At 39.2% G+C, this 288,358-nt stretch overlaps 5 protein-coding genes, 1 long non-coding RNA gene and 1 pseudogene across 9 annotated transcripts in view; 1 reads left to right on the forward strand and 6 right to left on the reverse strand.

The window, feature by feature from the left end:
* Positions 1-1,329: 1,329 nt before the first annotated feature.
* On the reverse strand, positions 1,330-73,468 carry whrna (whirlin a). Of its 2 annotated transcripts, none has more exons than XM_088392404.1 (12): positions 72,106-73,468; positions 42,447-42,665; positions 40,740-40,865; positions 31,025-31,233; positions 28,584-28,620; positions 16,435-16,647; positions 14,928-15,149; positions 12,681-12,755; positions 11,465-12,065; positions 10,116-10,273; positions 7,657-7,779; positions 1,330-1,935 (listed from the first exon to the last, which is right to left on the reverse strand). In XM_088392404.1, exons 1-12 carry the CDS (start codon positions 72,847-72,849, stop codon positions 1,753-1,755), a joined length of 2,910 nt encoding a protein of 969 aa, XP_088248530.1. In that variant the 5' UTR covers positions 72,850-73,468; the 3' UTR covers positions 1,330-1,752. The 2 variants fall into 2 exon arrangements, with proteins under 2 accessions (XP_088248530.1, XP_088248529.1); XM_088392403.1 differs by having other exon boundaries at positions 31,025-31,302.
* Positions 73,469-79,788: 6,320 nt separating this feature from the next.
* man1b1a (mannosidase, alpha, class 1B, member 1a) lies at positions 79,789-90,720 on the reverse strand. Its single transcript, XM_088391281.1, has 15 exons — positions 90,570-90,720; positions 90,395-90,486; positions 89,486-89,624; positions 88,273-88,381; positions 87,904-88,055; positions 87,495-87,625; positions 87,237-87,355; positions 86,313-86,504; positions 85,118-85,266; positions 84,537-84,725; positions 83,892-84,082; positions 83,685-83,805; positions 83,244-83,438; positions 82,811-82,942; positions 79,789-81,572 (listed from the first exon to the last, which is right to left on the reverse strand). Exons 3-15 carry the CDS (start codon positions 89,588-89,590, stop codon positions 81,363-81,365), a joined length of 1,995 nt encoding a protein of 664 aa, XP_088247407.1. The 5' UTR covers positions 89,591-89,624; positions 90,395-90,486; positions 90,570-90,720; the 3' UTR covers positions 79,789-81,362.
* Positions 89,789-99,650, forward strand: LOC148389986 (uncharacterized). Its single transcript, XR_015861574.1, has 3 exons — positions 89,789-89,851; positions 96,036-96,108; positions 99,238-99,650. It is a non-coding gene; the product is annotated as an uncharacterized LOC148389986 (long non-coding RNA).
* Positions 91,090-156,118, reverse strand: LOC148389987 (uncharacterized). 3 transcript variants are annotated; one of them, XM_088391278.1, is made up of 67 exons: positions 155,903-156,118; positions 144,311-144,458; positions 143,207-143,365; positions 139,837-140,029; positions 137,905-138,036; positions 136,296-136,376; positions 118,522-119,151; positions 116,775-116,819; positions 116,458-116,577; positions 115,791-115,829; positions 115,647-115,700; positions 115,526-115,579; positions 114,142-114,249; positions 113,958-114,011; positions 113,284-113,337; positions 113,052-113,096; positions 112,919-112,972; positions 112,539-112,583; positions 112,400-112,453; positions 111,831-111,875; positions 111,660-111,713; positions 111,368-111,412; positions 110,969-111,022; positions 110,501-110,545; positions 110,340-110,393; positions 109,773-109,880; positions 109,007-109,060; positions 108,601-108,654; positions 107,516-107,560; positions 107,230-107,283; positions 106,515-106,559; positions 103,095-103,148; positions 102,874-102,927; positions 102,748-102,801; positions 102,604-102,657; positions 102,339-102,392; positions 101,703-101,747; positions 100,948-100,992; positions 100,570-100,677; positions 100,386-100,439; positions 100,203-100,256; positions 99,770-99,823; positions 99,376-99,483; positions 99,218-99,271; positions 99,018-99,125; positions 98,326-98,379; positions 98,125-98,178; positions 97,881-97,934; positions 97,732-97,785; positions 97,458-97,565; positions 97,257-97,310; positions 97,089-97,142; positions 96,957-97,010; positions 96,331-96,384; positions 96,045-96,098; positions 95,899-95,952; positions 95,550-95,657; positions 95,429-95,482; positions 95,194-95,247; positions 94,950-94,967; positions 94,778-94,831; positions 93,595-93,657; positions 93,353-93,518; positions 93,027-93,136; positions 92,596-92,676; positions 92,224-92,406; positions 91,090-91,985 (listed from the first exon to the last, which is right to left on the reverse strand). In XM_088391278.1, the coding sequence occupies exons 1-67, from the start codon at positions 156,036-156,038 to the stop codon at positions 91,836-91,838; spliced, it is 5,451 nt and encodes a 1,816-aa protein (XP_088247404.1). In that variant the 5' UTR covers positions 156,039-156,118; the 3' UTR covers positions 91,090-91,835. The 3 variants fall into 3 exon arrangements, with proteins under 3 accessions (XP_088247404.1, XP_088247405.1, XP_088247406.1); XM_088391279.1 differs by lacking the exons at positions 136,296-136,376; positions 137,905-138,036; positions 139,837-140,029; ... (1 more) ...; positions 144,311-144,458; positions 155,903-156,118 and adding an exon at positions 128,559-128,708; XM_088391280.1 differs by lacking the exons at positions 136,296-136,376; positions 137,905-138,036; positions 139,837-140,029; ... (1 more) ...; positions 144,311-144,458; positions 155,903-156,118 and having other exon boundaries at positions 115,647-115,707; positions 118,522-118,723.
* A 1,415-nt stretch (positions 156,119-157,533) lies between these two features.
* On the reverse strand, positions 157,534-160,519 carry LOC148389988 (uncharacterized). The gene is made up of 4 exons (XM_088391282.1): positions 160,158-160,519; positions 159,406-159,544; positions 159,078-159,158; positions 157,534-158,892 (listed from the first exon to the last, which is right to left on the reverse strand). Exon 4 carries the CDS (start codon positions 158,795-158,797, stop codon positions 157,667-157,669), a length of 1,131 nt encoding a protein of 376 aa, XP_088247408.1. The 5' UTR covers positions 158,798-158,892; positions 159,078-159,158; positions 159,406-159,544; positions 160,158-160,519; the 3' UTR covers positions 157,534-157,666.
* Positions 160,520-171,572: 11,053 nt separating this feature from the next.
* LOC148389989 (uncharacterized) lies at positions 171,573-172,802 on the reverse strand (annotated as a pseudogene).
* A 5,766-nt stretch (positions 172,803-178,568) lies between these two features.
* The window catches only part of cacna1bb (calcium voltage-gated channel subunit alpha1 Bb), a 120,539-nt gene continuing 10,749 nt past the window's right edge, over positions 178,569-288,358 (reverse strand). Inside the window, exons 3-50 of the mRNA XM_088392772.1 lie at positions 286,909-287,208; positions 283,346-283,451; positions 276,408-276,547; positions 244,838-244,929; positions 243,975-244,127; positions 241,324-241,511; positions 237,021-237,124; positions 235,635-235,750; positions 235,466-235,555; positions 234,754-234,843; positions 233,505-233,726; positions 233,315-233,427; positions 233,061-233,173; positions 232,623-232,754; positions 227,940-228,012; positions 227,442-227,559; positions 226,349-226,416; positions 226,168-226,274; positions 224,314-224,376; positions 220,967-221,683; positions 220,365-220,549; positions 219,987-220,116; positions 219,141-219,270; positions 218,690-218,749; positions 218,459-218,565; positions 210,962-211,058; positions 210,214-210,374; positions 209,409-209,558; positions 208,566-208,767; positions 208,264-208,428; positions 207,292-207,402; positions 206,307-206,390; positions 204,173-204,289; positions 202,984-203,049; positions 201,742-201,833; positions 201,490-201,640; positions 201,270-201,397; positions 197,886-197,982; positions 194,616-194,721; positions 194,402-194,509; positions 194,175-194,284; positions 191,841-192,016; positions 191,022-191,151; positions 190,803-190,913; positions 189,432-189,470; positions 186,929-187,190; positions 184,741-184,952; positions 178,569-183,552 (exon numbers count right to left, since the gene is read on the reverse strand). Of these exons, the coding sequence (XP_088248898.1) occupies positions 183,001-183,552; positions 184,741-184,952; positions 186,929-187,190; positions 189,432-189,470; positions 190,803-190,913; positions 191,022-191,151; positions 191,841-192,016; positions 194,175-194,284; positions 194,402-194,509; positions 194,616-194,721; positions 197,886-197,982; positions 201,270-201,397; positions 201,490-201,640; positions 201,742-201,833; positions 202,984-203,049; positions 204,173-204,289; positions 206,307-206,390; positions 207,292-207,402; positions 208,264-208,428; positions 208,566-208,767; positions 209,409-209,558; positions 210,214-210,374; positions 210,962-211,058; positions 218,459-218,565; positions 218,690-218,749; positions 219,141-219,270; positions 219,987-220,116; positions 220,365-220,549; positions 220,967-221,683; positions 224,314-224,376; positions 226,168-226,274; positions 226,349-226,416; positions 227,442-227,559; positions 227,940-228,012; positions 232,623-232,754; positions 233,061-233,173; positions 233,315-233,427; positions 233,505-233,726; positions 234,754-234,843; positions 235,466-235,555; positions 235,635-235,750; positions 237,021-237,124; positions 241,324-241,511; positions 243,975-244,127; positions 244,838-244,929; positions 276,408-276,547; positions 283,346-283,451; positions 286,909-287,208 (7,144 nt within the window). The 3' untranslated portion in view covers positions 178,569-183,000. The remainder of the gene's footprint in view (positions 183,553-184,740; positions 184,953-186,928; positions 187,191-189,431; positions 189,471-190,802; positions 190,914-191,021; positions 191,152-191,840; positions 192,017-194,174; positions 194,285-194,401; positions 194,510-194,615; positions 194,722-197,885; positions 197,983-201,269; positions 201,398-201,489; positions 201,641-201,741; positions 201,834-202,983; positions 203,050-204,172; positions 204,290-206,306; positions 206,391-207,291; positions 207,403-208,263; positions 208,429-208,565; positions 208,768-209,408; positions 209,559-210,213; positions 210,375-210,961; positions 211,059-218,458; positions 218,566-218,689; positions 218,750-219,140; positions 219,271-219,986; positions 220,117-220,364; positions 220,550-220,966; positions 221,684-224,313; positions 224,377-226,167; positions 226,275-226,348; positions 226,417-227,441; positions 227,560-227,939; positions 228,013-232,622; positions 232,755-233,060; positions 233,174-233,314; positions 233,428-233,504; positions 233,727-234,753; positions 234,844-235,465; positions 235,556-235,634; positions 235,751-237,020; positions 237,125-241,323; positions 241,512-243,974; positions 244,128-244,837; positions 244,930-276,407; positions 276,548-283,345; positions 283,452-286,908; positions 287,209-288,358) is intronic.

Genomic DNA, 288,358 nt, shown 5'->3' on the forward strand with positions numbered 1-288,358 from the left:
TTAAAGCACGTATGGTACTTGCTCCGAGCTACTTATCTGAACTTTTAACCGCCTATGAGCAAATCCACAAACAGCTCTTTGGTTGAAAGCTTGAAACCAAAGATGATCGAGCATTTCCGTTCAGAGTGGTTTTATGGTGACAATAATTTCGTAAAAAACATATTTTTCCACAATTCTATTTGGCAAATCCAAACTAATCTGTGGAGCACTGTTCCAAAACAGTCTTGGACTTCAAAGGTTATATTATAAGCATAAATATAACAAGCAAAAATGTGGTGGTTTCACTAAATGTACTTCCTCAAGAACAATAGTTACATATTGTTTACTCTTTACGGAAGATTCACTCTTTTGTTCCAGTCTTCCAATTTTCACCTAATCTCTCTAATGCTAACTCATATCCTAGCCCCTAATTGCTTTTTTCAATAAATGGAGAGAGAAGGCGTTCAAGAGGGTACAGTATAGCTAAGCTCTTTGTCAGTATTATCCTCTTATGACTACACCTCCTGAGATGATGCACTGGGTATGGCTTCATCATGCTCCCTGGGGATTTTAATTGGTTCGGGACTTGGAAATTATCAAATTAAATGTTCTAGTAAAAGAAGCAGCAGGAACAACACTGAGTGGTCTAAGTGAAACACTTTGAGATTTTATCCCCTACTGAGAGCATGTCCACATTCAGGTAATCTGTGTATCTTCATTATACACTGTCTTCTTATGTGTTTATGCTGTCACGTGTGATTATGATGAATGACGTACTTTCATTAGCTCCTAACGGCACCGGTGTTTAAAAACATTGGAACTTGCGATGGTCTCTATGGTAACAATATGGAACACTGGCACAGTGGTTAGCACTTTTCCCACTAACTTGTTGCAGGGCCATTGACCCCCCCCAGATAATTGACTTTTGGGTATTTTCCTATTTTCTGAATAATTTTTCCACATATTCACCATAGGGAATTTATAATGAATCTTTATCAGCGTTTTCACAAGATTTTGGAAAAATTTGCTGTTTGTTTTGCAACCCCTGAGATATCCTTGCCCCACCCCCAAGGAAAAAATCCTCACTCTGCCAGCGCTATAAAGGATTCTGGATTAAAACCTGCTGGCTGCCTTTATGGAGTTTGTACGTGCTCCCTGTGCTTGCAGAGGTTCTCTTTATTTCCCTTCCACAATAGTCATTCGTTTGATGCTTAAAATAAAACAATGGACAACATATATCTGACAGATGTGAGCTGCTCCGATTCATATTATTTTAAATATATGTATATATATTAATGTAACTTTCAAAGGGTTTATATTTCATATAGAGATCTTATATTTTGTACAGTATAGAGTATATACATCTATATTTATTTATTTGTACATATATAAATTCAAACTACGAAAGCCGAGTAGGACCAGTCTTTTCAGTTGCAGTAGCCAAAAACTATGAAATAAATTGACAGTGGTAACTTGGTTGACTGCAAGATGCTCCAGTAAATGTCAAATGGAGGCCAATCCATTAATTTCAATATCCAGAAAGTAAAATCTAGGTTATAGAGGCTTCACTATTAGTATCTACTGTAGTGCATAAGGTGCGGAGAGGTAACATGTTGAAAAGAATCAAGAACAGGTTCATGTAAAAATAAGGTTGTGTGACAGATGAGGTGGACTTTCCTTTTAGTTCACCGCTAAAGACTTGTGCCATTTAAAAATGAAAAAGTCCTCCTCCTTTTTGTCCTTGATTCCCTGCTCGTCTCCTCTCCCACTCAGCTATAGTGCTACATTGAACTCAGTCACCAGAAAGTCCACATAGTCCCTCTCTTTGGTTTTGAAGGCCTCAGCGATGAGGCGTGCGGCGTCCTTGTGCTCACGGCCCCTAAGGGAAACCCCATTTACCTCCAGGATCACCTGACCCACCTTCAGCTGACCACAGTTGTGAGCTGAACCGCCACGCTTGGAAAAAGAGACAGAAAAAGGACAAGGTTATTTAGAAAAAAAAAGAAAAAAAAGAAACACACACGCACACAAATTTGCAGTATTTGCATCCTTGACCAAATCTCACTGGGAATGACTCCATTTTGATGAAGTGATACAATCAAGGCAGTCAAAAAAGGTTATACCAAAACAAAGATTACAAGAATTGCAGGTGGGTTATCAAGAATTTTTTTTGTCATACATTTGCAAAAGTCAGCATACTTTGAGAAAATAGAGGCAATATTTGAAAAGCTAAATACAAGCTTAATATCATGGATGTCCACCATGACAGATGTTTTTTCAGAACTGTACATTTATGTCCAGGCTGAGAGTTTTTTTAGTGCATTTTATGATTTTTTTTTAAAATACATAGCAAAGATACGTTTGCATGAATTAATTAATACATGAAAACTATATTTAAATAACTGGATTCATATTTCCAAAATTGGATGGGAAGTAAAAAGTAAAGAAAAAAATAACGACTAGACCAAAAGCTAACAATGTATTTAATCTTACACATTTTCCCAAAATAAACAAAAGTAGTTAATACATATAAAGGAGAATAAGAACTATCCATATTAATACAAGCTGCTTGTCAAAAGAATACAATGTACTCTGCTCAACATTGAAATATGACAAACAAAAATTCTTTTAATGTACTTCCTAAACCGTTTATATTGAATACGTTTCCAAGTTTATAAGTCTTTTGTAAAACAAACCTTATGGATGGAACCTTTTGGTGAGTACTGTTCAAACAAAGTACACGAAAAAAATCAAAACCAAGGATGTTTTGTGCCCCAGGCTAATAAAAAATCTGCTTGCACATGTTTCACACTGAATTGAACGAAAGATGCTGAGAAAGTCGGGGTTTATGAGCTGGCACGTCCTGAACTAAAGCGTCTGTCATCCAGCTTTTTCCAAGATGCACACCCTATTAACGATAAAATTGATAAGTCAGCAATTCTTTTTGAATAGCCAATTGAAAAGTACTACCAACTGTATTCCAATTTTAGTGGCAAGGTTAAATTAAGGATTTCATTGAATCAGTATGCCACTCTCTATTTTATTTGTTTTTGCCTTAATTTTTTCCTGGTAATTATATGACATTACCCAGTTATGCCAAACCGATCAGAGGCAAGCCCACGGGGGTTGTCACTTAATTCACAATTGCACGCTGGAGAAAAGTCACATGATTTTAGGCATTACAGTGCGAGTTCCAAAGTACACCCACACATTTGCACGCACATGTGAGAGTATATACAAAAACACAGTAAATGCACTTATTGCTACAACTGTTAATGCTTTCCACATTCTGAAACAAGGTAAATAAGAGAATCTAAATGTCAATCTCTTTATGCACCTCTGGGCATGTGTCCAGATAAGCTACTAATTCACTTCTGGTAGACTGAGTCGGATTGAAATAATCAGTGAAATTTCTACATCTTATTTTTTAAAGTTAAATGTACAGCATTCTCTTGATATATTTAGCAACACAGCATACTATGCCTGCTACATGTATTGATCGTACGCTATGAATAAATGATAAACTCAAATTAGCCTCACATTGTGTTGTGGGTTCGATTCCGGCACTGGCCTTCCTGTGTGGAGTTTGCATGTTCTCCCCGTGCCTGTGTGGGTTTCCTCCCAGCACTCCCATTTCCTCCCACATCCCGCAAACATGCATGCTAGCCCGATCGACCACTCTAAAGTTTCATAACTCCGATTTTTTTTCTCATCACCTGTGGGGTCTCTCAAGGTTTGGAAATCAGTCGACAATTTAAAAATCTTGACGTGTGAACCAGGCTTAAACAACGTATGACGTCTCTCATGCCCCAATTTTCCCCAAGGACTTGAATGCAGCATATATTTGCCCATTTTATTTCTTGGCTGAGATCATGAAGGTAGTGTCACTGGGATTTATTTCTGCCAGGTTTAGCAGGGCCAAGTCACGCAAATTTGCATTTTGATTATACGTTTAAGCATGCTGTGCCAAACTGTGGATGGACACACAAGTAGGGCAAAAGCACACTAAAGCCAACTTCAAGTGGCAGCAACCTTTGAACGCTTCACAAGTCGCATTCCTTTAAACACTTAAGTGTCAGATTCACATTTGTGGGGGAAAAAATATGAAAGGCATTGTGAGAGGGCCATTTTTGTTAATGTTTTATCTTCTGAGTCAACCACAATTTCCATACAAACAGTTTGTGTTAAAGACCATATTGTCTCTCTCTTTTTAAGAAATTATTTTGGAGAGTTTTCCTTAAATAAATGACCATCTACTCCATTTTGAACTAATAAAACTTTGCATCCTGAACCAATGTCTGAACTGCTACTAACTGGTTTTGGTGTCAAGTTGAGCATGGCATTTATCTGTCAGATACTGATGTAGAGAAATGACTCTTGTAAGACAAACCCGATTTAAATTTCATAATTGTTCACCACACTTTGCACACTTAGTCAAGTGACAGCTGCCAAGACAGTTAAATTCTTCTCCAAGTTTCAATGGCAAGAACAAGCAACAGTTCTCTAGCGCTGTAAATTTAACACACGTCACAACTGTGTGCAATTAATTTAACAGGACATAACACATTTTAATTATTGTGATGGCTGGTTGGAGCACTTGTGTCAATATCACTGGAAGGTGCCTTTGGTGTTTCTCATTGGAATCACTCAATCATCATAAAATGTAATACCAGTACAATGATAAGCTGAAAAGGAGTTTCCTTCATTTTTTTCCCCATTGCCTGCACATCATTTTTTAAATTTCCCATACACCAATACACTAATAAGTGTGAAATAAGAGGTTAAATGTTACCAAAATTAATAATGCATCCGTTCATTTTTTGAACCCAAATTAATTAGTCGCACACTGTCCACAACAAGTTATTTGAAAATTTGTCCTTTGATCATTTTGAATATATTTCCAATATAGAAAATGAATGGATAGTTTCATATTTCCGGTTTTAATACACCCCCCCACACAGTCTGGTTGATTTTAAGTTTAAACCTTGAGCCAATCCATAGTTAACAGCTTTGCCATTGATAAACCCTGCTTACTCCTTCTTGACTTTATTGCAACAATTACTCGATGCTGGCAGAGCAGTCGGTCATCATGATGGGAAGTCAGAAGTGATAACGGGTGCTTCAGAACTAGTGATTTGGAAAGATAACGGCTGGCATTCAGTAAGCATCCATTGGCCAGAGAGAAATAGAGTGCACAAGCCAAAGGTGTGCTGTATCAACTTGACCGCGTTATACAATCGGGACAGAATAATATAGTGTAGTGGCTTGGATTCGATGCCATCATCTGTCCCTCGATGCCCCCCGGACAACCAGAAACAAAATGAATGTTTTTTTCTTTTCCTTCTCTTGTTGCCTTTCGCAAAGCCAGTTTATCATGCTGATGCTCGATCCTGACTGGGGGAAGCAATGAGGTTGCGTGCCTTGCTCAAGGGCCTAATAACACAGTTACCTTTCCCCAGGTGAGAATTACCAAAACTCACTTTTCCACCTAGAAAATGGAAGTCTCCTTACTTTACAGCAAAGTGTGACCTCAAGGCCACCGTGTTATTAATGGCTTCAAATAACAATGAGGCACTACACTGTTATTGTTCGGGGATGTATCTGTGCTTGTAACATCAATAAGGTTGTCTTGGAAGTTGGTTGTTAAATGGAAATAGAACACCCTAATTCCATTTACATTATTTAAGACTGTACAAGAGCATATCAAAGTAAATAGTTCAATGGCTACGTTTACATGGACGCATTTATTCGGATTGAAAGCCTGATCGGAATCAAAATTGTTTCATGTACACACCTTATTCGGAGTATCCTGACCCAATCAAGCCCATTATATTCAAGATTTTATTCCAAATGAGAGGGATGCTTGATGTCGATCGGTAATCCGATTGTCGCACATGATGTCGATTGGTAATCCGATTGTCGCACATGAAAACACTTATTCCGAAGTTCGGAAACCATCTTTACTGCTCATGTGACTGTTCGTCGTTTCTCTTCTAGTAGAAGCAAAGCGAGCGAAAGACTTGGCAGGCGCAAGAAACAAAAAAAATAAAATAAAAAATACAATTTGGCAGGCGTGAGATACATTGCAGCTCAGGAGCTGGGATTTGCTGACACAGAAGTCATTGCAGTTTCTGCTTCTTCTACTACAATCTCTGGCATATTTGGCCAACATGTTCATGTCAGAATAATTTGTTTCACCCAAAAGTGTGACGAATGAACACGCAAGTCCTAATCGGATTAAGGTTTTTAGTATCCATGAAAACAATGCATCCGAACAGAATTTTAATCCAAACTATGATTGGATTGAAAATAAATCTCAATAAATCATCACCCTGTAATTTCTTTAGTTAAGTCTTGCACATATTTTTGTGCAAGAGCTAATATGATTTTAGAGGAGCAAAGGGAACTAAAAATAGCTCACAGGTATATTTGTCAGGAAATCTATTGACTATGGCAGATGCTGTGGTACAGCTTGCACAAACAACACTTAAAATTTAACCGCCTGCATTAGCAGACTTTTGCACTTTGTCATTGGCTTAAAACTTACTCTTCGTATCAACTCCACACGTCCTCTTTTCTTTAAAACTAACATTTGCAGATTCTGAAAGTGCTGATTTTGACCCCTTTCATCCATACTGCTGCAATCAGTGTCCCCTTTTTATTTAAATCACCACCTCGCTAGGAAGAAGGCTGAAAGACAGTATTGAAAGAGTTGTGGACGACCGCCTGTGACTGCTATGATCTTTAAAACGCAACTCTGTGGTCAGAAAAGGTTGAGTACTAAAGTCATGAGAAAATACAAGGCTTTGTTGTCTTTGGCAAGATGATATGTGTTGATCAAGGCACAGCTAATAGCTTTCCAACATGGCTTCAATGTATTTTTTTCAGAATGTATGAAGCAAATCCGTATTTTAAAATAAAAAGTGAATTTGATGCCATCAGGAAAGAAAGTATTATTTGAATAGTTTCCATCTGAACATAACGCTTCGCTTTGCAGATTGCTGTTTGTTTTTACTTTTGGCTCTTCCCACAGCAAGCCACTTGTATGATGTTTGCCAGTTAAGATATGCTTCCATTTGGATGGTGGGGCACTGGCTTTTGAGTTATTTCTGCGCTATTTTTGTAGACATAGAGAGATCTCTTTGAGGTCATGTTTTTTCTTGAATTTATTAATTAATTTTAAATCACTTAAGGGCTGCAAGTGAGCAGATGATTTTGAGCAATGGCTAGGGTAAGTAACCCTTAGACTGGTCTTCAGTCAAATGCAGACTACATACAAAATATTCACACTGAAAACTATCTACATTTTGAACTAAAATGCTATTGGAACTTTCCATCCATCCATCCATCCATCCATCCATCCATCCATCCATCCATCCATCCATCCATCCATCCATCCATCCATCCATCCATCCATCCATCCATCCATCCATCCATCCATCCATCCATCCATCCATCCATCCATCCATCCATCCATCCATCCATCCATCCTCTACACTGCCTATGGTTGCTTAAGCTGAAGAATTTCCAAGCTGACGTTGGACAAGAGGTGCCACACAACAAGAATGTAACTGATAGGATCTGAGCGTGGCAGGCGGGCAGAGGGACATGAACATGAACACTATTGTCATTGGATGAGAAATCATCATCAAAGTGCATTACATGATTGTGACTCACCTGAATTGTGACAATTCGTGGCAGTGGCTGTCGAGTGTTGGCTCCTCCTTCAATCGCAATGCCCAAAGTACTTGCACTCTTTGCCACCCTCACTAATGTGGAGGTGGGCTCCAACAGCCCTGGCTAAAGTCAGGCAGAGACAATGTTAATTATAAAATTGCATTAGATAATGTTGTGTAATGTTTTCATGCCAGTGCAGGATGGATCTTTTTTTATTTCTTTATTTGACAAATAATGATTGACTGACATGTTTGTTGTTGCTGCTGTGGTAAGGTTTTCCCATACTGGCATGAATTTACTTCAAGAATATGAGAAATTTACTCATACATATCATATATGGATGGTACATATATATGTATATACACAATATATAAAAGTGGAAAGCCCTTCTCTGTTTTGGCCGCTCAATAATGGATAGGTTTAACAAGAGTCTGGTCTCTTGAAGTTCCACCCTACATCATGTCATCAAAGTCATTGGGCATTCCGTTGTTAATATACTGAGCAAAACTATAAAAGCAACACTTTTGTTTTAATCCCATTTTTCACAAACTGAACTAAAAATTATAAGGCTTATTTCTCTCAAATATTCACATACACGTTAAAAACTGTTGGTGAATATTTTCCTATTTTCTTTTGCATAGATAATCCATTGATCCCACTGGTGTGCCACACCAAACTGCTGATTAGAAAGGATAATTATTGCAGAGAGGTGCCTTGGGATTCCCAGACCACTCCAAAATACTTCATCTATTCACACAGCACAATGCCACAAACCCAGACTCACCAGAGCTCTTGCCTGTGCACTAAATGTTCATTTCACCACCATTACCATCTCCAAAGATGTTTCAGCCCAGGACACCTACATCAAGCCGATTCACTCCCAAAATTGTCTGAAAACATCCACCCAGACTGCTATTACAACAATCAATTTGCATAACCAAATAAATGTTAGAAACCATCTCAGGAAAACTCATCGGCATGCTTGACACCCTCAACGGGGTCTCGACCTAACATCAATTCATCGTTGTTACCGACTTGGTGGCAGGCACTTTGGAGAAGGTGTATTCTCGTGGATGAATCCAACTTATTACAGTACAGAGTCGATGCCACACTATGTACGTATGTGTATGAAGCAAATGGTTGTCACACCAGATGCTGACTTATCTGTCCACCATGGAGTGGCCTTTTACTTAGGCAGCCTCAGCACAACTGGTCAATAATCATGCGGATCGATCAAATAGCAATCGGCATCCTGTTATGACACACCTTTGACTTGGGTGGATATCGGCAAAGTTCTCATTCAACACAGTTGTATCATCAAAAACTAAGTAATTCTATTTTAGTCGAATAAATGTGTTTACTTTATTATGCATTCTACTTGTATGGCAGTTATGAAAGTTGAACTATTCATATACAGGCTTGTATATTAAGTGGATTTTTGTATTTATTTTTTTTTAATTGAAGAAACCGTAATTGTACCAGTGCCATGGAATGACATTTTCTTTGGAGGTTCCATTGCTCATTCTTAACCTGGTGAAATTTAAAAATAATCATTTTCTAATGCAGAAATGCATGGCAGACCCCATCATAGCTTGGAAGCAATGTATAATGAAAGATAATTTGTTTGTCAAACTCGCTCCCTTAAGAACACACTTTGATTATTGTCATTTTAAAATAGCCGTATTACTTTCCCATCATCGCAAACAAAGTTTCATCATTTCTGTCCTTCCGCAATGAACTTTTTTTACTACACTACAGTGGTGGATGGAATAATAGATGGAACATTTTGAGTAAATAAATCAAATTAATGGAAAATTTAAAAAAATACATATGAACAAGCGGTATAGAAAATGGATGGATGAACAAGTAATAAGTGTGAACAAGTGTGCAAAAACAGAGGTAAGATGTTCCACAAGGACTTGTACATCTGCATTTATGAGAACCAACAGTGACAAATTATTCCCTCAGTACCTCTTTAAATCTAATTGGAACATTAAACTTTAAACAGCCGCAGAAACCACTCATGAAATGTTTACATTACATTTGAGTCTGGAGAGGAGGCTGTTATTTAATTACTGGCAGTAGTTGTCACACTACACAAATCATTTAATTGAACTAAGCAGATTCAACATTTTAAGCTACATCCATTTTCACGGCCTCTTCACAGTGGTGGACTGCCAGCAACAAAAGCCCTTTGGTTGTTCTTAAAATAGCACTCTGAGAGTGCTACAGAAGCCCAGAGCTTCCATCTATTACGTTACAAGCACATCAATGAGGCGAGGGTGGCGGAGTAGCTTTGGTAAAACATAACAGGGTAGTTATCTTTAGGCTCCAACTATGTTTATAATCAGCTCAATTGGTCCTCACAAAGCAGCAAAGAGTTCTTGAATCACACGAATCATTCCCCTCAACTATTAATATGCTCATTCATTCATGTCGGGCCCACAGTACACCCTCACCGGTTTGGTGGGGTTGTCCCCCCCGCCCCCCTGGGTATCTTGAGGGTGTCGTGTGCATGAGGAATGGGAGCTGCTGATGTGTCCTGACTCAGCTATGTCCACACCGCTGTCCTCACTGAGAGTCTGGCCACTGTCTGACAGCTGAGACAGGGCGCCACCTGAGGGGGGGAGCAGGCACACGTGATATCAGCATTTACAAACTCTGGACTAAATCAGTGTGTTTGCTTGTTGTGCATGTTGCTATTTCATGTGTTACCTGAACAGCACTTTTCGGAGATGACTGTTTTCTTGGTTTCCAATTGATATAACGAACATTCTATAGAGTGCATACTTTGTCTGATGCCTCCATTTTTTTACGGAAAAAATAAATGACTATGTAAATTTTTCCAGATCCTCACCAAAATGTTTTCCCCTGGTGTCTTTAATTGTCTCTTTTTGTACTTTTGTACATGTGTCAAACTCAAGGCCCGGGGGTCCAGATACGGCCCGCCACGTCCTTTTATATGGCCCGCAAAGACAAATTGTGCATCAAATTCATGTGTCATTACTAGAATTGCAAATTGTCTTCACTTCTAATAATATCTTTTTTTTTTTCATATTTGACCAGTTTTTACTCGTCTGATTTGAAAACGAGTTATTTGTCAGTTTGTTTTGTAGCTTTTACTGTATATAATATGAGGGGCTCATACATTTATTTGGGTTGACAGTCATAATGGCCTTCCGGAAGAAGCTATGACTACAATGCGGCCCGTGAACAAAATGAGTTTGACACCCCTGTCATAGCAAAACTATCATGCATATTGGATGGGCTAGCAGACTTAGGTAATCACTTAAGGACTTGAGTGCGCTCATTTTTTTTTTCAATTAGTGTTGAATAATAAATTATCGTTGAATAATACACATGAATTACGAAGTTTTTTTAAATAAAGAAAGTTGATATTATTTTAACCCTAATGAAACTTCCTGTAAACATTGTTGCTGTGGGCAGAAAATGAATTATGTTTGATTGCCTGTGTAGATTTGATTTATGACCGCATATATTTAAATTGAAGTGCATCTTTTTGCGTTGATTATTTACATCTTTTTCCACCCTCTTAGATGTTTCCAGTGAGCAAATATTAATGACAAAATAATTCAATCTGGTCATCCATGTGCATACATGGAGTATTTCTAAACTTGTATACACAAACTATAATTTTTGGGTTTTGAAAAAATAATTTTGACCATAAAAACAAGACCCTCGAATCCATCTGTGTTTATTTATTATATAATTATTCTATGTACTTACTTTTGACGCATTGGATATTCCAAACTTGTACAATGTATTGTTTATGACCTACTTTTCTCACCTCGAGCTTGGGGCAGCGGCCGCACCTCATTGACATCTGGCTCTGCGTTGGGCCTGTGAACTTCCACTGTAACAAACTGTTGCTTAGAGCCCGGAGATGAGGCTTTGGACATTGTGGCTGGCTTAAGGGGGAGAGAAGGAGGAGGAGGAGGAGGAGGAGGAGGAGGTGCGGAGATTGGGGGTGGAGGTGGTGGTGGTGCTGCTGAAGGGGATGAGTCAGCCAGTTTGGCACCCCTGCTTGGGGACTGGACGCGTGGAAAAGGGCCAATACTTTGTTGGGCAACCATGGACAAATGAGAGGGGGTTTTCTGTTCTCTCTTGGATGGCGCCAAGAGTTCTTTCTTTCGGATAGCCGCATAGTCCCTGGAAGGCAACGTGGGAGGATCTTGTTTGCGATGTAGTGAAGGTGATGAAGGGGTGTGAACCGGCTTTTTGTTGTGGATAGGCCGGATGGGGACTGTGAAGTGCAAGCCTGTGTGTGTGGATTCGGACGAGGGGCATTTGTTGAGCTGGTCTCTTCTACTCTTGCGCCTCTGCACCCCTGATGGGGGTGGAGGCTTGAAGGAGGGGGGAGAGTCAGCTGTGGTGGACTGTATGTCATCCTGAAGTGAGAGGATAGTTTTGATCATGATAGATTGGGGATGTGCAAAGGATATGTTGCATATTTAAAAAAAAAAAACATTTCTCCAGTAAATGTAATTGTAAATTGATGAAGATTCTCAAGAGGCATTCCAGCAATGCCTTGGTGGTAGAGTACTTGATACATTACATTTTTTACTTCAGTGGAATGAACAAAACTGAGACATGAATGACCACTAATGCATGAAGTGATAAATAAAATCAACATAAAAGAACATAAAAGAATAGAATAATGGTTGTCTAAAAGCTTTCCTATTGACCTTTTTTTTTTTTTTTTACCCCCCCGAAAATTAAAGGTAGGCCGAGGAGTGGAATCATACGATTGGCTTTTGCTCACCATTTTCCATTCAATAAATAAGACATGATGAAAGATCATCTTTAACCTTGCTTTGGTGCAAAACCTAAACAAAGCCTATAGGTTAGATTCCTCCACTGGCCTCATCCATTTCGACTACGGCTTCACTTCTATTTTTAAAATACTTTGTTCAACCCCTCCTCCCCTTTTCCCTTGTACCACGTCTATGTTTATGGGGCCAAACACGGGCCCGTGTTTGTGTGTGCCAAGCTACAGGGCTCACCAGAGAGATGTCAGCCAGCAGTGTGTTCAGACTGTCCAAGGGATCTTGCTGATTAGTATCCACCACACAGTCGTTCTAAAAGATACAGGAGAGAAAAATGAAGGGAAAAAAAATGGTGAAGTGAACCAGAAAAGGGTCACCACAGTGCAAGCAGCCTGTGAGCAGATGTTACAAAGAGGCGTGCACCAAAACTAATGAAAAATTAGATTTTCCAAGAGGTGTTTATTAAAACGCATGCTTACATTTGCACACATGCATGCACACACAGCTACTACTATGTGTCAAGCAGGATTTGAGTTGTCAGTCCAACTTCCCATGTGACATTTTTAGATTGTCTAAGCAAATTCAGAGACAAGCTAAGTTCAGCCAAATGCTGCCCTTCATTAACTGCCATGAAACCAAAACAGAAGCCCCATCAATTCTGCTTAATGAGCTGCCGTTGCTACGTCGGGAGTGCTTCCATGCAGTGCCATTTAAAAGATGGGGTGATCCAAAAAGGACTTTTGAAGATACAGTACTGTAAGCATGGTAGTTTAAAATGAATCGATATTTGCGGTACATCCTCCCATCTGTCTTGTTTTCCACTCTTAGTGATAAAGTCTGTTTGTGAGATGAACATTACTCTATTTACAACCACATAAAACGCAAACATCAGTCTTAGCACATGATCACGGAATCATCAATTGACAGGACGAATTTTTCAACTAGCAAATGTTTTTCTTATTTATGTGTTTGCATTGGAATGTGTGCCTGGAACTGAATGTGATTTCTGAATGTGCGAGTTTTTATTGTCTTGCTACCTAGCGCTCTAATTTTCTATACACAGCGGTGGCAGTGTATAGTCATCACCTCGGGGTAAAAAAAACAAACTCAAAAACAACACAAAATACTATACAAAGTTGTTAACCTACAACAGAAGCAAATGATACAAAACCTGCTAGAGGAGTTTAGTGAAAACCATTCAATTATCATAACCCATGTGAAAAGCAATTGTACGGGGAAGAAAGTAGCAAATTTTAATGATCACAAAATGTTTGTTGTTGCATTCTGCATTGTATTCTTTCCTTTCCTAGGCAACAAATCATATCTGCATCAAGTCGACATGCACTTCTGTTGGAAAATACTGTAGTTGTTTTAGAGAAATGCCCCCCTGCAAGTTAAGGTTGACTCAGTCCTGTCAGACAGACAAACTGATGGAGAAAAAGTAAGCTTTGTCTTCACGGTTATGAATTCAAATTACGTGTTGATTGAGCTCAATCACCTGGCGGTTGGGTAGAAACCATTAAAATTGAAATTATGTGTTATAGACTCCCACTGTCTCCATTACAATACACTTATTTGAACCTCCTGGCTTCAAATATTGACATGCTAAATTTAAATATAAGTATTTCACTTATGTCATATTGTGTTGAGCAGCTAGGACAGAAATGTGCCTGTACCACTATTGTCACTACCATATAGTGAAGGTCTACTTTCGGTCATTAGCACGCATTTTCTCTGAACTGTCCAGGACATCCTTCTGTGGTGGGGAGCACAAAAAGTTGGACTTTTCTGCAATTTTTTGGGAGGTTCCACTAAATGAAAAGCAACCAAAAAATCCAACCACAGCAGAAAAACATCACTGCAGAGTAAAAAATAGTTACCCAGAGAAATATTTTACAAAACAATATTAGACTATACGAATGGATAATAAATCCATCAAATTGGTTTACAATACAAGAACATATTGTCCAATTTGAGGACAACATTTGAGATAATTGGAGATAACATAAACACAATTGCCAAATTAAAAACCCTTTTACTGGAGCTAGATGGAAGAAAATTGCCAATTGATGTTCAATTGAACTTACAACAATAGTTGCCTAGAAGAAAATATGAACAAAGAGGAGAGTCTGTTTAGAATTTTTCTCTTCTCATGGTATCTACAGTTCACAGGGAATGGAAGTCATGTGTGCTTCATCAATTTCACCAAATTATTCCTACCTCCATCATATCTATCAGCCACAGCAGCCTTTCCTACCAGGAGGAGGGTGAGATTAGGAGGTTATAGTAGTGGAGGAGAAACAGATGCTTACATCAAATACTGTTTTAATATTTGCCATGTTAAAAGGAATGTAGTGAGACATGGCATGGCCAAATGTCTTCACCATACCCCCCACCACACTCCATAAATAGACTACGCCTCGTCATCTGCTTTACTCCGAGTCATATTACTAATCAGCTGGTCTACTCGGCAGCACCACTTACCCGGGTGGAGCTCAGAGTGGTATTCGTCATGAAGCTGGCCGAAGACGAGGTCAGAGTGTCAGGGTATGACACCATGGATAGAGTGTCTGGCTGAATGGTAGGAGCTCCTGCTGAGCCCTGTCTTGATTTGAGAGCCTGAATCTCACGGCGCAACACCAGCCCGTCAAAACGCTCCAGGTCCTGCGGGGTGACCAGGCCTCGCACTTCTGATAGTAGGGAAAACTGTGGGAAGATGAAGAAGGGAGAGCTATATCTACAGTTGAAAGTTGTAAGATAGAAACATTCACAAGCCACATAATTCAACACGTTGTATGTATATCGTCTGTATTTCTGGTAAAATTCCAGAAAGCAGAGGTGTCAATTCTAGGTCCAGAAAATAAACACGTTGTATATAGTCTGTATTTCTGGGGAAATTCCAGGAAGCAGAGGTGTCAATTCCAGGTCCAGAAAATAAAAAAGTAGTTTGATTTTAGCTTCTAATATAATCGAGCCCACGCTAAACAAGATCTTGGGAGCAAGCTCACTGGCTGATGAGAAGCACTTGTGACTAAAGCCAAACTGTGGCAGGGTTCCTAATTTTCGTTTTAACAATTCTGCCAGGAAGAACTAAAATGCACCATAACCCTTGCTGAGGAACTTAATTTGACCTCGTGTAACCTTTTGCTGAATTGTTCATTGTCTTTTTCTGATGTTGTAAATTATATTTAAAAGTCAAATAACTGTAACTTTTTTGTGAGCTGTATATTTAATCCTAGGAAAGCTAGGGTTATACAATTCAAAATTTTATAGGGTAGGTTTCGAGTTACTGTCTTTGGCTTGACGGGACTCAGCAGTATCGTCAGCTTTCTGTGAACAGATGATAAATTTGGATCTGCTGTGACATGTTATGAGTTTGAGTCTAGTGGTTTGTGTTCGACAACACGGATCTCTACATATAAAGATGACCGCTACATTAGCTTGCCAAGTTATCCATTGAGCAGCTAGTTATTCTGATGTTCTGCATCCGTAATAATAGAAAAGCAAATACTGAATATATTAAATGATTATATTTCTTCTTTCAAATGTATTTTTCCATGGTTAACATTACTGTCAACATGTTTTACAATGTTGGCAGTGAGCCATTGTATGTTCAGTCCTAATAAAGATAAAGTACAGAAACTGCCTTTTGAAAAATTTGACTATGAGTTTTTTTTTTTTTAAAACTTAATTTTTTTTTTTTTTTTTTTTTACAATTTGGAAAAATGTTTGAAACTTCAAAAAGTGGCAGACGTGTAGCTCTAAATATAGTAAAAGGCCTCAAAGAAAGCTTTCAGGTTCGTACTTGGTAAAGTGGAACTATGATGCCTTTGTTTTCTTGCGTGTATTTATAAAACTGACATAAAATTAGTGGAAGGACAAACACAATTGAACAACACATCAATAAATAGCTCTGTAGAACTCTTCCGAGACACACCATCATGCTTAAGGACCTTTTTTTTGCCTTCTCATTCTAATATTTTTGGCTCACCTTTGCCTGAGTGTTGAGCAGCTCGAAAAGCGCCATGACCAGCTGCTCCACGCCAATGTGTCCATCCCGATACTCTTCCAAGTAGTAACCCATAGTTTGGCGTTCCGACTCAGTCAGTAGGTGACGCGCTTGCTCTTCTAGCATGGCTCTGGACTGGTTCACCAAGCTAGACAAGGTCACCTGCGATCCGGCCACACCCTTGTAAAAACCAGACTGAAAAGATACAAAAGTACGACATTAAATACAACTACAATACGGGTTATTTTGTGTTATGTGCAGAGTTGAGTTGAAGAAAGTGTAAGATCTTGAAAGAGACCATTTCTTAATCTGGAGAAACTGCGGAGAATAATGAAAGAGAGACTAACAAGTAAGGTTTAAGAGAAAGTAATAGGAATCAGCATAAGGGAGGACTAAGAGCCCCAAAAACATTAAGATAAGAAAAAAAAAACAGGGATGTGGCGTGAGAATAATTTATGGAAAATTATTAGAGCCAGTGAAGAGGGCAAAAAAAAGTTAGCATGATTTGTACTTTTATCTCAGAATTCTGACTTTAAAATGAGGATTCTGACTAGTCTCAGCCTTTAAAGTCAGAATTCTGAGATTAAAGAGAGAATTTTGATTAAAGTCAGAATTCTCAAGTGAGAATTCTGAGAGTAAAGTCAGAAGCCTGTTTTTTTTTCTCTTCAGAGGCCTAAATGTTCTTCCGTAATAATGGATTGAAGGAATACGAAAAAAAGGACATTGAGGGATGGAGTTATGAGGCAAGGGCACCCAAGAAGGCGATGGCAGATGATGTATGGCTGAAGACAGAAGACGGCAGGGCATTGCTTAGCCAAAGTTGATGCTTTTAAAAAGGATGGTGTTGGTTGAAGTAAAAAGAGAAGACAAAAAAAGGCTTGGCTAGAAAGAAGGCTAAAACCACAGGGACTCAGAGGTGAAGGTGGAGCAGGATGGGGGAGGTTCAATTGGTAACAAAGGCAGGGAACTGATTAGGATGGACAGAAAAAGTCCAAGATCATACATTACTCCCACTTAAAATGAAAGACCCATCAGGCGCCGCTTCCCATATGTATAAATTATCATCCCACCTCCTGCTGTGCAAACATTATCCACTGTCATCATGTGGTGCTAAAACAAAAGCTTACAGCGTGACAGAATGACGTGTAGGCAGAACCCCATTTTTTTCCAGCACTAAATATTTCACTGCCATCCGTGCTGTGCCAACTAGCTACCTGTCAATCACAAGAGATAGAGAGATGAGCAGCCATTTTTGCATCGTCCACTTGTCTGTTGTCATTTTGTAATGTGAATGTCAAGCATTAGATTTAGTTTGCAGTGATCTAGAATTGTACAGTGTTGTTCCACTATTTGCGGGTATTAGGACAGAGCCATGCTACCACGCATGAGGATAAGGAAATAGGTTTCGTAATAGATGTCACAAAATGGGGGCAAAAAGAGCAAATAGTTTTTCAGTTAATAATACGAATTACAAATGTGAGGAAACATTAATGCATCATACTCAGAGATTAACATAATAATTAAAAATGTTCACGAAGCTAAGGAAACACTAGAAAGATCTCTCAAGAGCAAATTCTACATCATTAAACATGACTCTTTAAAATAATGAAGTTGTTAAATTGACAAATATCTAAAGTGTACAAATGGTTTCTATAATAGAGGAATGCTTAAGGAAATCACGTAATCATATAACTGCAGACAAAAAACAACAACAACCCTGTTTCCTTGTATCTGGATGAAAAAAAATCTTGGTGGCAGTGACAATGAATTCATAGTGAAGCTTGGGGCTTTTGCTGTTGGATTACAATAAATATGACAGCGTTTTTCCGTAACGAGATGAATCATGGTATCATGGATAGGAAGACAATATTGGATAAATGGCAACGGCAGAAATCTAAAGCAAAAATAAAGCATTCTGTCCTATAAATTTACTGTCATGATCCATTAACAATACCACGATAGGCACATTTGCAAGTTTTCTGAATATTGCTGATTTCATCTCATGTATTCATCCCGTATTTTAGTCCAAAAGTTTATTTCTCATTTATAGCATTTTTGCCTGGCGACAGCAATCCCTCGCATCGACATGCAATTTCACAGGCAGTATGAATTTCCAGTCTTCTTTTTCATTTTCATGCATCATTTATTGGATTAACTTGTGAATACCAGACACAACTTCAAAGTGTGGGGTCTTACATTAGTACCAGAGGAAGAATCAGACTCCCATTTACCTCTCCCTGCCTTCTCCTCATCTTCAATCATCAGTCTATATTAAGGGAAATGGCTGTTCAATGGCTGGGTAGAGCTTGCAACTCTTTAATGACCAAGGTGAACTCTGGTGATACCTTGTCTGAATTCTAATCATGATGCGCACCTCCAGAAATTCTCTCTACTTAACTCAAGGGTATGAACCATTGAGACCACAGCAGGCATATGACCACCCAGTGCATCTCTCACTGTCTTATTATGGAGCAGATTGGTACTCCAAGCAACAAACACAAGAGGTCAGGCAAGAATACATTTAGCAGTTAACAGATACCCAGTGGTTTATTTGCTGGATCTGTCCAATCTGCAAGGTTATTCTAAAGTTAGGTTCTTCAAATGCCAGATAAGCTGGCGGTTCCTATTATTGCGGTGAACAACAATCCCCAGCAGTCAACCTTCAATCGATAACAGAGAAAATCCGATAAAGCCAGATCAACACTGACCCAGAAAGGACCTGACCTACTACATGCACAATAGAAGAGTGAGAATAACGTGTATTTAACCAAGTAATATGAGACTATTTCTCATCCTTCTTCACACCACCAAGTCTGCAAACTGTATAAAAGTTCCACTGATCGCTAAAAATAGCTTACACTAGCTCATTTAATGGCTTTAGGTGCATGGCTGAACAAGTCCACAAGATAGTCAGGATCCCGAATCGCAACATCAAGCAAACATTAAAATGAAGAACAGGGAACTATTCTCCACAATAAAAACACACAGGTAGAATTTGCTTTTGGGGATATTTTGAGAGGGTCTTTGCTAAACAAACAAAAAAACTCTAAACTAATAAACATGACATCACAGGAGGAGCTGTGCATAGTAACTCATGTTTCATTGCTCACGTGAACTTGTCTAATTTAATCACAGTGCAAGCTATAATGACAGATAGACTATAATCTGACAGACTAATGAGAGTGCTTTGAGATGAGAGTGTGGACCTTGAAGTCACATCCGGTTTGGTGCTCCTTGACAACCCTCAAACTACTAACGTCTCAATCTTCAAGAAAATAGACAGCTGCTTTTTATCAATACGACTTCCTTCTTTGTTCACTCACAAAGAATTAAACCATGAGCAGCGTAATTCATTTGTGGGCTGATCAGAATTCTAAATTACCGAATGAGCCGTCCATGACTTTGGTTAGAAGATATCATATCGAGCCATGATGCATATTTACTGTCTGTGATTAGTTATGTGACTATTGTACTGTGATACAAGACAATTTATTACTAGTTTCAAAAAGTGCAGACGCCTGATTAGAGAGATATCTTCTTCTTCTTCTTTTCTTTTTTTTTTTTTTACTAAATTAAAAGATTACAAATTCAAAAACCTGCTTTCAGAAACTACTGCTACAGCGGCACAAAGCCGTAATTGAAGCACTTTGAAGGACAACAAACGGATGGGAAATGAATTTTACCCAGTAGCAGATCAGTGCTTTAGGTGCTCCTTTGTGGCCACCGCCATGAAACTTTAAATGTGTTTTTCAACACAAAAAAGAAAAATAAATCTTAATCCAGTAGAATCTGTGGATGATAAGGATAAATTGAGTGAATGTACAAACCTCAATTGAGGTCGGTGGCGTATATTTCTTTTAATCATACACAATTTACCATGATAAATCCAATTCAATTTTATTATGTTTTACTTATGTGCAAACCACTTGTTTACTGTGAGCTTTGTATTTCTCTTAAATAATTATGTTTTATTTGCTGGAGCTATATATTGCTTTCACAATAATGGTATATGAAAATACATGCACATTTTCATGTTGTATTTGACCACCATTAGTGCCCTTTTGAAAATCCCATTGCCATTCTAGTACACAATTGGAGTAATCATATCAGAATCCATTTGACTGATAATCATTCTTTTTTTTCCCCCCTGTGACATTATTGTCAGTAATCTCCTACAGAGCAAACCACAAATGGGGGCAGAGCTGAATTAATGACTGAGTATTGCATTGTGACCTATCTGTAATTAATTAGCTTATCGTGCGCTTTGGCCTCAGGGCTATGATTACAGAGAGAGAGAGAGAGAGAGAGAGAGAGAGAGAGAGAGAGAGAGAGAGAGAGAGAGAGAGAGAGAGAGAGAGAGAGAGAGAGAGAAGAAGGACACTCAAAGGAAGGAGCGGGTCAGGCGATATGATCAATATGCGATATGATCACAGATATCCAATGGTACCAGCTGAAATGAAGATGTAGCGTGGGAAAAAAAGAAAGCTAAAATATGATAATCAAATCACCCGATGGGAAAACATTTTAAGGACCATTTGACTCGTGGACACAAGCTGTGAATTATCACCTCCCTGCTATCAGCCGAGCCCTCGAGTGCTACAGCTACACACCTTCACCTCTTAGAGCTAGTCCATCTGCATGCCCTTTGTCTTGGGCGAACACACTCACACACAGTATTGGAATGGTGGCACCATTTCCAATATCACCATTTTCCATTATCGCTCTATTGTTTCTCAATTCTTTCATACACACGTGCGCTCGTCTCATTTAGGATTTGATAAAGGTTGTAGGATTTGCAAACCTACCAAGACAAAATAAAGGTAATAATGGTTGTTTTTCTACACGTACCCAGTGACCACCGATTTTTGCATGTCCATGGTGTGGTGCTGTAACCTTTTAAACCAGGATTCTCAACCTTGTGGTCTGACGGGCATTTACAGGATGATATTCTGTGGCCCCCTACTTGACATCAAAGTTCACTGTTAGTGCAGGTCCCATATTTTTTACTGTGTCATTGTTCTGGATGCTAGATGGGTTAGCGTAGCTAAGTTACCACAATTTTTGACAAAATGTAATTCTGTAGTGACACCAAGTGAAAGAAAAACACATCCAGTCACCGAGTCCCAGTCACGTCTTTTTCAAAACCTGCTGTGAAAAAGGTTGGCAATGAGAAAAGCTAATTAAAAAAAAATGGAGACTGAATGTTTTTTTGTGTGTGTTAGAGCCCAGGGGCACACCGACATTTCTCGAATCCACAGAAAGAGTTGCTGTGCTCAAGAAATCAGACGTCATAACTCAACTCGACACGCTGAGGAGAGTATGCAAAATACCAGGGAGATGAGACAGAGGACCCCGTCACCAATCTTGTTCTGCAAAACCGTTAATGTTCTTAATGATCTTTAATAAAGATTGGAAGGATTGCACTAGTTGTACTTTTCTGAGAAAACTTAAATCCCTTTCTTGTGGAAAATTTGAACACTTAAGGAATGGAGTTAACATAAATGGTTGAGCAACCCATGTAGACACACACGATATTCTTTATCCCCTGTGAAGAATGACAAATATTAGTGTCATAATGACAATTTGAAAGAGGTTATGACATCTCAATGAACATGTAACCTTCTCTCTATCGCCGTATGTAACAGTCCAACTTAAGATCTTGCTTCTTCTCGCCGCTCCAGACATTGATTGGCCTTAAGCAGTCACATGATTTGTTTTCCCCAGGTGCCATCTTGCAATGGCATAGTTAGAATGGGAATTTGTTTTTTTCTTCTATTCTTCTATACGGGGGGGAAACAGCTTTCAATATAAGTTTTGAACGTACAACATTATCATTTAAATATAGTTTACAACAAATTTCTTAGGGGAAGAAGGCTGGAGTAAATTAAAAGCCTTTCAATTCACATCAATGGGAAAAGTCGATTTGAAGTTTTGAAATATGTGCATGGTCACAGAACAAATTTACCTTGTATTTCAAGGCACCTCTGTGTTGCATGTATCAGAAAGCCATAAAAACATTCTGGAAAATGTTACAATGGAGAATTTTATGGCTTGATGCCACTTTCAAAATGAACTTATTCACAGACTCTAAAGTGCCAATGGATGTGATTGTGAGTCTCGGTTGTTTGTCTATATTCCCTGCTATTGGCCGACGACCAGTCCAGCGCACATATAACCAGTGTCGCGACCTTCGACCCAAACGTGGACAAATGGTAGGGAAAATTGATGGAAGTACAAATCAATCTCAGTACTTTTCTATGCATCTGACTGAGAGAGACGATACAATCAAAGGGGTGACCATGTGTGTGTGTGCGCGTTATGTTTTTTTAATGATATTTTTTTTATATGAAACCTAAGGATACCTATTCTATTTATTAACTCAGTCCTCACCCCCTGGCTCATTTTCTAAGACAGACTCCAAGGGCAACATTCAGAAATACTGCTTTCCTTGGTGTCGTAATCCAGATACACTCATTAATCACTGGATTAATTTCGAGTTTTAAAGTTTGCCATCCTGAGGTCTGGTACTTTGCAGTAAACTCAAAGTGGAATAATGACTTCCAATCAGACTTTAAATGGTACATTGAATACAAAATACAATATGCGTCACTACACTAAGTTCCCTTGGAATACTTTCTATGTCATAGAGGTCAGTTGTGCACGTGAGCTTGAGTGAATAAATATGGCAGTAGTTAAATTAGCCAGAGTGTTAGAACACATAATGTATTGAGTAGAACACGTAATGAGGTCAAATGTTAGCTCCATTTGTTGTATGCTGTCAGTGGTACTAAAAGTATCATATGAAATATGCCAATCAGAAATCACAATTTGTACAGGCTTGAAAGTAATATGGTCATAACATTAATAGAGCATCTTTTATGCTCAGCGCAGAGAGCTAATAAAACTCAATTAAAACTTAGTTGCAACATTGCTTAAGCTTAATGTAAATACAGCCAAAAGATGTACAAAAGTCTTAGGAATAACTATTAATCCCTGACTCTGTTTTAAAATGATCACTTGTCAGCTGTTGGATTGATAAGAAAAAAAGTCTGATGCTGATAAACGGCATAATGTCAAATATCGGCCCTGATAATTAGTATGGCCAATAACTGGTCTATTACGAGTACTATAAATAGCGCTGAATGTCCATTCAACCTTTCTGATTTGGGATTTGCCTGTGAATACGCCATTGATACATGTTAGAGAAACTACCAACATTATAAACAGAGCTATTCTATCGATGAAAAAAGTCATTTTGAAGCTGAGAAAATACAGACTATCAATCTGAGCCAATCTCTAACCATTGTCCAGAGCCAACACAATTAGAAAAAACTTAATTTTTGCATGTAAAATGTAGATGATGGAAAACATGGCAATGGGTGATAGAGGGCTGCATTCAAAGTCCTCAAAACTTTCAGTGACGTCAGTAACAAGCTCTAGAAGCCATGATTGAAGATATCATAATCTACATTTTGCAGAACACTTTATGAACGAAAGTATGGAGTTACAACAGAATATGCAAACTACTGATTAACATTTTTTTCCCTTTTGAAATCAAACACAAATGCTTTCAGTCTACAAAAAAGTAATTGGCCTCACTGCTTCAAAAAAATTAATAAAAAATCACCGGAGCTTTGTGGTGTTTTACCACAAATTTATTTAGTTACTGCAATTGCATTCGTATGTTCGTTCGTTCGTTCGTTCGTTCGTTCAGTCATCCTTACAAGGGTCAGGGCTATACTGGAGGCTACTGGGCAGTAGTTGGGGGTCACCCTGAACTGGTTGCCAGCCAATTGTGCTCACAATCACACCAATGGACAAGGTATGATTCTGGAAATTTCATGATTTGAAACAAACTGATCTAAAACAAAAACACCACCATCATTTAACAAACCCAAAGACCCAAATCCAAAGACTAGACCAAGGGTGTCAAACTCACTTTTTTCGCGGGCCGCATTGTAGTCATAGCTTCTTTCGGAGGGCCATTATGACTGTCAACCCAAATAAATGTATGAGCACCTCATATTATATACAGTAAAAGCTACAAAACAAACTGACAAATAACTCGTTTTCAAATCAGATGATTAAAAACTGGTCAAATATTAAAAAAAAAAAGATATTATTAAAAGTGAAGACAATTTGCAATTCTAGTAATGACACACGAATTTGATGCACAATTTATCTTCGCGGGCCACATCAAATGATGTGGCGGGCCGTATCTGGCCCCCGGGCCTTGAGTTTGACACCTGTGACCTTTAAGATATGATTCTAGAAATTTCAATATTTTACATCCAGACGTTAAAATCTACAGATATTGTTACTTCTTTTGACACTTTCACTTCACTTTCACAATGATAATTAAAAAAATTTAAATCAATGGTAGAATGAGCAGACTTACCTAGCTAGGTTGCTGGAGTCTTCTATCACAATCAAATAATAAAAGATAGTTAAACTGGCACCCTACAACATACTTAATGGGATGATAATTTCTTACAGTGTTATAAATGTGGCACATCTCACAGCTGGCGTAAGTTGACATGTTTACTGAACCCATTAAATAGAAAAATAATAATTAAAAAATGGATAGAGTCCACTCAATGTGTCAACTCAATTCCTAGAAAATACATCAAACTGTCTCAGGATGACAGGTGGGACAAGCTAAACTGCACAGATGTTTGAGCACACACCAGAGCACAATTGGCAAATGTGTTGTTTTTTGTTTTGTCAATGTAGCTGCTGCAACTGAGTGATTAGATGCCTTTACAAGACAATCAATACCACTGGCACACATTTTACATAACAATGTTTTTATTCCTAAAATGTGCTTTAGTCTTAAGTAGCCTAACTAAACTTAGAAGAAATATAAAAGGTCTTGATAGTAGAAATCAAGGGTGTGAGAGCAATAATGATTTACTGAAATGTTCATGAGCTTAAAATGATGAATAAATGGACATCTTTATTACAAAAGTCAGGGCCGGCAGGCAGATTTAATCGGCCATTGACAAAAAATTGGGTGGATTTATTTATTTATTTGCAATTTTACAGATGTTTTAACACATTACAACATAAGACTCTCTGTTTTAAAGCTAAAGGAAAAATAATGTGAAACAGTCGAATGTAATGCTTGTAATAAAATAATACAAATTAATCAGCTCATTAATCGGTTATCGGAATTTTATCCTGCCAAATATCGGAATCGGCGTCGATCGAAACAATAAATCCTCATCGCTTACAACGTACAATGTTTGTCAAATGCCCCATTTATATTCAGTTCAGTATTATAATTTGCTGTTTTCTCGCGTGTTACCAGTGCCCTGAAACAGCACGTCATAAGTTGTGTGCCTGAATGTTTGGTTAATTACAGGAATAGCTGTGCTGTGTAAACAGATTGTTTTTAAACCCTCTTTACACCAGCTGTCTGGAACTAATATATCTCTCTTCCTCTCTAAATATCTCCCGTCTCCCTCTTGTACCTTTTCCCCATCTGTCAAGAAAATGATTGTCCATCAAAGACTTGGTAATGAAATGTGAGCTATTTCTCTCACCCCCTCCCCTCCCCTCCCATCAGCAGCTGTCTCTTCCAACATTCTGCCTTATAATTCTTCATTTCAAAACAGCCCTGAACTTATTTTAAAAGTCAACTTCAACAATTAAGAGATTGGAAATTCCCCAAAATATGAAAGGTTAGTGGTGTAGTACAATGTAATAGAAATAGATATATTTTTTTAATCCATGCTTGCTAAGAGTACCGTAATTTTTGGACTATAAATCACAGTTTTTTTTTCATAGTTTGGGTGGCGGGGCGATTTATACTCAGGAGCGACTTATATGTGAATTTTTTCACAAATGTTCAAAATTCAAAAATCCGCGATGTAGTGAAACCGCGATAAACGAACCGCGATGTAGCAAGGGATTACTGTAATTTGAACTGCAAGTGACGTCAGCGGCGCGGCGCGCGCGGTTGTTTACATAAAGGACAAATGATTCGATTACGGGATGACGAAGATAACGAAAGGCCCCACGTTTGAAGGATTTAATGATTTGGAGTGACACTAATTTTGAAAAACGTATTTATGTTATAGTTATTTGATATATTTTATTTCGTGTATCAACTTGTATATGTTTTTATCATTACAGTTCAGTAGTTGTTGGCTTGTTGAACTCTTGTTTTGTTAAATAAAGAGCCGTTTACCAAACCCACGTCTTTCCTGGTACTTTGTTAACGCTACAATATAGTTATATACTAGATCTGTGCGGCGCACGCGCGGCGTTGTTGACATAAAGGATGAGGAATTTGACCGATGGATTTAATGATTAGGAGTGACACAGATGGTTTGACAATATTGTTGTTATATGATAGTTATTTGATATATACTTTATATATCATTATATGGGTCTGTGGAATAATTAGAAATGCAACTCACGACGAGTCCGACGTCAGTGGCGCGGTGCATATGAGGCATTGTTTACATAAAGGACGATCGATGGATTTAATGAATTGGAGTTCTTCTTCTTATCGTGGCTACAAGGCAATTAGTTACAAGGCTTGGCTAGATGTGGTTCAGCTACAGCTGAACACATTTCTGTCCCTTCTTAATAAACCCTGCCAAGTCCGGTGCTGTGCAGGGCGGCTAAGATTGTTCGTTTTGCAGAGGAGAACCCTTCGATGTTCACAGATAGAATTGTCAATGCTGGTCGTGAAGAGGTTCCTCGTTTCCAAGATCGACCTTTGTGTCTATCTCCAGGCATGATGTTGTTTTCTGTTCCGTAACTTTGTGGCTTGTAGCTTGCAGCTTTCGGCGTAGCTTGTAGCATAGCTTGCAGCGTAGCTTGTAGTGTATCTTGTAGCGTAGCTTTGTAGCGTAGCTTATAGCTGTGTTGTAACTTGTAACTTTGCTTAGCTTCATGAATTGGAGTGACACCGATGGTTTGATAAACGTGTTATTTATGTAATAGTTATTTGAATAGCTCTGAATGTTACATCAGGCCCGTTCTCAGCTCCTTGTTTGTGTATATGTCACGTTAGCATACCGTATCGTTTTGCCTGTTGTTGCTGGTTCATGTCTGTTTTTGGTGCTGGATTTTGAAAAATAAATTTGCCCCACAAGTGCGACTTATACTCCGGTGAGACTGTATGTTTTTTTTTTTCACTTTATTGTGCATTTTATGGCTGGTGCGACGTATACTCCGGAGCGACTTATAGTCCGAAAAATACGGTATGTTGATGAGGAGAGGGCAATTCTGTTCCCCTTGGGCACTGGTGTCAAAGCCAAGGCCCGGGGGCCAGATCCGGTCTGCCACATCATTTTATGTGGCCCGCACAAGCAACAACTTAATGTTTCTTGTTAAAATACCAAAACTGTAAATTATCTTCTCTTTGAATAACAGTGAGCTATTACAATGATCTTTTGTGAAAATCACACTTTCAAACTGAATTAGGAAGTTGTTGAACTTTTTTTTACTGGATTTTATTATGTGTATGCGATAATATAATTTATATATAACTTATGAGTGATTATTGGCCCCACGAGGGGAACCATAACGACAATGTGGCCCACAACAAAAATGAGTTCGACACCTCTGCTCTAGGGCATATATGTACACCCCTCTACCTGTTCCACTTATAAATGTAACAATCAAATTGCTCATGGATTGTTTAAATGATTAACCAAAATTAAATACTAGACAGTTGACGCTCATAATTGGAAAATATCTAAAATGTAAAGGAAAATACAGTGCAAAGAACATAATGACATTTTCACTTTTGTTATGAGGTGCCTAGTATGCTAGTGGATAGAATATTAGGATTCAAATGTTGACACTTAAAAAGCATTATTATTCACACACATGGTTACTAAAAGCTATAAATTGAACCCCTACAGTAGATTTGTTTTTTTTTTTAAATTTCCATTATTTCTTATTGAAAGAAATAAACATATTCAAAAGCTGAACAAATCAAAGAGCCCTAAAAAAACATTCTAGTAAATTAGTGTGGATAGAGTGGTAATACTGTATTTTAGTGCATTTAGAAATGCACTCTTGAGAGAAAGGTAATCAAAAAGCAGACTTCGACTCGCACAAATAAATGGTACTCACAGATGAGCAAATATTATGTGTTTTGTAAACCTCACCTTTCCAGCACCAGATGCTCCCTGGTCAACAGAGTAGCTGTGAAAGAAGGAAATGGAGACTAATTGAGACAGCAGGCAATGAGAGAAGCAGATGATTGTGCACACAAATGATGTCATTATCATATAAAGATTATTGTGACGCGGCACGGAATCACACTTTTATGTTTTTACATTTTAGTCTGCTGTACGTTGTATGCTTGATAGCTGATGACACATTTTATTCCATTAATGCAGGAACTGAGTACTCTGCCCAGTTTGCACACAGTCAGGTTTATTATTGACTTTTCTGGTTGTTGACAGTCACGTATGGGGAAGAAGGGAGCTATAAAAAAAAATGGGAGGTGGGGTTTAGTTGCCCTCCTAGATTGCTTCCTGTTACCGTGTTGTTGTTGAAGCAACTGGATGAGATTTGACCTTGGTCGACTGAATTTATTTAACTGCTTTCAATCTGCATGTCAAAGCGCCCTTTGTAACAACTTTTTTTGTGGTACTGTTCTGTCTGAAAGTTAAAATTTTACATGATGGCAGTGTGAAAGGGAGCAGAAGAAAAGATAGGACGGCAAGGAAATTTTAACAACAAATTTGTCATAACCATAGAAAATGTGTAAAAAAACAACAACAACAAAAGAGCAGTTCTTCAAAAGTGATTTACGCTAGTTATCAATCTAACAAAAAACTTTTCATGTCTTGGAGTGATACATATGGATGGAAGCAGTCACAGACAGCGGCCATTTGTCTCTCGCAAACCAATGCAATAACCACGACAGAACAAAAGATATTCTACCACATATTTCTTGTTTAACAAAATGGATAATGTAGTACACAGGTGTCAAACTCAAGGCCTGGGGGCCAGATACGGCCCGCCACATCATTCTATGTGGCCCACAAAGACAAATTGTGCATCAAATTCGTGTGTCATTACTAGAATTGCAAATTGTCTTCTCGTTTAATAATATCTTTTTTTTTTAAATATTTGACCAGTTTTTACTCATCTGATTTGAAAATGAGTTATTTGTCAGTTTGTTTTGTAGCTTTTACTGTATATAATATGAGGTGCTCATACATTTATTTGGGTTGACAGTCATAATGGCCCTCCGAGAGAAGACTACAATGCGGCCCGCGAAAAAAATGAGTTTGACACCCTTGATGTAGTATAATGTTATATATCTACGTTTGCTTTGGAGATTACAACGTTGTGTCTAGATATGTTTTCATAATGAAAACCTGGTCTGGAATTTGCAGTATATCCGACTTTACTTCGCTTGTTGGGACCAAGCACTACTCTGAGTTATGAGAGGAAGATGAGTGCCATTTTCTAAAGAAGGCTGGCCTTTTCCAGTGAAGCTGCAGTTGCTGCTTGTTATATGAAGAACGGGTTTGATGTCGTATAAGATAGTGAAGGAGATGGTATTTCTGGGTTCATTTGGCACACATTTTCCAGTTTTCTGCACATGCTGCTCTTAAATCCCAAGCATCTGGCTATCTTTCATTATGCTAATGGCTAAGAGCGATCTATGTTGATGTTTGTCAGTGATAAATGTTCCTCTTTAAATTGTTGGCACAAGATAAACACATCTGTCTTCTTTGGGTCTCTTTCTTTCTTTTCCTTTTTTTCCAATAATCATCAGCTTTGCCGATCTTAAATGCCCACTTGCTGTCAAAGGTCAAGTACGTAGGTGGATATTGTAGAAAGCCTGCTGGAAGATACTGAAGATTAAAGTTGTGCTCTATGAATGGAACTGGCCTGTTTTTCCATTCTGTCTGCCTTAGCTAAATATGGCAAACCAAATACTGCCACCCTTTCAAAAACGAATTGATGACTGAATCAAACTTGATTGTCTTAAAAAAAGATTGTCACATAACACTTTCTATACTCATGTCACTCGTGACTGCATGTGACTTTGCTTTGATATTTCTACAACACGTTATTTTGAGGTATGATATTCTTTCATTAGTTTGCCATTTTTAAGCAGATTTTTTTTTAGATGGGTTGGATTTACCGAAATCAAATTCCTTGTTTGGCACGCTCAAACATGGCGAATAAAAACTCTTGAATCTTGAACGGCTGATTATTCAAAATGGCCTCAAATGAGTTACGTATATATGTGACAACATGCTTTTGACAGTCTTCAAATGGGTTTTTATGTGACCTCGTGTGAACAGCAACGTTGGAATACTCCAAAACAAATATTCAAAAAAAAAAAAAAAAACAGAGAATAATTTTGTCTTGGAAAAAAAATAAAGCAACAACAGCCACTTCTGCCACTATTGCTCTAACGGTATCGAATGTTCACAAGGGCAATTCCACCCAAGCAATGGTGGGAGGAGGCATGTAATGAACTTTTTGTTATAAATACTCTTTGAAGGGAAATCAATATTATTAAAAGTTGTGTCTGCATTGAAGATTTTTTGTCCAATACACATTCTTTTGGTAATCTTACCCTGCCATACTGTTGTTTGCGGAGCTCTCTGCAATTTGGGAGCTGGCAATCCACTTTGTTTCACCAACAACTGTCCTGGCATGAGGCAAGCGGCCCACATCTTTCACCGTCATCATCAGATGCCGCGACGACTTCAGTACTCTGACGGCTTCATCGTGAGGGATGTTCAAGAAGCTGCGGCCGTTTACTTCCAGAATTTGATCCCCGACCTGCGACGAGGGCAAGGAACAGAAAGGAGTGGTGGAGGGGCAAGATTGCAAGGGCGGGCTGGCCAGAGACTGTAACATGAATAGGTACACAGGTCAAAGGTCATAGAGAGGTAACAACAGATGGAGGAGGTAGAGGTGATTGAAACAATTAGGTTGTTGTATTATGTTTTTGGTTACACGTTTGGACCCTGCCTACAGATGTATTGTCTGCTCCTTAACAAAATTATTGGATCAACAACAAATGCAAAGTTCATGGCACTAGTAACCCTGATAATTTTTAATTTTCCATTTTCATGATTTTGTAGCTGAGTGTAAATCGGTGAATTGGGTTTGGAATTCCTCAATCATGCTTTAAATGGTAAAATATCAGGAGCTCAGTGAATTCATCAATGGTGCATCACATTTTTATAATTGGTGGTCCAAACAATTTGTCAAGCACTCTACACTGTATACATTTGTCACACGCAGTAATATAATATTGCAGTGTTAAATTTTGTATTGCATAAAGAGCAATATAAGTATGGACTGATTGCTGCAGCTTTTCTCAACTCTCAACTCTATTTATAGAACACTTTAAAAACAACCAGTTTCACACAAAGTTCTCCACATAAAGTTTGTTTATACTCTGCTATGAGCTTGAAATCAAACAACATCAAACGTACTCTCATGTGTAAGACGTTGATTTAAACCACGGCTCCAGTCTCGTCCACAGATTTTTTTTTTACATTTGATACCTTCACAATCTCTACTCCTGCAATGAATAAACGCAAAAAAGTGACATTGGTCTGAGGTCAGACACTGCAGCCACAGCAAACAGTTGCCATCACAGCCGACAGGTAGAACTAAAGCCTCAGGGACAGATTCAAAAACTCGATTATAAGCATCTTGTTCCAGCTCTGCTTGACAAAAGAGACTAAAAAGTGGCAATAACCGCTCATTACTTTGCACTGTGTTTGACATCCCCTAGAGCAATATTTGCTGTGATGTTTTCAGTTTTTTCCAGATTTCAAATTGTGGGATTGCAAATACAAGGAGCAAGCGCTCCCTTCTTCAATTAAAACTAATAACAAAATAAACTATTAAGAATCCAGACAAATCACTTTAAGGCGATACCTGATGCAGGCAAACAAAAGGGGGTTTATTCTCATGATATTTGGGCATTTGTATGAAGTTGTGTTGTGCATCACCTGGCGCCATACGAAAAATGTCTTAGCAATTACACAATTCCTGAGAGGTTTATCATTTCTACTTTAGTGAGATACAAGCATTGACAGTATTGTCGTATTACCGCAACTGCATTCATGTTTCTACTCATCTGTTGGTATAGGACATGGTTAAAGCGTCATTAATCGGAGTGAGAGGCTGAAGCTGTGAATAACAGTTACAATCAGACAAGCCGACTGTAAGCCTTGATGAGTATTGATTGTGATTCCGGAATAATAGGCCCAGCATTTTTGCTGCATTCTACTCGCTACGTATATTGCTTTCTGTCCTTTCCTTGCTCTCTTTGTCTCTCATTATTCTGCTCGCCATTCTCCTATCCCCCTCCTTCATTACGCCTCTATTTGACACAAGATGGGCCCCGCGCCGCGTCAAGAGCATTTTATTTTCTATGGTCAATCTCAGCCGCGCACGAGAGATGCCGTGAGGAAGTTAGATTCAATGCAATACAACAAAAGCCGTCGGAGAGTGAAGGATCAATGATGCCGTTGGATAATAATTTCCGTAAAGAGGACAAAAGTAACAAAAGGCTGCATTTACTCAAATTGTACAAGTTGCATTGAATTTTTCATCATGATTTGGACAGAATCAGAGAAGAATTTACAGTTACAAAGTCAGCTCATGTTGCAGCAATTTGTAGACAAGGCAGGCTTTTAAGACTTTTAAGTTCAGGAATAATATTAATTTAACTAAACATTGAGGCCACACTAATTGTTCTAAGAGTATTTATTTTGAGTTTAATTAGATTATTAAACACATTGTTAAAATTGTGTACAAAAACCTCTTCAACGGTTTAATTTGTAATCAGTACTGACTTTGGGAGGGAGAGCGAGAGAGTGTGTGCGTGAGGGAGAGAGAGAGAGAGAGAGAGAGAGAGAGATTGCTAGCTGTGGTTTACAAGGCCTACTCAGATAATTCCACTGCTAATGTCAATTTGCCATTCTTAAAGGAAACACAATTAACTTAGATGCAAGGAAAAACACGCTTTTTGTTCACATTCATTCATGACAGCATCAATGCACACATCTGAGGAAGTGAGCCTCGACAGATAATCAGACAATGCAGACAATCTACATTATTGGAGTAGCAGCACTGTGTAATAAAATATCGTCCCTGTTTCCTTCCTCTGTGCTCGCTGGTTTCCAAATCATGTTTGAAAGGAAATGATTCACTTCAGTTATAGGCAGATTTATATGGAAATTGTGACTCGCTTGGGACAAATCATCTCCTCTGTCTTCTCATTCTAACAGCCCCCCCCCCACCACTGGAGGGGTGCTGTGGGGGGCGATTGGGAGCAGACAAAAAGACAGCTGAAAGGTCTTCAATAACTAGCAATCATTTTATTGGCAAACTAGCTACGTAACTTGACCCGAGAGAGGCAGTAAGTGCCACAGGGCCTCCAAAGTAAAAGTTCTCAACTAAATTCTGAAATGGAAGAGTTCTACAAGAAGCAGCTAGTGTCTTACTCTCTCCCTTGTCACTTCTACTGTGGGAAAAGAATTTTGAGAACCAATTGCATTCACACTCAAAAAGTTACTCCACCATTTCTGGCATGGAAAAGCAGTGGAAATGTTAATTTATTTTCTGATTGGTCATCATTCCTTTCTATTTGACAATCAATGATTATTTCAAAGAATATTTTATGGTAAACATAAACATATCCACTCTAGCTGTTTTCTGCACAGATGCAGTAAAATACAACGTTGGCACACTTCCTATCAGCTGATAATTAGACTGGAAAATAACAGTCATCGGATAATGCGGCATTTAGCTTTGTCCAATTTGGGTCTCCTGAGAGAGATAAAGTCAGATTTTAAAACTCTCAAGTATTTCCATGGTGGAACCATCCACAAATACCCATACAAGTCAAAAAGTCACAAAAGACCTGGATATTGATCTTTAACCAGGACACATACAGTCCAAAGCCCTCGGATCCCCGAGACAGGTTGTCCAGTGCAACAAGGACATATTGCAGCATTATTGACAAGTCAAGGTTGGTAAATCTCTTTTTACTGATCGATGCATCACTTGGACTGCTTGACCCCATTCCTAACAGGCAACAATCTTCAACCAAAAGAAAAATTCAGAACCATAATATGAAATAATACAGTAATTGAGATATCAGTACATGGTATGCATAGAAAAAATAAACATGGGGAACACATAACAATAAATCAGGGTACACTATATAAAACTAGAAAAATACTGATGAAACAGGTGAAAAATGCGGTAAGAGACTGCTGAACAAGTATTGTTTGTCCTCTGTGTATTCTGATCGTAAACTCAATATTAATAAAAGCCTAAGATATAGGTTTTACGCTTAAAGAGGAGAAAACTAAAAGTTTTGCTAATGAAAAGCATGGAATTGTTCATCTCAAAATTTTGATGAGCAGCAAGCAGGTCTTGTTGTCTCTGGAGTCCTAGTTCCATCACCACTAACCAATCACACAAGGCAATTTGAATGAAGTGGGCTCAGAAATATTTTCACTTTTTTTTTTAAGTTTCATGCACTAATTAATATGTGCATCTTTGTTAGGTCCAGATGGATGGAATTTTGGATGCTTGGTGGATGGCCACCATGTTCCAATAAGGCTGTAACGTTGGCAAGGAGGTGGTGGAGTGATGTTTTGAGCTGAAATAATGGCGAGGCAGATGGGAAGTCCCTTTAGGATAGCTTCATGTGTTAAATGACCTCTGCAAAATGTGTGCAGTCTCTAACTGAACATTTCCTGACATGATTTACAAAGAGCAGTGTTTTCTGTGAAGCACATTGAGTTGCCTTGTGTATGAAATATAAAAAAAACGTTGCCTCACATTTTCTGAAGTAAAATGACTGTCATGGAAGACAACATCAAATCCCATGTTGTAAAATCCACCATTTAGGATTTACCTAAATACAATACATACGTACGTAAATACATACATACATACATACGTACATACATACGTACATACATACATACATACATACATACATACATACATACATACATACATACATACTGCAACCCTATTGATAACATGTGGAACCTTCTTCATAGAAAAATCAGAGTGTGTGAATGGCAGTACTTTGAATATCCTTCAAGAAAAATCAGAGTTAGTGAATGGCAATACACCGTACCTAAAAACAAATGTCAGAAAATATTTGTGCAGTTAAATATGATTAGGGTGCAAACTATTTACAGATTTACAAGTGCTAGGGATGACAGAATTGTTTAGGTGATATCGAAGAGGCGGGGCTTATATAATAAAATTTCAAGGCAGAATAATGGATGCTTATCAAAAAATCTCATTCTCTTTGAATTGTATCGAATATTTAGGAACAAAAACAAGGCTTGGTAATTTGGAGCACAGTGTAAAGAAACGTCCCACTAAGATGATTCCCCAACAGTAGAGTAAGTAGAGAGCACAAAAAGCAAAACAAAACAGCAGTGCAAGATACCAACAGCAAGCAGCAGTTGTTATTCACTCCCTAAAATGGTCCCTTGTGGCTTGTGTGTATGAGAAAGGCGAGGTGCCTGTTAAGAGGTCTGACTTTGATCAATGGACCTCTGGGTAGCAATCACGCTTTACGGCTGTCTATATGTGGTCCCCAATTTGAATCTCATATTTATCGAAGATAGAAAAAGTGAACTTGCCTTCTGCCTTGCAATATTCAGGTACACCAGAGTCATGTTGTTTCACATTCATACTGCTACAAATGGTGGACATAAACAAGCTTCGCTTGCCGTCATTCGATATTTAGACTGTTTTATGTAGCTAAATGAGGTAACATAACACCTGTATTTAAAAAAGAACTCAGTATGAGCCAGTGCGGCCACTGAAAACCTACGCAGGCACAGGGAGAACATGCAAACTACACACAGGGAGGGTTGGAGGTGGAATCCAACCCGCACCCTCTGAACTGTGAGGCGGACATGTTTTTTTTTCTTGTCAAATAAAATTTTATGCAAAACTAGGCAACTGTACCTTAAAGTACGTTCAGAATTTATACAATTCATTTCAATCTTCTGATTACTGTGCCACCCATTGAAATATGGTCATCTATAGTTGTCTGTCATTGTGAGTTATTGCTAGATGCCAGATGACTGAAATGTCAGTAAATGACCTTGTTGTTTGCTAAGCCTCTTTTTTTGTCACACTGTTATGTGCTGTCTCAGCAGGATTGCTTTATCATCACACAGGATGGAAAATCACCCCTGTGCAAATGAGAAATCCTTGGCCTGGAGCCATTAACATGCTCACAGCTCTCTTCATTTAGTTAGACAACCCTCATGTGAATTCAATGTTTAGGCTTGGGGTTCAGAAAAAAAATAAAACTTAATGGCGAGATCAAACTCAGAAAATATGACTTATATGTTACATATGAAATAAAAAATAATGGGGGCATGGGGCTGAAAACATGGTAGAGATGTTTTACTCTGCTGCGGCCTTCCTGTGTGGATTTTGCATTTTTTTTAGTTTTCTCAGACTTCCTCACACAATCCAAAGATCAGAATGGCTGGTTAATTGAAGATGTTGAATTGATCATTTCTATATACCGTAATTTTCGGACCATAAGTCGCGGTTTTTTTTTTTTTCATAATTTGGGTGGGGGGGCGATTTATACTCAGGAGCGACTTATTTGTGAATTTTTTTGCAAATTTTGAAAATTCAAAATTACGCGATGTAGTGAAACCACGATAAACGAACCGCGATGTAGCAAGGGATTACTGTCCTTTGACCTGCAAGTGACGTCAGCAGCGCGGCGGTTGTTTACATAAGGACAAAGGATTCTATCACGGGATGACGAAGATGACGAAGGGCCCCACGTTTGAAGGATTTAATGATTTGGAGTGACACAAGGTTTGAAAAACGTATTTATGTTATAGTTATTTAATATATTTTATTTTGTGTAGCAACTTGTATATGTTTTTATTGTTACAGTTCAGTAGTTGTTGGCTCGTCGAACTCTTGTTTTGTTAAATAAAGAGCTGTTTACCAAACCCACGTGTTTCCTGGTACTTTGTTAACACTACAATATAGTTACATACTATATCTGTGCGGCGCGCGCGCGGCGTTGTTGACATAAAGGACGAGGAATTTGATCGATGGATTTAATGCATACACGGCATTGTTTACATAAAAGACGATCGATGGATTTAATAATTTGGAGTGACACAGATGGCTTGATAAACATGTTATTTATGTAATACTTATTTGAATAACTCTGAATGTTACTCAGGCCCGTTCTCAGCTCCTCGTTTGTGTATATGCCACGTTAGCATACCGTATTATTTAGCCTGTTGTTGCTGGTTCATGTCTGTTCTTGGTGTTGGATTTTGACAAATAAATTCGCCCCAAAAGTGCGATTTATACTCCGGTACGACTTATATATGTTTTTTTTCACTGTATTGTGCATTTTATGGCTGGTGCGACTTATACTCCGGAGCGACTTATAGTCCGAAAATTACGGTATTTGAATATGAATACAGTGATCCATCGTTTATTGCTGATAATTTGTTCCAAGACATATATTCCAAGAGAATATATGGAGTCAATATTTTTATGAAATTACTTTTATAACCTTTTATTGTATTTTTAAACACTTTATTGTACACTTTTTAAACATTTTAAAGATAAACGGACCTATAGAAACATCCTTTAAGGCTTCAATAAAACTCTCAAAGTCACAACACCATAAAAAAACGATCCTGCTGATTTTGTGGAGGCAAATGAAGTGGAAGAGTGGTTACATAGCGGGATTGCGGGAGGTCGAGATACAGCGTGGTTAAAACTACTCTCACAGCCGTAAGCCAATCAGCGGCAAGGATACACATCAAGATGTTCCCATTGGTCTTGTCTCCTCTACCAGATAGCCAATCAACAGCAAGGATACAAATCAACATTTTCCCATCGGTCCCGTCTCCTCTACTGGCCAATAGTGTGCTGTAAAGTCATATGGGCAGACAAAGCCCCAAGCTCCAAGTGACGCTGCAAAAAGCACCAAACTATCAGCAATGTTTAATGCTCTTAAAAACCCACGATGCACTGAATGACGAACCTCGAAATAGCAAGGGATCACTATAGTTGTATATGTGCTCTGCAATTGCCCCTTCCATGGTGTACCCTAAAAAACTCAGCAGGTCCCACTCAGCCACCTAGCTACACCAGACCTATCAACCAGCAATCGACTTCCCCTTTCCCTTAATTCAAACAGTCCGTGCAGCACATGGTCGTTCTGTCTCTGCTCGTGACGAAATGTTGCTCTGTGCACAATCCTGAAAACTTTAATGGAATCATGTTGACATTCTTTTGGTAAAAATGTTCCCTAGAAGTAAACCATTTAGATTCAAACTGAAACCAACGATAGCAATGAAGCCTCAAGGACTGAGTGATAGAAATTTTGTTCTGTTCACATGACAACTGTTTTGACTTTACTGCAGGGATGACCTTTTCCTCCCAACTTTAATGAAATTAAACTGAACCAGGGCAACAGCAACAATAGGGCATTGGGCAGGGCTGACCTTTCTCATACTTCTTGGTTAAGAGTTGTTATTTGGCAGACTTTGTCCTAATAGAAAAGAACAAACTATATATGTATTGTGTTGATGAAAAACATTCAATTAACTCCTTTTAGGGAGACGAGGCAATATTTAGAACATTTTTGGAGCATGGAGTAGGATTTGTATTCTTGCCTTATTTATTTATTTTGGTATCTAACCCACATTTGTTGGGATGATTGTATTTGTCCTCGCAGTAAGTAAATACAATTTCAAAATGGCCCTTAAAAGTTGAGCATGCAGTTGTCAAACTGCTAGCAAGATTTAAATCAATCAAGTCTCTGTGGTACGCCAAGACCCAGAAGTCCATTGCTGCTTCATAGCAACAGAGTCGGGATCAGAATCACTCTTCTTTCCACACACAGACACAAGGAATTAGTTTTCAGTCCAGTAGTAATACAGAGTGTATGTAGTCAAACATACAGTACATGTTACAGAAAGTAGTCAGATCGAGAATTGAGAGACTTGCCAATTTGGTTAAATGGTGGAGGACGGTTTATGGCATCATTGAAGAAAGTAAGATTTTCAATTCATAATTCAGTTTCATAATTTTGGTGTCCTGTGTTTGTTAGATCTGTTAGATCACTAGTGTGATCCCACTCACATTTGCTACTGTGGTATCCATAGCAACCGCCCACATCTTCGAGAGAAAATGCTTGCAAAGAAGTATCGAAGGGAAGAGATTGTCTGCGTATCAGATGTTAAATGTGATTATCAACAGTCTTCTGATAAAAAAAATCTACTTTAAAACAAAACACATAAATGAAGAATTAAGCCCGGTGAAAAAGCAGTCAGAAGAAATCTACCGATGTACCATCCATCCTCCCTCCCTCCCTCGCCTAGATCCCTCCCTCCATCCATCCATCCATCCATCCATCCATCCATCCATCCATCCATCCATCCATCCATCCATCCATCCATCCATCCATCCATCCATCCATCCATCCATCCATCCATCCATCCATCCATCCATCCATCCATCCATCCATCCATCCATCCATCGTCTTTTCTGCCGATCTTGTTCGACATCACAGGGAAGGTGACTAAGCACATGCTTGGTTTTACCAATCCATCAGCAGACAGATACACAGCGACAGCCATTCACTCTCAGCCAACAAAACATGCATATAGGAGAAAGTGAGAGTAATTGGAAAATATCCACAATTCATCTGTCAGGCTGATAGATGACATGTTAACAGTAACCTTATGCAAACTAAATGTATAATTTCATTATAGGGCTCCTTTGTTTTTAAAAAGACATCCAGGTATTAATCCACTCCATAAGAAACAGTTTTGTATTTTTCTTCAGGAAAGTGGCAAATCTAGTCTAAATGTTAGTTTTCTCCTTGCATAAAACTGTCTCGGTGGTGTCTCGATTAGCAAAGGTTTGAACCTAACCTTTATTTTAACCTTTATTTAACCAGGCAAACAATTAAGAACAAGTTCTTGTTTACAAGTGCAGCCTGACAACCTAAGAAGTAAAACATGTCTCAATGAGGTTGTCTGCTGCCAGGTCAACATTCCAAATGAGAATTTTTGTATATTTGTTATGCCAGCTTTTGAATCACACACAGGTTACACATTCAAAGAATTGCAGCATATAAACATTTTTGTTGTTGCACATGAGTGCAACCTACCTCTGCGATTCCTTTGGGAAAGCCAGCAACCACACAAAATGTTTAGTCTAATTTAACGTGAGTTTGATGAAAATGAGCAATAGCAAGAAAGACAGAGTCACCATACCTTGAGCCCTCCACACTCTGCTGCTGATCCATGATCCACTCCAGTGATGTAAATACCCAACGCGTATTCTGCACCCCCTCGGATCATAAGGCCCAGGGATCGACCATCATCCAAAACCAAGTTGACCTATATCAATCACCATGAAATTTGCTCAAGTCAGTTCTAGAATGGTTCCAGATGGAAACAAGTCGCATTTAGAGAAAAAAAAAAAATCTTGTCATTCTATCATATTGTCTCATAGCAAAAGTTTGAGACAAACTAAATATTTTTAGTAATGCATCCCCTCCAGCCTCCACATTTGTTAAATACATAAGGAAAGATCCAAACCCTTTTATATTTTAACACATATCTTTCCCCCTCAACACACAGGACTGATCATGATTCAAACAAATAGCAATTCTGAAAGCTATAGAGCAGGGGTCACCAACCTTTCTTAAAACGAGGGCTACTTCCGGGGTACTGATTAAGGCAAAGGGCTACCAGTTTGACACAAACTTCTGAAATAGCCAATCTGCTCAATTTAGCTTTAACTATGTGTTATTATTAATTGTTATTTCCAGTTCACATGTAAGTGTGATTTTAAACAAGAATAGCAAAAGTAAAATAAAATAAATAGATGCAGCTCACTGTGTATAAGTGCCGCTATTTGAGCTAATTTCAGAACAGCCCTGCCGGCAACGCACACGGGCGACCTGGTGCCCGCGGGCACCATGTTGGTGACCCCTGCTATAGAGACACCTGGCATGTAGAAAGAAAGGAGATATAACCTGGAATGAGAAGCCACTGCCCAAAATTCTTACATTTCAAATTCCAGGTGCACATCGTATATAGTGACACAGCAGTACATGAAACACTTTTGTTAGAATAATTCACAGTACAGTATCGTTATAAATAATAATAAAAAAAAGCCATATTATATTATAGCCATATCTCCCAGCCATAGTCTGGCAACCTGACTCAGATGCTGTCAGAATGAAAAAAAAGAAAAGTATTCATATTGTTTTTTATTATTTCATTAATATACCATTTATTATTCTCCACTATTTTCTTGCCATTTCTTAATTTGCAGCACAGAAACTATTATGAGTTCATTCAGATCAGCATAGTACACTTCTTTTATGATGCATAGAATTTATTTTTACACATAGACAGGTTCAGTAATGGCTTAGCCATGCCTAACGTTAATTTGTGATTGTTATCAAGGAACCCAAACACAAATGTACCCTGTAATGTGGCTGGGGTATGTGTACAGATATTTCCGCAAATATTTTTCGAAACAATGATGTACGTGACAAAACGTTCAATGTGAAATAAAAAGTCTGTTACTTTTTGCAGTCTTAGGTCCATTTAAAGATTAATGCCCATTACAGAGGCAACATCTTCCTCTGTCCCTCCAGGGGAAGTGGACGAGATTTTGGAGTGAGATAGATGAGGTACTTTAGGCGACAGAATTTCCTTTTGCCTTTTTACATGCATTAATATTCTAGTTTTCTGGCTCATAGAGCTTTTGAGAAAGGTTGATGGTTCAAGAAGTATAACAACGATAACTTCCCGATGAAACATTAAAAACGCACGAAAGCGTGAAATTCCCGTAAGCTGGGTCACGTCAAGCAGAAACAGTTAAAAAGTCCATAATGAAGGCAGGGACTCTTATTCTAACCATGAATTCAACTGGGCATACAGTGCTTAGTTTCTCACAAGCCTCACCTTCTTCTCATCTCCTTCCTGCAGGAGCTGCATGTTGCTACGTCGCTGGCTGTCACTCCTTCTGAGGGCGGCACTGTGATGTTCAGGTAGGTCAGGAGGAGGGGACACACTATGGCCCAAAGGGTCAACCCATGTATAGACATGGTTGGTCACATAGCCGCCTGGAATCCTCCCCACTGAGCGTACAGAGAGGTTAAGCTTTTTATTGCCCTTCAGCACCTGAGAAATGGACAAGGGAGAATTGTTGGAAATGATCAAAACTCACTTCTTACAATACACAGAAATAGCAACAAAGAAATGTATCCAGACATGAATATGTCTAAAATAGAATTGCAGCATGGTGACCAAAACCTTGAACTCAGAAAAGGGCCACATGCTGTCATGTCCGGGTTGTCTGAGTGCGAGGGAGCAACACTTCATTGAGAAAACCATTATTTCCAAAATGAATGTATTCTGTATGGACACTAAAACGGAAAGTGAAGGAGCACACGGTCTCCACCATTCACCTTCTATCTGATATGAATGGTAAAATGGTGACCATGTTGGATGTTTTGGGGCTCCGCATACAATACACTGGCATCGCACTATTTATTGAACCATAGAAACATGGCATGGTTGTCAAAGAAGAAGGAGATGACCAAAAAGAAGATTAAACGGTAATATTCAATCACCCTATTTTTAGATTGCACCAGCACTTTTCAACGACAGAAAGTCTATGCGCTTCACTCTCTCGCCACAGGTTAAATTGAAATGATAAATATAGATGAGCATTATTGTAAAACCCAATACAGGCTGTGTACCTCCATAACACCTGGAACCTTTTTAAGAGATTTATGATTGGCTGTTACGTCTACAAACTTGAAAGTCTGTGCACTGGCAATTCAAATTCCAAAGCACAGCAAAACCAAAAACCTATCCTACTGGTCACTATGGGTGTTATTTTGACAAATTATTGACTGATGTCAAGTGTTGAACATGTCTTGCATGCATTAATAACGTGTTTGCAACAGTTTTTGGTGTCACCTGAAAAATGACTACTTTGGAGGTTGACGTCCTGAAAAACTAGAAACTGTCTTTCGTGAGATAGTGTAACCAAGGAATTTACAGCAGATTCTAACTAAATGCATGGAGAGTCATTCAAATACCCCCAAATGGACACATACACGAAAAGTAGATATAAGGTACATGTTACAGCACGGGTGTCAAACTCAAGGCCTGGGGGCCAGATACGGCCCACCACATCATTTTATGTGGCCCGCAAAGACAAATTGAGCATCAAATTCGTGTGTCCTTACTAGAATTGCAAATTGTCTTTATTTTTAATAATATCTTTTTTTTAAATATTTCACCAGTTTTGTCTGATTTGAAAACGAGTTATTTGTCAGTTTGTTTTGTAGCTTTTACTGTATATAATATGAGGTGCTCATTCATTTATTTGGGTTGACAAGTCATAATGGCCCTCCGAAAGAAGCTATGACTACAATGCGGCCCGGGAAAAAAATGAGTTTGACACTCCTGCGTTACAGTAATACATTTTCATAAGAAATTGCTGTTGGCTGTGGTTTATTGTCTTCTATTGGCTTTGGGTACGTGGAACACTTTGGCCGATCGATATATTCCCATGTAGCTGGACTGCTCATAAAATCAGACCAAACGGGGCAGTTCAGGAAATACCCAGAGGCCTTAGTATTTCTGGTTGTTGACTTTAACAGCTGCAGACTGTTACTGTTGTGATTTCAAAAGTGCAAAAGGAGTAGGATATGGCATTTGACAAATGAAAAGAAAAATGCATATCAAAGGGACTGTTTTGGGGATAATTAAATTCAAGTAAGCTGGTTGAGTTGATATGAAATTCCACAATGTGTAATGGTGAGGAATTATCTTCTTCCACTTCTTCCCTAACGAAAGCAACATGAGGTGAAAAAAAGCAATATTTCGTAGCTCCCCAAAGAATCACAAAATAATTTTAGTGGTGCATCTGGCTCGAAGGGCGGTGTGCCTCGGTGAAAGTTTCCATTACAGTTGGAGCATGTCCTCAAGAGACACCATCATGATTTAGTTCCCCCAACGACTCTTAAGGCAGAAAACAAGGGGGCCATGTGAACCGTGTTCTTGAAAATCATGACAAATGAGGTGAACCTGTAGCGAAATCACATTTAAGCTTCACAGGGAATCATTAAGTCTTCACCTAAATCACACTGTTGCAGAGTGAAACCATTACAGATGGGAATTTTTTTAACACTTCCGGTTCAAACCTGTACACAGTGACTACTAAAGCTAAATTTATCGCTCGGTGTTGTCATACAGAAATTACTGCTCTTGGCTTGCACAAAAACGAATGTCTTTTTTAGTGAAGCACAATGCAAGCTTTTAAAATACTGCCCTTCAGAGTGCTGTGCTCACTCTATACATTTTCTTCTACACTGACTTAGTACCTGGGGAATTCAGATAAATCCACTTAAGAAAACAAATGTTCCCCATTGAATCCAAATTTTAACATCAGTCTTCCTTTGCGTTTGCTGGCTCCTGGTGGTTACAAGCAACAAGTTTTAGTATGTACATTAAGTAATCTGTCAGGAGTACAGAAAGGGGGAAAATTAAAAGCAGATAGTATACATGTATATGGTCCCCTCCAAAAGTATTGGAACTGTAAGGTCAATTCCTTTGTTATTGTATTCTGAAGACATTTGGGTCTCAGGTTAAAAGATGAATATGATTACGTATGTATGCATTTATTCATTCATGGAATAAATACACTCAATAGGTTTAATGCTATGAGTCATGGTGCAAGCCGACTGAGAAGTACGGCAACATGGAAAGAGTCTAGAAACAAGAAAAATGAGTTGGTGGGCAAAAGGAATCATAAGGTCGAGGCTAGGATGAAACAAACAGCTTCATAATCCTTGAAGCAAAATGTATGATTATGACCATGCGATGATGGAATACGTCTTCATGCAAAACCACAAACGCTGAGGAAATATGAAAACATAAACATGAGAGAGAGAGAGAGAGAGAGAGAGAGAGAGAGAGAGAGAGAGAGAGAGAGAGAGAGAGAGAGAGAGAGAGAGAGAATTTGTGGTTTACAAGGCCTACTTGGATAATTCCGCTTTTAAAACTAACCCTAACCCTAACCAGCACCCCTAATGATATCTTATGTACAGTGATAGTATTTATTTTATGCTATTACAACACTGCATAAAATTCTAAGTTAATATAAGATGTTGTAACTGTATATTTATGCACCATGCCTAAAAGTAGAATATTTTATTTTTATTGTGTTCTGTTGCCAGTTCAAAAGCACAAAATCTATATAATTTAAAAAAGCCTCAAGTGAAAGCATTCATAAAAAAATGACAGCACGTCTTATTTGTAAGAGAAGGGGAAAACAGCCCATCAGTTGAAAGCATTTTTTGAGTGGATATCAAATGTAATAATAGTAAGGGTTGAAACCATTCATTGCCTATTGTACAAACTAATTGCACAGGCCTCATACTTAGTTATGTACACATAGCGTGTACTTGTCAAATCAAGTGCATTCAAGCTTGCCATCATTGCAAACTGACAAACACACAAGCACTCACAAGCACGCACACACGTACACGGACACATTAGATGCGAGGTACGAATATGGATGCACATATAACTGGGCACCATGTTTCAACCAGGAAAATTGCCTTTTCTCCTGTGTGTTTACTACTGTCAGATTGGATCTATCAACGGGTGCAGAAACACACATTCTCATTCGACATACGTATGTGAAGGTAAGATTTGTGAGGAGCTTTCACAACAATGACAAAAATTCTAAATCCAATGAAATATTGTCCACATTGATAGTACTTTAGAGAGAGCCACAGATCAGCATTCAGATGGCAATGTAGTGAAACTGAGAGGAAAATGTGTGGAGTTGCACACACGTCATAGACAATGATTCATGACATCCACGTGTAAAAAGAAGCAATGCTGGTTAGCGGGCATCTGTGAATTCCACCTGGAGTGACAAATTAGTTCTTTTCAATTCTTAACACACAATGAAAATACTGCACAAAATCTGGTGTTCATATGCCGCTATAACAATGTTTGAAAAGCAGTCAGCAAAGTATAATGCTTTTGAGTCACGTAGATATGATTCATGATTTTGAACTGACAGTAACATGACTATTTCTGAAATATTCTAGTAATGTAGTGACCCTTGACCGTTTAACTACCATCACATGAGAATATCATCTCCTGCTCATGTGTTGTTTCAATTTCTGTGTCAAGTGGGAGCAAACTCAAACAATGAATTGAAAAGAAAGTGTTTCCAAAGCAAGATCTAGTAGGGTTAGAGTGAAGGTTAGCATTGTGTTATTCCAGTTGCAATAGACAACAATAACCTGTGTCAGACCCATTGAACTGCAGAGCGTACACACATTTATCCGCTAGCTGTAGGCAAGTGGATCTGCCAGTGGTGCAAATGGAGCTATTGATGCTGTTCAATAATGGCAAATCTTCAATTTCCAATCCATCTATCAGCTGTGTGTTCCATTAGGGCGGGAGGGCAAAGTTGGCGACCGCAACCTCGTGCAAACATGAGCAAAAGCAATGAATAAATTCAACTGGTGCTTGCTGTGAATTTCACAGCAGTTTAGTTTGTAAGTCTGACGTGTAGCATTACAATGTGGTAACCATCCAAACATATAACAGATACACTTAAAAATCTGATTCATTGGATTACAGTATTTGGGGAAACCATCTACTATCTATTTTCTCCATTAGGGTCTGGGATAACCGGAACCTTTCGAGATTACTTTATACATATACGTATTTTATTTTAAGGCGCACCGGATTATAAGGCGCACCTTCAGTGAATGACCCATTTTAAAACTTTGTCCATATATAAGGTGCACCGGATTATAAGGGGCAACTTCAATTAATTGGCCATTTTAAAACTTTGTCCATATATAAGATTTATACATTTGGCCCGCGGGCCGGACTTTGGACACGCCTGCTGTAGTGGCTAAATATTGGTCCATATATGAGGCGCACCTGATTATAAGGCGCACTGTCAGCTTTTGAGAAAATTGGAGGTTTTTAGGTGCGCCTTATAGTGCGCAAAATACGGTATTCGATTGGAAGGAATTGATTTAAGCCATTTGCTGTAGCAAGCAATGACTATTCTGCAAATGGGCCTGGCAGTGAAAAAATATCAAACATAGTCTGAGTGCCCACCAATTCATTACTGAGCAGGAACTCAGTAACTACCATATGTAAACTCTGACAAAAGATGACATCTGATATCAAGTGTCAAATTAATACATGGGCTTTCTAATCCCGCACGAGTCACAATTTTGGTTCGGTGTAAATAAATTGGTAGATAACCAATTAATTATTTCTTTAAAATTCTGACAATTGGGTGGAAATAATTGTTCATTAAACATGTCTTAAAGAAATTGAGCCCAAATGGAGTGCAACACTTGACTGCATAAAGTAGTGGACCCATTAATTCAGTCTGAACTAGTTTAAAAAAAAAAAAATGATCCGAAGAAAATGAGATCAGTTCAAGTGTACGGCACATTGAGGTAGATGTTCTGTTGCGCAACTCCTCTGGCCAGCGTTCAACTGCGTGTAATGAGAGTAAGGAGAGTGGCATAGAAATAGCAATTAAAAAAATAGCAAGTCATTGCAATTCCTCTACAATTTAATACACTTTTGCAAACTGTATATTTAGTGGACTACAGCGAGCATAAAAGTGAGCACCATGGCTACCTATAATCACAACTACACAACTAGTGAGACTGGAGTAGTTTTACAACTCCTGAGTATCATATTTTGCCAGATGTTTGAGCATAAACATCTGCATTGGTAGGATAGTAATAATGTGTTTGCAACCCAAATTAAATAAACACTTGGAAGGATTGTTGAATAAATGACAAGCCAGCCACCACAGACTTAATGGAGTCAAGTCATCTATCACAGGGATTAGCAGGAGAAAAACATCCACAATACTCATCTCCTCTAATCCTCAAATTCCCCCAATCTGTCTATCCTTCTCTGTTCCTCTCATTAACTTGAATTAATGTGATGGAACACCTGCACTGACATACACAACACACCAGTGGGACAATATGAGTGAATTCAAATTGAGTCATGAATAAGAGATTTTTTTTCCTTTCTTCACATCAAAGAAAAGCATGTCATAAGACATTACGGTATTTTTATAAATTAATATTGCAAATATTTACTAAGAAGGAATATGCTTGTGACAAATCTACCAAAAATATATATGTTATATGATTAAGTCTATTAACATTTTACCGGTTATTTCTTGATAAATTGTCTTGTACAATACACAACAAGAGTCAAAATTGCAACTTTCAAAATTGAATGAGCAACTCTGTAATTGTGGTGACATTTAGTTTCATAGGCTATAAACATAATTTTGGATTTGAATGAAAACATCATCATTCTCTTTGTGCAGATCCAAGTTGGTGTCACAATGCTAATGCTTACCTGGCGGACAAATCTATTACCCCCCCCCCCCATCTGAAATTTTGAGTCCCATAAATACAATTTCTTTTACCCACAAAAAAATTGTATCATTAATATCTGAATTCTCTTACTGAAAAAAAAACCCAGCATCTTCATAACAGAATAAATGGTGGCACATGAAGTGGTGAAAGTTCAGTGAAGTGAGAAAAGCCAATTTTTGTTTGTTCAAAGAGAGAGAGTTAAATACTCTGATTTGCTGACGGGGCAATAAATTAATCTACCCCCAACTTGTTATAGTACAGTAGCTCATTAATCAGAGAAGCCTCCTATTGCGTCCCTCTATTGTCCCTCAGCCATTGTGATCTACAGGACCACCTCTAGATGCCAAAACTACTTCAATGCTGGCTGTGAGTAGTTGAGGGAAAAAGAAGAACATAGACAACATAGAGACACGCGGATCTCAGTCTGTGTTTAATGGCCCGTTGTATATTTGCATTACATCAGCATCTGGTTCATAATGTGGAACTTGGAAAAGTCTTAACGTGAAGACCCTATTCATATTTTAGAAACAATCCCACGGCAGCCCAATTAACTACAATGTTGCATGGCAGACCAATTAACTAGAATGTTGCCAGAGATTAGCATGGCAGACCAATTAACTAGAATGTTGCCAGAGATTGTTAAATCTGCTAACACTGTGGTGGTGATCGATTCTAAAGCACTTTATTACTCATTGAATGTACTGTTAACTCAATGAGTTGTGTTTATCCTATACTCAGGTTCCCTGAAGGGAGATGTGATAATTACGCTATCATTAACATGATTCCTAAGACACTTTTCCAATGGCTTCAATAGGAAGTTTTAATAGAAAATGAGCAGTTTTAGTGGTGAATGGTTGTGAGAAATGTAAACAGATAACAAAGGCTGATCCAAGTTTCATTAGCATTCACAAGATTCATTCACCAGAACCATCAATCCAAGATTTTGAATTACGATGACAAACAGTATTACTCTGACTTGATAGGTACATAGAGCTGACCAGCTTGCTAATATGGTATAACTTTACAAACCCATTTCACAATTTGAACCTTTCACATCCACCAAATACTGTCATTACCTTTTGTATGTTTTTTGATACTCTTTTCAGTTCAACAAAAGTCAACATACAAAACTCACTTTCCACATTGCTTACTATGATCAGCAGGTAAGGATTTCTGCATACATTACAAACGTAACCAAATGGACCAACTAGATTTTGCCATTTGTGTAGCAATGTGATTAATTACATCATTCATTTTAATAATTAAATTTACACTTAGTGTTGTGGCCATGTTTTGTCAAAACAAAATAAAGTCATGTATATGTTTGATGGACAGAAACATCTGGCAGCAGCTGGGAATCCAGCTATTTTTTTTTTTTAATATGATGCTTGTGTTCATAAGGGGTGTTAGTGAGCAGGAGCAAATCCCAGCTGACTTTGAGTGAGAGGGGAACCTTAAACTAGTTGGCCATCAATCACTGGGCATCTAATAAACAAACAACAAATTATTATTGTTTACGATGTGGAGTTGTCAGTGAACCTATTGACCATTTTTTCAGAATATGAGAGGAGGTAGGCCAATCAACTGTACAAAGAACATGAAAATGTCACATTTCTGTGCTTTCCCAAAACTCTTGAATGGGAAATTGTAATATTTGAGACATATTCATAGATTTTAAGTTATATGGCGTGAGCTAACTAATAAAGGGTATCTCGACCTGTCTTTTCACTATTACAGGAGAATGTTGACGGGAGAAGCAAGGAATAAATGCTGCTTATCAGCTAGCATTAGCATGTGCCTTTTCAGATACTACTTGAGCTTTTATTACATTTCAGGGCAGACTATATATTTATTTTGAAAGTAACTGTGCTACTGCTCTCATTTGTAGTAAAATATTGCCACACGCTTGAGGTTGTCCTCTCCATAGACATAAAGCTACTGACTACCATAAACTGACTACCATATAAAGATTTTCTGTGCATGCAAACTAATATAAATGTACAATATTCAATAAATAATAACTCAAGTAGTTGGTGTGAAGTGTATACTATGTCTGCTATTTGAAAATGGATAAAAAGAAGCCTTTGGGAGCCATTTTGAATGCGCTTGGAGAAGCTACTAAAATTTAACGATGCTAATATATTTATTTTACAGGTTGTCAGTGGTGATGGTCATGTATGTGGCTTCAGGGAGATACGAGACAATCGTTGGTCACCTCACTGTGTGCTATCCTACGCTGTGTTCTCACAAACTTCTCTCACTACAAATTATTACCCAGGGACACTTTCAAGCAGAAACACGACTTCACAGTATATAGAACTGAAACTACTCTGCTATCAATCACAGACCGAACTCAGCTGACCCTGCCAAAATTTTGAAGCGAAAAGGGCATTTTTCGATATGTAAGCTTTTCATTCCTTCACTGCTAAATAAATGCAAAAAATCAATGAGCCACTGTTTTTTTTTTCATGGACTGAAATTGTTTAGCACGACTCCGAATAAGTTCTGTACAAATACACATTGGGTTCTTTAGACAGTGTGAATTAAAACCTGTTGTTGGCAAGCTGGGGGAAAAAAACTATTTTCTCAACGGATAATTGGCTCAGCAATTTGCTAAATGAAACCATACATTGGTAGTCATAGCTTAATGAAAAGGAATGTTTGATCTAATTGCAGGGTGGTGAAAAACCCTCTTTTGCGACAGAAAAATATCTGGGGGATAGCTTTTCTTTTCATACATAATGAATAGTATGTATTATACTATTTAGTTGAACAGGTTCAACCAAAGCTGAAAAATATGAAATGGAGGAAGCGAGACTTCAAATCTTTGTGTCTAAGGATTAAATACATCCACAATTAAAGCTCTTCTAATTATTGCTTGGATTTTTATTGACTCTCGTTTTAAAAGGAACCATGTAAGGGTGCCAGTGATGACAACGATGCATGAGCTGTGCAATTGCTAAGTGAGCTCTCCGTTGGCAATTATACGACTTAATCCACCTCTTACTACCAGCTTTATCACATCACACACCATCAATACTACACAAAAACACGATTTAACAGTACACAGCTGTGCCACATCATTTAGAAAGGTTCAGAAGGGAACCCCCCCAACAAAAATAGGAATAAAATAATATATGCCATATCAGAGATACAGATAATTAAAATATATTGATATTTAAAGATTGCTACACCTGTGTTTTTCAACCTGAACTTGACAGGAATACCTTTTATTTAGAAGAGAAATATTGCAAGGACAAAAACACAAATATGTGCAAGAGAGAGAAGACAGCATCATTTTGTATTCCCCTAAAAACTTGAGCTACATTGTTTATCAGAGCAAAAGACAATCCACAAGGACTCACAGCTGTGAAGTGCAGCCTCTGCATGATTTCCGCATTAACATTGCACCATTTACTATACTTGCTGTCAGATGGAGAACAGCATGGGGCAGCCCTTTTTTTCTCGGCTGTTGCATGCTGTATCACATCCATAATCTCAGTAAATAACACAAACTACACATTTGCTTTTCAAAAATGGATTGATTCAATCTGCAAAAATATATATTTTATCATAATGTCATCCTGTTCGATATTTGAAGCAAATGTGAACCTCTGCTAAATATTCAACAGATACTTATAAACAGCTACTTTTTTTTTGTTGCTATTTTAACACCATAGGAAAACAAATTCACAGAAAGCTGTGCTAGTTAGTCTCCTCTAAAACAGCAGGGACAACCAAAGCATGCACATAGATTGAGGTCATAAATAAATCTGTTCAACCTCTGCCAAGAATGTCATCACAATTTGCTCAATGCAACCATCAAGGAAACATAGAGGACCCCAGCAGGGACAAGCAGGGACAATACACATTGTAAAAACAACAACAACAAAAACTAAGAAAGAGATTACAAAGAAACACAGAAAGTAAGGCAAAAGGTTCGATCAATTTTTACAGTCATCCTCACGAGCTATTGCCCCTGGGACAATGTTTATGACCCTTATAAAATGCCATCTTCCTCTCTTGTTAAGGAATATAAAGGAGTTAGTTAATTAATTTAATTAGGGAGTAACAGTGTTCAAGATTCAAGATTCAAGAGTTTTTTATTTGCCATGTTTGAGCGTGCCAAACAAGGATATTCTCAAATATCCCCTTATCTTAAACTCCTAAGAGGGCAAGGAAAAACTCAAAACTCCAACTAGGGGAAATGAGAAACCTTGAGAAGAGACCACAGATGGGAGGGTCCCTCTTCTAGGATGACCAGGCTGCAATGTCGTTCACTTTCTTAATCCCACATGAACCCATTTTGGAAATAAGACAATGAAAAAGGACATTTGTAAGACAGTGCATTGCCAGTAGTTTAACAAGCTGACTTGCATAGCTAACATGTTATTTTTTTTATTTGTTTTAATATCCGTCAACTATGCATGCTAACTCTGTTTAACATGCACCTCTGTGTCCTAGATTGGGAATTCTGAGAAGGTATCACTGCAGTAACCTCCGCAGGGCAGCCAGATCTTGTCAAAGGATGCCTCTAGCCTCCCGCTGTGTTTTCTGTCTTATCTCACCATAGCACGCTGATGTTCGTCTTCATGTTTCTTGTACTCAGTAAGGCAGAAAATTAACTCCGGTGGCAACAACGCATCATCTGAGGCCAATACATTTATCTGTGTGACTCCATCGCTCATTTTTCTGTCTCGCGTACTTACAGAAACACTCAACAGTCATAGTGGGATACAAATTTGAGATTTCTCAAAGACCTATCCTCAATCTTTGCTGATAAACTCACCTATTTACGTTTTTGGAGCATTTTATGTCGTACATTTCGTACACAAGGCAACCCAATGCGGGTTTCGTTTATGATATTCCGCTGCATGATGACATCCCAGTGCATGATGACATCTGGACTGTCAGATTGGGATCCAATACGTACATTAAAAAAATATGTTTGCATGTCTCCTAAAGTTACAGGGAAGACACATAAACAACTACTATTACATTAAGATAAAATATCTGTTCAAGTCAAATTTTACTGTAAATGTGGCGCTCAGCCAGTATGAAACACACACAGATGCACACACATGCACACACATGCACACACATGCACGCACGCACACAGATGCACACGCACACAGATGCACACGCACACACACACACACAACTGCAATAATAGCAACCAAACATTTCATTCGTATATCACTTGTCCCAGCCACCATTAGCTGTTTCCCTCCTCCTGTCGCACACACATCAGTGCTACCGTGCTAGTGACTGCTCTGAAAAGTTGTGGGTGAGTAGGATTTGTAGAAGCAGAAGGATACTGGCACTATCTAAAAACCAAATGCTGTATCTGACACTAATGGGCCTAAAGAAGGACAGTCCCCATATGGGTTATATACTGCACAAGCAGCTATGAGGGAACAGATTTGGAGGCAGATAATGGCGTGTGTGTGTGTGTGTGTGTGTGTATGTGTGCGTGCGTGCGTGCGTGTGTGTGTGTCTCTGTGTGTGTGTCTGCGTGTGTGAGGCTGTATGAATCTCAGAGGTGTTTGGAGGTTTTCAACTTGAATACCGGAAGCTGATTCTAGTTTGTGACCAAACCTTTTAAGATCAGGGGGTAGTACCCATTAATCATCTCATATTTTGAGAGGTGGATAAAGCAATTCTCAATAAAAGTAGGCCTATTTCGTCACTATTATTTTTTTCTACATGAAAAAAAAGGCTGTAAATACTGTTAAAAGTAACAGCTTTATAATGTAACAGTTCTATTTAAATAAATATGGCAGAATCACTCTTTTTAAAGTATAGTACGTATTATAGAGAAGTCTCATTTAAATTTTCATCTACTATATTTTTTTTTTCAAAGTCAAAGTCAGCTTTATTGTCAATTTCTCCACATGCCAAAGACACACAAAGAAACCGAAATTTCGTTCCCCCCTATCCCACGGTGACAAGACATGGCTCACAACAGACAAACAGTAAACAAGTATAACAAAAGCGTGCTGAATAAATAATGAATAAATAACACAACAATAAATAAATAAATAATTAATTAAGAGGAGCGTAAAAACGATATGATACCATATTGCTGTAATCTCGCTTGCAGGTGGACTGAAAACCAACAAATTTTATAGGCAAGCCCACTGCCATCATTTACTATCTATCTTGTTTTACCTTTTAGCACATTCAACCCCATCTGCCTTCTAGAAAAACAGAGAACCACTTGAAGAGAATATTGCATGTCCATCAAAGTTACATGATTAACATTTCATAAAACCAAATAGTAAAAATAGCAGTTATTAGCCCCATTTACCACCACAAACATAAATCTATCTTTTCACAAGCATCACTTTGAGTCTGAGTAGTAATGAATTCCTACAGTATGATGAACTGAGATTTAAAAGCTGTCGATGCAGTTCTGAGATTTTAACACAAGTAGAGCTGTCGTCTAACAAGGGGAAGGGTACACCCTTGGCATATAATAGACAAACAACCATTCACATTAACAATCTCTTCTTTAATAAGCTTCTTGTTTGTGTTTTGGGAATGTGGGAGGAAGACAGAGTAGCCAGAAAAAAAACCCTACACAGGTAGTATGAGTTATTTTCAATGCACACCACTGATATCATGAACATGAATTCCAAATTTGTAAAGAAAGCAATAAATCGTCCCAGCACAATAAAACTGGCCAATCAGAGACTGTCTGTCCTTGACTGGATTATTGAAATTTGGTTAGCAACATGAAATAAAAAGACAGAATTTGACATCCTTTGAGACAAAACGTATTTTCAAAACAGGCTACTGCAGCACTGGGCATTGTCGTTGTCACAGGGTTTGTCGGGGAAGTTATATACTTATATTTTTAAGGATTGTTAATTCCCCAAAAATACAATATAAAATCTGTAGCAATTCACATTTGGCAATTCTGACAGAAGTTCTTCTACCAATGCAGCAGCCTTGGTTGACGTCAGTTTGTATACATTCAAATCTTGCTTACAGCTTGAAAAGTGCAGACTTTAAGCGTACTAGTTCTGAGGATCACTGTTGTAGTGTTTTCTCCAATAGGAGATTTTAGGCACGAGCTATGTCAGGAACATGTCATGTATAAAAATGAGCCCTACATATTGCTTTGCTTCAATCTCTAGTAGCTGCTAAGTCATAATAAATGTTTCAATCATAAAATACAACTCGTCATTTAGTAACGTTCCAAAACATTTTTCTGGTGGTTGCTGAGCTCCAATCTTTCATCTACAAGCAATGCAGAATTTTGATTTTTGTAATTTGCATGTGGCTAAGAAAAAAGAGGAAAAGAAGAAGAATATATCAGTGAGCTGATTTAAAAGCAGCAGGAGGAAGCTTATAGCTCAGCAGCAGACTTTTCATTCAACAGGCAAGAGAACTTGAAGAATAATGCAACAGGGGTAAAGTAAAACAAGAGTTTAGATGCTAGAAAAGCACTTGACTTATAAACCTTATGTTTCTCAACAGATAATAAGGATTACTAATATACAGTCCATGCCAACCCAAACCTTTATGCAACTCTAAGCAGAAATAGATTTAGGGCACCTGTCCAGCATGTTTATATGTTAGATGAGTTAAAAAGTAAATACATGCGCTCACACAAGGCAGCATGTTTTACCGCATCAAGTAGTGATGGACTTTGCTTTTCCTGCAACACAAGCGCCCTCGCCCCTCCCCAAAAAATCCACACGTTATCTATGAGCAGCAGCTTAAAAAGCTGTAATTGCAGTGAAAGGACCTGCTTATAGTGTAGGCATAGGTGATGCACCCCTCAGCTAAGTGAACTATTGTGAAACAGCCTTTCATTTTACAGTCTAGATATCATTCTTTGCTAAGCATTTATGCTGACACGTTTATTCTTTTAGTTAAAATTGTACTCATTTTTCATGCTCCTGAAGCTTGGCCCCTCTTCAACTGGCAGAGAATACATGGGCTCGGGCAGAGCACATCCGCCTCACAGTTAGGAGCGTGCGGGTTCGATTCCACCTCCGGCCCTCCCTGTGTGGAGTTTGCATGTTCTCCCCGTGCCTGCATGGGTTTTCTCCGGCACTCCGGTATCCTCCCATATCCAAAAAACATGCTTGGTAGGCCGATTGAGCACTCCAAACTGCCCCTAGGTGTGAGTGCGGATGGTTGTTCGTCTCTGTGTGCCCTGCTATTAGCTGGCTACCAGTTCAGGATTAGCCGGCGACCCCAGTGGGGACAGGCGGTATAGATAGATAGATAGAGAGAGAGAGAGAGAGAGAGAGAGAGAGAGAGAGAGAGAGAGAGAGAGAGAGAGAGAGAGAGAGAGAGAGAGAGAGAGAGAGAGAGAGAGAGAGAGAGAGAGAGAGAGAGAGAGAGAGAGAGAGAGAGAGAGAGAGAGAGAGAGAGAGAGAGAGAGAGAGAGAGAGAGAGAGAGAGAGACGGATGGGCGGACAGACAGACAAACAGATATAGATATATACACAGACACATACTCTATAAAACTGGAAAAAAAAATATCAGGCAGACAGACAGATATAGATATATACACAAACACACGCACACTCGATAAAACTGGAAAACGCCTCACATCTCAGTACTCGGTATGGTAACCTTATCAATGCTTGGAAACAGTGATTATTGAAAGCTCATTAAACTTTGACTACACTCCACTGACTGTCACACTCCACAGCACTATCATGTTGTTGTATGGGTGTGCCCGATGCGCATGGACTATTGCATTTGAAGGTGTCCTTTCCGTGATATCAGCCTCCGTGTGACCATGAGAGCCTTTGCGTGTATTGATGACTGTACCCCTGCGGAGAGGAGGTGACGATGGTTTTATGGGCCACAATGCAGCAGCCTAATCCATTCCTCTCTGTGCTGGTGGATCCTAATGGCTTGACACAAGACGGTTAGTGTGGAGTCAATGTTGTGCCCTAGTGCAGATATTGACTCCATCGACTCACTGTGGCCCGCAAGCCTGGCCTACTTCTCTTGGGTGCCTTTTGATACATGGCACATAGCTCAGAAAGCAAGATTACAAAACAAAACATGTACCTGGCTCTTGACCACAACATGATCAGTATTCACGTGATGACTTATTTATTGAGCATTTTGTACACATCTAGTCTTTATGTTTGGAGCTTATTACGAATATTTGCTAATGCTAATGTTGTTTGAGCAGTTGTTGTGGCTTTTCTGTTGTCTGAGCAGTTTTTGTGGCTTTTCTGCTGTTTCTGTTTGGAGTCGATAGCTTAAGTAGTGCAGGACTACAAATAGTGCTTGGACAGCATGACAACTTTGTAGGTCATGTCTGTCTGTAGGCTTAGACATAACACAATTTTGCCAGAAAATAATGCACTAAGCGTCACTTGTTGCAATGCAGTCATTGTGCATGGAAGCCATATTTTAGGGTTGTCAAACTCATTTTTTTCGCGGGCTGCATTGTAGTCATAGCTTCTTTCGGAGGGCCATTATGACTGTCAACCCAAATAAATGTAAGAGCACCTCATATTATATACAGTAAAAGCTACAAAACAAACTGACAAATAACTCGTTTTCAAATCAGATGAGTAAAAACTGGTCAAATGTTAAAAAAAATATATATATATTGTTAAAAGTGAAGACAATTTGCAATTCTAGTAATGACACACGAATTTGATGCACAATTTGTCTTCATGGACCACATAAATTGATGTGGTGGGCCGTATCTGGCCCCCGGGCCTTGAGTTTGACACCTGTGCCATATTTGCTTAATGTCTGGGTATCGTTATGATATAAACTGTTGTTCATATATGACATAATAGTCATTTATCAACATTTTGTGCACATACGCTCAAGGATAGCATACTTCAGATAAACTGGGGAAATTGAAGTTTGTAGCCTCGGAGCTGTCCAATGTGACTTCTGGTGTTTAGTGACGTGTGTGCGTGTGTGTGTGTGTGTGTGTGTGTGTGTGTGTGTGTGTGTGTGTGTGTGTGTGTGTGTGTGCGTGTGCGTGTGCGTGTGTGTGTGTGTGTGTGTGTGTGTGTGTGTGTGTGTGTGTGTGTGTGTGTGTGTGTGTGTGTGTGTGTGTGTGTGTGTGTGTGTGTGTGTCTAAACATGGTTCTTTGGTGACTAAAAAATGACAAGACATGAATTTTGTTGACAAGATGAGACTGGACAAAAATGTTACTTGATGGTCAGACTTTCAAAATGCATGATGTTTTTTTTTTATTCTATCCAATGGTCATGTATCAGATTCCAATGTTTTCAAAACTTACTCAAACCATCTCACATTGGTTCTAAAAATAAGATAAGATGCAAAAAGTCCAAATTGGACAACACCATGCCCTGTAGTGTAGAAGCAGCCAAAATGTGGTTAAATGTTGAGTGACATAAACATACATGATGTAAGTACAGGCCGAAACATGTCAGGTAATCCAACCTAAAATATTTTGTTTGAGATAAAAGAACCAGTGAAGTGATTAACAAGTAAAAACAAAATGAACTTAGTACAACTAATACATGATGTGGAGTGCAGTTAGCTACACTCAAGGGTAGTAAGTTCTACGACACTCAAGGGTAGTAAGTTCTATGACACTCAAGGGTAGTTAGTTGACTTTAAACCACAGGTGTCAAACCCAAGGCCCGGGGGGAACAGATACAGCACGCCACATCATTTTATGTGGCCCTCAAAGACAAACTGTGCATGAAATTTGAGTGTCATTACTCGAATTGCAAATTGTCTACACTTTTAATAATATCTTTTTTTGTATATATTTGACCAGTTTTCACTCATCTGATTTGAAAACGAGTTATTTGTCAGTTTGTTTTGTAGCTTTTACTGTATATCGTATGAGGTGCTCATACATTTATTTGGGTTGACAGTCATAATGGCCCTCCGAAAGAAGCTATGACTACAATGCGGCCCGCAGAAAAAATGAGTTTGGCACCCCTGCTTTAAACTGTTTAGCCATGTTATACTGTTTAGCCACATAGGCTAAGAATCTTGCCAATGCCAACCCTGTGCACTGTATGTTTTTGGAGTGTATGTGTGCAGAAAGAGCCAGTCAAGTAGAGGCACAGAACAAGATTTGGGAGATGTAAAACTCTCTGTGGTGCATCTGTCAGAACGAGTTAAGTGCTCTTGTATTTTATTACCTTCATACGCCGTGGCCAATGCCTTCAGCTCCTCTAGAATTATTGCACTGCGTCCAGACTGCATGTTCTCAAAGGTGCCAAATTCACAATACACAGTGCTGCAAAAGAGGAGATAGCCCGACAACTGTCATTTCTGTCCATTCTGGTTAAACCTCTGTGGGTATGAGACACAGCGTTTTTAAAGTAATATTACACTCATCCATGGTTTCAATACATCAAGGCATGATATTTTTCTTTAACCTTCGCCATCTTCCATTAGAGCCTGTGACAGGACAGAGCCGTTAGTCATCTGCTGTTTTCTGCTTGAGTGAGACCAAAGACTACATAGGAGAAAATGCTCTCAAAGAGGGAAGCTGTTTTCATATTTATCTCTAAAATATGATGACATCGATGAAGGCTCAGAATCTGTTCAGCTATGCCCCAATCAAATTCACCAAAATGCCCTTATAGCAGCTGCAGCACCAAACTGTCAGTCTGACGGGCAAGACTTTAAGGAACACCTAGCAGAATTTGCGAATGTTAATAAATATACAGTGTTAGGGAGAGATGTACTTTAAAATATTTTTTATAGACAAACTATGATTATATATAGCCATGGCAGAAATTTTGGTGCCACGGAATATTTTCTGCTCTTGAGAAAGGCAAACCAGCATGGTCATAGAAAATGCATAGCGAGGTGTAAATTTGAGCTGATAATTTTGTAATTTGAGTGTCTTATGTGTGTGTTTCATGTCTTAAATTGTTTGTTTGTTTGTTTGTTTGTTTGTTTGTTTGTTTGTTTGTTTGTTTTCACATACAAAAACATTTAAAATGTACATAGATTAAATAAATGTGATGGAGAATGTCTAAAAAACCCTCCAGGGGCTTGCGAAGTGGCATTCTTCAGAAATATGAATACAGTTAAGGTAAAATTTTAATGGATAGAGAAATAGGCATCCTAATACATGTCATAGATGAAATAAAGAAAAATTAATAACAGGGATAAGGCATACAACATACAACAATAGGGAAATTACATTTGTGGTTGAGACATTTGATACTGTGACAGTTAACCAAAAAGTATGAAATGTATAAATTTCATCATTTATTACCCGTCCTCATTCACCACTGCTTAAATGCGCTGCGGTTTATTCATATATTTTTATTGACGAGTTTCATACAACAATAGCTTTACCAATAGTCAGGTCAAACCTGACCAACTAAATTACCATACGGGTCACAGTGGACCAGTCAAACTGTTCGAGTCCGTACTCTGAATATTAATATCAGTCATTTGCATAGTTCAGTGCTTAGCTTGAATGATGAAAGCTTTTACCAAACCTGGCAGCATGTAGAGCAGGGGTGTTAAACTCATTTTTTTCACGGGCCGCATTGTAGTCATAGCTTCTTTCGGAGGGCTATTATGACTGTCAACCCAAATAAATGTATGAGCACCTCAAATTATATACAGTAAAAGCTACAAAACAAACTGACAAATAACTCGTTTTCAAATCAGACGAGTAAAAACTGGTCAAATATTAAAAAAAAATGGATATCATTAAAAGTGAAGACAATTTGCAATTCGAGTAATGACACGAATTTGATGCACAATTTGTCTTCGCGGGCCACATAAAAATGATGTGGCGGGCCGCATCTGACCCCTGGGCCTTGAGTTTGACACCTCTGATGTAGAGAGTGAAACGTAACCCTTACAAGAGCCACTATTGCTGAGGTTTTCCAGTGGATCCTGACACCACATTACTACTACTTGCTGATTGCTTCGGCTTGGTGTCTGTTGATGTGGGCACGGGGGACAGAAGCGACAGCTGGATAATACGCAGCAGGAGTATGAAAGGCCAGACTCAATGCCCCCCCTACACACACACACACACACACACACACACACACACACACACACACACGCACACACACACACACACACACACACACACACACACACACACACACACACACACACACAAATGTCTGAAACACCTTTCTGGAGACCTATGACAACACTAGGAGGAAAAGAAAGGTTAGATGAGGGGGACATTTAGTTAGTTTCAGCTCGACAGCTCTTGTTGGCTCTCCTTGACTTTATGCGTCTTGTGTGATATGGATTGCAAGTGTCTCTCCGGCATGTGCACATACACAAACCTTGTTATATAATGTAGGGAGGAGGTGCTTTGCATGCAAGATAAGGTTGAGGGAAAAAAAGGAAAATAAAATGGAGTATATTGTGGGGGGAAAAAAAACAGATAGGCGATATGCTGGTGGTTATCAAGGCCCTTTTTACAAAATGTCAACAGATAATTAGCTGGACAAACTACCGTGCCATGTTGAGATACTCAAAATGGACTGTAAGACAGAGTTTTTGGTCTATGCGCAAACTAAGTACTTTTACAAAAGAAATTCACTCACATTTATAATTTCTATACAGACAACCACACTCTTAAGCCTGTATGGTCATACAGTGATACATTAATACTTGTATAAATATTTACACTTGCATAGATGTATTGGTAAGATATATGTCAGACTCGGTCATTACCTTCTACCCATTGCGATTTGAATCTTCTTTATGAGACCGAAACTTGAGGGAGTGGTAAATATCTCTTGTTTTAAAAAAAAGTAATGGACATTTAGACAAATGTATGTACAGTGCATCATTAGGTGTAACAAAGGATCCTAAGAATGCAGTAATAGTAAAATATGTATTTACAGATGAAGGTTCCCATTATCACTGCAAAAAGTTCAACCTTGAATGTATTAAAACACATTCTTTTAATATCTGGTGAGAATGCACAATGTGAAAATGTTAAAGGTAAAAATATATATTAGGGATGGGTGAGTACCCATACCATATACATATCAGTCTGATTCCAATGTATCGGGTACTCATGAAAGCTGCCAATACCAGCAACTAATACTTAAGACAAACAAATTTGACATTAAGTCCTCCTTACCAGTATTTTGTGGAGCAGTGGCCCGGTTTGATACATCGGAGGATCATACTACGTGTCAGAAACTGTTCTGTGTGTCTTGTTTGCAGGTTTATAATTCACCATTACATTGATGCTTATTTTGATTTAGGTGAGTTTTACTGTATGGTAGGATTTAGTTAGTTGTTTAATCACTTGTTTTACATGCTAACCTAGTTTTACAGTAAATGACAGCTGTATAATTGCACCCCCCCACTCCCCCCAAAAAAGAAAATCCTTAAAGAATGTTTTGCCTCTTATTCGCTGTGCTGGAAGTATCAACAAGCTTTTTACTTAGGTAAAAGTGTAAATGTAATGATTTCAAATGTACTAAAACTATAAAGGTAAAATTTAGATTAACAATCCAGTTGACTCCAACAGTCCGCTGCAATCATTTAGAACAACCGATGAATGCACATACAAATTTTGACTTGATTTTTCAACCAAGTGATCAAGTTCTTGAAATATTGTGAAAATGGCTGTTCTATGCGGGTGCGGGGGTGTTGTAAGCCATCAAAAAGCGACACAGATATGATTGAAACGCTGACACTGTGGCCAAGGCCAGCGCCTTAACCACAGTCCAGTGGAGCAAGATATGAGTGTGATCTTTTTTGTGTGTCTCTATTTAGAGCTTGTGGTTTAAGAGCCACTCCAAGTAAGTGTCGCTGCATTAAGGACCAAGACCTCGAGTCCATGCCTCTTCTTCCCTCCCACTCCCTGATGGGAGACATTAAACACTCTCGTCTGGCTTCTCATCGCCTCGTCAGTGTTATTATGCTACACTTTAGTGCATATTACATTGTGGCGTAGCGTCCTGAGCAGTTGATGCTGATTTACACTAGGTATATATATAAATCAATGGTAGGAGTATGAGGTCCATCCCCATCCTATGTATGAACTGTATTTCAATGCCTGGTCAGAAATGTCCCCTAAATCCCTTTTACTTAATTCTCACCTTTGCAATTTACATCTGCAGAATTCTAACACATGGAAAGATGTGACTGATGTCTACTGGATTTTGACAGATCTTACATGTGGACAGATGGAAAAAGTCTAACTCAACTCCCCTTTGCTCGCCCTTCTACACATCTTTCTCATTTCATTGTTTCCACTTGCTTGCTTCATCACTACAATCCGGCGTTAATACAATCCCTTCTCAAGTTGAAACAAGCCACAGATGAAATTGTTATTTCCTTTCACCCTGGAGTCAACTATCTTTCCACATCTACTATTAATTCTTTACGGAAGCCATTTTGTCCTAAATTCTAATCTCGGCAAAATCAGCAGCTTATCTCTAGCCTGGTGATATCAGATGTGAAATAATGATTCTAAAATTCCTGGTGCCGACATCAACCAATCAACAAAGAGCTTTGACGAGCGATTGTCTGAAATTGGACATGTTAGCGATAGTAGCTGCAGGTTCCCCCCCGTATACTGAAGGCCGCATGAGGGCAAATGATGTGATGCCTTCCATACTGTCCTTCACTCTTCAATCCTCCTAAGACCCTGGACTCATCCTGTTCTCACAGGATAATTACCTCTGTGTGGCAGGGCCGGCAGGATCAACCACAAATGCCATCATTTAAAAAACCCTGCACCGTACTGCACCATCCTCATTTGTCATTCCTCACTTAAGTTAAAAATATTTCAATTCTCATTATGACAGAGGTTAACTTAATTCTGTCTTTATAATGGTCGATAATGTTGTAATGGTTCACCCGAGTTTTATGTAAGCAGCATGACTTCAGTTCCAACTAAATGACCGTATGAATGATGATCTGTTCTTAAATTTACCCTGTGATTGATTGCTGTCTTGTCCAGGGCGCAGTCTGCCCTTTGCCCTGAATTCAGTACTGGGATAGACTCTACCTCAACATAACCCTGAAGATGAGACATGGTGCATAAAAATTGAAAGATGGATGTGTGTCAACATTTTAACCGCGGGAAAACAAGGCTAGTCTTGAATAAAAACTAAAGTAGCAGTTAGCCATGAAAGTAATTAGATAAACCAAAGAGACAGTCAACATATTACATAACAAGGATAGCCGAGAGGTTAAGGTGTTGTGTATATATAGGTGGATATAATTCCTTCAGGGTTTGTATCCCACTGCTGGTAACAATCTGTGTGGCAGCCATTAGCTTTCTTATTCTTTCTCTTATAAAGGTCCAGCAAGGAAAGTTTGGCCTTCCCTGATTGTGTGGGAAACAAACAAAAAACAAAATCCAATCTACACAGATCCCGGTAAGATTAAAATGTCTCTTGTTTCTTTGAATGCTCCTGAAGACGCCGATAGTCAAATGAATATTTTAAGGAAAATATGCCATAAAAGTGACACACACCGCAGTAAAACTCGTCGCAAGCCTTTTTCTAAGAATCACAAACTACTCAGTTAGGGCTGGGCAATAAATTCAATATCAATATACATTGCAATAGACACCTGGTCAATATAAATGGAAATTGTGCTCAATGTAATATCGATTTAAAAGCACCCGAGAGGAAATTTGGAGGCATAACAGGCTTTACGACCGGAAATTTTGAATGGTATAATTTCTTTTGATAGCTTTTCTGTCTTTAATTTTCATCTTTAAACAATAATTATTTTTCCCTGGTTTGAAAAAGGCACAAAAACAAATGGACCAATATGAAATATCTACATTGCCCAGTATATTTTACATCTGGGTTTTCATGACCGCTTGATGGCGCCATAGAGCTAATGAAGCACCATGACACTTCGAACCATGTGGGGGGAGGGGCACAGGCTCATGGCTCTCTGATCTAAACTTTTTTACCAGCAGCAAAGCGGTATAAATATGTTGGAAAACGAGTTCCTCTGCTGCTACAGAATGTCATGAATAGGATGTTAACGATTACACATGATGGAGTGAGATTCGCTCCGAACGAGAGATATTACCCTAACCTCAGAGTCATCGTCAGATGATTGACAGCGATGCCATAGGCTTAATTTGTAGTCATTATAATGCCCCCAAAATTAAAAAGTTTTTAATTTATCATGTATGGTGTCTCCTAACTCACCTTGCGATTGTCACCAGCTCATAATTAAACCTGTGAAACAGGGAGAGCAACAGACCAGACTATTGGAACAATGAATGTTTAAAATCCTCATTAATATTCAAAGCACACTAGCTACAGTCTCATAATTGGGTGATGTTTAGGATGAGAAATATCCATCAAACGCAATTTATCCAGTAATCCTCTCTGAGGTCAGGGCAAGTTTCCTCTATCAATCTTCATTTAGTGACATATAGTCACTGAAAAGAAACCATTATTTAACAACATTTTCACAATGTCAAGTTAATTTCCACCTCGGTATTTGATACAGACTTTTTAGAATTATGAATCAAAAAGTCAATAATTGATGCCAGACAAAGGTGTTACATACGACAAAACCAAGGTTGAGAATAGCAATAGCTGTCATAGAAAAACTAATAACATACCAGTTAATGACAAATGGCTGCATGATGGTGATGTACAGAATTATTGGATAAATAATTGAGAGACTATTTATTTAAAACATAACCTCTCCTCCCTTGAAGTATAAATACACTGAAGTAGATTGATTCTCATTGATTTTCTTTCCATTGTATTCCACTTACCCTTTACCACTCAACAGCACCTCCACCTTTAATTTGGCAATTAGAAATGTTGTCAACTGTCACTGGTAATTGCAGATGTTATAAAAAAATGAATGCATTCAGCCTTGCAATGAAATGATTGCCTATAAAAGGTATTTCCAGAGATGGACGGATAGATGGACAGACGGACGGGAGGACGGGCGGACCGACCGACCGACAGACAGACAGACAGACAGACAGACAGACAGACAGACAGACAGAGAGAGAGAGAGAGATAGATAGCTAGATAGATAGCTAGATAGATAGATAGATAGATAGATAGATAGATAGATAGATAGATAGATAGATAGATAGATAGATAGATAGATAGATAGATAGATAGATAGATAGATAGATAGATAGATAGATAGATAGATAGATAGATAGATAGATAAAGTAGCGATGATATACTCTAGATTCTCTGTGACCCCGAATGGATGATGTATGAATGGGTCCATTGGTTCAAATAATTTATACGAGGCACATTTTGCTCCCATTTTTCATCAAGTATGTAATGCCCTCCACAGGCAAACGAGTGACTCGTATCTCTCGGACTCGGGTCACCAATTTGATTCTGTCTGTAGTGACTATGTCACCTTTAATGAAATGATCCATGCATTTGGCATGTGAGGCATTCTGGATGTTGGGACTTGTTTAAAGGACTTGATAATTGAACAGGTGGGGCGTGAACCGGTCACAATTAAAGAGCAATGAAAATGTGCAGCTGGTTCATGCAGATAACTGCCACAGATGATTTGAGGGAATTATTTGAATGGGAGGAAATTAGTCAAGTTTGAAGATCTGCTTATTTTTCTCACAGAAGTCCGAATACATTTGAGCATTTTGGTAAAGCGCTTTCCAAATGTTTGTTTCACCATCTTGTGCCACGTCCTAATTTTTCCCTCTGAGATTATTGCAGTCCAACAGGATTGAAGATTATTGTGTCTACTCTTCACACATTTGATCTGCAGGAGCAAAGAAGCCACAAAATAGTGTGATTAGAAACAACCTTCAGATTGAAAGTATGAATTTTTCAATATTTACCGCATGAGCATAAAGGAAGTACAGAGGCTACACCATAAACTGCAATCCACTCACGAGCAAAACGATTGAAAGCGAGTGCTGGAATTAGCTCAAAAATTGCATGCTTTAATAATTCTGGGGGGAGAGAAGAGTTTTATCTTCGTCTAAGACAAAGATAACCTTTGCCAAAGTGACGGAAAAGGCTACATTTTCATGGGCAGAAAGTCTGCTCATAATCCAAAACATCAGCTCATCTGTGAAACGTAGCGGAGGTAATGTCACAGCTTGGGCTTGCATGGCTTGCTCTAGGACAGGTTCATTAATCTTCATTGATGAACAAAATGATGGTTGCAATGAAAGGAAAACTCAAAATAAAGTACGAATTGAAAGAAAAATGCAAGCAAACAGACTGAAAAACCTTCATTGAGGCGGCAAGGTAATGGCCCACAGCAAAATGGTTAAACAACAAATGACTTCATCAGCAGAAATAAGTGGAATGCATAAGACTGTCCAATTCCATTTTGACACTTAAAGCCTTTAGAGCTTGCATTTCATCCAAGAGGAGACTGAAGAGAGTAAGCCCAAAAACAAAAAACTGAAAGATTGTGTTGAAAGCCTGGGAAAGTGACACAAAAGAAGCATACATTTGTTTTTTCAATTAATTTTGCCCGGGTGTACTGTATGTCTCTGTCGTACTAAATCAAGTAAATGTAAATGAGTAAATGTTAAAATGGCACAATGAAATGCTAAACAAGGAGTCACAATAACTATAATTTGGCAAGGCTGACTAAATGATTGTTCATTTTCCTGATTCATTCATCAATTACATTTATCTAAATACATCTGGGGGGTTTTCGACTGATGTTCCTCCAATACCGCTCACTATAATGAACTGTCTCACAAAAAATATCTGGTGTGACAAATGTGATCATACCAATGGAATGACAAAAGCAATAGCATCGCTTTACAGTTGTTAATTTTAATAGCGTAACAGCATCAAAAATAAAGATTGTTAATAGACTTGTTGAATCAGCAACACAAGCGTCTCAGCCCATTTAGTCATTTAAGTATTTTCTCTCCTACTTGTTTAATTTGAGAAGGGTGTCATAGTTATGCTCTTCGGGTTTAATAATAATAAACTCCTGTGTGATGTTTCAATTCAGTCTACAGTGGGGGGAAAAAAGTATTTAGTCAGGCACCAATTGAGATGCCTGGATTTTTTTTTCCATTTCGTCACTCATAGTTGAAGTGTACACACACACACACACACACACACACACGCATATATATATATATATATATATATATATATATATATATATATATATATATATATATAAATATATATATAAATGAGACTTTAGTTCAACATAAAGAGATGGAATCAGGCAATCCTGGTGTCCCAATGGCATACATCCACTGAGCATCTTAACCAAATGTGGCATTATCTCTGGCAAATAAGCCTGTAGCTAAAATCCATATTCAGACTTGTTGATTAGTTACTGTAGTCGGTGAAAAAACATGAACATGGATGATTTTCAACGAGAAGCAGGTTGCTTTGCCCTTGGTGTTGTTTTCTGTACTAGCAGGGTCCAAAGACAACTTCTTTTACTACTTGCATTGCTAGCTTTAACTTTTAATCACAGGGAAACTGAAGAAAGAACAAAAACAGCCCATCCGTATAATTCGTCATTTATTTATTAATGATTTAGCGTTTTTACGGTGTATATTATTACATTTTCAACTAGATGCACTGGCTCAATAATTATAATTTAAAAACAATTACACGTACACACTCTAACACCACCTCAGCCATTTTTTGTCTTCAAAGGAATGCAAGGATATTTTCTTTTGATTTTTCCACATTTTCTGTGGACTTCTACATTACAAATTATATTTTGTTTTAACTACTACTTATTAAGATAGGTGCAAGGAAAGGAAAGTATGAGATAATAGCTGAGGTTTGTCATAAATTATTCCAAATCTTGAAGAAAAAAAACCCCATGAACTTCAAGAACAACACGAATATCATTTGGCATTCTATTGCTCACTACTGAGTCCAATGTGCACAATTCTTAGACAAACATGTTGCACTAGAAACCAAATATGCCTTGGTTTTCTGTTGACTGTTAAAGTACAAAGAGAGTAGCTATAATCTCTCGAAGCCACATAATCTTGTTTCTCACACAAACAAGCGTTAGTATGATGTTATAAAGCAGTCTACCTGATTATAAACCTGCAGGGTATTATCATGATGTCATCTGCAACAAGATTGACAGAGTTGAGAGTAATGGACCTGCTTGGAGTCAAAGTTTAAGAGGTTAAAATGCCTACTGTCGCAAATGTCGGTAATGATGTTTTGTTTAAACAGAGAAAGAATTAAAAAAAAAAGTTGAGAAATAATCCTAGTTCTGCAGACTGATTTTATCTCTGGCAGTGTCTCTCTTTTGGCTGGCTGCCACACTGGCCACACAAATAAAAGCAGTAAGAACATAACAATGGTAGCATACTGTACTTTTAGAGCAATTGACTAACCACAGTTGAGACTGTGTTGTAAAATATGCAGCAGCAAAGCAAATCCTGGCATAAATAGAAGGCCTCTGAAGTACCAGGTAAAGTTAGCAATATGTGGGAGTTGAATGTTTCATGTCGACACATTTTACATAATCGGTGATGAGGATTGGCAGAAAAATGGGACTTGAAAAATTGCATGACAGGATTATTTATAGATATACAGTACGTATAATGTGCTACGCATCTCCTCGTATCTTTTTCTGTCTCTGACACATCTGAGAAATAAAATGCTTTTTGGAGACCTCGTTTTCTCCAAAAGTAAGCATTTATAGCTGCTGTAATCAATTGTCTCGGGACCAAAGATGAGAAACCATTTTTGCAAATGTGATGAAAATGCATGGATGGAACAGAACGAGTCCAGTCAATTTTCTTATATTAGTCTGCTGACTTGTGCAGTACGAAATCAACTTTATCACAGGTGCACAGGCACTGAAAGCATTAGTCTCGTGCATTGAAATGTAAGAAACCACTCTCATTATTATTCCATGCAGTTCTTACCAATGAAAACCAGAGTACAACATGAAACATTTGAAGGTAAAAAATTATCCATGCATATGACTCATTGATTGTGAAATGATTAGAAAACTAAAATCTGCTAGCATTAGAGCAAATGCTGCAAGGACAGGAATGCTCCACTTTGCATTTTTTAACAAACTATCCCTCATTGTACAACTTTAGTCCAATATGAATGCTTCAACAATTTTAGGAACAACTATGCGCCTTTTACTGCCTGACCTTTCAAAGTGTGCAACTTCTGCTTGCCAAGTTCAGGCCCCTTTGGAAATTCACAGTTGACATTTGCATGGGGCGAAGTGCCGCTGAAAAATTGAAACCTTAAAATCCTCGATGAATGCCTAACACATAGCGCCCCTAGCCAATGTGGTGCCCTAGGCGAGAGTTTAAACGGTGTACCCCTTCAATGACAATTTGCATATGCTTACTAAAGAAGTCCTACCATTCTCTTTAATTCCTTAAATAACATCACACAATAGAAAATATAGAATGGAATATCTTTCAGAATTCCATGACTGGTTCAAACAAATCATGCTGTTGCGGACATTTTGTCACTTTCAATTGAAACTGACATGCAGTTGCGCGAGGCTCAGGTAATGACCACTCACTGCTAACCTGTTTTCAGTTTGGTCATGTGACCATCTCTTGCCCATAGTCTGGTGGAATAGGCTACAGTTCAACCATAATCTTAATGAGAAGAAGCATTATAGAAAAGGGATGAAAGGAAAATCCAAGCTAACAAGTGGCCGGAGTCTTTAAGAATTCATATTATGAGACTATTTATCACATCTTGAAATAAATATAAAACAATACTGTAAAGGTGATAATAATAACAGCCAATTGTGTTAAAGAAAGAAAGCAGGCATAGGAACAGATACCGAGTTCAGTACTTAGTACACCTAAAGCCAAGTTATTGACATTGGCTCCTTCTAAATCAATCAACACTGCACACAAATCATCATCTCATTTACTAATGGGTTGTCACGGATAAATAGGCAAATGGTTTGGACCTAAATCGTCACAGACTATATTGCGAGCACTGTAAGCGATGGATGAAAGGCCACAAACCAGCTTTCCTCCATACAAACATCCAAGCAAGCACATGTTTATATCACTACCATTTGCATTCAACTTTGTATGTTGTATGACATCACTCGCCAAACAACAATCGCAACCTAAACCTAATTAATTAGCTTCAACATATTAATTGGCCTTATTGTGTCATTTTGTCAGCTTTATGAACTCATTCAAGCCCTGTTAGAGAGAATGTGCATTTAAAAGTGCTGCCACTGAGATTCGTTAAAGAAAGAAAGCAATTACCTTGACTGCTTCAGCATGGGAAACGTTGTCAAAGACTTTATCGTTGACTTTCATGATCTGGTCCCCAATGCGGAGACCCTCTTTCTCCGCAAGGCTGCCCGGTTCCACTAGGGACACGTAAATACCCACTCCATGCTCCGAACCACCACGGATACTGAAACCCAGGCCCTCGTTACTCTTGTGCCGCTTCATTGTGACCTGCCGCAGCTCGCCCGGTGGCTCGTGGATAAAGTTCCTGCCCAGGAGCGGCACTAGGGGAGCTGTCCCGTCGCTGCTAGTGCTGAAGCTATCAGGCGATCCGCGTAACGCCACCTGGAACTCGGCTGGATTGTCCTGGGAAAAGTGAGCCGGGGGAATCGGGCTGGCGTTGGGGAAGTGGCCCGGCGGGGGCTCGGTGGTACCGTTGCTTGCAACTAAATCCGATTTCAGGTAGAGGCCCTCCGAGGTGTATTGCTCGAAAAGCAGCTGGTCAGAGCGGGGGATGACAAGCCGCAGCATGGGGAGAAGTTGTCGCTTGCTGGGCGCGTTGAGGATGACGTTCAGTGTCTGCACCAAGTCGTACACGTTACGCTTGGAGTGGTAGACATTGAGGCAGTGGATGAACTGCTCTCTCTCGAAGTCGTTCAGCAGCAGGTTGAGCGCGTTGTGAAGCTTCTTCACGTTGGCGGAGAGCGTTCGCGCACTCGAGGCCACCGAGTTGGCCGAGGAGCTGAGCGACACGCGCTCCAGGTCGGTGGTGCTCATCCCGGCCGTGGTGCCACACCAGGTGCACGTTAGAGCGCAGGCGTTACTGGATCCTGCCTCGGGATTACGCCGGCGCTTGGCATCGTGGGCGCAGGGAGGACGAGGCGCAGTCCGGCTAGAGCCACGTCTTCAAATCAAACTGCAATTCCCGAGGGGAAGGACGAACTTAACGAGCTCGCCAAGCAACAACCTTGCACAAAGTTCGCCCCCTCGGTGTCATTAGCCGCCGTCTTGTTTTCCAGAGGGTCAGGTGGCCAGCGAGTCGCTGCTTCTCTGGTGTCCGCCTCTTCGTAGACAACACCTGCTTCCAAGCGGAACGAACACCCAGAGCCACTAAACCGCCGACCAACTTGACTGGTGGCTTCTTTTATGGACGGGGTGGGGGTGCTGCAAAAAGTTCCAGCTTCCGTGTATTACTCCGTTTGTTGTAATTAGTTCCAAACAATGTCAAGATGGCAAAAAATAACTATCCGTCATGACTTCCCCACCAAAAATGAAGCGTGTAGGCAACAATTGCCGGTTGAAGTGAGCTGCAGTTTGCTGCCTCTGCTTCCCACGCGTTACTACAGCGACCGAGTGGAGAGTGTGCCGGTGACGGTGAATAGCTGCCTGCTCCCAAGTCTCCGACTCTTCTATGAGGAAATGACGTAGTTTTTGGCTCTATTGGATTATTTATAGCCCACAGCGCACGCGCACGAATGACGGTCGCAAGATAAGCTATAAAGGACTCAATTAGGAGAACCATTTCTAATATTAGCTCCTGTCTGAGCCGCTTCATTAGCGTTACACAATGCATCTTGAGATTATTTGCGCACTTGTGTTTACTATTGATTGGACCTGCTAGCGTGTGAATAACAATAATTTGGTGTTTTTTTAAATTGAGAATAAAAAAAAGGTTCAGATTGTGGGGGATCATTGTCTCTTTTTAGTTTTAAAGCAGATGTAGCAAAGTCCACACCTAAGAACAGGGATAGGATTCTGTAAATAGAAGAAGCATTTTTTTTTCAGGGGGCTACATAATACTACGCACTTTTTAACCAATGTATGATAATACCGAAACTCCATATTTTAATAATATTGAGGTTCTATATTTGTCTTGCATGTCATTCAAAATTCACACAAAATCATTAGGTCTATTCACATTGTTTTTTTTCTGTGCTCTCCAAACATAACAAATTTTTATTGGTCCTGAGCCAGCATAGGTATACTTTGAACATTATTATAGAGTGACAGAGAAAAATTTGTCCTCTCAGACTCATGATCAGGTTGATGAAACAAAAATGACACGCACGCACACACGCACACACTGATGACGCAGCATCAGAAAACATGTATAATCAGAAGCACTCAAGTCATTAATTACAAGTGTGACAGCTTCTCTCTGAGGCTTATGATACCACTTGATAGATATCCCATTACTTTATATGAGGCAGGGGTATCATTCTATTGGTAGGAGACGGGTTTATGAAGACTACGTGTGCTGCACATTGCACTACCAATGTATTTTTTCAAAGTGTGGAGTTTTTACAAACCATAGCTGAGTAAAGCAGTTCGCTGAGCAATAAATATCATCAGTGTTGTTTTTATGATTGATAACCCAGCCACTTGAACTCATCACCACATTGCAGCTTTAGGCTAAAGCTTGATAAATAATCTCTTAAAGACTCAGACAGTAACTCAACTTGTGAAAGGCACACAATGTAAAGAGACCAAAAACTGCAGAAAACATTCAGTGAAAGATGAACCATCTAAGGAATGCAGATCAGATTCAATGTATTGATGGCATCAAATTGATTTTCTGGAGTTTTAAATAAGTAGCTGATCCAAATTGAGGATAAATTTTTCTTTTCTTTCTATTCACTTGTTCGTGTACGTATGTTCTTTTGTGTGGTTTTTAGTTTGTATAGACTTTTAGCTTGTATTTTTTTTATTTTAGCAGATGCATTGATCGGTTGGCACTTTTAATTTCGTTGTACATGTGACAATGACAATAAAGATCTATTCTATTCTATTCTGTCAATTGAGACACCAACCAAGGTTTTAAAGAGATTACAATCCAGTGCCTAGGAAAAGTAAAGTGCTGCTAATGCGACTACTAAAATATAATCCATATATATATATATATATATATATATATATATATGTGTGTGTGTGTGTGTGTGTGTGTGTGTGTGTGTGTGTGTGTGTGTGTGTGTGTGTGTGTGTGTGTGTGTGTGTGTGTGAGTGGGTGTGTATATACATAACACACACACACAAATAGTGGCTGAGGTGTATGGTGTCAAAAGACAGAGCACATAAGGTTAAAGCTGAGTTGAGTGGAATCAACACATTATCGGACTCTACCTTCAGAGATGCAAGTGACACAGCAGAATTATAAGCAAGGCAATGCAGGCCTCCCGGGCAGCCAAGATAAAGCTAAGTGCATTTTCACAAAAAATGGTGTACCTACAGTATTTCCAAAGAAGGCTTATCAGTTAATGTAATCATGTTTTCCGTTTTCGTTTCTCATTTCCAAGACATCCGTGCTGTCTCTTTTCCTGTTTATGGTGGCTAATAAATAAATACTCACTGATGGCAATTTTTGCCAATCCAGAGAAAAGTGAGATTTTGTTTTTCCAAATTAAGTGAATCTCATAGTTTTCTTTGAAATTGCTTTCAAGTTATTACAGAAGAAGGCAGCTGACAGTTGCGTGTCGAGCAATCGATAATGTTTTAAGTATTGTTTTTCCAAATGTAGGCGGTTTGATGTCACTCATTGTCTTTGTGTAAACTGAATGTCATCAACAGTGCCGTTTTGTGCGTGGTTGTCTGTTGTTATCATATCATTTGATGGCCATCATGAGTGCCAACAAAACTGCCACATAGTGCTGCCCCCTTAATTGTAACAACAATATGACAACTGCATAAGAGGGACATGCATTTGTTGCTCTGTGAGTGTGAAATGGTTTCATCCTGAAAATTACAATTGCTACTTTTGTGTTGAATTTATTTCCATCTCTCAGTCATTTGCATTGCAGTAGCAATTGCATGCTATTAGAGATTAGAAAAGGTTGGACTATATTTGAAATTATATTCCAAAAACAACTCATTTTGTACTGTCCTGGAGCTGTTCGATATTTCCAAGTCACTTTAGTTCAAGAAAATTGTTTTGCATAAGAGGATACCTCCTCCCAACTTAATTAAAACATTTCATGTGAAGCTGTAATCATTCTGAACGCTTAACAAGGCTTATAGCATTCATCTAATAGGCTTAACTGTGTATGACTGAATGCTTAACTGAGTCATCAGTATTCCACAAATGGAAGCTCAATGGTCCATAAACAGGTGAGCTGTTAGTCATGTTTACAAGTCAAATGTAAAATATTCTTGCACCCACAGCAGGTTGAATGTGTTAAACATTATTCTTAAGTAACAAGCCCGCAGATAATGGGAGCTTCATTTCGCACTACTAGTTGTTTCACATCATGGGATTGAACCGGTGGTTTTGCTTTGTCATCCAATGATCACGCTAGTATTTATAGTACTGTATATTACATTGAAATAATTAGAATTATTAATACTCTATGGTGGGGTTAAAACAAAAACATCGACAAAAAACTACACTTTCTTGTGTTTGTACTTGTTCTAAAGCACGGGTGACAAACACAAGGCCCGGGGGCCAGATACGGCCCACCACATCATTTTATGTGGGCCGCGAAGACAAATTGTGCATCAAATTTGTGTGTCATTACTAGAATTGCAAATTGTCTTCACTTTTAGTAATATCTTTTTTTTTTAAATATTTGACCAGCTTTTACTCGTCTGATTTAAAAATGAGTTATTTGTCAGTTTGTTTTGTAGCTTTTACTGTATATAATAGAAGGTGCTCATACAATTATTTGGGTTGACAGTCATAATGGTCCTCCGAAAGAAGCTATGACTACAATGCGGCCCGTGAAAAAATAACTTTGACACCCCTGTCTAAAGAGTAAGCCAACCACATAAGTGTGTGTGTGTTCTTACTAGCACAGCACAGAGAGGACTGTCATAACGTTTTAGTTTCCTATGCAAACATACACTCTCTCAGACCCAAACACACACACACACACACACTATCTTTGCAACCAGATGCAGACTCTCTAGGGACAGGTACCAATCATGAATCACTCCGCTGTTTAGTGTGTGTTAAAAGCACATTTTTACATCACTGGCCCCCAAGCTCTGCAAAATGACCTGCACTACATTTCTCACCGTGGTCATTAAGCTGAGAAAGGACCACTTTTTATAGTATTACCACTCTCTGGTTAGAGCAGATTCTGAAAATTAAATTGAAATAATTTTAAAAAGACATATATTTTTAGGACGTTTTTTTTTTATTTATACACACACACGCAATTATCTTTTTTGATACCTTCTGCTCTTGTTTAAGCACTTCTCCCCCTTCCAACAGGCAGTAAAAAAAATGCATCTAAGTTTTTGCTCAAATGTAAATCACTCATCTTTATCTTCAGATGAGATGTTTGTTTATTCCCAGCATTTTAAAGTACTTCTATTTTCGATTTAGGAAGTAACATTTTATGCACCTTTTAACATTTTGACCACCAATTGCTATTATTTACTTATCTGTATTGAGGGGGTATATTAAAGTGACCTTTTTATTTTTTATTTTTAATGAAAAGTACTGCCTTGTAAGTGATTATGGCTGGTAGACTCATCTGTCACTACTAAATCCTTAATTCCATGTCTGTTCTTTTAATCCCTCACATGGAAGACAACAGTGTTGCAGTTGGCATTTTGCTGACTGATAACATCTCATGACACGGTCTGGTGCATGCCATCCTCTCTGCTGCTTCTTTGATAGATTCAGCTCTCAGCGAACATGCTCTTGCTTTGCCATTTGCATTCCTGTGCTGAGGACATGAATTAATGTACAAAAGTGCTTGATTTTTGAGGTAACACTTAACCTACTAAAAATGTTATTGAAAATTAGTAGGAAACCATTCAAAAGGATTGGACAAGGGTGTCACACTAGTATAGTGGCAGAAAAAAAACGCTCTTTCCCATTTTACTATTTTATTGTTCCGTTCATCAAATGGGCATATTCACAGCCCTTTTTTTTTGCTCCAATTTGTTGGACACAGCATACGGATAGCTGCAGGGTTCTCGAAGAAAATCCCTCTAGACTCCTCCTGGGAAACAATTAGTTTCTGAAAACTTATTTTTTGTTTCCATCTGTGGGAGAGGTGCAGCTTTAAGCCTCGGGCAAAATCTGCCAGCCTAACCACAGACCATCATAGCACTTCCAACAGAGTATCCCACGGGTCATCAATAGCATAAACCTGAGAACTATGCCAAGCTAATTATGCGCAGACCATGTGAACGTGTTGGCTTAGATTTGCCACCTACGATGGAAATACTGTAAATCCCACACGGCCGGAAATAACGATACAACAAAAACAACTTCAGTGCTATTTGGACCAGCATTCCAAATAACGCATGCAATGAAAGCAAAAGGCCCTTTTCGACTGTTTGAATGAACAAACAGAACACTGACTTGTTCATCTTTTCTTTTTCAACATTTCTTGAATAAAACAAAAGCATACAAATAAATATAATCTAAATGGCATTGTTAATCATTGTTTTACATCATTTATTAAAACGGGATATAATAGTAGCTCATCATTTTTCATGCTGTAAATGATTTGCAATTCCAGTCTTGTCTGGACCAGGTCTAGTATCCATCCAGCTAATTCTGTCTGTCTGTCTGTCTGTCTATACATCCATCAATTGCCCTGTTGACAAAATGAGTCTCTGGCACCACCTACTGTACACTGTCTTAATTAGGATTAGGCTCCAAATACTGTAGATGCTATGTTTTTGTTTTAGGTTTAAGTTAGCTGTTTAGCTGGCTTTGTAAAAACAAATACAGTACTCACTATATCATACAAAACAAACGGTACTACTCGTCTTGTAGGCAGAGGAAAGCAGTGATGAGTGTTGGGAATATGAATGTGGAACATGTGGAAAAAAGGGGTAAACTAACAAATCTCTGGTGTTTATTGTTTAAAAATTCTTTGTATTCTTCTCCAGGTATATATTATCATTTTCCATTGGAAGGTGAATTGCTTGGTGATGATTCAATTAGGTGAAATGAGAAAATTACAGTCTTCTATGAATTAAAGTGATAAAGGATTAAACGGCTAATTTAGTTTCAATCCCTTTGTCATTAGGATGTGTTGATAGGAAGTCAATTGGGTTTTTTGATGACATCGCTGAGAGCTGGAAGAAATCAAAGTCTGGCAGTATTTTTTTTTTAAGCCGTATTTATTTATTTTTTTCAAGATTACCGTGTGTAAAGATCGATCACTGACCGAGAAGCCTGATTAGTAACATTCTTAAATGTCTAAATACAGATAAAAACCTCTGGGAAGAGGTACAGGAGCCTGTGCTCCCGCACCGCCAGACTCACCAACAGCTTCATTCTCCAGGCTGTTAGGATCCTGAACTCTCTTCCCCCTTCTGCGTAGCGTATTTATTGTGTTATTTATTTATTATTTATTCATCACTCTTATTTATTCATTGATTGTGCCTTCTTGTTTTATTTTTCTTGTGTTGTTTACTTGTATGTACATTGTGAACTATGTCTTGTCAGCCTGGGATAGTGGGAACGTAATTTCGATCTCTTTGTGTGTCTTGGCATGTGAAGAAATTGACAATAAAGTAGACTTTGACTTTTTGACTTTGAAAAACTGAGTTAAGTGTAAGGAAATCTCCAAATGGTTGTGCTTGACGCACACACTTCATTAACTGACACATTTGTTAAACATTTGTTGAATCTCAAGGTTGATTGAAAACCTTCATAGCTTTGTGGTAAAAGATCACCATTTAATAGCTCTATATATCGTCTTTTAGGGATAATTCAATAAGAGCATGACAGTGTGAAATAAGTCATTGTAGAAGTGAAATGTATGTATATTTAATTAGGTTATTTACAATTTTTCCACAAAGTCAAAAACTTATCAATTATTAAGCAGACATTAGTTGCAGGTAAAATAGAAGGCATCTTGATGGAACGGAAAGAAGGTGCAAATATGGCAGTGGTTCTGATGTTAAAAGTGGAATGCTCAAACTTAAAATTGCTGTTGGAGCAGGAAATGCAAGTTCAAAATCATTTATACAAAATATGTACATTTACATTTTGTCAGCTGCACACTACAATCAATAGAAAACAGCCAAACTGTGACTGCTGCCGCTTCATAAGCCTGCAGCAACAATACACGACAACAGAGATCAGGCACAGGATAGCATGGGTGACTTTAGTGCACATTCAGTTATGTGGCTCAGTGTGTAGACCTCTGTTAAATCAGAACATGAGCAGATTGGATCTTCGCCATGAGAGGAGAACGTCTTAAGAAATGTTTGAATCACAATTTTATACGTAGATGTCCTTGGCGCCGATGCTATTCAGGGGTGAAGTACAACCACTTGGGAATTACTTAAAAGAGCAACAAAACAAATTTGGGAGTTTTCCTAAATTCTTCACCTTAACATGACTTTTGGGCAGTTTAAGTCTCCCCCACTGTTATGGGAGCCCTTTTCTATCTTTGTATCCCTGTTCCTAGATGTGTTGCAGCAGGCATATAAAACACACAGGAAGCCTCCAACGTCAGAATTGCCCACCCCTGATCTAAATACTAACATTCCCTTTCATTATTATTTTTTTTTTAATACATCAATTTGAAAATGAATTTTGCATCTACTTGGCTCTTTGTTGCTATTAGCAGTTCTTGGTGAGTAAACACATTCTGGGGCTTCCCAGCTCTTTGGCATCCAGTATATCTTGGTGACATTCCAATACGACATGATTAACAAAGTGGACACACAAATCTTTCTTTCTTAAGCCTGCAGGGGTTGGTGACGCTTAAGTACAGAGCAGTTATTCATGTTCTTTTTGCGCCATGTAAAAATACCTGTATGAATGAAATGGTTGGCTATAAACATTTTGCTAATTGAACTAGCTTTTGTACAATAAAGTCTGTTGGGTTTTTAGCAATGAATTGAAATTAAATACAAGATTAAGATTCTGACAATTAGTGACTTAACAAATACAGCAGAGGATTTTGTCCAAAAGACGAACATGTATTTAAGATTCAAATTGCATACAAGAACTGACAGCAATCTGTTTAAATAGAAACTTCACAACCCTCTCATAGTCAAGAGTCAAAAACACACTTGGTGTTCATACATACTACAAGAAGTATCAATGCCCCTCAGAGGATAAAGACCTTCCACATATGACAAATCCCAGGCCCACTTCCAAACCTTTTTATTTACAGCAGAGACCAGCTCAGCGCTTTTCCTTGAGAAATATTTCACAGAAATTCCTCCACATGGAAAACGTACCAAAGCAATGGTAGCCTGCTCCCCCATGGGTCATTGACCAACACAGCAGTCCAGTAGCTTGACAGGGCACCTGGCTGACGAACGCCAAGACGCTTACAAGGACTGAAACACATATCTCCTGTATGGTGCCATCACTTGGGTGGCGAGGGCCATATAGGAAGCGGGTGGGCCTCGGTGTTGAAGACATATTTGTCCAGACTGAGAAGATCCATGTCATCAGAAAAGAGCAGGTAGAAGTATTTCAATGTCTCACCCAGGAAGAAACTCTCCATTTTGTCTCTGGGCTCCAGGTTCTCAGGGTCACGGACATTGTTGATAGATGTGTAGCCTCCATCTGAAACCTATAAATAAGCAGGTTGGTGCTCAGGTGGCTCAAATGTATTATTGTGAGGAAATTAATGGGAAAAGATGCTTTGGAATACAAAAGGACACAAATACAAAATGTCCAGTAATAGAGCTGCCCTGCGGTTACCTGGCTACCACAAGATTTACTCCGCCTATTCCACAAAATCTGCTGGGATAGACTCTAGCATGCCCACAATATCATAATATTCACGCTGATTGCGTGATGTGGCAACTTGCACAGCCTACCAAAACTTCTGTTTTGACCAATCATGGCAACGTAAATGCTAATCAAGCAGTTTAAGAAACACAAACCTCTTTTCCAGCTAAAAAATGTACACTCGCTGCTCTTCTTCCAAAAGGAAACTGAGTAACTGTGAGAACAGAATGAATTGCCACGTCCATGCATTCGTCCACTGGTTGTCGCAAAGTTTGATTGGTTGTTTTGTTTCCCCCGGCCATAGTGCTTGTTGTTTTCGGCGCCGCCACATACCCCGCCCCCAAACACATTGTTGCTTTGTGATTGGTCCGTACCACCGGTGGCTCGGCTCAGAGAAAATAAGCAAGTTCAGTACAAGATCGATATTGTTGTTTTGGTGAACTCACAAATACTGTGGGAAATCAGCTTGCGAGCAAGGTTAACAATATACCAGAGTGGCTTAAAAAAAAAAAAAATATATATATATATATATATATATATATATATATATATATATATATATATATATATATATATATATATATATATATATATATATATATATATATATATATATTCTGTCTTTATGAAGGTAATATTTAAGTTTAAGTCCATGTATGTTTTGAAGACAGCTGAATACTCCAAAGTTCTCTAACCCTTAATTCATACGTATTATTATTATTAATTATTACATCATTATTATCCCCTGATCTGCTTAAGAAATAAAAACTAGGGTTGGTTTGGAATTAGTAAAAAAAAAAAAAAAAAAAAAAAAAAAAAAATCATCAAGAAACATTTCTCTGATTAAAACAATTTCTAACAACCTGTTGACCAGTGTTATTTGTACTTTTAGATTCAAGCTAGTTCTGTAACCATTGTGTGGGTTTTGGTTTCATTAACAGAGGGCTACAGAGTATTTTGTGCACGTGTGTATACTATTTTCTATCTTCTAATAAATTATTTTGCTGTTAAGAAGTTTTAATGTACAAGGGATCTCTAAATTATTTTGGGAAGCCTGTAGCTGTTCATACATTTTACCTTGGTATACTTGTTGAAACTCTGCAGAATTTCCCATCCCCATTCTCTGTACTTGGGGTCCTTTGTGAATCTGTACATGTAGAACAGACTCTCCACTGTTTCTGGTCTCAGCAGGTTATGTCGGTCTGCAGGCTATATTTAAAAAAAAAAAAAAAAACAGAACAGCAAAAAGAAAAATCTTTCGACACAGCAATCACAAAATAATATTAACTAGGAAGTCATGCAATGTAAATTATGCAAAAAAAATCTATACATCCTGTATACCCTTCTTTTTTTGCCCCCAATAACAAAACTGGACGGAAAAAAATACCGCAAATTGTGAAATGCATTGCAGGTCAATACAAGGTATTCAAAGAAATAAGACAGTAACTCTTATAAGGACACCTTTAGAAAGTGCAAAATTAAAAAAATGTTAAGGGATGTAAAACCTTACCTTGACATTAATGTCATTATTATCAGTGGCATGTAGGTTGAAATGCACAATCTCTGGGCTAAGTCCAGTCTCCATCTGTTTGTACATGTGGTGACAAGTCTCCATCAACTGTGAAGCTAAATCCATGTGGTCCCCTGGAAGGTCATTGTGGGCTCCCAGTGCCAGGGTCCCGGGTAGGAAACATACCAGGTGGTCCTGAATAAAGAGGGATTTGATTGGAAGAGAAGAAAAATATTTACAAGTTGATCATTTTGAGTTTGACTCCAATGTATCCAATTAAAATCAATAGCTGGATAAGTGGCCCACCGAGATGTACAAAGTAGACATTGCTAAATACAATGACAAGGTAACACAAAGCTTTTCAAAACATGAATAAGAAGTTTTATACCATCCGAACAAGCAAAGTTTCAATATTTGGCACGTCTTTGTTTGCATTTCTACCATTTTGGGACTGAAGCGGTTATGGGACAGCTCCCCAACAAAGGTCAATTTGCGTGGCCCCGTTTGTCTGACAAGGTGTTTTTTCACTCCATCGATTGCTTCAATGTAGTCCTCCAACAACCTGGCAGAATAGAAATAAGACCATCAGATTGATACTAATAAAATGTGTGTCTGTTTTTATGTTCCATTGAAGATGTCCTCACTCACTCATCTTCAGTCTTGCCTCCCTGGAGCCACTGCTTGAGCAGGTATTCATAGTAGCTGTCAGCTCTGGCGCCCAATGTATAAATGCCTCTGTGAGAAAACTGGCCACTGTTGGTGTTGATGAACATTGGGATGAGACCATCATGTTTGCCCGGCAGCTTGTGGACCTGCCTCATTACCTCGTCTACGGCCTCCTGAAAAGGATTTTCATGTCACGAATACATAAGTGTATTAAAAAAAAAAAAAAAGTTAATCTGCTTAATGTCACCTACATTTCCACACACCTTGCTGTTCAGATAAAGCCTGCTTGCCCACAGTCATAATAGCAGCACACCAAAGCACAACTTGATTTCCCTTCCCTTTTAAATCTTTTTTTATTTTATAACAGTGACTGACTTGTTTTCTTCCCCAATCTAATCGTCAAACGGACCGCAATGCAACCCACTAAAGTATTTAGTTTCACAAAAAGTTTTTGGAGGGGCACATTTCATATTTCTTTGTAAATGGAACAGGGATAATGTGCACCTACAATGCAAATAACATGTTTGTATGACACTGCGTCAAGATCATACATTAGGTAATTAGAAACATGACACACATATCACAACACACACTACACCAGATTTGGTGATGTTCTGCCTTTCTGACCTTGTACTGTGGGTCCTGAGTGAGACGGCTCAGCTCTCTGAATTCCAGCTGAATGCTTGTGACCTCAGCCATGGAACTATCAGTCGTCCATCGAGGCGGGTGAGCTGTTCCCTTCCCGATATTCACGTCAGAGAAAGGAATCTTAGAAGGTGTTTTGAAGGCAGGCATCAACCTGGACCCAAGGTCTTTCTGTAAGCAGCGCCGTCAAATTGAGTTTCTTGAAAACACAAGGTATGTCAGAAAAGCTGCAGGACTGGTACCACTAAAGACATATTTCAAAACCAGACTACAAGATGTCCTTACAATTAATTTAACAATAACCCCCTGCAGCTTCCCAGCCGTCTTTGCTACATCCTCAAGCACTCCAGGAAGGATTCCTTTCAGGATTCTGTGCAACTCTGCTGTGGTTTGAAAGATATATTTTGTGACACCAGTCATGATAACTTTCTGATACAGCTTGTAATTCCTAAATAAATTACTTACAGTAACGTCAGCACAACAACGAAACAAAGAGCGAGTTTGGCTTTTAACAAAAAAGGCACCCGCTGAAACAGAAAAGAGTTGCTTGCGGGATGACTCACAGCTTTATTCAGGAACAGCTGGTCTCCTGTTAGATGGTAGGTACTCAGCAGACCACCAAGGATACGAATGGTTGTCTCGAAAAGATTCACATCCACATTTTGGTTGAAAGAAAGCTTCTGCTCTATCCATTGCTTTGCCTCTGCAAACTCTGAACAAAAAAAACAATGTCAAACTGAATGCCATCCAAAAATGTATGAGTCTATGATGAAAATAAAACAGTAAAGTTAGTACAGAGCTATATGAGTGTGTGACGACGATCAAGTGTGTGACGACACATAACATTTATTGCAGGCACCTCAAAACCGTGGAGATGACAGTGGACTTCATCGCCACTTCCACCCCTCACCATCCTCAGCAATGCTATTTCCACCAGACACCTTCAAGTTCCTAGGATCCACAATCTCCCGGGACCTGAACTGGCCACATAGACTCCGTCCGGAAAAAGGCCCAGCAGAGGTTATACTTTCTGAGACAGCTCAGGAAGTTCAACCTGCCACAGGAGCTGCTGAAAACCTTCTACACTGCCATCACTCAGTTTACCCTCTGCACCTCCATCACTCTCTGGTTTGGATCGGCCACCAAACAAGACAAGCACAGACTGCAACGGACAATTAGGTCTGCGGAAAAAATATAATCGGGACCAACCTCCTATCTATCTAAGATTGCTACATGTCCTGGACCAGGAAACGTGCAAGTATCATCTCCGCAGACCCTTCTCACCCAGTACACAGTCTGTTCATACTACTCCCCTCCGGACGGCGTTACAGAGTGCTGTACGCCAATACCTACAGACACAGCTTCTTCCCCCAGGCTGTCGCTCTGATGAACTCTCACCACTCATAGAGACTCAAAGTCATCACTGTGCAATAACATCTTGTTCTCCTCACTTAAATATTGTTAGTTACCTGAATGTTGTCAGTCACTTAAATGTTGTACAGAGGCTGAGAACAATTGGAGTCAAATTCCCTGTTTGGCATGCACAAACTTGGTCAATAAAGCTGATTCTGATTTAATTATGTCACATTTGATTTGCAAGATGACCAAATTATAAACAATTACAGTACAACCTGGCTTAACTTGCCTATTTAATGTCATCAAGATATTTGAATTATTCTTCATATCAAAACATTCATTTAGGAATTGTTCCACCTAAAAAAAATAGTTCACATGAAATATTTCCAGTTAACAAAGTACCTTCTTTCAGGCCCATAATCCACATGGTGTCCAGGGAATCAATGAGGGTCAAACCCAGACCAAACCACTCGCTAAACGACTTTGAGATGGGCTTGAGTTCATCGTGGCCCCAGGCGTAGTCTTTGTAGCCCTTCCATGCATGTCTGAAGGCTTCACGCACGGCCTCCAGCCTGTCCACACCTCCAGATTCACCTATAAACAAAAAGGCAGGAGGATAATAACTTAAGTCGCATCCAGTCGTTGAGTCAGTTGTGCTGTATAGCATGCAAGTAGCTGTGTGTGCTTTTTGGGATAAAAAAAATAAAAATACATACGTGTGTATGTGTGTGTGTGTGTGTATGTGTGTGTATGTATGTATGTATGTATGTATGTATGTATGTATGTATGTATGTATGTATGTATGTATATATATATATATATATATATATATATATATATATATATATGTGTGTGTGTGTGTGTGTGTGTGTGTGTGTGTGTGTGTGTGTGTGTGTGTGTGTGTGTGTGTGTGTGTGTGTGTGTGTGTACAATTGTCATTCTAGAGATGAAGGACATTTTGCCAAATTTCAAATAATCAATGCACAAAATACAGAAAGAGGGCCTTGTGAAAAAAGAACTCATTGTCCAAAGACAAAGTGAGAGTGAAAGAGGAAAAAAAAAAAAAGGCCATAGTCAAAGTAAAATACCAAATAGATTTTGTACACCCCTTGCTAGGACCACGAGTAGTGTAAATCCTAGCTTCTATTTAAAATTATGTTTCGGAAGTTATCATACTAATTCCATAGGACTGGTTCATTTGGAAATGGAAAACAAACGTTAAAGGCAATAGGTTCTTATGTCACAAAATTCCAGCTCCCTCATCGATAGTTTGGTCTTAACATTATCTTGTAGTAAGAATGCCAACAAAGGAAATTTGGCACTGACCAGTGGCTGGGACAGTTGCGGCTGGGATCGCTGGTACCGGGACACCCGCAGCAACCTTCTCAATAGCTGAGGGTGGAGGCTCAGATACCTGATCAGCTTCAATCATTGCTCCTCTCCAGCTGAGTAAAAGAAGAAAACGTGTACAGTTCTTTAAAAGTGGGACTGTAAATTTTAAGTACCAGTAAAAAGATGCTTCAATCACTGCAATGCAGCTTGCAAACACTATATCAGTAATGCTTTCATAGGCAAAAAGCCTACCTGACCAACTTTTTTTGCTTCTTTCCATTTTCCTCTTCATCTTGTACTTGTTCTTGTCTTCCCATGACAAAAGTGTGTGAAACGTTTACATTTTTCTGAAGATTTGGTGGTCCTCTCTTAAGAATTTTTTTCTGTTGACATGCACAGCAAATGTTTCAATTTACTACACAAGCACCACTTTAATTAGCTGCGGACATTGAAGGGGTGCGGGTTTTGCCTTTATGTGTTCAGACCATTTTAAAATATAGGGTGCGGGTTATGCCTTTCTGTGCTCAGACCATATTAAAATATACACATAAAAATGTCATTTGTTCCTAATCCGTTACCTTACATACGTTCTGTGAGTGTGCATGTCCAGAAAAAGTGTTGCTATGGTTTCAAGGAACATATACATAGAAATGTTTCTCACATTTATGGGAGGTTTTTGAAAAATGTCGATGTTTGGTCCTTTAGGGTCAGTCACAGAATGTGGACTCACAACTGGTTTAAGATTCAAATCAGGAAATGCACGCTTCAGCTCATCTTTATTCATTTCCAGCCAGTCTTCCTTTTTTGAAAAATCTAAAAACAGGCAAAGAAACACATACATAAGGTTTAGCTAAATTGGGATATTGTGAATCAACCTTTTCTAAACCGCTAGCAATATGACTACAAGAAATGGCAATATCGGAGGATTAATCGTCATTAGCTATCTCATTAAGGGCAAAATCCAGCTGACTGTTTCCACTACTGCAACCGGATTACCGAGCGTGATGTGCATTCAAATAAGGCCACTTACCTGTTCTTGGTTTTGATATGTGGGAATAAGAGAGGAGTGCCAATACGAGAGTGAGAGCAAGGAGAAAGAGGATAAGGCTTCGCTGCAGTCGAGACAGCTGCTTCCATTTCTGTTGGCACGTAAACCAAGGTCGGGGTTCACTTATGTAACAAAACACTAAATTTTAAAATGAGCTAACATTGATTTATAATATGTACATTGTCTGCAGTAACTGCATCAAACCTGTCATTTATTGATACTTCACACCTAACTGCATTATTCTTTTGCGACTTTCCTTATCGTTTGATGTTTGTTCTCATGGATTCCTCCTTCAGTCTAATCTTTAGTCAGTGGGATGCATGTTTTGCTACCACACAAATATGCTGACATTTGATGCGGCACACTGAACAAAAAGCCATTATCTTGTCTTTTGCATTTGGTGAGGGGAAATTCTTCTGACAGTCAAGTTGTCTGATTTGTAAAAATGGTAGGGCAATGCATACTAAAATTCCTACAGTATATACAAAGGACAAATAAACAGATAAGACAAATAATAAAATTTCAGATAAATACAGATCACAAACAAATAACTGCATTTTTTAAGTGTAATAAGGTGCCTAAGGGCAAAGTTCTATTTGTTTTGTGAAGAACAAACAACCCAAGGTCTTTGACAGGAACCTGATTCCATTTGTTAGATTTTTTTTTAGCCATAACTCAGCGATGCAAAATACTTGACTGACAGTCTTGTTTTAATGTTGCATTTATGGGATCACATCTGCTCGCACACAGTGCTATATATAGCAACATTGTACAGATAAATGGATGATTGAGTTTGTGTTAAAAATCAATATCAGCAAACAGAAAAGTGCGGTCTAGAGGCTATAGTGCAGCGTTAACTTAGCAGCACTAATGAGAAAAATATCCAAAGTAACTAACATTTAGAAGTACAAATGGACGGAGTAACATTTTGTTGGCACGACTATTATCTATACCTATCCAGCTACTATCATTACCGAGTATATTTGGTCTATCTTTATATGTCAAAATAATTTGTTCCAATCAAAAGTGTGATGCTTGAAGACGCAAGTCCTAAATGAATTAATATTTTTAGTGTCCATGAAAACACGGCATCCAATCATAATAACGTTAATTGACATTGTGAAATAACCATAACATCAACCTACAATACATGAGCAGATGAGATATCTGTGTCCAAGTGAGTGTGTGTACCTACCCTCCAGTATGACTGTTTGCGGTGTTTCCCATTGTTGTAAATGTGGCAGTTTGGATCAGTGAGCGTAAGCGAGATGAAGTCCTTTCTCGTTGATGGATGCATCATGTCATCAGTGAAGGGAAGATAGTGGTCATTGACACTGTATTCAGAAGCCAAGAAGAAATGTTATTACCCTCCAAAATTAAAAAAGAAATTCCATATGTTCTGCAAAATCTTATCTGCTAGCTTAAGAGGGGCGAGTACCATAACCAGCCCTAACTGAGTTATCGGCTGCCCTCTTGTGGCTGTTTTATCAGAAACAAACAAAGATGAGAAGAATAGAAAGCTCCCATTTATTTTATGCAATTTTAAGGAAAATTGTCATATGTGAGTATGTGTTTTTTTTTTTATTATTGATCACTGTTTTGGGGAGAAAATATGTTTATCTAATGGCACCACTATTTGCTGTCAGTATCGGTGACGAATCAAGAATTAAGATCTCGTAATGGTGTTGATTGAAAAACTTAGCAAAAATAGCATGGGATCTTATCGACCCTCAATTTGAAGTGTTTAGTAAACGCACAACAAAAACAATTGCATACTTTCAGGTAAGGAAAGTAGACACACTATTGGTTGCTATACCACAAAAGCAGTAAACTTTGCCTTGCATGAATTTATCTGGTATATATATGAAAATGGTACTTCTTGGCTTGCCTTTACCAAGTGCCAGAATCGACCACGCACTCTCTGCTCATGCATTTTTATTTTTCATACAGGATTCTACAACAATTTATTGGTTTGATTTTCTTGACATACGTGCATTCTGCAGCATAAAAGCACTTAGATAAATCAAAAAAACGTCTGTCACTGTGTTTCTCTTGTTTCCACGCGTCCACAAAGCCTGATAGGGTAGAATTTAAAGCCACTTACCTGAAATTCTTTTTGGCTTCTTGATGTTGATGTTGTTCTCTGGAAAGCTAACCAGCTACAAGATTAGCTAGCTGGCTAGCGGGGAGAGTCTCCTACGACAGGAGACATAAAAAAAAAAAAACTAACCGGTGAAGCTCAATCAATTAAATCCATAACTGTAACAGAAGACACTGACTTATACATGAATAGTAAGCACGTTGAACAAAATATTCTGGAGAAATCCACTATAAGGGAACCGTACGTTCCATGTAATATGACGTCGGATCACGTATCCATTTTCTTCTTCGCGTTCCCGCACGTAAACTGTGCGCCCCCTACAGTCTATATATTTGCACGAGATTAAAATGAGAATGTTTTTTTGGTAAGGACGTTCTCAAATAATCATATTCATATATATATGCCCTGCGATTGGCTGGCAACCGGTTAGGGCGTCCATCCCCCGCCTACTGCCTGATTACTGCTGGAATAGGCTCCAGCACGCCCGCAACCACCGAGCGGACAAGCGTTATAGAAAATGGATGGACACACACACACAGGCGCGCGCGCGCACAAACACACACAACACACACACACACACACACACACACACACACACACACACACACACACACACACACACACACACACACACACACACACACACACACACACACACACACACACACACACGACTAAGTAATGGTCTTAGCAAAACAGAATGTTCACGCTGGCTTTATTTACTGAGCAAGCAGATAAAAACACATTATTTGGCACAGCACCACATATTTTGATATGATCATTGATTTTTGAGGTCTGGAATAAGGCCAATCAAAACGTATTTACTAAACCACCAACAAACCAAAAGAAAATAGGGAAGCTATTATGAGGTAATAAACATTTGTAAAGTTTCCCACTTATGGTTACTTAGATTTGTTCTGCGACAATGGCCACCTGAATGTCACTTCTCTCATAATAATTTGAAAACCATCCCATTTAAGTTAAAATATGGTGTGATGTGGGAACAAAAGTGGATTCAGCGCCCAGGCGTACAAAATCCCCAAACCCAACCTGAGAAATATTTAAATGAAAACTTAAAACACATGAAACAATTCATTGTATGCCTGACAAAAGACAGCACCAAATTGTTCCACATAAGGTTTTAGATGGATTAAATGCACGTGGAACTCATAAATAAACTTTTATCAGCACCTTGAAAAGAGACAGAAAAGTTCACCAGTGACTATTTTCCAGCAAGGCACTATGTGGAAGTTGATAATTATTATTTACACAATGTCTGTAATCAGAGCCCTATTTACATCATGTAAGCATCTGTAAACAATGTACTTTTTTTGTCAGCCTGAGCACACAGCAGTCATTCAGCATCAAATGATATCCCCAAGACAAAAAAAGGGGCATCTGTGTTTGCATCCATGACCTGAAAGTCTTCAGCTGACAAGTTATTCTAACTGAAACAAATGGGTCCAACACTGAAGCCAAATTGATGTGTAAAGTTTCTACCACCAAATAGTGCCACATCTCTCACAGGAAGTAGGTGGAGGTCCTCAAACTCAAACACTGACTCCCGGGGTCCTGACACCATCTTCTCTCCAGGCTGATGATGATATGGAAAGAAAATGATATAGAATTTACTCTCCTGTCATTTTAAAACAAAAATAATAATCATTTAATAGTACTAAAACAACAGAAACACAACAATTAAAAACCAGACCAAACTTTAACCATGTTTCACTACTAGGTTGAAACCAAAATGAAATCTGTAGGCTACTAAATTGGTACCATTACAGCTGGCTGCAAATTAGTATTATAGAAAACAGAAATATTTTACATACCACACAATCTTGAATTGCTCCAAGGAAACTTTGCGTTCTTGTGTCAGTGAGGAATTTGATGTCACTTTCAGACGGGCCCAATTTATGTCCTGGCTGGCAGAAGTAGGTCATTTTCTGCGTGGCTGTGCTACTGTGCAATCTCAAAAAACGCATCTGAACCAAGTTGGCACCTGGGTAGATAAACTTATCAAAGGAGACATACTGTTAAATCTTACAATGACAAAACCAAAGAAAAAAAAGCAGTCGCAAAACAAAGATTCTTAGGTATGACTGGCTAAACATGGTATTAGATAACTAATTCAATTTAATATCTTATACAAAGCAGTCACAACATGCACATGTTGTCAATTTAAATATGTAGGTTTTGGATACCTGAAATCCTTGGTCCAGCCTACTGAGCCACTGAAAGGAGCCCTCTGCAGAAGATTCCTCCATCCAGGCTTTCATTGGCAACTGCAGCCAAAGACATAATTACCCATTTGTATCCTGTGCAGATTAGTTATGTACAACTATTGCATCTTTTATTAGTCAGTAGCAAGTCTCAAATTACAGAAATGAGAACTCCCTTTGGGTAATTTGTAACATGCTCTATTTAGCGGCATTAACAAGGAGGGAATAATAAGATAGAAAAAGAAAGGGTGTTGATTAAAAATGCCATTTTGTGCAATGTTACAGTCTATTATTCCATTCAGTGGACTTATTATTGGGAGTTCATGGGTATGGCGACTAATGAATCAACAATGATTGACATAAAGATGCTCATGAACGCGGCTCGATAAGTTTTATGTTCTTGAGTTTTGGACCTGAGAATCTTGAGGATAAAGGCATGTCTGTATAGCTGAGCTAGAGAAGCTGCAATAGGCTGGCAGAGCATCAGCAGAGCTGCCTTGGTTTGGGTCGATGTAATATGTTCCTAAAGACAACACACAGTAAGACTTCAATATTCAGGTCTGCGCTTTGAAACATATTCACACCGATAGTTCTTTAAAACCTGGAAACTTGTTATTGTTGGAATTTGTGTAATACATCAACATCATTTAATACAGTATATAATAGAATTCTAGAGAAAAAAAAGTTAGTAGCAGTTCAAAATGTGTTTACAATACATTTTGAGTATTGGCTAACTGACCATTAGCATATTCTGGATGGCAGAGCCAAAGTTCCAGACATGTGGTGGCGGGATGTTCTTTGGTGCCATCAGGAGGATCCATCAATAGTCGAAGCTCCTGCTCTAGAGACTCCAGAAGAGCTTGGATTAAAGAGTAATTGGGCTTGTCAGAGACATACGTTAGTTCCTAAACAGAAAGAGAAAAAGGTATGCATCTAGTCATTTTCAAATAAACACAACTTTTGTTCGTATGTTGTACCAACCTTGAGTTCTCTCAAAGTTATGTTTATAGATGGTCCAGGAGCTCCAGGAAGGCCAGCAAGACCCTAGACATAAGGATGACAAAAACATTAAATGCGACCATAGTCTGTCTGGAGTGTGAACTTAGTGACGTCACTCAAAGTGTATAGTCTCGCATTGTAAATACAGTAATCCCTTGTTTATCGCCGATAATTGGTTCCAAGACCATCCGCGATAGATGAAAATCCGCGATGTAGAGAAAATATACTGTTACAACATCCATTTTATACAACTTTTAGTATTTTTAAACACTGCATTGTACTTTTAAATGCTTTTTTGTAATTTTAACGCTTTTGTAAAACTGACTTTCAGAAACATTCTTATTTAAATAAAGAAATAAATAAATAAATAGATGAATGAATAAATAAATAAATAAATAAATAAGCAAATACATAAAAGTATATATATTGTTACAATATGGATATATGGATATATGGATAATATGGAATATGGAGCAATACGGATGGTATATAAAAAAGTTAAAGTCCCAATGATCGTCACACACACATCTGGGTTTGGTGAAATTTGTCCCCTGCATTTAACCCATCCTCGTGTGATTTTGATCCATCCCCTGGGGGAGAGGGGAGCAGTGGGAGTCATTTGGTGATTTAACCAACCCTAAATGCTGAGTGCCAAGCAGGGAGGTAATGGGTCCCATTTTTATAGACTTTGGTATGACCTGGCCAGGGTTTGAACCCACAACCTTCCAGTCACAGGGCGGACACTCTACCACTAGGCCGCTGAGCTGGTTATGAACAACCTTATAAATAATGTAGGATATTTTGAACACACAAATGCACTTTCTAAAAACAGTCATTCAAATTTTGGGATCTGGTAGAATTAAAAACTGCTCAATTTTTGCTTAAAGCACGTCAAAATTCAATGTGCTGTAAAGTCATATCGGCAGACAAAGCAGCCCCGCGCTCCAAGTGACATGCAAAAGGCTGCGATGCACCGAATAGATCCGCAATATTTGTTTTCATAAAAATCCGCCATGCACCGAGGCCACAAAAGGTGAACCTCAAAGTAGCGAGGGATTACTGTATTGGATACTTATCGGAATTGAGCCAGTCAGACTGTCTTAAGAAAATCAGGAAGATGATGAAAGTCAAAATTGAGCTGCAGTAGCGTATATTTTGAACTTACAGGGCGACCTCTTCTGCCAGACAGACCAGGCAAACCTGGGTAGCCTTTCATACCCTGCAAAGAGAAGAAAAAACAATGATCAAAACATGCGTATAAGCACACATATACCAAACAATGACTCAAAATAAAATATATTAATTTATTGAACTATAAGCCAATGTATATCTCCTACCTTTAATCCAGATTTGCCCTGTAACACCCAGAAGAACATGGACATGGATGAAAATCATCGCATAATCTTTCTGCTATTAAGCACTTAATATAGTACAACAATATGACAGATGGCCCAAAATGTAAATAGGAATTGAACGCAATAATGATTAGAAAATCACTGGAGAATACAAGTAACACAAACAAGATACGGCCATGATGTTGCATGAAATATATCACAAGAGTAAATTAACAACATAACTTACAGGCAAGCCAGGCAAGCCTGATGTTCCTCTTGGTCCTGGTGGACCAATAATTCCCTGTGGAAGACAGAGCAGGGAGAAACTTTTATTAAATTAATGTGAATCCTTTTTTGCCAAAACATGTGAATACACAGGCCCTAACCAGACCAACAGGGACATTTATCAGTGGATAATGTAAAATAATTGTTTTTAAATAATCACAAACAACAAATGTAAGTTGCTTTTCCTTCAGCTTTACCTTTTCTCCCTGTTGACCAACTCCACCCAGCAACCCAACAGGTCCACGGATCCCCTGCACAAAAAATGACAGTTTGGGCCACTTGTAAGCCCCCCAAAATAAATAATCATCCAAAGCTTACCTTAGTGCCATCAAATCCAGCTATTCCCGATAGCCCCATGTCACCTTTTTCACCCTTTCCTCCTTTAACACCTCGATCACCCTTCTCTCCACGTAAACCAGGGTTACCCTTGGACATACGAAAAAGCACATCATTTGTGATTATTACATTTTTTCATAATTCGATGATAAAGGTTACAGTATACTTACTTCCTAATCATTGTGTAATTAACCGTATTAAAACAAAATCACTTCTCAGCACCACAACACAAATACAAACAAACAAACAAACAAACAAACAAACAAACAAACAAACAAACAAACAAACAAACAAACAAACAAACAAACAAACAAACACAAAAGCCACTCACGATGGTTCCAGGCCAGCCAAGTTGTCCTGCTAGTCCCGTTTCCCCTTTATCACCCTGAGACATGAAACAAAATTTATTCTAAGAGTGTGGTTGAAGTTTTAATAAAATATGCACAGAATATGTGGTGCTGTTTCCAGATAACCTACTTTTGGACCTCTGATGCCTCTGGTTCCACGGATTCCAGCTTTTCCTCGTTTTCCCTGCAGCCAGGTTTGTCATGTTTTGAAATAAAGAAAGTAAAGAGGTGAAAACTATTTTGATGAGCCTTGATGACAAAGGGGCAGTCAACCTGCACTTTGCATGAATAATAAACAAAACATATTTTCACATTTATCTTCTTGCTTTTAAATATAGTTGTACTGCAGAAATAGATCCCTGAAGTATTTAGTCCCATTACATGGCACAAAGACAAAAATTAAGATAAGGTTTTACCCTCCGCCCAATACGACCGATCTTTCCTGGTGAACCACTCTTGCCGTCCTCTCCCTGTAAGAGTAAAATAGCAATGACTAGGACTTAAACACATAGCAGGGGAACATGGAAATGTATTGTAATTTTTTGATATCCCAAAATCAGAACAACCGCATATCAAGTTGCAGGACCGGAGGAAACCTTTGGGAGAGTTTTGGTGAAGAATTTTAAAAGGTTTAATTAGTACAATATCGGACCAGCAAATATAGAAACAGCATCAAATTTGGATTACAATACAACCTATATATTTTTTAGATCACCAGTCTGTGGCTTCCTCTCAATAGCTAATGGGAACACAAATTTTTGGGTCATGGAAAAGTCCTATCCCAGCTGCTTGAGTGAACCCGGACAGATCGCTGGTCATCATAATTCTTTGGCTACATAGACAAAATTTTAACAGAATACAAATATGCAGCATTGGTTACGATGATTTATTTATCTATTCATTTGTTTATTCACTTTGTCACTTCATTAATCTTTTGCACACTGATGCAAATATTCAGAATGTATTTTGATGTGAAAGGACACTTTTATACTCCAAAACAAATATATAAGGGTAAATACTACAAAGACCATATTAGTATTACCTTTTCACCTTTCATGCCCTGTTTACCCTCAGGTCCTTGTCTTCCTTGCCCTCCCTGCAAAGTAATATTTACTGCTTGCAAAAATGATAAAAACGTGACAACAATTTTAGATAAAGACACTGAAAATCGTACAGTTTTCCCAATGCGACCGGGAGGGCCCTGTGGTCCCATCTCTCCAGGAGCTCCCTATTGAACAGAAAAAAAACAAAGTCCAAACTGAAAGTGGTCATGGAAAAGCAACGAATCCATGTGCCCTCTGAATGTAAACCTTGGTAAAATATTTAGCAAATTTGCATTTACCTCTAAGCCGGGAAGAGCAGAAGGACCTTGTATTCCTGGTAAACCTTCTTCTCCCTGCAAAATCAATCAAAACCGACTTGGTCAAATGTATTCATTTTGGTGAAGAACATCATGTAATCGATTCAGAATTAATTAGGAATATTGCAGCTCCATATGACATGGACTGGGTAAATGTAGCCATTGTTTTATTTGTAGAATAACCTGCTGCCCTGGCGGGCCTGGGGCTCCAGGTTCTCCTTTCGTTCCCGGTTGCCCCGGTTCACCTTTAGGTCCTGGGTCACCTTGAGGGCCATCCTTTCCTTGTTGACCCTGTTTATGTCACAGAAGAGAATCTTGAAAGACTTATGTAGTAATATAAGATGGTGTCTTGTAGGTTGGTGTTATTTTTATTTATTTTTGGTAAATCTACACAGATGTTGGGACATTTGGTAACTAATCTGTTTAGAATATTTTTTTTTTTTCATTTTTGACTTACATATGGTCCCAGTTTTCCAATGTCTCCTCTGATGCCCCGCACTCCAGTTTTTCCCTTCAAATAAGATATAACACAAGCACAGCAAACACATTCACAAATATATCCTGTGCGCGTGGAAAAAAAAATGTTTGATATGAATAAAACTTTACCAAAGGGCCTCTTGAGCCTTCAGGTCCTGGTGTTCCAGTATTACCACACTCTCCCTGGGAAGGTAAATAAAAGTCATTTAAAGTTCTGCAACTGAGTGGTGCATGGGATGCATTCCAGAATTGAGGGACAAACTAGGATCAAACCTCTTTTTGTTAAGAAAACAAAAAGGTTCTAAACACATTTTGTCATGTCATATACTAGAAAATGTTGTCCAATTCTGGAGTGACCCATATAAAATATCACCTTTTGTCCTTGAAGTCCCTTTGGCCCGGGGGATCCAGGAGTTCCTGCACTTCCCTTAGAGTCAAACAAACACACCAGAGAAGTATTGAAAAATTCAAAATTGGAAAATTGAACGGGAAGACATATCCTATATTGATTGAATACATTTTACTTTTGGCATGATTAATTCATAGCCATGGTAAGCAACAAATATGGACTCACCTGTAACCCTAAAATACCTGCAGGGCCCACTTCTCCAGCTAGACCTGGTTCACCCTAGTCATTACAAAACAGAGACATCAAATTTAGCATTTGTTCCCAATGCAAAACAGTACATCTTCAAAGACTCAAGGTGAGATGCAAGGATCGCACCCCACCATTAAAAATGTTTTCTTAGATTGAACTAAAATTCTGAAAACAAGTTTGAATATTTATCGAAAAGGCTCTATTCATTGTCGATCACCACCATGCATCGCAATTTGAATCATGCCATTGTTCATGGTATTGTAAATGCATATCCAGAAAACCATAAAATGTGTGCTACAAAACTCCTCTTCCAATAGCTCTATTTATCACTCTAGTCACTCTAAAATTAAACCAAACATACACCTTTTTGCCAATGTTGAAATTTAAGTACACAAAACATGAGTTGTATAAAACTACCTTCTGTAGTTGTACTATGTTCATTTTGTTTTCAATTGTCAATTATTTTATTGGTTCTTTTATCACAAACAAAATATTTAGGTTGCATATGATGAAGGCGGAAGTACTAGCCGAAACATGTCAGGTAATGCAACCTAAATATTTTGTTTGTGATAAAAGAACCAGTAAAATAATAACTACCTTCTGTGTTGCAGTGGCTGACAATTACTCATTTTACCCAAAAATACATGTTAAAATGAATAATGGCTCACCCTTAATCCTACATAGCCCTTCTCCCCCTTTGGGCCTCTTTCACCATTTTCTCCAAGTTCTCCCCAAGTGCCCTCAGGACCAGAAAAGCCTTGAGGTCCCACCTCACCCTGCCGCCAACAATCAGTTTAAACAATTGGAAGCATATAATCGAGTGCCATTTAACTTTGTCACATATTTTAAGGCTATTAGAAAAAGTGACCTTCTCTCCTTTGAATCCAGGATCTCCTGCTTCACCAGGATGGCCGACATCCCCCTACCATGGAGGAGTGAACATAACTCTTTAATAGGCATTTGTATGAGTCTTCAGAACTTGAAAGTAGGATGCTCTTCATTCAAACAGAAAATCAATGCACCAACCTCTTTTCCGATGGGTCCTGGTGGACCCTGTAGTCCCTTTGTGCCCTCAAGTCCTCTCTCTCCCGCTAGTCCTGGAGGACCAGGTTTTCCTTGAGGCCCAGGGTCCCCCTGTTAGAAATAAGCAACAAATGGTAGAATTATGTTCACTTTGCCTTTTTTCCAGCAGTATAGCAAGGCAAGATATGGATTAGGGCCTAATGATTAGGCCATCAACACAGCAAAGCGCAGAATGAGTGTTTTTATCTTTCTGTCATCTTTCCATTGGATGCAGCAGTATTGACGATGACAAGGATATATGTACAATAGTAATCAGAAATGCATTTAAATGCTTACATATGATGGTTTTGATCAAACAATGATAAAAGGCTTTGCTATGAATCTTCAACTGACTGACCGGGTCTCCTTTCCATCCAGGAGGTCCTTCATCTCCTGTATTACCTGGTAGACCCTGATAAGTGAAAAAATAAAAGTTCAAAGTATACAAACAAGTGATGTATACACCAACACATGATTCTGAACATGATGCAGTGTTGTTTTAAACGATTGCGCATTACAAACACAATAGATAACATAATAACAATCACAAAATTATATTTATAGAAGTGAAACAAAAACAAAAAATAACTAAATAGTATAGTACAAAATAGTTCGCAGTCTTTGCATGTTTTCAGCACTTATTTTCATATTTAATATATTTAGTAACAGATTACAAAAATAATTGACAGGGTCAAAATTCAGAATGACAAAAAACACCATGAAATTTGTAAAAGGAGGATAAATGTCCAATTGATTGATTTAAAATATTTATGACCTTATATAAAACCAACCTGTTGTCCATCAAGTCCAGTAGGGCCGTCATCACCGGCTAAGCCAGGTAAACCCTAAAGGTAACATAGACCAACTTTTAATAGTCCAACACTAGCATGCAAAGACTATAAATCCTTAACTGGCAAGAATACAGATTTTCTTTATTTATTTTTTTTAATGGAAACACCATAACTGTAGGTGACCTTGGCTCCCCTTTCTCCTGCCGCTCCGATTAATCCAGCTGCACCTTGGAGGCCCTATGATGATCCAATAAACATTGTTTTTAACAGATTCAAATATTCTCACGATAGATTTAATATATTTTTATGAAACGAGGAGTAACATGTACAGGATAATGTACATTAAAATGGCTGTTGACCCACTCACAAGGATTCCTGCAGGCCCAGGTGGCCCCTGAGGTCCAGGAGACCCGTTACTTCCCCGTGGCCCTGGTTTTCCAATGGCTCCAGCATCACCTGGGAGACCTGGAGCACCCTGGAAATAAGAAAGCTATGTAAGCCTACATCTCACTGTGCAGCAAGATTTGTAAGAGTTTGTGTATGCAGCATTTTTTTTAGAGTTGTTCAATGATGCAAACATCCCTGCTTCAGCCAAAGTGGCCTTTCTCAGGGTATAGAAATATAAATTTAATTGGAAGAGCTGAAACTGAGGTGCTTTAAATTGTAGCAGGGGTGTTACTACGTGTATACCAGTGGCACAATGTGTCCAGGTAAATTCAGTAAACATTTGAGAACTGTGACTTACTGGTGTACCCTGAATCCCTTTGGGTCCTTCATCTCCAGGTCGACCCTAAGGGGGGGACCCTCAAATTACAAGGATGTAAATACAGCTTGAAATAGAAATCGATAACAAATTTACCTGAAGCAAGTTTTAAATGCAGTGAACCAATGTTGAACAATTTGAATGTCATTGGCCAACTACAATTTTTTACTGATTCATGATAGCATATATCACTTTACCACACAGGTGTCAAACTCAAGGACCGGGGGCCAGATACGGCCCACCACATCATTTTATGTGGCCCGCGAAGACAAATTGTGCATCAAATTCGTGTGTCATTACTAGAATTGCAAATTGTCTTCACTTTTAATAATATCTTCATTTTTAAATATTTGACCAGTTTTTACTCGTCTGATTTGAAAACGACTTATTAGTCAGTTTGTTTTGTAGCTTTTACTGTATATAATATGAGGTGCTCATACATTTATTTGGGTTGACAGTCATAATGGCCCTCCGAGAGAAGCTATGACTACAATGTGGCCCGAGAAAAAAAATAGTTTGACAGCCCTGCTTTACCCACATTATGATGTCAGTAAATGACATGCCAGCCATTCGTTTTCTGGCTAACCCTGATCAGGTTTATGAGTGGCTTAATGCAATATACACAATCACACATACTCTCATTCGCACCAGCTTGCAGTTATTTTGAATATTTTCAATTGATCTAAGGTTCATATTGTATTTTGTATTGATATTGTAATCCAAACATCAATTCTCACCAGAGGACCCTGGGGACCCCTTTCTCCAGGGGAACCTGGCAGACCCTAAAAACAAAAGAAGAACCGAGAATGTGGAAACATGTAATTACTTCAATTTACAATTTTCTCTATCGGGGGTGTACATAAGACAAGAAGCCTCTATTCTCTAAATCCTCTTGATCTTCTAGTTTCCATTGCAAATAAACAAACAATTATGTAGATAATGCAATTTTCAATTATCTCAATGCCAATCCAGTATTTATGATTTCAATCTTATTATCAGCAACGTCATATTTTTTAAATGCATTCCTGCATTTTTAAGAATTGCATGCTTCAATGTAGATAACAACAAGGACATCAAACAGCTATATGTTTTAGAAGAATATCTTTTGATGTGATGTATCTTAATAAAGGATTTATTTTCATAGTAGTGCCCGAAACGCCTCCTCTTTATATGCGTGTGCAAGTGCTCTTGGGCCAAATTCCACCTCTTCGCTTCATGCTTTCAGAAAACAAGGTAAATAGTACTCAAATAATCATATTAAACAAGGTAAATAGTACTCAAATAATCATATTAAACAAGGTAAATAGGACTCAAATAATCATATTAAGAACAACAACAAAACACAAATCTAACATATTTTTTTTTATACTTACTGGAAGCCCTTGCTTCCCAGCAGGCCCAGGAAAACCTCGCAATCCGGTCTTACCCTGGTGCATAAAACACAGATGTGTTTTTTTTTTGCGTGCAATACTGTTTGAGTACATGAATAATTTATGTGTAACTTAAATTCTGCATTAACGGTGATAAAATCACAGGTTCACATCACATTTGCTATTGTCAATAGCAACTCAAAATGTCCAAATTATGAGTGTTTCTAAATTATATTGTTAAAGAAGGCCGGAGGGAATATTAAGTTACCCTCTCTCCAATGGCTCCTGGAATACCGCGCATGCCCACGGTGCCCTGGATACCCTGATGAACAGCAGCAACATACAGAGGAATGAAATTATTAATTAATGCCACAAAATCTATTCCAATTTAATATGTTAAAGAATCACTTACATACATACCAACTGGGCCCTGTGGTCCCTCCATGCCAGGCTTCCCTGTGAAACCCTGAGACGACACATTCTATCATATACTCTATGCAAGCTTTGCAGCATAATTGTTGCATGACTGTGAACTAACCTTCTCGCCTTGGGCTCCAGTCATGCCCTGAGGTCCTGGAGAACCTTGAAGCCCCTTAAAAGTAAAAGCATCCTGCATCAAAATATTGTAAGACAAACCTGTAAACTCGCAGCTAATTAGTCTCAGGCTGTCCAAGTGTATTTAAAAAGTTAAATGTTGCTTGAAATAAATTTCTTCAGAAATCTGCTTTGAGACATCACGTACAGTATAATGAGGCATACCATCGAACCCATTGGTCCATCAGGACCTCTTTCTCCAGAAATTCCTTGAAGACCCTAAAAAGAAGAAGAACAATTGTGTTAGTGTACTGAGAGGCACAGTTGATTATTGATTTTTTTAAATGACTTGAAGAGCACAAGTTTTATTTTTTACTTTTATTTTACTGTTTTGGTGTTAAATTTTTTTAACTCTTCTATTCACCACGGGAGTTCTCCTCGATCGTCATGGCGGCTGTTTACATTCCACCACACGCACGTGCGAGTGAAGCCACGCAGATGCTGGCTGACCAGGTGACAGACATGGAGAAACTTCTACCAAATTCACTAATCATTGTTCTGGGTGATCTTAACAGGGCGAACCTCGCACACGAACTCCCCAGATACAGACAGCACATAACGTGTCCCACCAGAGGGGCACAGACACTGGACCACTGCTACACCGTAATTAAGGATGCATACCACTCTGTGGCTCGTGCAGCTTTAGGACTCTCGGACCACTGTCTAGTTCATCTGATCCCTGCCTACAGACAGAAACTAAAAACTTCTAAGCCTGTGGTGAGGACTGTAAGGAAGTGGACAGTGGAGTCAAGGCAGGACCTCCAAGCCTGCTTTGACTGCACCGATTGGAGAGTTTTTGAAGCTGCAAATTCAGACTTGCATGAACTCACTGACACTGTCACATCATACATCAGTTTTTGTGAGGATCTGTGTGTCCAGACTAAGACCTTCTGCACGTACAACAACGGCAAACCTTGGTTTACACCGAACCTTAGGAGGCTGCGCAAAGTCAGGGAGGAGGCCTACAGGAGCGGCGACCGGGACCTGTTCAAGCAGACCAGAAACACACTGAACCGAGAGATCAGGAAAGCCAGGAGGTGTTACGGGGAGACCCTGGAGAGACACCTCTCTGCCAATCCTGATCCCTCAACAGTATGGAAAGGCCTGCAGAGCATCACGGGCTTCAAGAAACGAACCCCCCGTCCTGTGGAGAGCCCAAGGCTCGCTAACCAGCTAAACAGGTTCTACTACAGGTTTGATCGGTCCTCCCACACAACGGGACCTCCTGCAGCACAATCCACATACTCACCTCCCCCCACAACTGCTCTGTCCACACCTCCATCACCGTGGTCACCGACTCTCTCTCTTGCAGAGGCCGCGGCCGCACTCCAGATTCGCGAGGAGGAAGTGCGCCAGATGTTCCGGAGACAAAAGATCAGGAAGGTACCGGGCCCAGACGGCGTGTCACCTTCCTGCTTGAAAGTCTGCGCTGAGCAGCTGGCGCCCACCTTTGCACGGAACTTCAACCGTTCCCTGGAGCTGTGTGAGGTGCCCTCGTGCTTCAAGAGCTCCACCATCGTTCCAGTGGCCAAGAAGCCCGCCATCACAGGTCTGAATGACTATAGACCTGTTGCACTGACATCTGTGGTCATGAAATCTTTTGAGAGGTTAGTGCTGAACCACCTGAAGGATGTCACGGGCCCCCTGCTGGACCCCCTCCAGTTTGCCTACCGGGCAAACAGGTCGGTGGATGATGCGGTCAACATGGGACTGCACTACATCCTGCAACACCTGGACACCCCAGGAAAGTACGCCAGGATCCTGTTTGTGGACTTCAGATCGGCGTTCAACACCATTGCTCCTGACATCCTCTAACAGAAGCTCATCCAGCTCGCGGTGCCTGCCTCCACCTGTCAGTGGATCACCAGCTTCCTGACCAACAGGAGACAGCGTGTGAGGCCGGGAAGCATCACATCTCCACATAACCAGCTCAGTGGCCTAGTAGTAGAGTGTCCGCCCTGAGACTGGAAGGTCGTGGGTTCAAACCCCGGCCGGGTCATACCAAAGACTATAAAAATGGGACCCATTGCCTCCCTGCTTGGCACTCAGCATTAAGGGTTGGAATTGGGGGGTTAGATCACCAAATGATTCCCGAGCGCGGCACTGCTGCTGCTCACTGCTCCCCTCTCCCCCAGGGGATGGATAAAAATCACATGGGGATGGGTTAAATGCAGAGACAGAATTTCCCTGAAGGAGTAATCCCAAGGGATTAATAAAGTTGAGTCTAATCTAATCTGACACCCTGACCACCAATACTGGAGCCCCTCAGGGGTGCGTCCTCTCCCCACTGCTCTTCTCCCTCTACACCAACGATTTCTCCGCAAGTGACTCTTCTGTGAAGCTCCTGAAGTATGCAGACGACACCACTCTCATCGGACTGATCCAGAACGGTGATGAGACTGCGTACAGACAGGAGGTGGAGCGGCTGGTCCACTGGTGCATCCAAAACCACCTGGACCTGAACCCGCTCAAGACTTTGGAGATGACAGTGGACTTCAGGCGAGGCCCTTCACCACTTTCACCCCTCACTATCCGCAGTAATACTATTCTCTCATCAGACACCTTCAAGTTCCTGGGAACCACAATCTCTCAGGACCTGAAATGGACCGGCCACATAGACTCTGTCCGGAAGAAGGCCCCGCAGAGGCTGTACTTCCTGAGACAGCTCAAGAAGTTCAACCTGCCGCGGGAGCTGCTGAAGACCTTCTACACTGCCATCATCCAGTCTGTCCTCTGCACCTCCATCACTGTCTGGTTTTGATCGGCCTCCAAACAAGACAAGCACAGACTGCAACGAACAATAAGGACTGCAGAAAAGATAATTGGAATCAACCTCCCATCTATCCAAGACTTGTACCATTCCAGGACCAGGAAACGTGCAAGTAACATCTCAACAGACCCTTCGCACCCAGGTTGCAGCCTGTTTGAACTACTCCCCTCCGGACGCCATTAGAGAGCTCTGTACACTAAAACCAGCAGACACAGAGACAGCTTCTTCCCCCAGGCTGTCGCTCTGATGAACTCACACCACTCTTAGAGTCTCAGAGTCATTACTGGGCAATAACATCCCGCTTTCCACACCTTTTTTGTCTACACTGTTTGTACTATGTGTCCTCTCTGCATCCATTGCAGCCTGGTCATCCTAGAAGAGGGACCCTCCCATCTGTGGTCTCTTCTCAAGGTTTCTCATTTCCCCTAGCTGGAGTTTTGAGTTTTTCCTTGCCCTCTTGGGAGTTTAAGATCAGTTTAAGATCAGGGGATGTTTGAGAATATCTTTAGTTTTTCACATGTCCTGAGTGTTGTTGTTAGTCACCTAAATGTTGAACAGAGGCTGTGATTTACCGAAGTCAAATTCCTTGTTTGGCACGCTCAAACATGGCGAATAAAAAACTCTTGAATCTCTTGAATCTTGAAAATAATGCAAATTAATGGCGTCAGGCAACATCTTTGTAATGTACTTCCAAATTCATCACTTCAGGAAACCATAAAAATGACTTTTCAACCACTGAAATTGCATCACCAAAAAGAACTGAAATTATGTTATCAAGTAAACACAGTGGTCATTAAACAAGTTTCTTCTCTTACCATGAGCCCTTTGTTACCCATCGGACCAGTAGCACCTAAGGGACCCTAATGAAGAAGAAACAATGTATAAGTTTTTCCCAGGAGCAGAGGTTAATGAAAGTGCAAACACTTAATATGTTTCCAGACAGATTTTTCAGGGCCATTTTAGTCCAACAGTCAAGACACAGATCATACAATTGCTTATTTTAAAAATTTGAGTGAGAGTGACCCCCCCACCCCGGTAATCCTCTGGCTCAGGCTAAAACATATATCTTTTTATTTATTTTTATTTTTTTTAACTTTTCTCCATTCGTAAAGGTTCGTGATGACTCCATGCTGCACGTCCGTCCATCTTAGGTACAAATTTAGGTTATGTTGCTGTCATATGAAACTTTTCATAATCAATGCTGTGACAATCAGTGATTATATTTTTGTATTATGGTAAAATAATCGTGTATCATCAAAACTCATCCCTGGATCATAAAAGTTATGATGAAACTTTAAAGAAATATCCTGACTTTACCTCATCTGCATTGACTAATGTGTAGTATCTCATTAAAAATTAGCAGAAGAGAATAAGTAAACCACGGAACTTGCCCCCAATCTGAAATTATACAGTTCATTCCATCGCTGTGTGTAAATTAAAAAAATGCCAACAGAGCAGAGGGGTGTAGATTATACAACACAATCACACACATAATTTACAAGCGATTGAAATATGACAGAGAATGGGAACCTGTGTACCAGGCTTTCCTTCTGGTCCCTCTGGTCCAGAGTGACCCGCCAAACCCTGAAATGTGTCAATCAAATACACAGACATATATAAACCTTCATGATAGAACTTTTTTTAAGTTCTTGTTTTACTTGAAAAAATATATATTGCGGTTTCTCATCATTAAAGTGTAAGAAAATTAAATGTTTTACAAGCACAACAATTGAATGAGAATAATGATGAGCTTTTCCTATGACTTCTGACATTTAAAGCGAATGAACAAAAACAGATATCTGACAGACAAGATTACCGGTGGACCAGGCTGCCCGCTGGGTCCCCTTTGTCCTGACCGACCCTGGAGAAAAAAAAAAAAGATGACATAAACACAAAAGATACTAAATCATTCTTTATTTTTAATTATTAGTTACAGCTGCAATGTTGCTAAAAAAAAAGATGTATTGTATTTCATATAGTGTATCAGCAATTACAACCAAACGAGTAGAAAGATCATTTAGACTATTCATTTAAAAGTCATAATTTCTCATCATTCCATTATCCATCAATGATTTTCACTTTTAAAACAACCATAACTGCATACAAAGTGCTCCACATAAAGTAAAATACAGACAAAAAGAAAGTTTAAAAAAAAATAACATTAAAACATCATAAAATTCTAAATTTTAGAAAATTTAGGAGTAAAATCATGCCTTATTTATTTTTTCTTGTGCGGCCCGGTACCAAATGATTCACGGACCGGTACCAGTCCGCGGCCCAGGAGTTGGAGACCACTGTTCTAAAATGATGGTGACGCTCATGAAGAGTCAAAAATTTAAAAAAATAGTGTTTTGAGCTGAGTTTTAAAGATGGAGAGAGAGGAGGCTTTTTTAATGTTTAAAGGGAGGGACCTGCAATGGAAAATGTAGTCCTCTGTACTTCAAGTAGCTGACCTGCAGCACTGGGCAGGTGCATAAGGGTCAATTCAAAAAGCATTCCTTAGTGACAGCCCTATTTTATTTATTTTTTTATCCCTGTGGAGAACGAGTTAGCGACATTTGCGAAAGCTACATGTTCTACGGAACTCAAGAGGTGGTGTACAAGGATAACCTTGTCAAATTTTTATCCAAAGGATAAGGAATATTTACTTATGGTTATGGCAGTCGACTTTCATGGCGAGCTTGGATTATTTTAAAAAAACCCTGTTGAATATTTCAACCACAAATATAATAAGGATTGTTAAGCTCTGTTTAGCATGTTCAGGCAAAAGTATGCGCTTAAGTGCTATTAAGTGAGATTCTTGCATTCTTATTCCAAATGTTTTCTCCTCTTATTTTTGCATTAAGAGGCTGTTTTCATGTAAAGCCAAATATAAATTATTGAAAAACACAAGAGATTTACCCTGTTCCCTCTGGGCCCTGTTTTGCCATTTCGTCCATCTGGTCCTCTGTTACCCTTGAAGAAAGTTAACATATTTATGATCGTGACTGTTCCTGTTCAACACGAACACAAATTATTTTTGAAAATCCACAAACAACCAGCAATGTTCAAATATGGCAATGAACTCCGTAGATGTTTGAAATTATGTCAACAAAAGCAAAAATAAGTAAAATATAGGAAATTTACTTATTGGTGGACAGGTACGGGGTGGGATCTTAAATCTCTCACAAATCCCGTTAATCCATAATTACAGTAAAATACAGATCCCGCTCTTTAATAATCTATTATGGTTTGGCTATTAAAGAAACATTCAAAAAAGAGTCAAAGATAGCTGTGGTAGGTGTGCAGGGACAAAAGTGACACTGACCTTTAACCCACTACTCCCCTGTTTTCCCTGACTCCCCGCTTCACCATTCCCGCCCTGTATGAGGAAAGAGGAGTTAAACAAGGAAACACAAAGAATTATGTATCGTAGCGCTTGAAGACTTCAGACTCAGATCAGCATGTTATAACATCTAACGCTGGTAGTATACGTTTCAATAGTCATTTTCTTATAAAGCCAACCAAAAAGATAATTAAAACATCTAGTAAGAAATTATAAATTTAAATCATTTAGTACATTGTGTATTGATTAATAAAATTCATAAATATAATTGTCAAATGATCTTACTATTTAACATGCATTCACAGTACTCAATTCTACTTGCATTTTCCATAAATAGATTTCTAATTATTAATTGACTTTGTATTTATTTGGTGTCACCTTTATTTTTTAAATGCAACTACTTCTCCACAAACACCTTTTTGTAGGCTTCAGCAGGCCTGATACCCCCATGGGGACAAGAAATAGAAAATGAATGGATCATTTTGATAATAAACCTGTTAATTTAAATTGGCAAGAACCTAAGAATTCTTAACAGCATTTATGAGGTTTTGTGTTTATTCGATTAGGCAAGAATCTCCATATTCTTCAGCATACATTGGGGTGATTGATACCCCAAATATACATAATATAAACACGAGATGTTGTTGAGGACTGAAATATTCTTACCTTCAGCTATTTTCGTTATTTACTAAATCTATTGTAGAAAATGCACTAGTCCGAAACGTAGCAAATATGTTGTACATTTTACCTCAATGCCTTTGGGACCAGGTGGACCCTTGGCCCCAATGTATCCTGGAAACCCATCGGGGCCTGTCTCTCCCTGAGAACCTCTTATCCCGGTTGGTCCTCGAAAACCCTGAAAGAAACACCAGAAACCGTAATTAAGACAAGGCACACAATCAACACAAAGTGAAGAATGTCAAAGTGGCACCCGTATCCTGCATTTTCATGCAGCCCCAAAGAAAAAAAGTTGGTTTTAGTTGATCAAGTCCTTCAGTGCTTGACTCGGTAAATTGCTTTGTAACAGCGTGACCTTTGTGAGTGTTAACTCGAAGGTAACTCTTTTGGAGGGCGCAATGATTGTAGTAAATTGCCTTCAATTAAGGTCCTATTTGTGCAAATTGTTCATTTATACACTCTATTGACTTCCCCGAAGCAAGTGTCTGCCCTCTTCAACTTATTTATGAGTGGTGTTATTCAAATAAAGTCTATTTCTCTACGTGCAACTCTCTTTTGTTGTTGAATATTTGAAGGTCTGATATTTAAGGTAGTTTCATTCGAATAATACGAAGAAAGATATCAAGCTCTTTTCGACCTTATCTCCTTTAGGACCTGGAATCCCCTTGTCCCCATCAGATCCCCGAATGCCCTGTAAATTAAAAGCAATTTTTAGAATTATTAATCATTAGCATTTCTAAGGATCTGAAAAAAGTGAAAAGATTACATTAAATAATGATTTTACTTATGAGCGTTTACCGTTACTCCAGGGAAACCCGGTGGACCGGCCTCTCCTGGTGCACCCTGAACAAAAGGTCAGCACGGTGATTTCTTGTGTCAATTAATCAGCAAATAAATGACTTGGGGGAAAAAAAGCTGAAAGAAAGAAAATATTTGAGACCTAGCACTTATAGACATACAGTAGAAAGTTAAGTCTAGAGCTCCTGGAGGCAGTCAGCCACTAGGTGGCATTGTTGTGCTGGTGACATTTTCAAACAAAACTAACGTCGAGTATAAGTTTCAGGCATGGTTGAGTTAAAATGTCAAGGGGCACTATTTAAAATGGAAATTAAAAATGTCAACCCCATGCAAAATATTGAGTTCAATATGTCCTCTGTTTTTGTAAATGTAATATAATGTAATATATACAGTAATACGAATATAACAACAGTCCCTTCCTAACTACTGGGCTGGTACCTCTCCCCGCTCACAATGACTCCAACTCACCACTGGTCCTTCAAATCCGGGTTCACCCCGCATCCCCACTGTGCCCACAGGCCCCTAAGGTGAAAACAAATAGCAAACAATCACACAACAAAAAAGGAAAAATGTAAAGTCCATTCAAGTCGAACCAATTTAACTTTAAACCAATTATGTATTTGGAGGCAGAATTGGAAATGATGAACTTGCAAATTGAAATTGTAGAATTAAAATTCAACACTGGCTGTAATATTTTCCCAAGAATGACAGAAAAAAAAATACAAATCACTTCCTGATTATGATACAGATTGAGAATTTTAATTTTTAGATTATACTTAATCTACAAAGTGAAATTACAATTTACACTCTACTGCATTTTTTTATTTTTTTTTTAAAGCAAAACATAAATGCCAACAAAATATTTACAGGATCTCCTTTTGGCCCTGCTACACCACTTCGTCCTGGTGTTCCCTGGAAACAAATGTGAAAATAGCTCAACATTCATGACACAAGTCACACTACGGTATTATAGTTAAACACCAAAATAAAGCAGTCAGAAAAGTTCTCTACACTATTTTAGATACCACACATATCCTTGTTTCTAAAGACACTGCATACCAGTGACACCAACTGGTTAATTATCAATCAGAACTTTAGTTTGGGGTGTTACATCAAAGTGTGCCTCGTAAGCACACACTGGTTCATTAATTCTACTTACTTGGGGCCCTCTGGGTCCTGTGGGCCCCATCTGTCCATCTAAACCCGGGGGTCCCTGGTCAGACAAAAATAAAAGGCATGAAATACAAGAAACACGTGAAAACGGCTGCTGGTAAACATTGTGTGGGAGCTTGAACACTCAAGGGTAAATATAATCATGCAAATTTAATACCTGTGGACCTTTGCGGCCAACATCGCCTAACGGGCCAACATCTCCCTAAAAGAGCAAAAAAATAAACAAGTCACTCAGAGTAATTAGTCAACAGAGAAGGGTGTCAATAGCAAAACAAGTTTTCTGTTGAGTTAATACGTTAACTCTAAAAAGCTCTTGCTATGATGACAAATGTAATGTAAGATTTTGCAAAAAGATATTACTGTATTTTCTGCACTATAAGGCGCACCGATTATAAGGCGCACCTTCAATGAATGGCCCATTTCAAAACTTTGTCCATATATAAGGCGCACCGGATTATAAGGCGCACCTTCAATGAATGGCCCATTTTAAAACTTTGTCCATATATAAGATATATACATTTGGCCCGTGGGCCGGACTTTGGACACACCTGCTATAGTGGCTCAATATTAGTCCATATAAAAGGCGCACCTGATTATAAGGCGCACTGTTGGCTTTTGAGAAAATTGGAGGTTTTTAGGTGCGCCTTATAGTGCGGAAAACACGGTAAACATTTTTCACATTTCAAAAGTGAATTGTCCTAAATAACTTCAGTGGTTCCATTTTACCCTTGAGCCATTAACTCCTTGAGCACCGACTTGTCCTGTGAGGCCCGGTGCACCCTTCAATGACAAACACACAAAATGTAAAACACTATTCGTGTAGAACGTAAATTATTATTTTTCTCTTTGAATGTCGTCAGTTTACCGTCAGACCCGGAAAACCTGGTGGGCCGTCCAATCCATGCTCCCCCTGGACATGAGTAGATATCATGTAGTGTACCACAATATAATAGCTAACAAAAAGGACTTCAAAAGCATCCATCAGAAAACAACATCAAGGTATTGTTTTTGTTTTACATTTATTACATTGATTGATTGTATCTGGGGTGCCCTTTGTGGAATTACAATCATTTAATGGTATTTATTGGTCACACCAACAGTACGGCAACACAAAATACAGAAGTAGCTTGAGAACTTATGAAGGAGCACAAAAAGCATAATGAACAATAAATGCGCAACAATGAAATTTGAACACAGAGGAGATGGATTTGATATAAATAAAAGCTCAAAGGGCATATCACTCACGTCGAGTCCACGTGGGCCCTCTGGACCATATCCACCTCTGATTCCAGGAGGCCCCTGCAAAATGTATTCAGATTCTGACATAAAAAAATTACAATGACAAAACAAATATTTGCAATAGGTGAAGGCCACTCACTCTGGGCCCAACAGGACCCGGTGGCCCTGGTAAACCAGCCAAACCCTAGAAAGTAATAAAAGCAATAAGAAATCATCAGTTAGATGTGCCCTTTATAAATAAATAAAGCTATATTTTATTTAATGAAGATACATAGAGCATTGCAAAAAGTTTTTGTACAGATTTTGCATATTCATATAAAAGTCCAGATATTAGTTTACTCAAACTTTTGCGTAGCCACCAAGAGGTGTACCTTCTCGCCAGGTTCCCCATTTTGCCCTCTTGGACCTTTTCTACCAATGAAACCCTATTGGGAAGGAAGAGAAAAAAATACCCAATAACTATAACATTAGTTGTTTGTATGAATCAAAGTGTTTCTCACAAGGACAGAAAGGCATTTGCCGGTTAGCATTTTTTACTTCAGTGGGCTACAGACAACTGAGTGACTCAAATTTGTGGAGTTCAACCAGCAATGGTGTAAAAAAAAAAAAAAAAAAAAAAAAGACTCAAATTTTGGGGAAAACTCTCAGTAGATCTCATCATGAGAGTTAAGATCAGTGAGCAGCCAGAGGCTTCTTCAAAAATGTGTTTTACTTGTTCTATAGCTTTTGTCTAAAGGTCCTAAATGAATCGATGAATTGACAACTAATTAATTGAATAACTATTATATAAATGAGAATGATTATCTTATCTATTAACTGTTTGGATAGCTTGTATAATTTAACTTCTTAATTGATGCATCAATTAATCAACAAAGTACTAAACAGTTCAATTGATTATTAAAATAGTTGCAAATCGTAGCTCAATATGACAAAAGTAAAAATGAGTCTACATTAAAACAAAATGAAAAATAGATAGAATACATGCCACAAAGTCAGGCACAGACAAAAACCTGCATAATGACAAAAAACATCTGTAATTACTCACCTCATCGCCCTTTTCCCCTTTGGAACCTCGCTCACCACGGTAGCCCCATGGACCCTGAATTCAATTGACAACGGAACTTTAATTCCATTTCAGATAAACACACCTGACATGTTGCGTATATTACCTATGTATTTATTTGTGTCACTCTCTAGCTTTAAAACAGAACTTCACATAAAATACCAACCTGTGAGCCAGCAACACCTTTTGACCCCTGCTGACCATTTTCTCCATTTTCCCCATCTTTGCCTGGAGTCCCTGCTCTTCCAGGAGGACCCCTGGGGCCGCGTTCACCCTTTCAGACAACAGAGTAAATTATTATAAGTATAATATATAATACTTGAGACAACTGTAACATTTAATTCATGGAGAGCATGTTCAAACAAAGATCTTGAATGGACTAAGGATGTAAGGAAACACGTTACTAATACAGCTATGAGTTAGCAACGTAAGACTCAACTGTAAATTATGTGAGCCTTGAAGATTTATTGGAGCCGTTCATCACACAGACAAGGCATCATCTGGCTCAACACATCTTGACATGAAGATAGTGAGTAGCAATAACTCAATTTGAAGACAGGTGGAGAACAAGGAATGATACATGGATTGAGAAAAAAAAAACACTTACTCAAACCCAGTACATTATATTACACACTGTGGTGGATGATTGATATCATGCTTTTATGCAGAGGGTAGCATGATGGAGGGATTGGAATTTGTTTCTGTAGCGATATTTCACTTGACAATACTGTATTCAGCATACAGAAATAGTCACGCTTATACGCCGATAATTGTATTTGGATATCCAGCAGATGGCACTGTTGACCATTTTTTTGTAATTCACGTTTCGGTACAATACTCTATGCGGCATAATGTATTGGATTCACCTGACTGTTTAGCTTGTTTTACATATTGCATGCCTAAAATCCGTCTGTCCGGCCATCTATCAATTAATTCTGTGCCGTCCCGGGCAATTGAACCCAGGGCCACGACAACCGACATTGTATCATTTCAATGACAGTTCAATGGCTCCTCTAGATGGAGCTCTGTTCGACAGAGTACACTGACTTGCCATTTCTTGAACCCCTTTATAAACCAACACTGCTACCTAGAAGAGGAAAAAATACAACTGGTTCATTAATCAAATTTGAAGCGTCATTTTCCCATCACTACTGGTGTCTATTTACGGATTCTGAGAAATGATGGATATTTGTCCATATCAACGACACAACTGAAACCAGGTTCACAAAATAAGACTATTATTTAGACTTCCTTTCCCATGATACACCATGATATAGATGACAACCATAGACATGGAAGTCTGCTACCTGGATAATGCTTCATTTCCACTGTGTCTTTCTAATGATCCCAAACTTCGATGTTTGGTCCAGTGCACTGTCTGGCAATCAGGTTGTGATTTCTCAATATACAAAACACAAGCTTGTTTCCATTAGATCACACTAGACTTCCATGAGACTTGTTTTAAATTATCTTTAATTGTGTTGCGCAATACTTGTTGTGTTCAACAAAAGTTTTAATCATCTCAAATATCTTCATCAATTTATGCTTACCATTTCTCCTGGCAACCCTGGTCGCCCACGTTCCCCAGGTTCGCCAGGGGCCCCCTGAGAGGAAAGATCAGAAAGAACATTCAAGCATGAGCCTTGATCATGGATAGTGCAAATTCCTAACCTGCATGCCAGTCTTGCCCATCTCTCCAGGTGGTCCAGCAGGACCGTCTTTAATCTGAAAGCTCACAATAAATTAACATTGTGAGTGCGGATAAAAAAATAAAAATAAATCTGTTTAATGTGTTATTAATCACTTTCTACTTACAGGCCAACCAGCATGGAGCATCTGGTAGAAACTGGTTTGCTACAATAATTAAACACAGACAAGATTCACAAAATGGGCAAATGACATTTCTTATTCCTTCATCTATTACTGTAACTTTTCTGTAGTTCATTTCCTTACTTTGTCATTGAAAGGCGTCATTGGAGTTACTGCAGATAAGTTCAAAGTTTGTAGAATAAACCACAAACCACAAACAGATTCATTCTCTCATCTTTTCGTCTAATAAAGGGCTTTCCATCATTCCGACATATCTGGGGGTGCATTCCTCAACACTAGGCTGAAGTCATTGTTCAAAGCATAAGCAGACGAGCGCAGATGTTCTTGCACACACTGACTACATGCTCTGTCTTTATTTTCAGTTTACTTCAAGGGAATTAAGCATGATACACACATTAAAATATGATGATTTGGGGATTTACTATGATCAACCTTCACCCAAAGTTTGCTTTGTTTTGCTATCATTTAAAAAAAAAATGTCCTGACAACATTTAAAATGACAAAATCCTGCCATCATTACAAAACTTAGGTGAGATGGACTTCCGAATTAGAGAATGAACACATTGAGTCGAGTGTTTATATAATGTGCCCTCCAAGTGTTTATGTGTACCCCTGCTTTAGCCAAAAACATTTTTATCAGCCAGGCGTATACCTGGAAGGCAGCCCATTCCTCAGCAGTATTTCTCCACAGATACAGGATTGGTAAACCTGGTGGTCCTGGAGGTCCACGGCCACCCTTATTTCCTGGACTCCCTTCAGGGCCGATCTTACCCTTTGAGAATCACAATTCAGTTCATGGAAATAGTGAAAAAGGCACATTCAGAGCTGAGGAGAGAAACATTACTATGAGTAAAAATATACACTGAACATTGATTTAATGGTGTGGGTGATCAGAATGGTCGCTTTTGTGAAATGATTAAATGTGTCAACACAAAATAGCTAATTACGTCTAAAACAGGTTTTCCTCACCTTATCCCCTTTAAATCCAGGCCACCCAGGTTCTCCAACACAGCCCTAAAGTTGAAATAACAATCTGAATACTCAATAGACCGCAAAATGCATAAAATACAACTACTACAATACACATTTTCTTGGATGCGTATATTTGGTTGTATGTATAAAAAAAAAAAAAAAATGAAATCTGACATGCACCACACCACCTTGTCTGGGAAACCATCCAGCATCATGAAGTGCTTTAATATATATTATTTCAATTTCAGTGAGCTCTAAACATTTTATTATTTTGAGCAAGAATGACAAATTTAATACTGAATTATCTTTTTATAGCCACATTGGAAACATCTTACGTATCGACCCATAAAATATATTGTTTAGTGGTCTAACAGTTTTGTTAATGGCTAAATATTACAATTAAGCTTTTTACAATTTCAAGACATACATGTGCACACATATTTTACTACTGTACTATACAGTACCTTACATATATATCAACCCACCCTTTCTCTGTCTTGCTTTTTCCTCACGAGATTCACGGATGTGCTGGAGCCTATCCCAGCTAACTTTGAGCAAAAGTCAGGGAATACTCTGAACCGGGTCATCAGCGACTCAATCACAGGGCAGTAGACAACATAGGTTTCAACAAAGTACTCGGAGGAAACCCATGCAGACACGGATAAAACATGCAAACTTCCCTCAGGAAAACTGGAGCCCAGATTTGAACCCATGGCCTCAAAAACTGAGACGGATCGACTAAACATCTGCTCACCGTGCCTACATACTGTTCATAAATATCAAACTAAGCAAACTACAAATGAAATATTTTTATATCAAACTGAGCAGGCCAGAAACAGAATATTTTGAGGTATACGGTTGCAATAATACTAGTGATGAATCTTGGTCATTTTAATTCAAGACTAGTACAGAATTAGCTAGTCGTAACGTCAAGGTCTGGTTCAGCTATATTAAATGACATGATTACACCCTCTTCTAGAGACTAAAAAAAAATAAAAATACTGATCTGAGCTTAGATCAGAGACGTGTTTCAACATGTTTGTGTGGTGTAACATCCGCTATAATCAAGCTCAGATGGTGGCTAATAGAAAACATTTCTTGTTAGCTGCAAAGCCAAACATCCTTGGCTCGAAGGTTTATCATTCAATTTTGCCATTCAGTGATATGTATAAGCAAATTTATCAATATGACAGCCTCAGTCAACATGTATACAAGTATCTTTAAAACATATCTTCATCACGCTGGAGCATTTGTGTCGAACTGTGGGCGGCGGGCCAGATTTGGCTCATAGTGTAATTATATTTGGCCCGCGAATACAAATTGTGCATCGACTATGTGTCAATACTCAAATTGCAAATTTTCTTTACTTTTAAAAAATAGAGATGTTGCTAAGAATTGTTATTACCATTCAACTTTTTTAAAAATTGAAAAGTTTATATTAGTTTCAGATTCTAAAGTGAGTCATTTAGCAGTTTGTTGTGTAGCCTGTACCTGTAAAGTATATAATATGAGACATTTATTTTTGTTGACAGTCATAATGGCCCTCAAAAGGAAACTATGACTACGGTGCGGACCGTGACAAAAATGAGTTCCCTGCACTTGAGTTAAGAAAATAAAGTTCGATCACACACAACCATTTCCGGTTTTACCCTACGAAACCAATATTAACCGATCTACAATTATGGCTTTTCGAGGCTCATCCAAGGATCCAAGGCATTATTATTACAAGTTGAGTAACACTTACCTCTTGTCCAGGAGGGCCCATCCTGCCTGGTGCTCCAGGTTTGAGACGATACAGATTGCCATCTGAACCCAAGATCAGGTCTCCGTCTTTAGATACAACGGTTATGGTTCCAGATTTGCTCTTATTTGGAACTTTAACTTGGAGTTTAGCTGGATGGTGAGTGTATGTAATGTTCTGTGTGTAGCTGGTCAATTTATCAATGTCCTCGCTTTGTCCAGTAGAGTCAAAAGGTGGTCTGGGATCTAAGAGAAGCTTAGGAGGAGCAGTAAATGCCACAACAGGGTCTTTGCGAGGATTTCTATTGTCAAGATTAATGATGTCATTGCTTGGTTTTCCTGGGAACGATGATGACGTTCTCCCACCAGGGTCAACCTTTTTATTTGAAGTGATATTGTCCTCAAAATGCTTTGAGGCCACTCCAGGCTTCCTGTTTTGTTTTCCCTTGAGTCTACTCTTAAAAGGCTTCCACTGAGGGTTAATTTGTCTGCCAATTTGTGAAGTCAGATCGAATAATTCAGTGTCTTCATCCACAACAAGGACCTCTCGTTGTCCTACAGCACCTTTACGATTTGTTCCTGAAGGCAGAGTCCCATCTCCTCGAGAAACGCCTCGTCGCCACATCGCATTTTGCTAAGAGATACAGAAGATAAAGCAAACGTTGATTGTAAGATACATGCAGGAGAAACATAATTAATGCAATAATCAAAATTCAATTACGAATATTACATTCCACAATTACAAAATTAGGCATAATCATAAAAAACGATTTATTACTGTGCATTAATATCAATGCACAGCTTGTTTATACAAGGACATCATACTTGAATATGCACATATGCACAATTTTAAAATAAGTATACTTTTAACATTTGTTTAAACATAATTTTTGTTTTTGTCATGATCTGATATTGCATGCATCTCGATGCTATCAGATAATAATTTAGAGTTATAAAAAATATCAAAAAGAGAATTTAGTCACACTTTTAGTACAACAATGATAAATTTTGCTTCATCATATTTCTGTCTTTATAGGCCAATGAGAGTTAATAGTCTTGTAATCCAAGATGTTTCTTTTCTTTGGACCTGGTTTATAAATTATTGCTATAGAGTTCATAATAACCCTGTGTTAATACCACTACACAGATATTTGTTTCGTTATTGTTGGATTACTTTTTTCCTCTAGGGAACACAAATTTATGATGGCTCAAGGCTAATCTTTCCTTTCAATCTATTTTATTATGCTGAAATATTTTACTTATAAATGTTATCTGTACTTCCCAGTGGTATTTTTATTTCTGTATTCATTGCTTTGTAATAATATGGTATATTCCAACCCCTTTTAAAACATCACAAATCTTCAAACTCTGCATAAAGTTTCTTTATCCATCAGGTTAAGTCGCATTCACCACATTAAATGTTATTAATATTCAACCGGAAACATTTACACAGTTAGTGCCTCTTAAATTACCAATTAAAAAATCACACCGTGATTCAAGTGCAGCTTTTGCACAATAATGTATTAGGTTATACAAGAATGTGGCATTGGGAGAAGAAATGTTCATGCAGGCAAATCTCGATAGCAAATTTTGACCTGAACACAGTGAAGAGAACATACAAGACCTAACGCTATATACTATAATGATATCAGAATCTTTTTTAATGCCAGGATGTTTCACACTTGTGCATTCTGGCCAAAAATTCTATTGCCCTTAATCCAGAAAGTGAACTACCCTGCAGAACTTTGCTACATCACACAGAGGACAATAACGGTAAAAACAAGAGCCACTATTATAGTGTATTCTATTTTGTTGGGAGTCATTTCTGGACTATAAACCGCACCAGAATATAAACCGCACCAACTACAATTCGGGGAAAGTCTTGTTTTGTTCAAGATGCACTGGACTAGCCGCAGGTGTTTTATTGTTTGATTTTCATATGTAAGAGAATATGCACAAATTATACTTTATAATCAAATCATGAAAAGTCCATAGATAAGACGCACAACACTACACTCAACTTGCTGCAGGCCTGGTAAACCCAAATATTAGCAGTCTGACAAAATCCTTGTGCACAAGGATGTTATTTAGTGTGCCTTATAATAGACATAGAAAAGGCAGATATGCTTACAGAGCTGACAAAAACAAAATAATAATAATACGTTTTCATATTTCTCCCAATCGAGCAGGGGTGTCAAACTCTTTTTTTTTTTTTTGCCGGCCGCATTGTAGTCATAGCTTCTTTCGGAGGGCCATTATGACTGTCAACCCAAATAAATGTATGAGCACCTCATATTATATACAGTAAAAGCTACAAAACAAACTGACAAATAACTCTCTTTCAAATCAGATGAGTAAAAACTGGTCAAATATTTAAAAAAAAAGATATTTAAAGTGAAGACAATTTGCAATTCTAGTCATGACACATGAATTTGATGCACAATTTTTATTCGCGGGCCACATAAAATGATGTGGAGGGCCGTATCTGGCCCCCGGCCTTGAGTTTGACACCTGTGCAATAGAGCATCGAGATGCTGGATATTTAGGATGCTCTCTTCCATCTTTCCAAACGTTATGGGTCTGGTTCAGGATAAAGATAAACGTCGTGAATTCTGTTAGCTCATAATGGTTTGAGAAGGGAAGCACATATGGAAAGTACAAGAGCCGCAGGAGACAAGAGTGTGGCAGGAGCTCACCCTGAGAAGTTGTAGGGCAGAACATACGCAACATACTATGGAGAACATACAGTAGTAGCTCATACAACCCTATCATATTACTCCTGACCCGTTGCACGCTGCCAGAACATTTACAACAAATTCACTTTGAAGGCCAGGTGGGACACAAACGTACAGGGAATCATTTAAAGAAAGTGAAGAAAGAACAGCTGCAACGGTGAGTCAGATTCAATGTTCAGGTGGGAGTTGTGCCAGCAAAAACTACGATGAGTTATTGATGGCTTGGAAAGGTTTTTTTATTTTTTTATTTCCTTGACTACAGAAGCTGTTTAGTTAAAGCACTATAGTAACTGCGATAACACACAACAAATACAGAACAAATACAAAATTATTTAGAGCTATAAATAGTGAATATTTTTGGAAATTATTATTCTAGTGATTCATCAAAAAAATTAATTTTGCATAAAAGTCTATTTCAAAACCTCTTTCTTTTTTTCTAATTACTGCTGTTTATTTGGTTTTGTTTAGTGATTAAAAAAAATAAATAAATTAAACAATACCACACGAAAGGAATTAATGTACTCACCAAACCTTTTGAAACTGGTGATTACTGATACAGTGGAGTGTTTTCCAAAGTAAAAGCAGATGTTTGAAAATATATTGTATGAAGGACTACATAAATTAAAGAATAATTACCATTGAGAGGTTGACATTAGAGAATTTGGACAATTTTAAGTTAGAAGGCATTCCTCAACTACTACAGTTATTGATTAATTTGATAATCAATTACTTGTCGATTAATCTATTATTTTTGACAACTCAATTTTGACAGTAAATGAATGAATGAATGAATAGATGAATGAATGAATGAATGCACAAATGCATGAATGAATGAATGAATAAATAAATGAAATAAATGATGAAATGAATGAATGAACAAATGAACTAAAATAAAGCTTTTTCAGATACTCATTGAACAAGATGGTTTTAAAATTGTGACAGATACAACAAAACAATGTTCCATTTTGCACCTCATACAACAAATGCATTTAGGGAGTAATGCTTAGCTATGCAATTTATTTATTGCTCTCTCTGTTTGTTACTCATGTGCAATATTGTTTTTTGTACTATTTCTGTGTGAGCTACTGGAGCCAGAATTTCCTGAGGGAGCAATCCCAAGGGATGAATGAAGTTGAGTCGAAGTCTAGTAAAAGTACTAAAAAAGGGAACTGTTTACTAAGAAAACAAATACTGCACAATCAGTTATTGACCCTTGATGCATGCTCACACAATAACTACTACAAGAATAACTAACTGAAAGAAAACAACTTCATGTAGCGTAAGTCGGTAGGGCAATGTGAGGCGATTAAAGGGCAGAGGCAGGCAAGAGGCCTAACAAGGTACCCCAAGAGAACACAAAGCCCCTTTCATGCTTTCTTATCCTGATCCACAAAGTCAGGCAGACTGGTCTGCTTGTCAAACTGACACTGGATCGCCCTTAGCTTATCTTCTCCCAGTCTGTAAGACTATCCTATAGGTTTTCAAGAAAGGAAGGCTTCAAATATACCTTATGAAGTCAGTCTAGTGCAAAGCCTGGGCTAATTGTGCACATAGTGTGGCTTTTTCTTTCTTTGGTATTTTCATAGACGCAATCCGATAGAAGTTTTGCTCCAACGTCCCGACCAATTGAAGCTCTTCTCATTCCCTTACAGCAGGTAAGGCGCACAGTCTATGTAAATAGAGGAAGCAGAAGAGATTTGCTTGCTGGAGTCCATGCAGGAGATCAGCACATGTAAAGTATGTTTATAAGAAACTGCAAGATCTCCACTTGCGGATGATTTAAAGTTGGCCACTGTAAAATGAACACTCGAGACATCTCTGCACCTTCCACTGCATTTGTCAAACACCAACCGGTTGTGCCGTGGTCAAGGGCGGCACTTTTGAAAATATTAAAGATGAAAATAATTATGCTGAATTTGAAAAGCTTACAAAATTATTACAGATTAGCAACATATTACAAACTGCATATATCTATAAAAAAGGTCTATGGAGAACTCAACCTCCAGTTCAATTACACCAAATCTCTTTTTTTTTGCTCTTGCGGGGTTAACGATCAGACCTAAAGTGCAAAATGCTCTCAAGTGCGGTGGTCTCCACCTCATTTACTACACTTGTTGCCAACAGCACACGCGATCTGTGAGTAAATGCACAATTTGGCATCTGCATTTGGGAATCTCAGTAAAAGATCAAAGTCTTATAAGATCATGCACAACATGACCACCAGCCGTGCATTCAATCTGTTAGTGAACATGCAATTTAGGCCCCTCTATTTGAGATGTAGGATCTAAGTCAGCACCTTTTCTGACCAGGTTAAAAGATAGAATTCCATTGAGAATGACATAAATAGTGTTGTATAACAAAATATTTTCATGCATAATCACAGCATGAGATCACACACTGAATTTGGTTGGTGAAAGTACTTCAACATGTAGCGACACATAGCGACTCCACATAATGGCTTGCTCATGTTCAACTGAATGACTATGAAAGAATAGACACAAATATTAATCACAACTTCAATGAAAAAAAAATAGCATGTTTGAGCTTGCGTTGCAAAAGTTAGATTAAAGGTTGGACCATGAAATCATTTAAAGGTGCAATTATCACACCTAGGGGCAATTTGGAGTGCTCAATCAGCCTACCAAGCATGTTTTTTGGATACGGGAGGAAACCTGAGTGCCCGGAGAAAACCCACGTGGGCACAGGGAGAACATGCAAACTCCACACAAGGAGGGCCGGAGGTGGAATCGAACCCACACCCTCCTAACTGTGAGACGGACGTGCTAACCAGTGTGGCACTTTGTATTTGAAGTTCAACTATTTGATCAACCTTTTTTGCCAACTGTCTGACATGTTACAAACCAAATAAGTAACCAAATCATTAATTCATGTTTGCGAATTTTTGCAGTCAATTTGAGATGAACCATGTCATGGTTTTGAAAAACTGAAAAATATTGACTTATTTTTTTTAGCCAATTCAGCAATTAATCAACAAAATATTCAACCGATTAATCGATCTTACGATCTTAACTTAATTGTTAGTTGCAGGCCTAGTGATTATTTCATATCTGACAAGACCACAGTATTTTTGTTCAATTTACCATCAATCAAAGTCACCAGTTTAATTTTCACAAACTTCAAACCCAAGTCTAATATTGCAAATACCATATTTTCTGGACTGTAAACCCGGCCAATGCGATTTATCTACGAATTTTTGATGATTTTTATTATATTGTATGATAAGTGCATATCCTCTTATGCATGGAAATTAAACATTAAAATATAGCCCATATATACATATGCTATATATACATATATACATAAACATACATACATATACATATATATACATACATATACATATATATACATATACATAGTATATATGTACGTATATACTATACATATATGTGTATATATATATATATATATATTTATATAAATATATCAAATATAGCATATAGTCCAGTGCGGCTTATATATCAACAAAATAGGATAGGGAATGCATTTACCGTATTTTCCGTACCATAAAGCGCTTTGGTTTAAAAAGGCGCAGACTCAATAGCAGGGTCTATTTTGTATTTAATCCACACCTGGGGTGCACCGCATTATAGGGCACATGCATGCCATGACTTACGATAAACAAAAACCATCATGGGAGCAAGACAGTGATTTTGGTTGTACTTTATGCTACTATTTAACCATGCACTCTATTCTACTCACATTATTATTAATCGGTATTCATACGCAAATACATCCAAGTCATCATCTTCTGTATCCGAATTAAACAGTTGGGCAAATTCACCATTAAACATGCCAAGTTCCCTCTCGTCATTGTCTCGTGGTTGTCACGTTGCTCTTCGGCAATGATTCTGACTTTCCAGAAAGTCTCGTAAGCATGTCTTTGTCGATGCCATTTTAGCGGGTCCTAATGCTTTGCACATTTGTTAATTGCGGCGGAGGTACGTAATCTACGTAGTACGTACAGTCCTCTGATTGGTTTTTACTACGTTAAACATAATGTCCTCTGATTGGTTCATTGGGTCTATATATTACGTGGCGGTAGAAAAAATGGCTTCAGTGCAACTTATTACAGGGCACCTGCATGTGATCATACGTTGCAGGATCATCATTACACAGTGTCTGTGCAAATCTCAACAGGGAAAGTAAAGCCTTCAGAATGAGGGCAGATGTTGGCAGGTGACACCTGGACTGCATTAATGGTTATTACTGTGCCCTCTGTCAGCCTGCTTAGGAGTTTGTCTGGATAGAGCTGACAGATCGACTCTTATGAGCGTTCTGGGCCATGAGAACTTGATGGCGGCCCCATTGAATGGCAGAGTGCTGTAGGCAAGAACGCTATCAACGCACGCGCATGCACAGTGATACACAAACACACACTTGCAAGCACAATGAAAACTTGCTCCTACAAAGGCCTAATCAAATGGCAAGGTCCGTAAATCTAGCCAAGACACAGGTATGCAAGCATTTTCAGACTGGCTGGGTCTTGCAAAGCAGCAGTTGGCTGATCTGAATAATGAGAGCAAAGGCCTGATGATTTAGGACAGTGTTTCCCAACATTTATTGGGCCATTTTAAATTGGTAAAAACACACAACTAAACAAGAATATTCCCAAAATAGTATGGCTTCAGGAAAAAATGAGGATCCCTCATCTTAATTCACTCACAATTATAGTTAATTTGTGTGAAAACTTACGTTTTAATTGAATACAAAACTATTACACTTGCAGTAATCCATGCCCTTGTCAAACTCAAGGCCCGGGGGCCAGATCCAGCTGCTGCATCGTTTTATGTAGGCCTTATAAGCAAATCAAGTCCATCATGACCATTGCTATAATCTTTTCAAAAATTGCTGTCATGTGCAATAAGTAACTGAGATTTTAAAATATTTGTTATAGTAACTTGGAAAATTGAAGAAACTGCTATCATTGACAACTGATTTGAAAACAAGATTTTTTTTTAGTATAATATATGACAATTTGATGAGATGATTCCACATTTATTTGATTTCATCGTCATAACAGCCTTTTTAGGGAAGCCGCATGTATAAATTGGCTCTCGACAAAACTAAATTTGACACCCCTGCTCTGCAGTATTCTTTATTCTGCACTTCATTGTTCTTCCAAGCACTACACATTGCTGGTATAGATCAATAAACCTATGTAATTAATGAATCATAAATATCTTGTGGCATTCCAGATAATCGCTCAGAGTATCCCGATATGGAATCAGTGATTTCTAAAAATAAAAAATACTCAGGAATTTGATGAAGCGTTAGCAATACAGTCAGATGAATCAAAGCTAATTTGTTCATTGTTGAAAAGCATCCCGCCTCCAGAATACGTTGACCAGAAACTTAACTACATCCATGCACAAACGTTTGCGTGTGACTTCTGTTGTGACTTTGCTAAGCCTGGCATTAATGCTGTTTTTTTTTTTTTCTTATTTTACTCTGTAGGACCACCCATGTTACAAATCCCACTGTTAGTTGGGATCAAAGTGTGAACCAAATCCTCAGTGGTGGTCTGGGAATATAAGATTCTGAAGCATGCATGCCTGAGAGGTGCAGGGAACCTCAAATGCCGTTGAAATATTTGTATACATAAGTTTAGTTGGCTTCCACCTCAGGCCAATAGCCTTATACAAAGACAAAGCCAAACAGTAGCAACTGACTGCAGATCACTAAGCTTGAATACAGCTGATGTAACTGTATCTACATTTCAATGGTATTGTTCCATTCTCCACTAAAGGAACACAATAATCCCCATAAAAAGGCCACAATTTGCTTTGTTGTTTAGGATTCCTTTCGACACTTTGGCCTGTAGTTCCGTAAACAGCGAGAAATTATGATGATTTGAAATGATTTGTACAACCCTTTTTAAATTTAAAGATGTTCACGTTAGAAGAAGGCATGTGTTATCATGCAGAATAAACGATATTATCCACAGGCAATAACAGTTTATTAGGTTGTATCACTTACAAAATTACTAGTAATGAAATACAAGCACTGTTCTGCTTTTACAAGGAGCATGACGCTCACCTTTAATTGACAATTCCTACTAAACGATGTTAAAAAATCATTGTGTGCTTTGTTGTTTGATTGCATGGCATCACACTGGTTGGTGGTGGTACTGCAGGATTAAAAAAAAAATACTACTGTGATATCCGGACTACAGTTAAAGTCAGCCATGAAAAAATATGCCCGCTTAGCTTTATTTGCCCAAGGTCTCCATGCTATAACATGTGATATTTGCAAAAAGAAAGTCTTAAAAAGATAGAATTATAAAAAAAAAAAAAAAACAATGCAATGTCCTCCCGAGCTCATGTATGATGGGAGACCTTGTTGTAAACTACTTGTAACTTATTTTTATTAAACTGTTACTAAAATAAAAGTGTTGAAACAATCTCAACTACTTTGCTCATTTTGCAAATGAATTCCTTCTTGATAGATTACGTGATGTTTACATTGATCGTCACATGTCACATGGCTGAAAAAGAAGGGTTCAGATTAACGTCGTAAAATAGAAACAGCAGATCAGAATAGATCACGTGACATCTAAACTGAATTTTCATTTCGTTTGGTCGGTCTGTTTCATTTGAATCTGATACAAGGCTTCATGTAAACGATCACTGGCAGGGTGATATTTAGTAGGGTGTGACCTCAGTTTCATTAGTCCATTGTGATTTCATTGGTCAGCCTATCGGTTAAAGTATTGGCATCAGAAAGCTCATTAGTAAAAAAAATATATAAATTAACAGGGTCACTTGAGGCAATGGGGTTCTACGCATGGGAAAAAAGTAGTTGCTTCTTTTTAGTAAATGAAGGTACTAATGTTTCTAATAATTTGACTCTCTTGAGTAGCTATAGTTGCACAATGGAATAGTATGGCAGCTAATATTCCAAACAGATTATGAGTTTGATGAGACATTAGTAAAAAAAAAAAAAAATTAATTAGAATGGAGGCTCAAATATTTTGAGCACAGCTTTGTTAAGCAATTAGTATGCTGTATAAAGAAGCAAAAAAAAAGCAAAAAAAAAAAAAAAAGCATTTATTAGCCTAAAAGCAAAAACTTGCTCAATGTTCATGAAATTCGTTTGAAATTAAAAAAAAGCAAAGAACAGTTTTAACAAGGTAATTACTCAGGTTCAATTCTACGTTATTAGTAAACACTAGAATTGCACATACTAAATACGGAGAACATTCAGAACAGTTTATCTTCTATTATCTCAGCTAAGAGCATCACCATCAGACTGCAATCAACTATAAATGCAGTTCGACTTGTACCTTTTGTTTTTGTTGTCTTTGACTCTGCACATACTGCCCATCTAAATCCAACAGCAAGCATCCAAGCAACAAGCACCATCCAAGAGGAAAGAACATGACTGTAGAGGAGACACTGCCGATCTGTTTGCACTTCAGCTGTGTTTCATTCATAGTCACATGCAGACCTCAGCAAAAGAGGTTGATCCAATGCTCAGCTACACACCCACACAAGGTGCACACCCCTCTTCCCTGGTATCAACCATATACCTTTCATACATAATCTGCATTAAAAAAAAAAAAACATATTCACAAGGGTGGATGTCTTATGTAACTGAACAGATTTTTATGCAGTTCCAATATTTCGCACTGGATTTTTTTAAGACCAGAAACCCACTTGAAAGAAATATCAATACACTAAAAAAACTAACTTTATAATTGAATTATCTGAAGGGATTTTAAGAACCTCTGGGAAAACTGGAATTGAAACTCACATCTGGGACAATTTAAAATTCATTAAAAACCTAAAAGAGTGAATCACAGCTTGCATTTTGTTATAATTACTCTAACATTGTAATCAAGCAACCACACTACAAAGATTTATCGGTGTAATGAAAAAATAAGACGAAATACATTACGAGACTTTTCAAGAAAGAATAAAAAAGAAAGTAAGCCAATGATGAGATAATATGGGGTTCTCCTTACTCGCTGGGTTTCGATTACAAGCAGCTTGCTCACAAGCAAAAGCATGAACAATCTCTGAGGACAGATAAGGAGAGAGGGATTTCATGATATCCAGATTCCAAGAAGAAACCACATTAGAGATAAATATCGCTTTGCATTCTCGAATCACATCTTCATTGACTGAACTGGCTCCAAAAAAAAAGAGAACCTCCGACCATAAAGTGAACTAGTAAATGGCAAGTATCACTTCAAGTGTAACACAAGTGGTGTCCTAGTAGGAATAAAAGGTCAATGAGCCAGAGCTGTTGATTCAGGGTGAAAAGCTCATCCATGCATTTCTTCTGGCAGAGGCAAAGCAGACAAGCAAGACAAATGAGTGCTCTCCGTAGAGTTCTCTACTCTTTCCCAGCGCAACATCTTCCTCAACCTCTCCACTAAATGACTTCCAGAGCTGTCTGGCACGAGCAATAAAAGTCCTCGTTTATGTTTTCAAGGCAGATGCAGCCTGTAGTGAGGTGATGTCTGTCCTTATGGATTGCAAGTTGTTGATGTTGCAGAATGTGGATGTTCACATACTTCATGCCAAAAGCTCTTGAATTAGCACCAATGGAATCATTTTGATGGTACACTGACGAGTAATGAGGTAAAATTCTACAATTGCCATGGTGTCCAACTTCCATAACAGCATAACATTTTATTATTGCGCCTTAACATTGTGGCCACATTTTATAGTAGAGAAGAACAATAAATAAAACACATATACTCTTTAAAACCTCCTTTGGAGATATATGTTCGATATGCCCAATTGTAACTACAATACACAAGCATACCTGTTCAATGTGTCAATGTGACTAAGGACTTGTGCCACCTGATCAGTTACTGGATTCTTAAAATGGTGCAAAAACTTGTTCATGAGCAGATGTTTATAATCTAAAAAAGTGGTATGTTGGTCCCATCAGAAAGAGACACGCCTGTAATTTTTTACCAACTGTCCATGATCCATTTATAATGTGTCCCGATCCAATAGTTGAATAATGATTCTGTCAAGTCCTCTCATTTTCTACAAAGTGCCTCTCCGCATGTTACTACGTGCTAAAATCATGCAATATTTTTTTTTCAAAAGGTCATGCTGTAACAAATTTTCTTCAGGAATTCACTACTAAGCAAGTTTTTGATGAGTCACACATAGGGCATTACAGTAGCAGAGTTTTTAACATGTCTTGCCTCACAATTGAATTGACAGTTATGAATCAATCAGTTATGCTCAATGACACAAACTTTTTTTTTTTTTAAATTAATCTATTCCTCCAGAAATGCTTCCTTGTTTTCCCATTATCCAAGCTCTAGCTTCTGTCAACAAGCAACTTCTTGTCCTACTTGATTATTCGAGGGCTTTGTCTGTAATTATTTCACAATGGACGCAGTTAGTTTCGGGGGAGGTCAGGAGTTACTTCTGAATGGATGGCAATGGGCTCCACAAAGAAAAGCCTGACAGTGTACAGAACATTCTTAAGAGAACAAACTTGGCATTTTGAGGCTCTTGATATAATCCATGCTTCCACTTTGTAATATTTAACAAATGTTTCTTTCAAGGAATTATGGTGGTTTCTAACGATAGCTGTTTGACTATAGCTCCAGAATTTAAGAATTCATCCATCCATCCATCCATTTTCTGAACCGCTTAGTCCCCACGGGGGTCGCGGGCGTGCTGGAGCCTATCCCAGCCATCAACGGGCAGTAGGCGGGGGACACCCTGAACCGGTTGCCAGCCAATTGCAGGGCACACAGAGACAAACAACCATCCGCACTCGCACTCACACCTAGGGACAATTTGGAGTGCTCAATCGGCCTACCAAGCATGCTTTTGGGATGTGGGAGGAAACCGGAGTGCCCGGAGAAAACCCACGCGGGCCCGGGGAGAACATGCAAACTCCACACAGGGAGGGCCGGAGGTGGAATCGAACCCGCACCCTCCTAACTGTGAGGCGGACGTGCTACCCAGTGCGCCACCGAGCCGCCAATTTAAGAATTCCTTTCTTTCTTTTTTTTTTTTTTTTTATTAGAGACACTGCAATTCATCTGTGCCTCTCGACCAGAACTGGAAACAATATGACCAAATCAACCCTCGCTACGTCTTTATCAATTCAAAATAGAATGGAAAGTAAGCATAGTCATTTTATGTTATAAACGGATCTTTCATTTCGAAAGTATTTTTTCCGAAAGTTGTTTTGTGTAATTTGGCAAAAAAAAAAAAAAAAAAAAAAAAGCAGACTACTATTTAGTTAGAGAAATAATCAATTCCATGTTAGTTTCTAACCTCTACATGACAAGTGACACTGTCTCTTGCATTTTTGGAAAATTGTTGGAAATTGACAATGTTGACAAAAGAGCTGCAAATAAAAACTTTGGAACTTCTAATTCTCGTCAGGTTATTGGAGTACATGTGCACATCTTTATTATAATTAAATTTTTAATATTTTATAAAGCAAATATTTGGGTTGAGAGTGAAACTACAGGCAAAGCTTGAACAGGCTCATTATCTTGAGCGGTATACATGCTACATTATAACACACATATAACAGATACACACACACACACACACACACACGTATATGGCATCGTAAATATGTCAGACTTTTACTCTAAACACCAGTAAAAGGTTTCTACCCAAATTGTCAAACACAGTAGCCTCTCAGAAAAGTCATTGATTGCTATCTTCATCTTTTCCTCCCACACACTCGATCGACAAAAGCTCTTTCTTCAGTGTCACAAAGGAACAGCAACAAAACTACTCTGTTACACTTTCTCATTCTCTCTCATTATCACTGTCAGTGTCTGAGGAAAATTTGCCAATGAGGATTTGCCGTGTTGCTCTTCGCATGTATACAGTTTTGGTAGTAATAAATTTTTGCCTCTTGCCATCCAAGCCTTAGAGAACAAATTTAAATGTGTGATTGCACCAGTTATTAGGGAAAAAAGAATTGGCTTTATTACAAAATTACGATAAACCACCTGCCTCAGATTTTTGTGGTCAAGAAACTCTTTGTTTTATCAAACTTGAGCAATAAATGACAAGAAAGGAAATAATGATTGATGCAAATCTATTTTTATGAAATACTTATGAGAGTGAGGAGTCAGGCTGAAAGTGCACAGTCAGCGCCAACATGACATGACATGTACGATAACCAGATTGCACTGATGACATCTGGTATAATGTTAACTTGTAGGATCCCAAGAGATGACCACAGGCTAACCACTCTATCACACTCTCCTATATAACTATGACCTGGCACTGACCTCATCTTACACAACAAGCCCCCCTCAGGCAGCCTGACCAGTTAGGTGAAAACCAAGTAACAGGAATGAAAAGAAAATACCAATGACAGCAGCCGTTTCATCGTTGGTGACTCAGTTCATACATAGAAACAGTCACGGACAATCCAAAAATACTCATTTGTGTAAAAAAAAAAAAAAAATCTCGAGGCAGTGCTGTCTGTCCATCAAAGCATGGCTGTTAATTTGTTCACTGTATTCTTGGAGGGGCAATTCAAGTAATCAATAGAAAGCAATTGGCAGTGGTGGGCATCCAAGAATGGCAACTTTATTCAGAAGTCGTTGAATTTAAGTTTGCTATCTACAGTACATATTGTATTTGTGTCTTTGAGCATAACAGGTCGGTGTACAGATTAAGTTTCACGCAACTTTACTTTGACCTTTAAGTATGTTGGTGTTGTATGTTTATGTACAAACTATTCAGCTGGTAATAAATAAGTCAACGCTTTTACAAAAGCAAGAAACTATAAACCAGTCCAGATTACAAAAATTCAGGACCATCATTATTTGATAAAGTTCATAGCCCTGATTATAGAGGTATTCATTAATAGAGCCCCCTGACCTCAGAGAGTGTTTAACATCTGGAGGAGTGTGGATTAACTGCTCAAGCCTCACGTCCCTACAGAGAGCACCTGTCTGGTGGCCTCACACAGTCATATGCATCAAAGCCAGGAAACCCTGGGAATGTGGCCGCGTGTCAGAAATGTGACGCACCAAAGACAAAAACAACACACAATAATGGAGGGGGAAATACTTCTTGTTAATATATAGTGGTTGTATTTTTTTTCCCCCAAGAGTGTGCAGACACTGAGGAGAGCCAGAGACTCAATGGTTGCACCGCCATAGGTCACATGCATGGATTTAATGAAAAGCAGGCTGCGTAGGAAAAAAAAATCCCAACAACCCTTTTCAATTGAAAGTTATTTGAAATGGACATTTGATCACTTTTGTGGTCATCAAAATGCTTTTAAAATGTTTTATTTGGCAATATTGAATGTTTGTTAATTGCTTTATAAAATACTTTGTTTCAAATTTTCACTCTTCTGTAAGTATGTTTTGTTGCACATCTCAGACATGTACGAAGAAATAGCAATAATATGGGACTTCTTTTTTTTTTTAATCCTGTAATGCTTGAGCCCTGATTATTGTCCTTTATAAATTTATCATACATACCGGTTATGTATGAATTGGGGAAAAACAATTTAAAAGGGTAAAGCAGCAAAACTAAAAACGATTAAGCAATTTGATTAAATATTTCTGAAAGGTGAGAAATTTACAAACTATCTTTGTTGGACAGTAGTTTGAAGACAACGCCTGGTCGTAACCTGAACAAACAATAGCCAATTGGAAAAAAATGTCGACAGTTAATAGGCCTTATTAACTTTAATTGTAAACAACAGTAGAATAAATCCATAGCAGCAGTTTATCAACTGCTAATGGTAGAAGAAAAATGCATCTTGTTCCAAGCTAGTATTGAGATGCTTATTTCTGAATAATTTAACATACTGTGGTTAAAATGTAATCTATAAATCCACAGAACATTTGCCAGAATCCAAATACTTTGTGGCATCTGAACTAAAACACAAGAACAGTACATAGCAGCTTATGCTTTAAAAACATTCAACATATGGTGTTGATACCTTCAAAGCTGTACAAAGAAGAACCAAATGGTTAAATTTATTTTGACAGTCTAACCACCTTAAAAAAAAAAAGAGTCCAAAGCAGAATATGAGCAAACTGCTGTCTTTCAAACACTATATGGAAATGTCAACTTTAACTATCGTATTTTCCGCACTAAAAGGCGCACCTAAAAACCTCCAATTTTCACAAAAGCCAACAGTGCGCCTTATAATCAGGTGCGCCTTATATATGGACCAATATTGAGCCACTACAGCAGGCGTGTCCAAAGTCCGGCCCACGGGCCAAATGTATATATATATATATATATATATATATATATTGACAAAGTTTTAAAATGGGCCGTTCATTGAAGGTGCGCCTTATAATTCGGTGCGCCTTATGTATGGACAAAGATTAAAAATGGGCCATTCATTGAAGGTGCGCTTTATAATCCGGTGCGCCTTATAGTGCGGAAAATACGGTAGACTGGAGGACCGGCATAGAACAGCACTCAAAAATGTAGAGAAATAACAGCATTTCTCAGAGTATAACATACAAACAAAAAGGGAGAGAAGACGATGAGATTCACACAGACTGAAGAGGCAGAGCCAGCAGACACAGTCACAATAAAAATGGAAAAATAGAAATACATGAACAGAACATAAAAGCAAGTCAGCCAATGCGGATTTCAGTAAATTGAGCATATGGTGTTGCTTGTTCCCTCATTTTTTACAATCCAAAACATCAACTACATCATCGAAAAAGCTTCCCAATACCATTTGAATGGATAAACTGTTCCTGATGACACTAGCATGACATGGAGTGCTATATATCACATTCACAACACTGTAGACAGGAAACAAAATCCCATTATTTATATTTTTAATGTGCATGACTTTGAAAATTGCTGTAGCTATTCATAGCAGTTTTGCTTTCTATTTGGTCTGTAAAGTTGATCCTAATGTATTCATAAAACATCGGTAATGAGCCAGAGTAAACAAACGTTTAAAAAAAGAACTAGTTTATATTTCTGTTTGGTCTGGAGAGTGATTTCTACCATGTATTGTATAGGTTTAAAATCCACATCATTATGACCATATGCTTGGCGCTTTCTTTTTTGATGCTTATCCGGATTTTTACCATTGTTTGTTTGCCTGGTCGGTTTACTACCTTCAGGCGTCCATTTTTAGAAGGAAAATACATGAGCTATTGAATTTGGAGAGTGGTTGACTTGGCCAGTTTAAAATTTGAAAGTAATTCTGTACCCTGATGAACGTCATTGTTGTTTTGGCAGAGTATAAATAAAGTTGAGCTGCGCTGTAAATAGTGCAAAACAGCAAATTATATAGTGATTGTGATCTATACATTTTTTTTCAGTCAGACAAAAATCGGTTCTTTTTTTTTTTTTTTTTTAAATTTGGGTGGATGTTTTTCACATTTCTACATGGGTTTTCTCTGGGTACTCTGGTTTCCTCCAAAAACATGCTTGTTAGGTTAATTGAGGACTAATATTTCCATATAATTTAAGAGGAATTGGTCGCCTCGCCATGTGTTCAGATGCATGGAATAGTGATTCCTTGTAACCTGCAAGCGAGAATCAACGCTAGCTCACTTGTGACCCTGAACTGCAAAAATGAATGGATGGATAAACTGTATGTGCAGAGGAAAACAACTCAAAAAACCTGCCCAAAACATGTACGTAATCTTTTTTTTTTTTAAACCATAAACCACTGGTCAAAAGTTTTTCCTTACTAAATTCTTTCGCAGTCATACAATGAGATAGTCGGTCACAAGAGACAAAGTGGCTGGTTGGGCCTAATGACCAGCGGCTGCATATTGCATTAATGAGACAAGTATGCCCATTGGGTTTATTGAGATAAGTTGATGAAAAGGCAAAACCACTGAAACAAGGAAAATTGTACAGAATTGCCTGCTTATAAACAGCTGGAAACCATCACGGCAATGTGGTCAGCTTGCCCACATAATCAGTGAAGACAACAGAGTCATTTTCAACCCAGCCAACTCAACTTCTTTGCTTGTTTGCTTGTTAAGTTTTTATTCCAATAGCGTCAAGTGTGAATTTGGCAGATTTTCTCGAGTCAAATAGCCGAGATATAGACTTACGGTTCCGCGAAGGATAAGATTCAATTCATCCTCTGAAAGCCCCATCAGGTTGCTGAGGTCATCTGAGGGCAATTGTAGAATCTGAAAGAAAACAGACTCGATTCAAAAACCACACATAGTTGGATATTACACAGCAGAGATACGTATGCTGAAGAACAGCCAAAAGTTGTTTTTGATTCTTGTATGAAATAATAATGTACCTTGACTTACTTTTCTATAGTTATGACCTGTTGATTGGTTGTTTTTTAGCTTTATGTTGCTTGAGTGAGGTTGAAAAAGAATAGCGGTGGAGTTGCTGATACATTTTCAGATGTTAATCGAATGGTACAAACAGTCAAATAAAAATGAGCACACTAGCAAGCAGCTAGGGTAAGATAAAAACTCACACATAGATTAAGGCTTTTAAAATGTGTGATAGACCCTTCACAAAAAGGTTGTGTGAGTGGTCTGCTTCTTTTATCTCAACACAGAACACCATACTGCATCAGATTCTGTCCCACCATGTATCTCCTAATGAAGTCCTTGCAGTCCAAAATGTTGCATGATCACATGTGATCTTATAAGAACGAATAAGACCAGACCCCTTCGGTATGTTCAAATGTTCCCCAAGTGTTTCTGAAGAGGACCAGAGGCGGGAGCAGTGTAAGATGGCGATGCAGCAAAGGAAACACTTCCATCCATCCATCCATCCATCCATCCATCCATCCATCCATCCATCCATCCATCCATCCATCCATCCATCCATCCATCCATCCATCCATCCATCCATCCGTCCGTCCGTCCGTCCGTCCGTCCGTCCATCCATCCATCCATCCATCCATCCATCCATCCATCCGTCCATCCATCCATCCGTCCATCCGTCCATCCATCCATTCGTCCATCCATCCATCCATCCATCCATCCATCCATCCATCCATCCATCCATCCATCCATCCATCCATCCATCCATCCATCCATCCATCCATCCAATCCATCTAATGCTGATCCGAAGTCGGGTCGTGGAGGCAGCAGCTTCAGTAGGAAAGCCCAAACATTCCTCTCCCAAACTTCTTCATCCAACTCATTCTGGGGAATCCTAAGGCGTTTCCAGGCCAGCCAACGTACAGAGTAACAAACTCACTGATCAGGGTGGTTCGGTCCACGTCTCAACTGTAAGATTGTCGTTCCCACCGATAATATTGGGACAAGTCCATTCTCAACATGTCACAATAAAAGATAATCTTGTAGGAAAATTATTATGAGAGTTGATGATAGGCATTTGATGTCCTTCGTCGGGAGTGGATGAAATCTGGATAAAATCAGCCCCGTTGTCTTGTGCATGTACCTTGGCAATTGGCCACATTCTTGAAATCACTTACTAGGCCACACCACCTTACAGGAACAGACTGGATGAATGGCTGCTGTAGTTTCCAGCTTGTCCCAATGTACAGCAGTCATTTTTTTACATTTTGCTTTATTATGTGTCATGATAAGATCTTCCTTTTATTTGTCCCAAACAATACAGGTGGTTTTATTTGTTTTGGTGATGGGATATATTAATGGAGTTCCAATTATTTTATTCTTTTTACCATTCCCCATGGGTGTACAATATTTGTGATCCTTTTCTAACCTCCAAAGCAGTGTTGTGTTGGGAGCGTAGAGCTTTGAAGATGTCCCCACCACAACCTGGTGGGTGGTGGGTGCAGTGTTGCCGAGCAGCATCCGGGTTGTTCATCAGGAAGGTGAGCTGTCGTAGATGACCCTACAACAACAACACACGCACACGCACACGCACACACAATGTCATTCTGTGTCAATCAAAATTTACCTTTTTTATCTTTGTAAAAGCTGAATTTTTGACACAGCTCTCATTTTGGATTTCAATAGATTATTTAAGTATATTATATAAGTTTCTACAGTAATGTGGGCAGTGACTATACAGTTCTAACCCTGTGTGAGTATCATGGCTTTGCCAACCTCAGGCATGCTAGTGCATGCTAATAAGTCTACAATACAACTTTAATCCAAAAATAAATGCATCTGTCAAGGGGAAAACCCAAATCATGATGAATGTCTCCCTGCTGCTTCACCTTTAAACATACCTGCAATGGAAAGTCATTCAAAATGTTTTATGTTTTCTGGCAAGGGAAATATAATGAGCCAGAAAAGTCCCATATCTCACAAAACAAAAAATGATCCAACAACATGTCTGTTCCATAGTAAAAATATGTCCACCATTTGTGGCGGTATTACATGTTGGAAAAGAAAATGTTAACTCAAATGCAACTGAACTAGCAATAAAACAATGTGTGTGGCAACATAATGAACATGATGCAGCAATTAACACAACCGCAATGTAGAGTGGTTGTTTAGTTCACGGCCAACGATGCATCACATTAAATCTAATGTCAACACATCTTACAATGACCTCATCTACACATTTTATGTTGAAAAACAGCACTGGGCAACAGTCTTCAGAAAGCAGTGTTTTAGCAACACTCTAATTATCATGAATAGAATCGTACAGTGCAGACCTGACCAAAAGCCAAAATGAAATTTTATTGTTTCCATAAAGTGATATCAGCCAAAAAAGTAGAAAGTTCAATGTAACCACATTGATCCCTGTTTTTTGTGTTGTTTTTTTTTCTCCATGAAAATGTGTTTTGTCTTTTATTCATCTGTCTTCATATATCTATCATATTAAGGATATTTTGTTTTTAGAATAACACTGATACCTGGGAAGGACTTACCATTAAAGGGATTCTCATACATGGAGTATTTAACAAAAACAAACACATGGTTTCTTAGCGTTGCAGCTGCACATCTGTCTATCAAATGAATAGGGAATGAGTTTGGACAGGGCCACAAATATCTTCTTGGTTGTTCCTTCCTGCATGTGTGTGTCTGTGTGGACTTGTATTAAACAAAAGCCTAACCTATGAGAGGCCCCTCATACTAACCATCTGGATATACTGTACCTTTTATTTATGTATTTGTACAGAACTTTGATTGATTTATTGAACATTTAAACAAAAAGTTGTACCGTATTTTCCGCACTATAAGGCGCACCTAAAAAACCTCCAATTTTCTCAAAAGCCGACAGTGCGCCTTATAATCAGGTGCGCCTTATATATGGAGTCACTACAGCAGGCGTGACCAAAGTCTGGCCCACGGGCCAAATGTATATATCTTATATATGGACAAAGTTTTAAAATGGGCAATTCATTGAAGGTGTGCCTTATAATCCGGTGCGCCTTATATAGTATGGACAAAGTTTTAAAATGGGCCATTCATTGAAGGTGCGCCTTATAATCCGGTGCGCTTTATAGTGCGGAAAATACGGTAAAAAAATCCAAATCAAATGAAAGGCATCGACTACTGCTGTCAGAATTAAACAGCAGTAATCTCAGGAATCATCACAAACATTCTTTATCAGGTAAACCAGAGCTTTTACATTGACTGATCCCTCCATGAGGTACAAATACACAATGTAGACAATCCAATGCAAGAGCAGTACAATAAACACTGCCTCACTCCATTCAACTAGATGTAGACAACTTACTTCAAATGGTGTCTCAAAGCCTTCAATGATGCCTCCAATGATGAAGAGTCCATCGGTTTTGATCCCCAGCCCTTGGTTGACCCATTCCACACTCTCCAGCAGAGTGCAGTCCACAAATATTGCCACTCGCTGGCCAGACACACTGATAGCTACATGATGCCATTGCCCATCAGTCAGATTACGGATGGGGAACCTGAACAAGAGAGTAGTGTAGCTTGGTGATGATTCACAAGTGAGAAAGATTAAAAACTGAATAATAGAAAGAAAGTTATCTGAATTTTATTGAACTAATCAAAACAATGAGAAGAGATTATTTTTTCTGTGTGCAAACATTACTCTAAACACAGGGTTCCAAAAGATTATGACAGAAGTTTAAAAAAAAGAAATATTTTGAAAAGAACGGTGGGAAAAATATTGTTAATATGGCATACGTTTTTTTTTTTTTAATCAACAACCCAGCCCAACAAAATACATCTCCGTGGCTCCCACCGACTCACTATCAAGTACCACATCTATCTATCATTTAAAAATGGACAGCTCATTAGTAAATACATCTACCGTATTTGCCGGTGTATTGGTCGACCTTTTTCGATCCAAAATCGACCGAAAAAAATCGACCTCGACTTATACACCGAGTCATAAAATTTAACTTCGTATTCATCGCTTCAAATGTGATGGTAACCAAGGCCGTTTCTCATGCATCTCATTGTGTGTTGCACTTAGAAAATTTGAACCGGGCGGCGTGCGCGAGTGCGCGGCCCGCTGGAAGTCGAATGAGGCGCCGCGAGCACCTCCGCGGTGCTTATAAACAGCCGATCCGCTCGGCGGGGGCTATTTTCGGCCACTTGGCTCGTGCGCACGGCCTCCCGGATGTGCCGGGCGGGTGCGCGAGCTCGCCGGCCGCTGGAAGTCGAATGAGACGCCGCGAGCACCTCCGCGGTGCTTATAAACAGCCGATCCGCTCGGCGGGGGCTATTTTCGGCCACTTGGCTCGTGCGCACGGCCTCCCGGATGTGCCGGGCGGGTGCGCGAGCTCGCCGGCCGCTGGAAGTCGAATGAGGCGCCGCGAGCACCTCCGCGGTGCTTATAAACAGCCGATCCGCTCGGCGGGGGCTATTTTCGGCCACTTGGCTCGTGCGCACGGCCTCCCGGATGTGCCGGGCGGGTGCGCGAGCTCGCCGGCCGCTGGAAGTCGAATGAGCCGCCGCGACCACCTCCGCGGTGCTTATAAACAGCCGATCCGCTCGGCGGGGGCTATTTTCGGCCACTTGGCCCGTGCGCACGGCCTCCCGGATGTGCCGGGCGGGTGCGCGAGCTCGCCGGCCGCTGGAAGTCCAATGAGGCGCCGCGATCTCCTCCGCGGTGCTTATAAAGTGCCGATCCGCTCGGCTTGGAGCTATTTCCGGCCTCCCGTTGGTGCCGGGCGGCGTGCGCGAGCTCGCCGGCCGCGATCTCCTCCGCGGTGCTTATAAACAGCCGTATGCGCACGGCCTCCCGGAATTTGAACACATTTCGTCAATAAATTTCGCATATTGAATTTTGAAGTTTAATATAATGCAACAATTGAGCTCGACTTATACAAAGGATATATCATAAAATCGTAAATTTCCGTCGAATTTTAGGGGGTCGACTTATACACCGAGTCGACCTGTACACCGGCAAATACGGTATTTGAGAATGAATCCATAATTAGAGCATTGTGTGGCCAAAATAAGCTCCATGCATGACTGCAAGCCTTTGGAGGATTCTGCATGGAGGGGTTTTTATGACTCCAGAGACTTTGATATGCTAGCTAGTAGGGTTTAATATATTTTGGGGGTACAATTTTCCTTTAACTAAGCCCACCACAGAAACTAATAATCAAACCGGCTTTTCATTAATATCAGTGATCTAAATATACAGAAAAAATAACATGTGCATAAAGTTTCCCGTAAAAACTGAAACTCAAATGTTTGTTTAATGTTAATCCTAAAATCAAATAATTATTTAGAGCGCAGTATACAGCACAGCATCACTCTGCTAATGTTTGTTTGTTGCAGCGTTATGATAATCTACATTCAATCTCCTGTTTTGATACATTATGCAGAGCTCCAGACTGCATGTGACGAGACCTGGTAACTCTCAAATTGTGGTATGCCCCACAGGAACTGAGAAGGTTTAACATATTTGAAAATGTCTGAAGAAGTTATTTAGTCTAAAAGAAACCAAGCACATCTACATAACAGCTTCCCTCCTTTTTACACATTCGGAAAAGGGCACAGGCTTTTATCATACGATCTCACATAATGGTTTTAATAGGAATCAGACATCTGATTTTTTTGCTTAAGGGCAAGTGTGTAAGCATACAGTACCTAAATCCGCAACAAGGGTTACAATTTTATGTAAATTGGCCAAGACAAAATAACAGTCCTTAAAACTGTTTAACTGTACATTCACAACATCCATTACTAACACATTAGAAATTATCACAAGTTATTGTGTACGTATTTATTTATATATTAAATAAATAAAATATTATAGATTTATCAATAAACAATACATTTGATTTATCTTTTTACATTTATATTATTTATATTATATGGTTTATTTTTATCTTTTGCATATGTAAAGCATTCAAGTCAAGTAAATGCAGTACAATAAATGTTGCTTGGCCATGTCCTTGTGTATGCAGTATTGGCCCGAATATAAGACGGTGTTTTTTGCATTGAAATAAGAAGAGAAAAGTGGGGGTCGTCTTACATTCGGAGTCTAGACATTATACCCATTCACAACGCTAGATGGCGCCAGATATCTTCAAAGTGAATGCTGAACTCCCCAGGCCAAAGCAAACCCCTGTCACGAAGAACAAAAATCAAAATAGCGGTAGTAGTTTGCATTATTTTCTTGCAATGTTTTTCCTTATTCAGATTTTTTTCAAGACTACAGTTACAGTTAGACTTTACTTTGATGGTTAATGCAGTTATTGCAATTTTGTTGTTTTATCACAGTAGATTGGTTTATTTACATTTCAAAAACCAGAAGCCATTCATTTCTAAATGTAATTGCACTTTAGTTTACATATTTAAATGTTCAGATATTAAGATGTGATAGACGGTTTTTGCGTGATTTGAATGAGGCAAAATAACATGCTTTTTCTCTCGAATATATTGTTATAATCATTTGTTTCAGATGTACTGTAATTATTTTCTGTATAAAAATTAAATTTGGTGTTCAAAAAGTCTTTTTTCATACTTGAGTCTTGAAAAAGAGGAGGTCGTCTTATATTCGGGCCAATACGGTACCCACTGCACAATACTATGGATGTTGTAATAAAAAAGCAGGACGAAAGAAAATAAAAGCAAATTAATATGAAACGGCAAAGTAGGCTCACTCATAGTGCCGTTGCTGGGCTCCAGTGAGGATAATGGTGAAAGCACTGATTCGCAGTTGGAGCATGATATGGTTGTCTGGATTCAACATGGTGAACACGCTGCTTTCAACTCTCTGAGGCGTCTTCAACTGCATCAGTAGACTGAACTCGTCAGCAAACCTAAACACAAACATATGCCATCAGAGGCACAGACACTGTTTTTTCTGAGATGTTATTGTACAAAGAAAACACAAAGTAGTGTGCAATCGATCACCTTGAAAATATTGAAACTATGTTATCAGATATTTAAATGAATTAACATAGCACCAGTTGAAACAGATCTAGTAGTTGTCAAATTAGTAATATTGCCATTTAAGACATACTATATAATATTATGAAAATGTGAACTTTGTTAATTACACAGGTAAGAATACAAGATGCCTCAAAACAAGTGCGTAGTGGGATATAAGATCTATAATAATTGAAACCCAAACTTTCTTTTCCCAGTCTGAAGTTGATCCACATGCCTCCAAAGCAACACTTTTATTGCAACTTGACAAGAGCTAATTTTCCTCAAGAGCAAATAATGTTACAGAGGATCATCGGTTTATAACAATTACAACAGTTACAAACAGTGCCTAATGAACTAGTTTGTAAATCAGTATTACAATTCAGTACTTTTTTTCCCTCCTGTGACTGTTGTTATTCATGCTCTATAGGTGTTTTTATTACACATACAGTATATCTTGTAAATAAAGACTTTACTACTTTTTGATAGCCTTAAAAATTCAGGTTACATCACATAATGTTGTCATAAACTGAGAATCAAGAGACACAGCCAGCTAACCTTTACCTTCTAGTTCATTTGCCATATGCCTTCCTCCTATGCTAGTGTTTATGCTTTTTTTAACATAAATACCAGCAAAATAAGGAATTCTGATTTTTCTCCAATGTGAAGCAATCGAATGTAAATTTTACTCAAAATCAATCAAGCTGATCATTTAAGAAGACATGCACGAAGGAATTCCGTTTTTTCTTCAATGTGAAGCAACCGAATGTAAATTTTACTCAAAATCAATAGAGCTGATCATTTAAGAAGACATGCAGCTAAAGATAAAACCATACCCTTCAATGAAGAGCTGCATCAGAGGGAGAGCCAAGACGGAGTACTGTCCCACCTGTAGGACTGGGCACCCGCCATCCTCCATGGTCATAGAGGTATTTGGACTGTTGGGTGACTGAATGGAAAACTCCAGCAGAATGTCCACCTCATCTGGAGCGAGACAATGCAATTAACTAAATGCGCAATTACATTTCTTCAATCGTCAACAAAATAACATTGCATTGTATTTGGATATTCTGTATATTTGTAATTTTCAAAACAATTTTTTAGATTTAGGGGGAACTATGTGACTTTACCCAATATCAAATTAATTTATGAAGAGGAGTACCGTAATTTTTGGACTATAAGTCGCGGTTTTTTTTTTTCTTCATAGTTTGGGTGGGGGGGGCGACTTATAATAAGGAGCGACTTATGTGGGTTTTTTTCAAAGATTTTCAAAAAAAAAAAAGGGAAACTGCGATAAACGAACCGCGATGTAGCAAGGGATTACTGTAATTTGAATTTCAAGTGACGTCAGCAGCGCGACGTGGCGTGGCGCGGCGGTTGTTTACAAAAAGGACAAAGATTAATCACGGGATGACGAAGGGCCCCACGTACTACCGGCATCATTCGCGGCTTTGTTTCTAAGTGACACGGAGGATGAAGAGTTTGAAGGATTTAAGGATTTGGAGTGACACAGAAGGTTTGAAAAACTCTTATGGTGTTTACGCACGCCCAGTCCTATTCTATGGATCTCTCTTCCACCTCCGTGGCTGGAAGTCCACGCCGCCACACGCCTGGAAGTTTGTTTTGCTAAATAAAGAGCCGTTTACCAAACCCACATCTTTCCTTGTACTTTGTTAATGCTACAATATAGTTATATACTAGATCTGTGGAATAACAACGAGGCGGATGTCAGGGCGCACGCGTGGCCTTGTTAAAGTTAAAGTTAAAGTCCCAATGATCATCGTCACACACACATCTGGGTGTGGTGAAATTTGTCCTCTGCATTTAACCCATCCCCATGTGATTTTGATCCATCCCCTGGGGGAGAGGGGAGCAGTGAGCAGCAGCGGTGCCGCGCTCGGGAATCATTTGGTGATCTAACCCCCCAATTCCAACCCTTAATGCTGAGTGCCAAGCAGGGAGGTAATGGGTCCCATTTTTATAGTCTTTGGTATGACCCGGCCGGGGTTTGAACCCACAACCTTCCAGTCTCAGGGCGGACACTCTACTACTAAGCCACTGAGCTGGTTGACAAAGGACGAGGAATTTGATCGATGGATTTAATGATTTAGAGTGCACAGATGATTTGATAATATTATTGCTTATATAATAGTTATTTGAAATATAATTTATATATCGTTATTTGGGCATGTGGAATATTTTGAAGTGCAAGCGCCGTCAGTGACGCGCACCCATTGTAGACAAAGGACGATCGATGGATTTAATGAATTGGAGTGACACAGATGGTTTTATAAACGTGTTATTTATGTAATAATTTTTTTTAATAACTCTGAATGTTACGTCAGGCCCGTTCTCAGCTCTTCGTTTGTGTTTATGTCACGTTAGCATACCTATCGTTTAGCCTGTTGTTGCTCGTTCATGTCTGTTCTTGGTGTTAGATTTTGTCGAATAAATTTCCCCCCAAAATGCGACTTATGCTCCGGAGCGACTTATATATGTTGTTTTTCACGTCATTGTGCATTTTATGGCTAATGCGACCTATATTCCGGAGCGACTTTTAGTCCGAAACTTACGGTATCTTATTAAGTCTCAGAATCCTCCATCTTTTGTATAATAAAACTAAATCAAAATATTAACGAGAAAGTGCAACCGCAAAAGATCAAAGATTACAGATTAAATTTGCTGATCCAGGTGGCAAACAGGCAGAAACCATCTCCTTCACTTGTGGGTAATTACAACATGGAGCTTAGCACGCCGTGAACAGACCACTTACTGATGCCATTACTAAAAAGCGGAAAATCACTCATGGACTCGTTGAGTTTAAAAGTTTAGAGAGGGCTGGCACATTTTGCCCTGTTTAAAGTTGTTTTTTTCACTTGATGCCACAGAATGTAATGGATAGCAAATATGCCATATCCTGCTCAGAGATTACGCTTTATGGGGTGAAAGGGCGGCATTATGCAAAGTGCTCTTGATTACATAGCGGAAGTGAGAGAAAACTGGAATATTTATACTGATCACCTTCTCATCTGAGAATAAATGGATTCATTTCAAACATAAATGTCAGCTGTCAGCAAATATTTTGGAGGTGGTTTATTGTGTAAATTTTTGCATCCTCAGCGGATCATTCAGGAGTAGAACATGGGCCTCTTGAACATGGAAACACTTCTGACTTCTAGGCGAGTGCACCACTGGTTTCGTAACTGAATCCAAATCTGTCAGCTATTTACGTTTTACATCCTGGCCATCCTAGTCATGCCAGACAGATGCCTTCAACACAGAGCTCTCTCTGTGGTCACACTCTGCGGCCCAGAGGAATGCAACTGATGGAACATTTTACTGCACGTCACTAAGAATCCCAATTTATGGGCCTTCTCAGAGAGAGAGAGAGAGAGAGAGAGAGAGAGAGAGAGAGAGAGAGAGAGAGAGAGAGAGAGAGAGAGAGAGAGAGAGAGAGAGAGAGAGAGAGAGCGAAAGAGAGACTAGACTCTAGTCCAGACATGGGCAAAATACGGCCCGCGGGCCACATCCGGCCCACGGGGCGTTTAATCCGGCCCGCCAAACTTGAATAAATTGTATTATTGAACTTTTTTTTGGGTCATTTTCCCTCCAATTAGTATGTTCCCCCAATAGATGGGGAAGCGCCCGCCCGCACATTTACTCCCGGAAGCCGTGTCAGAAAGCTTGGTGCACACTCACAAGTGCGTGTACGTACTAAGTAGCACGGCCCCGGCACACTCCACGCTCTATTTCCATCAGTGCCGAATTTTGAGTGTGGGCTGTGACGTCAGCAATCTCGTAATTCTCGTGCTGAGCTTTCAGATACAGTTTTACGTTAATGCCACCCACAAACCTTCCCCTGGAATCCTTTCACTAAAATGAGTGGCCCGAGAAAAAGAAAGGTGGACACTGAGTGCCGAGTGTTTAAAAAAAAAAAAAGAGAGGATAATTTGGCTCGACCTATGTGTGTGAGCAGACGTTCCACCACATGAACGTCAACAAAGCCCGTCACAGCTCTGGGTTAACGGACCAACACCTCGGCTCTATCCTAAGAATTACCACAACAAATTTTACTCCAGACCATGATGCACTAGCAAAAAAGGGAGACTATTGATTTCTTTATTACTTTATTTAGAAGTATTCTTTCATTGATTCTTCAAGATGATGTATTTGGTCAGAATGTTTGCCGTTTGATGTGATTTCGCCTCATTAGATAAACATATTTCATAAATCTGACCTGCAGGCACTGAAGTGATGGAAACTATTATTCATAATAACAGTGTCGTATTTAATGAGAATCACTGATAGTAGTTTTTTGGTGAAATATTTTTTTAATGCTGTTAATAAATGCATTTGTTTTCGAAAAGCTTTTTTAGAATATCTATGCCAGTGGTTCTTAACCTGGGTTCGATCAAACCCTAGGGGTTCGGTGAGTCGGCTTCAGGGGTTCGGCAGAGCTGGTATGCTATTCCCGCCCCCCTCCCCCGCGGATGGCCGAACACACCTGAATGTCATGTAAATTCGCGATAACGCATATCTGAACTGGTCTTGCAAAGGCAACAGCAGAAGTCACACTGATTTGCTGGTATGTCATTACCCCACCCCCCCAAAAGAGGGGTTCGGTGAATGCGCATATGAAACTAATGGGGTTCGGTACGAAAGTTTGCCCACCCCTGCTCTAGTCACTAGAGTGAGTGAGAGCGAGAAATTATTTAAAATAGGTGCACTCTTGCCCTTAACCACAACTCGTGACATGAGGTCAAATAGTTTGCTATGAGCTAATTTAAGCATGAAAATATGAGAATTGGGAGGGGGGGGACATCAACAAGAATTGCAAATACAAGCTTTTAGTTGGACATCATTACTTTTTAAGATGATCGATGAGTACATTGGATAATAAATGGCAGGCAAAAACGTGGGCGTGGATGGGGATTTTTGATGGAAAACATTAACATCTAAAACTGTAAGTCCAGATAATGGACAAACACAATAGTTTTCTTTTCAAAGCTCAATCAGTCCAACCATATTAGCCCGATTCATGAAAATTTCATCATGGCCTCGAGGGAAATGCTTTAAATGCATGTTTTTCTTCAAGTGTTATAATAACAGGATCAAACTATTAAGACGAGAGGTAAAAGTGAGTGGGGAGAGAGGGGAAGTGTCACCCAGTCATGCTTATGTTTTGTTTCAAAGTAAAACAGCTGCATCAGATGTCTGAGATCTGTTAAGAGTGAAGACTTTCAAGACTGATTGTTTTGATTCTGAGTATTGAACACATATACCCCTTTTTAATATCAATAGGTACTGTAATTTTCAAACTATAAGTCGCGTTTTTTTTCATAGTTCGGGTGGGGGGGCGACTTATACTGAGGAGCGACTTATATGTGAATTTTTTCACAAATTTTCAAAATTCAAAAAAAAAAGAAAAAAAAAATTAAACTGCGATAAACGAACCGCGATGTAGCAAGGGATTACTGTAATTTGAATTTCAAGTGACGTCAGTGGCGCGGCGCGGCGGTTGTTTACATAAAGACAAAGATTCGATCGCGGGATGACAGAGGGCCCCACGTACAACCGGCATCATTAGCGGCTTTGTTTGTAAGGACAAAGAATTTGAAAGATTTAATGATTTGGAGTGACAAAGAAGGTTTGAAAAACTATTATGGCTTTTACGCACGCCCGGTCCTACTCTACGGAGCTTTCTTTCACCTCCGTTGAATGAAGTCGGGGGCCGGCGCTCGGCCGGATGGCTGTCCGGGGACGGTGGATGGGGCTTGGACGTGGCTTTTACGCACGCCCGGTCCTATTCTATGGAGCTCTCTTCCACCTCTGTGGCTGGAAGTGCCACCTCCGGGGATGGAACTCACGCCGCCACACACCTGGAAGTCCATGCCGGTGCTTGGGGCCGTGTGGTGGTGAACTATTTATGTTATAGTTATTTGATATATTTTATTTCGTATCGCAACTTGTATATGTTTTTATTGTTACAGTTCAGTACTTGTTGGCTCGTTGAACTCTTGTTTTGTTAAATAAAGAGACATTTACCAAACCCACATCTTTCCTTGTACTTTGTTAACGATATAATATAGTTATATACTAGATCTGTGGAATAACGATGAGGCTGACGTCAGGGCGCACGCGCGGATGGAGTGACAGATAGAGCAGCTTTTAAGACAGAGCTGGCACAACTACCCGACCCTGCTTGCGTAAATGGAGGAATCTCAAATGGGAAGGTCATTAAAGACTTCCACCTGCTCTGATGGAAAAATATTAACATCCTGACGAAGTATCACCAGATCAATAATGAAAGAAATGAATGAGTACAGGGAAATATGTATTCCTATGCTTTTCCACTGATGCTTTAAGCCACAGGTGTCAAACTCAAGGCCCGGGGGCCAGATACGGCCCGCCACATCATTTTAGGTAGCCCACGAAGACAAATTGTGCATCACATTTGTGTGTCATTACTAGAATTGGAAATTGTCTTCACTTTTAATATCTATTTTTTTTAATATTTGACCAGTTTTTACTCGTCTGATTTAAAAAAGTTATTTGTCAGTTTGTTTTGTAGCTTTTACTGTATATAATACGAGGTGCTCATACATTTATTTGGGTTGACAGTCATAATGGCCGTCCGAAAGAAGCTATGACTACAATGCGGCCTGCAAAAAAAATGAATTTGACACCCCTGCTTTAAGTGATGACTACATCTCTAGCCAAACGGAAAGTTACCAAAGGAGTGCACTGTGAACAACACACAGATTCCCCATCTCGGCATGTAATTGATAAACCTTCTGTTTGTGTGTGTCCCTTTGAGAGAATTACATAAAATCTGTGACGACATGCCTATTAACAGATCTAATAGTCCAGTGGAGAGCTGGAGAAAGCCCAGCAAATGCAGTGAATGTATATCACAGCTGTATTTATAACAAGGCCCAATGGCTCACTCGGTACCAGACACGATAAACTTCTGTCTCAGAAGCCTTCAACATGCACTCATCTGCAACAGCCCAAAAGTGTCCACCGGGGAGAAATGATCATCATTTGTTTCCAGTAACGTACTTCAATCCACAAACTAGAGAAGGGTGGTCCTGTCATGATTTTGATTGATATGCAGTGACTGAAACAATCTGACATGCATACATGTCTTGTCAGAGCGATTCAGTTTGGTTCGATTCAACGGGGTTACAATTTGATTAGATATGTTCCGCCTCAATTGAGATGGTATAATGGCATGTGCATATTCACAAGCAGCACAAAGAAAGACCGTCAACACAACACCCAGTGTAGATTTAAAGTACAGCAAACATTTAATCAGAATGGTAATTTCATATTGTCGCCACCTTGTGTTGACACTTACGCTGTAGTTCATATGCAATTTGAGTGCCTGCATAAGTGGTTATGTTCAACAGAGCACTGAACACGGTGATAATTGGGAATGTGTGACAAATCGTTCAGCACTTAAATTAAGGAAGCAAATGAAAATAGACATTAAATCGATATTGGACGAATGGTCTAAATCCAGTGTCAAACATAGAAGTTCTGCATTTTAAGTAGACACCCGATAGGATGAAGGAAGAAACTTGTTTTTGTACTGCAGATTTCTGCTTATCCTTTCCCGGCTGTTGTTTCTTTCAATTATGTCAAGGAGGCAAAACCTGAGGCTACAAGAGACAACAACTCAGTTCAGCTCATTGAAAATTTTCTGGAAAGCCAAACAGAGACAACATTGCTTCCTGTCATCTATTCTTCTCTCTTGTTGCTATCAATGTAATCCATTCAAAGTACTGTTTAAGAACACTGGAGCCTGTCACAAAAAAACATTAAAAATAAATAAACTTTACAAAGCAGCAGCCCCGCATGCAGGAGGCTGGAAAGTTGAAGAGTCTGCAGGGGATTTGTGCCACCTTGTGGCTACTTCCTATAGCTAGTTCCGGTACACAAAAAACAGGAATCGGAAGGGGTTAAACATTAACTACACTACGGAAGGAGGGGAAATCCCATCCTGACGATTAATGCCGCAGTAGTATTGCATTTGCAGGCCCATGTATTCAACACCAGATAATCACATGTGCACATGAGAGCTCACTTCAAAATTGCTTTTACATGTCACTCTTGTATTTTCAGACTGGTTGTAAGTCATGTTAACTACAAAATACTCAGAACAAACTGGCACACTGAACAACTGAAATCAACCAGTGATAATATGACCCTGCAATGCAGGTCTTGTATTATGTTTCTCCAGGCTATCTAAATGTCACGTGTTGACAATACAGGGGTATTTTTTATATTTATATTTTTTTTCGCGGGCCACATTGTGGTCATAGCTTCTTTCGGAGGGCCATTATGACTGTCAACCCAAATAAATGTATGAGCACCTCATATTATATACAGTAAAAGCTACAAAACAAACTGACAAATAACTCGTTTTCAAATCAGACGAGTAAAAACTGGTCAAATATTAAAAAAAAAAAAGATATTATTAAAAGTGAAGACAATTTGCAATTCTAGTAATGACACACGAATTTGATGCACAATTTGTCTTCGCGGGCCACATAAAATGATGTGGCGGGCTGTATCTGGCCCCCGGGCCTTGAGTTTGACACCTGTGAAAAGAAACACGACGTTACAGACAGATGACAAAAAACACTAGATATTATATACATCAGCGTGACTACGGAAATTAGTTCATATAGCCACAGTGTTTGAACACTTAAACAGGGACATTGAGACAGACAGCAGTTCAGTCTAACTGCATAGCCTGTCAGCATAGGCAGCTGTGTGATTACGCAATCCTCAGAGGAGGCAAGGCAGGAAGTTGGCTCCTCCGAGCGAATCGTCTTCGGTTTTAAAATAACTATAAAAATTAAGCAATTTTGGTTCAAAATGATACAAAACTACTGAAATTAAAAGGAAAGTGACTTTATAATAAACTTTTAATCATAAACTTTTCATGATGGCAGGGGAGGCACGGCCTCCCTTGCCTCCTCTGACCGCATGTTATTATGCGTTAATGGGCAGCAGATCATGGATCTGTGGTTCACCAAGAAACAGCATTTTTTTCATTTCATTGGATGCAGATGCCCCGGCTTGCAGCTGGCATTATCCTGGCAATGACATCATAAACCGCTTGAGGAGAATTGTGTGTCGCTGGGTTTTTGATCTGCTTTGGCTTAATGCCTTTCATTTTGATGTCAACTGATACTATTAAGAGTCAAAAAGTTTCTTTATAGACTGTCTAGACAAGTCAAAATGTGTGTAATACACAAATCAAATCTTTATCCTTGAGTACACGTGCGTGTGTGTGTGTGTGTGTGTATGTGTGTGTGTGTGTGTGTGTATATGTATGTGTGTGTGCGTGCGTGCGTGTGTGTGTGTGTGTGTGTGTGTGTGTGTGTGTGTGTGTGTGTGTGTGTGTGTGTGTGTGTGTGTGTGTGTGTGTGCATGCGTATGTGTGTGTGTGTGCATTTATTGTTTAACAAATTTAATGCTAAATGTCTGCAATGTCTGTCAAGACACATTATAAGAATCATGTAACCTAATTATTTAAATATTAAAAACTATCATCACTTTTGATGTCGATGAATTTTTAAATGTGGCCTTTCATAAAAAAAAATTAAAGCATGTAATTTCTCTGTGTTAGCTCATCCAGTGATTTGCCAACAATGACAAAATTGTTGTCATTGGCTAGAGCTGCAATGCAGCCGGTTGATAAAGTTATGATATGATATGTCCACCAATCTTGAATTATCCCATGAGTGTTTTTGATATCCAGTAAAAAAAAATAAAGAAAAGGTCACGGGGTACGGTATGAACTTTCAGATCGTGAGAAGCACATCTACGTATATTAACATTTAACTCTTGAGTATCACTCCTCAAAAATGTAACAAAATGAAAACAAAGTTGCACTATTAGTCAAGCCACATCTGTTCAGGATCTAGATGAGACCTTAGAAAAGGTTGAGAAACTCCACGGATTCATTTCAGACAGAATGAAAGATTGGAGCTGAGGTATGTTCTTGCTGATAACGCACACAGTTGTACAGTGCTAGATGAAGTCAAATCAAAGCTGCTTTGACAGCGCAATGTTTAAGCTATATCACTTGCAATGGAATTTTGCTTCAAGGGTTCACACGTGAATAGTTACAATTACATTTAACATCCCAAAATAAAAAAGTTAGTTTTTGTGTTAGGTTACTGATTTATTTTGTTCAAAGGGCTTCTCGTTTCATCATTATTTTTTCATTAAGTATTATCATCATTATGGTTGCATCTTTCATTCAACTGGCAGACAAAATCCCCAAATTCATGCTGCTGTGTCATCATGAGTTATAGTACAAGATGAGTGAGCCTGTCGGGGGGAAAAGCCATGCAGGCCCCAGGCATGACCTAATCTCTTCTATCTTTCACCCATAAGCTTGAGATCCTTGCTTTCTCCGAAACCATTAGCCTTCCCGTCACTGATAAAGATTTTTTCTTTCCTTTTCCCAAATCGAACCCTGCACCGGTGAACTGGGAGGCGGATGAGCGAAATGTAATTTATAGGAAAAATTAGGCGGCAATCAAATATATATACTGTCTGCTAGGCATCTTGAAGAACTCTATTTATTCATTCTTTGGATTTTTGACAGAGAAACAGCAGCTCTCAACATTGGTGAGATACGTATATCTGGAACATGATGAAACCGATCATAGAGGTCATATTACTTTGCATTACAAAATCAGACTACAGTCACACTTAAGAAGTTGAAGTTCTATAGAGGACAAGATGCGTTTCCCTCTGCTATATAACAGAAAGATTACGCAAAAGATGAAATGAGCAGCAAACCAAGCAGCAAAACAAACAGTGTGTTGCTGAGGAATTCAGACGTAACTCACTCAGGCGCCTGGCACAGTGCCAATCTGAGATCAATTTCAGCAGGTCATGATAGGATTAGAGAAGTTCAACACAATGTAAACGCAACAGCGTGTGCACTTCTGTCACTCTATCAACAATTCTGAGAAAACAAACGCTGCTAAGAGAGTCAAGCTGCCGGGATGTTGTGTTTAACTTAGTCTAGATGGCACATTCAAATCCTTCCAAGAGATGGAACATGTATGAATCGGATTCACCTCCTGTTTCTATTTGCACAATTGAAAGTGATTGTGTGCTGTCCAAAAAAGACCAACTGAGTTTTTGGGCTAAGCAATTAGTAGAAATCTAATGATTGAATGATTATTATTTCCACACCGATAAAAGTGCAGGGCTGACAATTGGACCAACCTAGGAAGTTGGGTTGACCCAACTTTGGGCTGTTTTGTGCAAAACCAAATTCCTGAATTTAGAGGTGGATAATTCAATATGTGAAATGCATCCATGTGAAAATGGCAACAAGGTTACAGATATCGGGAATTTCAACTGGACGTGGCCTGGAAATTCTCTAGAAAGTGACCAATCATAAATAATTGGGAATTCCTTTTCAACCTACAGTATAATCAATTCAATATGCTCCAACGACAATACATTTATTGTTCAAACTGAAAAGCAAGTTGTCATTGCTGTTGTTTTATTTTGTAAATACTTGATACATATGAATGAATGAACGAATGAATGAATGAGTTGATTTAAAGGACAGTAAATCATTGTCACATCATAAACAATAAGATGGGTATATCGGATTTAGTAGAAGTGCAATTTTCCATTCGAAGTCCTTCATTGGGTAGGGAATCCATAAAATTGTATTTTAATATATATATATATATATATATATACACAGTGGGACAAATAGGTAATTATCAAGGTAATTACAATCATCTTGTAAGTGAGAGATGCCTGTAATTTTCATCATAGGCACACTTCAACTATGAGAGAAAAAATGAAAAGAAAAATCCTGAAAATTGTCTAATTTTAAAAGAATTTATTTGCAAATTATGGAGAACACGTAAAAAGCACCATTAGCTAACACCTCAGCTTGTTAGTGGCGAATCAACCGGCAAAGTTGACAAACAGAAATGTGTCAACAAAGGTATCCAGAATGTGGTTTTACTAATAAGACAGGGACTGTTACATAACAAAGGAATCTGGTATATTTGCACTTGAAAATTTACAATTTCACCCACCTTCAATGCATAACAGACAAGATACAAGACGTTAAATCATAATTAATGTGCACATGTTTGTGCACATAACCAAGCACACATAACCACGCGTCAACTTGATAAATTACTCCTAAAGTACAGCAAGGGCAATTAGGGACAATAAAACTTTGCTGCTTGTAGCAGCGGTCCTTTGAATGTCGTGAAGAAATAAAGTGGCTCTCAATCAATAATTATTCAATTATTCGAACTTTTTATGCCATTTTGGGACTCGTTAATTGCAATGCATTTTAAATGAGTGAATAATTTAATTGCGAGTATGGAGGCTTATCTATGTATGGAGGCTTCTCTTACCCGTGTGCAGCATCCCGGAACCAGAGTCTCCTCCGTAATCAAGTAAGGTTGAGAAATATTCTGAGGTGCTCCAGCACAAGCTACTAAGACCAAGAAGTGAGAGCGTCCACTGAGGCCACCAGCATAGCATCTCCATCGTGTATTCCGGTGCCAAAGTGTGTTGTGGTTAAAGCATGCGACTGTCTTCGCTGGTCTTTTTACCTGTCCGGTTCTCTCTTTTCCTCCACTTAACCGGCAACTTATGAAGCTAGACAAGATCCGCCCACGTTCTCCTATGTGTCCAATTGGAACCCTGCATTTCTCCCAACGCAGCCCGCAAGAGGACTGAATAGGAGGCCTTTTTTACCTTTTTGTTATTGTGTATATATATATATATATATATATATATATATATATATATATATATATATATATATATATATATATATATATATATATATATATATATATATATATATATATATATATATATATGTTGTTTTTGTTTTTTTTTTTAGGGGGGGGGGCAATAAATACAATTGCTATACAGACAACATGCCATGTGTGTCATAACATGACACAAATTACCCTCTCCCCAAAGACCCCATAATGACCCCGCCCACTGAAAATGACCACGCCCCCTCCCAAAGGTGTCCTCTTTTTCAGAAACCCAAATCTGGTCACGAGCATCTAGCGTGCGTTTGTCATGCGTTTAATATCATTCGCCATAATTCCATACTTCTCCACATACCACATTGTTCAATGTCATTTCGTACAATTCACTCTAATTTTATTTCATGATTCCAAGGCATTACACATGCTTTCATATTTTGTCATTCAGCAATTGCTTCATCTATTTTCAAAGCAAAATGAAAAGAATTGGCCTCACTTTTGAAGGGGAGGTTAAAACATTGTGCATCTCAGCTTTCTATTTCTCCCCCTAGTTGTCTCATTTCGCTTCAGATATGTTGTGTCATGCCCCGTTTTGATTGGTTAGTTTTTTTCCAGTGCAGAGAGCAGGGCTGAATCGCCACACAAGTGCAAGAAAGAAAAAAGTGTGTTGCTTGCTTCTGATTTTTCTTCTTAACCAGTCTTGACAAATATGGCAGCAAAATCCTTAACATGAACATTAAAAGCAGCACAAAACAAAACCCTAAACACTCTTAAAAACTAAACAACTTGTCCTGAATATGAAATCAAACTAATTACAGTTAAAAAACACAAATAAAAAACAAAATAAACACCGTGTATAATGACAAATACAAAACTATTATCATCCCGAGGGCGGTTAACTATTATTTCAAATTCTTCACGACCAAAATACGAACTATGGTAAAGAAGAGTTCAGCATCCCAATCAAAACACACTCAGAATTCTCAATAGAGACTCTTTGGCAAGTGACTGAGCAGGCAACAGCGTTCTTGCCAGTGTGAATTCTCGTATGTCTTTTTAAGGTTCTCTGACAAGAAAATTGCTGGCCACAAACTGAGCAGGAAAAAGGTTTCTCGCTTGTGTGGAATCTTGTGTGCGTTTTTAACTGTTCCCTTCTTGAGAATTTTTGGCCACAAACTGAGCAGGAAAAAGGTTTCTCAACAGTGTGGGTTCTTGGATAAACTCTTAGATTATCCTTACGACCGAATCTTTGGCCACAAACTGAGCAGCAAAACGGTTTCTCACCAGTGTGAGTTCTTAAGTGGTATGTTAAAGATATCTTCATTGAAAATCTTTGGCCACAAACTGAGCAGGAAATGTTTTTCTCACCAGTGTGGATTCTTGTGTGCGTATTTAAATATCCCCTCTGAGAGATTTTTTGCCACAAACTGAGCATGAAAAAGGTTTCTCACCAGTGTGGATTCTTGTATGAAGTGTTAGGTTTTCCTTCCGACGGAATCTTTTGCCACAATCTGAGCAGGAAAAAGATTTCTCACCAGTGTGAGTACTTATGTGCCTTTTTAAACTGCTCCTCTGAGAGAAATTTTGGCCACAAACTGAGCAAGAAAAAGGTTTCTCGCCAGTGTGGACTCTTGTATGAAGTGTTAGATTTCCCTTCTGAGAGAACTTTTGGCCACAAACTGAGCAAGAAAAAGGCTTCTCGCCAGTGTGGATTCTTGTGTGAAGTGTTAGATTTTGACTATTAGAGAATTTCTGGCCACAATCTGAGCATGAAAAAGGGTTCTCGCCAGTGTGGATTCTTGTGTGATTTTTTAAAACTTCCTTACGAGAGAATGTTTGGCCACAAACAGAGCATGAAAAAGGTTTCTCGCCAGTGTGGATTATTGTGTGATTTTTTAAAACTGCCTTACGAGAGAATGTTTGGCCACAAACAGAGCATGAAAAAGCTTTCTCGCCAGTGTGGATTGTTGTGTGATTTTTTAAAACTGAATTACGACCAAATGTTTTGCCACAAACTGAGCACGAAAAAGGTTTCTCGCCAGTGTGGATTCTTGTGTGCACATTTAAATGTCCCCTCCGAGAGAATTTTCGGCCACAAACTGAGCAGGAAAAGTTTTTCTTTTTTGTGTGCATTCTCATGTGTTGTTTTAAAACACTGTAATTAGCAAAATATTTCCCACACTGAGAACATTGGTTGTGTTTGTTTTGAGACTCATCATCAGCAGCAGGAGCAAGTGATGACAAGTCATCACTATCTGATGGTGAAGCTGCTTGTGACCCCACACAGTGGTCTCCATCACCTTCTCTGGTCATTTGTTGACTTGAGCTGCAGCTTGGAGGGTCCGCCCCTTTCCTCATCTCATGTTGACCTTCATCTAAACTCTTCACAGGAACACCAGTCAAAGGCATCTTGCAGGTATCTTCCTCCTCGTCGTTTTTAATGATACAGGAGTCTTCGACCTCCTCTTTAATACAAGGCCACTCTTCCTCCTCTTTTATGGAGCAAAGAAACGTCTGCTCCATTTGTTCATTCAAGTGATGGACCTCTTTGCCCACATCTTCTTTAATGCGAGTGCGCTCTGGCTCCTGCAGCTTAGGACGAATAGCTTCACCGATGTCTGCAAATGAAGACAAACACACATTATACCAATGTATATTAACAATGAAAGTTACAGTTGAAGAGAAACTAGCCAAATCTTTACAAGGACTTCTTCAATCAGCCTATCACACATGATTTCGATAGAATTCTACTAAAAATAAACAATGGAAGAAAAGTCATAATAGAAAATAGACTTGTACTAACCTACTCTGCACAACACAACGTAAGGCTGGATGTCAGGGTTTTCCAGGTTATCTTTATCGTAGGATTATGTTGGAATGCAACCTGTAATAAATGACCTAGTTGGATTAGTTTTATGCTCATGTTGGAATGCAACAGGTAAAAAATAGCCTACCTTGTCCTCTTTATCACAAGGTCGTAAAACATCCCCTGACATGTTTAGACTAGAGGACAAGGGCTTTCTATTCAGCCTACTCATCCCCCCACTCTGTTTCTCTTAATAAATATGCCCTTGCAGGGTGGAGAGTTCAGACCTCCATTCGAACACCTGCAGGTGTCTAAAAGGACTTACTTGTCTCCCGTGTGGTTCTTGCAAAATAAGTTGGAGTGAGCAAATCTCTAACACTGGAGCCAAAGAGCTTCCGGGCGTCGACAACTACAGTCCTTTTTCCTCCACATCCTTTGCTGTGGTCCTTGCAAACATTTTCACACTGCAATCACAACACTTGTTCAACGATGTTTTGCTAACAAAGGTTCACAACACTTGTTCAACAATGTTTTGCTAACAAAAGTGTCTTTTGGACAGCGGTGCACAACTTATTTGTTGAAGTAATTGAATATAGGTTTTCCCATATTTCCACAATAGTATTGTTTGTTGTACTAGATAGTTTGCCAAGAAAATAAACCTAGAAAAGGACAGTTTAGTTGCATTGTTCCCAAAAAAATCATGGTCAAATCTTTGAGTGTCAACTTGTTTTGTTTATAACGTGAACTTAAAGCGACCCAATACACAAAACGACATTTCATACGGATCGGACCTGTTTTTATAAATGTGATTACGCGTTATCTGGTAGAGTGCATGAAGGAATTGATATTTAAAATCGGGGGCATGCATTTAAGATTCCAACATTCGTCGAAGACGCTCCTCAGAGTAGCCTTTGTGTTTACTTGACAAAAGACAGCTAAATCAAGCTAAATATCCCACGGTTAGCACTGTGGTAGCTACCATAATAATCAAAGTGGCCCGCACTTCTTTACTGCAACTAAGCGGTACTACAAATAACGGTGCTAACATGATCAATATGGTCCACAGTCGTAACTTACCTCTCTGTTACTGTGCTTAAACCAAACTCGGTTCCGTATTCTTCGGTTTACTTTCTGCTCCGTAATGATGTTGTGGTGAAGTCTCTTTCACGATCAGCTGGTCTTCAGAGGCAAACGGTGGAAAAGTGCCCGGCTCGGGAAAGGAAAACTTTAGTACGGTTGGTTGGGAAAATATTTTACTCATGATTTCAGAGGGAATTGTCTCTCGTCCTACCAAAATGTCGAGTCCCTTTGTCTTCTCAAGCCTGAAAACTTATACCCCGCGCTTCCCTTCTCTCGGGCGCGCGCACACAAGGGCTGCCGATGACACACTGATCCGTTTGCAACAGTCACTCGGTAGTGAACGGGAAGTTGCGTCACTGACTCGTTCTGGAACGAGAAATTCGTAAAGTCCCGCCTTCATCTTTCGCTCGCTGCTGATTGGTCGGTCGCGAAGATTCACGAGTGAGTGACAGACAGCATTGCTGCTAACCCAGCCGACACACCTTATGCCAGGGATGGGCAATTAATTTTTCCAAGGGGCCACATGAAAAATCGAGCCGTGTCAGAGGGCCACACCTACGATAAATTAAACCTGCTCAATTTTCTTCCATTGTGAAATGCACTAAATTATTTATTTTAAATAGTTGGTACTGGTAATTAGAAGAATACAATTATTCTGTTTATATTTATATTAAGCTATGTGAAATTGTGGTGTAAAGGTCAAATAAAAAAAAACAATTATTAATCAGTACAATTTTTTCTTAACTTCTTTAACGTTTCCTTAAATGACATAGCCGCTCCATCTCTGGGTGTGAAGTTTGATAAAAAGTCCTTGTTGGGCTTGCAGTTTTGCTAGCAATGCATCAGCCTCTGATGCGCCCTGTTTATCAGACAGATGTATTTTTTCTCATGCTTGGTCGTGTAGTGGCGACTCAAATTATATTCTTTAAACACAGCGACCTGTGTACCACAAATCAGGCACATGGCTTTACCTTTCATTTCTGTAAAGAAATACTTGGCAGTCCATGTCTTGTTGAAAACACGGCGGTCCTTGTCAACTTTACTTCGCACTGTTCACCTTCACGCACAGCTCACATACACGTACGCTACACGGAAGTGCGACTTCTTTCAAAATAAAAGCGAAACAGTTGTATTGTACGCACGACACTAATTTTTTTTTTTTTTTTAATTACGATTGGCCTCATGCGGGCCGGACAGGGACGCACAAAGGGCCGGATGTGGCCCGCGGGCCGTAATTTGCCCAGGTTTGCCTTATGCCGACAGTGATGTTTTAATTTTGCATTTGTTGGCTTGTAGTTGATGGTGTGATTATACCGAATTTGTTTGTGTTTGAATAAAAGGTTGAACGAAAAAAAAAAACCGTTATGCCGACATTTGTTATTTTGGGGGACACCAACTCATATAACAACGTAAAACACATACCGTATTTGCCGGTGTATAAGTCGACTCGGTGTATAAGTCGACCCCCTAAAATTCGACGGAAATTTACGGTTTTATGATATATCCTTTGTATAAGTCGAGCTAAATTGTTGCATTATTTTAAACTTCAAAATTCAATCAGAAATATGCGAAATTTATTGACGAAATGTGTTCAAATTCCGGGAGGCCGTGCGCATGCGCAGTGGCCGGAAATAGCTCCAGCCGTGCGGATCGGCTGTTCATAAGCACCGCGGAGGAGATCGCGGAGCCTCATTCGACTTCCAGCGGCCGGCGAGCTCGCGCACGCCGCCCGGCACCACCGGGAGGCCGGAAATAGCTCCAAGCCGAACGGATCGGCACTTTACAAGCACCGCGGAGGAGATCGCGGAGCCTCATTCGATTTCCAGCGGCCAGCGCACTCGCGCACGCCGCCTGGCACCACCGGGAGGCCGTGCGCACGCGCCAAGTGGCCGGAAATAGCTCCCGCCGAGCGGATCGGCTCTTTATAAGCACCGCGGAGGAGATCGCGGGGCCTCATTCGACTTCCAGCGGCCGGCGAGCTCGCGCACGCCGCCCGGCACATCCGGGAGGCCGTGCGCACGCGCCAAGTGGCCGAAAATAGCTCCCGCCGAGCGGCTCGGCAATTTATAAGCACCGCGGATGAAATCGCGGAGCCTCATTCGACTTCCAGCGGGCCGCGCACTCGCGCACGGCTCTTGCGCCATAAAGAGTCCGCCTCGGCTGGTTCCCCATGTCGGCCAGAACAAGTGAAAATTTGGCCTCTTCCCCTGGAAGTCTGGCCAAGTTTGGCGAATATTTTCTAAGTGCCAATGACTCAACCGCCGTAAAGTGTCCGCCTCGGCTGGTTCCCCATGTCGGCCACCACAAGTGAAAATTCGGCCTCTTCCCCTGGAAGTCTGGCCAAGTTTGGCAAATATTTTCAAAGTGCGAACGACTCAACCGCCGTAAAATGTCCGCCTCGGCTGGTTCCCCATGTCGGCCATAACAAGTGAAAATTCGGCCTCTTCCCCTGGAAGTCCGGCCAAGTTTGGCGAATATTTTCTAAGTGCCAACGACTCAACCGCCGTAAAGTGTCCGCCTCGGCTGCTTCCTCCGGTCGGCCAGAACAAGTGAAAATTCGGCCTCTTCCCCTGGAAGTCTGGCCAAGTTTGGCGAATATTTTCTAAGTGCCAACGACATTCATTTAGACATGGCGATTGAATGTTTACGTACCGGTAGTTATTGCCGTTGCTTGACGCGCGATGACTCGCACATTCGCTCAATACCCAGTACTTCCCCCGAGCAGTCATCGTCGCTGTCTGGCTTTCGATGTCCGTTATTGAGGTGAGAATATTTGAAATTGTTGCTGAGGATGCGTGTTAATGCTTCGAACGCTTTATAATGATTCAGTTTCTCGCTGTTTGATGAGCCTGACGGACGCACACCCATGCACAATGAGATGCACGAGAAACGGCCTTGGTTACCATCACATTTGAAGCGATGAATACGAAGTTAAATTTTATGATTCGGTGTATAAGTCGAGGTCGATTTTTTTCGGTCGATTTTGGATCGAAAAAGGTCGACCAATACACCGGCAAATACGGTATACATATTGTCATATAAAGCAGTTGACCAAATGTCAGATTTCTATGTTTAAATGGGCAAAAATACAAACAAGGAATAAAACACCAAAGTTTTAACATAAATGTTTATTAAGATGGGCGGCTCGGTGGCGCACTGGGTAGCACGTCTGCCTCACAGTTAGGAGGGTGCGGGTTCGATTCCACCTCCGGTCCTCCCTGTGTGGAGTTTGCATGTTCTCCCCGGGCCCGCGTGGGTTTTCTCCGGGCACTCCGGTTTCCTCCCACATTCCAAAAACATGCTTGTCTGTCTCTGTGTGCCCTGCGATTGGCTGGCAACCAGTTCAGGGTGTCCCCCGCCTCCTGCCTGATGACGGCTGGGATAGGCTCCAGCATGCCCGCGACCCCCGTGGGGACTAAGCGGTTCAGAAAATGGATGGACGGATGTTTATTAAAATAATAATAATAAAAGTACATTTCAAACCAGCAATCTAATGTGAAATTTGTAGTAGATATATTGGATAACAATATTTAGGCGCATATATGCATACATGTGTTAAGAACTACTGTATTATAAAATAAGAGGAGAATAATAAGGAGAAGCATATTCTTCCCGTTGTTGCATATCGGCGCATTTCTTCATGCAATCAAGTAAGTCGTTAGCTTGGAGAAAATGAGCAAAAAAGAAGAGGTGTTTCAGTTAGTAGTTCTTTCTTTACTTGGCAAATCGTTCATCTACATTCTGGCTTACATAGTTCACGTTCATTCGGTAAATTGTGCATCAACGGACGAGTCAGTGAACATGTTGCGTCTCCTGGCGTGAGACCGTTGATGCACGGGAAGGCAGTTCATTCGTTGTCTCGTTCGCGAACTGGAAAGTCAGGGCTCGTTCCGTCACTGATCCGTTCTCGCGATGAACGGGAAATGCAAATCACTCCCTCACTGACTCGTTCACTCACAGATCCGTTCAGTTGCTGAACGGGAAATGCAATTCACAATTCGTTCATGAACGGGAAGTTACGTCATTTTCTTCCTCGTTTTAATTTACGGCGAGGTGGCACCAGCTTCGATGTGCATTACTGACACCTACTGTGTGGGATAAGTTACGTTATTGCGTGTCGGTTGAATTCATATGAACTAAAAAAAAAAAAAGAAGAACGAATCACATTAGGAAGTAAATCGTTCCCTCTCGTTCACTGAAACAATTCGTTCTTTTGAACGAATCATTTACTCACGAGCCAACACTAATGACTTATGACCCCCCAGTCTGCGTTCCCGACCCCACACTGTTCATTGCTGATGGAAACCAGCTGTGTCAAGCGCCAGTAAATCTGCATTCCAGAAGTCCGTTCTCCCCCCCACCATTGACCCTTTCCAGTTTGCGTACCGTGCCAAGCGGTCCTCTGAGGATGCCATCTGCTCTGCCCTCCACTCGGCCCTCACCCACCTGGAGAGAAAGGACTCATATGTGAGGTTGCTGTTTGTGGACTTCAGCTCTGCCTTCAACACCATTGTGCCGCAGCGACTCATCTCCAAACTCGACAAGCTGGGCCTCAGTACCTCCCTCTGCAACTGGCTACTGGACTTCCTCTGTCAGAGGCCTCAGGTGGTGCGTGTTGGCGACAAAATGTCCGCCAGCATCACGCTAAGCACGGGGGCCCCCCAGGGCTGCGTGCTCAGTCCATTGCTCTTCACCCTGCTGACGCATGACTGCTCTGCGACCTACAGCGACAACCGCATAGTGAAGTTTGCTGACGACACGACTCTGGTGGGTCTCATCACGAAGGACGACGAGACTCGGTACAGGTCGGAAGTTGACCTTCTGACCACGTGGTGCAGGGACAATAACCTCCTGCTGAACGTCAATAAGACCAAGGAAATCATTGGTGACTTCCGGAAGGGTCACACAACACACCTGCCGCTGATCATCGACGGTGCTGTGGTGGAGAGGGTGAGCTGCACCAAGTTCCTGGGGGTGCACATCAGTGAGGACCTCTCCTGGTCCGCAAACACCTCGTCACTGGCAAAGAAAGCTCAGCGCCGCCTGTACTTCCTGCGGAAGCTCAGGCGTGCATGTGCTCCTCAGGCAGTCCTGTCTACATTCTACCGTGGCACCATTGAGAGCGTCCTCACCAATTGCATCGCTGTCTGGGGTGGTAACTGCACTGAACAGAACTTGAAGGCCCTGCAGCGCATAGTGAATACGGCTAGTAAGATTATTGGTGCTTCGCTCCCCTCCCTGAAGGACGTTTACACCTCCCATCTCGCCCGCAAGGCAACCTCGATTGCCAGAGATGTGAGTCACCCGGCTCACTCTTTGTTTGACCTTCTGCCCTCTGGGAAGAGGTACAGGAGCCTGCGCTCCCGCACCACCAGACTCGCCAACAGCTTCTTTCTCCAGGCTGTTAGGGCCCTGAACTCGCTACCCCCTTCTGCGTAGCGTGCGGCACTGTTGCGCTATTTTCGGGAATGTCTGCTGTACGCGCACTTGCTCCTTTTTTTTCTGCTCCTCTTATTTATTTATTTACTGTTGTGTTATTTATTCATTATTTATTCAGCACGCTTTTGTTGTACTTGTTTACTTGTTTGTCTGTTGTGAGCCATGTCTTGTCACCGTGGGATAGGGGGGAACGAAATTTCGGTTTCTTTGTGTGTCTTTGGCATGTGGAGAAATTGACAATAAAGCTGACTTTGACTTTGACTTTGACTTTCATGGACCAGGCCCCAAAAAATCCCACACGAACATGACATGGTCACACTTAGGCTTACCAGTATATCGCATAACACCTGAATAAAATATACTACACAGTCATTTGCGAGAGGCCCCGGACGCCCTCTAGCGAAGGACCGTAGGAGGTTTAATGTTGTTGCCCAGCAAAAAGAAAAAACATTTTGTGCACGTTTTCCGAAAAAAACAACCCAACTCTTGAATTGATTTTAATTAGGGTAACCAGACGTTCTCCTTTTCCTGGACGTATCCTGCTGAAATTAAAAACCGTCCGGGGGTAATTTAAAAAATTGTCCGAGATTTTGTTGGACTGCCTCAAACATAATACATGTACAGTACATTCTCAATGGAACTCCCACTCCGTCCCATTTCACTCAATTCAAGTTTTTTTCTGTATCGTTCGGAAACAAGTCGCGCACGAAAATGCACGTTAAAATTCCCGTGCTTTCGCCAGGGTCGTGACCCTGATGAAGATGAGGCACTTACGTGTCTGTGGCAAATAAAGGTGCCAACACAGCCCGCAAGAGGAGGACTGAATAGGAGGCCTTTTTTCTTCTTCAAATGCTGCACCGATAGCTGTATTTCTTGTCTTTTTTTACCTTGTGTACCACTATAAAACTAGTTAGTATAAATATGTTTTTGAACTTTTAGTTATTGTATATATACCGTAATTTTCGGACTATAAATCATGTTTTTTTTTTCATAGTTTGGGCGGGAGGGGGGCGACTTATAATAAGGAGCGACTTATATGTTTTTTTTTTCAAAAAAAAAAAGTGAAACCGCGTTAAACGAACCGCGCTGTAGCATGGGATTACTGGAATTTGAATTTCAAGTGACGTCAGCAGCGCGGCGTGCGCGGCGGTTGTTTACAAAAATGAAAAAGATTGATCACAGGATGACGAAGATGACAAAGGGCCCCACGTACTACCGGCATCATTAGCGGCTTTGTTTCTAAGTGACACGGAGAATGAAGAGTTTGAAGGATTTAAGGATTTGGAGTGACACAGAAGGTTTGAAAAACTATTATGGCTTTTACGCACACCCGGTCCCATTCTATGGAGCTCTCTTTCACCTCCGTGGATGGAAGTCTGGGGCCGGCGCTCGGCCGGGTGGCTCTCCGGGGACGGTGGATAGGGCTCGGACATGGCTTTTACGCACGCCCGGTCCTATTCTATGGAGCTCTCTTCCACTTCCGTGGCTGGAAGTCCACGCCGCCACACGCCTGGAAGTTTGTTTTGTTAAATAAAGAGCCGTTTACCAAACCCACGTCTTTCCTTGAACTTTGTTAACGCTACAATATAGTTATATAGTAAATTTGTGGAATAACGACGAGGCTGACGTCAGGGCGCACGCGCGGCATTGTTGACAAAGGACGAGGAATTTGATCGATGGATTTAATGATTTAGAGTGCACAGATGGGTTGATAATACTATTGCTTATATAATAGTCATTTGATATCTAATTTATATATCGTTATATGGGCCTGTGGAATATTTTGAAGTGCAAGCGCCGTCAGCCGCGCGCATCCATTGTTGACAAAGGACGATCGATGGATTGAATGATTTGGAGTGACATAGATGGTTTGATAACATTATTGCTTATATAATAGTTATTTGATATATAATTTATATATCGTTATATGGGCCTGTGGAATATTTTGTAGTGCAAGCGCCGTCAGCTGCACGCACCCATTGTTGACAAAGGACGATCGATGGATTTAATGATTTGGAGTGACACAGATGGTTTGATAACATTTTCTTTTTCAAAGTCAAACGTCAAAGTCTCCTTTATTGTCCATTCCTCCGCATGTCAAGACACACAAAGAGATCGAAATTACGTTTCTCACTATCCCAGGGTGACAAGACAGAGTTCACAACGCACATACAAGTAAACAACACAGGAAAAATAAAACAAAAAGATGAACAATAAGAGTGATAGCATGCTAGCCGCTCCCGATGCACAGCAGAGTCCGGAAAGATGACAGTCAACCAGGCCACTGTGAACACGAGCACACAGCAGGCACGCACTGTCCGGTTCGTGGATCCTATCAGGCGAACGCAACCCATCTTGTCGTCCCGCGAACGAACGTACGCCAGGAGAATGGAAGGCACGGCTGGGCGAGCTGGGTTGGCCGCAAGCCTGGCCCGACGTCCCTGCGCTGGCCCCTCTTCCGCTGCCTCGCAGACCCGCTGCCGACGCATCCCAACAATGCTCCAGGACGGAGCAGTCCGAGCTCACGACGCAGTTCAACCGGGGGAGGAAGAGCAGGCCAGTCGGGCGTCGCTCCATGACGAGCAGTCCGAGCGCCCTTAATCTCTCCGCACCCAAGTCCAGAACGCCATAAAACCCACTTAACTAACATAAAAATATAACATTATTGCTTATATAATAGTTATTTGATATATAATTTATATATCATTATATGGGCCTGTGGAATATTTTGAAGTGCAAGCGCCGTCAGCGGCGCGCACGCATTGTTGACAAAGGACGATCGATGGATTTAATGAATTGGTGACACAGATAGTTTTATTAACGTGTTATTTATGTAATAGTTTTTTGAATAACTCTGAATGTTACGTCAGGCCCGTTCTCAGCTCTTCGTTTGTGTTTATGTCACGTTAGCATACCTATCGTTTAGCCTGTTGTTGCTCGTTCATGTCTGGTCTTGGTGTTGGATTTTGTCGAATAAATTTCCCCCCCAAAATGCGACTTATACTCCGGAGCGACTTATATATGTTTTTTGTCACGTTATTGGGCATTTTACGGCTAATGCGACCTATATTCCGTAGTGACTTTTCGGCCGAAAATTACTTATGTTTTTTTTGGGGGGGGGCAATAAATGCAATTGCTATACAGACACCATGTCGTTTGTGTCATAACATGACACAAATTACCCTCTCCCCCCCAAAAAACCCATAATGACCCCGCCCACTGAAAATGACCACGCCCCCTTCCAAAGGTGTCCTCTGTTTCAGAAACCCAAATCTGGTCACTATCATCCGAGCATGTGTTTGTCGTGCGTGTTGTTTGATCAGAATCAGAATGCCTTTTATTGTCATCGAGATAGGAGCACAAATGACTTCCCCCCCCAAAAAAAACAAAAAAAAACAAATGACCCCGCCCACTACAAAATGATGCATGTTTGAGTTGAGACAAGATATGGCTCTTGGAAGTAAGCTGTTTTTAAGTCTGTTTGTCCTTGTCCTGATGTTCCTGTACTATCTAGAAAGCTTTCAGCCGCTTGTGCGTCATTGATACCAGATGAAGCCTTGAAGCTTTCCATCCATGTGCTTCGCAAAAAAGTTAATCTTGTAAGGTGTCATATGCACACTGGCAGCCAAAGCCTTCATTGTCAAGATTAGGTATAGCATTTGTGTATTTGATCAGTTTGATTATTTTGAGGTTAATGCCGTGGTATCAAATGAACTAATGATATGGTGTTTATGATACTTACCTTACTTGTGTCGTAAAATGTTGGGAATTACTCAAATCTCATGGATCTCCATTTTTAAGATGTATCACATGACGCGTGTCATCATTTGTCATCGTTTAATATCATTCTACATAATTCCATATGATTCAATACTTCTCCACATTATTCCATATTGTTCAATGTCATTCCGTACAATTCACTCTCATTTAATTTCATGATTCCAAGGCATTCCACATGCTTTCATATTTTGTCATTCAGCATTTCGACACAAATTGCTTCATCTATTGCAGGGGTCTCAAACTCCAGTCCTCGGGGGCCGCATTCCTACATGTTTTCCAAGTTTCCCTCGTTAAACACACCTGATTCAAATGATCAGTTCATCCTCATGTTCTGCAGGAGCCTGATAATTGAATCAGGTGTGTTTAACGAGGGAAACTTGGAAAACATGTAGGAATGTGGCCCCCGAGGACTGGAGTTTGAGACCCCTGATCTATTGTCACTGCAAAATGAAAAGAATTGGCCTCACTTTTGGAGGGGAGTTTAAATCATTGTGAAGCTCAGCTTTCTATTTCTCCCCCTAGTTGTCTCATTTCGCTTCAGATATGTTGTGTCATGCCCCTTTTTGATTGGTTAGCTTTTTCCAATGCAGAGAGCAGGACTGAATCGCCACACAAGCGCAAGAAAGAAAGAAAAGTGTCTTGCTTGCTTCTGATTTTTCTTCTTAACCAGTCTTGACAAATATGGCGGCAAAATCCTTAACATGAACATTAAAAGCTGAACAAAACAAAACCCTAAACAATCTTAAAAACTAAGCAACTTCAAACTAATTACAGTTAAAAACCACAACTAAAAACTAAATAAACACCAAGTATAATGAAAAATACAAAATTATTATCATCCGAGCGGGTTAACTATTACCGTATTTTTCGGAGTACAAGTCGCACCTTTTTTCATAGTTTGGGTGGGGGTGCGACTTATACTCAGGAGTGACTTACAGTATATGAGAAATTTTTAACAGGTTTTTTTGTTACTCACACAAATTCACACCGTCATTACTGTCATTGTGAAGGAGATTCACTTCACATGTTATTTTCAGACCAAACCGCATGAGGGCGCTCTAGACCTGCTTTGATAAATTCACCATTGGCGAGAGTTTGAATGATTTAATTATTATTATTTCATATATATTTTATTCCGTGTAGTGACTTGTACATATATTTATCGTTACAGTTCAGTAGTTTCACATTGTCAAGGGAGGCTGTGAAGGCAGCAGGATGGGCATGATTGTTGTTGGCTCATTGAGCTCTTGTTTTCATATATGAAGAGCCAGTTACCAAACCCACGTCTTGCCTGGTACTTTGGTAACGCTACAATATAGTTATACACATAAATTGACGCAACTGACGACGAGTCTGACGTGAGCGGCGCATGGAATCCTGGAGTCAACAGCTGTTTTTTTTTTTTTTTAAAGTGACACAGAGGACGAAGATTCCGATGGATTTAAGTATTTGGAGTGAAACGGATGGTTCGATAAAATTGTTGTCTATATTATAGTTTGATATATAGTTTATATATAGTTATATGGGCCTGTGGAATAAGTTGAACTACAACTGACATCAGCGGCGCACCGCACACACTTCCGGGTTAAGAAGCGCCAGTGTTTACCCAAAGGACGAACATTTCAATGGATGATTTGGAGTGACACGGATGGTTCGACAAAATTGTTGTTAATATATATTGTTATTTGATATATAGTTCATATCTAGTTATATGGGCCTGTGGAATAATTTGAACTGCAACTGTGAATTCTTGTATGACTTTTTAAGGTTGCCTTACAACTGAATTTCTGGCCACAAACTGAGCAGGAAAATTTTTACTCACCAGTGTGGATTCTTGTGTGCGTTTTGAACTGTTCCCTTCTTGAGAATTTTTGGCCACAAACTGAGCAGGAAAAAGGTTTCTCACCAGTGTGGATTCTTGTATGAACTGTTAAAGGTCGCTTACGACTGAATCTTTGGCCACAAACTGAGCAAGAATAAGGTTTCTCACCAGTATGGGTTCTTGTATGAAGTGTTAGACTTCTCTTCGTTGAAAATCTTTGGCCACAAACTGAGCATGAAAAAGGTTTTTCACCAGTATGGATTCTTGTGTGTGAACATAAATGTGCCCTCTGAGAGAATTTTTGGCCACAAACTGAGCATGAAAAAGGTTTCTCACCTGTGTGGATTCTTCTATGAAGTGTTAGATGTCCCTCACGACGGAATCTTTGGCCACAATCTGAGCAGGAAAAAGGTTTCTCACCAGTGTGAGTTCTTGTGTGCCTTTCTAAAAATCTCTTCTGAGAGAAATTTTGGCCACAAACTGAGCAGGAAAAAGGTTTCTCGCCAGTGTGGCCTCTTATATGACGTGTTAGATGTCCACGATGAGAGAATGTTTGGCCACAATCTGAGCATGAAAAAGGTTTCTCGCCAGTGTGGATTCTTGCGTGAATTTTTAAAACTTCCTTACGAGCGAATTTTTGGCCACAAACAGAGCATGAAAAAGGTTTCTCACCAGTGTGGGTTCTTGTATGAAGTTTTAGATGATCCTTACGAACGAATCTTTGGCCACAAACTGAGCATAAAAAAGGTTTCTCGCCAGTGTGCATTCTTGTGTGAAGTTTTAATTCTGCCCCACGAGAGAATGTTTGGCCACAAACAGAGCATGAAAAAGGTTTCTCGCCAGTGTGGATTTTCGCGTGCGTTTTTAAAACTGCCTTATAACTAAATGTTTTGCCACAAACTGAGCACGAAAAAGGTTTCTCGCCAGTGTGGATTATTGTGTGCACATTTAAATGTCCTCTCTGAGAGAATTCTTGGCCACAAACTGAGCAGGAAAAGCTTTTCTTTTTTGTGTGCATTCTCATGTGTCGTTTCAAAACACTGTAATTAGCAAAATATTTCCCACACTGAGAACATTGGTTGTTTTGAGACTCATCAGCAGCAGCAGGAACAAGTGACGACAAGTCATCACTATCTGATGGTGAAGCTGCTTGTGAACCCCCACAGTGGTCTCCATCACCTTCTCTGGTCATTTGTTGACTTGAGCTGCAGCTTGGAGGGTCCGCTTCTTTGCTCATCTCATGTTGACCTTCATCTAAACTCTTCACAGGGACACTAGTCAAAGGCATCTTGCAGGTATCTTCCTCCTCGTCGTTTTTAATGATACAGGAGTCTTCTACCTCCTCTTTAATACAAGGCCACTCTTCCTCCTCTTTTATGGAGCAAAAAAACGTCTGCTCCATTTGTTCATTCAAGTGATGGACCTCTTTGCCCACATCTTCTTCTTTAATGTGAGTGCGCTCTGGCTCCTGCAGCTTAGGACGAATAGCTTCACCGATGTCTGCAAATGAAGACAAACACACATTATACCAATGTTTATTAATAATGAAAGTTACAGTTGAAAATCTGTACAAGGACTTCTTCATTCTGCCTATCACACATGATTTTGATCAAATTCTGCTAAATAGAAACACTGGAAAAGGATTCATAATAGAAAATAGACGTGTACTAACCTGCTCCTCCCAGCACAGCATGAGGCTGGAGCCAAAGAGCTTCCAGTCGTCGACGACTGCAGTCCTTTTCCTCCACGTACTTTGCTGTGGTCCTTGCAGACATTTTCACACTGTAATCACTGTCAGGTCTAAGTAGGAACAGACATTAATTTGCACACTGAAACAAAGACAGAAGACAACCAGTATGTGTAACAAGATAAAAAAATTCATTGCTGAAATAGAACATGATAACACAATTATTGGTCTGATTAATAAATGGGAATTTCTCAAATTCAGGATTAGAGAAACAAGTATACAATTCGGTAAGATTTTGACACTTAATAACAAAAAAGGAAGAGAAAAAACTACTGCAAGAGTTATATTTTGTTTGTTGCAAGATTAATTTAACTTCGGAAGATCAATGTAGAATTATGGCAGTACAAAGTAAGTTGGACCGTTTCTATCTGAATAAGTCACAGGAAGTGTGTGAGATCGCGGGCAAAATTAATTGAATCCGACAACAAAGAAACTCACTGGTCTTCTGGTGGATGGCAAGGAATGCAAGGATTCCAAGATGATAGAAAAAGAAGTTTACGCGTTCTACTCTGAATTATACATATCTAAATTTTCAAAATAGGATTGTAAAATACTAATTCACAACATTCATCGTCTTATTCCAAAAATTACTTCTTCATACAAGTTCCTGCTACATGATAAGGGGATTGATTTTTGTGATGATAAATGTAACAATTTTATGAGAGGCTGTTTTTTGGAAAACTGTTTTTCTGGTACTTTAAAACGATGTTATATTTTGAGAGACTTCAGCTCCGTAGACATAAAAGTGATTAGATTTGAAATTTCCGGTCCCATTAAAAACAAAGGAACTTTAATTTCAAATTATCAACAATATTTACCAAACCAAGAAACTTATGAAGACGAAATTTAAAATGGATGTAGGGAACTGTGTTTTTTTGTGAAGGTGAAATTGAACACACACACACGCACACACACTCACCCCTCTGCTCAGCCAAATTTATTGTGTGATATTATCATGCCACGTGCCAACATGATAATGACATAAATTGACTCCTACAGTACTAAGACCACAGACCAAAGACCGCATTTTTAACAATGAACATTGTGTGCATTGTCTCACACAGACAAACTCTCAGTTCAACAAAGTCCACAAACAAAAACATAATTTACAATTGCGTTTTTTTCACTTACTATGTGTGGCGAGACAGACCTTTGACAAACTCCCCTTCATTGTATGGCTTTTCAGCCCGTACAATGCTCCAAGCCAGTTGAAACAATGCAAGCGTGCTTCGTAATATTTTTTAAACTGTACCTGTTTTTCTGCCTGACTTTTCAAAGTGTCCAACTTGCGCCTGCAAAATTCAGTCCCTTTTGGAAAGTCTTTATCGATATTAGCATGAAGTGAGCTGAAGTGGCGCTGAAGATTTGAAGAAATGCGGTCATGACGTCCGTCTGACGTATCAGACAGAAGGAAAACTTCAGTGACACACGGCTGATTGGGGAAAGATTTTATTCAACCGATGTCAGAATTAAAGTGTCTCTCCTAAGCCAAAAATGTCAAGTCCCCCTGTCTTCTCCTGCCTTGAATCTTATACCACACGCCCCCACCTCACTTTGGCGCACGCACTCTAGGGCTGCTGGATGACCTCTGACCCGCCAGCCTGCCTTGTTGATTCTACACAGATGGCCAATTGCTGTATCCTGGTGCCAGGAAGTGTGCCTTCCTGGCCCAGGCCCCATAAAATCCCACGTGCGTGTGACCGGGTCACACTTAGGCTTAGAAGTGAAATATACATCGCATGAGACCTAAATAAAAATACACAACACGGGATTTCACCTCATGCGCATGTGCGTTTGACCAAAATACCAGATTAAGCGAAGCGAACACGCACAAAAAAATAAACACAAATGTTGATATGAATGTAAAAGAGCTGCATGAAACCAGGCAAAGACCCGCATGTGGCTCGCGAGCCGCGGGTTGGCCACCCCTGATTTAGACCATCTTTTATTTTTGGCCTGAGTTTGTACAAAGGTTTTGGCTTGACTTCAACAATGGGTTTGTTCAAAAGGGTTGCTCTTTGTGCCTTTTACTATCTCTGAAGTTGAATATGGCTTTTTCCATAATGTTAAATTTGATTCTTTTATTAACAATATTATTTTGTTGGCCAAACAATACATACACAAATGTCACTTCTTTAAATCAAGACCAAATATTTTGCATTGGAAGTATGATCTAAAATCCTATAACAATTCGTTAAAGCTTATTAACACCAAGCATACTGTAAAACTGACCTCATTTATTGAAAGTTATTTATTTGCTCTGGCTGTATATTTGTTTGTATATAAGATGGAGTTGCCCTGATAAAAACAAGCAAAATAAATAAATAAAAAACAAGCACGGTTCTATAGTCTTTGCTTTACTTCCTGCTACGTAATGATGATGTCATTTGAGAGACATCATTGGAGGTACCGAACCCCATCAGTTTCATATGCGCATTCACCGAACCCCTATTTGGGGGGGGGGGGGGGGGGGGGGGGGGGGGGGGTAAATGACATACCAGCAAATCAGTGTGACTGCTCCTGTTGCCTTTGCAAGACCAGTTCAGATATGCGTTATCGCGAATTTACACGACATTCAGGTGTGTTCGGCCATCCGCGGGGGGGGGATAATGGCATACCAGCTCTGCCGAACCCCTGAAGCCGACTCACCGAACCCCTAGGGTTCGATCGAACCCAGGTTAAGAACCACTGCTGTAGGGCCTATAGCAAAGCCGTGGGACGTTGAATGTTGTTGTTTCCCAGCAAACAAACCAATATTGCGTGCAAAACGAAAAGAATTTGTGCACGTTTTGTCACAGATGGAATGGAGCAGGGCGACCAAAGGCAGCTTGAACCAGGGTTCATTGGAGAACTCAAAGAAAGACTATAAGAAGCTCGACTAGGGACAAGACTAACTGAACAAAAAGACAAGATAAAGACAAGATAAAGACAGGAACGACGACAGACGAGACGTGAAGACATTAATGATCCGACGGGGGGGGGGGAGAGGGGCAGACAGGACTTAAATACACGACAGGTAACAAGAGGCAGGTGAGAATGATTTTTTTTTTTTAAAAAACACACTAATCATGGGCACACAGGAGGGGAGGGGCGAGCACACAGACAGAAATCATGACAACAGACACACAGCGGAACGGCCGGGGACGAGACGCGACACGTTTTCCAATAAAACAACCCAACTCTTGAATAGATTTTAATTAGGGTGACCAGAGGTTCTCCTTTTCCTGGACCTATCCTGCTAAAACAAAAAACCGTCCCGGGGTAATTTCAAAAATTGTCCGAGATTTTGTTGGACTGCCTCAAACATACTACAATATATGTACAGTACATTCTCAATGCAACTCACACTCCATCCCATTTCACTCAATTCAAGTTTTTTTCTGTATCGTTCGAAAATAAGTCGCGCATGAAAATGCACGTTCAAATTCCTGTGCTTTCGCCAGGGTCGTGATCCTTATGAAGATGAGTGCTTGACATGCAAGGCAGGCACTTACGTGTCTGTGGCAAATAAAGGTGCCAACGCAGCCCGCAAAAGGACAGAAGAGGAGCCCTTTCTTTTTCTTCAAATGCTTCACCGGTGTGTGGTGGATTTTCTTCGGGGGTCAGCTGGTCTTCAAAATCAAGCGGTGGAAAGGTGATTGGCTCTGGGAAGGAAAACTTCAGTGACGCACGGCTGATTGGGAAAAGATGTCAGAATGAAGTGTCTCTCGCCTTAGTCTTCTCGCTGCTGAAACTTATACCCCACCCCCCCTCGCTCGAGCGCGCGCACACTATGGCTGCTAGATGACCTTTGACCCAACCTATGACTGATGGCAAGCAGCTGTATCTATGCCTTCTGGCGCCAGTAAGTCTGCATTCCTGAAACTGGTTCCCAATATCCCACACAAATCTGACTGGGTTACAGCTTACTAAACTAATGTCCCCAACTCTCCTCCAGTTGCCCCAACTAACATGAATTCAATATTTTGTCATGTATGTTGGCATTTACCGGATTAAAACAAATTGTAGCAAAATGAGCTGTTCGTGGTAGTGTATAAAACACAATTGTTCCAGTAAGAACATTTCTTAGCCGGCAAATTTATATCCTTACAGTTTATGTTGGTACTTATGTACTAATAGTAGTAATGGGCTAGTACAATCTATAATAATAGATAGTCGTGTAGTAGCAAGTGCATTAGTTTCTAGATTATTATTTTTAAAATCCAAATCCACGAGACAAAGAGCAGAATAAAAATATACTACAGATGGGCGTATTTCTTTTGTCTTTTTTTACCAAGGGTATCACTATAAAACTAGTTAGAGTTAGTTTAAATATGTTTTTGTTATTGTATATATGTTGTTTTGCAATATTTAGGCCAATAAATGCAATTGAGATACAGACATCATGTCATTTCTGTCACAAACGACGCCCCCGCCACCCCCAAAATGACCCGGCCCACTAGAACACGCCCCGTCCACATAATGGTGTCCTCTTTTTCAGAAACCCAAATCTGGTGACCCTACTGTTAAAAGTAATAATAGTACATAATAAATATTATTATCCATCATCCACCACTTATCCAGGGTTGGGTCGCGCAGACAACAGCTATAGACAGGGAAGTCCAAATTTAATAACCCAGTCACTTCTTGGTGCTCTTCTGAAGGGATCCCAAAGCATCCCCAGGCCACCCGGGAGTCAGTCTCTGCAATGTGTCCTGAGTTATCCCCGGGTCAACTGCTGGTGGGACATGCCCCAAACACCTCTTTACTCTCTGAGAGTGAATGCAGTAGTTTGTTGTGATGGAAAGTGAAGCATAAATACCCCTAAACCTGTTAAATTAGCAAATTACAATATAAACTTTACTTTTGTGTTTTTTTTCAGATTGCAAGAATTTGTGAATGCCAGAAGCTAGTGGTTGTGTTTACAACAAAATGTTAATGCTATTAAAACTTTAGACCAGCTAGTGCTGTTACTTCCATGTTTACAACGAAATGTTAATGTGATTAAAACTTTAAAAAGGCTTTTTGGTGTACTGTCTTTCTTTGTAAATAACTCGTGCGCATGTGCAGTATATACATGTATGCACGTACTATAAGTATAAAACTAAAAAAAAAATCACAAATTTTAGCTCGTGCAGCTTATAGTCCGGTGCAGCTTATAGCTCGAAATTTACGGAGACTTGCAGAGTCTCCTCATATGAGGACATCTTACTTTGTTGTTTGTTTCATATAATCATTTTCAGCAGTCATATTTTTTGATCAATCCAAGACAGAAGTCAAACACTGCAATATGTTCTCCTATGATCATCCATCCATCCATCCATCCATCCATCCATCCATCCATCCATCCATCCATCCATCCATCCATCCATCCATCCATCCATCCATCCATCCATCCATCCATCCATCCATCCATTTATTTTCTGTACTAGTTATCATATTTTATCACTGGTACAGTACTGTAAAATTTTATGTAAATAAATAAAATCAAAACAGACTTGGGGTAAAGATAAGATTTTCATTCTTTATATCTACATATTTATGTCATGCATCGTGGCATTTGTACCTGTATGAATTTGTAGGCATCATTTCTGAAACCTTTCATTGAATTCTGTATTGTACAGCATCAAGGGCATTCAAGTTTTCATCATCATTCTTCTTTATTCAATGTTTTAGACTCATACAAAACTTGGTACATTTTGACTGTGCAGGAGACAGTCAAGAAACAGATCAGGCAGCAAAGGATTGAGACACTTTAGAACCACTCTGCAAGTACATTTCCATTTTTTGGGAGGGGGGACTGGTAGAAACAGAGACTTTCAAGTCCGTTAGGTTTACACATTTGTTGTGCAAAGCATCAGAAACACAACAGGCTAATTATTGAAGTCATGGATGTATTGAAGTCAAACTTTTTTTTTTCATTTTTGCACATGCAAATTTCTTTTAAGAACATGCAAACAGGAAATGTCCAATGGGGAAGACGTAGTAAATGACGACAGAAGACATTTGGCACCCTATTCAAGTTTGAGGTTGAAAATATTGTCTCTCTTTGAAGCACAAATCCAACACATGCCTGAAGTCAAACTGAGTGACAGTCAAAGAATGAGACAATGGTTACTGACGCAGCCAAAATTGCAACACAATTGGGTATGATAAACAATGTATGATTTCTGGTGGTAAGGTTTGGATATGACAAAATGTGATATCACACCCAAAAAAATAATTGTCTTGAGGAGGTGCACAAATTAGCACCAATTTCTTAAGGAAAAAGGAGTTTGGAAAGGAGTTAAGGAAATTGTTATTTGTAGCAATGACGGGACACAACATCTGAGCAATCAGAGGAAAGACTCCACCCGCACTTGTAGACCAGGACTTGATATGTCGTCCAAACTACACCACGAGTCAGGGAGCGAGCAATTGTTAAAAAAAAAAAAAAAAAAAAAAGCGAGGAAGTTGTGCTTTTGTTGAAATCAAAAATCTGTATTGGCCGACGATCCCCAACTCTCCTCCAGCTGCCCCAATTAACACGAATTCAATATTTTGTCATGTATGTTGGCATTCACCAAATTAAAAAAATTAGTAGTAAAATGAGCTGTTTGTGGTTGTGTATAAAATGCAGTCAACACATTTGTTCCAGTAAGAACATCACTTAACCAGTAAATGTATATCCTTTCAGTTTATGTTGGTACTTTTGTACTAATCGTAGTAGTGGGCTAGTACAATTTATAATAATAGATAGTCGTGTAGTAGCAAGTGCAGTAGTTTCTAGATTATTATAAAAATGCATGCAAATCTTTGGATTGCCCTCCACATTGGTGTCACTCTTCACATTTCATCAACTTTGCTGAGCAGAGCTCTTAAAAAATGAAGCTGATTAAGATTTACCTTTGCTCATTAATGCCGCAAGAGTGCTTTAAGTATCTTGGTGGTCATAAAAGTGTCAATCATGACATTGCACAACATTTATTGTATGATGTAGTTGATGACTTTGCACTCAAAATATGCACAAGTGTTCCTCTGTATGTTAAGTTAGGATTTATTTTATTTATTTTGGTTTTGATGTTATCTTTAGTATTTATTTATTTATTTATTTATTTATTCAATATTTCTTTTTATTGTGCTGGTGCTGGTATAGGCTCCAGCACGGCCGCAACCCTCGTGGGGATAAGCGGGTCAGAAGATGAATGAATGAATGATTACAGCTTGTTGACTGTTTCCTATTAATAAAGGTTGCGAAATGGCAAGTGCTATGGTCACTTTGTATTTACGACACATTTGGGAGGGGGAGAAGTGGGGTGGAATTAGAAGGTAAAATTGCGTTAAGGGTCTCAATTTGCTCAGACTGTATGGAAATGTGACAGTAAACCACAGGGAACAGATATAACGATCATCCAATTTTATGTACTCATAATGACAATTTAGGAGCTGAACAACAGTCATTGCAAGGGAAGGCAGCGATAGATTTAAAAAGGGTGTACAGGCATGCAGCATAAACAACCCATAGTGCCACATTCAACCTTTTTAAAGAAAAAAAAACATTTGGTCTGTGAAACATTTTTTAGGTCTTGGCAGACATGTAAGTACCCAACAAACACAAAACAAACAAAAAACAAAACATTGGCTACATGGCTCTCCAACCAACAAACCCTAAATTCCTTGACAAAACTGCCCATTCATAAAGACGGCATCCTTCCTAATAGTACCAAAGAATTTGCAACATATGTTTAAAAACCCAAAAACAAATGTGGTTTTAGTGGCAAGGGATGAGTAAGGAAACGACAGATGTAGTCTGCATGTGGTAAAAATACATTAGGAATGTGCCAGGTAGGCCACAGATGCCTCCAGTCTTCCACACACCACCAACAGAAGAGTGGCAATCCAAATCCACAAAACAAAACGGAATATAAACCTTTAATTGCACTCTGAATCTGGAAGTAAGAGGCCTAATACATTATCATCAATCCATCTATTTTATACAGCGCTTGGCTAGCCCTCATTGGGTGACTTTGGGTAAGAGGTGGGGTACTTAAAGGAATGTGCATGTTTTTGACATGTAAGAGGAAGCCCGAGTACTCGCAGAAAACCCATGCAAGCGCCTAAAGAACATGCGCTTCACACAAGAAAGAGCGGGATTTATTCGTTGCGTTTAAATAATAGTAAATTAAATTGAGGAGTGATATTTTCTAATCAAATGTTGTTATTGTTGTCTAATCTTTGGTATACAGTGATCCCTCGCTACTTTGCGTTTCGTTTATCGCGGCTTCACTACATCGCGGATTTTTTTCCCCCAAATTAAAAAACAATTTAAAAGTCAAAGTAAAACTTCTAAATTGAGGAAACGTGTCTAACCTTTAGGACAATGTAGTGTTGCTCCAAATATTTGTTTACATTCCTTTAAAAGTCCGTTTTCGTATGTTAGTACGATTACGAATTAGCATCTTTCCGCTAACTCGTTAGCCTGCCCAGTACTTCTTGTTGGTGACCGTACTTTGCGGATTTCACTTATCGCGGGTGGTTTTTGGAACCAATTATCTGCAATACACGAGGGATTACTGTACTTAGTTCGTCAATACTTCAGCAGTGGTCATTTTATTGGATTAGGGGTCACAAGCCGATTACATTCTAAGTACTGCAAAAGGCTACCAATTTGATACACACTTCTGAAACAATATTTGCTCAAATGACATGTTTATGATTTCTCACAATAATTACCAACAACAATTTAATAATGTGGTGAAAGTATAAATATCAATAACCAACAAGATGTAAAAAGATGATCACTATTACAACATATCTAATCATTGTGACCACTGTGACTTTAAAGAGCAGTTTTTTAGGTGTACTGATTGTATAGAAATTATTCCTCCATTCCTCTCTTTTGTCCATCCTGTGGGCATGATAGAAAAGTATTAAGAAAAGGATGAGAACTAAAACAATAAACCAAATATGAGGTTCACCTGTTAGAGCCAGAACAAAACAATAACAACAAAAACAAGTATGTGGCTTTTTTTTTTTTTAATTGAATCAGCTCTACTGGAGGACATTTGTTTCTGACTTGAGTTACAGTTTGAAAAATGGCACTTTTGTCCTTTTGGAGACTGTTTCTTACCAATGGACTGGCAGTGTGTTTGAAGAAGGCAAATGCTTAGCACACACCCTTAAATAAAGTACAGACACAAATCGACATGTTCAAGACCTCGGCATGCACTACATTGCTGACTTTGGATCTTCAGTGTGGGTTCACCAACTACAGGACTCAGTATATAAAAATGTTTTTTGGGATTTTTTTGTTTTGTTTTTGTTTTTATCTAGACCATTACAACAGATCCAAACAGCTTTAAGTTGTCCAGTATTCCTCACCTGTGCACATGCTTGACTGTGTGTTCAACACAGATCATCCACTCAAGAAGCCAGACTACTGCTCACATCTTGTAAAATGAGGCACTTAGTATTCGGCCACATGTTGTAAAATTGTTGTCCAAGTCCCTGTGTGCACCCCCAATTTGAATAAAGCTTGGCCATGAAAGTGGCTCCTTTGTTGTTGTTGTTGTTTTGCCTCAAAGTGACACTTGCTGATCTTTGCATTAATAATCAGAAAAGTTCCAAGACCGACATAAGATCATCTTGGTTGATAATGACTCTATTCCATCAGATGTTTGGTGCTAGCAAGTTCTATCTAAACCTCCGCCTTATTTGTCAAGACAAAATAAAGCATCCAGGGAGACCGAGAATGAGGCATTTGGATTGTAAAACATAGCTTTTCCAAATTTGGGCTTTTAAACTTCAACACCACTGGCCAAGGCAAAATATTGAAGGGTCTTCAGAATCATTTTGTAGGAAGGGTTAAAAAAAGGTTAGAAAAAGTCATCATTTTCTATCCTTCCACACTTCTCTGTGTTGGAAGGAGACACTGCAGTGGACCCCTTTAACAGCACTTTCAACTGGCTAGTTTTCACTTTACCTCAATCCAAGCCTGCTAGCCTCTGACCAGCTCACGCGACCTGACAAGAGCAACACAGACAAGCTGCTCCTTCATCAGTGGATAGGAAAACCCTCTCTCATATCTAAGCACGTTAGCACCAATCCTCATCCTCTCTCTCCCTGAGGCTTCCTGTTCCTCTGCTGTTTGATGCAGAATTTACCCCAAAGGTGAAGTGGTACCCGTTAGGTACCACATCTGCACGCTCTTGTGTGGCCGCCGCTGTGACGGGCACAGCGGCAGCATCATGGGAAGATGAGGTGGTTGCTGAGGCGCCAGCTCTGGCAGAGTGCGATAATACTTGACTGCTAACAGCGTCCTGGAAGTCCTCCATGTCTTCCAAAAGCGCTTGTTGAGAAGCTCCCTGCAGCTGATGGGCTAAATTTGGATCAGAACCAATGCAGGTCACCGGTATCGGGGAGCGGTCAGTGTCCCCGTGCAGGCGCTCGTGTTCTGAAAGGCCACGGCTGACACGAGTGTGGTGTCCAGCCATAGTGGTGCTGGCAGCAGAAGAGAGGGGGGAGGAGTTTGCAGTCTTATAGGCCACGGCAGGACGAGGAGTGAGGGGTGTTTGGGGGAGCTGCCTGCGACCACGACCCGATGTGCTTGAACCAGATGGGGCGGCTTTACCCACAGTGCTACCATACTGAAGGAACAAAATAAACAAAATAAATTACCTTATGTAAATAACATAATTGCGAAAATGCAAATGTGTAATTTATACAGAATGAAATTGATGCTCCTAGCATTTTGGCTCGGATGCAGCGACAAATTCACATTAAATTAATCTCTTATCGCCTGCCTGTATTTTCAAAAAAGGCTGAAGGATTCAAAATGCCAAATATTGGTGCTGATAATTGGACAATATTTGGTCTATCCTGAGTTTAGAGTTTCTATACCTCAGTTTTACGCCTCCCACACTTTCAAAACTCCAGAGACTCTTGAGCACAAATGTCAAACACAAGGCCTGGGGGCCAAATTCGGCCCACCACATCATGTTAGCACCAGTCCTCATCCTCTCTCCAACTAAGGTTTCCTGTTCCTCTGCTGTTTGACGTAGAGTTTATCCCGTTAGGTACCACATATGCACACCCTTGTTGGCTGGAGGTTTGTTTTTAACCGATGTGCAGCACTTTGAGCTGCACATTTTGATAAATCAACGTTGGTTGATTGATATTACGTGGCCCCCAAAGGCAAATAATGTGCGTCAAATCAATGTTTCTTGTAAAAATACAAAACATGTAAGCAGTCTTCCCTTTTAATAAAAATGAGATATTGCACTATTTTTTTTACAATTTTACTGTCAAAATGAATGACATTTTTTTGTGTATCGGATTCTGTTGTGTATGTGAGGATATGAAGGCCCATCCATTTCTATTTAAGTCATTAATGGCCCCGTGAGGGAAATCATAACTATGATGTGGCCCACAACAAAAATGAATTTGACATCCGTGTTCTAGAGTGTGTGGCAGCCGTAAAACCTTTGAAAAAAAACTCATGGTTGCTCTATATAGTACATTTTTTACAGTTCACAAGTGGGTCTGGAATGTAAGCCACAAGATAAACAGGTATTTACGGGACTGTGACATTAGTACACCTTAAAAGATGTGTCATTTAAAACTAACAGAAAAATAAGACAGTAAGATGTTAATTTTTTTTAACAATTCTAATTTTCTCTGGTTACTTAGCCACACAAACGTCCATAATCTTGCCTAAACGACACAAATAAGCATGTTTGTTTGGATTTTTGACACCATTTGTTAATATAAATAAGTGAATGCATGTTTCAGGATAAAAACAACAGACTTCATTGTTTTACCAGCAATTAACTCACTTGTTTAAGGATGGCGGTGTCTTGTCCCTCTCCTGGAGATGTGGATCGGCTTGGACCGGCTGATTTAGCGTGGCTTGTCTCTCTAGAGCCATAACGCTCGCAGGAGTAGTAGCGTTGTTTCTCGCCTGCAGAGGAATGATGCCTTCTCTCGTGCGGGCGACTGCGGTCACGCTCCCTTGCTCGTTCTCTAGACATACCTTCGGCCGAGGGGTCTGTAAATGAGAAATAGACAAAATCACAAAAATGTAGCTTCATCTTCCTTTGTTCTTTGAAAGTAATCCATTTTTTTCTTGACCTAACGCAATAGTCTAACTTTGGTTATTGTGGTAAAGTTTTTTTAATTTTCGTACTTCTTAGGATGACCTAAAGCTCCAAAATTGTGTACTGTACATATTAGGGGTGAAACGATTCACTCACACCCCGATTCAATTTCAGGTGCCGATTTCGATCTTTTAATTTTTTGTTCATTTATCACTTATTTTATGACCAAAAGATGTTTTTATTTTAAATGTTTTGTGCTTGTTACAAACAGTAATATTTTGGAATGGATTTGTTACAGCCTTAGCATGTACGTATGTATATTAAAAAAAAAGAAAGTTTTCCAAACCATAAATTCACAAACATATTTTGGGAAAAATACTTTGCTAAACTTTTGAGTATTGACAAAGACAATTTGTTCACACCTGGAGTTCATCAGTAGGTTTCTGTGTTTGAAACCAATTAGACTTCAGAAAGTAATCATGGGGAGAAAAAAAATTATTTAGCTGGACAAATAGATCAAATAAACGCAAACACTTTCAAATCTAAAGACTGGACACTGGAATGTAAACGTATGCTTGAAATAAAGCCATCAAGATTCAGTGGAATTCTGTTGGTTCAAAGCTGGACTTGAATGTTTTTTTTTTTTTTTTCCTGCAAAGTGCCCGGAATGGTCAAAAGGTTGGTTTGCAGTTGGTTCAGCCATGTTTATAAACTTTCATCCCTCCCTAAGCCTTAAGATTAGGTAGCAAAATGCAGTCGGGCTGGATGTTGACTTGGATTTTTCATATTGTGATTTTGACTTTGCTGTGAATTATATGACATAGATGAGTAACAAAACATTCTGCTTCTCAAGGAATTGGCCTGGGAATAGACAACGATGCAAAAGAAAACAGATGTCCCAACAACCTTTGAGTCTGGGCTGTACACATCTGATGTCCAGTTGTCCTATTCACGAACAAGTGTAAATGAAGTCTGAGGATCACCAAGCGGATGATGGCGGCGGTCATTTCGAGGCGGGTGTAATCGTCTCTGCCAACATACCAATGACTATCTGTGATGACAGAATGCCACCTTCTTCTTTTGCTCCAAACATCCCTTCGGGGTCACTCCCCTCACCGCGCCTTCATATAATGCATAAAAGACCCTCTGTCTCATGTCTTTCCTTCCTGGTAAATGCACATCCCCATTTGCAAAGACAAAACCAGTAGTGTTATACATTGGGAGGTGGGCGGGAGGAAACGAAACCATTCAAAAGCCTCAGCTATGATTGGCATTTGGGACAAAATGCTGCATCACCTTTGATCAACTTGACAATCAACTGGATAGACAATCTAAAATGTTATCACGTTATTAATCCCTAGTCAAACCTAATTTTGACCTCTTGAAATGACACAACTTTTCTAACACTAATTCTGGTTTGTCCCATTTGTTACACAATTAATTCACAATCAATGTCTAGTTGCAGTTTTGTAAACTGAATTACCTTCTCATCTGTTTTTTTCTCCAATGTAAGCATTTGTTGTAGAATATAAGAATTTCATATAACATAAATACGTACAATACCACCAAGTTAAAAAACTTGGCGTATGCTGTTAAAGTTTATTGAGTTGTTGAAGATGTTGACATCCATGTTGGGGTCCCGCAGGACAGCCGTGCTGAGTACAGCCATATACTGTACATTCTACAGCGTTATAAACTTACTCAACAAATGCAGACCACACAATCTGTGTAGTAACGAGCACTGAAGCACGGCAAAACACCTTTTATAGTCTGTTGATTTAAAACAATGTGCATCTATTCTCTTTTATCTTGAGCTTCTTCAGAGTGAAACTGTTGACCTGATCAATCTTGAGATTACAGGAATCAGAATTTCTCTGACATGAAAACAAAAAAACCCCCAGAATTATTTTCTATATTTTTGACCTACCAACAGTACTTGGCGGCTGCACCGATGTAGCTCTATCCAGGGATTTTTGCTTTTTCTCTTTGTCCTTGTCCCTACGTCTGTGGCAGCGGTGGTGGTGATGATGATGATGGACTCGGTCCTGGCCTTGGACTGCTCCAGATCCTGCTGATGATTGATGTTGGCCTGGTCGTATCAGGTTATAATCCTTAAGAATCACTTCCTGGTTGTGCTGTGGGGTCAGCGAGGAAGCTGAGCGTCTTATGGGACTGAGGTCAACAATTGGCTGGAAATGGAAACAAAGCAACAGTAAGGAGACTGTAGAGTGATGGTGTGTCAAATCGTGACATTAACCAAACCACTTGACTGGATCATGCCAATAATCACACCACCAATGATGGAAGCAACTTTTTGTTTAAAGACTGTTACACAACATGTTTTATTCCTTAATCTGTTAACCCTCCAAGTACATTTACTAAAAAGGTTGGAGAAGAAAGACCTTAAATCCATATGATTACATTGGACAGTGGACTAGGGTATTAGTCAACAAAGAACAGAATGGGTAATGGTGATAACATTACAATTTCTGGCTCGCTGCTTGGGAAGAGTACTAAGATTAATTATCACAATGACACTGTTTTGTAACAAGGACAAAACAACTAAAAAAGCAAAATATTCAAATTATGGTGTTTCGTTATTGTTCAATAGCAGAATGTTGTTGTTGTTGCTGTTGTTGTTTTTTTGCTTATTGGCCACTGTCTCAAAATGTATCAAACTGGCTTGGTCAGTTCAGGAAACCCTCATAACAAAATAGATATAGATGCATGTTTGTAAGTCTTGGAAAAGCTCTCTCCACTGGCGCACTATCACGTTATAAAGAGATGGATTTTTCACCCCTCATTATTTGGCATCTTAATTCAGATGAATATTTATGTTAATTATACAATCACTGACTGATTCAAACTTCTAAACTTCTAAGGAAGAACTAATTGTTCTTCAATACACAATAAGCAAAAGAAATATTTCCAAGCTACCTAAAGGTGAGATTGTTGCTCACCAAGATATTTATAATGCACCAATTTTGTTTTTCCATTGTTTTGTGCAAGCTGAGTTCCTTGATTTATACTCCATCCATCCATCCATCCATCCATCCATCCATCCATCCATCCATCCATCCATCCATCCATCCATCCATCCATCCATCCATCCATCCATCCATCCATCCATCCATCCATCCATCCATCCATCCATCCATCCATCCATTTTTTATACCGCTTGTCCCCACGGGGGTCGGTGGTGTGCTGGGGCCTAGCCCAGCAGTCATCGGGTAGTAGGCGGGGACACCCTGAATCAGTTGCCAGACAATCACAGGGCACACAGAGACGAACAACCATCCGCACTCACACCTAGAGGCAATTTGGAGTGCTCATTCGGCCTATCAAGCATGTTTTTGGGATGTGGGAGGAAACCGGAGTGCCCGGAGAAAACCCACGCGGGCACGGGGAGAACATGAAAACTCCACACAGGGAGAGCTTGGAGGTGGAATCAAACCCGCACCCTCCTAACGGTGAGGCGTACGTGATAACCAATGTCCACCAAGCCGCCTGATTTATATTTTATAGTCATCTTAATTTGGGGGAAGACCATGACTTACGTTGACTCATGTTGAATATTACAAACACACATTACACACACACACATATTTGAGTCATTTTCTAATTCTATGTGTTCCTACTCCAGAGTACCACAATTAGAGACATTCTTGGACAACAACAATACAACACAGAGTGTACATGTCCTTGTAGCAGGTATGTTGTCGTAAAATGATGCTATGAAAATGCACAGACACAGTGTGACAAAATTTAACAATAAACTTAAATGCTTTTTTTGTTTTATGTACCAAAAGAAGACAATATAAAGAAGGGCCAGACAACAACTTTGACTGTTGACTGAGCAGTAAATGAGAAAAAATTGATATTCTAAAGCAGCAAAGCAGATTCTGCCCCTACTTTGGATGTGTCAAACAAACACTAGAGAAAATGAAGCTTCGAATTTTCTTCATGAACCAGTTGACTCCTTTAGATAGCACTCTATGTTCAACATTGGCTGGAAATTTCTTAAACCACTTTATTTAAACCAACAGTGCCATTTAGAGGAATCAAAAGTACAACTAGCTCATGAAGCAAATATTAAACTTCAGTTTTCCATCACTAACAAACACACAGATTTACAGAAAACTACGGGGCTGCTATTTTCACACAAACACAGTTTTAGAGAACAGAACTGTACGACTGCAACCCGCTGTTGACAGCTAGCGACGTGTGCTCAAAATGAAATTGCTTGATGATTTTGTTGCATGTATCATTGTATGTAATCTAAATAATAACACTGCATATTGCATATGGTTCATTTCCTCCATGAGGATGCAAACTCTGCACTGAGATGACAAAAGCTCACTGGCACAAAAACAGACATTAGAAAGGACAAAGGAGAGGAAAAAAGAGGTGGCACAACAGGTGGTACATACTGCCAGGTGGGTCCCAGGGGCGTGGCGAGGGTGGCTCCGCTATCAGACAGCACACACAAGAGGGAGGTGGGCAAAATATTAGCAATGGGCATCCAAATTAGGAGAAAGCGAAGACAGAAGAAGTTAAAGGTTGGCACTAACTCATCCATTTTTCACCAACATTCTATAAAAACATCGCAATCACTTCAACTTTAACAAGTAGCACAGGCAGTTTGTTCTTATAGTTCTGGCATAGTTTCCCATCATAGAAACACATGTTGCATGTTCTTTCACTAGCCCTAGGACTATGACCTTCCATGTGTTGGGTGGAACGTGAAACACATGATGCACAAAATATTACATGTGCCCCAATGATCAATTTAATATGTGTGTCTATACCTTGGCTCTGGCTCGAAATCATTTTATTTACATGCATAATGCCAACCTCCTCTTCCAACAAGCCAAAAAGCAACATAAGAAAAGTGCATGTCAGGTGATGCGGGAGAGCGGGGAGGACAGCGAGCGGGAGATAAACTAGCAACAACTGGATATAAACCCTGGTTTAAATAAATAAATAAATAAATAAATAAATAAATGAATGAATAAATAAATAAATAAATAAATAAACAAATAAATAAATAAATATCCATAAAAAGCTACTGCAGTTCACAGAATGGTATTGAACTGAACAATTTAAATTGATAAGTTGACTGAAAATGAGACATAAGATGGTTTAGTAGTTTTTTTGTGATCAAAACTTGGAATACAGTATTCTGAATATTTTTATGTTCTCGGGCCTCCTATGTATCAGTCAAGTCTCCTTTAGTGCGTTGTAGGAGAAAAAGAAATCCTGGAACTGGCCCTGCATGCTGAACGTACTGTACGAACTCCTCTGGAAAAAAGTGGAGGTAACGTAATGGCTTGGGCTTGCTAAGCTTCTTCTGTACAAATTGTTGGGTTGGGATGTGTTGTTTGATTTCCATCATATTGCAGCCGCTCACAATTTTGGTGACGTAAATGGGTTACAGGCTTAATGCAGTTACTGCTAGCAAAGGACGAATAATAAAAAAAAATTATAAACACGCTTCTAGTCATTATCAAGATTGTCTCTTCCATAACCTTTGATAAAAATATGGTCTTTTATAACAAATAATATGATTATCAGATCCAGATGTAACTAGCGGCAAACAAAAACGTAATTATTGATCTCTTGTCTCATATTCGTCTTTTGATGTCAACCCCAATAGAAAGGAATTGGCCTTTCTGTTATCATTATTGGTGGGAAGTGTACTTGCAGAGATACCTTTTTACATCAAATATATTTCAAAATAAACATCTGAAAGCAAATACTTTATGAAACAGACACCGTTTCCTGAAAGGCGCCCAGCTTACGTAATACTCTGCATTGAGCCGAGGCAGAGAAGCTGCTCGGCCATGACCATCCAGGCTTGGGTATGCCTCGGTGTCTGAGATGTTATCAACTGGCTTCATTTCAACCACTTCCTGAAAATAAAATAACAAAAATAAAAGTATGCATAACAAATTCCTTTTATTGTTTCAGTTGTTCTTGGGTGTGGTGCTATTTTTGTGAGTGAGTGCATGTGTGTAAACCTGAGGCCTTGCAGAACACTGTACATCTTCCGACTGGCCTCTTGGGAGTTTCCTCCGGCCTTTGGGTCTCAGTGCTGTCAAAGAAACATCTCCAGACTGGGAATGTTTAATGGAACTCTTCTGGTCAAGCCTGTGATAAAAACAACAAAATTGTGTATTATCTCTATTCATCTCAAGGGAATCTAGAATTTGTAAACTTTGGAAGCAATGTAGGCCAAATGGATACGTGTGAGCAACCAGTGTTGCTAATTTAACAATGGAATCGCTTTTTAGAACCAAAAGTGTCAAATCCAGGTCCAGAAAGTAAAAAGCTGGCCAGAGTTTGTGAAGCACCTGTGGCTAAAGCCAAACTGTGGAAATGCTTCTACTTTTTAGACCTGGATTGGACACCTGTGTTCAGAACCATTTCAGACATGATTCTAAAGAGCCAGCCTTTTCAGGCCAAGCGAAGTCGTGTCGTCAATGTTATCTGACTGGCCAACAACAAGGGACTCTGTCTGTCGCACATGCCCATTTCCTGGTTTTGTACTAAACAATACAAAACTGCTAAGGTTCTGGAATTCCATGCTACCAGTCGAGACGTCCTACAGATGCCCAGTGTGCTTGCGCACGCATACTCGCAATTTGCCATAACATAACATAACATAACATAACATAACATAACATAACATAACATAACATAACATAACATAACATAACATAACATAACATAACATAACATAACATAACATAACATAACATAACATAACATAACGTCATCACCTACTTATATAATATTGGGTATAATTGCCACCAAATTCTTTGACTGCAAACACTCACATTGTGTCCTTGTTAACCAAGGTGGTGGTAGTGGTTCTGACAGGTGGAAGAGGCGACGTCTTTGCTTCTGACTCAGGGTGTAGCGGTAATAGCTGTTTGGGACTGGGTATCGGGGGCTCTACTTCCTTGATATGACCAAGGGGAAGTATTGGACGAAACAACGCTCCCAGTTTACTCTGCAATACAAGAAAAAGTTATTATTGACAAAGGTATAGGACTGTACCTCATTATTTATGACTACAAATGGTGGAAATAAAGTATACATCCTTGGTTACTGTAAAAAAGTAGCTTGTTTAAGTATCTGTCCTTTTATGAGTGTTATTTTTAAATTTGAAATATATACTTTTACGCTCTACATTTCAAAACAGGTATTGTTCATCTTTTGCGGGCGTGCTGGAGCCTGTCCCAGCAGTCTTTTGGGGGTAGTTGGGGCGCGCCCTGAACCGGTCGCCAGCCAATTGCAAGGCGCATATAGACAACCATTTAAACTCAGAATTGCACCTACGGCAATTTGGAGTGGTCAGTCGGCCTACCATACATGTTTCTGAATGTGATTAAACCAGGCACCAGGAGGGACACCCACGCAGCCATGAGGAGAACATGCAAACTCCACACAAGAATGCTGGAGCCGCAATCGAACTCTGCACCTTCAAACTGTGAGACGGAAAAGCTAACCAGTGCTCCACCAGGATGCCCACTGTTATTGTTATGTTACAAATAGGGTCTTAAAATTATATGCACTTGTCATTGATGACACAATGTAAAAAACAAACAAACATGAAGATAGATGTAAAGTGAACCACGATTGAGATCTTGATTGAGATTTTGGGGCCTTATGGGGCGGGAAAAACAGGGAGAGCAGGAAACGTTAACAATAATGGCAATAGATTCAGAGAGGAAAGATATTCCCTGTTGATGGCAAATGCTTGTGTCTTTAATTAGCCTAAAATCCACCATCATCTGGTGTTGATAAACTTATATTTTGATAAAAACATCAAAACAAGGTGTATTTTCTATGGTTATGCATCTAAGTTAATATTTTCAGTCAGATCTCAATATTAGCAAACTATTGGCGTCTTAAAATTATATGCACTTGTCATTGATGACACAATGTAAAAAACAAACAAACATGAAGATAGATGTAAAGTGAACCACGATTTCAGATCTTGATTGAGATTTTGGGGCCTTATGGGGCGGGAAAAACAGGGAGAGCAGGAAACGTTAACAATATTGGCAATAGATTCAGAGAGGAAAGATATTCCCTGTTGATGGCAAATGCTTGTGTCATTAATTAGCCTAAAATCCACCATCATCTGGTGTTGATAAACTTATATTTTGATAAAAACATCAAAACAAGGTGTATTTTCTATGGTTATGCATCTAAGTTAATATTTTCAGTCAGATCTCAATATTAGCAAACTATTGGCGTTGCAGTTTCAAAAATGTGTGACATGTTGGATGAGTAGATTTTTGTCAAAGTCAGATGTCAAAGACTAACATTCTTTCATTCTCTGCCACACTTATCATTACAGTACATGTACACTTATGACTTACCAATGTTCAACAATGCAGTAACCCAGGGGTTTTCAACTGTTTTTGTCCAAGGGACCACCAAGAAGCAACCCGGGTGTTAGGGTTGGTAGATTAGTTTCATCCTATGCTTATAACTAAACGTGTCCTGTTTAACAAAGTAGTAGAACAAACTGCTAAGATCCTTTGAACTGATTGACCAGCTGCAGAGGAAGCAATCTAAGTTATTCTGTTTCCCCTAACGTCGTAAAAGACCCCCTGCTATGCTTTGACCAGCGGCCAGGGGTTCACCCCCATCCTGACCACTCTCACCCCCACCCTGCTTCTCTCAATAAAAATGCTCTTGCAAGAGGCCTGAGTTAGACTTCATTCGATCATCGCACTGTGCACAGCGACAAATGACTCTCCACTTGCAAGTGCTTCAAAGGGCATACTGTCTCCCGTGTGGTTCTTGCAAAATAAGTTAGAGTGAGCACCACTCTAACACCGGGGACCATTGCTTTGGTGGAATATTATTTTATTTTGCACCAAAGAAGGATAGACCTATACATACTGTTTATTTGCATCTGTATGTTTCACAACATTAGCTGGAAAAAAAATCAAGTCTAAATAATAAATCCATTTATTTTAAATTTTTTTACAATTATTTTCCATTTCCAATTTGGCAGACCACCTGCAATACCGCCACGCACCACTAGAAGGCCGCGGACCACCGGTTGACAGGTGCAGAAGTAACCTATTATCTGGCTGCAATCTTTCAAACTAAATTAAAGCAAACCCTACAAAAAGTCTCCACAAATGTACCTGAACTCCTCCTGATGGATGCTGCTGCTGAAGTCTCTTGGCTCGATTCTGCTTATAGTAATCAAAGATCATGAGAGCTGCATACACTTTCCCCACAGTCAGCTCATTGTCTGGAAAACAGGGCACACAGGAGATGGCGCCAGAGTGCAAGTAAAAGAAAAAAAATGCTAGTGATCAAGATTGCTTTGTCAATTGTTTCCATAGTTTCTAAGAGAAATTAGACTTACATTTGTGTGGCGTCACCAGCAGGTCAACAGTCTTCTGTGACAAGCTGGGCCAAACTCTGTTTAATTCTCTTTTCAGGTCAATATCACATAGATGCTGTGCTAAGACTCCTGTGAAAGCAAATGTATATTAGACTTATTGCTTTTATTCTTCACAAAGATCATTGCAACATTCCAGCTGCAAAGAATTGAAAATGGCAAGCTTCCAGTCCCTCACCAGATGCCAGCTTGATCTCGAGGGCTGTGCGAATCAGAGCCATGAGTGTGGAGGTGAAATGAACTGTGTTGTCCTCTGCAATAGGCATGTTCATCCTCACCAAACGCTAACGGGAGTGGCAGAAAAAGATAAGGCAGTTTTATAAACCGGAAAATTCACACAATCACATGTAGGAAATTGTAATAATAATTTGCATTTTGAGCTGTAACCCACTAAAAGGATATTGTTAAGTCGAACTGTTACTAAATAGTGTAAGTTAGCAGTTACCCATTAAATCGGAACATTTAGAAATGTTTTAAAATTAAATATTTTTGGGACCAAAAAAATAATCTTAATAAGCACATTTTAATGTCAAGAATTATGAAATATTTGACAGTAATATGTAACAGGCTGAGTAGTGAGTACCTATTAAGTATATTACTTTTTTACAGATTTTTTTTCTTTTTTCAGAACAGAGCTTTTACCATAGAGCATTTTCTAGCTGTAATTGAACAATAGACTCTCATAGGCCGTGAGTATGTACAATATACTTGCATTCTCTTGGAAAAGCAAAACCGTCAGTAGTGGATATAAAAAAGCCTACTTACCCCCAAGTCCAAAAAAATATTTTTGTGAAGATTAATCATGTCAGGACTGTTTCCAGCATTCTACACTCTGTACAACTCGTTGAAAATTTAAATATTTTTAAACAACCGAGATAATGTGGTTGGACAAGTGTCTTGTAAGTGGGGATGTGGCTGGATGCAAATTAATAACTCAAATTCTAACTGATGTTAAATGGGAGTCACTAATTAAAGTTCGATTGTGTGCACTTCATGCAACTCCATTCCAACAGGAGTGTGTAGAATTTTTATATCCACTATACAGTATCTGCAATGTTTAACAATTCTTTTTTTTTTTTAGTTGAAAAGGAACATTTAGAAACGTGTCTCTTGTCCGACATAAAATCAAAACTATCAAAATTCCTGAAAGACTTTTAAATCAACTAATATTTAGTTTTTTTTATGTTGCGTACTCAAATAATAAAAATTTTCCGAAGGCCACAGGACTGTGGAATAATAATGTGCAGCCATTATTGGTTCTAATTTTCGGTAAACCATTCCAGTCTGCGCTGGATTGTATTCATTGCTCATGCAGAATTCACATAATAAATGCATTCACAATAAAGCAAGGCAGCGTGGGACATGCACATTTGTATACAGATTTTTGAAGCTTTAGAAACAGTGCAGACAAGACAATGACAGAGATGAAGTCAAGAAAAAGGAGGTGGACAATAATGGGGAGGTATGCGTAGTATTGTGTATGCATGGAAAGTCATCGGCACATAGTGCTGGAAATATTTTAGAAGTATTTCTGTAGTGATTTTGTAAAAAGAAAACAAAACATAAAATCTAAAAAAGCTGGTTGAGAAGAGCGTATAAATTGGGAGTGAAGTTCCTGCATTGAGAACCTCCTTTAAAGTCTTAAATAAGTTAGCAGCAGCTGCTTTTATTGAACTGTGGAAATTGACTTATTGCTTTGAGAGATGTCTTTTTGAGAAAGACTAAATATATATCCATTCATTTTCTATACGGTGTGTCCCCAAAGTGAGCTGGTGTCGATCCCAGTTGATTTTAAATAGTACAGAATACATCACTGATCACCAGCCAATTGCAGGTAATAGCCAAACAACCATTCACAGTTACATTCATACCTATGGACTGGATCCAAAGTGGGTTTCCGATTGACTGTCTACTATTATGCTGATTTTTTCCTTGTGCAAGTAAAACTAGGCACCTTCAATTGCAGTTCAGTATCAGCTACAGTTTGCTACATTTCAACGTCGTATTCATAAGGGTTATTGTGCAAAAACAGCAAAAAACATGCCCATGCAAAAATACCCAGGAAGTTTTGCCCCTGAATGCAATCAGCCACACATGGCAAAGTATAAATGGTCTTTTTGTGCCAAGAACACCATGGCAGAAAAATGGCACTTAGAAGAGAAAATTGAAATTGTCCAAACGGGCGCTTGGGGGCCTGACCGAGGAGTTGCAAAGGTAACTAAAAAGTGCTGTTAATCATCACGAAAATGTACGCACACATTTCAACTCATGCCCAGATAAATCTCTGAAAATATCAAAATGATTGTGCATTCTCCTCATAAAGCGACATAAACATGTAGTGTAGTGTCATAAACTTTTCTATGTAGAGGAAAACGCTCAATGGTGATAAAATCCCAAATATTGGGATGATCGTTTTGATATTTACCGAGATTGATGACACAAGATGTGCTCATGTGTTTTGATTGCTTTGCTTTGAATATTGTGATAAAATTTTGTATTTTCTGTAATGCAATTAAAAAAACGAAAATGTCATACATTCTGGATTCATAATAAATCAACTGAAATATTTAATTTAATTTTTGTTTTTTTTAATCGCATTACAGAAAATAAAGAACTTAATCACAATATTCTAATTTTCTGAGACAGTCCTGTATATATATATATATATATATATATATATATATATATATATATATATATATATATATATATATATATATATATATATATATATATATATATATATATATATATATATATATCAAATATAGATTATCGTCCAGTGCGGCTTATATATCAACAAAACAGGATAGGGAATGCATTTACCATATTTTCCATACCATAAAGCGCTTTGGTTTAAAAAGGCGCAGACTCGATAGCAGGATCTATTTTGTCACAAAATTCATGAATTTGGTACTGAGAAATATATATATATATATATATATATATATATATATATATATATATATATATATGTGTGTGTGTGTGTGTGTATATATATATAATATTTGTATAATATATATATATACATATATATATATGTGTGTGTATATATATAATATATGTATAATACATATATACATACATATATATATTTTGGAACCGGAACCTCCCAACTGTGAGGTGGCATACAAGCCGCCACTCAACCGTTCTGAGATTAATATCTAACTCATAAAACAGTTTCCCATTTTCAGTTTGGCTTCTTGTCAAATTTTCTTAGAGATTTTGTTTTTCCTTCCCTGGTCTATACAAACAATAAGCAACTTGAGATAATCTATACAGAGTTGATTTTGCTATGAGGCCTCACGGGAAAAGAAGATACATCAGCAGCCCAGAATATTCTGAATGTGACACACTGACAGAAATTGAATGGTGTTTGACAGTTGAAAGCAGGATACCAGCAATGACTGAACGAGGCAACGGAGAAATGAGCGGGGAGGGAGTCTACCTTATAGGCGATGCGGGGTGGGCATTTCTTTCCCAAACCTAGAGGAGGGGACATGTCTCGTAGCATCTCGTACATATCACGATAAGTCATACGGCCACTTTCCGCAGAAAGCATAGGAGAAGGCCATGGAGGGAGGAATGGAGATTTCCCATGTGTGAGATGATACAGTCAAGAAGAAGGGATGGGGAAAGTTTCAACAAAAAACAAGAAAAATGACAAGGAGAGCGGGGAAGGGGAAAGAGAAAGGGACACAGAAATCCTTGTTAATAAGATTTCCAGGATATCATGATATGAAATCCTTGTTGGCGTTAAGGATTCAGGAATGGATCCCAAAGGCAAACGTTAAGGAGAAGTCTCTGGAGAACTACCTGGATGGAGGCATCCCTTGTGAAAAGTTGCGCATTTAGAAGTGAGAGTGCATTCAATGAATACTTTAATATTTAAAAAATGTGAGAGCTTGTTCTGAAAAGTGTATTCACATTAGTTACAATTGACGTGTTATTATTTTGGAAGACTTTCGCACAAAAAGATACTTGTTTACAAATGAGTGTCAATAGCAATAATTTTGCACTCTAAGGCATCGTTTATTTGAAAAGGCTCACATCCAGTTCGTACTATAAACGTGGAGTGATTTAATTAATTATACACAATGCGTATTCTTGCTGACCTTCGTGTGTATTCACATTTTGAGCTTCAAAGTTTAAATTGTGGTCAAGGTATTTCCCTCAAAGTCATCACACTGTTTGTAAGTCTTTCAAAAGCAAATACAAAATATCTTAAATGGCAGAACAGCGGCGGAGTATTCATTGAACGAGCCCTCTATCTCCTTATGCAAAAATACAATTGCAGTAACCAAAGTGAAAACAAAGCTCACAAAGCTCATACTAACTGTGCATTCATTTCTGTGTAAAAACAATATGTATTTTGACATCTTGTTTGGTGCCTTTTATATGAGCCTGACTTGTGGCGTTGTTTCTTAGACTTGCCGTGGTTAGCTGCATGCGGGTTAGTAAGGGATCAATGCATATTTGTATGCATGTGTGCCCATGTCGTTCTCTGGCATGTCAGGAAATGAAAACAGACATTGACAATCCAAATCATCACAGTCCCTTTGAAAACAAAAGGACTGTGAAGGAGAGCAAACCTTATAGGCCACCCTGTTGGGGCACTTCTTCCCCAGGCCCAAGGGGGGTGAGATAAAACGCAACAATTTGTACATATCTTGATAGCATATCCTTCCACTGAAAAAGATAAGACAGCAACGATGTTAGGTCACAGGCCATCTCATTTATCCGCTTGTTCAGACTTTCAATTTTCAAGAAAAATATATACTAAAGATGTACTTAATAAACTGAACATTTGTTTGCAATATTTCATTTGAATCCTGTTCATGCAAATTGCGCAATCTTTCAGCATAGGCTAATTTTATACTATGCTACCAGCAGCCATCGCAGCCCGTTTGACCTGAAGCGTGTAATTAGTTCGATTTAAATATTTGAGTAATCAAATTCAATTCTTGATTATTCAAGCCCTAAAAATGACATCGCCATCCAACAAAAAGCACCTCTTTCTTTTTCCAAGTATAAATGGACCGTCAAGATCTGTCAAGAATGTTTTGGGATGATATGTGGATGCTAAGCAGCTTTAGAGCATGTTTTTGTTTGCTCCCCTGCTGGGCCAGAGTTTGCTTGTGTGTTTACTCATGCGTCATTATATTAGGATTCTTTCAACACCTAATTCACAACAAAAATCTCATCTTCCGAAAAAAAAGCCCATTATTCACATACACACTGCAGTCTCCACAGTGCCCTCACGCACATACTATAAGCTTTATTTACACCATTTTTATTTTTGTTGATTTTGTTTGTATTGTCTCACTGGAGCGGGACTGCCGTGACAAATTTTTAGACGGTTTGGAAATCTCCACAGGCATCCACAGCAGTAATGGTTTGTCCCATATGCCCAACCCATTCCCCTGCATGCTCTCACAAACATGCCGTTTTGGCCTGAAACAGGGCTGCTATGGCCTCTGGGAACACACGGTGGATAGAAAAAAGTCTGTATAAATGCCAGTTTATTTGTGATGTCAAAATATCCACGATAAACAAAAAGTAATTTTATCTTTTTGAGCTGGGAAGTAAAAAAAAATCAAATTATGCAGTTGCAAAAGCGTGCACGCCCTCTTAAACCGATTGTGGCTTTGCTTGGAACGAAATAATCACATTGACACTCAAAAGGTTAAATCGGAGTCTGCACACACCTACAACCATTGAAAGTGAATTATTTTCTGCTTTTTAGCAGGAACCTCAGAGGTACAGTACGTATGTTCTGATACTAACTGCTATTGCAAATTATTAATAAATCCTTGTACATCATCTAACGTCTCTGCTCCAGTTGAATAAAAACAGACGCGAAGCACAATTCTGCCATCACCATTACGCCTTTGATGTTCTTTTGATGATGAGTGGTGTTGTGTTTGTCCTAAACATACCTACGGTGATAAGAGGGTGTGCACACTTTTGCAACTACAAATTTCAGTTGTAAAAGGAACAAAAGATGATTGAGTTTGGATATGTTACAGGTCATATTAATAGTGGAAAATGACTCACATTTGGTTTCATTTTTACAAGTCACTGATACCCGGCATTTTAGCAAAGATGTGTAGACTGTCATCTGTCATGTAAATGCTAGCCTTGGTTCGGGCATGTTTATATCAATGCTCAAAATCTTCACAAGTGTATTACACCCATTCAGGGGATATCACACATTTAGAGATGTGTAAATATTTAATATTAAAAAACCTTCTTAATTTTAGAATTGTAATTGTGCAATTTACTTATCCACATGATGCAAAAACATCAACATAAGGTCTCACTGACTGATTGTATAAGAATTTCACGTCTGTCAGAAGGTGGCTGTTTTATAGTTCACTTAACTGGGGTCCTGAATAGTAAACAAGCCTCCAATAAAATTTTATAGGAAATCTATTGAGCCATTGGTCGGATGATTCTTCTGTATACTAAAATAGTGAAACTGGGTTAGTGAAGATGAGAGAAAAACCTGTGCTGTCAAACTAGCTGGAAAATGTCTTCCCTTCAACACTACCGTAATTCTGTGACTAATATCCTTAGAGGCACTCGGTTTAGCAGAAAGGAGGGGACGTTGGTTGGATTTACATGCATGAGCTGTGCCGGCTGAGGGCTTGTCACCCTTCTCAGTTGGCACGGGGCTCAGACTGTCATTCACGCCGCTGCTGTTTCTAAGATGGGATTTTTTTTTGTCCACACTAAATGGCCTTAAATCATTGAGATGGAACACTGACACCCTCCTTCAGATGCTCTCTTGAAATTTAGCTTTACAATGGAGATCAACTGAAGAACCTACCATGCAGCTGGGTCATACTCTGCCCATACACGGATGAACTCATCAAGGTGATGAGGACCCAAGATGGAAGCATCCCTGGTCAGATACTCAAAGTTGTCCATGATGACAGCAACGAATAAGTTTAGCATCTAGTGATGGAAAAAACATTAACGGGAATAAACAACATCAGCAAACATAGATAGGTAAGCAATCAAATACAACAAGGGCCAAGATTACTAACCAAGAAGGAGCAGAGGAAAATGAAGGAGACAAAGTAGAAATAGGCAAAGTCACTTCCGCACTCTTTCCCTGTAGTTCCTGAGAGTTTGTCACATGACCGATTACTGAGACATGAAAGCATAATTTCATGCCACGCTTCACCAGTGGCACTCCTGCAAAATGCATAAAAAATACAAAACAAAGACACACAATGTGAACCCTGTGTAATATTATGATCATCATCATATCATATTAAGTGTCAAGGTGTGTTAACCTGAACAGAAGAGTTAAAGCCTGGAAAAAGGTCTGGAAGTTGTTGTGGTGATTTATTGCAGTCTCCTCGTTCAACTCAATGTTACCAAACACCTGGAATGGGAGAGAGTTGTCTCAAAAGTTGCTTTCAAAGAAAGTTTTCAAATTTGTGTTTAAACATTTGGATTAGGTTGGAGCGCTTCATTTTAGTAACTTTTAACACTAATGACACTTTTTGACGACAACATCATCTCAGATTAAAAGATGAGAGACTATTTTAGCGCAAAATAATAATGGCAATGGTTAACTATTTGTTTGAAGCACAATAAAAGGGCTGTTTATAATCTTTCCTTCTTTGGCTATAGCATACGTTGATGGTTAGAAAAACAAAACAAGTGTGAAGAGCTGAGTGACTCACACGCTGTCAATGCAGTAAAACAAATTTTATTTTAAATAATAAATAATATTTGACATGTAACACATTCATTGTACTGACAATGACAACAACAGTGAGAAATTCCGGCAACTATTATGACAGTGAATATTTGTGGGAGGTGAAAACTCATAGTCACATGTACACAATTTGAAAGATAATTCATCTGAAATGAAACAAAATCAATAAATATTGATAATGGAGTTAATATTTATCTGTCTCATTGTCAAAATACATTGGAAATAAAGCATCGTGAAGGTTTTTGTCGACCACCAGTATACAGCTTAATCTGTGAATTAAAACTTTTTCCATTGTTAATGTGACCTATTGCTCCTGAATTTTTGCTCATTAAGAGACTTAAAAAAAATTACATAATTTTTGTATAATTATATATAGTCTTATATAAGGGCAGCTCGGTGTGCACTGGTTAGCACGTCCGTCACACAGTTAGGAGAGTGCGGGTTCGATTACACCTCCAACCCTCCCTGTGTGGAGTTTGCATGTTCTCCCCGAGCCCGCGTGGGTTTCCTCCGGCCACTCACACATCCCGAAAAACATGCTTGATAGGCCGATTGAGCACTCCAAATTGCCCCTAGGTGTGAGTGCGTGTGCGGATGGTTGTTCGTCTCTGTGTGCCCTGTGATTGTCTGGCAACCGGTTCAGGGTGTCCCTGGCCTACTGCTCGATGACCGCTGGGATAGGCTCCAGCATGCCCGTGACCCCCGTGGGGACAGAACGGTACAGAAAATGGATGGATGGATATTCTTATATAATAATTATTATAGAATTCATTTTACATTGTTAGCGTCTAGCTTGCATGCAAAAACTCACCTGCATTCCGATGATGGCATAGATGAAGAAGAGCATTGCAATGAGCAGGCAAACATAAGGCAGGGCCTGGAAACATAAACTCGTGTAAGACTGTATTGTGCAGGCTAAATCATACATCTTCACATACAGTTCAGTGCAGGTTTCTGATTTCCTGTCTACATTCTACAGTTGGAGAGTCGGTCAAACATAAACCAAGTAATCATAGTATGCTGCAGTGGTTAAATTGAGATTTTATTTATTAAGGAAATCCATGCATGAATGAGTGAATGAATGAATGAATGAATGAAGGAACGAATAAGTAAATAAACAATAAATGAATAAATGATTAAACAAATAAACAAACAAACAAACAAACAAACAAACAAACAAACAAACAAATACATACATACATACATACATACATACATACATACATACATACATACATACATACATACATACATACATACATACATAAATAAATAAATAAATAAATAAATAAATAAATAAATAAATTCAAATTTGGTTATTTCTGTCTGACATTTAAACTAGTCTGATAACCATTAGTGTGGGGAAACTGTAAGAATGAGTAAGAATTTGAAAGGGTGATAAATATTACGTTCACGGTCCTGTATGTATCGGTCTTGTTTAGCAATCTAAACATTTAACCTTATCTGATGGATTGATTCTTCAAATATCAGTTCAAGAAGAAGGAAACATTTGGTATAATTAAATAGCCACCTTTTCAACCCTGCCGTTACTATCCATTTTCACTTTGCATAAAAGCTCTCACCAGTGACATTAAACCTGCTATAAATTCCCTCAGCTGTAGCCTGGCGTTTTGCATTTAACTTGACATACCCTCAGGGATTTAAAATGGAAAACCAGCATCAAGTGAAAATCCAGCTGCAGCCTTGTCAGAGCCACTTTGTGACTTTTTAAAGTAAACATAGTTTGCAGTGTGCCTCAACAACCTTTTTAGTCTTCTGTTTTGTTGATGCTTGGGTTGTTTATCTCTAAATAAATCACAGTAGGTATATGACAAATGTATGGACTTGCTTTCTTATCATTGGGAATAAATACTAGCTTCCATTATCTGCATTTTGAAAGTCAAAAAAATAACCCCATACAATCTGTTTTTCCACTGTGTATTTAAATATGCATGAGAACTGATTGTTTTTGATTGTTTCTGTCGGCTTTGTTTGCTCACCTTGAAGGACTGCACGAACGTCCACAACAAAATGCGAATGGTGTAGCCCTGCCGTAGCAGTTTGATGAGCCGGGCTGCTCTGAACAGCCTCAGGAAGCTCAGGTTAATCATCTTGTCCTGGAGGAGATGGATGGGAAGAGGAAAACGTTCAGAGCAAAACAACTTGAGGACAAAGCGTTTTCCTTTCATTTGCAAGGCGCGCATCCCTTCAAGCTACTGAGAATAAGACACAGTCAATAAACATGATTTTTTTTTTTAAACCAAAAGTACATATTAGAGGCACACAAAAAACAAGATCACATATGAGCTGATATACTAGGCGGGGTACACCCTGAACTAATCGTTAGCCAATCGTTTATAAACCTACAAATAACATAAATGCTTGGTATAAGCAGTATTGTTATTTTAAAAATTTAATACCCTGGTTGTTACAACAATTATAGCGACAACTACAATCCAGGGTAACCATGGAAACAACAGAAACACTATTCACCTCATCTCAACCGTGCGCCTCATTATTTCCATCGCAAAGGACAGTTTAGTATTTTTAGTACAATATAAAAGGTGCGAAGTATTCACCATGATGAATGAAAATGTCATTACAGTTCAACATTAACATTAGTGTACTTTTAGTGATGTATGTTGTCTCACCAAATACCAAAACATTTGACTTGGGTCATATATGATCATGATCAAGATTATCAAACATACTTTTGGGACATCAGACAAACTGTTTGCAGCTACGTATATCTTGTTTGAATATGATTTGGTAACTCTGAAAATAGCCATAACCTATTCATAAATATACATATTCATGTTTCTTAAAATATTCGTTATATTTTTCACTTTCATTTTCTTGTACCCTTTTCAACTTCCAAACTATGGAGGACCAAAACTGTCAAAAACAAACCAAAACAAAGAGATAAAAAGTAAAAATAAAAATGAGTATCAAAAATATATAAAATAGAAAAACGTAATTTAAAAAATATCTGGAAATGAAAATAACAACAAAATATTCAATACAAAATTAAACTACAAATAAATATGAATATATACGTATACGTACGTATATTGAACTAAATACAATACAACAATAAAAATACCATTAATACCATCGTTTATATTTGTTTTATTTGTTTTTATTTTCATTTTTATTTAAATTTTGGCAGCTCTGGTCCATACCAAAGTTTTTTCTTCTAACATAAAAAACGACTGCATTATAACATTAGATGGTGATTTTAGAATAATATAATAAAAATAATGAATTCAACAACTGCTCAACTTATATATATTATATAACATTGTAGACCCAAACACAACACCATTCACTTGAAGATCAAGCCTTAATTTTGCAGCATTATTTTTCTAAAGATAAAGCTGACTGATTACTTTCATCAAATTGCCATCCATCTTCTCTCAAATCTCAGCAATGCATCACAGTGAGGAAACACTTTTTTTCAGGAAAGAGAAAACAAACCACTGGGAAGGAAAAGAAGAAAGAATCCTCAGCTGACAAGAAAAGCCACTTACCGTCTGTGTCAGTTGTGACACGTGGGGGGAGCAGAGTGAAGGCACAGGCGCCAGGAAAGACATAGCAGATGATGGAAAGAGTGACAAGAGAAACAGAGAAAGGAGTGTGAGAGAAAAGAGACAGAGCACAAACCAACAATCACATGATGAGAAAGGCACACAAAGAAAGAAACTACATCTGCCACATAGAAAGCCACAGTAACCTGCCTCAGTCGTCCATTCGATCAATTTTTCCATTACTGGCATCAGTTATAATGCTCCTGTTTTTTTTTTTTTTTTTATTGAAAAATAATGACAAGCGATTTGAATACAGCAGTTGAATACTTACATTAGCGATTTTAATATCAATGGGTCCAAATGAACAATTAAAGGCCTGGATGATCCAAGTTATAGAAAACCATACCTTGATGAAGGGCTAAATTTTGATGATGCCATTTAATGTTGATAACTACATGATGGCTTTCATTAGCCAAGTACAAAAATTGCATATTGCACATCTTTCTGCTGTGGGTAAATTCATACTGCAGTTTCTAGACAGTGTACTCATGTTACCATTGAAGGATTGGTGATCCTGAGGGTGCAGCCCATGAGGTGCATGGCTTACCTTAATCTCTGTCACCAGGATGTCTGTGATGCTTCCCAGCACCGTTACAAAGTCAAACACATTCCAGGCTGCTTTCAAGTAATTCTAAAATACAAAGCAAACCACTTTTTTCAGTTCCTTACATTAGGAAATAGTCATATGTATACTGTTTGTTGCAGTTGCAGCGGAATCGGACTGCTCCCAATTCAAATCCTTATTAATCTTTTCTTAAAACGCATAACGTTTTGTTAAAGAGGTATTGAGATAAAAATAGTCACATTTTATATGCAGTGACTGGCATATGCTGTATAAAGGTAGAGTCTGGCGTCTTCGATACGGTTTCTAGAGGGAGAGGCTGAAAGCTGCAGGCAACAACAAAACAGGTGGAGGTAACTGGTGTGGAAATTAAGAAATTGGGTGCAAATTAATAAATGGACCTACGCTTGAGATGAAACACTGCATGCAGACCAGATGGCTCCATGTGGAAATGAAAATTAATGTCGCTTAGAATTCTTGCCTTCTTACCCGTACTTATTGGTATGAATACATTTTTGTCTTGAATTTGGGACCAAAACTCAGTATTTTGCGATAATGTTCCCCTTAGCAGCACTTTTGGACGGCTTCTTAATTTGCTTTGTTTTTTTAGGATTAACCACTAAAGAATGCAAATTGAAATGAGATGATTTAAGCATTCTCTGGGATTGTTTTAGAAAGGAAGGAAGGAAAGAAAGAAAGAAAGAAAGAAAGAAAGAAAGAAAGAAAGAAAGAAAGAAAGAAAGAAAAAAAGAAAGAAAGAAAGAAAGAAAGAAAGAAAGAAAGAAAGAAAATATGAGTGAGTGAGTGAGTGAGTGAGTGAGTGAGTGAGTGAGTGAGTGAGTGAGTGAGTGAGTGAGTGAGTGAGTGAGTGAGTGAGTGAGTGAGTGAGTGAGTGAGTGAGTGAGTGAGTGAGTGAGTGAGTGAGTGAGTGAGTGAGTGAGTGAGTGAGTGCAAAGGGGCTCATTCTCACCAGTGGACCAAAGGCAATAATCTTAAGGATGCACTCAAGAGTGAAGAGGGCAGTGAAGACGATGTTCAAGTATTTCAGCATGGACTCATATAGGTCGGGTGCTCCATAAAACTGAGAAAGAATGGCAAAAGGCACATAAATGGAAAGATTTTGAGCAACAACTAATGTGTTTATAATCTGCAACATTACAGTGCCCTGTGGTGCAATGGGTGAAGGTAGCACCCTCAATTTGAATTTAACTGCAGCAATCTGTCATATGAAGTTTGTGATGTATGTACTGCCTACTCTAAAATATATTTTCAAACGGTTCACTCATGGTCTCTTATCTCAGGGTTCCACAATATATGATGGGTCTGCGTACAAACATAACTTTAAGAATGGCACACTAGTCTACAACACTAGAAATATTCAACAAATACCCATACTAGGTAATGGTATCAGTGCCCATACCAGCCGTATTTCAAGGTATTGCTACATACGATGGCATCTGATACCAGAATTATCCAGACTCTAGTGGCCATTTTTGGATCAGAAACAATACATTAACTAGAAATTAGAAGAATAAATAATTGGTATAGGGATAGAAATTTCTATTTTAGGTATCTTAGGTATCTGTCTTATATTCTAGGTGGAGGTATCAAAAGTACTAGTGGAATCGGTACTTGGTATCGGTGTTGATGGCTCCTCATGAATTGAGCATTTTTCCTCATATTTGTCTGGAAAAAAAGTGGTATTGAACATCCCTTGCTATTTTTCAGTACAAAAAAAAAGAAGTAAAAATACCATATTTTGTCATGATTGGGTTGGAAATTTGAGGATTTCTGATACAGCTCTTTCACTGGTCACTGTTTTTAGGTGCAAATGAGCTGTTGCCATTGTGCATTGTTTATTATGTGACAAGTTTGGCAAATATGTTTTTTCAATTCATGTGATGTAACTTTTTCTGAGGAATACCTTCCTTCTATAACTTACCTTCATCATCAGCACGACAGTGTTGAGGGCAATTAAAGTCATGATAGCATATTCAAATGGAGGTGACACCACAAATTTCCACATCTTATACTGGAAGGATTGCTTGTTCTCAGGCATGTATCTTGTCAGCGGCTTGGCATTTATGGCAAAGTCAATGCAAGCCCTCTGGACATAAGAAAAATTGCTTACATCAAAATTATTTTCTAAGTGTGGTTATATAAAAAGGAATGAGACTACAAATGTTCTGTGATCACAAGCAAATAATGTAAAGAAAAAGAGCCTCAATCAAACAAAGTTCCTACCTCATTCTTTTCCAGGCTACACTCAGACATGGCTTTGTCTCCCTGCTCTTGAAAAGTGATGATAATCAAAGCCACAAATATGTTGACAAAGAAGAATGGGAACACTACAAAGTACACCACATAGAATATAGATGTCTCCATGCGAAAACCTGGGCTGGGACCCTGGTCCTCATAGGTGGCATCCACTGAATGCTTCAGCACTCTGAAAGTCAATAACATTTGTTCATAAACACCAATTATGTAGAAATACAGTGCATGCTGGAGAGCAGGGGTGTCAAACTAATTTTTTGTCGCAGGCCACATCGTAATCATAGTTTCCCTCGGAGGGCCGTTATGATTGTCAACGTCTTGTATATACGGTGTACACTACAAAACAAATTGATGAATAACGAGTTTGGAAATCAGAGACGAGTAAAAACTGTTCAAATCTTTAAAAAATACATATGGTAATAAAAATGGCAAGCAATATCTTTTTTTTTTAAAGTGAAGACAATTTGTAATTTTAGTAATGATACAAAGTCTAAGCAAAATTCATCTTCGCGGGACACAAAACATGATGTGGCGGGCCATATCTGGCCCCCGGTCCTTGAGTTTGACACATGCTGTGGAGCAAACGCTGAGTTATAATCTAAAAGGAAATATCAGATGTGTCCAGGTAATTGTTAATTAAGATACTGCATGTCACGAATGGAGATAACCGCTTACTGCTACTGACTTTCTGATTATGCAAATTGAGTGAGGCATAAGACAAATTACTAACAAAGCCTCACTGGGTTCTACTTTGGCTCTTGTTCATGAATGATGGTAATATGCAGCACGGATATGATGATTATCCCAACTTACAGAGGCCAGCCTTCTCCCGTGGAGACGGTGAATAGTGTTAAGAAAGCCCACAGGACGTTATCGTAGTGGAACTCGTATTTCTTCCACTCTCTAGGCTGAGCTTCCACGTCGCGTCCGCGTTCCACTTTGTCATAGTCCAGAAACTGACCCCTGAGGGAAATGGGAGAAGAAAGAGGCTCAATTGAAATTAAGAAAGACCAAAAAAATGTAACTTTAAATAAATAGCAGATAAGGATGAGATTATAGACCAAGCGTCGGGAACCTATGGCTCGCGAGCCAGATATGGCTCTTTTGATGACATTAAAAAGAATACATTCGTACGCTCAAAAAATCGTTGGTCTTAATTAAAATACATGCATTTAATTGTATCCAGCCTATGTTTTTTGTTTTTTTAATGGGATGGCTCTCACGGGAAATTATTTGTAAAAAATGGGCATGTATGGCTCTGTCCGCCAAAAATTTTCCCGACCCCTGTTATAGACGCTCGATTAGAGTCAGCCTTTTATTGGCTGGGGTAAAAGGGACCACTGCTTTGGCGAAATATTATTTTATTTTGTATCGAAGGAGGATAAACCTATAGAGGCTATTTCTTTGCATCTGTATGTCTATTTCTGAAATCTCAGCTACATTTGACATAATTTGGATGGGTAAATGATTCAAATCAAGGTAAAATAATTAATCCATTTTATTTTTAAAAATGTTACAATTATTTTCCATTTCCAAATAGTAATACCGCCACGGACCACTAGAGGGCCGCAGACCACCGGTTGACAATCAGTGGTTTAAAATACTATAAATGGTGTACCTGCAGTCTTTCTCTAGACCCTTGGACTCATCAGTGCAGTAGAAAAATTTGCCTTTAAAAAGCTGCACAGCGATAACAGCAAAGATGAACATGAAGAGGATGTATACGATGAGGATGTTGAGAACATTCTTCAGAGAATTCACAACACAGTCGAACACAGCCTGGAAAAATAAACAACGCAAATGTCAGTAATGAGGAAGCTGCCGTACAAATAGTCCATCAAAATTTGTCCTCAGAGTTTTGCTAAGATTGTGTTGGGTGTTTTGTGAGGGGGATTAATTGCTCTGTGTATACATTGTGACGTCTGTGCCCATAAATATTCTCATGCATGGTTGATCACGATAATTTTTTTTACATAGTGTGCCAAGTACTATGCTCCTCTCTCCTAATAGCCTGTCTATCATTCTCTCATCGAAGAAATCACGTTAGCATTCCAAATTCCATTTCGCTCAGCCACGCTTCTTTTGTTACTCTATTGAGCTTATATCTTCTGCATGAAAAAAATCCTTTTAGTATTCAAGCACCAGGGTGACACTATCATATCCTTTTAATCAAGACACTCCGCACAGAAGCCACAGAAAATATTTATGTGGCTCATACCATGAATCTATCCTGAGTTGGATATGTATGATACTGGGGGGGGGACACGCACATCAACACGTCTACCGGATATAAGCATGGCGTTGCCACTTCCTGCCATTAGTCTTGTCCTCAATGAGCTTGATGAGTCATAATTGGATTACTATACCTTTAGTTTGGGCAGACGTTTAATGGTTTTGAGTGGCCGCAAGACTCGGAGGACCCTCAGGGACTTAATGGTGTTGATGTCTTTGCCTTTTGTCCCTCTGTGGAGATTGACATGACAGTAAATTTGTGAAATGTTGAATAACGCATTGTCATTAAACCCTTTAACCTTTCAAAATGCCTCCTTTGTCCGTTCAAGAGTGGCTGACTGCAGTACATGAGAGAAAAACTCCACACAAAGTGAAATACCTGTTTATGATCTGTTAGTAGTAAAATACAGTTACATGAGGTTTGCTAAATGTTATTCTACAGCAACCACAGAAAAGTCTACAGGAACAGTGCAAAGTATATTTGATGGTAAAAAAAATCACAATTTTGATACGTTATGTCATGCTTCATGTAGTGTTTTGTTAATATTTCAAAATATTGTGTTCACGGAACTCACTGCTTGCTAACTAATACATAGTTTTACGTGATTATACATTTGTACCACTTCCCCAGTCAAGAATGAGTTATGTAATATTATTTACACTCCAATTGTATTATTAACAACTTCAACAAGGTTTCTGTAGAATAACATAAATGTTGAGAAACAAACAAAAAAATACTACAGTATATCAGCAAAGAATCAACCTCTTGTCGAGGTAAAGACTTCTTTGCAGGAACCACTATCATGAGTCTTTGGCTAACACTGCACCTTTAATGTAGTTCTACTGAGGAGGAGTTGTGTATGCTTGTATTCTTAGATTGTGTACATCACTCACTAAAAGACCGATGTTGGCGAAGGACAGGGGGCGAGAGCAAGGTTTAATTAAAAATGTACTTATTGTGCCTGATGGAACTGCTCTCTTGTCTCAATTGTCAAATGAGACAAAGCTGGAATATTGACTGAAGTGTGATTACAGTTGTGATTTACAAGTGAAATTGTCACTTAAGTTTTCTAAACATGTCTTTATTTTGTTGATATTTTTAAACTTGCTTTCTCAGGTACAGAGCAGTTCACTCCTTATCATGCTGTAATGCTAAAATCTTTAAAGCTGTCCTAATATTCCTCATCCTTAATGTACTGATACATCCATTCATTTGGAATGGATGCCAGTCAATCCATTCACACTCACAGCTACACAGATTATCTGACTCCAACTACACGGTATTATGTAAAGTCCTTAACAAACTGCCTTGGGTATACCAACACTTAGATCACAGGTGTCAAACTCAAGGCCTGGGGGTGCCAGATACAGCCCGCCACATCATTTTATGTGGCCCGCGAAGACAAATTGTGCATCAAATTTGTGTGTCATTACTAGAATTGTAAATTGTCTTCACTTTTAATAATATCTTTTTATTTAAATATTTGACCAGCTTTTACTCGTCTGATTTAAAATCGGGTTATTTGTCAGTTTGTTTTGTAGCTTTTGCTGTATATAATATGAGGTGCTCATACATTTATTTGGGTTGACAGTCATAATGGCCCTCCGAAAGAAGCTATGACTACAATGCGGCCCGTGAAAAAAATGAATTGGACACCTCTGGCTTAGATAGTAGTCATTTCAGATATTTTCATTTGAAACAGTGACCATACGGCACAATGTAAACTCCTTATGGATCTGCCAAACCACTTTTTGTACTGACGTTGTTCTATCACATAGAATAAATCCTTATCATACATAGTAACTGACATAAAAGCACTTCCTGTAATTATCCATTAGCATAATATCATTCACGACAGCATGTCGAGCTGAGGTGCAAGACGTTGCAGAATCCGTATTATGGATCTTGTTGGAAGTTGTTGAAAACGATGCATTAGCATGTGAGCTTTTGTATAAGAATGTATAATGTATGTATGTATGTATAAGAATGTGATCCACCATACTCGTGACCCCATTTTTGTTTGATCATGTCTATTACTCGTGACCCTACTTATGTGTGATCCCCACATGCTAGATGCCTTTGACATCTTTTCAGAAAGATGTGCTCTGAGCGTTAAAAATGGGATTTCTGCCTCAATTACCGTATTTTCTGGACTATAAGTCGTAGTGTGAAATCATTAACACATATCATTTCACATGTTTTTTTCACACTAAACCGCAAGAGGACGCTCTAAGCCTGTGGAATAATTGGAACTCCAACTGACAATGAGTCAGACATAAGCGACGTAGAAGAGGAAGCGCCGCATCTTCTACTTCTGGGGTTAACTGAGTTGTTTATAAGTGACACAGAGGATAAAAATGTTGGATGTAATGATTTAGAGTGACACGGACGGTTGGATAAGTTTGTTATTTATGCTATAGTTATTTGAATAACTCTTAATGTGTTACGTCAGGCAAGTTCTTAGTTCCTTGTTTATGTAACGTTAGCATACCGTACCGTTCCATACTGTGCCTATTCTATTTTTATTTTAAATCGCCTTTCAAGATGACATGTCTGTTTATGGTGTTGGATTTCATGAAATAAATTTCCCCCTAAATGCGACCTATACGCTTATATATGTCTTTGTTTCCTTTGTTATGCATTTTATGGCTGGTGCGATTCATATTCCAGATTGATTTATAGTCTGGAAAATACGGTATTAGATGACATAGAATGGAATCACCTCTATTGCCGCATTTGATGATTTGATGATTCTCATGCTGTACACAATAGTTTATTGCAGGAATGGAAAGATAACTCTTTTGAAAGTTTTGAAAGGCGGCTTGCTTTGACTAATGCTGCAACATATAATCCATTTCTGAGGTATTTAGACAAAGTTAAATCCAATTTGTATGCTCACCTAGAGGATCATACTGTGCCAATATTTGTGATCATTCCAAAATAGTCATTATTCAATTAATTAATGTAATTAATTCATTAACTACGCAACTACGCATTAATTACGCAACGTGTGAAATCATACACTTTCTTGCAGTCTTTTTATAATTTGGTTCACACTTAAGAAACTTGAGGCTGCAAAGTAGCCTAATTTCTTTTCATAAAAACAGATAACAGGACATTCTATTGTTTTGAGTTTGAAACAAGGGGTCATTTTTTCCCACTATTGATTTAAAATGTCATAATTTCCTTAATTCTTGACACATTGATAACATTTAAACACCACTTCCTTTTTTCCCCAAGCACTTTTTGGTGACATCGGGTCTTGATGATTTACAAAAATGTCACATACCTTTTTTAAAGAATTAATGCTGTTACTAGATGAAAAGTGAAACATTGACCTACCTACCCTGAACTAAACAGAGTAGAGTAGAATAGAAAGCTTTCATTGTTATTGTATGGTGAGTATACAACACATTAGGGTAATTAAACACACGTAAAACACAAAGACTAATAAAGTAGTAATGGTGAGCAAATACTACAGGTTGGATCAATGTGCTCGCAGCCTCGAACGTGACAAGAATTTTGTGATAGGACACCGACTGGAGCCAAGCAGCACAAACTGGAGTGAGAGATACAGCTTCAACTGCCGCCAACTGTTCTACTAGTTTTGCTGGTGAAATTATCCCAGCCAATAATAAATTTCCATCTCCTTTGTAGTTCTGGGTCATAGTGGGCGACATGCTGCAATATTGGCACGAAGAGCTATCTACCTGTCTTTACAAATGAAAAAGGTTTTATGCTATTCTGAATTGAAAATTTGAACGTACCAATAATACAACCCTTAGGTTATCACAACCAGTCATGGCGTTCCAGTAGCTTTTAACATATTGACAGCAGAATTGTTATGGCACCCAATAGTCCCACTTGAAAAAAAAAAAATGTGTTGCCATGTGTATACCTCAAAAGCCTCCTTGAGTTTCACAATAATCCTATCAACAACTCTACGATAACGCTCAAAGATGAGAGTGGTGACCTTGATCTACATGTTGTAACACGTGGTCCAAAGGTACCGTAGGCTCAAAGAAAGGGAGATTTATGGTTCCATCACTGGTCCCTCAGTTACAGTCTCAAAAAAATGACATGCACTGCTCATGCTCACATTACTCAACTACCCAGGCATGCACGCTGAAAAGGTAATGCCAGCTCTTAATTGTTATTGAAGGACCTTAACACACGAAGATGGCAACACAGTCTCCTAATAGCTTTCAGCAGGTCAGCAGTGTTTGAGTAAATAATCTAGGCTCCAGGTATTTAAAGTACACATCCTCTTAAGCCTGAGTTGACATACTCAGGTACGCTTTAATGCCTCATTCTGTAAAATGGTAACTAGGTTTAATCTTCTCTGGTCATGTCTTTATTATCATTATTGAAATTTAGGATATTTGACGACACGTTTTTTCCAGACTGACACCAGTGTGAGCATTCACAATTGTGAGTAGACAGCAGTATCATCACTGGGTACAGATATCGATCATAGTTTTAATTAACACAATGACCGATCATGATAGAAATAGACTTTTCTCTTCTTTCTGAAACGATGTTTTGGCAATGTGTCAAAATGCTGCAGTGCAGCGCCAACTACTGGCATGGAGGACATACTCAATGTTGGACGTTTTTAATTATGCAGTGTATTTGTGGCTGGTATCAGCAGCATTCGGGAGTAACTGATGCATTGAAACTAGGCCGGTATCAGCCCGATACGATACCTCATGATATCTGTTGATACCTGCTGAGTGACGCTCAGTCACAGTTCAATCCAACATATTAACTGCATGTTGACCTTCTGAAAGCTAGGAGAAGGAGCTCCCAATATTGTCTTCTTATCCTGATGTTCAAATATTGGGACAGGAGCTATTGTTATTCTACAAGGGAAGAGGGACACATGGTCATTTGCCAAACACCTTGGGATGGAGGCCAAAGAACAACAACGACAAAAGAAGACCTGAAGAGAAGCATTATTTGCTTCACATGTAGGAAAGAAGGGAAAGGAGTGTGGACAGGCAAAAAGTAGATAAGGACTATTCCCACCTGGCCACGCTTTGTTGCGATCTGATGAAAAAAAAGCAATGATAAGCAGACAAACACACACAATGAATTAACACCCAAACCCCTAAAGTGCCAAAAACCAAATGTAGAGCAAATGATTGTAACAAAATACAATGCATAAAAACTATGAAAAGCGATAACCATGTTGTGAAAGTATAGCAGTGGCTATTTAAATGGACATCGTATAGCAGGTTTAAAAAGGACAACAGATGAGAAGTAAAGTGAATGAAAAGGAGTTTTCACATTCTTGTATGATTCAAATAAAATGGTGACAAAGGGTTAAGATGATGACCCCAGCAACTTAATTAAAGGACTCACTCACACACACACACACACACACACGCACACACACACACTTGCACGCACGCACGCACGCACGCACGCACGCACGCACGCACGCACGCACGCACGCACACACACACACACACACACACATCTTTTTATACACTTACCTATATGTTCTCTACAACATGGCTGAAAACAGGTCGGAAGAATTAATTCCATCGAACCCCTACCGCACGTTGCCTATTCTCTTTCTGTTCTCCTCATGAATATGCTTCATTTAGCCAAATAGGTTGACATAAACATGGCTAAAGGATTACAGACTTCTTCTAGTCTTGATGATGGTTATTGAGTAGTACAGCTCAGAAACATCATTATAGTAAGTCTTGCAATAAACTATAACCGCCATGAATATAAGTTGTGGTAAATGATGATGAACAGTGACCAAAATGATTGAAAGAAGTGGGGAGGCTCGTTGACGGGTTTATGAAGAGGAAATGTTTGCGTCTGATAACCTGCATGAGTGAATTAGAGACTTACTAATGGTACTAGTATCTGAGGGCAGGCCCGTGCATTAGTGGTCACAGAGATACTGACAAAACTTTCAAATTTCACTTACTACAGATTTGCATTTTTATGAAAATGCATGGTTTGATTATTTTGTATGCTAAATTCAGCACTCATCCTTTGCATCTACATTAATGCTTATGCTCTTATAATAGCTGCAGCTTTTAAAATGTTTGTCTCAGTCAGCAACAATAGGTCATAGCTGCCAACATAATCAGATAAAAAGAAACAGGTAAATTGATTTTTCTTATAATACAAACACACACGCATGTGCCAGTATCTCTGGTTGTTACTGATATGAGTTAGACAGAAACATTCATTCAGCTGTGAGGTTGCAGAAGATAAATTGATTAAATCTGCAGATGATGGGCAGGAAGGAAAACAGAAGATCCAAATAGGACAGACAAGCACAGACTGAAAGACTGAAAGTTCAGGCATTACCCCATTAGGCTCCTGAAAGCAATCCAAGGCAGAAACCGAGGATAGAAGGAAAAAAATGTGGAAAAAAAGGGGACAAATACACAATAATCAACAACATGTAAAAGACAGAGAAGTATCAATTTATAACTTGAAAAAGAGGAGAAAGCCAAGTGACAGAAAACAGAAAGAGATCTCACTGTGAGTGTAAAGAATTTTTGGACAGAGCCCATGTGAAAACAATGGCAGATGTGAAAAAACTGACAGAAAAGAGTTCAAGAGAATAGGAAATACATTTTGGACTTTTAAGACGCAAATGGCAGGTCCGTATGAGCTTCAGGGGTATCATTGACTCTGTTTTCAAGGCCACACAATTATTTTGAGAGATGTTAGAAATGCAGGCAAATCCAAACACAAATTCCAATTACGTTGGGACGTTGTGTAAAACATAAAAAAACATACACTTATTTTAGAATACAATTTCAATGTATGTTCAAATTAATACACAAAAAAGTCAAAATGTTCAATGGTCATGTACTTTATTGGATTGTTTTGAAACTATTGTCTCATTTTGAACTTAATTCCTGCAACAAAGTGGTTGGATGAGTTCACATTTCAAATTGTTTTTGGAAAACATGGAGGTTGTGTCCTCCGAGCCAAAGAGGAAAAAAGCATCCAGATTTTTCTGAATGCAAAGCTCAACAGTCAGCAGCTATACAGGTGTGTTCGTGCCCATATACACAATCCCAACTACATTGGAATTTAGGTTTATATTTGACTACAAAAAATAAATCAGAGTGATGCATATCTAATTTGGGTGGATTGGAATATACATACCTTGGTGCCTTACCTTCAAATAGCTATTGCATTATAATCTATCACCACAGTAGCAAATGTAATGCTCGCAAACATTCAATACTTAGATTGAAAAAAGAAGCTTGTTCTATCGCTCACAAACAATGAATTCGTTTTTTTCCGTTATAAATGCTAGTTTGCACATATGTAACAAAACTGACTATATAGAGATAGATTTTAAAACACTGCACGTGTACTTTATTTGCATGTCACAGGTAGATGCTAATTTTTATTTATGTTATCTTAAATAAGAATATAATGTTCAAGATTATTTCGACATAAAAATGACATAATTCTAATTTCCAGTTAATTTCACTTCTTTCATGTGACTTGTCAGGGCTGACAAGTTGACACCATGTTATCAAATAAATTGATGGCAGCACTGATGTCGGACAATTTTTGCCAACTTTTCATATGCTTATATATGAAAATCATTGTTAGAACATTAAAATTGACAACTTACGAGCAGGCGAATGCCACAAGAGCGCCACTGACCACAATGAAGTCGAGAATGTTCCATAAATCGCGAAAATAGGACCCAGGGTGGAGGAGCAGTCCCAAGTCAATCATCTTGAGAAAAAAAACAATAATATTAGAAGAAGAAGGAAAAAAAAAAAAGACAATTATTCAGTTATTTTGTTTGATTCTCAGCATAATAAAACTTCCTGTAATTCTTTTTTGGCATATATTTTACCTTAATCACCATCTCAAATGTAAACACTCCAGTGAATACATAATCCAGATACTTGAGCACCTGCAAAACAATCAAGCGTTCGAAAAGATGTTGTAAAATGAAATTGTGAAATTTGTGAACGCATAGATGATTGCACTCTCCTCAACCAGAAGCCACTCGTCCCAAAACCCGCAAATAAGACAAAAAGCACACATGAATGTTATATCAAAATCATGCTGACCCATTGCAGAATATTATTTGGGGTTGCCAGTCTGTCAAAGTGAAAAACACCAGATCACACATCTTTGCACATTTTTGTTTTAAATCATGCAAGCTTGTGTGAACTTCCAAGCTATGTATTATTTTTGGATCTGTGATAAAATAATAAATAATGAACATGGCGTTCTAAATCTAATTTAAAAAGTTGGTCAATATGCTTCTGTCAGATCCTGATATTCACAATCTAACTCACATTGTTACGCGGTGCATTGGATTGCACAGGATCCTCAGCTGCCAAGGCGATGCTGCTCATGGTAATGACCATCAGGATGCACATTTCAAAGTAGCGCAGGTTGACCACGTAGTGACACAGCCGCCGTACCCTGTGACAGCACCCGCACGGAATTGTCAGAGAGCATACAATGAAGAGACAGCTCATGTTCAAGTGGCATGCCTCCCAAACAAGCCATGAACAATAAGTGTTTCCCTCGCAGTCAAAATGACTCATTTGGTTTGTCATGAGCCGATATAAAACAACTTGAGATGCAGCATCAGCCACACAGAGGAATTTTTTTTTACAAACTTTAAGGAAATTACCGTATTTTCCGCACTATAAGGCGCACCTAAAAACCTCCAATTTTCTCAAAAGTCGACCATATGCCTTATAATCAGGTGCGCCTTATATATGGACCAATATTGAGCCACTACAGCAGGCGTGTCCAAAGTCCGGCCCGTGGGCCAAATGTATATAACTGATATATGGACAAAGTTTTCAAATGGGCCATTCATTGAAGGTGCACCTTATAATTCGGTGCGCCTTATATATGGACAAAGTTTTAAAACGGGCCATTAATTGAAGGTGTGCCTTATAATCCGGTGCGCCTTATAGTGCGGAAAATACGGTAGGTGTTCCAATGCAATTGTTGTGCTTTCACACCCTGTCAACAATCACAAAACAGTTCCTTAGGTACACTTGAACAATTTAAGACCTCTTCTTTCTTTTACAACTCTCAATTGGTTAAATAGGAAACACTGGAAAACGCAATAATCAGGAGGTAATAAACAAAAATCCAATGGGACTTATTACTGAATGACTTACGGGTTTGTTTGTCCAAAAATGAACATGGAACTATAGGGGAGGATTTGCCGGGGCTTATTGACAGCATCGTCTTCTTCCAGAGCTTTCTTCTCCTCGCTGACTCCAAAGTTGCCGCACTCAATATTGTTCACTAGTGTGAAAAAATATTGCATATTATGGCTCAAAGGGAACACAACTGAAAGAGAGACTATATGACTGTACAGTTTTAATTGTTGTTATGATTCGGAAAAGGTGAATTGATTTTCAGCCAAGGAAACAAAGCAGGCTTAGCCACTGTTTACTTCCTCGTCCTGAAATTACTGTTAATTTCCATGACGAAAATACTAAGACTCCAGTTGAAAAGCGTGCATAATGTGATGTGATGAAGGCTCTGCTCACTGGGAATAATGGTTGTCTCTCCAGGTGGGGCAGTTATGGTGACAGGGATGTGAATTGTGTTGCTGTTAAGGCCGGCCTGGCTGGCTCTTGTGGAGTTCTTTTGGTTATCAGCGTCCTCTTGCTTGTCTCCAATACTGAGAGGACTAGTGGCGAGAACCTCCTCCTCACCATCAGACAGCATCTCCCTGAGGAAAGAGATCAGGTGTTTCATAGCGCTTCAACATATTTTTTCGTCAAATGAGATCCAATATCTTTAGGGGATTGACCACAATTGTTCTCCAAAGGCAAACAGATTCACCAAAATGATAAAATACCCATGAATGAATTGTATTGATTTTGTATTGCTATAAATCACATGACATGCAGTGGGGCAAAAAGTATTTAGTCACCCACCAATCGTATAAGTTCTCCCACTTGAAAGATGAGAGATGTCTATATACACCATAGGAACACAAAATGAAAGGAAAAAATCCAATTGGTGGCTGACTAAATACTTTTTTGTCCCACTGTAATATTTGGGGATTCATAAATTACATTTCACATGAATCATAAAGCCGTCATGGACACATTTTGCATCCGTACTGGGAGTCTTACGTACGTACCTATGACTTTTCTTGCACTTTTTGCTTTCGTCTCCATCCAGAGTCGACTGCGCTCTGACCATTCGAGAGCAACGTCCTTTTTTCTCTCCGTTACCTTCCCCTCCCCTTCCCCGGCCTCTGCGCTCTCCATGGGCACCGTTCGCTAATGTCCCATTTCCCTCTTTCGCTGTACGGTGTGAGTGGTGGTGGCGATGCCCTCTCTCTTGCCCTCCTCCTCGTGCATCAGAGATCTCCTCTTCCGGGGATCCCGTGTGATGATGCCGCCTGCGTCGCTGCCCCTCATCCCGACTGTGGCTACTCTCCCCTCTCCTCTCCTTAGTCTGTGCGCCATTGCTATTGTGATCTTTGCTCCGGCTGTGATGAATGTGATGCCTCGTCGCACGACCATCACATCCATCCCTGCCCTCGCCGTTCCTGTCCCGTTGGCGATGGTGCTTCCTGGTGTGCGAATGGAAGTTGTCGCCTGTACTGTCTTGCTCTCCCTCTTCAGGTGGCCTGTTAGTAAGGTCGCTGTTCCTGGACTCTACCACAAGGGGTCTATCCAGGTGAGTCATCATGTCAGGATGGAGATGGAGAACAGAGGACAGTCGTAGACGTTCCTCTGGGTCGAGTTCATTAAACAAAGCCTCGTTGCTAGCTCTTATGTTGTGTCTCCTCAGTTGGTTGGTCCTCTGCTCCCACACTGACATGGTTTTGGCTGTTCGTTGCTGTTCCTTACTAGACACACACACACACACACACAAAATCCCACATGGAGATGTCACAATTAACGCTGTGTTATTTCAGATGTCTTTCCTTGACTATGTTTTTAAAAACATGGCGTTTGAACATATTTTGGCACCTACAGTTCACACACGGACAGGCCAACTCTAGCATTGATGTTAAATTCATCATTTCCAATATCAACAGCTACTTGTTTAGCCCCTATAGACTCAAAGTTACTAAGATGTCACAAAATGATGAGTGGTGAAGAGCACAAATGTCCATCATGGCAGCTTTCATTGACCATGCTTATGTAATATTAGTGATGGGAAGAAGAAGTTTCAAATTTGATTCATGAAACAGTTGTAGTTTTTGACTCCTCAAGATGGCACTGATGGTTTAAAGAAAGACGTTTAAAACATGTCAGTGTACTTTCAGCCCATTGTCGAACAGTGCCGTCGAGAGTAGCCAAAAAATTACAACTGGTTCATGAAGTAAATCTGAAGCTTCATTTTCCCATCACTATGAAACGTAAATAAGGGTTCTGTTAAAACATTTAGGCTTTGCAGAAAATACATGAAACCAAAATACAGTGAAATCAGATCATAATCACCCAAACTACAATACAGAATATATGTCTGCATGCACCCAGGATGCCATAGTCATGAACAAATGTCTATTTATACCAAAGACTTCCATTTTCACCAGCAATTTAGGCGATCCCTCAATCTTTAGCAAACAACATGTGCTCGATAACATTTGTGATAGCACCCTCTCTTAGACATTCTTCATGCCGAGATAGATCCACAACCTAGTATAATAATCAATCAAGCTCTATTTATCAAGCACTTTTCATACATGATATATAATGATGCACAGAAAATGTAATTTACTGGCTAAGGGTCAAATGTAATAAAGTGTAAGTATTTCACATTTTTACGAGTTGAAAGTGAAAACAATTCCCTTTACTTATGCTGCGAATTGGGTTGGTTAGAAACATTTGCGACTATTTCTCCCTGTCGCCTTTCATGTAAGACGATGTTCACACACTTAAATGGAAATAAAGTTATCACCTGTAACAAGGACTGTTTTGAGTTATATCAATAAATATACATCCCTACTCACATTCCTATCATTAAGGTAAGTGTAAGAGATCTTTAACTGTTCCAGTTAAGTCTTTCCAATTCAAAGAAACACATTCATTCTTGCTTCGACAAACAGTTAGACACAAGAATTAAAATAGAATACAGTATATCCACTATTAATGTGAAATATACCAGGCCCCAGCAATCTTTAAACCATCCAGAAAAAAAAGGTACATGGTTGCTGCAAGTGTTGCCTTTGCTGTGATAAAGTACCCTAAAAATTACATTCAACAGATCCCGTTCTTAAGAAAAATGGCTATTTGCTATTGCAGTGTTTCTTCAAGATTAGAGACTGATTACTGCGTTTATTGTTAACTTGATTGAATATGCTCATAAACATATGGAATGTCGCCAACGGGACTTCAGTAAAAACGATATGTTTTATAGTGTTTGCTGCCTTAGTAACGAGTCTACTGTGTTTACTACAAAATGTTCATGAGCAACAGAACGATACTAAAGTGTTCTGAGGGAATGCCAAACTCTTCTTATCTAGCGTTGTAACGTTTTGGATTATAAAACCATATCGTATCCTGTCAACCTCTGCAGACATGGCATGCCTGTATCCAACATGTATGGCAACCGTGAATGAAGACACAAATGGGTAAAATTTGTGCTTTTTATGTTTTCTTATTTCCATCTAACCCCCGACAAATCAATGCTTACTGTGTTTATATGATTTATTTACATGGTAGTTTATTGGTTACTTAAGTTTGTTCCATCTGGTCACCTGTACCTCAAGATTCGTCGAGCAGGGGTAGAGTAGATACTATAACTCCTAAGAGACAGACAGAAGACAGACACACAGACAGACAGACAGACAGACAGGCAGACAGGCAAAGGACACAAAGGAAAGGATTCCACACACGTACACGTAAGCAACACAAAAAGGTTGTATTTCCCAGAGTTGGAAGTGACAAAGACACTGACGAGATTAAATTATTCTTTATGTGCGACATGCCTAAGATCCCATGAGGCATATAAACCAAATTAATCTTTGAGTTATCTCAAGAGATGTCAAATAGTCTGCCTCCATAAACTTATTTTTGAGCTGTTATACATTCAGACACCCCACAAAAATGATTATGTTTACGCAGTATAGCAATAAGCAAGTTATTGGCTTCACTGCAGACAGTGTTAAAATAGAAAAACATTTTCAAATATTAAACAAAAAGTTCAAAAAATGTCTGTAGCTTACTTCTCTGTTGTAACTATGGTTCAAGCCAATACATTTGATACTTTTGGCAAGATTTAGTTTTTAATTTTCCTTTTAATAATTTGCCATTTGTAAGGAACATTTATGGTAGCTGTTTGCTTTGTATGATGTATTTGAATAATGGTCTACTTTGCTGACATTGACGACAAGACAGACAATTGTGATTTGAGGAATCCCAGTGAGGAAGAGTAGGAAACTAATTATATAGGGAGTAATTGAGTCTGAATGGGGAGGACAGAGGAGAGGAGACAAAGAGGAGAATATTGTAACATAGAGTGATAACTCACAGTGACTGAATGCTGTTGATGGACGACCTGCGAGAGATTGCATCTCGATTTTGCTTTACAAAACTGTACATGCAGAACAAAAAACAAAAGAAAAATGAGACACAAATTTGAAGGGAAAAGGTGGAGACTTAGTCTGTCCACATGTTCCCTTCTAAATTACTCCAAAGGACAAATCTGTGCAACTACTACTAGTAAGCAAACGTTTTAAGAAAAGCAGAAACTGAACCTGAAAAATAGTCAAGTGTTTCATTCCAAAGACATTTTCAAGTTGAATTTGTAACTACAAGATTTTGTGTGGTGTTCAAACAGTCGTGTTTTTAGCTAAAATTATGGCTAATTTTGTCAAGAAAATGCCATGACATGAAACCCCGAGTTTGCAAACAAAAACAGTACATTTCAAACAAAAACAGTGTTTTATGGGCAAGCTCACCAATGTCTAAACACACTATCCACTTTCAAACATTTGAAGAACACAGGATGCTAATGCATATGAAAATAACGAAGATGACAATGGGTATGAGAGGGATAAGGCAGCTAGCTAGTATTTATCTTAAAAAATTAACCAAATTTAAGAAGTCTTTTGTTTTGATGTGATGCATTTTTGAACTGCCTCATATTGAGTGATGCGGCACAACACCACTGAACACTCGAGCAGTGTTATCACGAGTGGTCAAGTCTCAGCCGATAGTTTAGTGGTGATTCAAAATAGAAACCACGATGTGGTGACTTTTCAAGTTGTAGCCAACTAAAACACAGGAGCTCTTACACAGGTGAAAGATCCATTTCTGGCTTTTAAGCAAGCAACATATAGCAGTGCTCTTCCAACCCATAAAAACAGTACAGTCCACATTCAGTGTAATGTGTTTTACGGCCGTACTTAACCGTATTTGTAATTTAATATGTAGCTGTGGATTGAACAGCAAAGCGTGTGGTACACGAACGGTGCTTGTTCCATTCAAATAAATAGGAGCTAACCCTGCCTTTCAATATATATCCCAATTTTTAGCCTTTGTTTCATCTAGCCCGATTCAGAAACCCAGCCTGGAAACCTTTATGACACATTAAAGGATAATCTTAATTTATAATATATAATTTAACTAATTAATTACCTATTATATGATATCAGGGTTGTGCAATTAATCAAAATTCAATTACAATTACGATTATTTCACTCCAATTATAAATTTGCATAATTGTAAGAAAAATTGTCAAATTATACAGTACTTTTGCATCGTTATAAAAAATGTTTGATCCATTAATGTCCATAAACACATAATTATCGTGATTCAAAGAAATTTGTCTTAATATTTTTTTACATGTGAAAACAATTTCTTGTTTTGTACCAAAAAATAAACAATCGTTTGACCAATCATTACTTCAATCATTACCAAAACATTTGTGAGTCATATTTATCCATAATTGAGCATGTCAAATAAACGTCATAAAAATTCCGTGGAGTTGATGCTTATCTTCTCAAGGTTAATCATTAATGGATGTTTGTCATGAGCACAGCTCGTTTTGCAACTAGCAAATTAATAATCTGTGATGTGTACTTGTTCTACAAATTACTTCTCATAATTTCTGTTTTGATGCTCCAATGACATGTTTTAGCTCTGACAATTTTGAAGATAAAAATACAACAGTGGCAAGTAATACTGACTCTCTTGTCTGTAATTTAAGGTGAAGTGGGAGGGGGGGACAGTCAAAGCCACAGGGGCACTCTCCTAGGTGGAGAAAATGAGCGTAAAACAAACTCACACAGAATATTTGATGGTCTTGGATGATGACAACAGATTAAATGAAAAAACAATATTTCATCATGGTTGTGGAAGAAAATGTTGCACAGAAACTTACGCAGCGATTGAGATGTTGGCTGCTGACATGGGACTGACTTCCTTCACCTCCAAAGCCTTCTGCAGAGCAAGCTTCTTATTGGCTGCCTCCTCCTGTTCTTCCTCATCCTGTAGCCAAGTTGCAGTATTATGCAACACAGTTAGTTGTATGTATTTCATTAAAATAGAAAGCCTGAGCATACCTTTGTTAGCTCCTGTGCATTTGCAAGATTATCAACAGCAATAGCCAAGAAGACATTCAGCAGGGTGTCTGAGAAACAACACGACTCAGGACAAATTATGGCGTTACTTTGTCACAGGTTACACCCATCATAAGACATTTTGGGAGGGCATATTTACCGACTAAACCGTTATAAAAAAGAAAGGTAAGCTGCTCAAAGAAACCGATTTAGAAGACTCACTCGGTGGGAATTTGATTCATTCTTTCAGAAGCAGAGGATTGTATGAAATGTCTTGGTAAAATGAGGATTTATTCTGGGAGACTAATAAAACACTATGTGAATGGTCTGGAAATACTTAAATCCTGCATACATTGGTTACGAAATGTGTTCTCATCTTTATCCAAATCATACAAACAGTCTTCATGAACTAACACCACTGGACCACTTTATGGTCTTATGTATGTATGTATGTATGTATGTATGTATGTATGTATGTATGTATGTTTGTATGTATGTATTACGTATTTATTTATTTATATTTTTATTTATTTATTCATTCATTTATTCATTTGTTCATTTATTTATTTATTTGTTTATTTATGTATTTATTTATTGGGACAGCAGTGGTTTATTACTATCATGTTGTCTCATGACAACCATTTGATTCTTTGTGAAACCAATACCTCCAATTTCATCAAATCGATGACATCGGTTGACTAGCATCTGACACCACCTGGCTCTTGGACATTAGCCTCAGTGTTCACATTATTTTTTCACCCTGCACATAATGTCTTCAATAAAAACATTGCTCTTGTTGTATTAGCTTAACAACACTGTCTTTCTCTGTTGTTGGGGCAGCAGATCAGATCACATTTTATGACCAGTTTATGCAGGATTTGAAGTAATTCCAAAGGATTTTCATGCGTTTTGGTATAGATGGGCCAAAGGGAAAAAAAACATTTAATTTGTGATCCACATCCACTAAAACTCTCAAACTTTAACTTGGCTTCTAATTCACAAAACATTTTCCTAACATATTTTTCTCCTAAGCAATTATTCAAACAAAAAGCATTACCTCAATATGCTAATTTAGCTTTTACTAATAAGAGGATACAGTTTCCAAAAAGTGTAAGGACAATGAAGTAGACGGAAGAAAACATTCCACGGCGAACACCTCCTTGTGACTCTATGCCATGGTACATCACCGCATTCCAGTCTTCCCCAGTTAAAATCTGAGTGAGTCAAGAGAATTCCAATGACACTTGGGCTTTTAGAGTACAGCACAGAACTTAATTATCTTGCAGCATAAAGGGTTGTGAACACAGACTAATTAAGGGATTATAAGTGATCTTGTCAGGAGGCAAAAGGTACACTGAGCAGTAATTTCTTCTTATTAACATGACTGATAATAATAATCTTACAGCTTCCACGAAGTCAAGAGTTTCTCATTTTCAAGATGAACCCATGTGTGTGTGTGTGTGTGTGTGTGTGTGTGTGTGTGTGTGTGTGTGTGTGTGTGTGTGTGTGTGTGTGTGTGTGTGTGTGTGTGTGTGTGTGTGTGTGTGTGTGTGTGTGTGTGTGTGTTACAGTCCTTATATTAGGGCTGTCCCACCTGAAACACAGTGAGGATGGCCGCTGGAAAGGTATCAAAGTTTGTTGTTGGTGTTTCATCCTCAAAGTTGAATCTAAATGAAAAGAGGAGGAGAAAAGTTGGCATAAGGGAGCAACTCACTCAGCATGTCATAAGAAGGGTGTAGAATTCTGTCAAGGCCAATCATATTCAATCTGACACGAGTCATCAAGTCTTAGGCAAGTTTGGTACGTTCCAAGTCGTGCCAACAAACATACAAATGAATGTGATGACATAATCTCTCCTCTGTCAAGCTTTGTGCTGTGTCACTAAAATGCCTCTTTTTTTTTTTTTTTATTGCTGACAAAAGGAAATTAAAGCAGTTCAGTAATGATAAAATTACAAGCTGAGGCACTGCCGGGGAGGTGTTCAGACGTAATCTTTTTTGCTACCGTACAGTGATTCTATATGTTTGCAAGATGTGGGGCTGAAAATTAAAATGAGGACAGGATGTGGTGCACTTTATTACCACAAGACCACTTGTGCCATTAACACCAAATTGCAGCCTGCTTCTTCCCCTCGACAAGATCACGCGATAAATGCATGTCAAGATGTGTGGTATGTTACATATACATAAAATCTAGATTCTCTTTTTTTACATAGAAAACACTACAATAACTCAGGAGAGGTATACCATTATCAGCCAGCCATACAGCTTTTGCTCTCATATGCACTGTATTAGAAGGGAGTGGGGAGCGGCATCTTCTGTAATTCAATAATCTTTGCCTCCCTTGGTATGGCATTATATTGTATCTCTGCATGCTCGTTTCCTTTCACTATTGCCCCACCCCATCCCCCATGTCTGACCACGGCATCCTTCATCACACTCGTATCTTTGTTCCGTTTCTTTCTAAGCCTTCTTTTCCTTCCTAACACGCCTCACCCACTATTGGCTCTCCTATTTTCCTCTTGTGGATTAGTGGGTCCACTACAGGCGGTGGGCTGCTGTGTTTGTGAGTTCTGACCTCTGTTTACTGCGATAATGGGGATTGGGAGTGGTCATCCAAAAGGGACCCACAGAGACTTCGTTAAATCAATTCGAGAAGTGCGTGTCACGTGAGTCCTAACTCCCAACTGGGTAATGCCACCCCTCCAGTTTATACATGGTGCATATTTATACATTTTAAAATGGGCTGGGGGTGAAACGGTGGCGATTACATAAAATAAAAAACAGGTCTTCCTCAAACAGACCTGATTTTATTTAATTTATACCCGTTTGTAACTAATTTAACACATTTATATTTGTGAATGTTTATGCTATTAGATGTTGTACTTTTGGTCGTTAGAAACGCATTGAGTTAAAATTGAAGAAAACACTGCCACAAAATTCAGGAATTTGGGACTGAGAAATATATATATATATATATATATATATATATATATATATATATATATATATATATATATATATATATATATATTTTGTAGTCATTACAGTAAAGGCTGCATATTTTGTCAAAGCTTATCACAAACAGACGTGATGTCCTTTGAGTCTCAGCAGGGAGACGGTCCACTGCCTCCAGCTGTTTATCTTTTAATTCTCAATTTTACAGAGACATGTTTGGTGTGTTATGTGCCAGAACATAATATCTGAACGTAAAAAATGCATTCAGGAAGAACATAATATTTGAACAAAAAAATAAATTCAGGATGAATAAAAAAACTGATTTTCCTTGTTTTTTTTTTTTTAACATGCCATTACATAACATTTTGTTAAGGATTGAAAGGATCCTTTTTCATGAGGAATTGTCAACCTGAGTGTGTTAGTGGTTGCTTTACTCATTATACACAAAACATTCTTCCTGAAAGACTGACTATTATTTAGCATAATTATTTTTACTCATAAAACTTAAAACGAACATTGTTTGTTGCTCGTGTTAACATGTATGCCACCAAATGTGCACTGCTGGCTGAAAGCACTGTGAGGACGTCAGACTCATCTCACACTTGTCCATCACAAGAGACTGATGTGGTGCTAATGATGGCATTGACTGATAGAAGACTGGGTGCCATAGCAACAGTCTGCTGCTTTCAAGGCAGCCAGACGTGGTGTTTGTGAGGACTGTCAGTCCAAGGAGAACCGAATACAAGTGAAAGGCTGCTTAACACATAGTAAAGGTGTGAATACTATAAAAACCCAGCAAAAGCAGTATGTGGCAACATACAAACTAGTGGGTGACCACTTGACAACAGTGCGGGCAATACAAATACTACTTTTCTACTATACGTACATCTATCAGTCTATTATCCTGCTACAAATAAAATAAAATACGCAAAAGTCATCTTCCAGTCATTGGATTTTACTTTTTGCGACAACTGTCACAATTGGTTACATCAGGGCTATTCAGTCACAAATTTAGTCGGGGCGAATTTTCAAATCAAGAAATGTAGTCCGCCTATACAAATTATTGAATCAACAATTTTCATTGACAACATTATGAAAGTTGTTACAGGCATGTGTTTTCCACATTACTTCTTGCCATTACCCCTGTTTTTAGCGTAGCCACATAAAAAAATAAAAAAACAATGTGGGCAATGTGGATAGGCTACACAAGAGTTGCGTTCACGGTATCAAACACTGTATGAATGCAATTCATTTCAGGACAGCTGGACCACAAGCTGTACCACTTGGTTCTGGGCCGCATGTGGCCCGCGAGTAGCTGATTGAATAGCACTGGGTTACACATTGTAAGATGAAGCCATAAAAAAGAGCTATTTCTCTTTGCTACTTGTTGTTTTTCCTACTTACAGTGAATCACTTAAAAGGATATTATGCATTATGTTATGTTTCTAAAAGGTCAACCTAATGGAACAAAGTATTTTTCTGCCATTGATGATTACCACCCATGAAAATCAAAAACCAATCAAATCAGGAGGTTCTAGAGGAGAGGCAAATTGATCTGGGAAAGGCTCAATATGCATACTTAAAAGGTCTATGAGGTGAATAAATGAAGAGTTTGATTGAAACAAATATCCCTTCTTTATTCTTTTTTGATAGCATGCCGAGTGCTTTATATGCATACTATAAAACCGACCACCTTTTGCTTTGAGTCATTTGGTCTAGTTTTCAGCTCAGTCAGAACGCGAGTGTGGACGTGGACACGCGCTATAGAAAATGTATGGATGAATGTACTGGTCAAATTTGTTTTGATTGAATCTAGTCGATGGAGAGAAGCTTTAACCATCAGAACATCAAGACAATTCTTTATGGAAGATGACTAAAGTAATGAAACAATAATCACTAAAATGCTGTCTCACAAGTCTGAGTCAGCACTGTGCGGCTTCTGAGCTGTCGCCTTTGATTTTAAGTGCTTTAGAAAGAAACAGTTGACTTGTTTACAAGCAGTCATCTGTCAGCTCAGTTTTTTTTTTGTGTTATACTTCATTGAACTAATGATTTCGCCAAGAGCAGCAATATTCTTTCAGGATGTAATATATATTTAGGGATACATAAAACAAGCAGGAAAAAAAAAACGACACATTGTTAAAGTCCTTTTACATAAAGAATTAGCCTTAGAGCATTCCAAGAAAATGTCTGCAGGGTCTAGAGCATTCTCTATTCGGGCTCCAGAGCTTTGGAATGCCCTACCAATGGATATTAGAACTACTACCTCAGTAGAAACATTTAAGACACGTTTAAAGACACATTTCTATGAGATGGCCTTTAACTAACTTGTAGTGGCCGATTTGGCCGGAGTTTGTTTTGTTCTCTCTGCCCACCCCCTTCCGGCTGGGGAGGGGGTTAGGTGGCTCAAAAGCTGATAGCGGCTAGCTGGATTCTCGGGGACCAATTCAAGATGAAGAAACTGCAGCTCAACCCCCTTGAAGACACTGCCAGGACAATCGAGGGCACCTCCGACATCCATTTTTTCATTGATTTTCATATTATGTATTACTTGTGCCCTCTCTGCATCCATTACAACCTGGTGATCCTGAAAGGGGGATCCTTCCATCTGTGGTCCCTTCTCAAGGTTTCTCATTTTCCCCTGGCAGGGGCTTTTTGAGTTTTTCCTTGCCCTTTTGGGAGCTTAAGATCAGGGGATGCTTTGAGAATAATTGTCAATTTTGGCTATGTGAAGCCTTTTGAGACTGTTTGTGATTTAGGGCTATACAAATAAACTTGACTTGACTAGACTTTCGAATTGACCAATTACATTTTGCCAGTGTTGCAAATACTTGGACCATTTATTCTAGAGTGGTTCAAAACTTGTAAAAGCACACTAATATGTGAGTTGAGTATTCAGGACTAAATGTCAGATGGATTATGAAGTGCTCCCATCATTAGATGGCATGGGACTCCTTGCTGGGAGTGGTATCAAAGAGCCACAGTCACTGCTGCTACTTTGCCAGCTTCCTGCTGCGCCAACATGTCTGTCACCAGCGCCACGCAGGGCCACTGGCTCAATACAAGAAGGGTCGGCTGGGGAAATGGTTTAGGGAGAATAGGAGCACTTGTGTACAGTACGTGTGCCAGTGGTGTGTGTATATTTGTGTGTGTGTGTGTGCATCGGGGGGCGTATGAAGGCATGAAACGAACAGTGAACTAATTAGAACTCAAGAAGAGCCAAGCACAGTCTGTGTGCATATTAAATCAAGCGCTGGACAGAAATGAGAAGAAAGATCAGTCAGACTGTATGAGTGGGACAGGTTCAAGATATTACTCACTGTCCTCCAAAGAGCTGCATGCCCAGCAGAGCGAAGACAACGATGAATAGAAAGAGGAGGAAAAGCAAACTGATAATTGACTTCATGGAATTAAGAAGAGAGACCACAAGGTTCCTCAGGGAGTTCCAATACCTAAGTTACAGAACAAGGACAACAATTACTGATCAAAGCTGGGAAACAGAACCAAAGATCTAATAGCTGAACAGAATATTAACATAACTGACATGTATAGAGAAAAAGTGGAGCTACACAGTCTTTATTGGTCAAAGTTGTGCTGTGCCCAACTAATCGCAACATAATCTAATATGAAAACATTTTGACAAGACATCGAATCTCTTTGTTTCCACCACAATCTTGGTTACATCATGCTGCAGTTTGTAAGAAATTGTGTCATGATAGTTTGGTGATATTATTTTATCTTTGTGGAGAGAAACTCACTTAGTGACTTTGAAGATTCTTAGCAGTCTCAGTGCTCTCAACACACTGATTCCAAATGATGCTCCGGGCTTGATCATGTCCCAGATCACCTCAAAAATACTTCCCACAATCACCTAGATGTTAGAAGAGGGAGAATAGTTGGTCCACAGTTCAAAGTTCCTTAATTTTACCAAGTGGATTAGGAAAGAAGCACTCGCTCTCTTAAGACCTGATCATCGATCTGCACTGGTGTTAGAAAAACAGGATTCACTTACCCCAAAATCAAAGCAGTTAAAGGAGGAGTGGAAATAATTCCGTGGTCCAAGGCCATACATCTTCAAGGTCATCTCGGTGAGAAACAAACCCAAGAAAACAAACTCTGCTGTGTCTGTTATAAACATGGACAACATAACAGAGGCTGATAAATGTACACAGGTTTCATTTGAGGCAAATTGTGTGACTTACACAGGGCTGTTGTAAGCCACGCGGGTTGATCGTAGTGGACTATGGCCACGCACAGAGTGTTCAGGCCAACCAGACACAGAACGATCCAGTAGAAGCTCTGTGCTTTTACCATTCGCCGGATAAAGAAACGAGTTCGCTTCTCCTTACGACGAAAATAAGACGAGCTGTCCATCTTCGTGCTGCTTTTCACACTGGCCCGACCAAAGGGAGAACCAGGGGGAGCTGTACATGACACAAAATGGTTTGTACAATACTTTAACTTTTGTATTCTACCTGAGTGACAGCTTCAAAAGCTACCAAAGATACCAAAGGCGCATTGTTTTTCATTCTCGACAGTTTCATTTGACTCTGTCGGCAAGTCATTTTGATTTTCGACAGTTATGGGTAAATAAAGCTTCATATTTGCCTCGTGAAACTGTAAGTATTTTTGGGCTCCTCTTGATGGTGTAATCTATTCAACTGGAAAGACACTTTAACCCCTTTGTTTATATACAACATTGCCATCGAGAGTCAACAAATACAACAAGTGGTTCATGAATCAAATTTGAAGCTTCGTTTTCCCCATCACTATTTTTTTGCTGCACAAATCCCACAAGCACAAAAATGCGTGAGTCAAATCAAGATGACAACAAAAAATGTGGTTTCAAAATTTCCAAAAGAGCAAAAAGGGACACCATAGCAGACATGAAGTATACTCTATGTGTCTGTGTATATTGTACGTGTATATAGAGAGGGTAAATATAATTTCACAGTTTCAACATGCACGATGACTGCATTAGCTTTGCTCGCTCTTATCCATATACACTCTGTAGCAAGCATTTAAGTAGTGGCAGCACAAAAATATCTTCACTTATCATGGTTTCACCTAGTTGCAGACAATAAACGACACGTTCTCTTTGCTTGTTTCTGTGAAGCCAATTAATTTCCGAATTCATATTCTCACATTCTGAAGGTTACAGTATATTAAGCAAACAGTTAATTATACATTCCTTCTCTAATACCAGATCCAGATGGTGTTGAAGTGCTTCTGTGATGCTCACAGCTCAGGCAAGTTGGATATGTAACTGTGTTTTATAGTGTTGACGTAACATGCCACTTTAACCCCAGACCTGAGTCAGTCGGGATGGCTATATTTATTGTCAAAGACGGGCTTTTAAGGTGGCTTTTATTCCAAAGGTCAACTTTTGAGGAGACACTATGTGAAGGTTGGAGGTGATCTGCTGGTGCAGAAAAACAACGTCAGGCTTACCAACAGAGGAGATGTCAGCAAATGGATCTTCCCCTTCTTCAGCACCGATCAGGTCATTTTTACCCTTCTTAATTTTGCTTCGTTTCAGGACTGCAAAGATTGATGCAGAACAACAGTAGGATAAAAATAATTAGAATATATGTACATGGTACAGCTGTGTGTATGTGTGTTTGAAAGAAAACTAATTGCAAGTGTGAGTGAATGGGCAATTTTTATGAGAAGGCATCAATCTTGTTTTGATGTTCTGCCTTCCCGCTAGCTTTGAAATGGAAAAAACACTAACTAATATGGATTTTAATAGGCACGTGGCCGCTGACACATTGTCACAGTGTTTGGTTTTTCTTTCAGTCAAATTTCTGTCTAATAAATCACCTGATGTTGGACATGAAAATGTTGAGAGAGAGAGAGAGACAGAGACAGAGAGAGCGAGAGAGAGCGAGAGAGAGCGAGCGAGAGAGAGAGAGAGAGAGAAAGAGAGAGAGAGAGAGAGAGAGAGAGAGAGAGAGAGAGAGAGAGAGAGAGAGAGAGAGAGAGAGAGAGAGAGAGAGAGCGAGAGAGAGAAATCTGAATCTCTCATTCAGTCAATCAACCTGATATACTTTCATGGTCCAGAAACACAGGCTGTTGTCTGAATGCCAAACTGAAATAGGCCACAATAATTTTTTGTTCCAGGTAATTAATTTGGTGTGAAAGCACTTTTAGTGTTTTGTACCTGGCAGATTTTGTTTCCTCTTGTACCACGCACCATCCAGAGGTGACTTCTCCTCTGCAATCTCCTCCTCCTCCTCCAGCAACACCTCCTCTGCAGAAGAAACAAAAGTAACATTTTCATGATTTGGGGGGGATTTAATCATTAGCACAGGTTTAGGGATGGGGCCAACCGGCTTTGCAGATCCATTCTAGGTATCCCGTAAGCTCTCTCTCAATTTGTTGCTGCCTTCGAAGCTTGAGGAACTCTTGTCTTTTCTCCACCCGCTCTCTCTCTTTGGCAAACTCTCTGTGGAATCGACACGATACTTTAATTGTCACAAAGGGTAAACACATTTTACAGTAGACATTCTTCTGTTGCATTTACAATGCATGTCAGATTAAATGATTTGGAAAAAGGCAATTAACAGCAGAGTAAATACTGTATGGCAGCTTTGATGAAAATTTCAACAGAACCACGTTTATGGATATTGTGTTAGTATAGAATGTATGTATTTTTCTGCTGCAGCAAAGTGACTGCCTTCACTTTAAGGTTAAAAGCAATTGAATGTGTTTATTTTCCGCACTTAAGTGGATATCATACAAAAGAATTTGACAAGGTGATTTCAAGAAAGATAAAAAAAAAGGTTGACCATGTTTTATTTCCACATAATGTTGCTAGCTTTTGCTGCCCTAGAAGACACTAACTATGTTCAGGAGGACCAGGGGTCACACCACAGATCGTATAATTAATTGCGAAAAATAAAAAGAACCAACAACAAACATACATGTTTGGTATGTGATCTTTCAACTTCTTTCCTCTTTACCAGAAATGAGGAATAAAAAACGTTTTTCAGTTTACATTTAACATTAATTCTTACAACATTGTAAGTAAAAATTCAATGTAAAGAAAAACAGAAATGTTGTAGGCAGGAATCTGTGCCTGCAATACAATTGCCATTTATCACACAAACGGTCATGACTGCAATTTGATGCTGGACAGTTTGAATTTTTGTAGCAATTCATTTATACAAGTCACCTTGCAGTGTGACATGCCATGACGCATCAAGATTGCCACAAACAATTTAAGGATCGCAAGTGCACCCAGATTAGGGGTGCAGATACTGTGTTGTTGTTGTTTTTTTTACTTTCTCAGTGGTGTTTCTTGGATCAATAAATCAGACATTTGCTTCCGTTCAAATTTTGCAACTATGCAAGTCATAATTACTTGACAGAAGTCAGATTTATCAACAGAAGATGATTAGATGAAGTCAAAGATTGAGGCACGTTGACCTTCACGCCCAAGCTTTTGCATGGGATGAATATTTTCTCAAGGGGGAGAAATTTGACCACGATTTTAAATGAAGTTTACATTTTTGTCATGGGTGGAGCCATGTGATGTTGTTTTTTTTTTTTTTTTTTTTTTTTACATTAATGGCACTCCTGGAGTGCCATAAAAAAATCAATATAAGTATTCAATGTGTTTAATCGTTATTATCTTCCAATAGCTCTGATTAGATTTCTAATTCTGAGCCAAAATATACATTTAGACTTTTAGTGAAAGGATAAAAATGACTTACCCTGATAGTACACCAAGCACCAAGTTGAGCATGAAGAAAGAGCCAATGATGATGAGAGGGATGAAGTAGAGCCAATTCCATGTGTTTCCAGCCACATCGTTGGTCTGGGTATACAAAACAGATGATTTTTAGGAAACTGTGAATTTGCATGTGACCATTATTTTAAAAGGTCTCTATAAACATATGGATTAAGATAAACTAATTTCATATTAATCACATATCAAAAATGTGTAAAGTACAAGATGTCGTCAGGAAACGAAACCAATTTCGGTTTGCATTGTTCTGTACCGTTTATGGTTGTATATGGGTAAGTTTCACCCTTTTAATCTTAGCATGATGGACACATGAAAAATAGATAGAAAGGAGAGAAAAGGGATAGACATATAAGCATCAAGACGTCACTTTAAATTGTGCATGATATTTTAACGTCGGCCTCTGGCATCAACATCTGTGATTCTGTCTGCATCTAATTGGTGTGCATCAAATGTGTGCGTGCATATGCATCTGTGCAGGCTTGCACATTTTCTGCAAACCCTTTTAATGGCTGCATCATTTTCATAATTTGCAATTGGATAAAATGTCCGAATAAAAATGCGTTATAATCTAGATGCAAATGTGCACCCTTCAATTCTTGCATGCAACACTTCACTAACAATGTTTCCTGCTCTCAGACAAAATCAAAACCTAGAGGAGAGAATCAATGCCCCATTTTATTGAGCAGGATACAAAAGAAAGGAGTAGGAGAAAAACAAAGGGCAAAAGTAGCATCAGCGTCATTTAAAGGGATTTGAGCTAATGAGCCGAGTCTCCTTTTAAGTGCGAGGGCTGTGGAGTCGTCGTACACACTGTGCTACCAACCGAGGGGAACATACAGAGCATTTGGCAAAGGAGCCCGCTGGCGATACTCACGTAGTTCATTGCAAAACTGCTCATGCTGTATGTTCCCTTAGGCAAGGTACTTCAAATGACCCCATATGTTGGACAGAAGTAAACATCTCTTTGAGATATTTTGTTATATTTTGATATTTTGGAGGATTCACTTTGGACAAAATAGCTTAATTAGCAAGACTTGAAAGACAAATGGTATTTATTTTTTTGGTATAATTGCATCTAAAGTCATTATATTACATCTGAATAAGTGAAAGATTGCATCATTTTTCGCAACAGTAATAAGGTCTATTTTGGATATGACTGTAGGCCTGTGGCTCATTCTCATTAGGGCGTCATAATGTGTGATTTTGTGTTTGTTTTGAGGTTTGGCTTTACTCTGGAAAAGATGATTTGTGTTTAAGTCTTAGTTTGGGTTTGTTCTCTAGACTTTTTTATTTGCCCTCCATTTGCTCATTTGCGCTGTCTCCATAAGCTCTTATCAGATCTACTGCTCTTCTTTCAGCTTCCTTACCAACTGACTAGAAAACATCACATACATTAAATTGGACTACAACGCTTTGAAAGTCACCTGACTACATACTTCCACCTATAAGTCGTGTTTATTTACCGCTGATAGTTCAGGATATACCTTGCTGCTGTTCTTCCAAACTCTGTTTTTTGCACTGGTTTAGCATAATCCACAATTTCCCTTAGAGCACAAGATGTAATTCTGGGAAGGTCAATCTCCTTGAGATTTTTAAAATCCAATCTAATATTTATGCAAACAATTTTTTTCTAACAGGGCAGGGGTAATTTGAGGCCCTTCTAATTCTTATGGCAGCGGCTGGATTGTAAGAAAAAGTAATACAATTACAAGACATGAAATGAAGATTGGCACACTATGTGCACTGCAAAAGCACTAAGATATCCTTCTGTAGCAAAAAAAAAATAGTGCCAATTTTAAAAGCATTCACAGAGATAATTTGTGTGGCTTTGGTGGATCATTTCACTGAATGGGTGCACAAATGAGGACATAATGGCAAGATGGTGCTTGACGCAGGCATCTTTAGGTTTCTCAGGAGGTTGGAGTCCTTCAAGTGAAACCTACGTCAATAAGGTTAACGCTAATTGTTTTTACTTTGGAGCTGTCGGTTAAATCGTTGATGGACGCAATCAGCCTCAAGCCTGATACAGCAAATGTAGACGATGTAAAACCGTGTAAGAGGGGATGCTACAACCAACTGACTGCTCCAATAGTCACTAGATAACATGAGATTGCTGCAGTCGTGTTTTAAGTGACTTGGGAATTAGGCAGTAAAGAGAGATTAGAATGGAGAGGGTTTAATTTAAGATCCTTCTCAAGAAACATTATCAGGGTGAATTATAGCAGAGTGTCAATCTGCATTTAGGAGGCACAACTAAACTGTCACGCTGCCTTTTTCATACCGTAGCTGGAAACTACGAATATTTTTTTTTGTTGACAAATAAAAAACAGCATTGATACTATCGGACAACAACATATTTAGTCACAAAAGAAATATCAGTACCAGTTTTAGAAATTGATGTACTAACGTTATAGCATTGAATTCAATCTTGTGTGTTGTCAGTTGTTACATAATTTCTGGTAATTTATTACAGTAAATGTTTTTCATTGTAATGTGTCCAATCTTATCACAAAAAAAGGTTAGTGGAAGCACTCACATCAGTCTTGGGTGTATTATCCAATATTGTTGAACGGAACAAATATACAGGGTTCTGCTGATTATAGTGTTTCATTTAAGGCCATCGCGATGTAAAAACAAGCTGCTTTTACATGATAAGGGCAGGTCGTTTCTTTGTTGGTGCATTACTCACTGATAAATGTTTGTCTACAAAGCACTTGTGACAATACTCGTCTGCTCACATTAATTACCTTTTTTTTTTAATTAAAAAAGACTTAGTATGATCTGGGGGCCACATATCGAGATATTTTAGATATGGACAAAATACATGCATACATGCAAAATATGTGCTCTTAAGGTTTTCTTACTGGTAACACATATTAGGCTGCACGGTGCCGCACTGGTTAGCACGCCACCTCACAGTTTGGAGAGCGCAGGTTCGATTCCACCTCTAGAATCACCTGCACATCTTTCCAATTCAGCCAAAAAAAAAGTCATTGTCACACACACATCTGGGTGCGGTGAAATTTGTCTCTGCATTTAACCCATCCCCGAAGGGAGCAGTGAGCAGCAGCGGTGCCGCGCCCGGGAATCATTTGGTGATCTAACCCCCCAATTCCAACTCTTAATGCTGAATGCCAAGCAGGGAGGCAACAGGTCCCATTTTTATAGTCTTTGGCATGACCCGGCCGGGGTTTGAACCCACAACCTTGTAATATAAGGTAATATAAGACCTAGGGCCTTATTTTTGTGCCCTTGTGCACAAGGGTCATGAGTTTAATTTTAGACTATTTTCCATAAAAAAAAAAAACTGATGCTTTATCCATAAATCTGATCAACAGGAAGCTTCTTCATTCAGTCATTTTGGGGAATAAAGCAAATGTGTCTTTTATTGGACTCTATGCATGTATTGTTGGGTTTTCAATCTATTTTAAATTTTCTACTTTTAGTTACCTAAATGAAACCATATAAATGAAACAACAATGCATATTTGAAGAGAGTAAAAAGCAAATACATAGACTATTATTTTATGATTCATGATTTATGAATTATTCCTTCACTGCCAGACTTTATGATTCATACATTGGGAAACTGGGAGATGCACTATTGCAGAGATGAAAACTGAGAAAATGTCTGACGGATTAGGAGAAGTACGAGGTAATCTGTGATGAATCCTCTGCAGAAAGGATGAAACATTTCTCAGAGATAGTAAAAAGGAAAGAGTATGAATAAAAAGGGAAACATCAACGGAATGGAAATGCTGTCCTAGAGCAAACCAGTGAGCGTTTGCAAGCGCTTAAGATAATGAGCCTGGAAAAGTTACAGGAGATGTTTGCAGTGAAATGAATGGAGCAGGAAGGAAATGGAAAGATGGCTCATGGGAAAGAAAAAAAACAAGGCAGAAGGAAAAACGTCTGAATATGTTCAATAATAATAATAATAATAATAACAATAATAATAATAATAAAGACACATTAAGTCTCACCCACTACAGCAAACAAAGACAGTTTTTGATTTTTATTATGAGAAAATATTTTGTACGAAAGATTTTGCAAAGTAACTAGTCAAAGCAATTTAATGTTGGAATTTTAAAGTGGAAGCAGTGACACTGAAATGGATTTTTGTTTTTTATGTAGGTCACTACGGTTGTGAGTTGATGTAAAGTGTGCTTATATGGCCACAATGCTCGAAAATAGTCCAGTCACCATAAATTGTGATGTCATATAGTTTTCGACAGTTTTTTTGCGACAACGTAGAATATATGAACTTACACTGTAGAGGACGTCGACCCAGCCCTCCATTGTGATGCACTGGAACACCGTAAGCACGGCAAACAGGATGTTGTCAAAGTTGGTAATGCCAAAATTGGGTCCAGTCCAGTATTCTCTGCACTGGGTCCCATTGGGACACAACCTTGCTGGAGGCTCGAGACCACAAGGCCATTCTGCTGCTTTTTCACCTGAATGAAAAAGGGATTTTTTTTTTTAAGCATGGCTTCTTTTGCTATCTTACGCTGCTTCACAGATACAGCAGACAGAAAATAGGGTTGCACATAAAGCAGTCTGTGTACAGTACAAACAGTGCAGGCCCAGGTCCTTTTCCAAAGCAGCTTCCACCAGCCTCCTAATGCTGCTGTAGAGTGTCCCACGATGTGAACGCCATCCGTTATCATCAGTTAAGCTCTATAAAGGCATCCATTGCTGGTAAGTGCTCAGTCCACTTCAAATGATTTCTCTCAGTGAACACCAATGACCCCGTTGACCCTATCATTCAGAGTGGTACTGTAGCCCCATTCTGTCCATCACGACAGAGCATGTGGCCACAGGTTTGAAGGCCAACACCAAATTCAAAGGTTTGTCTGTGGCACAGACCACTTTCCGGCAGACAGCGGCATCGACTGCATCTTTGGCTCCACGCATTTAAGCCTTGCTTGTCTGCAGACACGAACATTGATCTGCTTACTAATGATGTGGTTTAAAAAAAAATAGTTTAGCTCCATTGAAAAAGATCATATCTGTCTATATGGCAAATATGGACAACTTAAATTATGTAGGGGGGCTCAATTTTGTGGGGACCATGCACTTCTTAACCTGATGGCTGCCTTTTGAAATATGGATACAATGCAACTGTGTTTTTGTTTTGAAGCTCATTGACATTGTTTAACTTCTTACAAGAATAGGAACAATTAATCCCAGGTCCATATTTATATGACTTTTACATATTTTCATGTGGAAACGTAAAACAGGCTCTAAAAATGAAAAATGGCTTGCATTGAATGAGTATAATAAAATAATGACCCAGTTACAGGTGTAAAAGATCCAGCCTTCTGTTCAAAGCATTTGAACAATAAAAGCATAACTCCAAACTGTGATTTTTTTTATAGTGCAAAGGTGCATGAGAATTACTATTCAAGTATGGCACAAAACTGCTGAACAGCAAACTAACGTGAAGCAATAGGGTCAGCCTTTTTTCACAAAAATCAACTCAATCAAAATTTTGATATGTTTAAAAAAAATCAACTCACTCAAACTGTTTATATTATTCATCATGTTTGTCCTGTGTGTTATTTCCAATCACCACATTTTTAGGCCTACTCATGTTGTAGTGTAGGGCAGTACAAGAAAACCTTATTTTAAAAAAATCATTATAATGCCTGCTCTGAGTTCTATTTTTGTACCTAGTAAATTTATATATCTATATATTTATATATCCATATATTGATCTCTCTCTCTCTCTCTCTCTCTCTCTCTCTCTCTCTCTATTCTTTCAAATGCATTGCGAGTGAGGCCGTGCTAACATTCCTTGGCATATTGAAAGAATCAATTGTACACAATCACCAGTCCTGCAGTAAGACGAGACGCCTAAAGTATGTTTTTAAGGAAATGCAAGCAAACATCCAGGGACAAAGATGGGTAGTTTTTTAAGAGGCGGCTTATGCACAGTAACACCACATAGCTCTGGCAACTAAAAGGATGAAGTGAAATGTTACTGATATGCTCCTTCCATGCAGAAAATTGTGACTTTATGTAGCATGTTCGCGGTTTGCAGAGCACCACAGTGAGAGACAATATGAGTTTTGCATTAGATTTCTTGATGTGGTTTGTCTGCACATATTGTCAACATATTTTTAATTTATTATATATTCATTCCTTCAGCAAGAATTATTGAACATGTTTTTTGGCTGCCATTTTCTAGGGAAACATAAAATTTTATCAAATTTGTGATTTGCGCAACTTTCAGATCTCATCATAAATAGTAATGTGTCTGTTTACTGTTTACTCCACTTCCAGCTGAACTGATATTCTGAAAAAACATTCAGTAAGGTTTTTTTTCACCTACATGGACCACATGGAAGATGCTGAGACAATTTAAAGGTTGTGCAGTTGCATGTCATATAGCCCAGGAGAAGAATGAATGTGCTGAGTCTTACAGATACTTCCTCGGTCAACATTCCTTTACTTGATTAGGTTCTAACAATGATGTGCAGAGCCATTTCCCACAGTCAACATGCTTCTAGTGCCACTCCTGTAAAATGGGCGCTTTGCTTCCCACTGACAGATGCTGTGTCAGCCAGACTCTGAGCCTGAGGACGAGGCAGGAACATCTAAGATCCTATTTTCTTACAAAGTGAATTGCCTCTGTTAGATTGATATATTTTATTGGAATTTAGGATTGCTATTTAATTTTTGGGTGACAAAAAAACTGACTCAAAGAAATGTCTTCATCTTCTGTATGTTATGCAGACTGACTGCTTGAGTTCCACTGTCATACTGTTCGTTACACCTCCAGAGTCATTCACATGTACATACACACATATGCTATGAATAATTTATGTGCATATATGCGTCATAATAAGAAGGGGGAAAAAAACCTAGAAAAATCAAAAGTCCTATAAAAACATCATTACTGTTTTTTTTATCACCTGTGTCGATGTTGAAGCAGGTAGTGTGGAATTTGCCCATGTAAAACTCCACCCCGATGATAGCAAACATGACAATAGCAAAGAAAAGCAGCAGGCCGATCTGAAGCAATGGCACCATGGCTTTCATTATCGACTTCAACACCACTTGGAGGCCTGGAGAAAACAAAACATATTCTTGCTTTAAATGCAATATCGGCACACACAAGTACGGAATTAAAATAGATGAGGAAGGAAGGAAGGAAGGAAGGAAGGAAGGAAGGAAGGAAGGAAGGAAGGAAGGAAGGAAGGAAGGAAGGAAGGAAGGATAATGGGAGATACAGAGGTTAATTGCACATTCGGTCATCTAATGGAAGCTTATTTAATTGTCTGCCTGTCTCTACGTCACTAAAATAATCTTTTATGGCAAATATTGTGCCATGGCACCCTGATTAGGAATTATTGGTCTAAAGTGTATTCATTTAATGCTGCTTTCATTTCAAACCTTTTCTGTTAATTTTCACAATAAACTAAAATGAAAAAACGAAACTGAACTAAAAGAGTAACGAGTAAAGGCTGAAAGAAAAAGTTACACGCAAGCTGGGGAACAACAACCAAACTCCATACGGGGACTTGCACTTGCCCATTAATTAATTACGAGACTTCAGACTGGTTTTGTTCCTTTGATAGGACGAGCAATACACAGCTAACTCTTTCCACAAGGTAGAAAGCATAGAAAATTGAAAATATGTATATATATTTTTTAAATATAACAGTAAATAATAACATAAAAAAATCAAAATAGATATATACTACATAAATATTAAGTATATATTTTTCCATGAATGCTCATATGAACACTATAAAAAACATTTGAAGTGACTTACTGGGGATCCCGGACACTAGTTTGAGGGGTCGCAGCACTCTCACAGCCCGCAGTGTTCGAAGGTCAAAGTCGGAGCCCACTTTTGCCAGGATCCTGTGAATAGAGACACCCAAACATGGTTTGAAGTTGGAGCTTGAGTCGAAGGTTAAACAACTCTTTGATATGCAGTTGAAGTGAAATTGGAGGTTTCAGCAAAACAATGACAGCAGTTCTAAAAAGAACAGACTCAATAAATATTAAATAGATACTCAAAGAATCTGTAAATTTCATTAAACCAAATAGGAAAAAAAGACCACAACCAATCAAAATTGCATCACTTTTTGATGAAGAATAAGAATACAGTACATTGACATGAAGAAACTCCAGAAAATGTTGGGAGCAATAAAGAATGCTTATTGCTCTCAGGTTAGAATGGGTAAAATACATTATGTGTGCCTTATGTTAGTGGGGGAAAAAAAATACACTGAGCCCAGTGGTGTCATGTGTTAGGGTCAAATTAAAATTCAATACAGAAATACCATAATTTCTGGATTATATTACGCACCTGAATATAAGACAAAACAGCTCAAATTAAGGCAAACTCCTGTTTTGTTCAAATATAAGCCGCACCAGTAAAAAACGGGATTAGACAGGGAACTCTTAACATGACAGTCTGATGAAGACAGTGCTAAGTACTTTCGACAGAAGCGCTTTTGTCTTCTCATGCTTCTTTAAATGAAATGTGTTCATTTCTATTATCTGTATTACCAAAACAAATCCTCTTACATTATCATAAAAAAAATCCAAAAATTAACTGCACCAGACTATAAATTGCAGGGTTCAAAGCTTGTGCAAAATGTAGCGTTTTATTGTGTGAAAATTACGGTAAATGTCACTTCAAAATCCATAAAGTTCTTCTGACCAGGACAGAGATGCAGGTATTAAAAGTGGGCATTGAAGGCAAGTCAATTACCCCCCAACTATTGCAATTCAAAAATCAATAACATACTTTGTCCTGGTAAGTGCATGCTTGTGTATGTTTGCATGCATGGGTGCACACAGGGCTGACTTGATGGCTGTGTCGACAGACAGTCTGGGTAAGGATTCATCAGAAGAAGGAGCTGTATGACTTTTAATATTCCTTTATCGTCACTGCAATATGTCCATGCGGGCCAGACAGCAACACCGGAAATATGGAGTGTGATTGTATCGTCTATCAAGTACACAACGGCGCGTCACTTCCCTCTGTTGCTTAAGTACAACAGTGAAAACATTGTAAACAACCTTTTTTAAAATAAGTAGGTATGCAAAAGTAAAGTTAAGGCTGCACTATTATTATTTTAATGAAAGTGTTGATATTCATCAAATACATCAGTGATTACCAAACTGAGGTATAAATTGACAGAGGGGTTGAGAGAGAAAAAAAAAAACTTCACAAATTACAATGTGTTTAGAGTCTAAACTATAACGGATACATAATTTAAAAAAAACAACAACAAGGAAAGCAGGAGGGCTGAATGACTTAAAAAGTGTGAAAAATATTAAACACAGCAATACAAGTCTATTTTTTAATAAATGGAAATAAAAATTGTCATATGATCATCATTAAAATGCTGCTCTCTCTTCAATCATATATTTTTTCCCCACACCTGTTACATATTATCTGTTCAATGGACTTTACTACCAATGCCCATACATTTTTGAAAGGTTTCACTAATTGTGGTGGAACAAGTAATAAACACAAAATGTTTTGTTTTTTTTCTGCTTACACAGCTTTGTGGAGACGAACCGTAACACAATGCAGAAAATCGCCATTTCATGCCAATTAGACATACAGGAAATGAGAAAGCTAATCATCAGTTCACAGTCACATCCTGTTTGTGTGTGTGTGTGTGTGTGTGCGTGTGTGCGTGTGTGCGTGTGTGCGTGTGTGCGTGTGCGCGCGCGCGCGTGCGCGTGCGTGCTTGTTTGTTTGTGCGCGCGTGTGTGTGTTGCAGCCCTATCTTAATGTGATACAAGCAGACAGCCGTGATATAGGCAGGAGAGGCCACAACGCACATGAGGATGGCGGAAGTCATTGTAGTTGCCAGAGTTACTTGCCATCAAACATGGCTGCTGTTGTACAGCCATGATTCCAGTTTGATACGCCCTGCCTGGCACATCTTCACCCAGCCTTGCTGTCAAATCATGAGCGCAGGAACTTGGTGCGGGGGCACTTATTATTATGTAGCATGTAGGATAATCAGAACAGCTCGTTCACAAACATGTTTTAAGAAACAGGTAGGTGTGCTTGTATGTCCTATTTAATCATGATTAGAAAACTAATAAACAACTAAAATCAAACATCCATCCATCCATCCATCTTCTGTACCACTTGTCCGCACCCTCCTAACTGTGAGGCGAACGTGCTAACCAGTGCTCCACGGTGCTAACCAGTGGTCCACCATGCCGCCTAACAAAATCATGTTAATATAATATCAGTTAGGGATATTACAGAAGCCAAGTAAAAGCAGTCAAATGACCACTGTAGAAAAAGCCATTATGTTATATAGTTGCTTGGGGAAAAGTAATTTATTAAATTCATTTTTATAAATTAATTTGGTCTGTGAGGTCTACAAAAAGTCACACTCAAAACCGCATTGAGCTCGCTCTGTATGTTAATAAAGGTTGAAGAATTGTCCTGCCAGTCATTGCAGGGAGAACAAATCGGAAGAATAGATTTTTATTAGAAGGCACTGTTCTAAACTGAGATACAAAATGATTAATATAATAATTATATTTATGCATCCATCCATGGATGAGCTGCAATTTATCCCAGCTGAATTTGGGAGAGGCACGGGTACACAGGAGTGGTCGCCAGTCAGTCAAAGAACAAGTATAAACATACAACATTCATTCTCACATTCACAACAAAGACCAAAGTAGCCAATTTAACCTGCCAAGCATGGGTTATTTTTTGGTCAAAGGATATGAGAGAATATTTATTTTTTATGACTATGTAAACTGGAAACTACAGGACTATTGACTACAACATTGCAAACCACTGCTGTAGAGGAATAAAGTCAGAACACAAGTAATAAAGGAAGGTGAGATGTGAACTCACACACACCAACACAAACATACAAAGTGGGATTAATATGAAGTCAGACAGTAAATATATTGTTATTGAAGTTTTATTTGTTTATTTATCCAAGACAGAGGCAAGAAATTTTATGATATGTAACATAAGATGAAATGTCTCGAGATTTTACACTTTCTGTTATCATACTCAGAGCCATAAACTCATCGTTAATGTCATTTCCCACTCAGTAGAAACATTCTTGATGTTTTACTTTTTTGGGGGGAGGATCATCATGTAGTATTAAATTGAAAGTTTTTAATAATGAGTAACGAGGCTTAAAAGCAAAGCGCATATTACAAACAAGATTCAAAGTCGTCGTAATGTTTGTGATAAGTACTGCCTTGTAGTTCATTTATAGTCAAGATAATATTTCTTGTGGGACTCTTTATTTTCATTTTGAGATGATCATTTTCATCCAAGTGGACCCCATTATTTTTAATTGGGTTTAAAAGCGACTGAAAAGTGCTTTGCTCATGCAGTTAGAAACCTGATTAACCTACGTTACACACCACCCAAAAAAAAGCAAAAAAAAACAAACAAATACTAATGCTAATACCTTTATGAATCTAAATGACGGCGCTGTGTCTCAATAACGCTGTTTAAAAAAGAGCTCTCTGAGGAAGAGTGACTCATGCCAAGATAGTACACTCTCTTTTAAATCACTCAAGTGAGATTATGTATGTTTGTATGTGTTAAATTGTGTATTACAGTCTCAAGCGGATGGGCCTGGACATTTATTTCCAGAGAATTTCAAAAATGTTGCCGTCACATTAATTACCGTTGACTGACAATGTCCACCAGCACTCAGCCAAGAGAGCTGAATGAGAACTAATCTAATTCATCTAATTTCTAATTTATAAAGTGTGCATATGAACCTAATGTTAATTGATTCCAAGTTTCTTTCAGGTGGTATTCCAAGGTCCATGGATAAACAGCTGTAGACATCAAAAGGCAATGGGAATTTGTGGTTCCTGGAAATCAGTCATGGGATGTGACTGAGAAAAAAGAATTAAGTGACGTGAGGCCAAATGAAATTTGCTCCGCTTCAGGCATGCAGTCTTTTCCGGGTGACGGCGGATCTGATCTATGCAAATTAATTTAATCACTGTAGACAAATGTAATTTTTCAGCACACATGGCAAACAGCAAATTTTATCCAAGTCCTCCGAATAAAGATAAAAACAACTCTTTACTCATGATTGGGAATATAATATCTCACTTATTTTCTAGAATTAAATGTACTATAAAGATAAAGAAGGCAACAGAATATAACAACAATTTTCAGTTTTGATTGTAAGGTTTTAAACTTTACCATGTTCTTCAATACAAAAAGTAAATAAATGGCAAGTGGTGTGCACTAATAAAACACTATCCATACAGTGTCCTAAGCGCTTATGAAGCCACTCATTTACTAATTCATACAAAAATTCATATGCCATTGGGGAGAAAAATGCATCACAACACCACAAATGAATCTTTACAGACATCTAGCCCAATAATAATATACAGTATGGGGAAAAGTTAAAATAATTTTAAGGTGAAAAGGCAGATTATTTATTTATTTATTTAGTTATTTAGTTATTTAGTTATTATTTCATTTATTTATTTGCATTTTTAGTTATTTTGTTTTAGGTTTGGTCAGGATTGTTATCAGGCTTCTGAACCGCTTGCTCATCAGTGGATCATTTGAATCAGGTCTGTCAGCAAAGAGAAACATCAAAAAGAGGCACGATAGTGGCCGTAAAAGAACCAGAGTTGGTCATCCCGTGTAAAATATCCACAATAATTAAATTTTGTCATGCATGTTCTACTTACTTGTTTTGCATAATTTTGCTGTACTCTTAAGTTATCCACAATAATTAAATTTTATCATGCATGTTCGACTTACTTGTTTTGCATAATTTTGCCGTACTTTTAAGTTAGACTAGTATTTATTAAAGGTATTGCTAAGATATTGCCGAAAAATTATGTGGCAGACCCTCTTGAGATTCTTCCTCTCATGTTGGATATATGGTTAAACATAATCAGTGACATTGCATTCAAGCTAGGATACACACACGTGCGCACGCACGCACACACACACACACACACACACACACACACACACACACACACAAACACACACACACACACACACACACACACACACACGCATTCAGGCAACAGCTAATCAATGCTGTGGTTAGCTCAGTTCTGAATATCACCCACCCACAAATCACAATGTCGATATAAGACTGGGAGCTATCAACAATAAACTAATCAGCCTTCTTCTCATTAGCAACCATCAAAGTTAGCTCTTGGTCAGCTGATACCCTTCGGAGTCCCACAGGCCAGAAAAGCCCAATAAAACGCCTTCTTCAGCTTGATGGTATCCTTTATTGCTGGTTTTCACCAACGGGTTCTGAGATTACCGCCATGACAGGCTCTGACCGCCTTTGTGGTCACAGCTCCCGTCGGACGCCTAGACAATGGGGGCACGGAGTATGATACAGTCAGATTCAAAGTCCTCCAGAATCCCGGAGGTAGGTGAAGGTCAGCCGTGAGTTGAAACTTCTAACAGGGGACTTTCCCAAAAAACAAACACAATAATTTTGGGTGGCGGCACGGTGGAGTACCGGTTAGCAAGTTTGCCTCACACTTCAGAGGGTGTGGATTCGATTCTACCTCCAACCCTCCCTGTGTGGAGTTTACATGTTCTCCCCGTGCCTGCGTGGGTTTTCTCTGGGCACTCCGGTTTCCTCTCACTACCCAAAAACCTGCATTGTAGGCTGATTGAGCACTCCAAATTGCCCGTAGGTGTGAGTGCGGTCATGTGCTATGCCACCTGTCATCAGCCGCTCAGTCTGTCGCTCAGTCACCATGGATAGCATTCACGGCCACGCCCTTCTATCGAGCCAATCGCCCACGCCTGTTCTTGTCCTTCACCGGTCAATTTTTTCAACGCCATACACTTCTTTGTCAGTTCATCCCAGTAAGCTACCCATCCGTGATCTTGCTCTGTACCTTGTTGCTCTTGATGCCGACCTGTTACCGTGTACTGACTGACCAAGCCCAAACGCCGCCAGCCCTGACCAAGCACCTGTCCAACGATCAAGCCCCAACGCCACCAGCCCTGACCAACCGCCTGTCCAACGATCAAGCCCCAACGCCACAAGCCCTGACCAACCGCCTGTCCAACGATCAAGCCCCAACACCACCAGCCCTGACCGAACGCCCGATTACTGACCACGACTCCGTCTTACCCAGTGAGCACTACGCCGATCCCCTCATTTCCCAAATAGTGTATCACATTTGGTCGTCCTGCCCGTCTGTTCCCGTTACAAGTGCGAGTGCGGAGGGTTGTTTGTTTCTGTATCCCCTGTAGTTGGGTGGCAATCGGTTCAGGGTGTCCCCCGTCAACTGCCCGATGACAGGTGAGATAGGCTCCAGCACGCCCGCGACCGATGTGGGGACAAGCAGTACAGAAAATGGATGGATGGATGGAATATTTTTGGGTCAGCCAGGTTGGACTGTCATCATTGTCTCACGATCAAAGCCGATCTGTTGATAGCTTCACCCTTTGCTTCAACAGATAATAATGCAAACAAATGTTCATTACTATATGATGATCGTTTGTGGCTTGTGTGCTTTTGGAAGTTTTATAACAACTTGTTTGTAATTTATCCAAAATGTCCAAATGCAGCCACTGCACACATCTGAACACTCTCAAGAACAATATCAAAATGAGGAATTGGGTTTGACACTGTCAGATGGCCATATAATGTATATTAGGTATCCAAAATGTATCCCTGAGTATAGAGGTCTACACCACCGCAGACGTATTATATATGAATATCTGAATAAAAGTATTCCAGTGTCGTGTAATTGGATCATAATCATTCAAATTGTTGAATGAATAAAGTGTGCAGTAGGTCTACCCACTTGTTTTTATTGGCATGCCATTGTGTTGATATTCAAACACGCCACCTTGCTGAAAGTCTGTGCTCTATTGAGCGCCTTTCTGGTTTTATAAATTGATTCTGAGATGCACAGACAGTAGCATCTTGGCCATTATGAGGTTTTGGGTCCAAGATGTGATGGACTTTGATGCATTTGTGGTAAAATAAGCAGGTTATATTGCGGACAGTGCTGGGAAGTCAACACAAAGCTCATATTTGCTCACTTTCCAATTTCCAATATATTTTCTGTAACACGATGATGCATTTTAAATTTCTCATGATAACATGAGTTTAAAAGTTTGTTTTTGGAGAACATGGGAAGAGTAGAACATTAGCTATATTTAGACTTTGCATGATGGTGCATCCATTAGCAATAGAATTAAAAAAATGTCAACCATGGTTAGTTTTCATTTTCTGTCACTTCTTTCTGTTTTTCACACAATCATGGATGAATGCATGCAACAATGTCAGAACCGTCACATTTATACTACCTCATATCATCCAATCAAGAGAAGAGGCACTACATGAGCACACAGGATCATAAACTTGAATTATCATCCACATGTGCACAACAAAACATGTCTGTGGCTCATCTTTTGTGATGTAAGCCTTCCTCCTTCCATCCCACTCTTCGCCTATGTTGTAATGTTATTATGTTGGTGAAGTGGAGCTGAAGAGAGAGCGGGAAGCCTCACCACAGAGTTACTAATGCACGGTGGAGCACATCACATGTACGCTCAACCCAGACAGTGACACTGACGCTTATCGCGCTTCACTCAGGTGTGCAAATCGCAACCCATTTTGTCTTCATGATGTTTTGGGACCCATTCTTTGTCACTCAATGATACGAGAACCGGAATTGTCGGGTTTGAGGCTTAGTCCTTTTAAGAATGGACTGTGTTACCTAAAACAAGATGGCTGAATGGATGGACAGATGGACGGACGGACGGACGGACGGATGGACGGACAGATGGACGGATGGATGGATGGACTGACGGGAAAGATAATTATTCCTTTATTTCTTTTAAAGAAATAAAGAAATAAAGAAAGATACACCAGCCAAGCTGATTTATTATCCAAATTAGAAGTGTCATTTTTTGTTAATAACCAATACAAATGAGGCAATAGAGTTGAACAGATCAAGGGTGTGTTTTAATGGAGGAGGAAAGAGATCATTATTTCTGATTTAGCTTACAAAAGAAAAAAATAAATGTTGTCAAACTAATGTAGAAGGTGAGGTCATCATTTTTAAAAATGTACTTTTAAGATTCCCTTGACTATCCTCGCTTCATGTCTCCTCCCTCACCCATTTAAAAATGTGTCACAGTTCACAGCACACGACAAGGTCCCAGAAGTAAAAAATCTGTGATTTTTTTTTACCCACCCCTTATAATATAGTATGTGTAAAAAGGTAAAGTGATGCACAATTACTTTCCTTTCCCCCAGTTACTTGATCGGATTTTATTCTTGGAATCTATCTATCCATTTTCTTTACCACTTGTCGTGTAACTTAAAAGGAAAGCGGATTTAGGGTGAGAGGTAAGGAATAATAAAGTGGATCGGTTGTATCTCATACCAGTTGCAATAAACAATTCAGAACATGAAACAGATTTTATCTCACTGTTTCCTCCAGCCTAAATAGAAAAAGTCATTCCAAGTATTGAACAGACACTGGAGACTAGTGTGAGCAAAGAATAGGCCAAAGGGAAAGCATTGAGAAGCACCAGCATAGTGACTTAAATTATCTGATAGTGGGAGAACAACAGGCATTTTCAAGAGAACCAGTAACGGAACACAAGCTTGTGAGAGTGAATCAAATCAATTAATATTTACCATCTGGCACAGTGCCTGGGAGCCAGAGTCGAGAAGAGAATTTGTTTGTCTGTTTGCCAGGCAGTGTGTGTAAACACTGACATTTGTGCTATGCAAACAAAATTATATTTTTGTTGTAAAAAAAAAAAAAACACAAATAAGTAAAAGTCAATACAAAATCAAAAATTATTGTTAAATCCAACATTACATGGAAAAATAGTTACATAGAATATAAACAGTTAGTTTCTTGGGAGGACTATTGATTGTTCTAATGAACTTTATTGAATTCATAGAAAGCAAGCTCAGTACAGTGATATGTAGCATAAATTGCATTGCTGTCAATGGGTCTCAGTATTGTTGAAGCACTTAATCTATTTCATTGTTTCATCTCTATGTGACTGTTGTTGCTCAACACCTGATTTCTCAGCGGGGCCATTTAAACACTGGAAAGGCCGAAGCAAGCCTTTAAGGGAGCTTTTGGCGGGTAAAGCTATCACCAGCTTTGCGGTTATGCTGTGTGAAGACTCTTGAGTTATGCGCTGCAAAAGATGATCCAGTGTACTTCTAATAAGAGCTGACCAAATGAACTACCATGAAAAAATAATACAGATTATTTGGGGGGGGGTTTAAACAGTGGAATTGTGATGCGAAACACTACATACTAATGTCTGCCTCACAGTTTAGAACAGGGATCTAATTTACGGGTACTGATTTATGTGAAGGGCTACTATTTTGATGCACAATTCTTAAATAAGAAATAAAAGAGGAAATTAAATGTCCTATCACTGGTGACTTATTTTTAGGACAGGCACATAGCTACTCCCCAGTGGTCCTTGGAAGCTAGCTTGTGTCCATGGGCATGACGTTGACTACCGGTTTAGAGGTTCTGGGTTCAAATTTTGACTCGGGCCCTCCTTGTGACATAAGAATACTTGTTCCAGGGCACGTCATTCACACGTTAATGCCACACAGTACTCGGAGCCGACATTTGAACCTATGACTCTTTTAGGCTATGAGGCAGACAAGCTAGCTCCATGGACGATGACGCTAGCCTTTTTTTCCACTTTGTGTAACATAACTCAAAATCTGCAATGACGTTCATGAGGACTTTGGAAAGGCACAGCATAGACACACATTCAGCCTCTCGTCTAGACACATCTGTGCTTCAATAACAAGAAAAACAATATTGGATTGATGAACTCACTGTGTGTGTGTGTTTTGTATGATGTTGTGACTCTTGACCTCCGTTAGACAGTTTGTGCTCATGTGTTGGCACGTTACTGTTACAATAACGTGCGTTTGTGTCAATCAGTGTGTGCGCAGCTGCCTTAGGTTTAGCACTAGCTGAGCAAGTGGCTGCGTATTCATCCATCCATCCATCCATTTTCTGAACTGCTTAGTGTTCCAAAATGGCTCCACAGCCTCCTGTTTGTGAGGGCGAGCAGGTGTGTGCTGGCAATCATACCTCCAGCAGAAAAACTAAAATGCCGTATGTTTGGAAATGATGGACAAAAAAGAATCCGGCTTAATCGAATGAGGTCCAATATAAGAGTTGTATTAAGGTTACCTTCAGAAATGTTCCATTTTGACTGACAATGGACTACGTTTACATGCACAAAATGTCTTCCATAAGTTCAGAATAAAATTATGATCGGATGCACTGTTTTGATTGATGCTAATAATATTGGTTCAATTAAGAAATGTGTATTCATGTATCACACTTATTGGAGCAAATCACTTTGACATCTACAGATAAACCAAATACGCCAGAGATAGCAGTAGAAGAAGAAGCCGTAGCGACTTATGTGTAAAAAAAATAAAAATAAAAAATATAAAAAATCACTCAGTCCAGTTCTACTTTAACTGCTAGTGTTATTTTGCATATTTTTCCTGCTTGCGTTGTTATATTAAGTTAACAATTTCTAATGGAGCTGCAATGTGTTGTGCAGACCACACTTTTATGATTGTTCGTGTTGATTTTTAAGACATGGGGCCAGTTGTATGTTCTTCAGCATGCGATGATGAACTGACCGAGAAGGAAGCTTCCAGGAATAACAGAAGCACGTTTTGCGATGTCACAGCCACAGCATGGTAGAGGCGGTTTGTCTGAATAAGTGATTGGCTTATCAATGGAAATCTTGATTGGAATAGGCTTGATCCCTTCAGAAAAATTTGATTGTGGTGTGTACATAAAGCATTTTTATTATGATCAACGTTTTAATCCGAATAAATGTGTCCATGTAAACGTAGCCACTATTGGAGCAATATTAATATTTTATGTTCATTATTGTGGTTGTAGTTTGTAGTGGTGTAGCGCAACACTGCTGCATTATACTTCGAACCTGTTTGTGTTGCAGCAGTCGGTGTATGAACTGGGAGCATTGTAAATGAGCTGACACTCTTCTTTATGCATAACAGGATAAATGAAAACTGTATGTTGACATTATATAAGAGAACACACTACAGTATTAGATAGATCTAGTGTAGTGCTATTGCAGCCGCAGGACCCGCTTACATATAAAATGTGCTCACATATATGTACACATACATACATAGTACATAATTCTCGAGGGGGTGGTGCCCTATCCATTCTCAATTATATGTATAGACATGTCTCTTAGTTGTCATGATCAACTGAGAAGGAGGACTCCATCCTCATCTTAAAAGGAATATATTAACCACGTATTCCATTAAATTGTTTAATCACAAATTAACACATTATCACATTATCCAAGAATTGTCAAAACGGTGTACTCATTGTTGAACTCTTCATTATTCCAATGTAAGTGTGGAGGAAATTTCTGTAATCAGTATCCAGGGTTTATTCATTTTTTATTCCTCTACAACAATTCCTCAAGTTAATATTGACTGTAAAATGAATCATCAAAATTTCTAGACTTCATCATGTAAGGAGTGCCAATAAACCTTGAATTAGAGGCAGTTTAGTGATGTGTGAGCAACTGTGCATGTGTGATCCGGCTCACACCTATGCGAGAGTGGACATGCTTAAAAGTCACTGAAGCAAAAGAGGAGTGCCGAGGCAAAAGACCCACTGGATGCAGATCGCTACTCGTCACCATAGAAACAGGAAGGCGACATGGCAAAGGCTCCAGTGAGCCGGTGGAAGTGCAGCGCAGCAGTGGGGGATGACGAGTCACAAAGATATGAGTGGGAGAGAGGAGAAAAGCTGTGCTGGGAGGGGCGAGCAATTACTCACACGTGATTGTTTGTTTTGTTAATTCGTCGCAAGACCACATGTGGGAATAAACACAGTAGAATGAATAAAATAAATAATATTCCAACTCGTGTACGCCAAAATGTCAAGTTATAAATTGAAGTACTCTGATTGCAACGCACACACAGAAATCAAACATTAAAAATTGCTTCATTCTCCTTAATCCACACTTTTACTGTTTTTTGGCCTAAGAATTATATGCAGGCAAATAAATGTAAGTGAGGTAGACCATTTTAGATTATCTTTTTTTATCAGTCTGGCAGGAGAAGTGTAAGCAAATGTATAAATCACATCACGTCATGGCACAATAATGTGAGTTAATTCGACAGTTGGGAAACTGCAATAAATGATCAAATGGTGTGTTTTCATTTTGAAGGCCAGACCTTATTGGGTAGAGGATGTGACGCCAATGAGTGTTGCTGAGTGGGCCAGAAGGGTCGTTGTCTTGAGTCAATACCCGGACATATCCACACATTATAATGCAATTGTTTTGAGCCAGTAAAAAATTGTAATAAATTTTTACTGTATTTTCTGGGTTTCAAGCGCCATGGTTTTGTGAGCCTTTAGCTATTGTGATGGTGTCTGACTGCAAAATGAAAAGAAAAGGAAGTATTAAATTCTAATATTTTCAGCAAGACCTAAAAGCCTGACATAAAGAATGGAAAATAATACTTTTGATGTAGCAGTAATGATCCCCAATGAGCCATTCTAACAGCATGTAAGAACAACAGAATAATTTCTCCACCACTATGGGAAGAAACCATTGACTCCATCTTGCACAAACAGCATATAGACAAACAAGCCGATTTCATAATGAAGCTGCGTTGTCTAACATGACATGCTGCTCTAAATCGAGCAGTGGTTTCATTGATGGCGCTGATCATTTGCAGCCATCCTCTTCCTATTCCTCCAAGTCAACTAATAGAATCATGTCCCCCCTCAAACTATCTCAGTCATGCTCTTTGCAATTCCGAATCTCATCCTGCTTGTGCTTTGATTGAGCAGTCTCGCCTGCGACTGCCTTACCACTGTCCCATCTGTCTCTTTATGGCCTTTTTTTTCTCTTGTAGCTTGGATACGCACCAAGAAAGCAATCACCGGGGTGACTAAAAGGCTTCTTTTATAGTATAGTTAATGTTTTTCTATTTACAGAAATGTAAAGAAAAAAGAGAAAATTGTAGAGTATCAAGCAAGTCACACAGCAAGTATATGAAAAGATGGCTAATGTGTTGGTTGAAGCAGTTCCTTTAAATTCATAGAAGAAAAACACAGCAACACATGAAAGTTTTTTTGTTGCTCTTGGTAGTCTTAAGTGTAGTTGGCCTCATGGCACGAGAAATGCTTTACTACTTCAACAACAATAAAGACATCTCTTTCAGTGAGCATTATGAGCACAACTTCATACATTTGTCAATGAATTTTTACATACAGCTTTTAAGTTGCATTAGACTGTGCATATATGATACATAATGTGGTTGGTTTGGTCCATTGTCCCAGTCATAGCTGATCAACGATGGTCAACAATTCCTAGTTGCTAGTCAGACACCAATTCAGTCACCATCATTCATCATCCATCCATCCATCCATCCATCCATCCATCCATCCATCCATCCATCCATCCATCCATCCATCCATCCATCCATCCATGTGCAAGGTACCAGATAGAATAGCGTATCATAAAGCAAAACGCTCTTAAGTTAGAATTGAAACTTCTTCTGACAGTGATCTGTGTGTTGGTCACCACAGTGTAGGGAGTTCCCTCAATATTTTATTGTCCTTTGATTAAGATGCATTTTCAGAGGCCTTATCGTTTGATTCAATAAATTTCGACTCGCGTTCTTTTATAGGCCAGCAATAGATCAGCTGGTGTATTTGGCAAAGAATGTTTCAGGCAGAAGATCAGTTGCGGATGATAACAAATGTATAATGCGATTGCTGAACATATCTCTTGTGAGGTCCAAAATGTTAATATTTGTTTGCGTACCACTACCTCTAAAAATTAGCAATCAGTCCAAGATCTACCTCACCTCTATGTGATCCCACACGAGATAAGTGTCTATATGCGACTTTTGTTGTCATTGTACGATTTATACGGTTACCAGTCTATGAAGGACGATTATGACCATACTGAAAAGAAAACTGCAATACAGTAATCCCTCGCTAATCGCGGATAATTGGTTTAAAAAAAAAAAAAAAACGCAATAAGTGAAATCCGCGAAGTACGGTCACCAACAAGAAGTACTGGGCAGGCTAACGAGTTAGCGGAAAGATGCTAATTCGCGAACGTACTAACACGTAAAAACGGACTTCTAAAGGAATGTAAACGAACATTTGGAGCAATACTACATTGTCCTAGAGGTTATACACGTTTCCTCAATTTAGAAGTTTTATTTTGACTTTTACATTTTTTAAAATTAGGAAAAAAATCTGCGATGTAGTGCAGCCGCGATAAACGAAACGCGAAGTGGCGAGGGATCACTGGAGTACAAGAGCAAATATTACAGTACAAAACACAAGGACAAATAAATTAATTGAATGAAGTAATATGTGTGTACACGCTATAAAGTCAGTGTTAAGACACATCAACACCATCATAATTGTGTACAGTTTAATAGCACTGAATCAATGGTTGTCTACTCCAGAAAAAGAACATATTCAGTGACATGAACACTGCTTTAACCTTTGCTCAAACGCATGTTGTATAACTCAACATTCCCAGTGAGAACCAATTTAGTAACAATAAGGCGCTATTTAGTTCAAGGAAGAACTTGACTATATCTGCTGAAGGACAAATCAACACAGGCTTTAGCAATGTATTTCCCATTTACACTTCACAACTCTCCGGTGAGCTTCGTGAGTCACAGATCACAAAACACACCTGCTTCTCTCTCGAGACTTTCTCTGTCAGCGCACAACAGTATAAAATCTCAACTTGTCACTTATTCTAACCAATCCCTTATTCTGACTTCTATCTTTGGTAAAGAAGTCATGCAGGTCAGGTATGACAGTAGAGGTGTTGGCACTGAGGAAATAGCAGCAATCATATCAGTGTGCACCACTCAGTTGGGCTAGATATTTTTAGAATCGACTAGAGAATAAATGCTTGCCATAATGGGGGGAAAAAATAAATAATCGTGATTGGACTGTAATTCACTAAATACTTGTCATATTTCCACTGAAGAATTACGACACTGGAAAATAAAATCATATGATGAAATTACAATAACTTCTATGGTTATTGTGTTAACAGAAAACACTACCTCACTTATATGTGAGAATATAATACTTACACAAGTGATTGGGTCAGAGGAGTATTACAATTAATCAATATAAAATAAAGTCAAAAACTATATATAACACAAACACGCGTTAACACACAGTAGCTCAATCAAGCAAAGCTAAGAAATACGCAAGCTGCTACATCTTTGTGTCGGAAATGCTTAATGTGCATATGTCCATATGGTTCATCGTCAAAGTACCAGCCGATCAAATCTGTCAATTAGTCTCAGGTGCAACAGCTATACAATTCCAAAGCCATCCATGTTGCTTGGATAAAGAATGGAATAATGATCTTTTAAGATGTTACTGAACATAGAATTAGAAACTACAAAACTGTGGTCAAAATTAGAACCAAGTAATGTGTAAAAACAGTATAAAATATATTACCATTCATCTTAAAGCGGTTTTGCCACAATCCATTCGGTGAACCCGCATTTATCAAAAATAATATCTTCTCGACACAACTATAATAGGTCACAATCCACAAAACAGAGAGACCATGTAAAAAAACATCTATGTATATATTTTTAAATAGTTTGTTAAACACCCCTTTGAAAGTATTCCTTAGTGTCGCCTGTTCACACGCTGTCACTGTCAAGAAATAGTGGGACTGCCTGGTACAACAAAGACAAGCAAACTCACTCGCCAAGTCTTCCAAATAAGAGGCAAAGCAAGCTTGCTTCAAGCTTGTTGTTACTTGGTGGTTTAAGCTTGCAAAACCAATGACATAAATCAATCGGGGCAAAATGTAGTGCAAAATACAAAATACATTTCCCGCTCAAAGGCAAATAAATACAGTCTATGAAGTATATATATAGTGTATATGAAGTATATAAATGCAGTTAATGATGGTGAAGCCTCACACTTTCTGGTTGAGCCTGGTAGGTGGCAGTGGCTGGGAACATCCCCGGGTCACCGCAATCAGTGCCCGGATGAAAGGGAGAATGGCGCTGGGGATCCCGCCTCTTACAAACATTGCACTCCAAGTAAGCTAGAAAGGGATTGATTATGTGATACACTTTTCTCACAATTATACATAATCAAAGGACAGTGGACTCTACAGGAAAACTTAACGTCACCTCGATTATCCACTTGCATGTATTTTGTGAATTCAATTCACTGACAGACTTTTTTGCAGAGAGGTGATGTATTCACACGCACGGTCGTTGAAGCTTCTCGAACTGACCAATTACAAAGTGGTACGTATAACAGAGTGGGCGAAGTGGCCATCTGTGCGTACCTGCACTCTCTCCTTACTGTGTGTTCTATCTGGCCTCTTCCTGTGTTGCCTTGTTATGCTCTTAACTATTGATCTTGACAGTGCAGTCTATTGATATGGTGACCACTTGGTGCTTCCTCTAAAGATTCCTTGTTATTTACCCACCAGGAACCAAAGATCTGTTTTTGCTTCCTAAGTTGTTTATAAAATGTTGGATGTGTTTCATTTCATTAACACAACTACTACTTATAATTTGTGTTGTACTGTCACTTGACAAACGACACCCACCCAAAACATGGCCAGGAAGCATCATTGTTGGTCAACTCATACTGTATAGAAGCTCATGTCCGTCAGTCAATAAGTCGTTGGGTGGTAACGCCCTCAATATTCTATTTATGTGTAGAACAGTAGGGGATAAACTCTGTAGCTTCCTCCTGCTCGTAGGAAAACCTGTTGTTTGAACATTTACACTCTGCTAAACTAGGCTATAAATATTTCTTTGTAGAGTTCCAATTTGGTGCATTTAGTTTCTCCTGTGTCCACCTGCCAGCACAGGGTTACATACACAGTACATCGTGTCAGCCAACACTACACCCTCTCATCTCATTCTTTCCCTCTCTGTTGTGCTGTACACCTCTTTGTGTAGGACTCTGTTTTCCACAGTGAGTGCACTTATAAGAGGGACTGGGGAGGGCGAACAAACAGAGCACCTCTCCACTGAGGCGAGACGAGGAGAAGACGTGGTGGAGAGGAGGAGGTGACGAGTGCTTTAGAAAGCAGCATCCTCCACGTGGATCTAATGAGGATGAAAGGAAATAACCAGACATGCCTTTTCTCTCACTACATATAAATACCCCCCCACCCACACACACCCACACACACACACACATACACACATACGCCCTTCACTTGGTGTAAAGCCACAGGCTCTCTGCACCACAAGTTGCTCCATTACGCAGATGGTTGGGAACAGGAGGGGATGTCACAGAAAGTTGGGAGAGTTAACTTTGAAGGAGATAAGGGGAGTCAATCCATATATTATACTGGCAATATGGTCAAGATGGGGCGATTTTGAACGTATAGCTCGAGACCACAGGTGTCAAACTCAAGGCCCGGGGGCCAGATACAGCCCGCCACATCATTTTGTGTGGCCCGCGAAGACAAATTGTGGATCAAATTCGTGTGTCATTCCTAGAATTGCAAATTGTCTTCACTTTTAATAATGTCTTTTATTTTAAAAATTTGACCAGTTTTTACTCGTCTGATTTGAAAACCAGTTATTTGTCAGTTTGTTTTGTAGCTATAACTGTATATAATATGAGGTGCTCATAAATTTATTTGGGTTGACGGTCATAATGGCCTTCCGAAAGAAGCTATGACTACAATGCGGCCCGCAAAAAAAATGAGTTTGATACCCCTGCTCTAGACTTTGGAGGTTAGCATGTGGGGAACACATGTTGAGGGAGGCTAGCAAGATGCTGTTTAAGAAGCATTAGCAAAGGTGGGAGTCAGTAATTTTTTTATCATTCTCCAGCTGCCCACTATCGTCAGTTAGTTCATAGCCAAATAAATTTCAAATCGTCAGCCGGTCACTCCTTCGTCACTATTTTAACCGCACTTTTGTCAACTCTGAATTAGAATTTGTCACCACAATTTCTTCTGAGGTGGCGACAGCCAATTGGTATCGAGAACGTACAACTTAGGACATTCCCAGCATTAGCGGAAAAGGCACTATCTACTCCAATGTACTGATGTCTACAGTCTTTTTTATTGCTCGTTCATTATGGAACAGAGTGAAAACAAAAACAAAGACGTTTCCATATTTTTTACAATCAATATTTACAATCACCTCTCACACAAAAATTCAATAAATAAACAAACTCTAACATAGAGTGAGCAACTTAAAAAACAGTAGTCGATCATACGACTCCCGTCTCTCACTCCAGTGATTTCTCGTTTGCCTGTGTGACCCCACCGGAAGTTTACAAAAGATTATAAATAATTTCACCAATATTGAAAAGACATAACCATCAAGGTTTACGTGCAAATAAATACACTTAGATAAAATAGTTTGTGACCATCAGTGTACAATCACAGAGTATTTCTATTCTTGGTCTGAGAAGCCTTTGTAGATTTTAATGGAATTACGGCATGTTACACAACTGTTATCTTTCTGTGTTTCCAACAAATTACAAATTAGCTCCGGACTGAGTCGTGTGTGAGATGGAAACTCGCCAGTCTGTCGGCTGTGGTGTGGTGCGTAAGCTCACTCTACCCGCAGGAAATGACAAGCATTAGTTTCCTGACAACGCCTTAAGCCCAAGCAGCCAAAGCCAACACAGACACAAAATGTCTGATTGTTTGCCAATTCACCACTGAGATAATGAGAGGTCAGCCATCTAATGCTTTCAGTCTGAATGCCACACTTTTCAACCACAAGTTGAGTGTCATATTTCAAGCTGATGATGCGACCAGCCAACAACATGCCAGTCACAGTACAAATGCACAATATGCCATCATGTTAATGAACCATAGCATGTCCACATGTATGATTGAGTGGGCAGATATATAAACATCCACTGTGTTACACTGAATCACAGCGTGGCATCATTCATTTTCAGATTGCAAGAAAATTAATGAGTTAAGACTCGACTGCTGTTTGGCATCAGCTGATTTGTCAAGTCAACTTGTCAGGTCTAAACATGTCAGCAAGCTTAGAAGACATAAATTGACAAGGTGTACACTATCTTATGTCATTTTTTCTTTTTCTGATACGTTACAATGTAAAATATTTATTTATTTATGTATTTATTTATTTATTTACTTTTGGATCTTTCAGACTTTTCACTTTTTCAGACTCTTTTTGCCACTTCTGTGCAATATGATGTGATAGGCAATAATGGAGTCAGTCCAATCCACAAACTAAGAATTATTGTGGATGTAGAATGGATGTGAACAAGATGAAACCAAACAGTCAAACCTGTCCTCACCCAAATTGATCTGGCTCTCCTGAGTCCTGAGTCCTCTTGGCTCTGTGATCAAAATAAATCCCAGACCTAAATCCAATTTTTGTCATATCCACCATGTATCCTGGTTCATTTGATAAACAAAAATGGATTTTTGCCCAAAGCTTCAAAACACACAGAGGAAGTATGTTGAAATCAAATTGATTTGTGAGGGATTCAACTGACTGGAGGTGACAGCATGGTTTTCAACAAAACAGCATTGAATAATGAAATGAAATGCTCAATTTATAGAATGGATGTCACTAAAGGAATATTTTTAGAATCGATTATTCCAGCAATTATTCCATCGATTGATCGAATAATCGGATAAAATTTTGCATCAAAGTATATTACAAAACAGTTTTACCCATTTGTTGTTGTTTATTTGATATTGTTTAGTAAGTAAATAACAGCTAAACAATAACACACACAAGGGATAATGCACCAAACGTTTTGAAACTGATTCCGTTACTGATGCGCTTACTGTTTTCCGTAGTAAAAGTAGATATTTGCAAATGTCTTTTTTTGATTAAATACAAAGATAAACTGTTTCCAAGAAAGAATACAAAATTAATAAATAATTGCTGACAAGAGAATGACATGAGAGGTTTTGGCAAAATAAAAAAAAAATGGCTCAAAACAATTACTCGATTTTAAATAATGGTCAATTAATTTGATAATCAATTACTTGTTGATTAATAGATTATTTTTGACAGCTTTAATTTATAAAACCATGTTGCCGTGAAAAAGGAAATGAAAAATGTTTTTTAACACTTGACAACAATTTAGAAGACACACCTGACAAGAGTTTGGAATACATGGTCACCCAAAGGACATACAGTAGTGTTAGTTAGTCAGTTTTGTGCAAGCAATTTAATAATTTACTTTGGCTTTTTGACAATGTCATTTATTCTAATTTCAGAAAACTATCCAAAGTCCATGAATCAACGTTTATCAATCTTGAAATGTGTATGAGCTTTCTCATTTCCTTAAGTTTTATCCTTTTGTACTCACGTTTTTAATCTAAAATTACAAAGTCTTGACAAGCATTAACTGATTCCGTGGGGAAGCTGTAATGAGTAGCATACACCGACATCATCACATTTCAAGCTGATGCAGTAAAACTGCCGATTTACTTTTCCAGTAAATTCACAAAACTAGAATAAACTCAGTTTGTTTGAGCAGCAGCAAAGGGGATTTTTTGGCTCATTCTTTGCTAAATCTTTCACAATGTTTGGCTGTTTACAAACTGGCTCTACTTGTGTATTTTTTCTGTCTTTGTCTTTTTTCTTTTTGCGACCATTTACCCACTAAATGATTCAAGGATTCATTAAAAAGCTTCGTATTTTCATGAATTATTAAAATCATCATTAGTTTTGGCTCTAGTCGAAAGCTAGGGATCATGATTTTCTCTCCAAAGCCACTGTGTTATGCACGCCATTGTTTGTGAGCCTCAAGGCACACTTCGTTTTAGCTGCCTTTTGGCATCACTCCCAAATACTAATCCTATAGCTTTGGTCTGATTTGGTGCTTAATAGTTTGTAGTGTGACTGAGGTTCCAAGATGCTTCCTCAGGTAGGCCAAATGTTCTTCTAAATTGCCCAGACGTTCGTTAGTAGTCACATGTGGCTGTTTGGACTCTTACAAAAAGCATATGAAAAGTTTTGAAACTATTATAGTGTAATTCAGTCATTAATCTCTTTTTTTTATGAGTCGAGATGAATTAATTGGGTGTTCTCTACAGATAAAGATTTCCATCAGCGACATTTTATGTTTATGGTCACACTACTACTTCTGACTGGACATATAAAATTATGGTCAAGTTAAATTTTACACACACGCACAATTAGGGATGGAAAGCGGTATATGTACAAGTGTCCATACACAGCACCCACAAGTGAAGATCTTTTGTAGTGCCTTGTAAATGTACTTCGCGCACGCCAATCTCTTACATTTACAAGCCATATAGACCATGCAACTTTTTTTACGTTGAATTTGAATGGAATGGAATGAGAGGAGCCGCTTTGAATGGCTGGGAGTCAGTTGTGTTCCCTCCCACACCAGCGCAAACAGCCTCCCGTCTCTGGCTAGTCTGAGAAAAGACCAAGAGAAAGAAAATTCCACCTGTGCACATAGACTGCCCTTTGTGTCAGCCTTGGGCATGTATCCATCAATAAGTATATTTCTTTTCAGTGTAGTATGTAAGTCCATCATTTTTGTGGTCAAAAGTAAAATAAACAAAAAAAACAACTTCACCATTCTCAAAGTAAACGTTTTAGTCCCCTTTTGTTGAGGTGCCAAGTTTCGCGGTATAAAACCTAAAACTCCAACTAAACCCAGTGCAGTTGATTAATTGCAGTGAATTATTAATTTTATGTGACAATGGGAAGAAGATCAAATCCTCTTTGTCAAAACAACCTCCTCTTTTTCTACTAGATCTTTTTTTTATGATCGTCTTATTTTTAATGTTTTGTGTCTTGTGTGTAAGGCGCTTTGTTACAACTGTCACTATTGTGAAAGTGCTATATAAATACGAATGAGTTGAGTTGATATGAGATTTACTGAACATGTTTGTTAAAAAAACAACAAAAAAACATCACAGGCTTGTTGTCCTGCATAGTTGTGCTTTGTTTATTGTGTCGCTTTCCATGGGTTTGTTGAATTCATAGGCAGGTTCTGCTAAAACATTGCACTATTTGCGTAGCTGATACAACAATCAGCTTACACACAAATACAAACCAAAATTCCTCATTCCAAACCACACAATTACATGCTGAACTTAACTGTACTGCTTTTCAAAAATGTGATGCTGGGTTCATTTATTTTCTCAGTAGTTGGGAACTGCCAAGCCCGATGACAAAACCCTTGGGACAGACAAAGTCACATGACCTGCTCCTCAGATTTCTCATGTGACAACCAACAGGCAAAGCAGAACTGCAATCAGTCAGCTCCGAGGTGGATAACATGCCATCAGGAGCACAGGATGTTCACCAAAAAGGGAGGGGGCTGCCTAACAAGCTCTGAGACATTGATCCAAATAGTCTGTGCCAAGAACATGAGTCCCACGTAGACATGGAAAAGAAACACACAGCTGATGCCTGTCAGGTCAAAGACCATCAGCCAGCCAGCTGATTAGATATTGAGAGATGCATCAATAACACAACCACCAGGGAAGCTCTGAGAGAGAACCCAAACACCTGGGACACATTCATGTAACAGTAGGAAAAAAAAATATGAAAACGAAGGATGCCTTTTATTGTGTGCTTGTGTAATTGAACGCATCAAGGGGACATTCAAATGCATTCATGTGGATGATTCTGTGGAAAGTATGTAGAGAACATACAGTATATCACACTTAGTTATATTGATGACTAAAAATGACTGGTTCTCAAATGCATTTTCCAAGATGCACAAAGAAGAATACTAATGTGTGGAAAATACAAAACGAGACGCCAGCAATATGAGAAAAATTTGAAATATTGCAAAAATAATTTAAAATATTTTAAAAAAAAAGTAAATGTGTAATCTTAGTAAAATAAAATCTTAACATTATAAAAGAAAAATATCAGAATACGTTTGCAATACCTTACAGATTTATTAAGATGAGGGATGCTGAAGAGAATACAAAGTTTGACAATAACAACTAACTGGTGCGACTTATACTCTGGAGCGACTTATAGTCCGGAAAATACAGTAGATCAATTAGTACTTAAAAATAAGATTTTTCGAAATTTGTACGTATGTTTAATTGATCTGACTCTGGAAAGTATGAACTACATAATATTTTATGTTCCCAGTCCTTCTGTCCAGTGAATATATCATAAAGACTAAGTAATGTGTATCACCAACGAAGAAGTCTGATTTTGAAAAAAGATCCTATTTCCTAGGATACATAAAATCCTTAATTTCACACGCATGCACAATGCACGCGCATGTAGTCAGACCCTCATGACCCAACAAGCAGTGTTTGGTCATGGTTCAAAAAGGAGCATTTATTGATGTAGCCGGATGTTGTTATAAATGTGAGCCCACCTCTGCACTTTCAGTGACCATACTTTGAAGCTTGCTATTGTGTCCACCCCATTGCCTGAGATGCACATGAAAGGACGTGACAACTTTGAAGTCGCCAAGCACCGACTCTCGCCCCAACCACTTAAAGCTCGGCTCCTGAATCAAACATACCTATAAATAAACTAATACAAATAACTTCCCTGGCTTTGTTTCCGTGGCGATGACACCGAGGTTATTATTTTCACTTAGTTCAATTGCAGTTGCCATAGAGTTTGCAGAGGCACTAAATGGCTACAGTCAATAGCGACAATGACCACATGTCATAGAGCAAGAGGCATCAGGAGGTTCACCAGGAATGGCATTCACCCATTCATGTCTTTAATCTTCCTCCTTTTCAATGCATTCTGCAGAAGTCTTCATTACATGTTAGTGCAACAGCAACAGCTGTTATTCATGAGATTTGAATTCCTACCATTAGGGCCAGAGAAAAATAAAAATTTATTTTCTAAATTCCAAAAAGTAAATTAATGAATAACTTAAATGAGAAAAGCATATTAACCACCAACACAAGGGTCTCAGGCTTATGTATTTTTTTATGAGCTAACATAAACAGAATGAGCCCAGAAGAGACTGGCTATAAATAAAAATCATAAAATATATTTGTTTAACTGTTTAACACTTTAACTCCATGACCATACCATAATCAGTACACTCTGTGCCATTAATCAGTTCTCATCAGAGTTCCTCGTTCCGTTGCTGGCCAAGTACCACAAGCTATCGATTAGGCCTTTGGCAAGATAGGCAGATTCATTCTTTGTTGGGGGCTTCTAATGTCTTAGAACAGATTAAAGGTCTGCCACTGCCTCTAGCTACACTATCATTTAGACCCTTTCATTAGGCTTGGATGGCTGTACAAACGTAATTAGCCTAAGAACTTAGCGCAGGCATTGGAGTCAAGGGCAGACTGACTCTTCATAAAGCGGTGAAAAGAATTGTGTCACATCAAAAGTATAACAACAAATATTGCTGCAGATCCATCATGCATGTTACGGCCACCCCCAGATACCAGAGAGACCTTGTACAGTTAAACCATTAGTTGTGATTTGATGTGCTCATGCATACAGACTATAAGTCGCTCCGGAGTATAAATCGCACCAGCCATAAAATGCATAATAAAGAGGCAAAAGATATCTATACAGTCAAACCTTGGTTTTCGAATGTCCCGGTTCTCGAACAAATTGGAATTCGAAGGAAAAATTCGAGATTTTTTTTGCTTTGGTTGTCGAACAAAATTGAGAGGTCGAACCTCGCGAGATGAGCTGAAAGCCGAAAGGACCCGGGAAAACCCAACCGCGCAGCCCGGATGCCGACTGACTCCGTTCATTATTGTATTTTTGTAACTTTGAGGATTGTATTAACCCCTAATCATGCCTCCAAAGGAAGCAAGTGGGAGCAGTAAAACCATCCTAAAACACAAAGACGCTCTTAAAGCAATGTGACAGTGAGCGCCCGGCACGCTGCGGTTGCGCGATCGGACCAAATTAAGCTCCCTGCGTACTGAGGTCCACTTAAATTTTGGAAAGTACATCGGGACTTTAAAAATATTTTCTAAATTTCAGCGACGGCTCTGTCACAATAATGCGACCAGCGCGGTGCAGTTGCGTGGTCGGCGGCGCGTTGCAGTTGCACGATCGGACAAATATGCGCAAATGAAAAGATGCTTAAAAAAGGCGGGAGTTTTTTTAGTCTTGGAACAGATACATTGTTTTTCCATTATTTGTAATGGGAAAAATAGATTCGGAATTCGACCGATTTACTTCTCGAACCGCCTTCTGGAACAGATTGTGGTCGAAAACCGAGGTTTGACTGTATAGGTCGCACCGGAGTACAAGTCGCATTTTGGGGGGAATTTATTTGATAAAATCCAACACCAAGAACAGACATTTCATCTTGAAAGGCAATTTAAAATAAAAATAGAATAGGCAACAACAGGCTGAAGATATGGTATGCTCACGTTACAGAAACACATAAACAAGGAACTGAAAATGTGCACCACATAACATATTAAGAGTTATTTAAATAACTATAGCATAGATAACATGCTAAAAAGTTTATCAAACCATCCGCGTCACTCCAAATCATTAAATCCAACAAAATCTTCATCTTTGGTGTCACTTATAAACAACTCCGCTAACCCCGGAAGTAGAAGATGCAGCGCTTCCTCTTCTACGTGGCTTACGTCAGACTCGTCAGTTTCAGTTCCAATTATTCCACAGGTCTAGAGCGCCCTCATGCGGTTTAGTGTGAAAATAACATGTGAAGTGATATAATATTTTGTTAATAATTTCACATATAAGTCGCTCCTGAATATAAGTCGCACCACCGGCCAAACTATGAAAAAAAACTGCGAATTAAAGTCCGGAAAATACGGTATTTATTGTAGACATGAAAGAGGAAGGCCCCTTTCACGTTGCCATTGCACATGACTGGCACATCAGACACTTAACATTAGAGCTGTGCCCTATAATACAAAATAAGAAATAAAATTTTAAAAAGTTTAAAAAAAAACGACCATTAGACGCATGCGAACGTTAGCACCAGTGTTTGTATATCAAAGCACAACAATTGCTCAGCTCAGTGGCCTAGTGGTAGAGTGTCCGCCCTGAGACTGGAAGGTTGTGGATTCAAACCCTGGCCCGGTCATCCCAAAGACTATAAAAATTGGACCCATTGGCTCCTTGCTTGGCACTCAGCATTAAGGGTTGGAATTGGGGGGTTAGATCCCCAAATGATTCCCGAGCGCTGCACCGCTGCTGCTCACTGCTCCCCTCTCCCCCAGGGGATGGATCAAAATCACACGGGGATGGGTCAAATGCAGATGACAAATTTCACCACACCCAGATGTGTGTGTGACAATCATTGGGACTTTAACTTTAACTTTTTGCTTCCAAGAAAAATGCTGCAGAAATTGTGTTTGATTGATGATTGGCAATTTTCATTCTTCTTCTTTCGCTTTCAGAAAGAGGAGGCCCTCCACTTCTGTGTCAATGCAGTTACATTCATTCATACCCCGCAATCAAACAACCACCACAACGATGAGATTTTGTCTTTGGTCCTAACCTAGCACATATCTTGGATATAACAGAGCGAAGTTTCTGCTACGGAGTGTCAAAAAATGAAAATGTCACAAGCAGGTAGGTGTCAGGTGTCAGTGTAGTTTTTTGTGCTGCTCTGTAAGGATACTGAATAATATGATTAAATTACTTTTACATCTTTGATCGTCTGAACATGGGGGGGCGGGGTGAATGATCCCATGATGATAAGTTGCAATCAAAACCCCTTGCCCTCACTTTGATGGACACCTTTGACTCACAACCCCAAATCCCAAAGGATCATGTCAAGCACAAAGGCAAGTTTTACACACACTCACAAACACACACACACGCACAGACACACACACACACACACATGCATGCATGTGCGCACACACATACGTAGCCCTGAACACATTTTATCATTATCTACTGTGGTTACCAAGCAACCAAATGGAGACACACAATATAATCGTTAACTTGTATCCAGCTAGAGTAATGGCTTGCCGAGACTGAAAAGCCGTTTCTTTCTTCACGCAGCCACGTTTTAGATGACACAATGTTGGGTTCATAGAGCAAGCAGACCCTAATTCTGGGTTTTGGACTGGTACCGGGATGTGGGCTATTTTGAACCGGCTCTCAGTGGGTCGCCCGGGTGAAAGATTTAATACACTGACAATACTTCCACTTAATTTATCAACCAATCCTAAAAAATATTTTATTTGCCCATATTCTCTCCATTACATCCATCTATGTTGGACCCTTGACACATGTCAAGATGCTACAGTCACTGTGGCATCCAAGTGAGCCAAGTGATGAAGTGGAAAGCATGATAATGCGAAAGGAGTTTGAACAGGCTGCCGATGTATTGGTAGAAAGTGGTCGTGCAGCCAGCGGACAGATCACCAATCGTGTCATCTTTTGAACATATAAACAATAGCGATTTTCAGTCCACAAAAAGCATCTACCTGTTTGAACCGGAACAGTTAATGTACTACTGGTCAAAAGGATTCATATTTGTCCTGTCAAACAGTTTTCGGTTTCTTTTGCATTTTTTTATTTTTTAACCTGAGATCGGACAGCTTTTGGGAGGTCAGGCCTTAAACCAATCTGATACTTAAAAAAAAAATTAACAATATAAATACGTTGAGTGACTGAAATGGACACACCTTGCAATGTGTTTGTAAATGGATGCTCAACTTGTTTTTATCAGTCAGTCAGTCAGCCTGTCTGTCTGTCTGTCTGTCTAGTCTAGTCTGTCTGTGCATGCAGGTTTTAGAAAACTTTGAAAAGAAATAGTAAAGGAATTTATTCCCACTTGTTTACAGGTGTATTTTTTTCATACTCATTACATATTTCTATAGTTAAGGCTCCAAGATTTTTTTCTTTCCCGTGGCCAAACGAGGGGTTGACTGGGGCTTTGAGAAAATAATTTAAAATAAATATATATTAGAATATCAAATAAAATTCTGGGGGTCTCAATTGAGGCCTTCCTAGCATTTCTACTATACAGTTATGAGAGTGTCCAATTTCTGTTGGAGGTTTCTCTTTACTCTGAGTTTCCCATCTCTTTACTCTGAGTAGAGTTTCCCATCACCAATCTCATTGTAACCTAAGTGAACCCTAAATTGAATACATTTGGACAGTACCTAAGCACCTATACATCTGCAATCCGCTGTTTTTTTTTTTTTTTTTTTTGGGGCTACTCAGTAGAAGGATGTCACCTAGATATAGCTCCTTATTTTATGTTTGCAGAACATGAGAAACGATCATGTCAATTTGGTGTTGCCATGACAAGGACAAACGGCAACTGTTTTATTATGATCCAGTGTACTATTAAAATGATGTACTTATCCAAGAAACTGTGAATTTAGTGTTCTGGTAAATTTACGACATGTATTAAATACACATTTCAATTTCAAGGAAGGAAACTTAAAGACATTAAATACAAACTGATCACAAGTAAATAGTTTCCCAATGAAATGTGCAGTGCCTTACAATACAAGCGCTGCAAACAATTCGAAAGTGTGGCATTAGCACTGACAAGTTACCGTAATTTCCGGACTATAAGTCGCGTTTTTTTTTCATAGTTTCATAGTATTGTTAATTTTTTTTTTAAGTATCAGATTGGTTTAAGGCCTGACCTCCCAAAAGCTGACTTATACTCAGGAGCGACTTATATATGTTTTTTTTTTCCACAAATTTTTACTTGATCATTAAGACATCACTTAAAAGTATAGTTGACCACTTCCCATGTTATTTTTAGTATAGTTGATCACTTAACATGCTTTTATATCTTTATCTTGAACATATTCAAAACATAAAAAATAGAGAAAACATCAAATAAAGCAATTAACACTTTAAAGCACCATATCCAAATCCATTGTTTGTTTGCTCCTCTTATATTTATTATTATTATTTATTATTATTTATTTATTTATCATTTATTCAACACTCTTATTTATTCATTGTTTATGCCTTCTTGGTTTTTTTTGTGTTGCTTGTATGGATATGTGTACTATCTCACCGAGGGATAGTGGGAACGTAATTTCAATCTCTTTGTGTGTCTTGGTATATGAAAAAAAAAATCGACAATAAAGCAGACTTTGTCTTTGATAAAACAACCAAATAAACAAAACAAAAAACTACATTTAAAAAAATATATATTTTCAGACGAAACTGGATGAGGGCGCTTTAAATTTCACCGTTGGCCGTGACTCATCAACTGGGTGGGCTTAAGAAAAATGGCACCAAAAAGAAAGTCATATTTTGCAAGTTACAAACTTCAAGTTGTAAAATATGCAGCTGAAAACAGTAATCGAGCAGCAGAAAGAAAGTTTGGAGAACCGTGATGTACCAATGGATTACTATTTCAAGTGACGTCAGTGGCACCGCGCGGCGCGACCCACGTAAGGACGACCGGCATCATTAGCGGTGATCATTTCTAAGTGACACGGAGGACAAAGAGTTTAAAGGAATTAAGGATTTGGAGTGACATAGAAGGTTTGAAAAACTATTATGGCTTTTACGCACGCCCGGTCCTACTCTACTGAGTCGGAGGCCGGCGCTCGGTCGAGTTGCTGTCCGCAAACGGTGCACGGGGCTCGGACATGGCCATGACGCACGCCCGGTCCTCTGCCATGGAGCTATCGTCTCTGGAAGTCCACGCCGCCACACGCTTGGAAGTTTGTTTTGTGGAATAAAGAGCCGTTTACCAAACCTACGTCTATCCTTGTACTTTGTTAACGCTACAATAGAGTTATATACTAGATCTGTGGAATAAAGACGAGGCTGACGTCAGGGCGCACGCGCAGCGATGTTGACAAAGGACGAGGAATTTGATCGATGGATTTAATGGATTTAAAGTGCACGGATGGTTTGATAATATTATTGCTTATATTATAGTTATTTGAAATATAGTTTATCTATCGTTATATGAGCCTGTGGAATATTTTGAAGTGCAAGCGCCCTCAGCCACGCGCAGCCATTGTTGACAAAGAACGATCGATGGATTTAATGAATTGGGGTGACACCGATGGTTTTATAAACATGTTATTTATGTAATGGTTGTCCTAAATCACTCTATATGTTACGTCAGGCCCGTTCTCAGCTCCTCATTTGTGTTTGTCACGTTAGCATACCTATCGTTTAGCCTGTTGCTATCGTATCAAATGATCGATGGATTTAATGAATTGGAGTGACACCAATGGTTTTAGAAACATGTTATTCATGTAACAGTTGTCCTTAATCACTCTATATGTTACATCAGGCCCGTTCTCAGCTCTTTGTTTGTGTTTGTCACGTTAGCATACCTATCGTTTAGCCTGTTGTTGCTATCGTTTAGCCTGTTGTTGCTCGTTCATGACTGTTTTTGGTGTGGGATTTTGTCGAATAAATTGCCCCCCAAAATGCGACTTATACTCCGGAGCGACTTATATATGTTTTTTTTCACTTTTGGGGCATTTTATGGCTGGTGCGACTTATACTTCGGAGCGACTTATAGTCCGGAAAATACGGTAATCAAGTTTAAGTGATGGTATACGTGTGTATTATATGCACACACTATGCATTACATACTATACATTCACTGTATAGTAAATTGTATCTAGGGTAGCCATGGTACGTTGGACACTATTTTGTTTTGTTAAAAGTTGCTGTGTCATCAAAACTATGACAAAACTATGACCGAAACATCGGTGAAATGAGTGTCACTTGAGGTAAAATGACAAAAAAAAATGTTCATTTAAGTTTCCTGACACATGGAAATTTAGAACAAACCAAAGCACTAATTTGATTTACCCCTTGACACTGACAAGAGACAATTCTTTTCAAATGTTATCATCATTACTCCTTCAGCCCATCTGATTACCATCAGTGGATAAAAGTAAGATCTTGCTCTGGAGACAAAACCTAAATTGACATACCATAGGTAATTGGTAAGAACTATTGACCTAATGACTGCTTTTTTTGAGAGGCAACGTCTTCACTGTTTCTCTGATAATAGGAAATATCTGTAAGTATCTGTAGACCCAGAGTGTAGTAGGCAGCTATTCTAACTGCCGGTTAATGGACAGTCAAATATTTAAAAAATATATATTTATATATCATTTCATTCCAATTTTTACACAGAAGCATCATTTTTTTTATTCAGGCTTTTCCGTCCGTGCTAGCCATGCAGATATTCAAGTTGAATAGTCAAAAGCAATAGGTAAGCATTGTATGTGTGTTACTTGTTGAATATATAAGATACTTGGAAGTGGCGGGGGAGTGGGGGAAGGTGATGCCAGTAAATTATTCCACAAGGTACACACAAACAAAAGAAGTCACTCTCTCACTTATGATACCCATAGACAGCCGACACCCAGCGGGCGAAGGACTCACCCAGTGAGAACGACCACAAAGTCCATTACATTCCATCCGTTACGGAGGTAGGAGCCTTTATGGAATGCAAAGCCCAGGGCGATGATCTTAATGGCTGCCTCGAAACAGAATATTCCAATAAAGTAGGGCTCTGTGTCGTCCTGTGGAGGGAGAAGTTCAGAGTGAGAGAGAAGCAAAGAGAGAGCGACCATGAGCATGACAGAGAAAGGGCATTTAAAAAAAATCTAAGGGAGTAGTTAATGAAGCATAAAGTGAAAGAAAGAAGGGTAAGTAATGTGGAGGAAAAAAGATGGACCCTTTCACCTTTTGCACCGTTCCAAGCACAAGTGCAAGAAGAGGAGCCCTGTTCTATGAAAAAAGACTGAACACAAATATTGTTCATGCCCATAGCAAGGGGTTATTAATCAATGGAAGTCCACACATGCTTATTAATGCAGGAGAAACATCTTAAACATTTATTTTGCAACACTTTTGTACCAAAACCACTTGGACAGAATTATTTAAGCGACCTGAAATTAAAATTTTATGGGAAAAAAAACCCCTGACAGATTCTCAAGAGTTTAGTTGGCCTTATATAAAGCAGTGTTGCTGTGACTCAACTGAATTTAAATGAGCTTACCTGAAGAAGTAAAGTTGAGTCAACTTCAACAACTATAGAGTTAACAAGTGTCAAAAACGTGTATATTTGGTAGTCTTATAAAGGTCTGTATACATCTGAGTATGGATATTTTTAGATTAGATGAATTTGGCTCAATTCACACATCCTTTCAATGAAAATTGTAGAATCTTAGAGGAGATGGAGCCAAATTCCAGTTAACTCTGGGGCAAGAGGTGGGTGCACCGTAGACTGGTTGTCTCGTCCAGCCATTCTCAAATGGGGTTATGAGTACCCCTTAGGGGTATATGAAGAATCTTCAGGGGCTATATGAGATTTTAACAGGATTCCTGCAGGTAAATGCATTTTAATACTTTTAATGCCGTGAAAGAACATTTTTCTTTTCAGATCAAAGGCAACTTAATTAGAACATGAATCAATTTATTGTTAAATAGTGTTACAGTGACTCCTTTGCAAAATGTTGTATGCTTTACACGCATGTGCAAGTTCATTTGTGTCGATATTTCCCAGCAAATCAGCCAGAAATCAGATGATGTTACTGCTTTGCCACACAATCTACCTTCATATTATTGCAAAGAAAATGTTTGACTTGACTTCCACTTTGAGAAGTTGAGTGACTGAATGAACCCAAAGCCTTTCCCAAAAAGTAAGAAAGTGAGCTGGAAGAGGTGTGAAAACCTTTTAGTTCAATGTACAGAGTAGTGGCAGAAGGACTGCAAGCATTGCACAGGGCTTGAACAGTATATATATGCCTACTTCCACCCCTCACTCCCTTTGAGCATACTTCAACCTGACAGACACTATACCCAACCCCCTGAATCCTCCAACATAAATAATCACATAAAGACAGCGTGACAGGCCAGAGTTCTATAAAGAAATTTGACCTTTTCTATAGCGTTGTTTGCCCACGCTGAAGCACGGCTGATAAGAGACATGTTAGACAAGAGTTACTGTATTATGAAGAAAGGCGCTTCAATATTGCAACATCATTTGTTCAGAGTTGTTTCTACATTTACTCTTGACTGCAGAGACCGGTTACAGGGCAATCACAACCTCCAAATGATAAAGTCTTAATACCAAGGTTATGTTTTCATTGCAGATTGTTTGTTAGCAAGAGGACATAAAAGTACATAAAGTACCAAGCCAAGAAAATCTTATCAACAGTTGTTAAGGATCCAGAAAAAAAAAAACACAGATCAAGGATCTCCTCTCGTGCGCAATATACAGACAATTTCCAAATTTTAAGCGATTTTAATTGTAATCATTAATGACATAGCGATTAGTTACAAAGTTGTATAATAAGGCAGCCACAACTGACAGTAAGTAATTTTAAAACAGAAGTCTTGCGTCATGATCCGTAAAAAAATAAGAAATAGCTTTTGGATTACTGCGCGCCTTCTGATTAGTTAATCCTGTTACGTGATTAAAACCTGATTGCCTTGTGCTAATTATGTCACATGCCTGTCACCTATCACCCAGTTGCTCACAACCACGCCCCGTCAATCGAGTAAATCCCAGCCAGTCCTTGTCAGTCTGTCCCGTGATGCGACTTGTTTGCTCACTGTGTATATCTTGTCTGACCACCATTGCCGACCTTGTCCGTTTATTGACCCGTCCCGTCCTGCCTACCACCCATCCTGATCATTTGCCCATTTATGACCATGTACGATCGCCCCCGTCCTGACCACCAGGCTGTCCATGATTATCTGCTGCGTGCTCGCTCTGCTGCTCTCTCCAACAGATTGGTTCCAGCAATTCACCAGCCAGGCTCGCTGGGGAGAACGATCGGCCGCGGAGCCGCTGCCCTCGCCCACCAGCCACGTCCCGACAATGTTGTCGCACCGACCCAGCCAGACCTCCTGCCTTTCCCCACGAACAATAAAGTCTGCATCTTGCCGCAATTGGCAGTTCTGCCCTGTATCTCACAGCACAGACTGAGCACAAAGATGCAGCCAGCGCAGATGGCAAGCTGAAGGTGCAGTCGCCAGTCTGATGGCAGACATCCGGACCCTGGCTGAAGTCGATCAACTCCGACTACAACAGCTCCAACACCAGCAACAGCAACTCCAGCAACAACAGCAGGAAATGGCAAAAATCTTCCAGGGCCTCCGAGTGCTAACTTCCTCCAGTCGGACTGCCCCAGCTAAACGTCCTCCCTCCGTGTCGGAAGGCCGTGGAGTGGCTGAACCCCACCGGCTCGTTGATGTTCCCGGCCCAAAGATCGGTAACCTCGAATGATTTGACGGGGACCCCAGGCAAGTTCGCGCTTTCATATCCAATTGTTGGCTCCATTTTGACCAGCACCCCCAAACTTTCGCTACGGAACAGGCCAGGGTGGGCTCCGCATTGACGCACCTGACAAGTGAGGCTTTGGGGCACAAATACAACCGAGGCGCTCCCTCCTGTGCATATTTCACAATTTCACCAACGAGCTCCTCCACCTGTTTGACTTGGGTTCCACTGCAGAGGATACATCCCAGAAATTGCTGGTGTTCCGCCAAGGTCCATGGCCAGCTCAGCGATCGAGTTCCAGATGATGGCCGGGCGAAGCAGTTGGAATCCCGCCTCCTTAGTGGGCACGTTTCTCAACGGGCTGGCTGAATACATTAAAGACCAGATGATCTTCTATGATCACCCCTGGACCCTCAAAGACGCTATGGATATTGCAGCTTGTGTGGATCGGCAAATTCGGAGCAGCCTAAGCTGTGTTCTGAGTCCCCTCCTGTACACATATGCATATACTACTGCCAGTACATACGACTGCCTTTTCTACATATTTTATATTTTGTATGTTTTTTGCATTTTATCTTGTGTGTGCTAATACTCTAATTTTAATTTGCTTTTTGCACCAAAGGGAGCAGCGCTCAAATTTCCGCCTTCTGCCTCTCTGCTTTCTGCCTCATCCGCCGGCTCACTCACCTCCCGAGCGCAATTACAACATCGGCAACCGCAAACTTCTGACGGTAAAATTAGCATTAGAAGAGTGGCAACACTGGCCAGAAGGAGCGGCCACCCCATTTATTGTGTGGACCGACCAGTGCAACTTGGAGTACCTCCAATCCGCCAAGAAGATGAACTCCTGCCAGGCCCGGTGGTTCTTGTTCTTCGAGCGATTCAACTTCTCCCTCCCTACCTATTTGGTTCTCGCAACGTCAAGGCGGATACCCTCTCACGAGCATTTTACGGGGAGGAGCAATCAAGAAGTGAGATTCGCACCGTTTCCGTCGTGGTGGCGTGTCTTGGGACATTGAGGAGCGAGTACAGTCAGCCACTCAGGATCAGCCCAGCCCTAGTTCCTGACCCAACGATCGCCTATTTGTCCCAGACAATCTTCACACGCCTGTGCTACAGTGGGCGCACGACTTCCACCTTGCCTGCCACCCTGGAATCGCCCGCACCCAGTTCTTGGTGGAGCAATGTTTCTGGTGGGCAACGCTGAGAGAGGACATCCAGGAGTACATTAGAGTCTGTACCATCTGCAACCAGTGCAGGACACCCAACCAGTCTCCGGCCGGCCTGCTTCGACCACTTCCTGTCCCCCCTGGTCCCACCTCTGCATAGACTTTGTCACGCCCCCTCCCCCATTTGAGGGCAACACGGTGGTCTTAACAGTAGTCGACCAATTTAGTAAGATGGCCCGATTCATCCCACTTCTCAAGCTACCTCCCGTCAAACAAACCACTCAAATTCTGCTGAGGGAGGTGTTCCGTTACCATGGACTACCCCGGGACATTGTTGTTGACTTCTGGAAGGGTCACACCCAACGCCTGCCGCTGACCATCGACGGTCCTGTGGTGGAGAGGGTGAGCAGCACCAAATTCCTGGGGGTGCACATCAGTAAGGACCTCTCCTGGTCCGCCAACACTGCGTCACTGGCGAAGAAAGCTCAGCGCCGCCTGTACTTCCTGCGGAAACTCAGGCGAGCAAGTGCTCCTCCGGCCGTGATGTGAGTCACCCCGCTCACTCTTTGTTTGATCTTCTGCCCTCTGGGAAGAGGTACAGGAGCCTGCGCTCCCGCACCGCCAGACTCACCAACAGCTTCATTCTCCAGGCTGTTAGGATCCTGAACTCTCTTCCCCCTTCTGCGCAGCGTCCTGTACTTATTTATTGTGTTATTTGTTTATTTATTATTTATTCATCACTCTTATTTATTCGTTGATTGTGCCTTCTTTTTTATTTTTCTTGTGTTGTTTACTTGTTTGTACATTGTGAACTATGTCTTGTCACCGTGGGATAGTGGGAACATAATTTCGATCTCTTTGTGTGTCTTGGCATGTGAAGAAATTGACAATAAAGCAGACTTTGACTTTGACTTTGGCATTGTGTCAGACCATGGCCTGCAATTCGCCTCAGCGTTCTGAGGGGGAGGTCTGTTGACTCTTGGGAGCCTCGGCCAGCCTCAACTCCGGTTTCCACCCGCAATCCAACGGCCAGGCCGAGCAGCTGAACCAAGAGCTGAGCAAGTCCCTCTGCTGTATGATCTCTGCCAATCGGCGTGGGTGGGCTCAGCAACTCCCATGGGTGGAGTATGCCTATAACTCGCTTCCAAGCTCTGCCGCAGGTCTGTCGCCTTTCCACCGTGTGTTTGGATTTCAGCCGCCACTCTTTGTTAGCCAGGAGAGAATCGTCTCTTGCCTGTCAGGTCTGGTGTGCGTCCGCCGTTGTCATCGGGCTTGAGCCAGGGCCCGGGCCTGCCTCCTCCATCTCCAGCAATGCACGCCAGGCCCAACGTACCGGGTCGGGCAAACGATGTGGCTGTCTGCGCGGGACTTTCCACTCAGGGTGGAGTCCCGTAAGTTGGCGCCTCGCTTTGTGGGATCGTTCTCTGTCCACAAGGTACTCAGCCCCTCCGCTGTCCGTCTTCATCTTCGCAGCTCCATGAGGGTCCGTCCCACAATTTGCCCGTCTATGACCACGTCCTGATCACCGCCCGTTCCAACAACAGGCCTGTTCCCGACCAGGATTATCTGCTACGCGTTCGCTCTGCTGTTCTCTTCGAAAGATTGGTTTCAGTTATCAGTCAGCCAATGATCAACCGTGGCATCGCCACCGTCGCCCACCAGCCATGTCCCGACAACGCTGTCGCACCGACCCAGCCAGACCTCCAGCATTCCACATCCCCTTTCCACGTGGACAATAAAGTCTGCATCAGCCTGGAGGACATCGCCAACTCTCGCTACTTGACCAGAGCGGGTAACATTATCAAGGACTCTTACCACCCCGGTAACCACCTGTTTGACCTACTACCATCGGGCTGAAGGTACAGGTCACACAAAACAAGGACAAGCAGACTCAGGGATAGCTTCTTCCTCAGAGCTATCACTGTAGTCAACAAAAATAGATGCACCTTTCCCCTGAACCCACAAATATAAATACATATATAAGTAAATACTGATCAAATTAATCACAGCGCAATATCTTGTCACGGTGCAATATCTTATCTCTTTGGAATCTTGTGCAATATTTTTTGTCTCCTGTGCAATAATCGGGTTTCTATGTAGTACACATATGCATTTGTGTACTGTACATACTACTGCCTTTCTACATATTTTATATTTTGTATGCGTTTTACATTTAATCTTGTGTGCTCTAATATTCTTTTATTTTTATTTGCTTTTTGCACCAAAGGGCGAAGCGCTCAAATTTCGACGTACTGTGTACAGTGACAATAAAGGCAATTCTGATTCTGATCTTGCCGCAATTGGCTGTTCTGTCCTGTATCTCACAAATTAATTGGCTGCTTGTTTCATTACATCATTAAGGTAAAAAAAAAGCAGTGAGATAGTGTGTGATCCCTCTTTGTAAAACAACTCTCACTATTTCCCCTGCTCCCGAACGCTATTATGTTGTCCTCGTCATAATAATTTTTTGTGATGAATCTGGACCGCAACTGCGAAGACCATTTAAGGCAGTAGCAGGTGTGTGTGGATGTGACAGGAATTTATTAAGTTAGTCATACAAAGCTGTTGCTCTTTGTGACACACACTATTTTAAACTCCAATGTGCAACCTCAAAGAACACAAGTGTATCAAACCATAACAAAACGTGCTTTTTTGCCAACTATTGATAGACAAGGCAGGTTGATTTTTAATAACCTACGTGCATTATCTTTAGTTTCTTTCATGCTCTGGTTGATTGGGTAATGCAAATGACAGAGTTCAACTCGTGGTTTTAATGCAATGTGATGCAATGTGAGCTCATCCTCATTCTCATTAAGAATGATTACAAAATGCAATTGCAGTAAATGAGGAAAATGGTTTTGTCACAGTAAAGGTAGCAGCTGCAAATCTAAAAGAAGCCAGAGTGGGAAGACAACACTTACCAGGCGCTCCGACATGGGTGTTTTGTCGCTGGCAGGTAGATGTTGCTCCAGGGCCAAGACGATGCAGTTGGCGATGATTGTAGCCAAGATCATGTATTCAAATGGAGTGCGAGGGTTAAGGGGCACTTGAAAGTCAAGCAGCATTCATTTCATTATTACATTAATCATTAAAACAACATCTAATGGAATTTAAAGGACACCATCTGGAAAAAAGTCAATTAATTCATCAGTCTAAAGTGACTACACCCATTATTTCATACCCGATGCTAAATCTTAAGTTAGATCGATATTTAATATCCCGCAGGAAATTCTAGGCAGACCAACATCCATTCATCTGTTTTCCACTGTATGCCGCCAGTTCCCATTACGGTTTTGTGGGTGAGCTGGAGCTTATCCCAGCCAACAGCCTCAAAACAATTCATCGATTATCAAGATATTTATCGCTAAATTTAATGATCGATTAGTTGTCGATTAATCGATTCATCATTGCACCTCCACTCTGAACTATGAGGCTCACTACGAGTACACTGGGCTGGCCACAATACTCTACCAACTTTAGAGGGGGCATTTTGCAGAAGGCCCTTTCGCTGTCCTGGATGATCGATTAGTTGTCGATTAATCGATTCATCACTGCATCACCACTCTAAACTATGAGGCTCACTACTAGTACACTGGGCTGGTCACAATACTCTACCAAATTTTGAGGAGGCATTTTGCCTAAGGCCCTTTCTCTGTCCTGGATGATCAATGAGTTGTCGATTAATCAATTCATCATTGCATCACCTCTCTGAACTATGAGGCTCACTTCTAGTACACTGAGCTGGCCACAATACTCTATCCACTTCTGAGGGGGCATTTTGCAGAAGGCCATTTCTGTCGTGGATGATCGATTAGTTGTCGATTAATCATTGCTCCTCCACTCCTAACTATGAGGCTCACTACTAGTACACTGGGCTGACCACAATACTCTACCAACTTTTGAGGGGCCATTTTGCAGAAGGCCCTTTCTGCCAAACATAAGCTACTACATAAAGACCATAAAGACATGCCTGGATGCGTTTGATGGGGAAGAATGGACCTACAATTCTTGAAAATATCTGTTTTTGATACATTACCAAAAGTTGACTCCCGTATTTTCCGGACAATAAACCGCTACTTTTTGTACAAGCTCTGAACCCTGTGGCAGTGCATCTTATCTATGGATTTTTCATTATTTTTATGACATTGTATAATTTTTGCATATTCTCTTATACATGGAAATTAAACATAAAAACACCAGTGTCTTATCATCCAGTTCATATCATAGATCAGGGGTGCTCAATACGTTGATCGCGATCGACCAGTCGATCGCCAAGCTACTACTGGTCAATCGCATGACGTTTAAAAAAAGAAAAAAAAAGAATCCAGCCCATCGCTTGATTGACATGCAGGTAGGCCTGTCGGGAGGCAATCACAGTGAACCGCACATGCGCAATAGACAGTGACTACAACCCCTCACCGCAGTATGTTTAACGGCCGCGCACACACAAACCGCCAACGTTTATAAGCTTATCAAAGCACGCACTCGCTTTTTTCTTTTATAGAAAAGAAAGTTTATGACCATCAAAAATGAGTGGGGTTGCTGGACCAAGTAAGAAGCCAAAAACGTATCACTTTTATATGGAATGGGAGTTGGACTTTTTTTCTCACAATGTCATTTTCTAAGTGCGTTACAAAAATACACGCACTATATTATTTATTTATTTATTTATTTATTTATTTATTTATTTATTTATTTATTTATTTATTTATTTATTTATTTATTTATTTATTTATTTTATTTATTTATTTATTTATTTATTTATTGTAGTCGGTAGATCTTTGTGACTTGGTCATTTTAAAAGTAGCTCGTCATCTGAAAACGTTTGAGCACCCCTGTTATAGATTAACAAAACAGGAGTTTCCCGTAATTTTAGCTGGTCCGGCTTATAGTTGTGTGCTGCTCCCACTCCAGGAAGTACAGTACTTCATATTTTCTTCGATGTTCCCCATTCATACTAATCCCAAAATGTGCACAACTTTACAGTGCGGTAATGTAAGAAAAAGCATGGGTTTACCAATGAATCTTCGAGAAAAGCCAGCCTGCATGTTCCAGAATGACTAATGCTGTTACATTTTGATTTGAGTCCATTAAAGCAGAAAGCTTCAGTAATGCTCTGGTTGAAGGCTTTCTGGAAGGAAAGAAAGGAAGCATCCTATACATGAGCTCATGATCTTTCCAGATGGTTGACCATTTCTAACTATTTTCAATGGCTGGCTCATTCTGCAATCCATTTTCACTAGGTCATTGCCCACGGGTCAGGTCCTATTGAGAGGTTATGAAATGTAAAGAAATAAGTTTATGACCCTTTACGCCAAGATGTAGTGTAAAAAAAAAAAAAAAAAAAATGAAAGCGGACTAATACCAAATTCTGTCGCGAAGCATTTACCGTATATGAAATGAGTTTGATTTGCAATGATTCCGAAATCTTTTTTTATCTTGACTATAGCGTTGTTTTAAATTAACTGTTATGATAGCTAAGGTTGATAGCAATAAAGGCAGCTCATGTGGCGAACGACGTGACTATTTTAATAATATGTTACTCAAATTGAAGGGGACATAGAAAGGTATTTGATATGGATACATGGAAAAAGAGCTTGCTGGTCATAAGTGTTATGCAATAGGTACCTGTGGTCTCTTCAAACAGGCTAAGATATTGTTCTGTGATTTTTGTAAGCGAACAATGCAGAATCCATAGCTATATTGTACTGTTTAGTGTATTTATTTAGCACTGCACACATAAAAATAAAATCATGCTTCCAGTACTTTCAATGGGAAACATTGCTTCAGTTGGCAATGACGGTTTATGACCTAGAGTTCCAATACTGCATTGTTGATTATCTTTAAACTTTTTTTTAAAATAAGGAAGTGATATTACAAGAATAGCGATTGTGAAAAAGAAGCAAATGGACCTCTTGTTGAGCAATTACAAAATTACATACTAAATGGCCATATTTTGTTGCAGCCTTGCCAGCGTGGCGTAGAAGGCAGCGTGGGCGACTTCAGCACCATGGAGAGGACTTGAAAGTCAGCCTCTGCCCCATCAACTCATCGCGTGTCTTTTCCTCCTGTTTCAACGCACATGGCTACGTCATAGGATGGCTGACTCGCTAACGACGCACGTAATGTTCCATCATTTGTACTACACAACGATGAAACATACATTTTTAACATTTATAATATAACTAAAGGGTAGAGCTACCGATGTAAGTCGCGTGTGCGGTCGTATGCATGGCACCATTTACAAGATAAACCCTGGAGCGACAGGTGCAGCCAGCGTGGCGTGGATAGGAAATAAGGTATAGATAGACTCGGGTGGGGTGAGCGGCACATGGGAGTGGACTTTTGCTGTCTCGTGTAGAGAGCGTTCGCAACCTCGCTTGAAAGAAAAGGCCTGTAGGCTGTTGTGGATTTCAATTCGATTCTGTGGTCATGTTGCATAGACTGCCGCTGCACATGTCCTTACTACGTTTGCAAAGGATATGGCCACTCTGTTATACGTTTGGCATATTTCCTGATCACGTTGTCCTCCCGGAAGATGAAGAGGGAGCGGTTGACAGTCAAGCAATTTTGCTTAACGGGGTTCGGGTTGTAAATGGCCATTGTCCGGGCTCTCTGAGCCATCGACTGCTTGTACATCCTTTGGCCGCTCGGAGCGCCTCCACCGCGGGCTCCCCCTCTTCCCGCGCCCGGCGCTCCTCTCCCCCCTCCTCCTCCTCCGGCGCCGCCGCCGCCTGTGCTCCCTCCATAGCGGGTGGGGAGATCTTCAGTGAAACGAGCCATTCTGGGAAAGCACAGATCCAACAGCGAAAATCCGAAGTCGTTTGATTGGAAATGGAAGAGAGACGCATCACAACAAAACGCACTTCATCCACAAGCACAGTTGCTGTATTTCTAGCTTTGAAAAAGCACTGGAACGTGATTTAAAGCTCAATTCTTTCCGCTGTTTCATCCTCCCCAAAATGTCAAAATGTAAAAGTTCAAAACAAAAAAAGATGAGAAAATAACTCCAGCCGTAGAGGAGATGAGATCTGTTCATTGAAGCTGTTGCATCCACGGAGGAAAGAAATCTCGTCTCCACATCAAGTCAGCATCGTGGCTGCAACCGAACACCAGTTGAAATGTCGTTTTTTCTAGATAGGGTTGGGTCAAACCAACAACACGACCATCCCTTTTGCACCTTCTTCCTGGCTGCGAGCATCAATGACACAACCAAATCTGACGCGAGCGTTGTCGTGTGGTTTGTGTTGGATCACTCCCTGCGTAGGGGAGTATGGGGCGGCTCAGGGCTCCACGAGTCCCCCGGTGGAATAGGCAAGTGTTCACGTGATCATAGTGGACCTATCGGAGAACGGAGCGCTCAGTGCTCCTTCCCTTCACCGTCTGCTGGTTGACTGGAGAACACACGGCTACTGAAGTTCTAGTGGTATAAAATATTATTGTCAGTGAATCCATTCTTTATATCACGTATCTTGTTAACTCGTTGCCACGTTCTGTGTCGACGATTGATTCCCAGCCTCCATTAGTGACAGCATTAGTTGTCGATGTAAATTACTCAATTTGCTTCGTTTAGTGTGAATATTATCGTTTACGATGAATTATGTGTCATCTATCTTTTCCAGTGATATACAGTAATAGGCAGAACAATTAAACACTTCTCCATTAAATGGCAGAGGGTGCAAGTAACCTTTTTGACCCATCTATTGCCGTCCGTCCGTCCATCCATCCATCCATCCATCCATCCATCCATCCATCCATCCATCCATCCATCCATCCATCCATCCATCCATCCATTTTCTAAACGGCTTCATTATCACATCATCATCATTGGCGCAGGTGCTCCAGTAGTCTATGGGCAAGTGGGTCAATGTGGCCCAACTTCCTACACCACAAAAATAAATAATTGGTGGGGGTTTTTTTGCAAAGAATCAACA

This window comes from Syngnathus floridae, chromosome 12, assembly GCF_059516105.1.
Source record: "Syngnathus floridae isolate MCC-2025c chromosome 12, RoL_Sflo_1.0, whole genome shotgun sequence".
Classification (NCBI taxonomy): Eukaryota; Metazoa; Chordata; class Actinopteri; order Syngnathiformes; family Syngnathidae; genus Syngnathus; species Syngnathus floridae.

Bases quoted from the DNA above. Each gene is read 5' to 3' on its own strand.
- whrna (XM_088392403.1), bottom strand. From the start codon at position 72,849: ATGAGCACCACCGACCTGGAGCGCGTGTCGCTCAGCTCCTCGGCCAAC. The intron at 12,066-12,680 runs GTGAGCCCTGTA...CTCTCACTTCAG, and splicing joins TGCTGGCTGACATCTCTCTG to GATGACATACAGTCCACCAC. The intron at 7,780-10,115 runs GTGAGGGTGTAC...GCCTGACTTTAG, and splicing joins GGGACAACCCCACCAAACCG to CCAGGGCTGTTGGAGCCCAC.
- man1b1a (XM_088391281.1), bottom strand. From the start codon at position 89,590: ATGATGCATCCATCAACGAGAAAGGACTTCATCTCGCTTACGCTCACT. The intron at 84,726-85,117 runs GTGAGTCATCCC...CGCTGCTTACAG, and splicing joins AGCTGTTCCTGAATAAAGCT to AAAGACCTTGGGTCCAGGTT. The intron at 81,573-82,810 runs GTAAAATGTATG...GCTTATTTATAG, and splicing joins GTTTCAACAAGTATACCAAG to GTTTCAGATGGAGGCTACAC.
- LOC148389987 (XM_088391278.1), bottom strand. From the start codon at position 156,038: ATGGAGATGCTATGCTGGTGGCCTCAGTGGACGCTCTCACTTCTTGGT. The intron at 140,030-143,206 runs GTGAGCCTACTT...TCTCTTGTTCAG, and splicing joins GCCCAGCAACGGCACTATGA to GTTCCCCATCCGTAATCTGA. The intron at 109,061-109,772 runs GTAAAATGTACA...TTCCTCATACAG, and splicing joins CTGGTCCCAAAGGCATTGAG to GGCGGGAATGGTGAAGCGGG.
- LOC148389988 (XM_088391282.1), bottom strand. From the start codon at position 158,797: ATGGAGCAGACGTTTCTTTGCTCCATAAAAGAGGAGGAAGAGTGGCCT.